This window comes from Anolis sagrei, chromosome 4 (assembly GCF_037176765.1).
Source record: "Anolis sagrei isolate rAnoSag1 chromosome 4, rAnoSag1.mat, whole genome shotgun sequence".
NCBI classification, from domain to species: domain Eukaryota; kingdom Metazoa; phylum Chordata; class Lepidosauria; order Squamata; family Dactyloidae; genus Anolis; species Anolis sagrei.
In genome coordinates this window covers 173502662-173759765 of record NC_090024.1, presented here as the reverse complement: position 1 = coordinate 173759765, position 257104 = coordinate 173502662, and the positions used below count along the sequence as shown (strand labels likewise).

The following is a 257104-nucleotide window of genomic DNA, read 5'->3' as shown; positions in this document are numbered from 1 at the left end:
CCAATAAAAGTGATTCATCAAAGAAGTCTGTCAAGGAAGATCTTAGACAAGACCAAGGTCAGGACACACAGGAATCAAGAGCCAAAGATTCAGAGCCCCTGATTGATAACAACAAATTCCTAGGGCTAGATTTATAGACCAACAGTTGATTGCAAAGTTTTTCTGATGAAGGCATTGGGATCCTCTAAGCCCCCCCCCCTTTCTTTCTTCCCACCAAGGTAGGTGCCTCTGTGACCTCATTTTGTAGTTTTGAGGGTTATTACTTTCAGGCCCGAGAACTAGCATTTCCTCCTGCTCTTCTCCTTACTGCCTTGAGTCTTGAGAGCAGGGCATGACAACCGCCTCCAGAACATGGGCAACCTGGGAAACGCAACACGTACAAGGTAGCCCTGCCTTCTCTGTTTCTGCTTACCTTTGTTCAATAGGAGGGTCCCACTGGAGTAGTATTCAGTTTTTTCACATTTTGGGTGGAGGGGTTGCCTCAATCCCCTGTGTATGTGGAAAGCAGACTATATATTGTACCTTGCAATACTTAGGCTAGCTTTACTCATTTAAATGGAGTAGAGTTCAAGCTTTCTTTCATACAGTAGGTAATTTGCATACCATTTTAAGTACCATGGCTACATTCAATGGAATCCTAGTATCTGCAATTTTATAAGGTATTTGGGATTCTTTTAGACCTCTAGTGCTTCAATAAACTACAGGGTGAGGCAGCATAACTTCCTTTTTTTAAATGCGCACCATTCAGTCGGTTGAAGACGTAGCGGAGCGCTGGTGGTCTCTTTCGAGAGGCGGAAGTATAAAGCTTTGTCCTGACACAGTTCAGTCGCCATCATGCGTTGGAACAGTGAGGAGTGTGCTTTTGCTGTTGAGCGGATTTGGAGTGGCCGGCCCACTCTCCAGATTTGGCCCCTTGTGATATTTTTCTATGGGGTTTTTTGAAATCCTGTGTTTATGTGAACCGTCCAAGGACTCTACAAGATTTGAAGACCAACATCCAGGAAGAAATTGCCAACATAACGCCTGCTATGCTGGCAAGAGTCATGACAAATGCCAGAAATCAGTTTACTCAGTGTATGGTGAATGGGGGACGTCACCTACTTAATTTGATCTTCAAAACTACGTAAAACAAAACTTTAGGTATGCACCTACATTATTAAAAAAATTAAAAAAATTGATTCATACAATGGGTTTTATTAAGTTTTGAAAAAAGGAAGTTAGGCTGCCTCACCCTGTACAAGTTTCACATACTATGCAGTTGCAGCATTCAAAGTGGAAGCAAACTGCTATCAATATATCGTGTGCCTAGTCTCTTGAATTATATCAGGCATATACAAAACGCTAAAAAAAGAATACAATATAATCATGAATTTGCATGCTATTCAGAAGTATTAAAGAAGGAAACTGAATTCTCCCAAGGATATGTATGCTTCTAGGCTGCTTTTATTGCTGAAAGCTATGCATCATTAACTTTATCATTATTAAATACAGTTAAGATATAACAAATACAATTGAAACCATGTTTAAAACTCATAATTCCCCCCCCCCCCCCTCCGGAATCCTACCTAAAATCTCCATAGCAGCCTGCCCCAAATGCCTGATGCCTGTGAAAAGCAAGCAGAGATGGGGTCATCCTGGTCTCTTGGGAGGGAGTTCCAACGTATGGGAGCAGCCACCGAAAAGGCCCTTTCCTGTGTTCCCACCAAACACTTTAGAGGGTGGTGGGACAGAGAGATGCCCCCCCCCCTCCCCAGATGATCGTAGATTTCTAACAGACTCAGAGATACGGTCCTTCAGATAACCTGAGCCCAAGCCATGTAACACTGCATGAACATTTCTTACTAGTTTGTTCAGAAAATAAGAATTTGTGGAATCTACAGTAGTAAAAACTGACATCACACGTACAGAAAAAATCATCTTTATTTTGATTTCTAATTTTGAAACTTATTTTTTTTTTCCTTTTAAAAAGTTTTTGGCACTACATTGTTCTGTAAAGAAATGACAATCTTTAACACATGAAATCCCTTTCTAGTCTCTTTTTAGAATAGATATAAAGTCTGAACAAAAGTATGAATAAAGCTAATAGAAAATAAACAACTTAATTTTAAAAACTCTCTTTACAGTTTATCAAGATAAAATAAAATACAGTTCCCCTTAAAAATAGGGTAATAAAATAGATGACATTTATCACTTATTCTTGTGACATTGGTAAAAACTATATTTTATATCTATGTACAAATGATACAGTTAAAAACAATTTTAAATAATCTCTTATCTAAACATGTTGCAATAAGATTTTATCCGTAACCTGATTTCTTCCCATCCCTTTATTCAAACTTCATTTTTTCTGCTGAATAAAATTCACGTTCAAGTGTGGGTGGCCTTGAGACAGAAGCGAAAACTGCTGGTTGTTCTGCACCAGTAACCCAGCTAGAAGAAAAAAGGGCTCACAATTATTTTAGCAAATATCACTTCACTGAATTTAGCATACTGGTTCAAAAGTAAGTATTAAACTCCCTGCTGCCTAGCAAGTACTCATTCTGTATCTGCTGGTTCTGGCTGAATGCTGTCTCAATCTTACCTTGAATTTGACAGTGGCTTAATAGAATGATGCTCTGGAACCTACCATGTTTCTTTATAATGCCACTGACTGGAAGGCATACATTAACTTCAGTACCACCAACATAAAAAAGCTATAGTTTTATATATAAAAAGGACCTTTGATTCTACAATGCACCCTGTTTTTAGAGATGGGGGAAAGTGCATCTTAGAATCGAAAATAAACAAGGATGCATCAACTATCATTCAAGGTGGAAGCTGTACACAGTAGGTTTGTGTTTTTTTCTATGAGCAAAAGAGTTTCTTTTTACATCTTAAAATGCTACAATGAATAAGCAATATATACAGTAGAAATAGAAATGTTTACAGCATCAGACAAGGTTCCTTCCCATAGGAAGGACATTGTTTTGTTGAGATGCAAATGAAAATAAAAAAAGGACAGGGTAACCCTATTTTAGCTTCTTCATTTATTTTGTACCTGCACCTGTTGATAAATTACAAGCTATCTGGCATTGGCACCCCTCCCACGATGTGCGACGGGAAGTTGCTGCTAACTGTGAGAGAAGGTTGAACACTGAAAGCCATCCACTGCATGGCTATCAACCTCCGGCCAGTAGACTCAAATCAAGGAAAAGCTTTAATGAGAACAACCACTCCTCTCAACCTTTCCCCAGCAACAAAAAGGGTATCCCTCTGGGCAGCTAAACCAGGACATCCCAACTGGATGGCACCCCACAAGGGTCTGCCTCCAGAGGCAAACCAAAAAAGGGCAACTTGGAAGTCCCTGAACAGACTCAGAAGTGGAGTGGGCAGATTGGCAACCTGGTAAAATGTTACTACCTAAAAGAATTCACCTTGTGTGACTGTGGAGCAGAACAAACTCTGCATCTGTATGCTTGTCCACAATGTCCTGCCTCGTGTACAGAGGAGGAATGGTTTAAAGCTACAGACAATGTGGTCGCTGTTGCCTGTTTTTGGTCAAAAAATATTTAGCCACTTGTGCTCCTTCTATTTTTATCAGTTTTATACTTATTTATGCAATGCTTTTGATACAAAATAAAGTTTAGCTTCTAAGACTTATTCAAAATATGATTTGTTCCCTAAATACATGAACTTAAAAGATGTAAAACCATCTCCAAAACTCCCCAACTGTATTAGAGAGATGATTTTTACATCTTCTATGGACTCGTTTCCAAATTGCTTCATGTGATATTATTTCAGGATGAATAGCTTAAGACAGTGGTGTCAATCTTGTGGTCCTTCAGATGTTTTAGACTTCAGCTCCCAGAATTCCTGATCATTAGACAAGCCAGCTAGACTTCTGGAGTTGGAGGTAGAAACACCTGGAGGGCCACAGCTCTGACACCTCTGGCTCAAGAGCTGCTGCCAACAAAAGTGGAAAGATCAGTAGAAGGGTTCCACAGTTTCTTGATGCCCTTATTTCTAGTACCTTGGGGGTAGAAAGGTTTGTTCAGTGAATAGCTGGCATTTCCCTGCTGCACGTAGTTCGGAGACATACTGTAAGGCCACGTCCCTCGAAGCAGAGGAAAATGGGCAGGGGATCCATGGTCCCAAGGAACAGCAGCAGCAGCACCAGGAGGATTCGTTTTACCAAACTGTCCTTGGAAGGCCTGATCTGAATTTCATTCAAAAGGGGAAACTGAATATTGAATTCACAAGACAACAACCACTTCACCAGTTAACAGTGTGCGTTTTAGCCAATACATAATTTTCCAGCTTAGTATTTTTACAATTTTTGAACACACATTTGTACAGTGCAACAAAGAAACCAGAATAAGCTCTAATTATGAACTACAGGTGGAAAACCAAAATGTGGAAAAAAACAGTTCATAAATGCTATAATCAAGAACAATACTAAAAATAGATGCTTGTATGATTATATGGAGGGAGAAAGTTCTTTCACTATTTAAAAAACCTGAAGTAACAGCACATTAAACAAGACATACAGAAAATTATACGACAGAATGGAATAGAATAAAATTAACCAGCACTGCCCATCTACAAGACTTTACAGAAGTGCTGCAACTGATCTGTTCATTGGCAGGTTTACATTTTCACTTGGATTTGGATGTAATGTAGTTCTTCCATAAGCAGAACATTTATTCTGCCTGTGGAAAGGCATTTTTAGATTCTAACTGTTTTAATGTTCCCAAAATGATGAATATATCAAAAGTTAAACTAGGATTGGTGGAAGGCTAAGGGGCCAAACTGGTCTCAAAAAAGACTTCGGGGGTTTCTGCTCCACATTTCTCCTTCCCAAATATGCTATCTTCCCTGCACACACCTTTTCATCATTATTATGAATTTTCATAATATTTGGAGGCAGCACAGGTTCTGGGCCACTTTAAACCCAGGAAATGCCTATCATTTAATCACAGAAATTAATAGGAAGTCACGACTGGTTTCAAAGAAGACTTCTCCATGGGTCCTCAAAACATAGTGGAAATACCTTGTAAATGCTTTCTATGCAACAAAGGAAATGGTACAGCTTTCTGAGTAAGCATATAGTTGTCTAGTTCCCAACCTCATTTGGACTCGAGCTTTGGGACCCATATTTTTCTGCAGAAAGCTCAATCTTTTCTCTTTAAAATGTGTCTAGATCTACAAAGTATCCTTCTAAAGCAGTGGTTCTCAACCTGTGCGTTCCCAGATGTTTTGGCGTTCAACTCCCAGAAATCCTAACAGCTGGTAAACTGGCTGGGAATTCTGGGTGTTGTAGGCCAAAACACCCGGGGGCCCACAGGTTGAGAACCATTGTTCTAAAAGCAACTCACATTCACGAAATATTTTATGTGTACTTTACATGTCATCTTGCCCCTTACAAATATTCACAAAATTGTTAAAGTCATTAATTCTTATGTGTGTCCACCAAAATCACCGGATAGAATGAATAGATTGAGAAATGTCAAGAAAAGACACCATCAGTATTGGTACAAAAGAGGAAACAACAGAGAAGGAGTTACCTGCATTCCCCACCGTGCCATTGTTCACCAGTGAGTTTAGAGTCACAGAGTTGTGCCAGTGTCCCTCAGGAGAATTGCTGGGGATTCCTACCGGCCTGGCAGCAGGTTGTGCAAAGATGATACTGGGATCGTTCAAGCTTAGACTGCTCTGATTATTGGGTGAGTTGCTACTGCCAGCCCTCACAGGGAAAGGAACGTTTGTAGCGTGAGAAGAATTACCCGGTGCAGAGTGAATGACAGGCCACGAGGTGTTAGGGAGTTGGATTTGGTGGTGATGCATCTGAAACAGTCCCAGGTTAGGCAAGTTGGGATACTGACCTGGGGGAGATTGGGCAAAGTTAAACAAAGGCAGCTGGACCTGGGTCCCCGGCTGGGGCTGCAGGACATGATTAGACGGGGCTATTGGCTGTGGCTGAGTCTGGGTAATGGAGGCTGGTGGAGAGGAATTCTGGGTAAATGGCTGAGGCTGAGGAGAGTAAGATGACGGATGCGAATCAGACTGGAAAGGGAGGAAAAGGGAAGTAGTTTGGTTATTACAAGTTCTTATGTGCACCTGCGGCACAAACATTTTCTCGATTACTATATAATCTGAAGTCAAAAAACAGTACGCTAGACTCAGTTGCAAAAATATTATTGAAAGTTGATTGATTAAAAAGCTCTATCCCTGAAAAACAGTATTACTACTGAAGTAAACATTATATTGCAAATATGTTTTCATTCACTAGCTGCTTTTTAATTAATTTAATTTTCCATTTCCTTAGAATTACTGCTACACTTGCAGTTTCTTCAATGAAATCACTAAAGTATCACTTTGGAATCTCTTGAAATAGGTAAAAATATTGCTAAAGAGTTCTCTTGCACCATGAAACCAGTTTTTCATATACTATTATATGAAACATTTTTTCTATAGTATTATTTTAAAAAATACTCTTATCGAAAGCAACTTACACATTCTGATGGCTGCCTAGTACGTAAAGGCCTTTCCACTTGCTGCGGAATTGATGCAGTTATTGGCTGTGCACTGACAAGACTTCGTACTAACTGAGCAGCTAGATAAAATATACAGAATGTGGGTTTTTAATATAAACAAACCATATGTTGTGATCCAAAGCAATGATCTCTGTGCAGCCAGAATTTTATTTACTCAGTGTGCTGCAATAATGTCCTCAAACCATTTTTTATAACTCTGGATTTTTAAAATTATTATTGCAGTATTAACTCTTGTACCAAAACCAGGAACATTCCTAATTATATTTGTAGTTCTAAAAGAAATACATTTCCTGCTCTTTAGATCCTAGCTGAAGCTCACTCTTAAAAGTCAGCAGAGAAACAATCCTTACATTATTTGTTTGGTTATAATGAGAGGTTTTCTTATACTAAAGCGCTAGTTAGATTTTTTCCCCTTTTTTGACTGAAGAAAGTAGACCACACTGAGCCAGAATTGTAACCTGAGTTGCTTGAGTAAAGATTTAAAGAGTGACAAGTACTTATAAGTACAACAATGGGGTCAGGTCATTTGTGTCAGAGAACATATAAGAACAGTTAATAGAAAAACCCTAAAATTTTAAGGAAAGCTAAATTAAACAATTGAAGTTTAAAGAGCACAGGATTATGATTAATAAAAAGTAATATTTGTTCCTGAGTGCCTGGTAAAAAAAGACTAAGAGGAACAAAAGTAAACAAAACAGTGCTTGGATGTATTTTCAAAATCCACTGATTAGTAGGAGGAATATTGCAATCATCTGTTGATGGCAGAAGATGAAGTTGTGAACCTGTTCCTTGTGTTGGGGAAGGCAGACAGAGCAGTGGATGCTGAAAACACTGAATAGGCCACCTTCCCACCCAAGCTTTCCAGAGCAAGGCAGGACTGCAAAACCATATTTCATCGCATAAGAGACACACTTTTATCCTCTTTTTTATTTTTTTTAAAAAGGGGGGGGGGTGCGACTATTATGCAATGAAAAACTCTGCATTTGATTCTCTGGTTTCTGCTGTTTTTTTTTTAAAATTAATAAATTAAATTGCCTTACTTTTTAGACAGGAAGAGGGATGATCCAGCCTCACACCAACATGTCTTTCTGTTTGTTTATTTTGTGAAACAGCCTTGCCAAGGAGGAAGGAAGATGAAAGAGTCCCCCTCCTTCCCTTGAAAGCAAGACAGTTTACAATATATGAAATGTTGCTCTTTGGAAAAAGGAGGAAGGAGGGAAGGAAGAACAAAGCTCCATGAATCTCCATTTCATAGCCTTGCCTTCAGAAAAAGAAGGAATGAAGGGGTAATCTGTGACTATTATGTGAGGCGCATCCAAAAATAAGGATGTTTTAAAGCAAGAAGAGTTTAGGGCAGTGTCAGCATTAATAATTCCCACCCCAAATGAATTCACCAGTGAGAGATTCTGTCATGCACATCTTATTTCTTGTTTGGATTCCACCATAACATTGTTTGGATACTACCCCAAAATAAAATATCAGAGTATAAAACTGGAAGGAGGGTAGTGGTAGAGTATTTTGCTTGGGTTGGGTTTGTTTTTTTACCTTGAATGCAATTACTTCTTTGTCTTGTCTGTTTGAATTCGGGACAGTCCCTTCGAACATGTCCCACGTCACCACAGATAAAACATCTCTTTTCTCTTGTCTCCCTGTCTTCCTCCTTTACTTCTTTTTCATCTTCTCTCTCATTCTCCCTTTTCTTCAATCTAAATGTAAACAAGTATTAACACATTCTCAAAGTTGTGTGGCTACTACAAAGGCAACCAACAGAGAGGTAAAGAAAAAAAATTCAAGATCAATTGCATTTCTACTATATGGACAAAAAAAAAAAAACCAAGAGGGAAATTAAATAAGGCAAATTGAAGATGCAAGTGAATCTTATTTCAAAAGGACTGTAAAATAACCTCAACTCTGAACTAGTCCAAATGGTTTGCCCCCTTTCTCAGAGCCAATTGAAATCAGAATTAATCGAAAGGAGGTCATGGCTACATCATTACCAATTTTTTTTTCAAATGATTCCAAATGACTTTCTGATCTCATTACCAGTCTAATCCTTTGGGACAAAGAAGAGTACTGTTCATGAGAATTTTAAAAAGGTAATGTAAAAACATTTAGGCAATCTATTACAATATTTGTCATTATTTTATACCAACTTTTGAACACAGCCAAAGTTCGAGCAGGTGAAAAGACTAAACATGAAATTTGAAAAAATAACAACAGCAGTTTTCAGAACAATAGCAAGATGTAGTTTTCAGCATGTGAAGAATTGGGTTTTCTCTACCAAATATTGCCATCTTTTATATTCAACATGCATTTGTTTTAAATGAGAGTGTGTGTATTTTCCTAACCTCTTCCTTTTGGGGCAGTCCTTCATGTAGTGACCAATTTTGCCACAGACACGGCAACATCTGTCATTGGGTGCCAATTCTCCATCAGTCAATACTTTTGAGTTAAAAAAATACTCCTAAGAAGGAAAGAAAACATTTTTTACCTACAAGTTCTTCATGTTCACTTTCTACATCAAGAAAACAGGAACCAGGGAAATCAGATAGAGAGAAAACAATTGCACAGCATGTTAAATAAGATATTAATTAACATGTGCATTGCTGATACTTGAAATGTAAAAAAGGAAAGTTAATCTAAATCAGTAAAAATCTAGAAGTAAGCAATATTGATTTCAACGGAGCATGCTCTTAAATAAGGTAATATAGGAAAAGAAGCTAGTAGCTTTAACACAGTGTCAGGCAATCTAACATAGAGTAAGCTTTCTACTACTGGTCATACTTGCTGAGTTTAATGGGAATTGTGAACCATAACAAATGGAAGCCCAAAGGCCCCATCCTGATAAAAGGAATAATTATTGGGACTGCTTGAATGAAGAAAAGAATCATAAGGAAGTAAGGTCACATGCTTTGATATAGTACTGAAAAGTACTTGATTCAGCTCTATCAACATTTTTCTCCTCCTCTACCAAATCTGCTATTAAGCACCATCAATTCAATGTTGACTTATAGTGACCCTGTGAATGAGACCTCCAAGTTAGCCAATCATTAACTTAGGTCTTGCAGATTCAGAGGCATGGCTTCCCTAATGGAATCTATCCATCTGAATAGCAATCTTCCTCACTCCCTACTACCATTCACCTTAACAGAAATTATTGTCTTTTCTTCTTGTGATATCTTCAAAGTATAACAGTCTCAGTTTATTTTTCTAGGCAAAGTTCTGGCTTGATTTGCTAGAGCACCCACTTATTTGTCTTTTTAGCTGTCCACAGGATCCACAGAACTCTTCTCCAGCTCTATATTTCAAATGAGTTTGTTTTCTTCCTATCAGCTTTCTTTGCTATCCCAGTAGTTTTCACAACCCTACCCAGAAATTTGAAATACAATGGCAAGGGCAATTCTAACTTAAGCAACCAATTATGTATATTTACACTTTAGGATCTTGCCTCATTCCTTCACAGCTGCTCCTGCAAGTCCTAATCTCTCAAATGCCAGTCTGGAATTGCATGAGTGTTAGCTACTTGTTTAAAGCACCATACACACATACGGAAATATCCAACCATTTATGCTTACAGCAAAAGAGTGTAAGTTACAAGATGAGAGAACTTACAGCTTCTCTTCCCAAGACTGGACAGAAAGGAGTACCAAATAGTTTTCTCCCATTGATTAATGCCTTCATTATGAAATTGGTCACTATGAAAGAAAAGACAAATATGTGTGTATGTGTGTATGTAAATGAATATGTATATGTAGATAGACAGATACAGACACTCTAGAGAAGTCACAGTACTTTACAGATTATTACTGCTAAGCAGCAGTTTTCCAATCCTTACTTTTTCGAGAAACTCCTGCACCCAAGTTATGATTCAAGTCAAAAGGATCTAAGGAAAAGGAATAAAAGCAAACAGGTATGAAATTTGAGTAGGGTTTATGTTTCCTATTAATGAATACTGATTTTGTAGGCTCTGCTATGAAAAGATTCTCTCACAAGAGAGATCTAGACACACAACATTTTAAAAAATAGCCTCCTATTAACAAATGGCACTGAAGTACGAAATGCAAGATCTTTTTTCATTATGTTAATCATCTAATAATTTCTCCAGAGAATGGTATTGCATTTTTAGATAACAGTTCAATACCTTCAATAGCAATGCATTTGGATGTCCACTGTTTCTCAAATGTAGTCAACAGTTTCTTCTGCCGAATACTGATGACATACTCCTTGAAGTCAAATTCTTCAGTGTAAAATCGCAGTAACCCTAACCAGAGTTCTCCCAGTGATTCTGTGTTTTTCCCAAGAGAAGGCAGTCGTTTTTTCTGTATAAAAGTTATATAATATGAAAAAGACATTTACTTCTCATCATATGAGTTTTGAGATGATTATTAAATAAGATAAAGCAAAATACTAGTATCTAATTTGAACCCATGATGAAGGTATACTGTCCACAGTATATATCTACACAATAGCAGAGGAAAACAATCCAAGTATCTTAATGTTCATGGAAAATCTACCCGTGCAAGCTCTAAATGAGGGACTCTCCTTCCTAATATCCTCAGCTGGACCAGACCTGAAAAAGTGAGTATCACCAAAACTGTAGTACAGATCGCCTCCTTCCTTTTTGAAAAATTTGTTAACTGCTACTATTATTAACTAACTTTATTTTATATTCCATCTTTTAGATTCTATTTCGTCTAGAAGATCTCACTTCCTAGTGATCATGAGCAGCAAGGAAACAAGCTTATATTAATTAGTATAACAGAAATTCAAAATTGGGACAGGAAACTGAAATGGTCCCTTGCTATTTATGTACTCCAAACCACAGTCAAACACTAGAGTATTTGTTTACACACTCTACTAGTTTACATCTGTCCCCCACCTAAATCCCAATAGTCATTTTAACACTAGACTATATTTCTCTAGCTAAAACCAGGAATGTGGGACTACTCGTTACCAGATCCATTTAGAGAGCTTGCACAGGGAACCTGAAGAATTGTTTTAGCTTTTTACTTGCCTTGCAATCATTAAAAAATCTAAAGTGTCAGAGAGTGCTGCTTAGACACACAATGTATTTTTCCCTTTCATCTTCTCTCTGCCAGTATGCAGAAATACACCTGTATAGAGATGATTTGCCTTTTTTAAACCTATATATTATTTTAATGACATTTAACTGAGAAAAATATAACATTCCCTTATTCATATACTTGGTATCTATGGTTTCGCTTACTCACATTCCAGATCCCCCAGTATTATTTTACGGTATCCTTCCAGCCCAAGCATACCACAGAATAGCGTACTATAGTGCTAAAATTATTTTTACAAATATTAAGGAACATATGTAGTATAACAAGTCTGGACTTAAGAACTTATTGCTTATTCTACAGTTAGATCATTACCAGTTCTTCGGTATCATCAAAGAAGAAAGCATTCCACCCATCAACCATTCTCTGAGGGATCTGCTGTCCGTCAAATATCTAGAATACCACGAGGCAGAGAAAAATAACAAAACTATTTCTGAAAATGTTAATGGGAACCCATGTTAATCTTTCTACATTTAAAAATTAATTTTCAAAATGAAAGATGGTGCTATAAATCACACCTTCCAAAAATGATACCAGTTTATCTTGAATGTGATATGTGGAGGGCAGCGAAGATGATGACGGCATTACTGCCAGGCCAGATTATGCTACCCAAGGATAACATGAAATATGATAATGGTACCTTCAGAATTTCCACTATGTGAAAAGCAAGAAGTTTCCATGTGGAATCATGAATGACAGTCTAAAAATCTACATTAATTCATAACTTGTACACTAAAATCTCATTATGTGTAAAGCAACTACCAAGATAGACTCACAGTGACAACACTGAGAATGTATTGTCGAAGGCTTTCATGGCCGGAATCACTGGGTTGTTGTAGGTTTTTTTGAGCTATATGGCCACGTCAGGAGAGAATGCCTCTAGACCATGCCCATATAAGCCCGAAAAAACCTACAACAACACTGAGAATGTCCAGGAAAATATCAAATTCTGAATTCAACAACTCTTCAAAAAGAGACACATTCAACCCTATTTTCACATAGGAAATCAACTGAAAATAAACAAGAATTCTCAACACTGTATTTCATGGCATTGTCTCCAAGAAACTTACCTCTTGAAGGACGGGGATTACGGGTGGTTCTCTTTGTTGTAGGAAGTATAACACCATCAGGATATAGGCATATGAAGAGAGACTCCCTCTGGATGCATCTCCAATATCACAGCGCTGGTTAGGGACATTTTGAATACAATGAAGACATGACAAGACATTTAGCTCTAACAATAGCCTACTAAGGGAAAAATATTTGTCCATACAAAGTGATATTTTGTGAAATCTGAGCACTGTCATGAACAAAAGCCAAAGTGAAAAGTACACATGTGAAATAATAATGCAGAAAGTTGTCATACTCTAAGATGACATCAAAAAACTTCAAGATCAAAAAGAATGTTATACAAACTATTTTCACAGGGCCTTAATGAATATGGACTCATGTTTCTTAAGCCCATATCAAACAGAAAACTAATTTCAAAACTAGCAGGTGTTCAAATCACATCTATATGTATGTCGCTTCTTCCAAAAAGTCAAAAATCCAACTGGTGGCCTCTTAAGTGTGTTTAAAATGTTATCAGAATTGTCATTCATATTTCATTACAATTTGCGGGGATAGAAACAAGCCAAAAGTTAACTTTAAACTTAACTGCAAGCTTACAATACTGATTTTTTTCATGGAGCGTATTCCAAATTGCAAAAGAAAAGGATGTCAATAATAAAACTGCATATCACCCTTACAAATTAGCAATCTCCAAAGTTAGAACTGGAAAACAAAGGTAATAGACTAGCAAGAAAAGTAATATTGATGTTCACATTTTAAAAAGAACCTCCACTTGAATAAGCAGCAACTGTTCTTAAAAAGAAAAGATCACTGAATGTCCACAACCCATCTGCTGATCACACCTATACTTACCTTTGCAAAAACTTTCATTGTATATCCTAAGTATTGCACTCTTGGATCAATGGCTGCATATGTTGCAAGCATCCTTGTATTGTGCTGTGCCTTGAAAACAAGTTAAGGATTTCGTTGTCAGGCTATGGTTTGGAACTTGACTTGTTTACACTTTAAATTAGGCATGGGCAAAGTACAGCCCTCAAGATGCTGTTGGGAATGCAACTTCTTGCATTCCTCACTGAGGTCTATACTGAATAGACCTGATGGAAGCTGAAGTCCAAAAAAATTGCCTATTCCTGCTTTTTATAAGGAATGTTCACTCTAGCCTGAGAAAAGTACTGACTACAGTTAGTGCTGCACATTCTTTTGTGTTAGAGATCCAGGACTCTGCAACAATGGAAAATCTGTGAATATAGGCCTGCTATTTTTTTAATGCCCTCCCCCCCGGGTGGTGCAGCGGCTTAAACTGCTGAGCTGACCTTGCTGGCTAAAAGGTTGGCGTTTCGAATCTGGGGAGCAAGGTGAGCTCCCGCTGTTAGCCCCAGCTTCTGCCAACCTAGCAGTTTGAAAAGATGCAAATGTAAGTAGATCAATAGGTTTCACTTCTGCTGGAAGGTAACAACAGTCAGTGCTGTCATGCTGGCCACATGACCTAAGAGGTGACTATGGACAAAGCCAGCTCTTCAGCTTAGAAATGGAAATGAGAACCACCACCACCCCCAGAATCGGACATGACTAGACTTAATGTAAAGGGGAAACCTTTACCTTTATTTTTTAATCTGAAAAAACACTTTTGTGGGCATCTGTATTCTGTAAGTTCTCCAGTACAATTCTATGGTTGGTCTCAAGCAGAAGCTGACCACAGAATAATGTTAGAAGGTCTACAAATGCTTACATTTTTGAGCATGTGTTGCTACTGCAGTGGAAGTGGCAGCAAATACAGGAATAATCAAACCCATGAATGCTTAACCCACAGATGAGAAAGGAAACTTCGTTTAATTTTAATACTGAATCTAGACTGTTATTTATAACTGTCTAATAATACCTAAAAAGAAAAGAAAAAAGACTAAATAGAATTAATTGCTGAGGAGAGCTGGGTTAGCAGAAACAGTCCACATGTATCAATGCATTAAATATCTGTTACATTTTTTGACTTTTTTTGTACAGATAGATAAAAAGGGACCACATATGGCTCACAGGCTATACTTTGCCCACTTCTGGCCTAAAAGGTAAATACCATCTGCAATTTTTAGGTTTTAAAGGATTAACAAAACTTGGAACAGCATTTTCATTTTTGCTGAAATAAGATACTTGCCAGTGTATTGTATAAACTGATATCTCCTTCTAAGCCACTTCGTCTATGTTCAAATTTTACTATAGGCACTTTGGCTGTAGTTATAGGCAGGATGTTTCTTAAACCTGAGAAGGTAAGATGTCTATATGTAAACCAAGAAGTTTTGCATACATGCAAATATTAAGCAACATACACTGTGATTCACATACCTGGATGCCTTTTAAGAACCTTTGCCAAATTTTCAATGATTTCCTTACAATTTAATTTCTAGGAAAAATAAATGAATGAAACACTTGCGTTACTACCTACAAATATTAAAATACAACTTATAAAACAGACAGGAATTTTAATACATATGTGACATTAGAAGAATTCTTCCTTTAACTATATAAAATTTATTTTTAAAAATGAATTACCTCTGCATTTTCATGGCCCTCCAGTGTCATGCAAATATCCAGGTCACTGTCACGGAACCCAAAACCATTCTTTGAAGAGCCAAACAGGCATAGCCTGGCCTTGTCTATTTAAAAAAAAACCAGGGTTTAACAAATATTTAAAATTAATTTTTGACGAACAGTTGAAGAATACGGAATAATGGATGATGAGACTGGATTCTGATTTTACTGTTGAAGCGCTAACGATTGTTAAATGGATATTTAATAATTTATGTTACAATTGTTTTTAATTGCCCTATACTTGTCTTGTGATGTTTTGTATTGATGTCGTTCACCGCTTTGAGTCGCCTGAGGGCCGAGAAAAGCGGTATATAAATAAAGTAAATAAAGTAAATAAAGAAATAAATAAATTACAAATTTATCATATTCTCAAATACTTCTCCTGCGCCTCAAATGACCAAGTAAGTAAGGGTGCTATACAAAGAATTTTGGATATAGAAGCACAAAAAGATATAGTCACCCTCAGTAAGACTGCTAACCTAAAATGGCTGAGTCAATATAAATGTACCTTTCAAACTGCTAACTACCTAAAAATGCAGAGCCAGATTTGATCAGCTCGAGACAATGGTTAGATACGGGAGATTTAACAGCATCCCTTATAATGAACAGAGTTGTATCTGCGGGGCACCTGAAATTGAGGATATAGCACACATATTGTTTGATTGCAAATTGTATCAAAAGGTGAGAGACTTCCACCTTGGTCCATATATCAAACGGATAATGTATTGGGATTCTCACATCAGAACAACATATTTTATGTGTGGCCAAGACCCAAAAATAACATATAAAACAGCTCTGTACTTAAGCAAAACAATACGTCTGAGAACCACATATGTAGGGCTGATTGGGGTAAATTGTAGGGGTGATAATGAAATATGATGTATATACTCAGCTTGATCAGTTTTATCATGTCTTATCATATGTATTTACTGTATTATTATAAGTGTCTTATTTTAACTTTCTACGTGGAGTGTGATCAGGTCTTGTCAGGCCTTGTTGTTCTGTTTCTTATTGTGATATGGCCTAAGGGCTAATCAATAAAATTACTACTACATACTTTACAAGGAAACCATTTCAATTCACATTTTTGCAGACCCAATGTAATTTCTGATGATTGTCCTGCCATATTTGCCAAGTATATGCTATCTGTCCAGTTTATGGAAGTTCTTGAAGTTTTCAAAAAAAAATTGACAGAGAACTGCGGCACATGTTTTAAAAGAGGCTTTCCTTTGATCATACAATGTTTTTAAAACTGATGAAATTTCTACACGTTTTTAATGATAATTATATTCAAAGTAGGTCTTTTTACATCTCTACTTTAATAATACTGATTGATTCGGTTATTTTTTCCGAGCAAACACATTAGAATACACACATCCAAATTCCTACTTAATCTTAATCCATTCTTAATTGTTTCATGATCACAATGTTACTAATTTCTTTTCAATTTTCCCATAGTTACTGTGGCTTGATGCCAACATCTGTTCTATTCTTCTATTGAGAACGTAACTGCACAAAAAACCCTCACAGCAACCCAATAACCCCTCTTTTGAGAGGAAGACTGGATATAAATTAGATCAAATCAATATGTACAATCCCTCCCACCAAAGGCTAATATACAACAATATATTGGCACCAGCTGACGGAGATATTACTTCGCTCATAGGATGATTGATAAAGAAGGATTTGAGTGTATTCTTGCCAATACGTTCTTGCACACAGACACAATTCCAAAAGACAATACCACTGAATACTATTAACGTGATGTCAATATTGACTTTAGATGCATTTGGTCAATCTAGCTTCAGCTTTAAAGTTATGTTATATTAATACTAAGCTATGCTTAAATGTGATACATTTGTCTTACTTATAGTAATAGTACTGATTTTGACACTATTAGACCAAAGACAGACTTGATTATAATAGCTCCTTGAAGTCAATAGGAATTATGGCAGTAATAACTAACTTTAGTCCAATTAATTTAAGTTGTACTACTTTGAGTGTGATTAGGTCTGGATACAACACTATATATTCGGTATTTTGTTGTAGATCAGCTAACATTTTAGAGGAGATGAATATATATATGTAATCATTACCTGCTTTGAGTCTCTTTCTTAGAGAGAAAAAGTGGGACATAAGTAACAACAATAATAAATACAATCTTTAAAAAGCAGGCCGGACTATTGCAAAAAAGTGTTTTATTTATAAAAACAAGATGACTTTAATAATTTCCCATTACATACCATTATATTCTTTCCGAATAAATCTTTCCAAACTTGCCAAAATTTGCTCTCGATTTTGTTGCTCTGAGAAAGGTGGCGACAATTCATCTAAACAAATAAAAATTAGTTGAGAAATTCAGCAATACCTAATACTCAAACTCTTAGATGACACCGTCACAGTCCATAAATGAAAAATGCAGTCTCTACATAGCCCTAGATAATTATGGGGGCTAGTAAAACATTCAGTTAGAGAAATATTGGCAGATATTTGAGTATCAGATTAAACCCCTGAAATAAAAAATATCCTTCACAGTTCACAAAAAAGATATTTAGATTGCTGAAGTTAATTTCCCTTGCCAAATGGTTATTCCCACACCTATGTAAAGTCCAAAATGTACTGTGGATCTTAAAACGCGGGGGACGGGGGGGCTCATGTGGCTATTCCAGATTTTGCTTAGCCACAAGTCACAGCGATCCTAGCTACCAATGCTTTCTAATAGTGGGAAAGCCACGAATTATAGTTCTACAGCATCTTAAGAGCCACATACGTCCCACTCAAGCCTTTATGTGAAAGGTATCATTTATCTGATACTAGAAAATACAAAATTATTTTCTAGTATCAGATAAATGAAAAAAAAAACCTTTAAATTCCCACAAGCAGAATAAATCCTATCTTAGCATGTTAAGAGTTCAGTTTCTGCTGTTTAATTTTAACAGAGAACTACTTACTTGGTCAAAACAATAAATTGTACTTACCAAAGCACTTTTTACACACTAGATCAAGTATTTCTCTAAATCTACTTGTCATTGGTGGTAGTGGTTTTAGATCAATTTTCTTAAAATCTTCTGGGCAGTCATTTTTGGAATGGCCATCTCTTTTGCAGATACTGCATACTATTGTTGGAGGCTATGACAAAAAAATACCAAAATTATTTTTTATATTCAAATTGTTTAATTAAGAAGCACTCAGGTGGCGAAAGCTAAACCATGTTTCTGCTAAAACTAGACTTCATTATTAAACTCATCCCTCCAGATATAGTTACAACTATTTCCAGCTCTAAGCAGCGCAGATTGCTGTTCAATAACACATGGAAGGTCATTTAATTGTTCCTTATATTCCATTATATTTGGCTATGATATATTTTATCCCAGATATTGACAAAAAACCAGTTGAAAGTTTACATAATGAAAATGTAGAAAGTGTAGAAGTCAATCCAGACAACTGATGGGTTCTTTAGAACCTGCAGGGATAACTATATAAACCTAGAACATGTCACAGTGCCCAAAGACTTTCTTTACAGCATTTGCTGCTGATTTAGAAATAAAAGCAAGAAGTAAAGTGAAAAGAAGTTTGAAAGACACATATCAGCCTCAAAACAGGTATTTTTAAGATGGACACAGTACTTTGTCTCAGCCCTAATTCCCACATCAGAAAAATATGATGACACTAGTACTATGATCACATTGTTGAGACCTTCTAAAATGTCTAACCTTTGGAAGAACCCTAGAAAGCAGTCATTTAGCTCATAAGACCTGCACTTCAATGAAGTTACGAAAAGGCCTTGATGGAAAAGGTACCAAGTCTCATGAAACCTGCAGAGGGCAGATTTATTTTTCCTAGGCTTATGCAAAAGTAATACAAAGTCATGAGTCAACCCAATTGCCTATTAAGTGCTTCATTGGACTATAAAGACTTGAACAAATTGGTTCAGTAGATTTATTCCAGCCTTGGGGAATGTTAAAGAAAACAATGGTATGAAGGCACTGTGATCTAATGAAGGTATGGGCTCTTTTCTCAGGCCCTCCTCTCTCTCTCTCCATCCTATCCTTCCTTCCACCCCTCTCTACCTTACCTCCCTCCTTTCTTCCCTTCCAACCTTTCATCCTTCTCTTTCCTCCCTCCCTCCATTCTCTTCCACCCTTTCGTCCTTCCTTTCCTCTTTCCTTCCCTTCATCCTTCTCTTCCTTTCTTTTTTCCTTCCTTTCCTTCAATCCTTCCTTTCCTCCCTTTCATCATTCCTTCCTTCCCTCTTTCCTCCCTCTCTCCCTTTCGTCTTCCACCCATTCACTTCCTTCCTTCCCTTTCCTTCCTCCTTCTCTTCCTTCCATTCTTCCCTTCCACCCTTTCATCCTTCCTTTCCTCTTTCCTCCCACCCTCCTTCCCTCTCTCCCTCTTTCTCCTTCCATACTTCCTTTTCTCCCTTTTGTCTTTTCATTCCCTTCCTCTCTCTTTCCTTCCTCCTTCCCCTCCCTTCGCCTTCGCCTTCACCCTCCTTCCTTCCATTACAGGGCAGCCAGTCCACTTAGCAGGTAATACTAGCATGCGGCCCCCAAGTCAGGAAGTTTGCCTATGCCTGATCTAATGGCTGAAGGATTACAATATGCTACTGCATTCTGGTAATGGACTGAAAAAGACTAGCCTTACTTTATTTAACAAGCATCAATAGAAAGACAGTTAATGAACATAATACTTTTGAAAATAAATATTTTGAACTCATTTTACCTTTCCAGAAGTCAAAATAAATTTATCAAACACATAATGCATATCTTCCGTGGCAATTTCATTATTAGTGTCTTGAATTTCTCCTACTGCTTTGCAGTTGTGCGAGGTAGCTGATGTGCTAGTGCCTGAGCACACATCTGTTTGTGGATATTCAGTTACTGAACTCTGTCTGTTTTCAGTGTCAGTAAGCTCACTAACAGAATCGGCATCAAAGGATCTATGTTCACTAAAAACACAATTTTCTTCAGTTGTAGGTTCTTGATCATTCTTTGCCTCAAGTGACTTGTATTCCAATTCACAGCATTCGTTAGCAATAAGGGATACAGTTTCCTCTCTACTGTCACAGTTTGTATTTAGAAGTTCTGGTGTTTTTACCAGCGAACTATTTGAGTTTTCAGAAGTATGTTTCCTGGATGTTGGTTCCATTTCACTACATTCATTTAACTCACAATCTGGTATAGTATTTGCACATCCTGCATTCTGCTTATCTGCAAGGTTGGCCTGTTGTGGGAGGGAACAATTGGCTACAGGTTCTCCAGGTTTTTTGCCACCAAATTTCCCCTTTTCCTTTTTCTTGGTGTCTGGTTTGAGCTTACTTCCATCTTTATTCTGTGGACAGGCAAAATATTTATATGCTGTCCTGAACCTCTCAAGTATGTACTCAAATACCATTTGGCTGTTCAGGCTCCGTGCAACATTTCTTTTTAGTGAAAAAGGATCTAGAAAAAATAACAGACCAATTTTAGCAAGTATTTAACATATATTTAACACAAATATTTGTGTTAAAGTTCCATAGCCTGAGAGTAGCCTCTGAGAAAATTTTCTACTGAGTCCTCACAGACTGATACCGAGAGAAAGCCCTCTCCTTCAGTTCTTAAAGCAAGTATTTAACATATATTTAACACAAATATTTGTGTTAAAGTTCCATAGCCTGAGAGTAGCCTCTGAGAAAATTTTCTACTGAGTCCTCACAGACTGATACCGAGAGAAAGCCCTCTCCTTCAGTTCTTAAAACTTCAGTTCTTAAAATGTGAGCAGGCTCATAGAGAGAGGTAAAGACTGTTTGGAACCTTAAGGCAGTAGACACGTTTGAAGGATTCTTTTAGAGGCATTCTCTAAAATAACTGTGGGTAAATAAGTGATAGGACAACAGTCCATGTAAATGAGACAGACAATGAAAATCTATATAACAGACCTGCTGTTATTTGCAGGGCTTTGGTTCTGGGATCCTCTTCAGATAAAAAAATGCAGATGACCATTGGAAATCACTGATCCAGATCCCACAAATTCAGAGAGCCCATGGTATTTTCTGCAATTTGGGGTAATGTAGCATTTCAAATTTATTTCAAACATTTGTGGGGGACACTCAGGGCAGCTTACAATTGGCGACAATTAGATGCCAACACATACAAACAAAAGCAATATAACACAAATTAAACATTGGTTAAAACATTAAATTATAAAATATCCATTAAAACATCATTAACTTGTGTTCCAATTATATAGCCACATCCAGATCCAATCCAGTATCTAGAGTCCCAGTCTAAAGCCTGTCCATTATCAATTTTCATTGCAATTATTACTGCTAAGCCTGCTACCTGAATGCCTGGTCCCAAAACCATGATTTGAGCATTTTCCTAAGGAGAGGAGAGATGGAGCCGACCTAATTTCACCAGGGAGTGTGTTCCACTGAAAGGGGGCCACCACCGAGAAGGCCCTGTTTCTCGTCCCCGCCAATCGCACTAGCAAAGGAGGCGGGATTGAAAGCAGGGCCTTTCCCAATGATCTTAAACTCTGAGGTGGATTGTAGAGGGATATATGTTCAGACCAGTATGCTGGACCAGAACCAAATAGGGCTTTATAGGCCAAGACCAGCACTTTGATTTGTGCTCGGAAATGGACCAGCAGCCAGTGGAGTTGACATAGCAGGGGGGTGGTATTCTCCCTGAATGTCGCTCTGCTGAATATTCTGGCTGCCACCTGTTGAACTAGTTGGAGTTTCCAAACAGTCTTCAAAGACAACCCCACGTAGAGTGCATTGCAGTAATCTATTAGGGAGGTATCAAGAGCATGGACCACCGTGACCAGATCAGGCTTCACAAGGTACGGGTGCTGCTGGCGCACTAGTTTTAACTGTGCAAAAGCTCCCCTGGCCACCACCGAGACCTGGGGTCCCAAGCTCAGTGATGAGTCCATGATCACTCCCAAGCTGCAAACCTGAGTCTTCAGGGGGAGTGTAACCCCATCCAACACAAGCTGTAACCCTATGCCCTGTTCGGTCTTTCGACTGACCAGCTGGGCCTCTGTTTTGTCTAGATTCAATTTCAATTTGTTAGCCCTCATCCAGTCTGATACAGTTGCAATGTGAAGTTCTACCAATTACAGATATAAACAAAGTTACAAGTAAAATCTCCCCAGAGCCTTATCAGAAAATGCAGTTTTTCTCACCTTCAATGGCTATTCGCCTTTTAGGCCAGGTTTTGTTCTCTCTGGTTAAAAGTTCTTGTACCCGTATGCTGATAACGTATTCTTCCAAAGCAAATTCCAGTGTATAAAACTTCAGCAATTCTAGCCACAGATGTCCCAATGATATCTGGTGAGGTTCTTCCAATGCTAAGGGAGACTGAAAGATACAGGAAAGGAACACCACATTTTTCGTTTGTTGTGAAATGGTGTCATTTCTGGAAGAAATTCAAGGAAGGTCAATTTCCATTTCAACACAACTACTTACACTGCCATTTTTCTCCTTTACATTATGCTGGGAGTCTGCTTCTACAGCTGATGCATTCTTGTCACCACTGTGCTGTTCACCTTTAGCTTTTCCTTCGGCAGCACTCGCATTTTTCCCTCCACTGTTTGAAGGTTTGTACTCCCACACTACAAACTTTTCATCTTTTATTCCTTTCAATTGGTAGTCATCAGTCTTTTTAGAATCAAAGCCTTCAATCTACAGAAACACAAAAAAGGCTTTTTAAAGAGCAAGACCATACAAGGGCAGAATCCAATATGATACCGACACACATCACAAAGCTTCTTTTCCTCTATCTCCTTCTCCGCAAGTCCTAAAAAGCTGACCAGAAAATGGTGTTGGGGGTTCCCTGCCCCTTCCCTCAAAGCAGGCTGGGAGACTTGATTGGTTGCAAGTGAAAACACACCCATCACCCCCACCCCAAATTCTGCTGTTGTATGAACACACACACAGCACTTGAAACAGACCAAAGAAACTGAGACATATAAGAATTTATTTTATACTAAAGCTTATGGCTAGAAATAAATTTCAAGTAGAAATTTTATGGCCAACTCAACTTTTTTACATTCTCATCTGGATCTATGGAACTGATTGCCTGTTTCTTGCCACACAGACATTTCTACCTTAATTTATAAAACTTACCCAATTGCCTAAATATGATGGTAGTATGCGTGGTTCTCTTTGTTGAAGAAAAAATATCACCATTAAGGCAAAAGAATATGAAGGGATGCCACCTTCTGCTTGACAGTCAATATGGCACAACTACGAAGTAGGAGATAAAAAGTTATAGTTCCATGATATATTCATTCCCTTTTTAAAAGCCAAAGATATGTCCCATATCCTAAGTTCCATTATGAACAAAGCAAAGACATAAATTCATGTAAAGAGACAACCAGTTATCACTAAACCAAACTGCCAGAGATATCCTAAGCTAGACTTGTCTCAACAGATTTTTTAAAAATATGATTAATTTAATTTGTGTGTGTATATGCATACACGTATATAATTATTGTATTTTTATCATAGCATTTTCAGCTATGGAAACCACCTTGGATAGTAAGAAGGGTGGGATATAAATCAAATAAATAACTAAATGAATGACCTTTATCCCAAGTGTTCACTCAACTAGAGTAAACTCAATTTACACTTGCAAGTTACATTGTGGGACTGTACCAGCTGGAACAATTGGGTAGCAAATGTATAATACTCACCTCGATATAATTAATACTCATGTAAATACCTAGGGAGACATTTAAGAACTTAGCTAGAAAAAAAGTTTGGATAAAACAACATGCTGCTTAAATAAATGAAAGGTTGCTTACCTGTAACCGTAGTTTCCCTAGTGGTATGCTGTGAATGCGCACTAATGGTATCTCTCTGCGCATGCGCAGCATAGCTCGGAATTCTTCAGTTAAAATTTAAAAGGATGGCGGTTGGCCCCGCGCACACTCCCCATGGCACTATAAATAGCCCGCGGAAGGCTAACCGCCTCAGTTCTCTTCGGCCGCAAAAGCTGCTCAAAGAGGAGGCATGACAAACTGCGGGGAGGATGGGCGGGGCCGTGCGGATTCACAGCATACCACTAGGGAAACTACGGTTACAGGTAAGCAACCTTTCATTTTCCCTGCGTGGCTATGCTGTGAATGCGCACTAATGGTAATAGACTAGCAAGCTACTCACCGTGGCTGGTGGGCGTCATGCCACCGCAGAAAAAAGCACAGCTCGACCAAAAGAAGCATCTTTCTTTGATGCCAAGTCCAGCTTGTAATGTGTCACAAAAGTCGTAGGCGTAGACCACGTGGCTGCACGACAGATTGCTTCTAACGGCACACCTTTCATAAAAGCCGTAGACGTGGATTGTGCCCTTGTCGAATGGCCTTTGACCCCAAGCGGGAGTTCCCGTCCCGATTTCTGATATGCCAATTTGATAACTGATACAAGCCAAGCCGACAGACGTTGTGAGGAAACGGGAAGACCCAAGGAGTCTTGACGGTATTTTATGAACAGTCTCGGAGTTTTCCTTATGTCTTTAGTCCGATCAAGGTAAAAGGCAATGGCCCTACGTACATCTAGCAGATGGAGCCTTCGCTCTAGTGGAGTGGAAGGTTGCTGGAAGAAGGCTGGTAGCACAAGTTCCTGAGACATGTGGTAGTTAGATGTCACCTTGGGCAGGAACGAGATGTCTGTGCGGAGCACCACCTTATCCTTATGGATACGGAGATAAGGTGGGTCCGCCCTAAGTGCACACAGCTCGCTCACCCGTCTGGCTGACGTGATGGCTACCAGGAATGAGACTTTCCAGGTCAAGTGCGACATCTGGCATGTAGCCAACGGTTCATAAGGAGGGCCCTGGAGAGACTCCAACACTAATTCCAAACACCACGACGGGGCTACAGGGTTAACTGCTGGCCTCATGTTCCCCATCCCTTTCAGGAAAAGCTTGACATAATAGTCTGAAAAAAGAGATCGTTGGCCCTGCTTCCTCCTATACCATGACATCGCGGCCAGGTAGCACTTTACTGACGACAAAGTATATCCTGAGTCCATTAGAGTACCAAGGAACTCTAACACCTCTGTAACTGGTGCTGTAACTGGATCTTTCCCTCTAGATTTTACAAATTCCTTGAAGCGCTTCACCTTGTATGTATAAGAGCGCTTGGTAGATGGTTTATGAGCCGCATCCAGAACTTCCCTAACTTTCTCAGATAGCTTGTCGGCTAAACCCTGAGCAGTATCCTCCAAGCTGTCAGTTTCAAAGTGTGGACATCGGGGTAAAATACTTTGCCGTCCTGTGTCGTCAGGAGGTCCGCTCTGGCTGGCAGACGCCTGTACACTCCCTGTGACATCTCTAGAAGAGCCGCAAACCATGGTTGCCGGGGCCACCACGGCGCGATTAGAATACAGTTGCTCCTGTCTCTCCGTAGCTTCGTGATTACCTTGAGTAACAGGGGGAACGGGGGAAATGCATATAGGTAATCTCCTGTCCACCTCAGAAGAAAGGCGTCCCCCAGACATCCCTGATTGTAATTGGGACGCCTGCGCGCACAATATTGGGGACACTTCGCGTTCTCCTTGGACGCGAAGAGATCTACCTGTGGTGTTCCCCATGCATCGTAGATGTGACCCAGTCCTTCCTGATTGAGGGACCATTCGTGGAGTGATAGAGGAGACCTGCTGAGCACATCTGCCAGTACATTCTCCTCCCCTGGCAGGTGAACCGCCACTAGGTGGATGCCCCTGGCTACACACCATTCCCAAATGTGTATTGTCTGGTCCAACAGTGGTTGTGACCTGGTACCCCCCTGCTTGTTTATATAATACATTGTTGTAGTGTTGTCCGTTACCACCTGCACCACCTGACCCAACAATGCCTGCTCGAAAGACTTTAGGGCTTTCTCCACTGCCATAAGCTCTAGCACATTGATATGGGACACGGCTTCTTCGGGGGACCATACACCTTGGGCTGTGAATCCCTTGAAATGCGCCCCCCAACCACGCATAGAGGAATCCGTGGTAATGACCCTGGATGGTTCGGGGAGTTGGAAGGGGTGACCTGCCAGAACATTGGAAGGGTCTGTCCACCAATTGAGGGATTGCTTTACTACAGAAGGCATGAGCAATTTTGTATGGGGCTTGTCTACCCCAATTCTGTGGGCCGACAAAAACCAGGCCTGTAGTGGCCTGAGACGAAGCCTGGCATACGGCGTGACGGTCGTCATCGAGGCCATATGGCCGAGCAGTGTCTGCACTTTCTTCACCGACACCCGGCTCGCCCGAACGACTTGATCTATTAGGGACTGCAGAGCCGCAAAGCGGTCCTCCGGTAAAAAGGCCCGTTGGCGCTCCGAATCCAGCACTGCTCCGATGAACTGGATTCTGCGACTCGGCAACAGGTGTGATTTCTCTGCATTGACAACCAGACCTAAGGACTGGAGAAGAGAGAGTGTGGTTTTGATGTGCATCCTCAGTCCCTCGCAAGTACTTCCCACCAAAAGCCAGTCGTCTATGTATGGGTAAATGGTCACGCCCTGAGTTCGAAGGTAAGCAGCAATAACCGCCATACACTTCGTAAAAACCCTAGGGGCCGTTGTCAAACCGAAAGGAAGGACGTTAAAACAAAAAGCCCGCTTGCCAACCATGAAGGAGAGGTATTTCCTGTGGTGTTCTGCCATTGATATGTGGAAATAAGCATCCTTTAAATCAATGGTAGCAAACCAGGCATTTTTATTGAGCAGTGGTAAAATCAAAGACAAGGACACCATGCGAAACCTTTGCGAAAAAATAAACTTGTTAACTTCCCTCAAATCAAGAATAGGCCGCAGGCCTCCTCCCCGCTTCTTAATAAAAAAATACCTAGAGAAAAAACAATTTGGAAGATCACTAGGGTCAAGCGGGGATATAGCCCCTTTCTCCAACAACTTAGAGACTTCCTCCAGCAAGGGAGGAGACTCCGGGGTGAACTTTAAATTGCCCAACGGGGGCAGGGTTACAAACTCCATTGCATAGCCTTCACTAATAACACGAAGAACCCACTTATCGGTGGTTATTGAACTCCAAACGTGACTAAAAGGCCTCAGCCTGTTAAAAAACATAACTGGTTGTGGAGGGGGCGTGGTCGACGAAGCTCCTGACCTAGACAGAAGTGAGCCCCCCTGAATCTCAGCTACAATGGGAACATCAAAGACGACGCTTTTGATTCCCTCCAGTCCTAGCCTTGCTGTTATAAGGCTGATACCTCGCCTTGGCAATGTAGTTCTGCCTCCTATTGGGTTGAAATTTACTACTTGAATTCCTAAATCCCGCACTATTAGTATAACCACCAAAGTAACCTTTACGGTAAGTGCCTGCTGGCTGTTGCCAACGCTGCCTCTGCTGATATCCAGGCTGCCATGGGTAATCATATTTGGCTGCCTGTAGAACCTCTCTGGAATGTTTTATCTTTTCGTCTGTAGAAGGGTCAAACAGGCCCTCCTCTGTCATTGGGAGGTCCTCGGCCAAGGAACGGCTGTCCTCTGATAACGAGGAGGCCCGAAGCCAGGCATGACGTCGGATAGCGGTTGCAGTGGCCAGCAGTTTGCCGGCTGATTCCGCCATATGCTTTCCAATATCCTTTTGGAATTTTGAGAGGGGTATAGCCTCATTCACAAATGCTCGAGGTAACCGTCTCTCTTCTAATGGTAGCTTATCTATATACGGAGCCATCTTGTTCCACAAAAAACTTTGGTAACCACTAAGATAAGTTACATAGTGTGCAATTCTGGTGAACAATCCCGCTGCTATGTGAACCTTTTTCCCCAATGAGTCTACTTTTCTGCCCTCCTTATCTGGTGGGGAGACCGTATACTTCTTAGGCTTCTTAGACTTAGCCACCTCCGCAACCACGGTATTGGGGGCAGAGGGGCGAGCTATCCACTTGGCGGCTGACAAATCAACTTTATAAAGAATGTCCACCCTCCTAGGAATGGCGGGAACAATAGAAGGTGACATATCAGGGATCTTTGTCAATTTCAGCAGATAAGGTAACGTTGGGAGCACAGCAGACGATGGAGTGTCCTGCTCCTCCGAAGGAAACATTGGGTCTTCCACTGCCGCCGATGGCTTTGGAATGACAATGTCCAAGGCAGTGATCATTTTCCCAATCAATTGCATAAATTTATTATAGTCATCAGAACGGGTTACAGGATGCTCCATATCCTTTTCCTCCTTTGAGACCTCATCAGCCTCCTCAGAAGCATCTGAATCAGCAACATTGTCTGTAATTAAAGCCTCGCCTTGAGAGCGCTCCAATACGTCCATATGTCCAGACTGCGTGCCTCTTAGCGGGTGTCTCCATTCCCTGTTCACTGGCAGAAGGCGATGATCTGAAGCCCCTTTATCTGGCGCAGGGCGCTTACTTCCCCCCTGGACCACAGGAGATGGATGGGTGTTCTCCCCGAAGAACACTATTCCTCCATTGGGGGTCACCTGATAAAATCCTGCCTGCGGGGGGGGGGTATTCAATCCTTCCCCCTCGCCCTCTGTAATGAGATGATCTCGAAGAAGCCACAGAAAAAGCTCTCTCTAGTCGAGCGCGTCGACGCTTCCTCACTGAACAGGAGGAATCTGAGCAAGTCGACGCAGAGTCACTGGAGGAGGATCTGTCTCTGCGCCCCATTCTCTCTCTCCTCCGCGAGGGCGCACGAGAACGGCGCCGAGCCGCCCCGTCCGGGGCCCTCCCCGCTGCTGCCGACGTCGATGGACAGACTGGGGAAACCCCTCGCGGCTCCTCCTCCCTCTCGCCTGGGAGGGAAGGAGGCGGGGCCGGCGCCGAAAGCATCGGCATCGGGGGCGTCGACTCAGCCTGTTGAGGTGCCTCTTGCGCACGCGCGAGGCGTGGCTTCTCAGATGTCGCCTCCCCTTCTGGCCGCAAAGCACGCTCGCGGCGTGGCTTGGACGGCGTCGGCTGGAGCATGGCTTCTGCCGCGGCTGGGGAGGCCTCCGCGTCCTTCTCCACCAATTGTGCAAGCCAGGCGTCTCCATTAGTGAGCCCGGCCGTCTTTTTGATGGTGATGGCCTGCACTTTCTCCATGTTGTTTGTCTTCTTAGACTTCTTCAAAGTTTTCACAGGTAAGTCTTTCTTTGACTTGGACTGGTCGTCCTTATCTTTAGGAGGGAGGAGAGCACGCTCATAAAGAATCGCCTTAAGTTTAATCTCCCTGTTTTTTCGTGTTTGGGGAGTGAATGCTTGGCAAATGGCACAGCTCTGTGCCAGATGCCCCTCACCCAAACACGCAATACGCAAAGTATGGGCGTCATTGTCAGGGATATTAGAAGGGCAAGCACTGCAGCGCTTGAAACCCTTCGTTTGCGACATCCCAACGAAAAACGCTCCCGGTTCCAAGCCTCAGCAAGGAATTAAACAGTTCAGAGTAATCCGAGCTGCCTGCGTTAGCGCGGATGAAGAGAACTGAGGCGGTTAGCCTTCCGCGGGCTATTTATAGTGCCATGGGGAGTGTGCGCGGGGCCAACCGCCATCCTTTTAAATTTTAACTGAAGAATTCCGAGCTATGCTGCGCATGCGCAGAGAGATACCATTAGTGCGCATTCACAGCATAGCCACGCAGGGAAAATAAGGGTTACATGGAAGACTGCCACTAAATCCAGAAGATTAAGATTTTGTTAAAACAGACGATAGGAAACACACCTTTGCATGCAATCATAAACATGCATGCACTGTTGCATGGACAGTTTGTAAGTGGCATCCCTTAATGGAATGAAAACATCTGTTTCAAACTAGAAACTACAACTATAGTCTCCCCCTCCGACTATAATCCAGAATCTAGGGGATAAAATCTAACAAACATTCTGTTATGATGTTACTGTATCCACCAGTTCAATATTGGGGCTTTGGAATTTAACTCATCTCTGATACTTTTTATATATAAAATTTCCTCTCTCTTCTTCTGTACCTATATGAGTAAACTCTATGTAATTTAAACAGACAAGAGATGCCACAAAATGGACCATGATTCCAAGATTCCTCTCTGCTCATTAATCATAACAAATATAGCAGAGTTCCAGTTCTAACTATAATTCCTTACAGTATACTGGCGGCTACTCCAAATGGTCCTCTAAAGTCCTTCAACTGCAAGGGATTTCAGTGGAAGACATGAAAAGGGTGTTTTCTTTATAAGATATGGGGACGTAAGAACCAGGTCCCATCTAAATGTGGAAGGCAAGAAGGACTTGGCCCCGGCTGGTGCTTGGGATGGAAGATTACCAAAGAATACCAGGTTCTGTAGGTTATAACTGCGTATTCCTTAAGAAAACCTTATAAAATTCATGGAGACATCATAAGTCAACAGGCAACTTGAAACCAGATACACACATTATTCTATATATATATATTGACAAATATACTATGTCACTTAATTTATATATTTATATGTGTTTATTTTAAAAACTTACTCTAGCCCAGTAGCGAAAAGCCAACACCAAAGGAACAAGAACTGGTTCTAGTTTGCCGAGTGCAGCTAGTAGGTCAGTCGTAAGGCAGGCCACATCATTTCCAGCACTAACTTTGCAAGTTAAACCACTGACATTGAAAGAAATTTTAAGACAAATTGTAAGCCACATCACTGTCTCCTAGTAACTGAAACTTGAAGACAACTAAATAAAGAACATGTAGTTTTCATCATATATGCAGCCTACACTACTTCTTTTGCACATGTTGATATCTTTCCCCAGAAAATGCAATTTATTAAGACAAAGTCAAATTTTACTCATTAGGCTATTTCTAAATAAAGAAAGGATATGCCTAGCTCTCCCCTTTCTGATTATCACTTTCTCAGATGGAAAGTAAGGTGTATGAGAGAGGTTCCTGCTTGAGTAAAAACCATGACAGTAAAAAACTTAGAAAATTTGGGGTATTAGTCATACGGAAAGCCTGAATGGGAAAAAAGAAGTTCTGCACTTCTAATGCATCAATTCCCAATTAAAAAACAAGCATATCCAAGCACATCCTTACTTGTATACTAAAGAAAGGAAGGAGAGCAACACCTGAACACAATTTTACTTTATTAAGCATTTTAAGTCTTAGTGTTTATGTTTAATAAGCATTACAAATATATTCAATTATTTCTAATTTTAATCAATGAAACTTAAAAGTGCTTGGCGTTTAGCTAGCATCTACCCTATAGATAACAGTTCTCATCTGACTGTGAGAGCTGTTCAGCAGTGGAACTCTCTGCCTCGGAGTGTGGTGGAGGCTCCTTCTTTGCAGGCTTTTAAACAGAGAATATCCATCTGTTTTGGGTGCTTTGAATGCAATTTTCCTGCTTTTTGACAGGGGGTTGAACTGGATGGCCCATGAGATCTCTTCCAATTCTATGATTCATCTGATCTTGGATCCGGGTCAGCCCTGGGTAGTGCTTGGATGGGGAACAGTCAATAAATAACAGGTGTTGGTTCTATGATAAATTTTGGAGAAAAGAACTGGATTCCTTGTTTAAGAAAACCCTATACAATTCATGGGGTTGTCTAAGTCAATAGGTGACTTTAAGGCAAATACAGAGATTACGCTTTGCTGTTCTTTTTCAAAGAAGAAGCATTACATTTCACATGAATATACAACACAAAATTCACAAACCTTTTATTATCTTTACAAAAAATAACAGGAACTTTGGCATGGAAATCTGATTCCACATCTGAGTAAGAAGCTGAAGAAGGAGAAAAGTAGAACAGTACATTAGGGAATGGAGCTCTCTTCTGCCTATCAGTCTAGGTAATTTAACAGAAGGAATCCCACTGGAGCATTGCAGCGCACCCAAATACCTGGGAGTCACTCTGGACCATGCTCTGACCTACAAGAAGTACTGCTTGAACATCAAACAAAAATGGGTGCTAGAAACAATATCATACGAAAGCTGACTGGCACAACCTGAGGATCACAACCAGATACAGTGAAGACATCTGCCCTTGCGCTATGCTACTCTGCTGCTGAGTACGCATGCCCAGTGTGGAACACATCTCACCACACTAAAACAGTGGATGTGGCTCTTAATGAGACATGCCGCATTATCACAGGGTGTCTGCGCTCTACACCACTGGAGAAATTACACTGCTTAGCCGGTATTGCACCACCTGACATCCACCGGGAAGTTGCAGCCAATAGTGAAAGGACCAAGGCAGAGACATCTCCAGCTCATCCCTTGATTGGGTATCAGCCAGCACGTCAACGACTTAAATCAAGAAATAGTTTTCTTAGATCTACAGAGACACTCGCTGGAACACCCCAGCAAGCGAGAGTTCAAAAGTGGCAGGCTCAAACCCAGCACCTCAATCCGTGGGTGATACCAAAGGAGAGACTCCTCCCTGGGCACACAGAAGACTGGGCGACTTGAAAGGCGCTAAACAGACTGCGCTCTGGCACCACGAGATGCAGAGCCAATCTTAAGAAATTGGGCTACAAAGTTGAATCCACGACATGCGAGTGTGGAGAAGAGCAAACCACTGACCACCTGCTGCAATGCAACCTGAGCCCTGCCACATGCACGATGGAGGACCTTCTTGCGGCAACACCAGAGGCACTCCAAGTGGCCAGATACTGGTCAAAGGACATTTAATCAGCTACCAAGTTTGCAAAATTTGTGTTGTTTTTTTTTAATCTGTTTGTTTGTTTTGCTCTGTTAGAAATGTAATACAATGTTCTGGTTGCGGATAACACGATAAATAAATAAACAGAATACAACTATACTATATCCTTTTTCAGATCCATTTATTATCTTAGCATCAATCAGAATGAGAAAAAAAGAGAAAACTTACCAATGTTTTTTAAAATTTCAAGTGCTTGTATCAGAACATCTGGATGAGTCATCTAAACCACAAACAAGAAAGTTGTTTAACATTCATTTTGAATTTATCAAAGTAAACAGATAATAGAACACAATCCAGACAACCACTGAACCACAGAGCTCAGTCATCTGCATGCAGAAACATGTAGCACTCAAACAGCCCTGATGCAATTGCTGCTGGAGCTTGAATCCAGCCCCAAGAGCTGTGCAAAATTAAGGATTTCGTTCCCTCATGGAAGACAGAAGTATCTAGAATCCTGGAGAGAATTCACCCAAGTATACCAGCTACTTCTCTCTGAAACAAGTATATAGGCACTGTATCACAGGCAAGGGTAAACTTCAGTCCTCCAGGTGTTTTGGACTTCAACTTCCACAATTCCTAACAGCCTGTTAGGAATTGTGGGAGTTGAAGTCCAAAACCCGGAGGGCCCAAGATGACCCACTTCACTTCACTTCACTTCACTTCACTTCACTTTCTTAATTAGTCGCTCTCCACCAAGGTGCTCCGAGCGACCCAGGCCTGCTGTATCACAACTCCCGAGATTTAAAGAGAACTGTATGGCACCGGGATGATAGAGCTTCTTGCTTCTACTTTACAATCTTGATCTGGTTGCCGGATTGGATGAGGCTATAAAGCCTACTAATCTAGTTCTGTCCAGTTCTCTTGAAATCCTCAGAATAGTATTTATTTCTGAAATTTTTATCCCACCTTTCCTCAATCAAGGGCCGAGGTGGCTTACAGCAAATAAAAACGTATCAAATATAAAAATTAAGAACAAGTTAAAACCATAAATATTAGCAAGTGCTGTTAAACCCTTATCAAAAACCCCAACAAGATAGATAAAACCACCCTGATAAAACCTAACAGAGTCGAATGGCCTAATGGAATCAAATGCACTAGCCCTTGCTCTGCCCTCCTAGATCTGAACACGCCTACTGTTCTCGGCTACTGGTTGATGGTTATTAAAGTTCTATTGTTTTTATGATGTCTGTTGCACGGTTATATTGTTTAATTATTTCAATTATTTTAATTGTGCTATATTTTACTCCTGTTTTTGCAGGGCTTGGTCCCCATGTAAGCTGCCCTGAGTCCCTTTGGGAAGATGGTGGTGGGATAGAAGAATAATATTATTAACCTTTGGATATCATTATCACATGATGGGAAAAACAAGCTGCTCAGCAAAGCTGGCAGAATATCCTTTCAGTCCTGGAAGCCTACAGCATTTTTTATGTTATTAATAATTTTAAAAGTTTGCTGACAGTCCTACTTTCTTCTTCATGGATCAGACTTTGATTAGACAACTGTGAGTGTTAGCCTCTCCTGCTTCTTTTATATCTCCTGTCAAATCTATGAATACCTAAAACATTTCCTAGATTCCTGTAAGCTCACATATTAGTTAAAAAAATTCAGAACAATAACCCTGTTGGTCTTTAACAGCCACTCCCCCCCCCCCCGAAGGAACTTTGAAAGAACTTGTGAGTAGAAAAATTAATATGGCACAAATGTTCATAAATTAGTCTATTAGACATATGATAGGCAAACTTTTCTTCTAATTCTTTCTCCTTTTTTAAATCAAACACACACTTCTCCCCTAAAGACAGTTTCTCACAAGTAAACTTCAACTGTTTCAATGCAATGTATTTCCAGTTCAGTGTGCTTTTTTAAATTTCTTTCTTATACGTAACTTAAGCAAAAAAAGTATTGTTCTTTATATTCCAGCTATATATGAGATCAATTGTTTTAAAAGGAAGCTTTGGCAGTCCTAGTATTAATTACTCTGAGATAAATAGACAGGATTGAATTAAGATGGTCATATTTATTTATAAGACAGTTTCTGGTGGAACACTCTTTGAGAATGTTTACTCATTGTAATTACAAGCCAAAAACCTTATAGGTTATATATGAACTGGGGCAGATATTTAAGACTGCAGATATAAAATATTTTTGTTTGATAACAACTGGTATCTCCTCAACTTACCGTGGAGGGAAATTTTATATCAATATTAACATCACTGGTTTTAAAAGCAAATCTAGTTAGGCAGGATCCATATAGCCGCAATGAACATTCTGGAAGTAAAGACAGAATTCTATAAGAAATCATAAGGCTCTCAAACTTTTTTTATCATTGACATAACAGGCACCATGGCTTCAGGCTCAAAGCAATCAAATTAAATCCAATTACATTATACTACATGTGAATGTATTATTTTATTTTGTAGTTATAAAGGATTTTATTATTAGAAAATCAGAAATAAATACTGTTGACTCTACATCAGTAAAACTAATACAAGACTCTCAACATATATCACCTGGCAAGTGCTGCTGAATTATCTTCTCCATATCACATACAATTTCTTGACGGATTTTGAAATCATCATCTGATATTCCTTGCTCCTTTGCTGCTTCCATCAGCATAAAACTCAAGGCTGCCACTTGTGCAGGGGAAGGAGGAGGAAGGGCACGCAATTCATTTTCTTCTTGCTTTTCCTGAAGAACATTATGAAATCATATTAAAGTTACTATTGTGGGTGAAAAAAGCCTCAAATCCCAGTTTCTGTCAGGCAATTTTTATGATTTTTTTTAGGAATTGCTAATCAGATACCCACAAGCCCTTTTTCTACACTTACCATGATATTCTTTTTGTGACGTTTTTCTTTAATATGTTTATGAGCTCCCTGGATATTTTCAATGTGAACTAAGCACAGCTTGCATAGGTATTGGCAATTAGCATACTCTGGAGAGCGCTGTGGAAAAACCATATATTTACAGTTCAGCGGCCATTTAATTATACAGTACCTGTTTTCTTTTCAACACGATGTTCATACAATGCTAAAAGCACATCTACCACAGAAAAATATGGTGGATAATAACTGTCCCTACAGGGTTGCAATGAATTCATTCATATACAGACTGAGCATTCTTTATCCACTTTTAATTTGTGGTGGGTTCAGTATTCACAAATTTTGTTTTAACCATGAACGTATTTAAAACATCATATGAAATCATCTTCAGAATATGTGTAGAAGGTATATATGAAATATAAATGAATTTCGTGTTTAAATTTGGGTTCCAACTCTAACAAATCTCATTATGTATATATAATGCAAATATAGATACATAAAATTCCAAAGAAACTGTTCCAAGCTTTTTGGAAAAGGGATATTCAATATGCAGCATTATTTTTTTAAAAAAAAATTAGCTCCTTTTCCCCACCTATCTATAAGCTTACAATTAAAGATCTGGTTGTCAAATATTCTGAAGTAGTAAAATACATACCTTACTACTTTATTATATTACTACAAGAATCAGAACTTATTTTTAAACTCATGATGACAAATCGATTTTTCTAACATTTTTGTGTAGAAAATACAGGACAAATATTGGGAAAAAATGAAAATGAGGCAAAAAAAATCCCTATGATATGAAGGATACAGAGATTTATATGGAAAGAAAAGTTTTAAAAGGTCTAATCAGGAATAGCTGGACAGAAGAATGATTTCCACATTTCACAAAGACGAGCCCCACCTCAAAGAAAGAACATTGTTTGACACAGGAAAAATAAATAATGAAAAGAAAACTACAATGTGAGACTACAGTGATACCTTGACTAAGAAGTTTAATTCATTGATTAACGTGCAAGATTTGGTTTTTCACACATATACTCAGAGTCCAATGCACATAGATGCTGATACACAAATTTTGGCTTGTAAAGGGGTAAAAGGCAGTATGAACATGCTTCACCAGTGGTTACTATACACCCATATGAATGTATTCTAAATTAAAGGGAAATATATATGTTACACTGACAATCAGCAATGGCCAACTCACACTAAATAACCTGGCAAGACTTAGTGAACCCATCATAGGGTTTTGCTGGCAAAATTCTTTCAGAAAAGGTTTGCTAGTGCCTTCCTCTCAGGCTGAAGTGTGCTTTGCCCACCGTCAGCCAGTCATTTTCATGGACAAATAGAGATTCAAACTCTGCTTTCCAACATTGCAGTCCAATACTCAAACCATTTTACCACAATGACTGCCATATACTACAATACTGTATTAGAAAGTAATAATCCACGGAAGAATAGAATATAAATTGAACTCCTTGCTTACTTCTTCCAAACGGATAATATAATCTCTTTCCAGTCGTTCTTCTGCTTGTTTCAAGCCAAGTTCCTGTTCTGCTATTAATGTTGATTCACCAGTTGCTACATTTTCTGAGCATTTAGCCTCCGAATTATTTTCTTTAGAAGAATCAGGTGGCTTTGTGTTACCTGGTAGGAAAAGAATTTTTTTAATGAAAAACCTATATTTCAGGAAACAATTATGAAAAATACTTTGTAATATCATCACAACCACTGCCACAACTGTTACTCTAATTAAACATATGTGGTGTGTTGTTAATTGAAATAATGAATAATGTGCAAGTGCCTTTTCTCAGTCAAACTCATGACAAATTCATGGACCGATTAGTGTTATTTCAATGGTATAAATGAAGAGATTAGGCTTTATTATTTATTTGCCAAACACAAGTCAGTTTGCAGATTGTATCAAGATATATTGTATTTTCAAAGTGTTTTCCAATGGAGATTGTGCCACAGACAAATAAATCTGACACAACTGACTAAAAGACTTGACTTACAGCATCCATTACACACTGCATAGATTTATCTTTGTAACTGTGTTCCAGATCTCAGTTAAAAAACCTACCCACCAAATCCATGGAGGCTATAGTACACGTGGACACTGTGATAGCAAATATTAAGTGATGAGAGAATGGTCTGAATTATGCCTTCCTTTGTTTACATGCATTTCAAAGAACTAGCTTATCAAGAAGGAAGAATGTATAGAAACTGAATGCTGCACTCACAGGCATCTTCTGGTTTCCGTTCCACTGCTCTCAATTCTGCACTGCTTTCGCCTGAATCACCAGATCTGTTAATTTTGGATATATCTTCTCCTGACAGATTTTCCAGTTCTGAACCTCCTCTTTGGGCAATTGGTAAGGTTTCTGTGATGGCTCCACTCTCTGAAACATGGGAGCTCGGGGCTTTTTTATCTGTATGCTGATTTTTTAACTGATGTAGATTTTCTGTGGCTTCTGATACATTTGGTAACTTTTCTACTTTGCAGCGACTTTGATCCTGAATACTAGATCCCATTTTTGTACATCCAGGAGTACAACTGTATGTCTTACATGATTTATTTTCTCCTGACTTTTCAGAGCAAACATCATTTTGTTTATTCTTTTTGGAACTGCTCCCACTTGAAGAATTTTTGCCAGATTTGTCATTCTTATTAGTTTTATAAACTGGATTGGTTGCAACTCTGACAGGTTTGCTTTTTTCACAGGCAGTATGGGCAGATTTTCTTGCATCATGATTTCCACTTTTTGAGCTCTTTCTCTCTTCCATTATTGAGAAGGCCTGCTTCATCTATCACTTCCAACTATTTGAACTGTAATTTTGCAACTATCAGTGGAGCAGAATCTTGTGTTCAAGCAAGGTTTCTTGCTTGCCTGCAGGAAAAAAAGATCACATATCAAAACATGTTACCAAAACACAAAATACTTCTAATGCTAGAAATCTTTGCAAAAAACATAATAAAATAAATGAATACATGAACAATATAAAATGTATTGTTAAACATAACCCCAAAATAATTGCTGCTGTTGTGTGCCTTCAAGTTGTTTCTGACTGAAGGCAATCCTAAGGCAAACATATCACAGGGTTTTCTTGGCAAGGTGTTTTTTTAGGAAAGGGTTTCCTTTTGCTTTCCTCTAAGGCTGAGAGTGTGTGACTTACTCATAATCACACAGTGAATGTTCATGGCTGAGCAGGAATCCAAACCATCGTCTCCAGAGTTATAGTCCAATATTCAAACCATTATACTACACTGGGTATCACATAAAACAATAACCAACATTTTATTCTAGGGAACAAAAATCTTATGGTGGTGGTTGTGGCTATTAAAAATATTCAAAATAATAATACAATTATACCCTGAACTATTTTTATTAGGACTACAAAGCAAGCAAGTAACATCAATATATGCTCAAACACTACAATGTGTGTTAACTGGAGCAAGAATGGTATATGTCCAAAATTGGTAAAAGACTGAAATACCAACAGCAGAAAAGTATAATACTCAGAGTGGGAAATCAAAGCAACTACAGAAAGAACTATGACTATTTTAAAATTTTCTTTAAAAAGAAAAAGGCACACAGCTATGAACTGAGGGCTTCAAATAAGTTTGAAGCAGAAATAATGTTATATTAAAATATCTAGAAACAACAATCAGCCAGAGAGGTTAATCTAGCAGTCTTATCTTGGAAGATATTTGTCATGTATGTACGTGCAAGTAGTAGCGTTTCCTACTCAGGAAATGGGAAGCCAATAGAAAGCCGGGGGGAGGGGGGGTTGTAATATTCTTTTACATTTCATCCTGAACAAAACATATAATGTCTGCAAAACAACTTTGGAGAAAATTTAAAATTTTTCACTAAAAAAAGAAGAAATTCTTCTGTAGGGGTAAGAAGAGAATTAAAGTGGAAGTGGTGTAAGGAAACAAGCTCTATTACTTTCTTTCATCTATATTGTTCTTTGAGATTTGCTAGTCAAACTAAGGGTCATCACTCAGTTATCCATGCTAAGGCATAGAATTATTACAAATATTTTGTTAAAATATTGCCAGTGTTTTCACAAGTCTTACATGAAATAATTTATAGCATTGTCACTTGCCAAAATAAGTTTACTAATACTTTGTTAAATGCAGAAAAGGAAGAATCACTAATATGTTATCCTAGACCAGGGGTCCTCAAACTAAGGCCCGGGGGCCGGATACGGCCCTCCAAGGTAATTTACCTGGCCCTCACTCAGGGTATACCTAAGTCTGAAACAACTTGAAAGCACACAACAACAACAACAACAACAACAACAACCCGATCTCATCAGCCAAAAGCAGGACCACACTTCCCATTGAAATACTAGTAAGTTCTTCATTTTAATGATTGGATTGTTTTAAAGTGTTTTTTGCACTACAAATAAGATATGTACAGTGTGCATAGGAGTTCATGTTTTTTTTCAAATTAGAATCTGGCCCTCCAACAGTTTGAGGGACTGTGACCTGGCTCTCTGTTTTAAAAGTTTGTGCACTGTCCTAGACAGTGATTACTGTACGTCTTGTAAATAGAACCCTGTAACAACCCTCAAATCAAATAAAAAAAGATTATTATGCTGTCTATTGGGAAAACAGGCTAGGTGCCATTCCTTGCTTTAATAGGAATGTAACACTCGGCGTGCTCAAAAGCATGAACACTAAAAAAAAATTAATGATAAAAAGTATCAGCCACTTGTACTTTATATCTGAAACTTAAGCTGTCTACTGTTCTATTAATAAAATGGTTTCGATTTGGCTCAGACAACTAAAGAACCAGATAAGTTTCACTTTCATTTCATGTTAATGTTTAGGTTTTGTATCTGTTATTTTCCACCAACATTATCACCGGAAGTAATACAAAGATCTAAAATACTGTAAAACAAACATTCACACTACAGATATACAAACGGGGCAAAATCTGAACATTGAAAAAAACCAAAACAACTGTATATTGCAGAGATATCATTTAGTGTACTAATTCATAAAACTGATTATAAATTAAGAAATTAAATGTAAATAGTTTGTTTATTGATTAGATCTAATTAAGCAATATTTATGTGATATTGCAAGAAAAAAGTTAAAGATTTAAATTGTTCAGCTCTCATGAATTTAATTGTCTAAATTAGTTTGGGTGTAAAATATCTGAGATGCTCAGACAAGAAAGAGAATAGTGCAGTGAAAAACAAAACATATATTTAAGAAGACAGGGTCAAACTACACATGACACTAGCAATGTTGTACATATCATAGAGAAAGATGGGAATAATGAAGATTTTGGAAGTATGAGACCCTTACCTCACTACAGTTTCTCCTCAATGAAACTTCAATATTGCAAGTGACCTCAGCTGAGAGGAGATGCCCTGCAGCAGGAAGGTAAGATATAGATGAGGGAGGACTATGTACTTTTACTCCACCCCACTTCTCCATTGCTTTTAAAATCAGACTCTCACTTTTCTTTTGTATGTGATCTAGTCAATTCCATTTTAAAATTCTACACCAAACTACATTTTTCCACAGCTACTCTACATTTTGAAACTTGAGAAAAAGCTACTCACACATTTTAATATTTTCAACCAAATGGACTAAGAATTATACAGCTGACATTCATATCTTTGATACACTAACTTCATTTATTTGGTTCATTTCTAAGCTGCCAAATATGGGAAGAGATTTGGATCTTTGCAGATAGTATCAATGTAACTCCTAATTTGTGAGAAATGCCTTTGTGTTATATTGAAATTAAATGACACTTTATTTATAGTCCATCCAATCTTCTCAAAGGGACTCAAGGCGGCTCACAACAAAATACACAATGGTAAACATTCAATGCCAAGTGAATCAATAAACAATTTAAGAACAACTCAATAAATTATAAACCAACATAAATGAACAAGACATAACATAATTCACATAATTACTAACATTAAATTCTTAAAATATAATTTAAAATATCTAAATTTAGGCTAAAATTGTTGGGGAAGAGATAGAAAACAGCAGGTTACCAGGGTGGCAGCTGGTGATATTAAAAACATATTGCACCAGTATTTTCTACTCCTATTAAAGAAGAGAAAATATCACAAGATCTACTTACACTAACATTCATATTTGAAAAAGACTGCACTAACATGAGACACACTGATTCTTTCTAGACTGTATTGCCTTCGCTTCAGAATTTCTGTTTTTTGTATTTCTGGAAAGCAACAAAAGATATTAAAAGCATGAAACATTCCAACGGTTATGAACAACCTTATTCTTCAAATACATGCATTGCTTTCGGTTATGAGTTATATACAATGGCAGGGAACATAGATACTGCAAATAAGTTTGCCACAGAACAAAAACAGGTACTGTGGTTTTTAACTTTGAATATGTTTTAATGGTTTTTAACGGAACTTTTAAATACTGGTTTTATTTAATTCTGTTTTAATGTTTGGATATTTGTATATTTTAAATTGTATGCTAATGTTTTTATGTTAAGCAACTTTGAGTCTTCTCCGGGAGAGATTAAATGGGGTAATAATAATAATAATAATAATAATAAATGTTCACATATGTATAGTCAAAACATGCATGCATTAGATTTTTACATGCATCTTTGTATTAGATTTTTAACTTTATAGAAAATGTAGTTGCATAATTGAGCTGAAATAAAAGATTTTTAAAAATATCTAAAGAATGATAAACTGAGCCATCACCACTTTCTTGTTTGTGTATCCTACTATCAGATCTAATAGCAAACTCAGAGTTACAACAGTTAATCAATCAAAAAGAAAAATATGACAAAGGATTTGTGAAGGAACCCTAAAACACACAACAATGTTAAAAACATATTTACAGATAAAATGCAGGGGGGAACATCCTCCAAAAGCCCGAAGAGCAAAACAAGGGCTGTGCATGAGCATGGACAGTGGCCATAAAATGTAGGGGAAAGGATAGGGTTTGAAAAAAGACACAACCTATTGACTAGAACAGAAGCATGCCCCATTGCAATATTTTATTCGAAGTTCCACTTGCAATTTCTATACCTCTACCCCAAAGGTAATTTTTCTTATTCTAAATCTTAAGAAGCATAAGCTTCTTTTTCACCCTAATTGGCTAGAAAACTTTACTAAAAATATAGGTCCTGAAACATTCACCAATGTGTAAACCACTGCTTCCTGAAAACAAATCCTGAAAACCACACACAGGGAAGCACATATATAAACAAACATAGAAATCTTACACTGATGTCACATCATACACATTCACCTCAATATATGAAAAACAATAGAAAACTCTCTTTTATTTTTCTTTGGATCAAGTTTGGGAGAATCACCAAGAGGAATTTGATGATTATGGAGGCCAAGCAACACCAACTTGCAATTACTGATCATACTGTACTTCCTAAGATAATTTTCTATAAGTTGTTATATGGCTATCATACATGAAATTAACACTCTCCTCTAAATTCCACTATTTTTATTTCTTACGTTCTGTCAAGAAAGCACTAGAATACATAAATCTGATGCAACAGGAACTTTAACCCATGCTGTTGTCAGTGTTCAGAGGTCTCAGTATACCATAAATTACACAATTCTTGCTTTAAATTGCACTATAGCATCAAAGCATGAGTGATGTTATAGTAGTTGTAAACTGATGCTTATCTTATTTACCTACATATTGCTCTTCATGCTCATGAACTAAAAGTTCATTTATTTCAGAAAGCCAAATAAACCTTTTTGTGAAAAGCCACTGTGATGATTTTTTAAAAAAAATCTCTTTTATTACTACTTTAATTTATAGGGGATCACTGGCTCCTAAATTGCTAATATGCTTCACTCTGCATAAATGTATGATAGTTCAGCATTCTACAGAATCTGTACAAATAAAGAACATCACGAAAATCTCATGTGCTTTTTTAGCCAAAGGAAATGAATGGCCCTTTCATATTGGCCTGCCACTTTTGAAACCTTTTTTTTAAAAGTTAACATTGACTCGTAGAATTGTCTTTGTCTTTCTGTGGCTTAAGCTAACATTCAATCTAAAGGTTATTAATGCAATGTGATAACAGTAAACATGAGGAAAAAGAAAATAAGTATGACTATATTATAACATACCAAAGATAAAGCATGTTTCTGTTCTACCTTAGCTCCACTATAAAATTAACCATGGCCATTATACAAGGGAATCACCATCTTGAAACACTTTTTACAGTGGTTTGTTATTGTTTTTTGTTTGTTTGTTTGTTTGTTGGGGGAGGGTTGTTTGTTTTTTTGCTATAGGCTGCAACCAAACATCTACTTCTGAAATGTGTAACCCTTTATCTTCACCACTGGCAAAGGTAGCTGTTTAGACATTTCACAATAAAACAGGCCACAAGTACCATTTTGAAACATTCTTTTATACAGTAGTTTATTACTGATTTTTGTGATACATTACAGCCATAATGCCTACCTTTACTTCTGAAATGTGTATTTTATATTTCTGCCTCATGCAAAATTAGGACAACCACTTCACCTTTTCATTTTATTTATTTATTTATTTACCCTATTTATACTCTGCCTTTCTCAACTCCGTAGGGGACTCAAGGTGGCTTACATATATAGGCAATGATTTGATGCCACGTAAACACACATATATAATAAAATAAACATATATATTAAAATGATCATTAAAAAACATATCAAACGTTAAAACAGTTATTAAAATCACATTATCCAAAATAGTAATCCATGGCCGTTCTAAATTATCATTGCACTATTCTATAGTTCTCTAGTGGGTTACTAACTGAACGTTTTTAATCAGTTGATGTCTAGAAAATATTTTGTTTTGTGCATAGAGAAAAGCAGTTGAGCATCACAGGAGAATCACAGAGTTGGAAGAGTCCCCAAGGGCTACCCAATCCAACTCAATTCTGCCTTATAGGAAACAATCAAAGAATTATTGACAAGTGCCCCCCCCCCCCCAGCCTCTGCTTAAAAACCACTAGAGAAGATTCCACCACACTCCAAGGCAGTGTATTCAATTACTGAACAGCTTATTCTGCCTAATGTTTCAGTGGAATCTCTTTTCCTGAATTTGAATCCACTACTCCCTGTCCGACTTTCTAGGGCAGCAGAAAACTAGCATGAATTCTCTTCAATGTGACATTCTTTCAAATGTTTTAACATGGCTTTCAGCTTTCCTTTCTCCAGGTTAAACATACCCAGCTCCTTAAGCTGAGTTTTGCTTCAAGACCTTTGATCATTTTGGTCACCCTTTTCTAGTTTGTCAATATTTTTCTTCAACTGTGGTGCCTAGAACTGGACACAGCATTCCAGGTGAGGTCTGACCAAAGCCAAATAGAGAGGCCCCCATGACTTCCCTTGATCAAATCAGGAATGGGCAAACTTGAGCCCTCCCTCCAGGTGTTTTGGACTTCAACTCCCACAATTCCTAACAGCCTCAGCCCCCTTCCTTTTCCCCATCAGTCAAGCGGGAAAGGAAAAAAAGGGGGTCTGAGGCTGTTAGGAATTGTGGGAGTCAAAGACCAAAACACCTGAAGGGCCCAAGTTTCCCTAGGCCTGGTCTAGACACTGTACTCCCATTCTACAACAACAAAAGCCTTACAGACAAACCCCTAAAACAGGCCTAGGCAAACTTGGGCCCTCCCTCCAGGTGTTTTGGACTTCAACTCCTACAATTCCTGACAGCCTCAGGCCCTTTCCTTTCCCCCCTCAACCGCTTAAGCGAAGCAAGGGGCCTGAAGCTGTCAGGAATTGTGGGAGTTAAAGTCCAATCAATCTAGAGGGCCAAAGTTTGCCTATGCCTGTTCTACACTGACTATATAAAGCAGTCCGGCTTAAGTGGTTGAGGGGGAAAGGGAAGGGTCCTGAGGCTGTTAGGAATGGTGGGAGTTGAAGTCCAAAACACCTGGAGGGAGGCCCAAGTTTGCCTATGGCTTTTCTCTACTGGCTATATAATGCAGTTCAGCTTAAGTGGCTGAGGGAGAAAAGGAAGTGGCCTGAGGCTGTTAGGAATTGTTGAAGTCCAATCAATCTGGAGGGCCAAAGTTTGCCTATGCCTGTTCTACACTAACTATATAATGCAGTTCAGCTTAAGCGGCTGGGGGGGGGGGGAGATGGGGTCTGAGGCTGTTAGGAATGGTGGGAGTTGAAGTCCAAAACACCTGGAGGGAGGGCCCAAGTTTGCTTATGCCTGTTCTCCACTGACTTTATAATGCAGTTCAGCTTAAGCAGCTGAGGGAGAAAAGGAAGGGAGCTGAGGCTCTTAGGAATTGTGGGAGTTGGAAGTCCAAAACACCTGGAGGGAAGCCCAACTTTGCCCATGCCTGTTCTACAACGACTATATAATGCAGTTCAGCTGAGGGGGAAAGGGAAGGGGCCTGAGGCTGTTAGGAATTGTGGGAGTTGAAGTCCAAAACATCTGGAGAGAGGCCCAAGTTTACCTATAGCTGTTCTCCACTAACTATATAACTCAGTTCAGCTTAAGTGGCTGAGGGGGAAAGGGAGGGAGCCTGAGGCTGTTAGGAATTGTGGGAGTTGAAGTCCAAAACACCTGGAAGGAGGGCCCAAGCTTGCCCAGGCCTGTCCTAAAAGTACGCTCAGTTCCTTAAAGGCATACCCTCCCTTTTTAAACACCAAAGAAAACTATGGATCTCTTTGATCGTGCTTAATAATAATGGGGCTGCGCAACAAACCCGGCCTACAAGGATGACCTCACGCTCGGCTTCGCTCGGAGGCTCAACGCTGGGCTGAGGAAATGAAATCTGGACCGCTCCGAGCCGAGAAACGGCCCACCAAAGTCTGTCGAAAGGGCACGGAGAGATCCTGTCCCAACTCGGCCTGGTGCACTCCGCCAAAGTGGGGGAAAGACTCGGGGGAATCTTGCCTCAAGTTGTGAACAGATCGGAAACAAAACAAAACAATTCTTCGCTCTCTCAAGTTGTCAGCCGACAAGCAGCCCCTCCCCGCTCCGTAGTCCTGTGAGGAGAGGAGGCGGAGGAGGGAAAGGAAGGCCTCTCTCCCTCAACTCTCCTCCCTCGCCAAGGGCTGAAAGGCCTCCCAGAGCGCAAACAGGCCGGGGAGCGAGAGGGAGGCAGTCCCGAGGAAGGGAGGCGCCTGGGGCGAGGCGCAAGGGCAACCCTCGGCCCGCCCCGCTCGCCCGAGGCCTACCTGCCCGTCACCCGAGGGCGGACCTCGCCGCGCCCCGCTCCATGTCCCGCTCCGCCGCTCGGAGGAGGCGCTAGGCAGGCCCCGGCGGTGCGAGCCAGCGAGCGCCTCAGACTGGGCCCGCCGCCATGTCCGCCGCCGAGCGCAGTGCATTGTGGGGGAGAGGGAGACACGGGCGGGGGGGGGGAGGGGGAGAGAGAGGGAGAGGCTCCGCTTCCCCTTTCCACTCCCGCAAGAGTCACTCCAGGACTGCCCGGCCTCCCCCGCTTCCTCCTGGCCCGCTCTTCCCCAGTTTCCACGGAATCCCTTTAAGTTTCGATTCCGGAGAAGGAAGGGGAACTGTCCCAAGAAAGGACTGACGCTTGTGCTGTCGAAGGCTTTCATGGCCGGAATCACTAGGTTGCTTTAAGTTTTCCGGGCTGTACGCCCGTGTTCCAGAAGCATTCTCTCCTGACGTTTCGCTTCCATACCCAGCTATCATACTATTACCAAGTCTTTCATGGCTTGGTGGTGCAAATCTGTGTCAGCAAATCTGAAGACCGACAGGTCGCAGGTTCGAATTCAGGGAGAGCATGGATGAGCTCCCTCTTTCAGCTCCAGCTCCTCATGAGAGAAGCCTCCCACAAGGATGGTAAAAACATCTGGGCGTTCCCTGGGCAACGTCCTTGCCAATTCTCTCACACCAGAAGCGACTTGCAGTTTCTCAAGTCGCTCCTGACACAACAAAAAAAAATGGCCGGAATCTCTGGGTTGCTGTGAGTTTTCCGGGCTGTACGCCCATGTTCCAGAAGCATTCTCTCCTGACGTTTCGCCTGCATCTATGGCAGGCATCCTCAGAGGTTGTGAGGTCTTTTGAAAACTAGGAAAATGAGGTTAAAGAGCCCTCTGATTTTTTAACTGCTTACCCAAGAGGCGATACTTCCAATTTTAGAAGTTAAGTTGCCCTTTGAAGTACACTAGCTTCATTTATGGGTGTGAAGATGGGAAAGTTTCTTGACTGGAATGTCCAGTATGGGAGAAAAAACTCTTGTCTGTTGGAGGGAGGTGTGAATGTTTCAGTTGCACTGAACTGTGTTATAGGGCAGTGTGGGCAATTGGCCCTTCCAAGCAGTCCCTATATCCCAAGATGTGATCCCAGGTTTTCTGTTTATCCCAGATTATCTGGCAGTGCGGACTCATATAATCCAGTTTAAAGCAGAAAGCCAGGGATCAGATCCTGGGGTATAAGGCCTGTCTGGAAGTGCCTTTGGATAACCCATTTCATAGAATCCTAGAGTTGGAAAAGACCTCTGTTGGGTGAGTGGGCTTATTAATAAAAGTCCCTTCCCATTAATGTACAGCAGGGCAACTCATTAACAGCAGCAGAGTGATCCAACACCCATAGCCCAAAAAGGTTAAAAAAAACACAAACACACAGACCAATGTTATATCTTCCATAGGAGGCTTTTCTTTGTAGTAAAATAATATAGTTGCACAATTTACAATAACAAGGTTTCCACAATAAGAATAAACAAATACATAGTAGCTTTATATACACAGTAGCCTTATACACTGGAGCTCCTTCACATGAGGCTTCTCATACACAGGTTTACCTCACAGACAAGCCTCACACAGACTGGGGAGTTCCCTCACTGAAGCAAACTAACACTAACAGACTTCGACCTACTCACTCTCCTCAGAGCGACACTAGCTTTGGCCCACTAACTCTAACAGGCTTCGGCCTGCTATTTCAGTGTTTGATTCACACTTTTGTAATAAAAAATACCTAGTTAATATTTAATATTTCTGACAACTTCGTGGGCTACCCAGTCCAACCCCCTGAAGAAGCAGGAAAATCGCCTTCGAAGCACCCTGACAGGTGGCCATCAAGCATCTGCTTTAAAACCTCCAAAGAAGGAGCCTCCACCACACTCTGGGGCAGAGAGTTCCACTGCTGAACAGCTCTCACAGTTAGGAAGTTCTTCCTAATGTTCAAGTGGAATCTCCTAGTTTGAAGCCAATGCTCCACATCCTAGTCTCTAGAGCAGCAGAAAACAAGCTTGCTTTTTCCTCCCTATGACTTCCCCTCACATATTTATACATGGTCATCATGTCTCCTCTCAGCCTTCTCTTCTGCAAGCTAAACATGCCCAGCTCTTTAAGCCACTCCTCATAGGGCTTGTTCTCCAGGCCCTTGATCATTTTTGTCATCTTCCTCTGGACACATTCCTGCTTGTCCACATGTCCCTTAAATTGTGGTGCCCAGAACTGGACACAGTATTCCAGGTGTGTTCTGACCCAGGCAGAGTAGAGGAGTAGCATGACTTCCCTGTATCTAGAATCATTGAATCCTAGAGTTGGAAGAGACCTCATGGGCCATCCAGTCCAACCCCCTGCCAAGAAGCAGGAAAATCACATTCAAAGCATGTGGATTATCTGCCTTGATATTCTGGGTTATATGGCTGTGTGAAAAGGCCTTGGGTTTCCATGGTTTGAACCCTGAGCTCCAGAGTCGGCTGGTGCATCTTTATCAGGCATGGGCAAACTTTGACCCTCTAGCTGTTTTGGACTTCAACTCCCACAATTCCTAACAGCCTCAAGCCCCTTCCTTTTGCCTCTCAGCCACGTAAGGGGAGTTGAAGTCCAAAACACCTGGAGGGCCCAAGTTTGCCCATGCCTGGTGTAGATGCACCCATTGTCCAGTGCTGAAAGCACTATACCAAGCTGGCTCTCTACACTCTTGTGGGGATGATGGTAACCTATTCTGACTCTCTTTCAATGCAGTAGCTCAGCAAATATTGTGTTGGCCTCATTATTGTATGCTTTCAAATAATCTCCAATTTACAGGATTTGTTTCAGAGGGGGTTGCCTTTGCTTCCCTTTGAGGCTGAGAGAGTGTAACTTGCCCAAGGTCACCCTGGAGATTTTCATGGTCTGACGGCGATTTGAACTCTGCTTTTCAGAATCATATTCCAATACTCACTGCTTCTCCACCAGTCCTAAAATAGTCAGAAATCATATACAGTTGGTAGTGGCCAAGCTCAAATACCCTGAAATGTACCCCAGAAAATGTGAAGCATATTGTGCGATATTTCACAGGTGAAAATGGAAGTGCCAACCAATGTCAAATTGTAGTCAAGATTATTATTTTGTGTCTTCAAGCTGAATTTGTCGCAGGGGTTTCTGAGGCTAAGAGCCTCTGTGACTCTGCCAAGGTCACCCAGTGGCTTTCCATGGCTGGGCTGGGATTCAAACCCAGATTATTGCTTCAAAACCGTGGGTCCCAACCCCAAGTGGGGTCCCTTTACCTCAGTGTTGGGGTCCTGAATAATTTGGCAACAGTAAAAGGTTTCTGAATTAGACCAAGTAAACTGTTTTAGACATTTACAATAATCTGTTGTGCAGTATTTGTGGTGGACTCTGCAGAAAATGCTTCAGGTATAAACTCTACAAAAAGGAAATTCAGTCTGTGTAGCAAACTTTGAAAATGCTGATTTGTTATCAGTAAATGTTCATTTTATGCCTGTCTTATATACCTATATACCCAGGATCACATAAAACTTATCAGGCTAAAAAGGTGGAAAGGTTTAAGAAGCCCTGGTTTAGAGTCATAATCCAGCATTCAAACCACTATTCCATGCTGGATCCCTCAATATTATTATGATCCTTTATTTGTATATCACCATCACTGTACATGGCACTTCACAAGTAAAGGAACAGCAAACAGTTCCCTGCCTTCAGGGTTGGAATCTAATTAGAAAAGACACAAAGGCAGAGTGGGTGGCAGTGTGGGAGGGGATTACGTTCAGCAGGTAGCAAAACTAATAAAGAAGAACACATTGCACAGGAGAAACTTAAACCCTTTTCTTTGCCAGAGCTTCTGGGAAGGGCCTGATTCTTACTCATGATGCACTCTCTCTCCTCTCTTAATTTCACTGAGTGCAAACTATGTTTGCCCTTTGAATGCCATTTGCAGTTTGAGGACGAAGGAGAAAATGGGAGGAGATGATGGAAACCGGACTGAGTCCTGGCATTGTGAAAGCGTTATGGTGTAATAGTATAAAATAACAAATATAAATTAATGTTGCTACTGACCCTTCAGCAATGATCGCACAAAAGAATTAAACATTCTCTTCATGCTTTCAGTGTCTCACAAATATTTTGGCTCAAAGGGCCAGAACTACCGGTAAATTGTTAGTGCTGTTGTATAGCACCTTATGATGTCAGGCACCACCCCCCACCCCCCCTCAAAATTAAGGGATAAGGACTTATAGTTCTGCAAAGGGCAAGGGCACCAGACTACACAACAAGGGTTAAGTCTTGGCCACATTGCCAAGGCCCTGACAACAACAAGGACCCCACGAGGCTTTTTGGGAAATGGCTGGATCTTGGGACTTCTGCCCTTTTGTGAGAGTTGTAGTTCCCCAAGGGCTGAGCGATGGATTCTGTTATTGATCAACTCAGCGCCCATCTGCTGGCTTCTGCCTGAAACCATGACTCTCTGCTGCGTGGACTGGACTGTTTGCCACAACCCTGGCCATGAACTTTCTATCAATGCTTGATTTGAACTGCTAGCAACCTCCGTTTCCGCACGTCCTTCCTAAGAGCTTGGGATTTCCAGTTTGGGTTATGATAAAGATCGAATATTGAAATAAACTTGATGGGGTGGGATGGGGTTTTCCCTTATGAACTATGTAGAGAAATATGTTGTATGAAATGTAGTATGTTCCCCTGCCTTTCCTATTGACCTTTGCCCCACAAAGTATGACCTGAAGTTGTTGTGATGTTCAGGGGGGAAACTCTCTGCTTCCCCCGAAGCTATTCCCTGATTGACTCATTGCATGAAACAATAACTGTTGATTCCCTCATCCCGCCTTTTGAGCCTGCCTAGTGGGAAGAGGAAGTCAACAGAAACCTGGAGAAAAAGATTGATTAAATTCACAAAAGACAGCGTTGATCCCCTTTGAGGTCCGCTGTCTGACTCAATATTGTCTTTCCCCCCCAAAGCCATTTTCAACAGGAAGACTTTTGTTTACAAAGATCACACCTTGCTGGCCTGAGGCAAAGGCTTGCTGACAACTCCTAATCCCATCATTTCCCCCCTCCCTTGTTCACGGCCGTACCGCCTCCTCTCTCCTGATTTGTCCAGGCAAACTATAAATAACTAAGAAATGTTAATTATTCCTATGCATTAATTGTATTTGTATTCTTGCCCTTTCTACACTTAAATGGATTTTATCTCAATGACCTAATGATTAATTAGATATAGATATAGATATATAGATATATTTTGTGGTCAAATGTTTTGCAGTGACAGCATCTTTTTGAAGGCCATCAGGAAATGTCTCAATTAGTTATGCAGTTTTACTTGCACAATAATTAAACTGATATAACAAAAAAATAAGAAAAATTGTTCAATACAATAGGGAAAATATACCTGGAAAACAATTGCTACTGGTTCTATTGGTTATATTATTTATTTCTGTTGCAAATTCTAAACTAAGCTCTAGGTAGTTTTTCTGTCTCAAGGACATTTGCTTACAAGTTGAGTTGCCAGGCAGGGCAAAGGCGCAACTCCAATATTTTGATCAATGATTTTGATGATGGGATAGAGGGAATTCTTATTGAATTTGCAAGTGATACAAGACTGGTAGGGGTAGCTAACACATTAAGGCAAAAGAGCCTTGATAAACTGGGTTCAAATTAATAAGCTAAATTCAACAGAGGACAATTAAAATTTCCACATGTAGGCCAACAAAACCAAGAGCACATGTATATGATGGGGAATACTACATGCACAAAGATCCTTGGGATTATAGTTGATCATAAATTAAACATGATCCTGAAGACCGACAGGTTGCAGATTCGAATCCAGGGAGAGCACGGATGAGCTCCCTCTGTCAGCTCCAGCTCCATATGGAGACATGAGAGAAGCCTCCCACAAGCATGGTAAAAACACCAAAAACATCCGGTCGTTCCCTGGACAACGTCCTTGCAGACGGCCAATTCTCTCACACCAGAAGCAACTTGCAGTTTCTCAAGTTGCTCCTGACACGACAAAAAAAAGAGGCCGGAATCTCTGGGTTGCTGTGAGTTTTCCGGGCTGTCTGGCCATGTTCCAGAAGCATTCTCTCCTGACGTTTCGCCTGCATCTATGGCAGGCAGGCATGTAGCCAGGGGGGGGGGCTCGGGGGGCTTCAGCCTCCCCCCGAAATTTTCATGGTGGTTCGCGAAAAGGCCTTACTGATGCATTATTTAAAGTGTTATGTTTATTCATATCATGATCTGATCACCATACTCAATATATCCCATATGCATGGGGGTATTGGGGTAATGATACAAAAGGTTTGCTAGGGTAGACCCTCTTTCACTCAGATTCAGCCCCCCCCGAAACTCAGCCCCCCCCCCCGAAACCCCCCCTGAAATTTTTTTTAGCCCCCCCCCCCCCCCCCCGAAACGAAATCCTGGCTACGGGCCTGATGGCAGGCATCCTCAGAAGTTGTGAAGTATGTTGAAAACGAAGAAAACTGGGATTTATAGTATGGGAATGGTTTTATAGTACGGTTGTTTAGTGCGGGACCAGCATTCACTGGCAGGATTCCACAGGATTGAGTCATGGAAATTAAAGCGGTGCCAAACTGTGTCTGCACCGCAAGATGTGAGTGGCATGAACTCTTCGCGGGCGTTGTTGAGGGTTTCTGGTGTGTGTGTGTGTTTAGTAAAGGGACCCTGTGTCATCCGGGACGGGAGGGGCGTTGTGGTCCCACTTTTCAGCAAGGGCGCAAAAGCGCCAGGCGAGGCTGCAAAGAGGCGGCGCGGCTGGGAAATGGGCTCACACCGCCCCTCCCGCCCAGCATGTCAGACCCCGAAGGCAGCTCGGAGCCGGAGAGCCCCCCTCCGCCCTTCTCCAAAGCTGCCCTGGTCCCCTTCGCCATGCTGCTGGCCGTGGGCGCCTTGCTGTTCCTGGCCTTTTCCGCCTCCCAGCCCAAAGAGGACAATTTTTACGCCTTTAAGGTGGTCAACATCAGGGGCAAGCTGGTCTCCCTGGAGAAATATAGAGGCGCGGTAAGTTTGCATGAGAAAGAAAGAGAGATGCCGCCTGCCTCTCAACTCACCAGCAAGGACTCCCTCCTCTTGGCATGCCTGCATGAAGCATGGGGGGGGGGGGGGGGGGGGGAGGGGCACCATCTCTCCTGGAGGGGCTGCACGTTTTGGCGAATAATATTTTTAAAGACACAAAAGTTTGCAAGTCGGATTCTGTTTTGCTCTGTCTTTCCTCTGTTGACGTGGCAGGCGGGGAAGACTGCCTGGGACCTTTCCCCACACATTCCTGGCTTATTATTTTAACCCACAAGGCACAAAAGCACAGGCTTGGCACCCGTGTTCTGTTTTCTAAAACCTTTCAGCCTGGCAAATTTATATTTTCTTATATACAGACAAAACCAAACGTTTTTACTTAAACTGAGAACTGCGAAGTAAGTGAAGGATGGCCCAGAATCAGCAGGCAGAGGAATCCTTCATCTCTCTATCAAGCAATATGTAGTTTCAAACTTAAGTAAAACTATATCTGGGCTGAAATATCCCCAGGATGCCAGATCAAACTCAATCTTGGAAAAATTCTTTATTAGTTCTGGGCATTGTTTCATTGTAGGGTTTTTAATCATGTTCAGGAAAGTTATTAGTTGTAAGATAGCATTACAGTGGTTTGCCTCGATCAAGGGAGACACAAAAAGCTTGGAAAAGTACAAAACCTATGCAAAGCTATTAATAAAAGACTCTCCTGGGAGTCTCTCGTTCATAGAATTGGCTAACCTTAAATCAAAGTCTGCAAATAATAAACATATTCAGTCTGAGCGGGCAGCCCTTAATGCCCAGATCAGGCATGGACAAACTTTGGTTCTCCAGGTACGGCAGGGTTGTGTACTCTCATCCAACCTATTCAACTTGTATGCAGAACACATCATGTGATGTGCGGGGCCTGACGAATGCAAGGCTGGGGTAAAAATTGCTGGAAGAAACATTAACAACCCCAGATATGCAGATGATACCACACTGATGGCCGAAAGCAAGGAGGAGCTGAGAAGCCTTCTAATCAAGGTGAAAGAAAATAGTGCAAAGCTGGGTTGCAGTTAAACATAAAAAAGCCAAGATTATGTCAACCACACTGATTGATAACTGGCCAATAGAGGGAGAAAACATGAATACAGTGACAGGGTTTGTATTTCTAGGTGCAAAGATTACTGCAGATGCAAACTGCAGCCAGGAAATCAGAAGATGCTTACTTCTTGGGAGGAGAGCAATGACCAATCTCGATAAAATAGTGAAGAGTAGAGACATCACACTGGCAACAAAGATCTGCATAGTTAAAGGAATGGTATTCCGCATAGTCACCTACGGATGTGAGAGCTGGACCTTAGGGAAAGCTGAACAAAGGAAGATAGATGCTTTTGAACTGTGATGTTGGAGGAAAGTTCTGAGAGTGCCGCGAGAAGATCCAACCAGTCCATACTTCAGGAAATAAAGCCTGACTGCTCATTGGAGGGAAGGGTAGTAGCGGCAAAGATGAAGTATTTTGGCTACATAATGAGAAGATAGGAAAGCTTAGAGAAAACAATGATGCTGGGGAAAATGGCAGGAAAAAGGAAGAGGGGCCGACCAGGGGCAAGATGGATGGATGGGATCCTTGAAGTGACTGGCTTGACCTTGAAGGAGCTGGGGGTGATGATGGCTGACAGGGAGCCCTGGTGTGGGCTGGTCCAGGAGGTCATGAAGAGTCAGAAGTGACTGAACGAATCAACAACAACAAGCACCTGATGATTTAAAAAAGTACCTTCTGTTATGGTGCAGAATCCAACCTAGTTGATGCATTCCAGCAGCCACTCAGTAGAGCAGTGGTTCTTAACCTGTGGGCCACGGACCACCAGTGCGAGGACGGAAATCTGGTCCATGAGCCTTCTTTGTTTTGTTTTATTTTATTTCATTTCCGCTCTTTTTATGCCGCCTGCTACTCCTTCCCTGTCGCTGACCAGGCCCAACCCCTTGGATAGACCACATCAGCTCTAGATTATTAGATATGGTTTTCTGTGGATGAGCAGATGGTGACTACAGAGTTGTAGGCCAAAACAACTTGGGACACACAGGTTGAAAATCACTACTTTACTGCCTTTGACATTTCCAGAAGAGACACATATAAAGTGTTTGTAGCACACACTAGATGGCAATCTTGATTCATATCCTCAAAATGCCAATGTGATAATAAATACATTGGTGGATAATAGCATTTGTTCTTCTCTGTTATTAGAAGCTAGAAAAGAATCTCGAAAGGTATTGTTGTACATTTCAGCTGGATGAAAAAATAAAATGTACGATAGAAAACATTTTTTTTGTTCAGCTGGTAATACCATATGGCGTTTAATCAAGAACAAGGGTATTTCATTAAACAACCCCCCCCCCCAAAAAGAAATAGAAAATGAAAATAACTACTGTTACAGTTTAGTTTTCATTACCTCATCTTAAAGTAGATTACTGAGACTAAGTTCCTGAGTACTCTCTGTGACCAAAGAAGATGCAGCAGTTAAGATATGGAACTAATTTGGAACAACCTACGGCCCAATCTACACTGCCATATAAGAATCAGACTATCTGCTTTGAACTAGATTATACGGTACTGTATATTCATATTGTCCAGTTCAAAGCAAATAATCTGGATCGTTTGTTAGGATAATATGGATGATATGGCAGTGTATATCCAGTCTATGTTGCTATGTTGGCTGTGTCCACACTGCACAATTATAGCAATTTGATATCACATTAACAGCCATGGCTCAATGCTATAGAATTCTGGGATTTGCACTTTTGTGAGATATTTACCCTTCTCTGGCAGAGAGCTCTGGGGGGGGGGGGGGGGGAGGGAAACGGTGTCAAGATTGAGGACCTTATGCTTACATTGTTAAGTCTGATCTGCAGGACTTCCTTCTCCTCTATATGTCACCAAACATTATTTTGTGTGGCTGCACACAATGCGGTTACGCTGTAGATGTACCACTCTAGAAGCAGGGGAAATGGAGACATTTCTGAGGGTCCTTATACACGGCCATATAACCAAGAATACCACGGCAGATAATCCACAATATTTGCTTTGAACTGAGTTATCTGAGTCCACACTGCCATGTAATCCATTTCAGTGTGGGAAAACATGTGACTTCCTTCCTGTATCCTGGTGTGGACTGTTCCAGTGCATGTGCATGTTTGAAAAGCCCGAAACAGCTGATGAAGCTTTAAAAAAAAGGAGCCACAGATACATAGGTGGCTAAATGGAAGCACAGTTGAAAAGCAATTACAATTAGAACTCATCGCAACTATTCCTTGTTCTGATCTTTATGATATTATATACAGCTTGAATCTATAGTTGGGTAAGGAGAGAGAATAAGAAATTTGCTTGTGTGTACATTGAGATGTTCACATGAGTGCATATGAGATCCAGCGCATCTCTGAGAGAATGCGGGGGGGGGGGGGGGGCAAACGTCTGGTGGATGTCCCCCATCCATCTTGCAGATTTGTAAAACCCACTACAAAGGAAGGTATCAATATGGTGGGAACCATTTCCCAGGACTCACAGATCTGTGTCTAGACTTGCTGTCAGGTCTCACAATTTTTAAACCCATTTATTTGATCCGCATTTTGACGTTGTCTGGAAGCACCCATAATTGTGTGTCTGGCTATAGAGACACTGCTGGATGCTCATCTGCTACCCATTCTCTGCTAATCACCAAATGGGCTGTAGCAAGAGACAGATGAATTTTCAGAGCATTAAGAATTGTTGAGCGAGGAAAAAACTGAATTTTCCCTCTGCAAAGTAAAGTCTAGTAGAGTCCAACTCTGGAGGGTGGTGCTCATCTCCATTTCTAAGCTGAAGAGCCGGCATTGTCCATAGACACCTCTAAGTTCATATGGCTAGCATGACTACATGGAGCATTGTTACCTTCCCACAGAAGCGGTACCTATCCACATTTGCACATTTTTGAACTGCTAGGTTGGCAGAAGCTGGGCATAACAGTGGAAGTTCACCCCGCTTCCCAGATTCGAACCGCCAACCTTTCGGTCAGCAAGTTCAGCAATTCAGTGGTTTAATGATTCCACCAGGAGGCCCTCTGTTATTCCCCTCTGCAACAACACCCAAAATGATTCATGTCAATACTAACCAGGTGTATCATACAAACAAGATGCCAGACAATATGTTTATAAGGGGTAGGTATAAAAAATAAGAAAAAGTAAAACATCTAACATCATTTGTGTGTTTGGTTGGTTCTAACCTACTAAATTGCATGGTTTGTTAAAGGGGCAGTTTTACTTATTAATCTTGAATCCCATAATTATATAAAGGTAAAGGTAGTCCCCTAACATTAAGTCCAGTCATGTCTGACTCTGGGGTGTGGTGCTCATCTCCATTTCTAAGCCGAAGAGCCAGCGTTGTCCGTAGACACCTCCAAGGCCATGTGGCCGGCATGACTGCATGGAGCGCTGTTACCTTCCCGCCGGAGCGGTACCTATTGATCTACTCACATTTGCATGTTTTCGAACTGCTAGGTTGGCAGAAGCTAGGGCTAACAGCGGAAGCTCACGCCGCTCCCCGGAATCGAACCTGCGACCTTTTGATCAACAAGCTCAGCAGCTCAGTGCTTTAACCCACTGCGCCACCGGGGGCTCCCATAATTATATAGACTCTATAATAAAAAATGTTATCTTTTTAAAGTATGACTTAAAAAGTGAAGCCGTCCACTAAGAAAAAACAAAAACAAAGATATCCTCATGAGAATCTCAAGTCTAATTCTAATTATTACTTTTCTTCTAGGTCTCCTTAGTTGTCAATGTCGCAAGTGAGTGTGGATATACTGACAGCCACTACAAAGACCTGCAAAAACTGCAGAGAGAGCTTGGCCCGTACCATTTTAATGTGCTGGCATTCCCTTGCAATCAGTTCGGACAACAAGAACCAAATAGTAATACAGAAATAGAGAGTTTTGCTCGGAAAACATATGGTGTCTCCTTCCCCATGTTCAGCAAAATTGCCGTCACAGGCACTGGGGCAAATCCAGCTTTCAGATATTTGGTTGGTAAGTTGACAGTGGCTTGAAGGTGCCCACAGCACATATACACACAGAACAGGAATGCTAAAGCCTCGACTTTGTTTATCTTCTGGGAACTGTGGATGATTTATAATGGCAAGGCCATTTCAAATCAAGTACAGTCAGAAATCAGTAGTGTTCAATGAAGCCCAAAGCTCTTTGATACATTCAAGGTTAAATTGTGAAAAAGCAGAGGCTCTTCCTTGCATTTGTCATGATTACTTTCAGTCCTTCCCTTCCAGGCTGCTGGACAACAGCTATTCAATTAAGGTTTAATTGCCTTGTCCTTCGACTTGAAGTACATAGAGTTTTCTGAATCGCTTGTGACTCAGATAAATTCTATTCCTGGAAAAATGGGAAGGAGGGTTGGTTGTGTAGTGATATCACAAACTGTAGCACTCCAGGTGATGTTGTGGATTACATGTCTTGATATTCTGGGTTATATGGCCGTGTAGAAGGGCCCTTACTCAGCTAGACTGAAAGACAATCGGGAAGTGTACAGAGAAGACTTCATTGATGCTTAAAATTCAGCCTAGATCAGGCATGGGCAAACTTTGGCCCTCCAGGTGTTTTGGACTTCAACTCCCACAATTCCTGCACAATTCCTGCACAGTCTAGACCAGCTTTTAAGAATTGTGGGAACTGAAGTCCAAAACAACTGGAGGGCTGAAGTTTGCCATTGCTTGACCTAGATCCATCAATTTTACTCTATTTATATGAGCCAATGTTCTGAAGTGGGCAGTTTTGTATGTAGGTGTGGACAACTCAATCCATCCAGAGTTCATGGATCTCAGGCCCCTTCCACATAGCTGAATAAAATCCCAAATTATCTGCTTTGAACTGGAATATATGGCAGCGTGGACTCAGATAACCCAGTTCAAAGCAGATATTGTAGGTTATTCTGCCTTGATATTATGGGTTATATGGCTGTGTGGAAGAGCCCTCAATGGAAAGCTAGAGCTAAAGTCAGTGTCTGCCTAATTTATCTCATGGATGTCTATGATGGAGATGAAAACAGTCATTGGGTATCCTAGAGAGAAGCCCAAATAGAACTAAAATAACTAGAACTCTACAGAAAATATTTATATTGTAACTATTTGTGTAATAACCTGCAGAACACAAATGCTTTATGCCTGCTTCTAAAGCAATATAGTTTCATAAGTTTAAATTTTTGTAAATATTGAAAATGTATAAAGGTGAATGAACTTCTCAGTCACTTTAGGGAGCTACTGAAAAAAGTAAGAAAATATGTCAAAATATGGGCAGAGTACTCTAATAGCTGCTATAAATTATATCAATTTTCAAGACTTTAAGTTGGCCCCATTTGAGTGAGATCACTATGGATAACACCGATATGCCATTGTCAGAAAACTGCTGAAATACTGACTTTTTCAAGGTTGCATTTTGATAAGCAAAATGAAACAGATAGTTAAGTAACATCTGTTTCATTTTGCTTATCAAAATGTACCCTTGGATTTAATGAGCCTTTTCAAAAGACCTTAATAATAATAGAAGCATATGTAAGATGCTCCCATTCTTATCTATACAATTTATTTTTCTGGACAGAATCCACTAAGGAAGAGCCAACCTGGAATTTCTGGAAATACCTTGTAGATCCAAATGGGAAAGCTATAAAGGCCTGGGACTCTACTGTCACTATTGCAGAAATAAAACCTCACGTCACTGAACTTGTGAGAAACATCATCCTGAAGAAAAGAGATGAACTGTAATTTTAAAAAACATTTGGTTTCTTATTTGTATTTCCAAATACAATTTGGACTGCTATTCTTGTCTCTTCACATTCCTAAAAGAAAATATGATCAAGAGAAATAATTTTCATCATTCTGAGTTAGCTTTTATACCTAAACCTGTGTTTAACCTTTGGTCTTCCCAAGATGTTTTTAATTTCAAAGTCCTCGTAATGGTCAAGGATTCTGGGAATCAGAATCAAAACCTATCCACTACCACAAGTCTACAGCCATTGCCCTCAGTACATGTTTTCTTTGTCTTACATTCTCTTATTCTGATTAAACCAAATGGAAATTGTTCTCTCTTAAGATAAGAAAACCGGATGCAAGGACTTTAATTCTCATTCAAGTCACTGGTTGATTGCAGTGAGATAAAATTAGAATCTCTATGCAGAAATCTCACTTCAGAAAGAATTTCCTAGAAAAATCTGATGAATAGCCATTTTCCATCATGAGTGGTATCATCTACATTGTTATTTGTAAAATGAAAACAATAACAAAATAGGTAATTGGTTAGAGCAGTCATTGTGGTGAACAATTGAGGGGTCCTCCAGATCTTCTTGAACAGCTTTTGTTGTCCCCTGGCAATGAGGCTAATCGAACAATGCATTTACGCACCAATATCAATTAAATTCTGTTGATATCAGTGCATAAATGCGTTATTTGATTAGCGTCATTGCAAAAACTACACGTGATAGAGGAAAAAATAAAAACAGATCTGAATTCAACGCAGAAAACTCTATAAGAACAACTTAAAATTATATCTGATAAAAATACTTGTTGACTTGTATAAGTGATAGAATTTTCTTGTTTAAGAATCTCTAAAGCATCAGTCACTTTAGCTCAATTAGAAACTTTATTTTCAAATTTCAGCTCCTAGTTTCTCACTTTAAATTGAAAGATAATGTGAACTCTTGGAAACCATTTCCATATTTGCAAATGCCAGTGTGAATACAACAATAGGCAAGTTGCAAGGAAGTGGTTCTCAACTTTCCTAATGCCGCGACCCCTTAATACAGTTCCTCATGTTGTGTTGACCCACAACCATAACATTATTTTTGTTGCTACTTCATAACTGTAACTTTGCTACTGTTGTGAATCATAATGTAAAGATCAAATATGCAGGGTGTATTTTAATTCACTGGACTAAATTGGGCACAAATACCCGATATGCCCAAATTTGAATACTTGTGGGGTTGGGGAAGGGGATAGATTTTGTCATTTGGGAGTTGTAGTTGCTGGGAATTACAGTTCACCTACAATCAAAGAGCATTCTGAACTCCACCAATGATGGAATTGAACCAAACTTGGCACACAGAACTCCCACCATCAACAGAAAATGTTGGAAGGATTTGGAGTTGTAGTTCACCTACATACAGAGAACACTGTGGACTCAAACAATGATGGATCAGGACCAAACTTGGCACAAATACTCAATATGCCCCAATGTGGAGTTTGGAGAAAATAGACCTTGACATTTGGGAGTTGTAGTTGCTGGGATTTATAGTTCACCTACAATAAAAAAACAACAACCTTAAATCCTACCAAAAATAGAATTGGGCCAAACTTCCCATACAGAACCCCCAAGACCAGCAGAAAATGCTGTATTTTCTGATGGTTTTTGGTGACTCCTCTGACATCCCCTTGTGATTCCTGACCCCCATGTTGAGAAACAGTTGTAAGTGAAATGACTGGTAAATACAGATAAAATTAAGACCTTAAGAATGAGCAGCTGTCACACAGCTTCAGCTCTCTTTTTTTGCTACTGAGATATTGATGGGTGCTAAGGAGTTGCTGTATTTGAATTCAGGAAACTATTATCAATAGCTGTGCGAGGACATTTTCATAATTAGGTATAAGACTGGTCAGTTGAATGTGACTTGATATTGAGCCTAGATGATCTGCACAAATCCTTCAAAGTTATGTTGTAGTTGTCTGGAGTTTACTTTTTAAAAACCCACTATTTTCCTAGGCTTCTTTGGAAGTATATAAACTTTACAGCACACCAAAAGAATATGTTTGTCTTCTTCATAAATGTGTGAGCTTAGTGGTAACACATGCACTCATCCTCAAGCCTTTTGTTATTTTTGTATGGCCTTTTACATTGACGAAATTTTCGAAAAGCAAAACTGGACACAATTAACTCACTCTTAATTTATTCCAACATATGTTTAAACGTTATAGTTTAAACAGAACCAAATTACAAATATCCTGTCTTTTAAAAACAAAGTGTCAAAGTTACTATAATTATTTCAGCATATGAACATAAGAAAATAAGTGGTTTGCTACAGTTTGTTCCAGGAAGGATGTATTTAATCCTTCCTCTATAACTGTTCCTTGTTCAAAATTCCCTTACTCTCACAGCTGCCATTTTATCATTCATTATAAGTAGACAGACACACAGATTATGATCAGATTTCCAGCCTGGCAAGGTTTCCAACTGCAACAAGCTAATGCCCTTGATCACACAGCAAATAGGTAAGTACAGTAAGAGGAGAAGTATTTGGGGAAGGATTGTGTTTTGTCAAACTGAAATACTAAATACGCTCCAGCCTCATTTAGCAAGCAGGAAAATAGATATGTTGAGCTGTTCTAATAACCATCCATTATTATAACATCAGATTAGTATTTATCATATCAGGAGCGAACCAAACAGTTGTATTGTATTTAAAAACAAAACAAAAAACAAAACAAAAAATCTCCACAAAGTTTGCAAAGTTGGTATTCTATTAAATGTCCTTTGACCAGTAGCTGGCCACTTGGAGTGCCTCTGGAGTTGCTAGAAGAAGGTCCTCCATTGTGCATGTGGCAGGGCTCAGGCTTCATTGTAATAAGTAGTCTGTGGTCTGCTCTTCTCCACACTCGTACGTTGTGGACTCCACTTTGCGGCTCAATTTCTTAAGGTTGGCTCCGCATCTTGTGGTGACAGAGCAAAGTCTGCTCAGCGCCTTCCAAGTTGTCCAGTTTTCTGTGTATCCGAGAGGGAGTCTCTCATTTGGTATCAGCCATCGATTGAGATTAGTAAGATTATAGGGTCCAGGTTTCAAATGTATGGCATAGCAATACTGAGATTATGATATCAGCATGATAGTGGGGTGGGTGGGTCGGGAGGAAGGGAGGGAGGGGGTTCTCCACAAGCCCCCTCCCTGCTCTTTGCTCCCTCCCTCTTCTCTTTTGTAGGCAGAAAGTGAAGGAAAGACGGGAAATGTTTCGATCCCAAAAGTGTGGGCCTTGGTCAGGATGAAATAGTGGACGAGAGAGAAAAAGTATATCCTTTAGACCTCGATTTGCCTACTCCTGATATAGAATCCTAGAAAGAGCTGGAAGAGACCCCCAAGGGCCATCCAGTCCAACCCCCTGCCATGCAAGAAGGCACAATCAAATCACTCCCGATAGACAGCCTCTGCGGAAAAGCCTCCAGAGAAGGAGACTCCACCACACTTTGAGGCAGCCTATGCCCTTTCCAACAGCTTTTACTCTCAGGAAGTTCTTCCTAATCTTTTCAGTCAAATCTCTTTCCCTGCCATTTGAAACCATTGCTCTCTTGTTCCCTAGTCTCTAGAGGAGCAGAAAGTCAATTTCCCCCTCTTCCTCCTCAATGGGACACCCTTTTAAATCTTAAAAGTATGGTTCTCATGTTCCCCCTCTACCTTCTCTTTTCCCAGCTAAACATCTCCCAAGAGGAAAGGAGGAAGGAAAAAGAGAAGGGAGGGAGGGAGGAAGAAAAGGGTGGAAGGAAAGGTTAAAGGGCATGGAGGAAAGGAGGGAAAGACAAAAGGGAAGGAAGGAAGGAAGGAAGGAAGGAAGGAAGGAAGGAAGGAAAGAAGGAAGGAAGGAAGGAAGGAAGGAGAAAGGGAGGGAAGGAAGGAGGGAGGGAGGGAAGGAGGGAGGGAGGGAGGGAGGGAGGGAGAAAGGAAGGAAAGAAGTAAAGAAGGATAGGATGGTGAGAGAGAGGAGGGCCTGAGAAAAGAGCCCAAGGGGCCGCATCCAGCCTCCAGGCCTGAGCTATACACTCCTCATAACCATGGACTAATTATTAATCTTCATGAAATTGTATCAGATAAAAGGCTTTAATTGACAGGTTCAGCAGCATAATGGATTGCTCCTCCTTGCCATCCTGAGAATGAAAGGGCTTTAATTTACATTTTAGATGTTCAACGAGGATACAAAGACTTGTCAACATACGGAGAATGTATGCTGTGAAGAAAACAAAAGCCTTGGAAATTACACTGTTTAATTGATGACCATGTTATACAGCCACGTCTATTGTCTAATCAATATTCTACAATTAATGTATTCACATGCTCTCTGCACTGTTTCCCTTATAACACCAACCAAACATGGTTAAGCATTTTAACAACATTAATTTAAATATCAAAAAACAAAAAAAGTATTTGGCCCAAAATGAGAACTATCTGAATTGAGTCAAGTCTGTGCCATTTTTATGTAGCTAAATTCTGATAGCTCTCATAACTTAGACATCATTGGGATACTGCCATTTCCGATTCCAGTCTTGATCGTCTTCATTTTCTTCCACAGGAGACATTTCAAGATGGTGAGGGATTGCTTCAACGTCGCTCTGGAGAGAAAACGTGCGGAAAAGATCCGATATAGGCTCATCAAGGTAAGCATCACTCGGAAATGTTTTCAGCGAGTTATCTCTGATCCCATCTGAGTGCTCACTAATCCTGTCTAATTGTGGATTCCTCCCTGATAGCTGACTCCTTCTGTCCTGAAAAATACAGAAATATACTATGTCAAAATGCACACAGATTTGTAGTTATATATCAGGCTATATCTCATCCTGATAGGACATTATTTACATAGTTCTAGCTAACCAACTGGTTGTTGTAAAGGTAAGACACATTCAACATATGTAAGATTTCTTGTGTGATACACAGCTACATAAACAAAAAGGTCTAAAGGTGCATCTATGTTGCAGAATGAATGCAGTTTGACACCACTTAAATTGTCATGGGTCAATGCTATGGAATCCTGAGAGTTGTAGTTTGATGACTCTCCAGCCCTCTTTGGCAGAGAATGCTAAAGACCTTGTACAACTACTGTTGGAAATAGCAACCTTCTACAAACCTCCTATAACAGTAATTTGTTATGTATATACAGTAATTTAGATTGCTTACTATATTATATGTGTGTTGGTATGCAGTTTCTCTTAACTCTATGTTGTTTGAGGTTGTGGGAGGGACTGCAGACCATGTAACCAGATCTGGGACTATTTAGACTGAGACTCCATTTTAGAAGTCTGTGAGTATAATGTATAGTAGTGTCAATATGCATTAGACCAGTGTTTCTCAACCTTTCTAATGCCGCGAACCCCTTAATACAGTTCCTCATGTTTTGTTGCTACTTCATAACTGTAATTTTGCTACCGTTATGGATTGTAATGTAAATATCACATATGCAGGATGTATTTTCATTCACTGGACCAAATTTGGCACAAATACCCGATACATCCAAAATTGAATACTGGTAGGGTTGGGGGAATTGATTTTTTCATTTGGGATTTATAGTTCACCTACAATTAAAGAGGATTCTGAACCCCACTAAGAATAGAATTGTGCCAAACTTCCCACACACACAGAACCCCTATGACCCACAGAAGATACTTTGTTTTCTAATGGTCTTTGGTGACCCCTATGACACCCCCCTCACGATCCCCATGTTGAGAAACACTGCATTAGACAGTGTGTAGTTTGCATTAAGAGAATGTGCTTTAGACAGAGAAGAGACTGAAACAGAATGCTTTAGAGAACTTACTGATTAAACTGATAAGTAAGCTACCTGTATGCTGAATACATGGAGTTTGTAACTAAACCAACTATGCTATTTTTAAGAAAGACTACTTATTTTATCTCTTGAGAGCATGATTTAAAACCAGATCTGTTTTATGGGAGGGTAGATGTTCTTGGGCAACTGAAATAACACTTCTGAAGATCTGCTATTTATTTTGTGCATTGGCATATCTTTGTTCCTAACAGTTCAAAAAGATAACCAGGTATATCAGTCTAACAACTGAGAAACCTAAACTGCCTTGCATGAATACTAGTGGATATTTACCACTAAAGAAGAGATTTATTCAATTGGGTTTTTAGCTCTTCTCAGGAAGATCATATTTTCCAAAAAGTTATGATCTGAAAGGTACATCCTTTCCCCAAAAGGTTATGCCTTTCCAAAAACTGCAACTCCCATGATTCCATAGCACTGAGCTAAAGTGGTGTCAAACTGATTCATTCTGCAGCGTAGATGCACCCCAAATTTACAGACACTTACTACAGAATAGGAGGTGAATGAGCTCCAGGAGATGGGAATGAGCTCTTTATTCCCATCTAAAAGCAATAAGCTCTTAAAATGAATTATTAAATGGTTCCTAATCATAAAATGACCAGACAACTTCCCCAGATTAACAACGGTCAGATCAGTGCCTTTATGGATTTCTGTGAAGTACGACACCTTTTGGTCATCTAAATGTACATCAGCAAAGACTTCGTCAGGCAGCATGTTCCCATCTTCCACTGGCACCGCCTCTTGCAAGAGATCTGGCTCCACAGCATAAAGTACGGCATCATGTAGAGTCGGAAAGAATCGTGCTTTAGTGACACACTGGTCAAAAAAATCCATCTTTTCAAAAGATCTCATTACCGTGGCTGTGAGATTAAAATGAAAAAAGAATTATGTGTCACCAGCTATGCACAGATACTATTCATATGAATGATCTCCAAAATAACTAGAGATAAAATTACAGTACTTACGATGACATGCAGCTATCAGAACTGTGATGCCAATATTCTGAAATGCATGACAAAGCTGTAAAAGGAAGGCAGTATATTAACATTAGTTATGTCTATATCTTCGATGCATAGACTGATACAAAATTATATGATGGGATTTCAAGAGTTTGTCTTGCTTTTAGTTTTTTTTTTTGTTGTGTCAGGAACGACTTGAGAAACTGCAAGTCTCTTCTGGTGTGAGAGAATTGGCCGTCTGCAAGGACATTGCCCAGGGGATGCCTGGATGCTTTTGATGTTTTATCATCCTTGTGGGAGGCTTCTCTCATGTCCCCACATGAGGAGCTGGAGCTGATAGAGGGAGCTCATCCATGCTCTCCCTGGATTTGAACCTGTGACCTGTCAGTCTTCAATCCTGCCAGCACAGGGGTTTAACCCACTGTGCCACTAGGGGCTTTTAGTGATGTGACAGCTAAAAAAGCCGATGGGATTTTGGCCTACATAAATAGGAGTATAGTGTCTAGATACAGGGAAGTCCTGCTCCCCCTCTATTCCGCCTTGGTCAGACCACACCTGGAATATCGTGTCCAATTCTGGGCACCGCAATTAAAGGGAGGTGTTGACAAGTTGGAATGTGTCCAGAGGAGGGCAACTAAAATGATCAAGAATCTGGAGAACAAGCCCTATGAGGAGTGGCTTAAACAGCCGGGAATGTTTAGCCAGAAGAAGAGAAGGCTGAGAGGAGACACAATGAGGACCATGTATAAAGATGTGAGGGGAAGGTATTGGAAGGAGGGAGCAAGCTTGTTTTTCTGCTGTCCTGGAGATTAGGACGCGGATCAATGGCTTCAAACTACAGGAGATTCCACCTGAAGATTAGGAAAAAACTCCTGACAGCGAGAGCTGTTCAGCAGTGGAACTCTCTGCCCCGGAGTGTGGTGGAGGCTCCTTCTTTCGAGGCTTTTAAGCAGAGGCTGGATGCGATTTTCCTGCTTCTTGGCAGGAGATTGGGCTGGATGGCCCACAAGGTCTCTTCCATGATTCTATGATTTTAGTATGAAGATTGGTGGCAGAAACAACTGCTGCTGCTTTCTGTACTACTTTTAAAATCAGAACCTTACAGAAAATCATACACCACCATCTGCAAGATATATTGTTGAATCTCCCCCCCCCCAAATTCAGCTAAAAAGCTAATGACGTCTGAATTATAATATTTAAGCCTATGCTTAGATAATAAATTATACATTCTTCTTTTGTAAATATACGTATGACTAAAAGCATATTTTCCATTCTTGATCTAAGAAAGCATTCTAGAAATTATTTTTCATGGTAAATACATTTTAGGAGACAAGTCTTCCTTTATGATGGGTCTCAGTTGCAGAGATAAAGGCAAAATATAAATATATATAATTAAAAATATAATAATAATAATAATAATAATAATAGCCATCATCATATGATATGATACTTGAACATCTCATTTTTATCCTTGAGTGCATATTGTTTTTAATCAACCAAATGATTGCCACATCCACACAAATCTAATCGGTTCCAACTTAAAAGTAAAATGTCAGTTATCTATTGGATAACTGCAAGAAATGATCAACCTGCCTGCAAATCATCTGTATACAAAATTTTAATATTTCACAGCAATATTTAAACAGGGCCTATGCATTAGACCAGAAGTACTCAAACTATGGCCTGCGAGCTGAATCCAGCCTGCCAAGGTGTTTTCCCCAGACCCACTCTAAACTGTAGACTCACTACTACTACTGCCACCCTCTTCTTGCCTTTCCATTCTCTGTTTCCCTCCTTCTTTGCTCCCTTATTCTCATTTTCTCTCCTTAAATAAAGGTAAAGGTTTTCCCTGACATTAAATCTAGTAGTGTCCAACTCGGGGGGGGGGGGGGGGGAGCCTAAGCCGAAGAGCCGGAGCTGTCCTTAAACACCTCCAAGGTCATGTGGCTGGCATGACTGCATGGAGCGCCGTTACCTTCCCGCAGAAGCGGTACCTATTGATTTATTCACATTTGCATGTTTGCATGTTTTCGAACTGCTAGGTTGGCAGAAGCTGGGCCTAACAGCAGGTGCTCACCCTGCTCCCCAGATTTGAGCTGCCAATCTTTTGATCAGCAAGTTCAACAGCTCAGCGGTTTAACCCACTGCATCACCCAGGGGCCCTTTCCTCTCCTTATCTCTCTCCAAAACAGGTGAATTCTCTGCATCCCCTTCTTAACTCTCCCTTTCCTTTCCTTTCCTCTCTCTATTTCCCCCCAAAAGCGAGGGGGGGGGGAGGGAGAAAGAAAGAAAGAAAGAAAGAAAAAGAAATACAGAAAGGAAGGAAGGAAGGAAGGAAGGAAGGAAGGAAGGAAAAAAGGAGGCAGGAAAAAGAGGAAAGGAAGAAAGAAAGGTAGGTGGGAAACAGATAGGGAAAGAATTCAGAAAGTATGGTATTGTGGTTTGAACCTCAGCCTGTGGTTCTGAACCCACTGGGTGACTTTAGGAGTCACATTACACTCTCCCAGCCTCGGATGAAGACCAAGCCAAATCCCATTTGAATAAATCTTGGCAACAAGAAAACTCTATGATAGGATTGCCTTAAGGTCACCCTAAGCCTGAAATGTCTTGAAAGCAAACAACAACAACAACAACAACAAATCCTACTCTTCTCCTCCCCCAACAGTCCTAGCTACCAAGAACTGGCCCTCTGTTTGAAAAGTTTGAGGACCCGTGCTCTAGAAGAATAACATTATTGATACATCAACTGAGTGGCAATAATTTGGGTTACTTACCCCCCGTAATAAGTAAGATGCTTGCAAATCAACAAAGTGCACCATGCTGAAGTCCAAAATAATGGTGTGGATCATATACACTGCGGAGTCTGAATCAAGCGGGTACAATTGAGTTGTGGATTTTGTTAAAGGAGGATCTGTGCAAGGCCATAATTTGCCCACATTTTCTTTCCTTTTTGTATAATCGTTTCCTTCTACCCTTTCTCCGAGAGGCTGCACATAGTCAGTATCAGAAAGATATCTACTGTCATTCCTTGTCCAGCGTACCAAGGCCAAAGAAGAAGAAGAGAATGTCTCATTAGATGTATGAACTCGCCGTATAAGTTTCTCCGTATAAGGCACCTAGAATGCAAGAGAGTTGAGATTCTGAACCAAGGTAGGACGACACTGCAAGTCATTTATGTATTTGTCTTAATTTATTTAATTATTTTTAACATGCCCGGTGTGGTATATTGGTTAAGGGGCTGGGCAAGAATTTATTCTAGTCCCCGGTGCTATAGGAAACATACTGAACCAGACCTACTGCACAGGATTTTTGTGAGAATAAAATGGGATGGGAAAGCGATGTGTCATGCCTTAAACTCATTAGAGCAGTGTTTCTCAACCTAGGGGTCCGGCCCTCTGGGGGAGGGGTTGCAAGAGGGGTTTCAGAGGGGTCACCAAAGACCATCAGAAAACACATATTTCTGATGGTCTTAGGAACTCCTTTGGCAGAGAAGGGTGAAGATCTCTCCGCCTCTCCTTCTCTTCCTTTTTGGAAACAGACGGCGAATCCTCTCACCAAAAGCCCTCTTCCTGCTCAACAACTTCAAAACTTGAGGTCAATGCCCACTAAACCCTTTCAGTATTTTCTGTTGGTCGTGGGGGTTCTGTGTGGGAAGTTTGGCCCGGTTCTATCATTGGTGGAGTTCAGAATGCTCTTTGATTGTAGGTGAACTATAAATCCCAGCAAATACAACACCCAAATGTAAAGGTCTATTTTTCCGCAAACTCCACCAGTGTTCACATTGGGGCATATTGAGTATTCATGTCAAGTTTGGTCCAGATCCATCATTGTTTGAGTCCACAGTGCTCTCTGGATATAGGTGAACTACAACTCCAAAATTCAAGGCCAATGTCCACCAAACCCTTCTAGTATTTTCTGTTGGTCATGTGAGTTCTGTGTGCCAAGTTTGGTTCAATTCCATCGTTGGTGGAGTTCGGAATGCTCTTTGGTTGTGGGTGAACTATAAATCCCAGCAACTACAACTCCCAAATGACAAAATCAACCCCCTCTTCCAACCCCAGCAGTATTCAAATTTGGGTGTATCAGGTATTTGTGCCAAATTTGGTTCAGTGAATTAAAATACATCCTCATACCAGATATTTACATTATGATTCATAACTGTGGCAAAATTACAGTTATGAAGTAGCAACAAAAATAATTTTATGGTTGGGGGTCGCCACAACATGAAGAATTATATTAAGGGATTGCGACATTAGGAAAGTTGAAAAACACTGCATTAGAGGAAAGGTGGAATATAAATGAAAATAAGACACAGTAGATTAAAAATATATGGATTTTGAAAAAAATATGGTTGCATCATACACCCAGAATCTTGGCACATCTGAAACTGTTACCATTCTTCATTTAGGATAAATGACACCTTGTTGTTTTTTTTCATCTTCAATTTGCAAGCATACAGTTGGGCTGGAAATGACCAAAGGGAAAGTAATCTACAAGTAAACTTAATTTAATCTGTATTTCAGCAATATAATTTACAGTAAATTTAATGCCAAACATTTTTTGTTTTGATTGATTGAAAAAACAGTGAACTGGAAAGTAAATGCTAGGTTATCTCGCTGTGTCTGATTTATTGTTGAATCAGCAATACTGATTCAGTACCAAACTAGAAATGGCTTTTTCATTCTGATACAGGTATTTGAGAATGCACGGAGATGTGTATTGTATTTCCTCCTATTCCATCCTTCCGCGCCAGCATTTTAGACTGAAAAAAAGGAGCAGCAACAACAATTATTTTAGATGCACTGACTATTGGGAGTTGAAAATCAGCTCAAGGGGACAAAGATATAAATGCAAAAGATTCTGTATATTAGACCATTGCTGACCTCTGAATATAGCCTACAGGACTATTACAGTGGTCCATGCTCTTGCTACATCCCAAATAGATTACTGCAATGTGCTCTATGTCGGGTTGCTTTTGAAGACTGTTCGGAAGCTCCAAGTGGTCCAATGGGCAGCAGCCAGATTTCTGTTGTGTCAGCATCACTGGCTGCCAGTCTGCTACCGAGCACAATTCAAAGTGCTGGTCTAAACAGTTCAGCTTACCTGTCCAAATGCATCTCCCTCTATGAACCATCTCAGAGGTTCAAATCTTCTGGAGAGGCCATGCTCTCAATCCCACCTCCTTCCCAGGCACAGTTGTTGGAGATGGGAGACAGGGCTTTTTCAGTGGTGGCCCCTCGGCTCTGTAATTCCCTCCCCAGTGATATTCAATCCGGCACCTTCCTCCTTACCTTCAGGAAGACATGGCTATGGGACCAAGCCTTCGGGAAGTAAGTAATGCAGCTCATGCAATAAATAGGAAATAATTGCAATTTGACAACCAGAATGGCTTCAGACTACGATTTTGAATCATGGGATTTAAATGTTAATATTAAGATGTTTTAATTCTCTGTTTTAAATTGTCAAAATGTTACTTATGTTGTCCAGTGGACATCCGGATGTTTTACCATTCTTGTGGGAGGCTTCTTTCATGTCCCAGCATGGGGAGCTGGAGCTGACAGAGGGAGCTCAACCCACTCTCCCTGGATTCGAACTGCTGACCTGTCTGTCAGCAGTCCTGCTGGCACAAGAGTTTAACCTATTTTGCCACTGGGGGCTCCACTAATACAAATACAGTGATGTTGTTGTTGTTGTTGTTGTTATTATTATTATTATTATTATTATTATTATTTTCTCAGATTCCGTGCATATACATATGCCTGGTAGTTCTAGAGTTTAGATCCGGGGAATGTAAAAACACTTGCCTCAATGGCTTCCGATGGGGAAATCTGAAAAGAATATGATTAAACAAACAAAGTCACAAAAGAGAAATCTCTAACCCTGGGTAATGGTTCAGGAGGGTCACAAACACAGGAACACTTTAAATCCGCGCTCTGTCCTTTAACAGTAGACATACTGTGTGAGATCAAAGCTCTCATCTCGTTTTCATCCAAGGGCACAGCCTTCATATCCATCTGAAACAGAAACAGGGGCAGTTTATTGGAGACATCAGTTTAGCTGAAGCCAGAAGATTGGAATTCCTGGCCATTATCATTAGAAAAGCAGTGATTACCTTACGCAAAATGTATCTTTTGAAATTCTTCATATTTGCAAATGAAATAGAAGCACAGCACTGGAATATCTTCAAACCTTGAATCTCTATAGCCTAAAAATCAAAGCAAAACTTTGTTTTTACAGACAAAAACTGTTACAGCTTGGTATGCCATCTTCTTTCCCTAAATGTATTATTCCATTCCCATCTCTTTTCCTTTTCTTTCCCCCATGAGTCAGTCACCATGCTCAGTATTTACTGAACTCTCCACCCTTACGTTCCCCCCTCTTTTCTGTACTTCTGCAAACAAAACACAAGTAGCAACGCAGACTGTGTGCCACATATATACTTTCCTTGTTTATGTCACGGATAACAAGGCAATAGCAAACAGCACACACTGTAATTGTTGACTGCATTCTGACAGAAGGAACATCATGCCCCATATTTTTCAGCAGTTAGAATGCCAGAACCTGTGACTTTCCAAGTACAGCTCTTCAGTTCCAGTGTACCAAAATATAATTCCTGAAACCAATTAAATCAGATGTATCTACTACTGTTGTGTTGGTGATGGGGGATGGTTATATCAAATAATATTAACCCCACCACCCTTACCTCATTGTAATCAGAAAAACTGCGATAAATATTGGTGCTTGGGATCTGGCCTAAGGTCAACATCTTCATTCTGAAACAAAATATGTGTTAGATCTGCCTTCTCAATAAGGAGAACCTACTACTCTAAATGCTATTCTCTCTCTCTTCCCCACATAGGAGCATGCCTGTAGTGAGAAATAATTTATTTACACTGCAGGGAAGAAAATGTGATGGACAGGTAACTACATACTGTATATAATTGAGTGTAAGCCAAGCTTTTCAGCCCTTTTTTAGGCTGAAAAAGCCCCACTCGGCTTATATTCAAGTCAAAGTTATTTATTATTTTACTCTGTGATGATGATAATGATGATGATGATGATGATCATTATTACTGCATTTATTATTTTACTCTATTTATTATTATTATTATTATTATTATTACACTCGCTGTCCCCTTTTTCTGTCCCTCCTACTTTCTCTTCTTCCTTCCCGTGCACGCATGCTTGGCTCTCAAAGCTGGTGTGGCCAGCTCTTTCCCTCGCACAGTTGTTTCCGTGCATGCACTGTATCATCATGTAGGTTTTTTTCAATTTTTAAGTCCCTTCCACTGTGTTTTTCCATGTTTTTATGAGTGATGGTCACTCATTGCTCCATTAGGTGTCTTCTGCCCAAATTTTATGTCATTTCGTCAATTGGTTTTTGAGTTATGTTAATCCCACAAATGAACATTACATTTTTATTTATATAGATTAGCCGTCCCCTGCCACACGTTGCTGTGGCCCAGTCTTTGTATATATATTTTGCGTGTGCATTTATGTGTATATGTGTATATATGTGGTTTTCCGCATGCAATGTCATGTATTTTTATTTTTATTTTTTGGCTTTTAAAGTCTCTTTTGCTGTGTTTTTCAGTGTTTTTTATTTTTTGAGTGATGGTCACTCATTGGCCTGATAGGTGTCTTGTGTCCAAATTTGGTGTCAATTCGCCCAGTGGTTTTTGAGTTATGTTCATCCCACAAAAGAACATTACATTTTTATTTATATAGATTTATATTATTTTACTCCATTGTTATTACATTTATTATTTTACTCTATTTATTATTACATTTATTACTGTTCTTTATCATTGTTATTATTACATTTTTTATTTTACTTTATTTACTATTATTTTATTACATTTATTATTTTACTCAATTTATTGTTATTATTACAAGGTTAGGATAATGGTTTAATCTGAGTTGGACAGTCTTATCTTAAATTACAGTTTCATGTAAATATTAAAAAAATTATTCTACGGATGCCTCAATTAATGCAATTTTATTGGTATTTATTTTTATTTTGAAATATCAAAATATCAACAGATGAAGAATGAACCCCCCTAGCCACCATTCTTTTTCGTCACTATGTTTTCTCCAAGAACGTGCTCTTCTCTTCCCATAAAAGCAATCTTTCTCAGTGCTTCTATGCACACATTTCTTTCTCCCCACATATATTCATTCAATACCATACTACAAAACGAGACAGTACCTTTGTGACCGGACACTTATTATGAAAAAGGCAAATCCCATAGCAATTCCCAAGCCTATATCCAGACCAAGGCAGAGCACAGCTAGAAATGTCACAATCCAAATACCCTTTAAGAAAAGATAAAGTAGGAATAATATTAGCTATTTAAATATAATTGTAAGGCACAAGTATAACACTGAACCATTATGTACTGGAGATAAAAGAACAAACAGTACAGGAATGACAGGGCCTCTCCAGAAAGAAAATGTTCAAGAATTTTAAAAAGATTTTGTGAAAGTGGAGTCCTTAAAACTACTTGGTAGTTTTGAATCATGGTCAGCATTGCTGAGGTTGTAATCAAAACAGTATTCAAAGCTCTGCTTCTATGGGTCTGTCCAGACAGTACCTTTATCCCAGGAGTTTCTGCAGCAAACATGAAAGTGGCCTGACGCCATTCCCCATATTCGCAGAAGCAATTGCTAAAAAACCCAAAAAACACAAGATTTCCAAGTGTGGGAATATTGCGGTTTTGAGTTGAATATGCGGATCTTTGCATGTCTGTGCCACAGCTCGTTAGTCTATGGACCGGGCTGTGGTACAGCTAGTTAGTAGCCAGCTGCATTAAATCACTACTGACCGAGAGGTTGGAGTAAGCGCCTAACGATTAATAGTCTAGTTTGCTGTAGACCTATGCTGCCCAAAAGACAGTTGCATCTGTCAAGTAGGAAATTTAGGTACTGCTTTATGCGGGGAGGCTAATTTAACTAATTTAGGATACCATAAAACCTTTTAGCAGCATGCAGAAGAATGGGGAAGTACTCAATCAAAGGACTCGGTGTCACAAGTGTACGGCGAAGCAGCAGCGCCCCCTGTGGCCAGAATTGAGTATACCCTCATGAAGTCGGAAAAGTTGGAATGTTAAATGCTTCTATGTCTGTCTATATATGTTGTATGTCTATATGACACTGAATGATTGCCATGTATATGTGCGTTGTAATCTGCCATGAGTCCCCTGCAGGGTGAGAAGGGCAGAATATAAATACTGCAAATAAATAAATAAATAAATAAATAAATAAAGGTGTATATGTCCCTGCAATCAGAATTCATTGGATTTTTTATCTGGGGTTGTTCCTGGGTTTTAGGTGTTGGTTTCTGATAGGTCGGTTCCTAAAAAGAAGGCGACACTTGAGTAGAAGGCAAAAACTTTGTTTGAGTGCCAGAAACTTCATGGAATGTGTGGAGGGCACATTTTCTCTGGCCAGAACAAAGTTGTGCCCCCCTTTTCAATGTTATACATCTTTTCACAGGAAGAGCAATTAGGAACAGCACCCTGTTATGTATAACCCAGGAACAGCACCCTGTTATTTGATGCCACAAGTACACAACCAAATATGTCTGGACAGATGGCCAGACAGCCAGGTTCTAAAAAGTATCAATAATGACAATGTTCTGTTCCTGGTCTGAAAGAGTGTGCTCCTGTTTGATTGTGCAGTGCTGACTTGGGCAGAAGTGGTGCACCCTGTAAACTTTGTTTGTGTGGCAGATACCTCATGAAACATCTGGAGGGCACAGTTTCGCTGGCCAGGACAACGAATGGAACTTTTGCAGTGATTTGCTGCAGTGATATCCACTTTTCCGCATTTTGAGATTTTAAAAAAAAAACAAATGCTGAGGTCCCTTGGTGGTCATCTTGGGAACTTCTAAATCTTGCAACAAAGCATCAAGTCTGGACAGTGGAGGCAGAAATCCTGGGACCAACAGGTCTGTATGTGGACTTCTTCTGAAGTCCTGGGATTTTGTTGCCCCGTTTAAAACCCGTGATTTAGTTCTGTCTGGAAGCACCTGATGTTGTATTGTTTGTAATATTTCAGTTAGGATACGATGATCCTCTCTGATAAGCATATTTAATATAGTTGAAACAAGGTTATATGTCCATGTCAATCCCCTTCATCTGCCTTTGTATTTGGTGTCAGAAAACTTTCCCATTTTCTGTGATATCTGAACTATGAAATTGTGGTTTAAGAGCTTTCTCCAAATCAAAATATGTTTTCCAAAATTTTATGCTGGACTCATATCCTTTATAAGATACATAGCTTCTCCTTATACCATTAGTAAAAATATACATTTAGAAAGAGAAGATCTAATCGTGGTTCTCAATCATCTTACTTATACTGATCCCCTCAACCAAGAGAGTTCAAAGATATATGGTTGTGGATTGCTCCAACATTGTTGTTTGGGGATATGTAACATGAATCTGCCACCTCATATCATTTCTCTTTCCCATTTTTTTGTAGATGGTATAACACTTACAAAATCATATTTATCTTGCCTCCACAAGAAAGGGATATCCATAAATTTCTCCAGAAATGGGAACATGTTGACCAGTATAATAGCAGCTAAAACAGCCTGTGCAAAGTAATAAAAATATTAATTTGCCTTTTCTGAAAAATACTATGCATAAAATATATTGACCACTGTTAGATAAACTGTCAGAATAGCCACTTGAAATACTTCACTAGTAGGAAAAAGCAGATTTTGTTTGATTAGCAAGCTAATGTCATAATAGCATATGAACTGTAGATTTCTAGAGCAACCCTTTCAAACTGATTCTGTCCAGAGTTGATGGACTACAATTACCATCTTCTCCAGGCCAACACTTGAAAATAACGAATGAAGAATTAATCTGTTCCCCCAACTGATCAAGCTTGTCAACAATGTTGACATTCCTTTTTTAAATTATGAAATACCAACAATTTTTGAACAACAATAATTACTTCTAATTACTTTATTATTGGTCAATTTTAGTGTTGTTAAGATAGATTATGACTGAATTTCCACAATGTTTTATTGCCAATTAATCAAGTTTCTTTAACAGTTTGACATTTATGTTAAATCATTCATGCTCCTAAAGTCTATGATAGGCAACTGGCAGATAGGGATGATGGTAGTTGTGGTCCAATATATTTGTAGGGAATTGTACTGGGAAAGGATGAACTGTAGTTTCTACCACTACTGTCAGTGATGATCCTTTCCTGTGAAATGCGATAATCTGCCATTGCAATGATCCTAAAAAGGCACTGCATCTAGATAGAATCTATATAAATAAAAATGTAATGTTCGTTTGTGGGATTAACATAACTCAAAAACCACTGGACGAATTGACACCAAATTTGGACACAATACACCTATCAGGCCAACAAGTGACTATCACTCATAAAAACACTGAAAAACACAGAAGAGGCTTCAAAAGCCAAAAAAACCAAAAATTACATTACAACGCATGCGCAAAACCACACACACATATATGCAAACACACATATACATTACAGACTGGGCCACAGCAATGTGTGGCAGGGGACAGTTAGTAATCAATAAATATTAATATTGGCATTATGTGGCAGTAAGTAAAACTCATCTGTAACCCAGAAATGAAGAGGAGCTTTTCTGAATTGTCCCAAGAGGTTGTCAGATTCATCCTGCCAAAGTCATTGAAGTAACAGGTTGGAATCTACATGATCCAGACCAGCTGAAACTGAATTGGCCCCACTGGACCCTCACTGCTGCTCCCATCTGGTCACAGAGCTCTGTGTGAGCTCCTGGTTGTCGAAGGCACCCTGTTCTCAGGAGAGGACTAGGAAGGAGGCTGATCTCCTCCCCTTATTTCTGGTTGCATGGGTGCCTCTGTTGATGTCAGCAAATCTGAGGAGCTCATTTGGGGCTCTGTAACTAGCTGGTGTAGTCAGAGGTGCCCACACCCCCTCAATAAAAGATAGATCATAATCAGGCAATTCATAGTTTTGCCAAGGACACCAAGCTAGAGTAATACAGTATAATAAGAGTTAGGTTTTGGCCAATCTGTGGAAGGACTAACAACCACAACAAGGATCTATCTCATCCCAACCCTGCATGCCCCATTATCCTTTTATGACCCCTGTGAGTTCCCCATATCCCTAATTATTATATGTATATCTGTATAAAATGTTGAGCAAGGTGACCTATTTATGAACTGTGACCAGCACCTAATTCTTCATAAAGGACATTTCCCCACCCACGAGAAGAAGGGGATGTTGCAGTTTCTCCAACAATGATGTTCCCCTTCCCAGAAGAATGGATCCACAGATCCCATCAAGAATCCAGTATCACTGCACTTTTGGACAATGGGTTGGCTCTGAGGGGCCAGACATAAATGTTATTTCAAACCTCTGTGTCAATAGTCAGGTCGGGCTTGAGGGTTCACAGCAATTGCCTAGATCTCCTACCAATAGGGTCCGGTATGGGCCACTCATAATCTCATCATCAAGCAACTATTTTCCTTTGTTTCTACTATAGCTGCGCCTCCTCTTATACCATTGGCTAAGCAGCTGAAGTGGGGCTTGGGTTCTCATTGGTTGAGCCACATGACCCCCCAGCCGCTCCTCCCCATTGCTAATGTCAGGTCTCCTCCCTGGCCAATCACAGCAAAGACAGCTCTGGGGGTAGGCATGGGAAATTCAGACTGTGAAAAGTATAAAATGTGTAATTTCTTGTACTGGGGCATGGCAGCTCTTCAGCAGATTGCTGAGCCATCATCCTTTTCCAGCTGAAACAGAAATAAATACCTCGGTAGCTTCTACTTCAACTTGGTAAGATTTATTCTGGAATACTGACTTCTTTTTCTCACCAGGCTAAACCCACAGTGGCTTGGCTCTCACTATCCACAGCCATTGTAAATTGCTTGACAACACTGGGAGTGGCAATGGTGGCAGCATGAACATTATTTATCCTCTTTTTCCCAAATTGGACCAAATCCAGCTGTCCACATTGACCCAAATTTCCAGGATACTCTGGAAATTTTAAGCAAACTTCAGAGCATCTCTGACTTTGCCTTGAGTAGGGCAAAGTCAGTTCGGAACTTGCAATGCCCATCCGAAATGCAAAAGCATTGTGAAAACTGCCACAGTTGACATAATGGTTCAGGAAATGCTTCCAGGAAGTAAGGAAGGAAGGTTAAGGAAGGAAGGGAGGGAGGGCCATTTATTTTCTAAAGCCAACAAATATGGTAATGTTCATATGCTGAAAAGTCCAACGTTTTATGGACAGCCATATTGTTGGCATTGAATTGTGCCAGATGTAAGCCGCCCTCAGTCCCCCCTAGGGGGTGAGAAGGGCGGGGTAGAAATGACCGAAATAAATAAATAAATAAATAATATTCCCAATTAACGTAAGATACATTTGTCCTGTTACTGACATCATTTTACTGAGATTCTATTATACAATTACTTACATTAGGAAGGTACTGGAAGTAGAATCCCAGCTTTAACACAATCCCCAGCATTAAGGAAACTCCAATAAGAGCTGCAAGCTAATTAAAAGAACATACTGCATTACACATTTTTTTCTGGAATCAATTGGTTTTTGCTCCGTTCTTGAGTTCATCAGTGGAAATCCATATTGTGACAGCCATCACATTCATCTTTTCTCAGACTGCATTCAAAATCGTGAGTTCAAAGGAGATCATCAAACTTAAGTGTCAGCTTCTATCGCATCATTAGGTATGTTAATAATTAACAATGTAGAAAGATATAGCTTTAGACCAGTAGTTTCACTCTACATAATTATAATTCAGTGCTTTGTTATATTACATTGATGACCATTTTCCCCCCTGGGAACAATTACAGTGGTTGAGGATTATCATTCAGGACGCAAACTACCTGGAGTGTCTGAACAAGTGTATGTCAATTATGGTAATTTTCAGAGGCTTGCTCCATCTTCTGTCACCAAGAAAGGCATGGCTTGAAGGGAGAATTCTGTTGGTGTAGCCATCTGATCTTTATTTATTTATTTATTTAGAGCATTTTTATCCCGTCCTTCTCAATCCCCAAAGGTGGACTCAGGACGGCTTACAACTGGCTTTCATTAGATGCTGACAAAGAAACAGTTAAAAGCACAACAATTAACATAAACAGGTCAACAGCAATAAAAATACATTAAAATACTGGCCCTGAAATATTAACAAATATTATCTTGGTAGCTAAGCAGGAACAACCCTGGTTAGTACTTAGGTGGCAGGCTGTCAATGATTACCAGGCTGTATTTCAGAAGAAGAAAGTGGCAAAACCACCTCTGAGTACACCTTGCCTAAGAAAAACCTTCAAAATGCATGTGGTCAGCATGTCAACAGGAGGCTTAAAGGTACATCTACACACACACATATGCACATATTGTAGAAGTTTAAAGTAGTCTTTTCACTGTATTTTACATAGCTGCTTAATTTATGTACTAATTTTTAGTTGTTTTTAATCTTGATCTGTATAATGTTCTTGGGTTTTTATTTGGAAGATTTTACAGTATTGTCAACTGCCTTCTGAAGCCTGTGATGAATTGCCTACCTTTTAGGCCAGGGAAAAGCTCAGGAAGTTGGCCCAAGTATTTTCGCAGCCATTTTATGAGATGGTGCATGGAGGCAGCCATCTTAGAATAGTCATTTCCTAGAGGAGGCGGAGCTTAAGAGCAGCCTGGAGGGAAATGTGGAGAACCTTTGTGATTGGCTGGAAGCCCTGACCCTTGAGTGCTCTAGCTGGAGGTCAGCTGTGACCAGCAGTGTTGTAGAATTTGAAGAGGCACGAATGGAGGGCAAAAGAGAGAAATGTGCCAAAACGAAGGTGTGTCAAGCCAACCCTGACTAGGACTGTCTTCCACCTGGAAGCTGACGCCCTCACTGTGGGAGAACATGCAGGTCAAGAATAGGGCTCCACAGTCACCTATGGACCCACTGCCAGGACACCGAACTTGGAGGACAATCTTACTCCGACAACGAGGGATTGCCTAAGTAAGTAGCCTTCTAATCAAGGTGAAAAAAGAAAGCGCAAAAGCCGGGTTGCAGCTAAACGTCAAAAAAACCAAGATTATGGCAACAAGAATGATTGACAACTGGAAAATAGAGGGAGAAACCGTGGAGGCCGTGACAGACTTTGTATTTCTAGGTGCAAAGATTACTGCAGATGCAGACTGTAGCCAGGAAATCAGAAGACGCTTACTTCTTGGGAGGAGAGCAATGTCCAGTCTCGATAAAATAGTGAAGAGTAGAGACATCAAACTGGCAACAAAGATCCGCCTAGTCAAAGCCATGGTATTCCCTGTAGTCACCTACGGATGTGAGAGCTGGACCTTAGGGAAGGCTGAGCGAAGGAAGATCGATGCTTTTGAGCTGTGGTGTTGGAGGAAAGTTCTGAGAGTGCCTTGGACTGCGAGAAGATCCAACCAGTCCATCCTCCAGGAAATAAAGCCCGACTGCTCACTGGAGGGAAAGATACTAGAGACAAAGTTGAAGTACTTTGGCCACATCATGAGGAGACAGGAAAGCCTAGAGAAGACAATTATGCTGGGGAAAGTGGAAGGCAAAAGGAAGAGGGGCCGACCAAGGGCAAGATGGATGGATGGCATCCTTGAAGTGACTGGACTGACCTTGAGGGAGCTGGGGGTGGTAACGGCCGACAGGGAGCTCTGGCGTAGGCTGGTCCATGAGGTCACGAAGAGTCGGAGACGACTGAACGAATGAACAACAACATATTTTAACAATGTATCAAAAAGGAGATAGAATATTTCATATGCAATCGCCCTCGTCCCTGACTTGTACCCGCCACTGCTTTTCCCCTATTTTCCCCCTCCCCTCCCATTCATTCCCCTCGTTTTAAGTGAACGAACTAACCTGAGTTTTTCCACCTGACTTCTCCTGAATAACAGTTGTAGAAATAGAACAGCTGACAACAAAGCTCTTAAAAAATGAACTGAAGATATTGCATAGGCCAATTGCCATTAAATCCTGTATGTGATAAATGAAAATGATTCTTGGTCAGATTATTATGATAAAAATTGATATTCATGAAGAATGATCCATTTATAGGGTGCAAGGATAATGCACAAATACCTGAAAAAACATATAGAATCATAGAGTTGGAAGAGACCTCGTGGACCATCCTGTCCAACCCCCTGCCAAGAAGCAGGAAAATCACATTCAAAGCACTCCTGACAGATGGCCATTTAGCCTGTTTAAAAGGCTCCAAGGAAGGAGCCTCCACCACAGTCAGAGGCAGAGAGTTCCGCTGCTGAACAGCTCTCACTGCTAGGAAGTTCTTTTGTGAGAGCTGTTCATAGCATATCATTGGCTTATAGTGTCTTCTCTAACCCTGAGGCTTTTGGATGCTTTGAATTTCAACTCCCAATTAACCCTAAACAGTGTGAATAATGATTAGCATGGGAGCAGTATCCCAAAATATTTGGAGGGCATCCTCTTTTGAAGAAAAAGTGAGAATTTTGATAATGAGCATAATGCACCAGTCATTTGCACCATTGCAGTGACTCTGTGGCCTGTAAGATGTATTAAACTGCTAGCAGAAGAAGTAATGTTACTTTTTTCTCTGAAAGCCCCTTCCATTTTCTGGGTTACCATCTATCAAAAGTACTAGAAAATTATAACTGAAGGGATAAATTATATTTATGAGAAAAGCAACCTTATTCTGTAAGGACCTGTCAGTGAGACTTGTGGCCTCTATTAATGCAATGGAATCCATGACCCCAAAGCTGGATAAGTAGGTACTGGGTGAGTAGGTACTGTATGACAGGGAGTAATATATAAACTGAGGGCTCTTCCACACAGCCTATATCCCAGAATATCAAGGCAGAAAATCCCTGCTTTGAACTGGGTTATCTGAGTCCATACTCAGATAATGTGGGATTTTCTGCCTTGATATTCTGGGATATAGGGCTGTGTGGAAGGGCCCTGAAAAAGCTAGTTGAGATACCAAATGAAGTAGAAGATGTTATGAATCCCCCCCACACATGCACACTGCCTGGATCATCTTATGTTACTTGGGGAAACTGCTCTGTCCCAGAAAAATCTGTATGGTTTCTTTAAAAAAAAATACTTCATACAGTTTGGCACCGTTTGCTTATTTGTTAAAGAAAAAGCAATCCTTTTCCTTGCTTATGTAAGCTAATTTGTGCTGGGGAATGAAAAGCGAGCCTCTGAGGCCCTTTCTACACTGCCATATAAAATCCAGATTATCTTTGAATACAGAATCATAGGGTTGGAAGAGACCTCGTGGGCCATCCAGTCCAACCCCCCTGGCAAGAAGCAGGAAAATCACATTCAAAGCACCCCTGGCAGATGGCCATCCAACCTCTGTTTAAAGGAGCCTTCACCACACTCTGGGACTCTCACAGTCAGGAAGTTCTTCCTAATGTCCAGATGGAATCTCCTTTCTTCTTTGAACTTGTTTATATGGCTGTGTAGACCCATATAATTCAGTTCAAAGCAGATCATGTGGATTATCTGCTTTGATAATCTGATTGATGTGGCAGTGTAGAAGGGGCCGGAGAGGAAAAGTTCCAGTGAAAGTTTTTAAAACTTCTGTAAGCATGTTTCTGTCTTTCAGTGGAAAGGAGGAGTCCCCGGTGGTGCAGTGGGTTAAATCTCTGTGCCAGCAGGGCTGTTGACTGAGAGGTCAGTGGTTCGAATTCGGGGAAAGCGGGTTGAGCTCCCTCTGTCAACTTCAGCTCCCCATGCAGGGACACGAAAGAAGCCTCCCACAAGGATGGTAGAACATCTAACATTCGGACACCCCCTGGGCAACGTCCTTGCAGACGGCCAATTCACACCAGAGGTGACTTGCAGCTTCTCAATTTGCTCCTGACATGAAAAAGAAATGGATAGAAAGAATTCTTTTATCATACTCTTTGGACCACATTCCCAGAACCCCTCAGCTGATATATGATGTTTACCTCATACCTGGGTGTGTCTGATGTGATAGTTATGCAAACTTGCATATTTCTTTCCCACAAAAATGAGAAGGAAATAGCTCACTATTGCCAGTGATGAAGCATGTAGTGCCATCTTCTTCCATTTGGAAACATCTGGTAATGCAGGATGCATAAAGCTGAAAGAAATGAGATATTGCGAGTCTTCTTTTGCATTGTACAATTAAAGTGCTTGTTAGCTCTGTTCAAGAGCAATGGCTCTGCAGATCTGCTTTTGTGCAGGATGACAATTTGTTTCACTACAGACAGTTTGACAGCTAAGAGGATAGTGATTCGTTATGGCATGAGAAGATCCTCCTAGGTCTCAAACTCTTAATTTTAAATATTTATATTTAATAGTTTGGGACAGTTTACCAAAAGGTATAGCTCTTTTAAACGATATATCTGTTCTAAGCTTTGGATACATTTATGGACAGATGTTATTAGAAGCAGGTATTAACTGACTGCTATACTATGCAAGTGGTGTGAACTGTTGAAAATGTATATATATGGGGAGCTTAATGTATACAGGAACACTCTATACTAATTCAGGTGTACTTTGTTGACTTTGGAAAGCATATGACATAGATGTGGTCATCACCGCAAATAGTTGGAAGTCAGCATGGGCTGACTGTAAACCTGACTAAGGAGTACCAATAAATTTGTAAGCATTCGACATCTGCACAAACTCTAACATGCATTGTATGGAGAGGTATACCAAATCTGAGGGATGACTCTCAAGACCATATATACATACATCTGTGTCAAATTTGGATAGCAATATCTAGTTAAGTGATATGTTATATTAGTAGTGGATTACCAACCTTTGTGGAGCCATGTTAAACACCCCTTTACTGGATTCGGCATATAGGTGTGTTTGGCTCGAAATGACGGTAAATACAATAATCTGTAAAATAAAGCATGGAATTACCTACTAGATCAGGAATTACTGACGCCAAAGACTAAACATCTGGATATGCTTGTATGTCTCTAGGGTCCATCTATAGTACTATATGTGGCATGGCAATCGCATTAGTCTTGGGTGTCCAAATGGCGCACCAAGGTAATGTGTTCATCAATATTTATTCCAGGTTAAAATACTTGCAAAGGTCTAGACCAGTGGTTCTCAACCTGTGGGTCCCCAGGTGTTTGGCCTACAACTCCCAGAAGTCCCAGCCAGTTTACCAGCTGTTAGGATTTCTGGGAGTTGAAGGTCAAAACATCTGGGGACCCACAGGTTGCGAACCACTGGTCTAGATCTTCCAGGAAGATCTGGATTTTTGCAGGTATAGGGACTGTGGGGCCTTCCCTCTGGGATTGTCATCTGTTATCCCAGGAGGTGTCTTCACAACCATTCTGTGCTGCTTGGACTCTGACAGCCCGGGAAGGTGGGATGGCATGCCAGCCTCCCCTCCCTGCTCCCCATTTCAGCCCCAAAATAAAACGAAAGGTCTCCTTATCGAGGCACAAGACTCACCTTAGCTCCATGGCACTGATAAATAATGTCAGTGAACTTTGGAGAGGGGAGGGGGAAATTCCCTTTGCAAAACTCCTTATTATTTATCAACTGCTAATACCAGCCCCAAAATGGCATAATAGGAAAGACACAGTAGTTTACATATGACCTTAGCAGACAGGGCAAGACTCATTCATGCAACAGTCAACATTAAAAAGAAAGAAGCGTTTGCATCAGTGGTATAATTTTTTTTCCATTTTCCATTATAATTGGTGCATCAAAGGGGGTGGATGTCACTAATATTGCAGCTGGTAAAAGATAAACTTCCTGTTCCCATGTGTGGGGACAATTAGTTCCCTTCTACCTGGAATTAGCTTGAAGCATACAGGGTAGCTTATTTATTTATTTATTTATTTATTTATCTATTGTATCAGAAGCGAACCGAGGGTACAGTTGTAATGTATTTAAAAAACACAAAGGATGGCTCTAAGCATGTAATTAATGCCACATCTAAGTTTCTTAGATAAGGCAGGACCAGGTAGAACAATTAAAAAGGAAGAGTGTCCAGTGCTCCTTAAAGCAGTGATAACAATCGGTGGTTCTCCACAGATCTCCAATAGCTGTCAATCCAAACATAATAATCAGCTGTCATTATTTATGAGAGTAATAGGTCCCTTTCACACCGCTGAATAAAATCCCACATTATCTGTGTTGAACTGGAATATATGACAGTGTGGACTCAGATAACCCAGCTCACAGCAGATATTATGGGATTTTCTGCCTTGATGTTCTAGGCTATATGGCTATGTGAAAGGGTCCATAGTCCAAAAACTTATTTTTTATTTATTTATTTATTTATTTACAGTATTTTTATTCTGCCCTTCTCACCCCGCAGGGGACTCAGGGCGGATTACAATGTACACATATATGGCAAACATTCAATGCCAAAGACACACAACAGATACAGACAAACCGTCAGAGGCTATTTAATTTTTTTCTCGCTGCCAGGGGAGCTGTTGCTTTCATTGTCCATCTGCGACATTGATGAAGTACTTCCGCATTCCCCGCATGCTTTTGCTGGAGTGCTTTGCTGGAGTCTTTTTTATGGCCTCGTAAATTTTGTTAAATTAGCTTCTCTACACATAGGTGGTACCTAATTTTCCTACTTCCTACTTGACAGATGCAACTGTCTTTCAGTTTGCAAAGTTCGACAATAAGCTACACAATTGGTCGGAAGCTCACTCCGACCCGGGCTGGCTTCGAACTCATGACCTCATGATCTTAATGCAGCTGACACTCAGACAGCTGCACCACAGTCCCGGTGCATAGGTTCCCTTCCTGTGTATTAAAGGATCAAAGCCCAAAATCAATTATAATGGTATTCGGCCCTATCTGCGCTGCCATAGAAAATCCAGATTATCTGCTTTGAACTGGATTATATGGCAGTGTGGACTCATATAACTCAGTTCAAAGCGGATAATGCGATCTATCTGCTTTGATATTCTGAATTATATGGCAGTGTAAAAGGGACCTCAGTCTTGTTCTCCTCCAAGCTTGAAGGGGCCAGAGAAGTTGGCAATACCAAACAAACAACTAGAAAAGTGATGAGACCAAAAGTGCCTTCATATAATATGTACATATAGCTAAAGCTAATGTTTGAAATTTTCCAGGAACACAGATTTTCCTATGCCATAGTGTTTTTGATGTCAACATTATTAAAAAACCCAAAATACCTACCAAAAGAAGCTCCATGGGAAACTCCACAGGATAGTGTTTGTAAGTTATCTTAATGCATTTACTGACCCTCAGCATTAGCATTGAAAGCAAGAAGAGCAGTATACTGGTGGAATTCGCTTTTGGAAGACCCATGCAGTAATACGCCAGGTTCTGGGGCGAAATATCAAGAAAATATTAGAATGAGTTCATTTTAAAGGGCTAATTTGTTATTGCATGAAGGTGTCTTGAATCCGAATTGTTGAGTTTCAGCTTTAGAGATGTGTTCAACAGAGTGGAAAGCCATTAGCATTTCGCTTATGAGATAGGTAGTCTGCCTATATGTCAGAATTCTATTATACAATGTTCCTTGAAGAAAATGGGAGCATAGTTTTTTACTGTTTCAACTATGTGTGCATTTAATTTTGATTTTCTTTCTAATTGCATTAGCAAAAGGAGGAGGAGTAATATTACGTCCCTTCTACACTGCCATATAAAATCCAGATTATCAGCTTTGAACTGGATTATGTGGCAGTTAATCAGATAATCCAGTTCAAAGCAGATAATGTGGATTATCTGTTTTGATAATCTGGATTATATAGCAATGTAGAAGGAGCCCCAGAGTATGCAAATCTCCATTGGCCTGGTCTTCTCAGACAATATCTGCAACTCTATCTATTGTCTATCTGCACCTAGTATTGTCCACCATCATAACATGTCTCCTGTTGCAGGCTTCTTTCTCTGCAATAATATCATAGCCTGAAAAACTTAACAACAACCCTAACCTGACATTGTTATTTGTGGTTGTGTTTTCCATCTAAAGTAAAATAGGAAAATCTTTTGCACTGCGATCCCTTACTCATTCTGAAATGTAAACCTATGGCAAAAGTTTGGAGTTTTGCTCTGGTATAAATAATAAGCTTATTGACTGTCGGTAAAGTTAGAGGGGGAGGTAAAGGTTTCCCCTTAACATTACATCTAGTTGTGTCTGACTATATTTCTAAGCCAGCGTTGTCCATAGACACCTCCAAGGTCATGTGGCTGGCATGACTGCACGGAGCACTGTTATCTTCTCAGCAAACCTGTACCTATTGAGCTACTCCCATTTGCACGTTTTCAAACTGTTAGGTTGGCAGAAGCTGGGGCTAACAGTGGGAGCTCATCCAGCTTTCCGGATTCAAACCACCGACCTTTCAGTCAGCAAGTTAAACAGCTCAGGAGTTTAACCCACTGCGCCACTGGGGGCTCCAAAAGATGGGAATAGAAAACAACAAAAACCATCATAGTTTAGTTGACTTCACCTCAACACAGTTAAACTAATATTAGAATTGATAAATCCAGACAAAACCCTTATTATAGTATAGTATAGCATTCTGATTACTGGAACTATAATTGGAAGTTATAATGTTAGAAATTGTAGTGAAATCCATGAAGAAGGTGATCTACATGAGCTGTCCTATAACTCAGCAGCGACAGCACACTTTGTTTACCTTTCTATTTCCCTTTTTAAAGCTTGGCAGGACCCTTCATCTTGACAGGACTATTGAGTCATAATAGAGAGGACAAAACAGGCAATTGTAATAGCTTTTGTCACCAAGAATGCTTTGCCTATTTTGCAATAAAGTACTTTGAGGACACTTTTAACTATTACTTGCAAGCTTGGCCTTGTTACTTCTCAAGCTGACCTTTTGTTCTGTACCAAGAAACATGACTTTGAATAAAAGGTAGATTTACTCACATAAAAAAATGCCAAAGGACCTGAATGAAAGTCAATAGCGATCCCGAAGATGAAAGAAAACTGGGACATAATAACATGCAATGCCGCTGCAGTGAGGTAAGCATTCATGAGACTTTCCGATACATACGTTGTGACAAATCCCAAGCCAAAAACACCTAAAAGGATCTAAAAGGAAAACAAGAGAGAATCAGCATAAGAAATATGGAATTTCTAGGCCCAGTCATTGACGGCAGCTTCCCACAACACCACCTGTCACTATGATGGATTATCATAATGCCGAGTGGGAGTTTGAAGATGCTAGGTTTGCAAGGAATCCCTCTACTTTCCAAATTGAGCAACTCTTTCGGGTAAACCTATATCCATATTTCCAACTACTTGCTTCCTAAACTTCCTGCTTCTTTTCCCCCAGCAAACAAATCTCCAGTCCCTGCCCTTTAATCTTAGATTTCATTTGATGCTGCTTCTCTTAAATATAAAGTTAAGGAAGAATAATAGATTGTGTTAGAATAGCAGAATTTTTTCACAAAGTATTGTGAACATCCTTTTCCCTTGCATGTGCTACTATCAGTATCAAAATCAGAAATAAAAATGCCACACCATAACATGCACGAAACTATGTAGGAGGAAGATATTGCCATTAAGGAAATTACAGCTTTTGAAAGTAAATTCAGGGCCATTTTATTATGCTGAATGACAACCCTATGCAGGTTTACTTCTATTCAATGGGTATTACTCTTGTATGCTCCCTGAGCGGCTCTCAGGGAGCATACAACCTCCCTGCTGCGCCAGCTCCACTGGCTGCTGGTTTGCTACCGGGCACAATTCAAAGTGCTGGCTTTGGCCTATAAAGCTCTAAACAGTTCTGGCCCAACTTACCTCTCCGAACGCATCTCCCCTTATGAACGATCGAGGACTTTAAGATTGACTGGGGAGGCCCTGCTCTCGGTCCCGCCTTTATCACAAGTACGTTTGGCAGGGATGAGAGACAGGGCCTTCTCAGTGGTGGCCCTTTGGCTGTGGAACGCCCTCCCTAGGAATATCAGATCGGCTTCTTCCCTTTTAACATTTCGGAAAAAACTCAAGACATGGCTTTTCAAGCAAGCGTTTGCAAATACAGAGTAGCTGACATAGGACAATAGAACAACTATACGATAGGACTGGACAATGTTATTTAATAAGGATTTATTAATGACTTATGTTATATTGCTGTTATGATTTTATGTATGTTAATGTTTTTAAATTGTACTTATGCTTTGTGGCATTGAATTTTGCCTTGTAAACCACCTCGAGTCGTATGAGGGCTGAGAGGGGCGGTATACAAATACAGTAAATAAATAAATAAATAAATAAATAAAATGCTCCGTTGATTGCCCATACAGGTCTATACAATATGTAGTCATTCACCAGGAGTCCCTGGTGGTGCAATGAGTTAAACCCTTGTGCCGGCAGGACTGAAGATCAACAGGTCGGAGGTTCGAATCTGGGGAGAGCGTGGATGAGCTCCCTCTGTCAGCTTTAGCTCCCCATGCGGGAACTTGAGAGAAGCCTCCCACAAGGATGGTAAAACATCAAAACATCCAGGCATCCCCTGGGCAATGTACTTGCAGATGGCCAATTCTTTCTCACCAGAAGCGACTTGCAGTTTTTCAAGTTGCTCCTGACACAAAAAAAAGTCATTCATTTCTAACCAAATTCTTCACAATTTCAAGACCAAGGGGGCTGGGAAAACTAGTTCAGCATATCTTTCTTTAGAAAGTCTTCCATACTACACCACATTATCTGCTTTGAACTGGATTATATGAGTCTACACTGCCATATAATCCAGTTCAAGACAGATAATCTGGATTATATATGGCGGTGTAGAAGGAGCCTCAATAGTCTTTAAAGACACAGCTATAAATATTAAATCCCAGTTTCATTTCCTACCTGAATCATGCCAACTAGAAATGTTGTAGACGCAGTGTATGTTAATACCTCCATGTAATTTTTCATAAAGGTTGCATCAGAGAAGCTGGCCAGACTGGCATTACCAGATGGCTTAATTTTGAAATCAAGAGCACTGTGAAAGTTTGCCACCATTACATTCAGAATGCTGAAAGAACCTGTTATGAAAAAGAAAAACAATTAAAATCAAATCCAAAAGCAATTTTAACTACCATTTTATTTACTTTCTAATATGCCTTTATTACTTGTCATTCTTATTCTGCCCTTCAATATTTAAGTATCATATCCCCCAACTGTCCTGATTTGACAGGAACAGTCCAAATGACCCCTTTTGTCATTCCATTTTTTTCAGCTGCTTTGAAAATGTTACAGTATTTTCCAATTCTTTTAGCCTGCTTTCTTTAGGTTCTCAAATTGCTTGAAACAACAACAATAACACAGTGCTATGTTATATACCAATATATAAAAGAGTTTCAGGGGGCTTCCCTATATTTCACCAAAGGATGATGATTGTGTTGTCAAAGGCTTTCATGGTCAGAATGACTGGGTTGCTGTAAGCTTTTCGGGCTGTATGGTCATGTTCCAGAAACATTCTCTCCTGACCAGGGCCGTAGCCAGAAAAAAAATTCGGGAGGGGTTGAAATTTGGGGGGGGGGGGTGTGTGAAAATTTCGCGGGGGGTGGTGGGCGGGGTTGAAACCTGCCTCCTAGCTCACACTGAAGCACAGCAGGGGGCAGAGCAGCCTTCAATAGCCTGCAGCTCCGCCCCTGTCAACCACCTCCACCAAATCTGGCCTCCTTAATGAGAGCATTCAACACCGCCCCCCCCCCCCACTTGGTTGCTTCGCTACATCGGCTATTGCTGCAAGTAATTACAGTGTGAATAAATTGTCAATATTTTCTTGAGATAGTGCTTGCAGTTCTGGAGGGACTCTTAATTTTTTGCATCTCATAGACTTAGCATGAGGATTTGGTTAACCAGTTAAAATTCATGAGTAAACCAGTTTTTTAAAAAAATCTGAAACATTTCAGGGGGGGGGGTTGAACCCCTAAAACCACCCCCTCGCTACAGGCCTGCTCCTGACATTTCACTTGCATCTATGACAGGCATCCTCAGAGGTTGTGAGGTCTGTTGGAAACTAGGAAAATTGGGTTTATTTATCTGTGGAAAGTCCAGGGTGGGAGAAAGAACTCTTGTCTGTTGGAGGTAGATGTGAATGTTTCAGTTGGCTACCTTGATTAGCATTTAATGGCCTAGCAGTTTTCAAGGTGTGGCTTTAGTTTTTATGTTAAATAGGGTTTTCAGTGCACATTGTCCTTTTTTAGCTGAACTTCTTCATTCCCAAGCTGGGAAAATTGTGGGATAAACATAAAATAAATATATAAATAAAAACAATATAGAAATGGACCTGACTCCCACTTCTCTTGTCAAATAACCACCATCTGAATTAAAAGAACAATACTTACCAATTGATATATGTCGTGATGTTCCAAATATGACATATGTCAAAGAACAGCAAAATGCAGAATAAAAGCTATTGACAACTGGTAGTGGTAATCCAGTTAACAATATTCCCGATAGTCCTGCATTAAATATATTTAAAAAAATATGTCAGACATGTTAATCAAATAGTTTTGAAGTAAAAAGTGAATTAATAATTTTTGTTGGAAAACATTAAGCCAACCCTCATTCATTATCATAACTGAAACAATTTGTGGTAAGTCTTCCCTCCTTTTTTCCTCCTTCAACTAGCCCCTAAATAAATGTTTGTTTTAATTTGTCTTTCATATAAGATTAGTTCAGCTTCTAGCGTGATATCTAGGCTAATTCTTTGATGTATTTTTAAGGCAATGGGATTAGGGATTTTAAAAAATGGTTTTAATAATGGGAAAGTGTTAATGCATTAGGATTTCTCATTGCAAGCTACTTTTTAGAATGTTTTAGTTCTAAAAAAGTGACTTACATTGAGGAAACCTTAATAAAATTATCGTTAACACTTTTTAGAACTTTCTAAAAAATGGCATTAAAATATCTTTTTTTTAAAATGACTTTGCAATACATTAAGAACGTTAAAGTATTAGCTCTCCTTTGTTTTTTTGTTGCACAACCCAGTGTTTCAGTTCTAACCTCAAAGGTGTTCAATAGCAACAATCTGGCAAGATAAAAGAGAATCGTTGCCACTCTGATTTTATAATGGAATACACCTCATATGTGGTGCAATTCAAGTGGTAGACTTGCCCTACAACTTAATAATGCTGGTTGTGTTCTAGTTCTATATATATACATATATGGCATATGAGAAATATGTGGGTTGAAAACAAACAGAATTTTGCAAAATGATGATGTAAATGATGCAAAAAGTAAGGAGCCATGGTAGCGCAATGGGTTAAACCCTTGTGCCAGCTGAACTGTAGGTTGGCAGTTCAAATCCTCAAGATGGGGTGAGCTCCCATCTGTCAGCTCCAGCTTTCCATGCGGGTACATGAGAGAAGCCTCCCACAGGATAGTAACACACCCAGATGTCTCCTGGGCAACATCTCTGCAGACGGCCAATTCTCTCACACCAGAAGCAGTTTCTCGAGTCGCTTCGGACATGATTAAGTTATTCTTTTTGCAGTTAAAGCAGCCAATTTAATGTGGGAAAAAGAAAAAAAAAACACATTTTAATGAAAGCATTGGTATAACAGGTTCCCATTGCTCTTCTTTCAGATTTGCTGCTCTATGTAAGTATTTGATATTTTTATTATCGGTTTGTGTTATGACCGGTTGACTTCATCAATATACTTCTTCCTAAGAAAACGTACCTAAGAAGCTCCTGCTCAAATGTGTCTAAAATATGCTTCTCTCAGTTTGACTGTCACTCAGTCATACATACACAATATAATCTGTGGTCCAGGTATAGCATTAATTATTGTTCTTGTGAGATAATGGTTGCCTTGAGCTAATGTTTAGAAATTTTGCTGGATTAAAGAGATTTGTGTTGTAATTAAATTTATTTTATTTAGTAGCATGGTTGGCATTACTATTAGGTAGAGTGAAATGGCCACTTCAGGCAGAAGAAAAATATATATCATAAAACAGTAGCAAATTCTTAGGTATTTACTTTGTTATCTTTTTTTCAGCATTTTTAGCATGTTATTTTTGTAGTTTCTGACTTGTGTATCAGTTTTTAATACTATATGCCTTGGTTTTGGAGAAGAAGATATATCATTTGGACTCTAATCCAAATAATAATAATAATAATAAGAAGAAGAAGAAGAAGAAGAAGAAGAAGAAGAATTTTATTTCTTGCCTGCCTCTCCTCACGTCTTGACGTTAATGAGCAAGAACTGGGTACAATGGAGCCTGTTGATGGTCTATCTTATCAAGAAAATTAGTAACTTAAATTGAAAGTGCAATTGAAGAATCCTTGACTACATTGGATTGCACTGAGTTTTCTGGACTGTATGGCAATGTTCCAGAAGCATTCTCTCCTGATGTTTTGCCTACATCTATGGCAGGCATCTTCAGAGGTTGTGAGATCATACACAAACTATATATGTATCAGACCTCACAATCTCTGAGAATGTCATCCATAGTTGTGGGTGAAACGTCAGGAGAGAATGCTTCTGGAACATGGCCATACCACCTAGAAAACTCACAGTAACCCAGTGATTCCAGCCATGAAACCCTTCAACAACACCTTGACTACATTCTTCGTCCTAGAAATTCACTGGGGAGATCCTTCATCGCCACAGAAGGTTTAAATATAATATATGTTCAGAAGTTCAGAAGTTCCCTTCACAATGTCATGTGCCATGGTAATTTACGGAGTCAAAATGATTATTGCCAATTTCCAAAATAAGATAAACTTACTAAGCAAAAGAAATCCGATCATAGCCATATTAATACAATTTTACTTAATTTGAGCGTTATTTGGACCACTTAGACCAGGCATGGGAAAACTTGGGGCTTCCAGGTGTTTAAGCGGTTGAGGGGGGAAAGGAAGGAGCCTGAGGCTGTTAGGAACTGTGGGAATTGAAGTCCAAAACACCCGGAGGGACCAAGTTTATCCATGCTTGACTTAGACTTTGAAGAAAGAGAAGTTAAACAATTTTAGAAAAATCTGCTTCCAGACTAGTTTTTTTTTTCTAGATGCAGTTTGAGAAGGTCCACTGGTACTAATAGGTAAAGGTAAAGGTTTTCCCCTGACATTAAGTCCAGTTGTGTCCGACTCTGGGGGTTAGTGCTCATCTCCATTTCTCAGCCGAAGAGCTGGCGTTGTCCATAGTCGTGTGGCCGGCAGAGCGGTACCTATTGATCCTTCACATTTGCATGTTTTTGAACTACTAGGTTGGAAGAATCCTGGGACTGACAGCAGGAGCTTATGCCGCTCCCTGGATTCGAACCTGCCACCTTTCAGTCAACAAGTTCAGCAGCTCAGTGTTTTAATACACTGAACCACCAGGGGCTCCCATACTACTAATGAGCAGCTATCTAGTTACAGAAGAGGTAGATAATGATGGCTCTCCAGATGTTGTTGGGCTGTAGCTTGTATAATAACTTGTACTTCACTGTTGGTTATGTTGGCTGGGAGTTTGGGTTGATGGGAACTATAGACTAAAAGCGTCTGGAGGACCACAGATGCTCTTTCCACAGCACATACAGCAGTAGTTCTCAACCTGTGCGTCTCCAGATGTTTTGGTCTTCAATTCTCAGAAATCCTAACAGCTGGTAAACTGGCTAGGATTTCTGGAAGTTGTAGGACAAAACACCTGGGGACCACAGGTTGAGAACCACTGACATGGAGGTATAGGCATTTTCCCATACATGGAAAAGACTGGATGATTACAATTATAAAATATATTTGCCACCTTTGAAGCATATCAAAAGACAATCATCTTAATCATGATAATTTGGTCTATGGAATATAAAAGGAGGTGTTGTCAAAAAGAAGGATATCGTATTTACCTTGAAAAATCTGCACCAATCCCACAGTTATGCCAGCGTGAATGTCTCCTAGAATCCATTCCGTGATACGATAAGAAAACATCCAGTTTAGAATGGGAAATGTCTTGATGAGTAACTCCTTGAAGCGTGCAAATGAGAATCTGAAACAAATTGGACTGTGTAGATAATCTTCCCATTTAGCAAAACTCTTCCTTCCTCCACTTCAGATGTTTTATGTAATTCTTATGGTACAATAGTGATAGATGATATCACCTCACAGATACACGTTCATGATAGAAATGTATGAAAATATGCAGTATAAAGAGAAACCAGAACAGTAAAATCTTGGATTACTCACTGACAGTGTATTCTGGAAGATTTGGGATATGATACGAGGAAATACTTCTGCACCAAATGCAGCATTTACAACCACAAGATATAGCTATGGTTTGGATGGCTCCAAAGAGGGATTGGACACATTCGTGGAGATTACATCAATCAACGACAGCTACCCAGCCAGGTGTAATCACAAATTTTAAACTTGCGTATTAAGTTTAATCTTTGTTCTGTGTATTTTAATATGTATTTTGTAGAAATATGTTTGTAGAATGTTTTTAGGAGATTTAGCAATGTTGTAACTTACCTTGAGCCACAAGGAAAGGCGGGTGAGAAATAAAATTATTAGTATTATTATTACATTATCGTAGGCAACCTTCCTCTGTATACCAGATTTTAGAGAGAAAGTCTGAGAACAAGCTATAGCAATCTTGTTTTTCTAGGAGATTCCCCATAGGAAGTGACAGGATGAAGAGAGTACTGGACAATTTATCCTATTTAGAATTTGTTGTATTTGTTCTTTTAGTACCTATCTGGGTTTTACAGGCCAATGGATAGTCCACCATAGACATCTGAAGAGCTGACAGACCAAGAACAAGCCACAAAGTAAAAACAAAGATCCACCCAGAGAAAAAGTGTTCTCGCCATACATCAAAGGAACCACTGCAAAGGGAAGCTGATGAAGAAACATAACCTACAAACTATCTATAGATCCACTAAGAGAATCCAACAAGTGCTACGTTCAGCAAAGGACAAGAGGGAACCTCTCACCTCTGCAGGAGTCTACCGTATACCATGCAGCTGTGGACAAGTCTACATAGGGACCACCAAACGCAGCGCCCAAACATGAATCAAGGAACATGAAAGGCACTGCAGACTACTTCAACCAGAGAAGTCAGTCATAGCAGAGCACCTGATGAACCAACCTGGACACAGCATATTATTTGAGAACACAGAAATGCTGGACCACTCTAACAACCACCATGTCAGACTACACAGAGAGGCCACTGAAAGCCACAAGCATGTGGACAATTTCAACAGAAAGGAAGAAACCATGAAAATGAACAAAATCTGGCTACCAGTATTAGAAAACTCTAAAATCATAACAGTAAATAAAGAACACTCAAAAACAGGGGAACTCCAGATAAGAAATAATCAGGGATAGCTAATCACCTCTCAACAAAGGATTCCCCCAGGCAGTAAGAAACCAAATTGCCAGGCCATTAAATGCTAATCAAGGTGGCCAGTGGAGGCATTCACACCTACCTGCAACAGGCAAGAGTTCTTTCCCCCACCCTGGACATTCTTCAGATATATAAACCCCATCTTCCTAGTTTCCAATAGACCTCACAACCTCTAAGGATGCCTACCATAGATGCAGGTGAAACGTCAGGAGAGAATGCTTCTGGCACATGGCCATACAGCCCAGGAAACACACAACAACCCAGATTTTATTTTAATTTTTATTTAAAGAATTATTTCTTTGACCCCCCCCCCCCAGTTGCTTGGTTTCTAGTTAACTGAGAATCTATTGTAATACTTTTATATTCATAATATTATGATAATCATTTATTTTGATAGAAGCTAATCTGAACCAATTAATGGGAAGGTTTTATTTTTTTACCTCACCTGAATTAAAAATATAATTCTTTCATTGCTACTTTCAAAGTTTAAAATTAACAGATAGATGAAGATGGTAATCTATACGACAAAGCTCAATATATGGTACTTTATATTGATTTCAGAGGACCATTTGGATGATTCCCTCCCTATTATCTTCCTGCGGGCTGGCAAAGACCTTTTAGCTCAGACTGCCTTTGGCATTTTAAACTGTGTAGCTGTTAAAAGGTTTGAGCTGTTTGGGTGCTGTTTGATGTGTTTTGTGTTTTAATAGCATTTTATTCTGTCCTTATGTTTATATTGTACAGACATTCTCCAAGTTACAAACTTCTAAATGACTCATAGTTAAAAGTGAAGGTGAGACAGCAGGATGTGAGAGAAATCTACTCCTAGGAAGGGAAATCCACTCCTGAATTATCATGGAGAAAAGGTGTCTCAACTGTAGCTTTATCACCAATCCTTGTTTCTACAACAAGCCAAATTTTCAAAATCCAGTTATCACAGGGATAGAAAGTGAGGTGAAATCTTCTGAACAGGGGCACAGGCACCAAACAAACACTACAGGTGTGTTAACTCTTCCTTATGTCTTCCAATGCATGCATGCATGCACATATACATGCGTATATGGATGAGGTTACACTTTAAAAATGTGCTTGGTCCAACTTATATACAAATTCAACTTAAGAACAAACCTACAGAACCTATCTTGTTCGTAACTTGGGTATTGCCTATACTTATTTTGTCTACATATTCTTACTATTAGATGCCCTGAGTGCCCATTTTTGGGAGAAAGTTAGGATATACCATAGATATAATAAATAAATACAGACACATGCACACTGTCACAGCCTCTTGAAGTTTTTGGCCTCTGTCCCAATGGCTTGGTAAATCTGGTGTGAAATTTAGCTCAGCTTTTCATTAAAAGCTGTCCATGGTACTGAACCTTATTCCTCCCCAATTGCAGCACTTTGGAATGGTGCCTTTACAATTTGGACAAAATCCAAAGTACATTCATCATCCACTGACATAGGAACCACGAGCCAAACACTATTTAAATTGCATGGGAGCAAACACACATAATGTTCCCAGTCTGAGCATGGAGTTTTATTGACAGGAAGGGACCTTTTCTCTTTTCAGCATTGAGAGAAGTTCCTCTTTTCTCACTGAAAGAAAGAGTTCATCTTAGCTCTTCTGCTGAATAAATGGAAATCCAGATTCTTTCCCCAGAGTGTTAGGGTAGAAGAAATATAGCTGGCAGCCTATATTAAATATTTTACTTATGAGGGGCGTTCATTAAAGATTTCCCTTGACCCACTTCCTGTGGACTGAGAACAATGAAACTTGGCACAGTTATGAGTCCTTCTCTACATAGGTGACACCTAGGGACACATACTTCTCATCTATTTAAGCAACTTTAAACACCTTGCATGTAGAATTCAACAGGTTGCTCCAAAAGCCACGTTGTGACTTCGGAAATCAGTGTCTCATCATCTAAAAAATGCTTGCTCTTCAAAAATAAATTGTTGGAAAGAGGCGGATGTCCGATGGTGCGAGGCCAGGTGAATAAGGAGGATGCAGTAGAATTTCAAAGCCACAGTAGCATATTTCCATTTGGGCAACATGGGAGATGTGAGCTGGTGCATTGTCTTGCAGAAGGTGGAGACCTTTGGTGAGCATGGCACATCTCTTGATTTTTATGGCCTCCTGCAACAGTGAACCATAGTATGTCCCAGTGATCATGGTACCCTTTGCTAGGAAATCCATCAATACTACTCCATGCTGGTCCTAAAATACTGTGAGCATAACCTTACCTGCTGAGAGTTGGGCATGTGTCTTCTTTGGAGGCAGTGAGTCATGATGCTTCCATTGCATCGACTGGACTGTAGTCTCAGGATCATAGTGATGGACCCAGCTTTCATCCTGCCCAGCATACCTGTCCGAACGTATCTCCTTCTGCGTCCCATCTCGAAGTTTAAGATCTTCTGGGGAGGCCCTGCTCTCGGCCCCACCTTTATCACAAGTGAGACTGGTGGGGACGAGGGACAGGGCCTTCTCGGTGGTGGCCCCTCGCCTGTGGAATCCTCTCTCCGGGGAAATTAGGTCATCAACATCCCTTCTCTCTTTCAGAAGGAAGTTAAAAACCTGGGTATGGGACCAGGCCTTTGGGTAAGCTGGCAGATGGATAAAAGACAATGATGACCAGAGTAGGAAAGGACAATGACAATGTTGGGTGGATGGATTATGGATTTATGAATTGACAAACGTTGACCAAAAGATGATTTTATTGCTGCCATTGTATTAATTTGACTGTTTTAACTAGTTATAACTGTTGTCGTTATATTGTATTTTGTATATTGTATTTTTGAACTGTTGGGCATCGAATTGTGCCTTTTGTAAGCTGCCCTGAGTCCCCCCTAGGGGGTTGAGAAGAGTTGGGTAGAAGCGCTTCAAATAAATAAATAAATAAATAAATAAATAAATAAATAAATAAATATACAAAACCACTGGGAGAGGTTTGCCTATAGATTTTGGCTGTAATGCCATTAAGGCAATTGGATGAAAACCAGGGCAGAAATACTCCTGCATCTTTAGTGGCTGTATAAAAATCATTGGATGGAGCTTGCATGACAAACAACATCTTCTGAAATTCTCTTATATGCAGCTTTAAAGGCACAGGAGGCCTGTTGTCTAATTTGTGTTTTTAATAGCATTTTATTCTATGTGTTTATGTCCTAGCTGTGTTTGTTTTTAATCTTTATATGCTTACTGTTTTTACCCGGTAGCCCTGAATGACATGAATATGCAAATACAAAGATATTCCAGCCATTTAATTACAATACAAGGCAGCACACTATCTTCAAAGAAAAGGAACAAAAGCCTTGTTTGATTCTCACCTGCACTGAATCTTGTGTCCAACTGGAGGGCTCTCAAAGTCCTGATTGGTTTGTGAATAAATCTTTTGGTCATGATCTCTTTCGAATTCTTCTTCATTGTACACTTTCCTGTTGATGGTATATGTCACTCTAAGTGGCTGTCTTTCGCTGGTGATATTAACACATGGCTCAATTTCGTCATATGTTTCCTGTTGTTAATGTTTCATATTAAGACAAAAAAAGAGTGAGATCAGGAGATTTTTTAAAAGAAACAAACCTATATTTTCCCTTCCTGGGTACTAATGTTTCTAAAATACTTCTGTTTATGTGTGCTTCCCCCCCCCCTTTACTGTGGTATGGTATATATTCCATTTTGGTTTTATATAAAATTGAAATTATAAATTACAGATATCAAGCAAAACAAATAACAACATTCTGCTAAATGATTAAAAAGGTAAAGGTTTCACCTTGATATTAAGTCTAGTCGAGTCTGACTCTGGTGAGTGGTACTCATCTCCATTTCCAAACCGAAGAGCCAGCGTTGTCCATAGACACCTCCAAGGTCATGTGGCTGGCATGACTGCATGGAGCACCGTTAGCTTCCTACTGAAGCAGTACCTATTGATCTACTCACATTTACATGCTTTCAAACTACTAGTTTGGCAGAAACTGGGGCTAACAGCAGGAGCTCACCCTGCTTCCTGGATTCAAAATGCTGACCTTTTGGTCAGCAAGTTCAGCAGCTCAGTGGTTTAACTTGCTGCACCACTAGGGGATAAACTATACATTGAAATAAAATACAATACAAACAAGTATAATGGAGATTGAGAGACTGAATGAGCAAAAGTGAGATAAATTATTTGTAAGAAACTTACAGGCTTGGCATTGAAGGATAGAATATGAAATTAACTAAATAACAAGAATGACAAAAAGAAGAAGCAAAACATTCTGAGTCCTGCATTAAAGGCCAAATGAAACGTGTGGTTTATTACATTAAATCAATAAATGGGCATGTTTCATGTTAATATTTATGGGTGGAGTGGAGAAAGAGAAAACAAGATCAGAACAGAGTATTAAGTGGGAGTAACATCCCCCTCAAAGCTGCTATTTGCTTCAAGAAAGAATTCCCTATGGTCACCATAACTGCAGGGAAAGGGGAGAATATAATGATTGTCCCCAAAAATAAGAACTCGGTCAACTGAAAAATAATACATTCCTAACAGGTACGTTTTCAACAATATACTTCAAGCTCTGTTTATAATATTGCAAAATTAATGTGCTGCTGGGAGAGAAATGCAGAATACGCCCGGGGGGAAATCATTTTCTTAATCATGCCTTAATTGTATCATATGTTAAAAAAGCATTGGATCTTCAGTCCTTCTTGCTATTTTAATGTGGCTTTTCTTATTTTCTCATCTCACGAGTCACCCTAATTCCCACGAGAAAGGCATTTTCTGCAACATAGTTCAGTGTATTTTGTTTTACATCCATATATTTGCAAACCCCTTCCACTCCTTAAGCTGAGCATTTAATAAGATGAGAGGCAAAGATTAGAAGACGGACATGAATCCAGACAAATTACATATCTGTGCAGAATGTTTAAAAGAATAGAAAATTGATGAGACACAAACAGAGAGAAATAGTTTACATGGCCATGTTGGTGATTACAAAGCGACCTCAGAGGTTGAGGCACAGATGGCATTTAGGCTGTATTGATCTGTTTTGTTTGAAATGTCATTAGTGGTAAAGTTCCTTTAAAAAGAACTAGTTACACAGATAATGAAAATGCCATCCCTTAATACGGAGTCCTCCCTCTTCCCAGAAGATTGATTGGGTGGCTTCACCATTTAATGCTTCCATCTAGTAACATTCAATATTGCTTGTGGGTCAGAAACTTCGGCACAATGTAAAGAAAACATTACATTTGGAAAGCAGCCAAGAAGAAAGTAAAATGACTACAAATAGGCACAACATATTTCGTTGCTGGGACAAAGGACAAGCTCTCTCACTGCTTACTGTGCATCTAGATCTTAAGGGATTATGGGAAAGATGTAATACAAAGAAGTAACATTTCCAAGATCTATTGAGACACATACAGCCCTGTGACACAAACAGATGTGCATCTTCCACCTAAGGTAGCTATCTGCCCTGCCCAATACTAGAGCTAATCCTATATATTTACTATAGATGATTTCAATATAAAAAGGTAAAGGTTTTCCCTGACATTGATTCTAGTTGTGTCTGATTCTTGGGGGTGATGCTCATCTCCATTTCTAAGCCGAAGAGCCAGCGTTGTCCATAGACACCTCATAGGTCATGTGGCCAGCATGACTGCATGGAGCGCCATTACCTTCCTGCAGAACCTATTGATCTACTCACATTTGCCTGTTTTTGAACTGCTAGGTTGGCAGAAGCTGGGGCTAACAGCGGGAGCTCACTCCGCTCCCTGGATTCGAACCACCAACCTTTCGGTCAGCAAGTTTAGCAGCTCAGTGGTTTAACCTGCTTTGCCTCCGGGAGGAGGGGTCTCATTTTAATATATTTTCTAATAATTAGAACTATTCATATGAATTCCTGCTTTTCTTTTTGTTCAGCAATAATGTCAAAACAGCTGTTTCCTCACCTTAGCCATTGTTTGATTTGGTGGAAGACCAAAAATGCTTGCATTTTTAAATTTATTATTACAACACGACACCTTTAATTGTAGTTCTAGAGTGCATCTACATTGCAGAATGAATGCAGTTTCACACCACATAAACTACCATGACTCACTGTGATGGGTTCTTGGGAGTTATATGTAGCTTGATGAGACACCAGCACTCTTTAGCACAGAAGGCTAAAGGCTGAAAAACTGTAAATCTCATTCCATAGTACTGAGCCACAACACTTAGTGGTGTCAAACTGCATTAATTTTACAGCAGTGGTTCTCAACCTTCCTAATGCCACGGCCCCTTAATCCAGTTCCTCATGTTGTAGTGACCTGCCAAACATAAAATTATTTTGTAGCAACATCATAACTGTGATTTTGCTACTGTTATGAATCATAATGTAAATGTCTAATATGCAGAATGTATTTTCATTCACTGGACCAAATTTGGCACAAATACCTGATATGCCCAAATTTGAATACTGGTGGGATTGGGGGTGGGATTGATTTTGTCATTTGGGAGTTGTAGTTACTAGGATTTATAGTTCACCTATAATCAAAGAGCATTCTGAACTCCACCAAGGAAGGAATTGAACCAAATTTGGCACATAGAACTCCTATGACCAACAGAAAATACTGGAAGGGTTTGTTGGGCATTGATTTTGAGTTTTGGAGTTGTAGTTCACCTTCATCCAGAGAGCACTGTGGACTCAACAATGATGGATCTGGACCAAACTTGGCACGAATACTCAATAAGGCCAAGTGTGAATACTTGGTGGAGTTTGGGGAAAATAGACCTTGACATTTAGGAGTTGTAGTTGCTGGGATTTATAATTCACCTAGAATCAAATAGCATTCTGAACCCCACCAACAATAGAATTGGGCCAAACTTCCCAGACAGAAGCTCCATGACCAACAGAAAATACTTTGTTTTCTGATGGTCTTTGGCGACCCCTCTGACACCCCCTCATGACTCCCCTAGGGTCCCGACCCCCAATTTGAGAAACACTGTTTTACTGTCTAGATCAGTAGTTCTCAACTTGTAGGTTCCAGATGTTTTGGCCTTCAACTCCTAGAAATCCTAACAGCTGGTAAACTGGTTGGGATTTCTGGGAGTTGTGGACTAAAACACCATAGGTTGAGAACCACTGGTCTAGATGCACCCCAGGAAACAAGTTCCTGTTGGGGCAGAACAAGTCGTTCCCATATCCTCCCATTCCTCCTTATCCTAATTATTCTTCTCTGTAGATGAATGCTTAGTCTCTCAGCCACTTTTAAGAGGAGTGATTTCCTTTTAAAAATAACATGCCCATTTAAATTTCATATTATTGACTCTTTTAAAATAGAAATGCCAACTTTTCCTCATTGCTTTCCTTTCACTTACCATTTGAAGCCCAACCTTTCCTCTCTTTCTTTCCTATATATTATCATGCTACTGGTTGCTCTATTATCAGTTAGAGATGTTTAGAATTTCTGCCTCATTGTGAACACGATCAGCGACTGCCAATAGGATGCCGACTGAGGCTGAACGTTCCATTAAATGATGTCAACTTTGTCCCAGCTTTGCCTGGTTTATTTGGACCTTTCCACACAGCTGTCTAAAATCCACATTGAACTGTATTATGTGGTAGTGTAGACTCAGATAATCCAGTTCATAGCAGATATTGTGGATTATTTGCCTTAATATTTCAGGTTATATGACTGTGTGGAAGGGCCCTTGGATGGTTTGTGCATGTTATAAAACACAAAGCCCATTGTTCTTAATACCTTAATCCAAATTTTCATACTCAGCAATCCATATAGTAAAGGCTATATTGTAAAATACTAAACAAAGAAAACATCAGAGGCACCTTTTAAAATATTTACTAAGGATTTAGAGCTTCTGGTGGCGCAGTGGGTTAAACTGCTGAGCTGCTCAACTTGCTTACCGAAAGGTTGGAGGTTTGAATCCAGGGAGCGGCGTGAGCTCCCGCTGTTAGCTCCAGCTTCTACCAACCTAGCAGTTTGAAAACATGCAAATGTGAGTAGATCAATAGGTAGGAAGGCAATGGCGCTCCATGCAGTCATGCCGGCCACATGACCTAGGAGGTGTCTATGGACAACACTAGTTCTTCGGCTTAGAAATGGAGATGAGCACCAACTCCCAGAGTCGGGCATGACTAGACTTAATGTCAGGGGAAAACCTTTATCTTTACCTACTAAAGATTTTCCTTTTTTTTCAATTTTGTTCTCTTTATCCTTGAGTTTTTTCTTTTATTTTTCAAGTAAAAATTTATCACAGACATAGTTACATTTATAAATAATTTTGCTTGGTTTTATACAACCATATTTGCATTTCAGATGTTTAAAATTAGAATTTGCTAAAATTCAAATGTTGAAATTCAAAATTCAAATTGCCATTTTTCCCAAATTCCCTGGACCCTCATATCCTGGTTTGCACTAGCCTCAGCCCGGCCCTTTTTAAATTGCCTTGGGACATTTTTTCTCGGCCCTAACAATAGACATGAAGAACAGGCAGGATTACTTTTAAATATATATATGTGCTGTTTTGATAATTTTATGTTTACGTTGTTTTGATAATTTTATGTTTATGTTGTTTACTCTGTATGTTTTGGTGTTTGATACTTGGAAACTGCTTTGAGTCCCCTAGGGGAGATAGAGCGGTATATAAATAAAGTTTTATTATTATATAATTATTATATAGATGAAATAAATGGAAGGCAAGCAGCCTGCAAAGTTGCTAGTAAAAATTAAAACAGATATTCTCAGCATGAGGAATACTGTATTGGGAATTACATTCTATGCTTGTATTGCATTATCAAATCCATGACCTCACTCCCTTTATGCCTGCATTATCAATAGATTGAATGTGCTCTGGGGGCATGAGCAAATGATAGCTTCCTTACACTCAAAACAACAACCAAATGGCACATTGTAGACATGTGTGTTGTTATAATGCAGAAACATAATTATGCAGAATTTAAGGCCAAAACACGACAGCTAAATGGTGTAGATCAGGAATGTGAAACTCATTTTCATATAAGGTCACATCAGCTTCATGGTTGCGTTCAAAGAGCCATTGGATTAATTGACAGAGACTCCATGAATACAGGGCCAACTATATATTTTGTACATAGTAGTCAGTGTGCTTTAGTTTTACCCACTTTGGGTCCCAAGATGTTATCACTCAATAACATCTTGGGACCCAAACTGTGTAAAAACTAAAGTGTACTTATATGGATGAGGGATGATGGGAATTGCAGCCCCACAGTACTTTTGGATCTGAGGATAGGGAAAGGTTAAAGGACATTTTAAAGTCAGGCATAATATCCACAAGCTTTGTATCTAAATTCAAACACTGCTCTTCCAAGTCGTGACAAAACAGAACAAATTGAAACCTTCCAGATATTTCTGCATCACAACTCCCATCAGCTCTAGTCACGACGTCTAATGATGAGGAATATACGAGGGTTGAATGAAAAGTAATGCCTTTTGAAAAGTAAACCTTTGTAACTCCTCAACAGATGGCAGTACTGGTATGCGGCAGACACTAGCTTGTTCAGTAGACTCTCCTCTACAGTTCCATTTTGGCAGGAAGCCTTAGCATTGAATGGTTGTGTTGTTAAAGTGCGAAGTATGGAACCCTGTGCAGACGGTTGGTCAATGTGACTTAAGCAACGTGCAGTCATTGCATTCTTGACAGAAGAAGGTGTCACCCCAAAGAAGATTCATCAGAGAATGCAAGCTGTTTATGGTGATTGTGTTGATGTGAGTACTGTCATGTTGTTGGACAAGTAAGTTTAAAGATGTTGAGGTGAGAACATCTGACTTGAGTGACAAACAAAGAGTTGGACGTCCTGTGACAGCAACCACTGAGTTTCACAAGCAAAAGGTTGACAGATTGATACAGGATGATCTTCGTATCAATCAGAGAGAAATTTCAAGCATAATCAGCACTTCACAAGAATATGTGGGTCACATTATTGCTTTGCTTGGCTATCGGAAGATCTGTGCATGATGGGTACCCAGGATGCTGATGCCTGAAATAAAAGTGCACAGACTTGAAATTTGCCAGAAATTCCTCTTGTGTCATGAGAACGTAGGTGATGTGTTTCTCCATTCAATTGTGACAGGAGACGAAATGTGGGTACATCATTACTATCTGGAGACAAAGCATCAGTCTATGGAGTATCAACACAAAGACTCACCCCAGAAAAAGAAATTCAAGACACAGCCCTCAGCTGGAAAAATCATGGCAACAGTGTTCTGGGATGCAGATGGTGTTATCCATGTTGATTTCCTTGAATGTGGAACAACAATAAATTCAGAGCATTACATCACAATGCTGTGAAATTTGAAACAACGGCTAACAAGGGTCTGAAAGGAAAAGGGACATGTTTTCTTGCAGCATGACAATGCCAGACCACACACTTCACATGCCACCGCAGCAGAACTTCAGAGACTTCTTCCGTGACAGCTTCAGAAAGCTTGTTCATTGTTGGCAGAAATGTATCCAATTGTCTGGTGATTATGTGGGAAAGTGAATGGTGTTAGTTAAAGAGCACATTCTAAGGATTATTTCTGCATTTGATTTATTAAAATATTCCCATCCAAACCCAAGTAATGAAGGTGGCGGCATTAGTTTTTATTCGACCCTCGTAGCAGTTGTAGTTCAGTATCTGGAAGTCACATAATATGACATTGAGGGCCAGATTCAACCCATGGGCCTTGCCTGTAGATGATAAAAAGGAATGTAATAGATGTCCAGGAGAAGGTAAAGGTAAAGGTAAAGGTTTCCCCTTGACATTAAGTCTAGTGGTGTCCGAGTCTCGGGGGGGGGGGGGGGTTGCTCATCTCCATTTCCAACCCGAAGAGTTGGCATTGTCCGTAGATGCCTCCTAGGTCATGTGGCCGGCATGACTGCATGGAGCATCGTTACCTTCCCGCTGAAGTGGTACCTATTGATCTACTCACATTTGCATGTTTTTGAACTGCTAGGTTGGCAGAAGTTGGGGCTAACAGTGGGAACTCACTCCACTCCCCGGATTTGAACTACCGACCTTTCAGTCCAAGAGAAACACAGACAGATATTCTTATGAGATACCAACTTGTTTCTGATAGAAAACCAAGCCACACACGGACAATATATGGTGACTTCAAATCAGTTTTTGTCAGTTATATAAATGCAAAGGAAGGTGATGGGTATTGCATGACTAGACTGCAATGACTGGATGTGCTCAAACAAGACTGCAATAAACTGGCCCTGTAGGATTTCACTTTCCATGTACTGACCTGCACTGACCTAAGCAGATGTGATAATTATGGGGTTTGTTGTGTTAGAGCATTTCTGCTTCCCTCTGCATTTGGAAAGGCTCACAGAATCTTAGCAGGTACCGTCCTCAGGTGCCTATTCCAGAAAGAAGGGCACAAAACAAAAAGGGGATGGGAAAGAAAACAAAAACCGTGAAGAATAAATCCTGGTAGGATTTGCTTTGTTTGCTTGTTTGATGTCTGTTCCAGCTTTCTCCCAGGAGTAAGACTCAAAAGGCAATTTGTGGTGCAGCAATCACTTCATCGCAGTGGGACAAGCAAAGCCTGGCACTGTCTATTGGGAGAATCAATGCTCAGCCTTATTAGTATTTTTGGACAAAAAGACAAAAATTATCTACCTGTTCTTTCTATGATGACCTTCCTTATGCCCCACAAGGATGGATTGTGAGAGATTATTCTCTCCTGATGTTTCACCTACATCTATGACAGGCATCCTCAGAATCTTTGAGGAGGCCTGCCATAGATGCAGGTGAAATGTCAGGAGAGAATGCTTCTGGGACATGGCCATACAGCCTGGAAAACACACAACAACCCAATACTGTTACTAATTAACTAAATGATATTACCTAACACCCAGAGGCGGCCCTAGGTAATTTTCAATGGTAAGCAAACAGTATTTTGCCCCCCCCCCCATCAATTCCATCATTGGTGGGGTTCAGAATGCTCTTTGATTTTAGGTGAACTATACATCCCAGTAACTACAACTCGCATATGTCAAGGTCTATTTTCCCCCAAGAGCGCCTCAAGAGCGCCCCTGGGCAAAATCAACTATAGTGCAAATGCTTACTTTGCATAATGGGTTGAGCCGCCCCTGCTAACACCCCAAAACAAACGATGCCTTTTTCAAATTATCCAGGCACCACTGGGTACCCAAGTTAATATGGATCAAAATAGTACTTCCTTTGTATTGTCGAAGGCTTTCATGGCCAGAATCACTGGATTGTTGTAGGTTTTTCAGGCTGTATTGCCGTCTTCTAGAAGCATTCTCTCCTGACGTTTTGCCTGCATCTGTGGCAAGCATCCTCATAGGTTGTGAGGTGTGTTGGTGAGAATGCTTCTGGAACATACAGCCCGGAAAACACACAACAACCCAGATTTTATTTTAATTTTTATTAAAAGTATTATTTCTTTTATTTTTTCCTGGTTGCTTGATTTCTGGTTAACTGATAATCTATTGTAATACTTTTATATTCATAATATTATGATAGTAATTAATTTGGATAGAAACCTACAACAACCCAGGGATTCTTTTCATAGCTGTGCCTTGAAAGTTTCCTCTACTTCTGGCTGTGAGTACAGCTGGATTCCTTATATAATTTGTCAGTTGTGTAATCCACGAGGTCTGTAGTTGGGATTTTATCTGTTCTAACAGGCACAATTTTGGGAGCCAACATCTGGCTGTGAGTACAACTGGATTGCTAACATGGATTAAAATAGTAATTTCTTTCAAAAATAAGTGCCTTGAAAGTTGACTCTGGTTAGGAGTGAACCTGGGTGCTGATGGATGGTCACTTTGTGAGAGCTGGTTGGAGGGACACTCTACCCGTCCAGCCTAAAAAGAGAGCTGCTATATAGCAAAGCCCCCCTAAAAGGAGAGCTGCTAAGCTTGTGAGCTGGTGAGCTGTAGAAGGCTTTCATGGCTGGAATCACTGGGTTGTTGTGTGTTTTCCAGGCTGTATGGCCATGTTCCAGAAGCATTCTCTCCTGACGTTTCACCTGCATCTATGGCAGGCATCCTCAGAACTTCTGAGGATGCCTGTCATAGATGCAGGCAAAACGTCAGGAGAGAATGCTTCTGGAACATGGCCATACAGCCCAGAAAACACATACAACAACCCAATACTGTTACTAATCAACTAAAAGATATTATCTAACATCCCAAAACAAACAATGCCTTTTTCAAATAACCCGGGCACCACTGGGTACCCAAGCTAGTATGAATCAAAATAGTAATTCCTTTATATTATTGAAGGCTTTCATGGCTGGAATTACTGGGTTGTTATAGGCTTTTTGGGGTGTATGGCCATGTTCTAGAAGCATTCTCTCCTGACATTTTGCGTGCATCTGTGGCAGGCATCCTCAGAGGTTGTGAGGTTTGTTGTAAACTAGGAAAATTGGGTTTATATATCTGTGGAAGGTCCAGGGTGGGAGAAAGAACTCTTGTCTGTTGGAGCCAAATGTGAATGTTTCAATTGATCACCTTGATTAGCATCTGATGACCTGACTGTTACTGCCTGGGAAATCCCTTTCTTGAGAAACTCAAACGCAGGGAAACTCCAGACAAGAAACAATCAGGAACACCTAATCTGACTTCAAACTACAGGAAAGGAGATTCCACCTGAATATGAGAAAAAAAAATCCTGACCATTCAGCAGTGGAACTCCCTGCCCCAGAGTGTGGTGGTGGCTCCTTCTTTGGAGGCTTTTAAACAGAGGCTGGATGGCCATCTGTCAGGGATGCTTTGAATGCAATTTTCCTGCTTCTTGGCAGGGGGTTGGACTGGATGGCCCATGAGGTCTCTTCCAACTCTACGATTCCACAAACCTCACAATCTCTGAGGATGCTTACCACAGATGCAGGCGAAACATCAGAAGAGAATGCTTCTAGGACATGGCCCTACAGCCCGAAAAACCTACAACAACCCAGTGATTCTTTTCATGGCCGTGCCTTGAAAGTTTCCTCTGCTTCTGGCTGTGAGTACAGCTGGATTCCTTATGTAATTTGTCAATTGCGTAATCCAAGAAGTCTGTAGTTGGGATTTGATCTGTTCTAATAGGCACAATTTGGGGAGTAAACATCTGGCTGTGAGTACAACTGGATTGCTAGCATGGATTAAAATAATCATTCCTTTCCAAAGAGTGCCTTGAAAGTTGACTCTGGTTACGAGTAAACCTGAGTGGCTGGTGGAGGGTCCCTTTGTGAGAGCTGGGCGGAGGGACACTCTACCCGCCTAGCCTACAAAGAGGGCTGGAGTATAGCCAAGCCCCCCTAGAAAGAGAGGTGCCAAATAGCCGAGCTGGTGAGCCAGGGCTCTCCCTCTGAGAGGCGGGAAGAGGCGGAGTGGAAGGGGCTGCCTGGCTCTCTTTCTCTTGGAGGGAGAAGGGACGGGCGCCCGAGGCAGGCAGGCAGGCAGGCAGAGGGAGAGGCGCCGAGAGGAGCGTGCTTTCCCCCCTCATCCGCGGCCATGGCCACCGCTGACTGCACGAGTTACGTGACGGCGGAGAAGGTGCTGGTGGGCGCCTTCAGCTGCCCGCGGGAGGGCGGAGAGGCCAGCGCCATCTACTGCTGCGGCTTCCAGGACGTCAAGTACTGCTGCGACGACCCCCACAGCTTCTTCCCTTACGAGCACAGCTATATGTGGTGGCTCAGGTGAGGAAGGGAGCCCGCCCGCCTGAATGCATGCATGGGCGGATCTGGGTGGGTGGACGGGACCGCTTAGAAGTTCTCGCCAAAGAAGCTGGGGAGAGTGCCAGGCGTTGTGGGAGTTGTCGCTCAACACACTGGGAAGGCGGAGGGAGCACACGGGAGGCGAGGACTGGGAGCCATGGGTTCCAATGACAAGAAAGGAGATCCTTGAACTTCCTGACCGTAAGACCTGTTCAGCAGTGGAACTCTCTGCCTCAGAGTCTGGTGGAAGCTCCTTTAAAGCCAAGCGTGGGCAATGTTGGTCCCTCCGGGTGTTTTGGACTTCAACTCCCACCATTCCTAACAGCCTCAGACCCTTCCCCCCCCCCCCCCCACTAAGCGAAGGAAGGGGCCTGAGGCTGTTAGGAATGGTGGGAGTTGAAGTCCAAAACACATGGAAGGAGGGCCCAAGTTTGGCTATGCCTGTTCTACACTGGCTATATAATGCAGTTCAGCTTAAGCAGCTGGGGGGGGGGGGGGGGCTGAGGCTGTTAGGAATGGTGGGAGTTGAAGTCCAAAGAATCTGGAGGCCCCAAGTTTGCCTATGCCTGTTCTACACTGAACACATAATGCAGTTCAGCTTAAGTTGCTGAGGGAAAAAGGAAGGGGGCTGAGGCTGTTAGGAATAGTGGGAGCTGAAGTCCAAAACACCTGGAAAGTTTGCCCGTGCTTGTTTTAAACAGAGGTGGGATGGCCATCTGTCTGCGGTGCTTTGATTGTGCTTTTTGTACTTATGTATTTACTTGCATACTTACTTAGGCAATCCCTCATAGTCCAAGGAGGATGGTCCTCCAAGTGATGTGACTTGGTGGTGGATACATAGGTGGTTGTGGAGCCCTATTCTTGACCCGCACGTTCTCCCGCAGTGAGGGCATTGGTTTCCAGATGGAAGGCGGTCCCAGTCTGGGTTGGCTTGACACACCTTCCTCTTGGCACGTTTCTCTCTTTCACCCTCCATTTGTCCCTCTTCAAATTCTACAGCACTGCTGGTCACAGCTGACCTCCAGCTAGAGCACTCAAGGGCCAGGGCTTCCCAGTTCTCAGTGTCTATGCCAGAGTTTTTACGGTTGGCTTTGAGCCCATCTTTAAATCTCTTTTCCTGTCTGCAAACATTCCATTTCCTGTTCTTGAGTCTGGAGTATAGTAACTGCTTTGGGAGATGGTGATCGGGCATTGGGACAACATGGCTGGTCCAGCAGAGTTGGTGGCAGAGGACCATCGCTTCAATGCTGGTGGTCTTTGCTTCTTCCAGAACACTGACGTTTGTCCGCTTGCCTTCCCAGGAGATTTGCAAGATTTTCTGGAGGCAGCGCTGATGGAATCATTCTAGGAGTTGCATGTGACATCTGTAGATAGTCCACGTCTCGCAGGCATGTAGCAGGGTTGGGAGGACAATAGCTTTATAAACAAGCATCTTGGTATCCCTACGGATGTCCAGGTCCCCAAACACTCTGTGCTTCATTCGGAAAAACACTGCACTCGCAGAGCTCAGGTGGTGTCATATTTCAGTGTCAGTTGTGACTTTTGTGGAGAGGTGGCTGCCAAGGTAGTGGAAATGATCAACATTTTCTAATGTAACACCATTAAGCTGTATTTCTGGCATTGCAGAGGGATTGGCTGGTGACTGCTGGAAGAACACTTTGGTTTTCTCGATGTTCAATGAGAGGCCGAGCTTCTTGTATGCTTCTGCGAAGGTGTTTAGAGTGGCTTGTAGATCTTCTTCTGAATGCACACAGACAACGTTGTCATCAGCATATTGGAGTTCTATAACAGATGTTGTAACCTTGGTTTTGGCTTTCAGTCTGCTGAGATTAAATAGCTTGCCATCTGTCTGATAGATGATTTCCACTCTGGTGGGAAGCTTCCCATCAACAAGATGAAAAATCATGTTTGGGGTGCTTTGATTGTGCTTTTTGTACATAGCAGGGGGGCGGACTACATGCACCATGTGGTCCCTTCCAATTCTATGACTATAAGAATCCGCAAATACAGAGTTCCAACTATAATGATGTTGCGTAGCGGTTGGCGCTCTTTAGTTTTTACCCAGTTTGGGCCCCCAGATGTTATTGCAATGCAACTCACAACTCCAAATCACTTACAATAGAGTCTCGCTTATCCAACATAAACAGGCCGGCAGAATGTTGAGTAAGCAAAAATGTTGGGTAATAAGGAGGGATTAAGGAAAGGCCTATTCAACGTCAAATTACGTTATGATTTTACAAATTAAGCACCAAAACATCATGGTTTACAACAAATCTACAGAAAAAAAAACAGTTCAATACATGGTAATGTTTTGTAGTAATTGCTGTATTTACAAATTTAGCACCAAAACATCGCAATGTATTGAAATAGCTATGAATCCAGCCGCAAGGCAGACTGCATTGGATAATACAGAATGTTGGATGACTGAAGGTTGGATAAGTGAGACTCTACTATTCACCATGCTTTGATGTTGCAGGAAGATTAAAGGAGATTTTGAAAGCCAGGCGTCATACCCACGAGACTTGTCTCATCATCCAAACCCCACTATCCTGACAAAACAGACCAAACTGCAGCTTTCTAAATGTTCACGTGACTAGAGCTCTCATCAGCTCTAGTCATGAGGAGTACAGGAGTTGTAGTCTAGCATCTGGAAGGCCAGAATCCAAAACAGAGTCCAAAAGTGGCAGGCTCAAACCCAGGACCTCAAGCCATGGCCGATACCAAATGAGAGACTTCCTCCTGGGCACACAGAAGACTGGGCAACTTGGAAGGCACTGAACAGGTTGTGCTCTGGCACTACGAGATGAAGAGCCAACCTTAAGAAATGGGGCCACAAAGTGGAGTCTACGACATGTGAGTGTGGAGAAGAGCAAACCACAGCCTGTCTATTACAATGCAGTCTGAGCCCTGCCTCATGCACAATGGAGGATCTTCTTATAGTAACACCAGAGGTGCTGCAAGTGGCCAACTACTGGTTAAAGGACATTTAGCATAATGCCAAGTTTTTAAAGTTTGTGTTCTTAAATACATTACAACTGTACCCCGGTTTGCTTCTGATAAATAAAAATCTGGAAGGCCACATAAGGCCGGACTCAGTCTGGCCCTTGGGTTTGACATGTACTGTCTGTGTTTTCCAAACATTTCATGTTGGTGGCACATTTTTTTAGACGTGCATCATTTTATGACACAGTAAGTTTTACTAGCAAGTCAGAGGTTGAACCAACCCCTTATAATAGATATTGATATTGTAATGAGTGTCTGGGCACACGACCTTTCTATTCAGGCAGGCTTTTAAAGACGAAGGTGTATAAGACCATCAAGGGCTGCTGTGCTTTTGCAATGCGATTTTTGTGATGTGATTCAAAGCAGCCAAGCTTTGGAGCTGCAAGGCTACTCAATGCTTATCAAGGGTTTTTTCTCCCACCCTGGACATGGATTCCATAGCATTGACCTATGATTCCATAGTATTGAGCCCTGGTGGCAAAAGTGGTATCAAACTGCATTAATTGTACAGTGTAGATGCATCCACAGTCTTAGGACCAGGTTAGAATTGCCCACTGGTCTAGACATTATACTCCTGTTGATGTGACCTAGAATCATATTGGGCTTTTTAGCTACTGCATCATATTGTTGACTCATTGGTCAACTTCTGGTCTACTAAAATTTCTAGATCCCTTTCACATGTATTGTTTTCAGACCAGGTTATATTTATACATTTCATTCATTCTGTCTAGGTGTAGTACCTTACATTTATTCCTGTTGAAATTTATTTTGTTAGTTTTGGGCCCAGATCTCTACTCCGCTAAGACCATTTTGAATTCTGATCCTATCATAGGAACTATCCCTCCTAATTTGGTGTCATCTGCAAACTTGATAAGCATTACATCTACACCAGTGGGTCTCAACCTTCTGAATGCCGCAACCCCTTAATGCAATTCCTCATGTTGTGATGACCCCCAACGATAAAATTATTTTCGTTGCTACTTCATAACAGTAACTGTGCTGCTGTTATGAATTGTAATGTAAATATCTGATATGCAGGATGTATTTTCATTCACTAGACCAAATTGGGCACAAATACCCGATATGCCCAATTTTGAATACTGGTGGGGTTGGGGAAGGGGATTGATTTTTGTCATGTGGGAGTTGTAGTTGCTAGGATTCAAATCAAAGAGCATTCTGAACTCCACCAACAATGGAACTAAACCATACTTGGCACACAGAACTCCTGTGACCAACAGAAAATATTGGAAGGGCTTGGTGAGCATTGGCCTTGAGTTTTGGAGTTGTAGTTCACCTACATCCAGAGAGCACTGTGGACTCAAACAATGATGGATCTGGACCAAACTTGGCATGAATCCCCAATATGCCCAAATGTGAACACTGGTGGAATTTGGGGGAAATAGGCATTGACATATGGGAGTCGTAGTTGCTGAGTGATAGAATTGGGCCAAATTTCTCACACAAAAGCCCCATTGGGCCAAACTTCTCACACAGAAGCCCCATGACCAACAGAAAATACTGTTTTTTTATGATGGTCTTTGGTGACCCCTCTGATACCCCCCCCCCGGGAGTCCTGACCCCCAGATTGCTCTACACCTTCATCCAAGTTATTTATGAAAATGCTGAATAACAGTGGACTCAGAACTGAATCTTGTGGCATCCAATTAGGCACTTCTCTACAAGATGAAAAGAGGCTATTGGCCAGTAAGACCCTTTGGGTTCCATCAGTCAACCAATTACAAATCCAGCTCACTATAGGATTGTCTAGCCCACATTTCACTATCTTGTTAGCAAGAATATCACAGGGGAATCTTGTCAAAAACCTTACTGAAATCCAGATATGCTATATCCACAGGATTCACTTCACCTATGTCACTTTATTTTAAAAAAACAGAAAAAAAATACTTTGGTATGAGTCAATTTTGAGAAACGCTTGCTGACTTCTAGTGATCACAGCATTCCCTTCTAAGTGCTTACAGATTGTTTCATGATTTGCTCTAAAATCTTTCCTAGTATTGTAGAGCAGGTCATTAGATGGACATAAAAAATACTGTGATCACTCAAAGTCAAAATGTGTTTCTCAAGAAAAAGGTCATGCCAGGCTAATCTTATCTCTTTTTTGATGGAGTTCTGCTAGTAATTAAATGAATGCAGCAGGACTAGTCTTGCTTACAACATTAAGGCTGTTTGTTTGCTTATTTCTTTGTTTTACCTCCTACCTTTTCCCCCAAAGCGACAGATTTGAAGTGTACCGAGAGTCCAACAAATTGCTACTGTTTACTGTTACTCTGTTTTTACTGTCAGAGAAAATAGAGAAGTGTTGAGGGATTTTCAGCTTCAGATGTCATCAAAGGTACCCAGCAATCTCTCTGGAAGGGAGTAATTTTGAGAACAAATAGTATGCAAAGTTTCTCTAACATTATTTTTTCAGTGCTGTCCATTTTTAAAAACCTTGTGATATTAGAGATGCATATCTATTTCTTGCAAACAAGTGCTCAGAATCATACAGATTGTGTCCATGTAGGTTTGTTTGTACATGAGAAAGAGAGAGCGCACACATCTAAAGTGTGAGGATTTGGAATTTGAAAAATGGTGGCAGATAAAGCATCCTTCCACCATGGTTTCTCCTTTCTCTTGCTATCCTCTTTTATTTTAAAGGTAAAGGTAAAGGTAAAGGTTTTCCCCTTTTATTTATTTATCGTGTCAGGAGCAACCAGACATTTGTATTACATTTTTAACAAAACAAACAAACAAACAAACAAACAGACAAAACACAAAGTTTGCAAGCTTGGTAGTTGATTAAATGTCCTTTGACCAGTATCTGGCCACTTGGAGTGCCTCTGGTGTTGCCGCAAGAAGGTCCTCCATTGTGCATGTGGCAGGGCTCAGGTTGTATTGCAGCAGGTGGTCAGTGGTTTGCTCTTCTCCACACTCGTATGTCGTGGATTCAACTTTGTAGCCCCATCTCTCAAGGTTGGCTCTGCATCTCATGGTGCCAGAGCGCAGTCTGTTCAGCGCCTTCCAAATCGCCCAGTCCTCTGTGTGCCAGGGGAGAGTCTCTCATTTGGTATCAGCCATTGGTTGAGGTTCTGGGTTTGAGCCTGCCACTTTTGGACTCTCACTTGCTGGGATGTTCCAGCGAGTGTCTCTGTAGATCTTAGAAAACTATTTCTTGATTTAAGTCATTGACGTGCTGGCTGATACCCAAACAAGGGATGAGCTGGAGATGTAACTGCCTTGGGTTTTTCCCTGACATTAAGTCAGACACAACTAGACTTAATGTTTTCTCCTGACATTAAGTCTAGTTGTGTCTGACTTTGGGGGTTGGTGCTCATCTCTGAAGAGCCGGCATTGTCGGTAGACACCTCCAAGGTCATGTGGCTGGCATGACTGCATGGAGCGCCGTTACCTTCCCGCAAGAGCAGTACCTATTGATCTACTCACATTTGCATGTTTTCGAACTGCTAGGTTGGCAGAAGCTGGGACTAACAGCAGGAGCTCACTCTGCTCCCCAGATTCAAACCACCGACCTTTCAGTCATAAAGTTCATCAGCTCAGCAGTTTAACCTCCCAGGAGCTCCTTTTCCTCTTTCATGCCACCCTTATTGCTTTTCATTAAAGAAAACAAGCATTGTTTCCAAAAAGTACCAAATCCCAACAAACTGGAAAATGAGTTCTAGGTGGAAGCACATTGTTGATTCGGAGCAAAATATTATTTACAGGTCAAAAGGATCAAAACTTATCAAATCACTTCAGTACAGGGCTTGGGAAATTCATTTCATAGCAAAAGAATTCACATCCTCAGAACTCCCCTTCCCCATTCCTGTAAAATTTGTTCCGATGGACCTTTTGGAAACAAGTTCTACAAATATGGAACACAATCTGACTACCAATATTTTAAAAACTCTAAAATCAGGTCAGTAAATAAAGAGGAACACTCAAACAACAGGGGAATTGCAGACTGGGCCAGCTAACCCCTCCTAACAAAGGATTCCCCCAGGTAGCAATCAGCCAGTCTTTGAAGCTGCAAGGACATTCAATGCTAATCAAGGTGGCCAATAGCAACATTTGCACTTTCTCAAGCAGACAAGAGTTTTTTCTCCCACCCTGGACATTGCACAGATATATAAACCTCATTTACCTAGTTTTCAACAGACCTCACAACCTCCAAGGATGCCTGCCACAGATGTGGGCAAAATGTCAGGAGAGAATGCTTCAGGAACATGGCCATACAACCCTAAAAACTCACAGCATCCTAGTGATTCAGGCCATGAAAGGTTTTGACAATACAAATATGCTTCATAAAGACCTATTCTGTGTATTTAGAGTATGTGGTGATCATAGGATTGATCTGGCTAACAATAGCCTCTCACTTCCTATGTGTGTGCCAGGCAGGAGAGTATGTGTGTGGCAGAATGCATGGGCCCTAGTTTGGGCCAATGTATAATTATAGAGTTTTTATTTGCCAAAAATCCTTTTCCCAGGCTTTACAATTGTGACCTATTTTAAGTAAAGCAATTGGAATCTCCACATGGGAGATAATTCAAATATGCACACTTTGCTGGGATGGGAAGTTAAAAGTTTTGACATTATTTTTTATATCTTTATCAAATCATTATGCTAGTCCAGTGCCTTTTTTTCTCATGTTTGGGATTCACTAGGCAAATGGTTTTTTTTTTTCCTGACTCGCTCCATTAATTATTTTGACATCTCTTTTGTGCATTTGTTTTTTGCCTGGATCCACACTCTGGTCTGTCCCTGAGACTGCAAAGTGTGATATGAAAATAATGTTTGCCTTGTTTCAAATGTAGCATATTAATTTTGTCAAGATGCCTCTCTTTCCAATGTCATCTTCTTTCCCAGTTCCCAGATGGTTTGCTACTAAATGGCTGAAAATTTTCTTTTAACAGGATTATTCTAAATTTAGCCTTTTTCATTCTCTCAGATCTCACTGTATAAATAACAGAGCACATGCACTGATACAATTGGGAGATATCTCAGATTTCTGAGTTGGAATGGCTGACTGAAGCCAACAACTGTGAGCGATTTGCTACAGGTTGGGATGCTTTGCACAGTTAATGCCAGTTCTGAACATTAAGAACTTCCTGACTTTAAAAGCTGTTCAGCAGTGGAACTCTCTGCCACAGAGTGTGATGGAGTCTCCTTCTTTGGAGGTTTTTAAACAAGCTAGATGGCCATCTCATAGGGGTGCTTTGATTATGTTTTTCCTCCATGGCAGGGGGTTGGACTGGATGGCCCCTCTGGTCCCTTTTGATTCTGTGATTCAGTGAATTAAGTTTGGGCCAGCAAAAGGTTCTCCCTGGATCAAAGGGAGTCCGGGAAATAATCCTCAAAGGTATGTAAGCCTCATTCCTGATTATTAAATTGCTACCTTGGTGGTGAGCGAGGCCAGGTGGAATAGTGGAGGCAGACTGTGAGCTTACTCAGTCATATTAAAAGCCTACGAGGTGATGGACGCAAGGCCCACAAAACCAACTTTGTTAATTAAATTAAACAAAGCATTGGCCCATGTTTAAGAGAGGCTTTTTGAACCCGATAGTGAGAGCAAGGCTGAGCAAATTGACTTTGAGTTGGGTTGCTGTGAGTTTTCTGGGATGCATGGCCATGATCCAGAAGCATTCTCTCCTGACGTTTCACCCACATCTATGGCAGGCATCCTGAGAGGCTGTGAGGTCTGTTGGAAACTAGGCAAGTGAGTTTTATATATCTGTGGAATTTCCAGGGCGGGAGAAAGAACTCTTGTCTGTTAGAGGCAAGTGTGAATGTTGCAATGGGCCTCCTTGATTATCATTGAATAGCCTTGCAGCTTCAAAGCCTGTATGGTTGCTGCCTGGGGGTCCATTGGTGCAGGTGTTAGCTGGCCCTGACTTATTTCATGTTATCTGTTTTTTTAGTGTTCCTCTTTACTTTCTGTCCGGATTTTAGAGTTTTTTTTAATACTGGTAGCCAGATTTTGTTCTTTTTCATGGTGTCCTCCTTTCTGTTGAAATTGTCCACATGCTTGTGGATTTCAATGGTTTTTCTGTGTAGTCTGACTTTTGAGTATTTCAAAAGAGTTGTTGTCCAACAGCAAGAACTGAGGGGGTAGTATTTTCATGAGAGAATTAAAGACCAAAGAGGCATATATCTTTAACAGAACATAAGAATAATTTTAAGAAGATTGGAATCCTGATTTCTTTACTTTTGAAGCTGTTAATTAAAGTGTGAGAGTTAAAGTGTGTGAGCTCTCATCAGAAAGGTTATTGTGTTGATGAAATGACCCACTGTAGCTACTAGCACAAAAAACAGCAGATAAGTTGGTAGCTTATTGACCCAAATATAAGTAAATCTAACTTTTGGACTATAAATGAATGCTTACTGGATAGTGAAGACAACAATGTCTAAAGAAAATGAGAGCTGTTTGGAATTATTATTATTATTATTATTATTATTATTATTATTAGACCTCACCTCTGAGGATGCTTGCCATAGATGCAGGTGAAACGTCAGGAGAAATGCCTCTAGAACATGGCCATATAGCCCGAAAAACCCACAAGAACTGAGTGATTCCAGCCATGAAAGCCTTCGACAATATATTATTATTATTATTATTATTATTATTATTATTATTATTATCTTTGTTTATACCCCGCCTTTCTCCCTGTGGGGACTCAAGGCGGCTAAAAATCCACACTGGACAAGTTTAAAAAGTGCTTTACTTACTTACTACTTAGGCGATCCCTCGTAGTCCGAGGATAATGGTCCTCCAAGTGTAGTATCCTGCGGGTGGGTCTGTAGGTGACTGTGGAGCCCTATTCTTGAACTGCATCTTCTCTCAAAGTGAGGGCATCAGTTTCCAGGTGGAAGGCAGTCCCGGTCGGGGTTGGCTTGACGCGCCTTCCTCTTGGCATGTTTCTCTCTTTCACCCTCTATTCGTACGTCTTCAAATTCTGCAGCACTGCTGGTCACAGCTGACCTCCAACTGGAGCGCTCCACAGCCAGGGCTTCCCAGTTCTCAGTGTCTATGCCAGAATTTTTAAGGTTGGCTTTGAGCCCATCTTTAATTTTCTTTTCCTGTCCACCAACATTCTGTTTTCCATTCTTGAGTTTGGAATAGAACAACTGCTTTGGCAGACGGTGGTCAGGCATCCGAACAACATGGCCAGTCCAGCAGAGTTGATGGTAGAGGACCATCACTTCAATGCTGGTGGTCTTTGCTTCCTCCAGCACACTGACATTTGTCTACTTGTCTTCCCAAGAGATTTACAGGATTTTCCGGAGGCAGTGCTGATGGAATCCTTCCAGGAGTTGCATGTGATGTCTGTAGACTGTCCACGTCCCGCAGGCGTATAGCAGGGTTGGGAGGACAATAGCTTTATAAACAAGCACCTTGGTATCCCTATGGATGTCCTGGTCCTCAAACACACTCTGCTTCATTCGGAAAAATGCTTTACTCACAGAGCTCAGGCGGTGTTGAATTTCAGTGTCAATGTTGACTTTTGTGGAGAGGTGGCTGCCAAGGGAGCAGAAATGGTCAACATAAAAAGTGCAGTGTAAAAGTTAAATAGTAACAGTGTGGGGAAAACAGAATTAAAATACATGGAATACACCAAAACACCCTTTACAGCTCATATCCCACCCCCAATCCCACCCAACCTCCCCAAGAAGATTTAGAAAGCCAAGAGGACCAAGAAATCTGGGGGGGGGGGGGAATTATAAAGAGCCAAAATTGTCAAGAGAGCAGTTTGAACCAGATGGTTACAATCAGTAACTGGAGGAGAATTTTGGGAGAAATGACCATATAATCCAGTTTAAAGTAGATAATCTTCATTCAGAACCTGGATGAACCCATATGTGTGATTTCACAGATCACCACTAGAAGAAACATGGTTACAGATGAGCAACCTTCCTTACCCTAGAGTAAGATGTGCTTTGGTACTTGCCATTTATTTAACCAGTGTCCTCCTCCTTGCTGGTTGAGCAGACATCACAGATGCAGCAGGTGACAGCCTCTTGCTTTCACAGAGCTCTACTGCTGTCAGGGAATGGCAGTGGCAACGTGGAGAATGGGCTTATGTGGTCTTGGACTGTCTCTGTACCAATGCAGGCTTGCAGTGGGTTCTGCCTGACTGGAGTATAATGCTCAGCTTAAGCAGACTTACCTTAAGTCTTTAGTCAGCTATGTTTTCCATGTTTTTCAGTCATTTATCCTGCATGCGCGGTCTTTAGGTTTGTTTAAAAATTCAAAACAGTATTCTTATAAACATTTCTTGCTTTGGCATAGGATTGTTTTGCCTATTTTGGATGGGTGCCTAAGAGTGTACAGACATTCCCTTTTCTTTATCCAATTATATATTTGTAGCAGTGAAGAAGGAGAAAATTTTACTCAGATAAAGTTTAGGGTAAAGGTAAAGGTCTTCCCCTGACATTAAGTCCTGCCGTGTCTAACTCTGGGAGTTGGTTCTCATCTCCATTTCTAAGCCGAAGAGCGTGCGTTGTCTGTAGCCCTCTGCAAGGTAACGTAGCCAGCATGACTACATGGAGCGTTGTTACCTTTCCTCCAGAGCGGTACCTATTGATATATTCACATTTGCATGTTTTTGAAATACTAGGTTGGCAGAAGCTGGGGCTTAACAGCAGGAGCTCACCCCACTCCCCGGATTTGAACTAGTGACCTTTCAGTCAGCAAATTCAGCAGCTCAGCCGTTTCAGCCACCGGGGACTCCATCAGATAAACTTTATTTGCATTTAATTCCTCTGATTTCCATTTAATTCCTCTGATCTCTGTTTTGTGTGTGTTTAGCCAACAACACTGGTTCTATACTGTATTAATTAGTTAATACAATCATGTGGTTTGGTCTACTGATTTAAATATTGTCAGGATGGGTCAATAATGAATTGCTATGAAATGTTTTGGCTCCCACAAGAACATTAAAGACAAATCAGTTTTCCCTATGCTGTCAAAACATCTGTCTTCCTCCATTAAATACATATACTCACAATGTTTTCCCAGGTTTGATGATGCCCTCAGTGAATTTACATTTCTTTTTCTTTCCTCAGTGTCGGAGCGCTTGTTGGCTTGTCAGTCGCAGCAGTTGTCCTGCTGGCTTTTATCATCATTGTATGTGTTCTCTGTTACTTGTTTATCAGCAGAAAGCCACGCAGAAAATTGGATGCAGGCTTAAGCTTACAGGCAACAGGTAAGACTCCCTCATTCAACAGAGACTATGCAGACATATTCAATAGAGCTAAGCTATCTTTCTATTTGGATTTTAATGTGTTCTGGTGTTATAACTCTGAAAACCTTCCTTAATTGAGAATAATTCTTTTGAGCCTATGAAATCAATGGGGTCGCCATAAGTTGACAAGTGACTTGAAGGCACTTACATATATTCAATAACAGAGGGTTGATGTAACAAGTCTAAAGAAAATTTGGTAAAAAGAAGGGTTCCGAGGATGCATAGCAAAAGGAGAACCAGATATTCTGCTCAACTCAATTTTGTTGCTCTATCAAAAACAAATGTGGCTTCAAAGTACCTAGAGCAACCTTCATTTTATTTCAGATAGTATGAATTTCATGATGCTATGGCCAAGGACTGGATTGTTACATCCTCAGGAATTTGGCTTGGGAAGCATAAAAATATGTTGAAAAATGTATATTAAATATCACTTTGAGAGTTTCTGGAGCAAAAATATTGAGATCTTAAATATTATGTGAACAATCTAATTTACAGTGACAAAGACTGATACTTACCTTAACAAGGTAACAATGTTACTTATATGGACTAAAATGCTGGGAAATAGACTTCAAATTGCCACTTAGCCATGGAAACCCACTGGGAGTCCTTAGGCAAGTCACATTCTCAACCCTAGAGGAAGTCAAGGGCAAATCCCCTCTGAACAAATCCTGCCAAGAAAAACTCTTCAGTAGTTTAAGGCCCACAACAAAAAAAATTGCATTCTGTGGCGGAATGTAAATCACGCATAGTTCACGTCTTTACCAATCTATACACTGTCTTTCTAGAGAAAAGATATGCCACGTAGATGACCAGTAAAGAATAAGCTGTTTACTCTTTGGGTTGCTGTAAATTTTTCGGGCTGTATGGCCATGCTCCAGAAGGATTCTCTTCTGACATTTCACCTCAATCTATGGCAGGCATCCTCAGAGATTGTGAGGTCATTCCAACCATGAAAGTCTTCGACAACACATGCAGAACAACATATATACAGTAATGTGAATAGTTGCATTGACTCACACAATGTCCTTTGAGAGAGATTTGAATGTTCCTTGGGTGTCCATGTGGAGAATCTTCTTCCAGCAGCTCAGAAGCAGGAAATATACTGATATGTCTTGGCAAGCTTCTGCACAGAAAACCTAAAATGTAACTGTTGCCAAAACTCCCTGGCTCAGCTAGCATCCCAGGCAAGCCCAACCAATCAGCTTCATGCTTTGCATTTTTCAGTCAACACACTCACCAACTGATTTTTACATGCTCCGACACACTGTTCTGCTTATTGATATTTTTTTAAGTTGGGTGCTTCTGAACATCTTCTAGAAATTTATAACTGACCTAGTATTTTAGGCTGATCCAGATTTATAAAATCATCTACACATTTATTTAGAAGCAAAATCCATGGAATTCAATGGGAATTACTCTCATGCAATGAATATGTGATTGTAGTATTCTTTTTCAACATTTGAAAGGTATATTTTACCTGTGTTCATATACTTCATAGCATTAGGAAATGGGAACCAGTGTTTGACACTAGGTGAAAAAACTGAACTACTTTAAATGATGTCCTAAGGAACAACAGATTTCATACTCCATCTTGAGAATTACAACGATATGGATGAGAGTGGGCAGATCCCCGAATTCTTAGGCCCAAATCCAGTTCCTGGTTCCAATAGAGTAAATTAACTAAATACATTTCTGAATAGTACGCCAACATTTTCTAATCTGCCATTTGATTCAGTGGCTATACTTTAGTTGGGGTTAGTGATTGGATTTATGCCTAAATTTAGCCATAATCTACAAATTGATAAAATCTCCACTTAGTGACTGGTGAGTCCAAAAGGTATGTCGCACACTCTCCAGTGTTTCACACTTGGGATACTTGTAGCTAAGGGATATGAAAGTGTGGCAAAAATTACTGAGGAGGAACACACAAGCTAAAAGAGACTAAAGTGTATATCTTTTGTAGTGTTCTGAAAAAGAACTTGCTAAGTTAATGAGAAGCAAACGACTTTTGCACTTTGGATTTAGTTTACAGAGTTGAAGTGAGCAAAGGACAAAGAGGAAAACTGAGAGGAGGGAGGAGAAACTTGAACATTTTAAAAACAGTTGAAAAAGTGGGAAGACAGAGGATTGATTGAGACAATTCCTGTTAAATTAAGACAGTTGAAGGGTGTGATGTTGGATCCAAGAAGAGTACAGTTACATCATGAATCTGATCCCTCAAATACAAGAAAATGGCCCTAATCCTAGGTTCCTCTGTCAGAAGCATGCATATTCGTGTTGTCAATCAGTTTTGTTTGTTGTGGCTTCAGTTGTAAACTAACGACAATCATTGACTTTCAGCAATGTTCTGGATTGGGTTAGCCCAGTGGTTCTCAACCTTCCCAATGTCGCGACCCCTTAGTACAGTTCCTCACGTTGTGGTGACCCCCAACCATAACATTTTCATTGCAACTTCGTAACTGTAATTTTGCTACCGTTATGAATCGTAATGTAAATATCTGATATGCAAGATGTATTTTCAAATCCCAAATACCCAATATGCCCAAATTTGAATACTCGTGGGGTTGTGAGGGGGATTGATTTTGTCATTTGGGAGCTGTAGTGGCTGGGATTTATAGTTCACCTACAATCAAAGAGCATTCTGAACACCACCAATGATGACATTGAACCAAATTTGGTACACAGAACTCCCATGACCAAGAGAAAATACTGGGAGTATCTGGTGGACACTGACCTTGAATTTTTGGAGTTGTAGTTCACCTACATCCAGAGAGCACTGTGGACTCACACAGTGATGGATCTGGACCAAACTTGGCACAAATACTCAATATGCTGAAATGTGAACACTGGAGGAGTTTGAGAAAAATAGACCTTAACATTTGGGAGTTGTAGTTGCTGGGATTTATAGTTCACCTACAATGAAATAACATTCTGAACACCAACAACGATAGAATTGGACCAAACTTCCCACACAGAACCCATGACCAACAGAAAATACTATGTTTTCTGATGGTCTTTGGCGACCCCTCTGACACCCTCTCGCGACCCCCACAGGGGTCCCGACCCCCAGGTTGAGAAACACTGGGTTAGCCCTTCTTTTGTGCAACATATAAGCCTTTCCTGATTGTTCAGTTACAGGAGATTCAAAAAGTTTCCTTGGATATTTCTGCATCCTAACAAAATGGTAATAAATTGCATTTTATTATGGAAGCCAAAAGCAAGCCCTTTCTAACCCTCCTTGATATTTACCCTCAACCAAGTTGTAGAAGCATGAAATCATTAGCTTAAATACAAGGATATGAAAAACTAATTTTCAATGCATTTCTATAACCTACATATCTGTATCCCTCCTTGTTTAAACCACGTTCTGAAATCCTGTTTTTTTCTTTGCATGTTGAATTTTGAGCATATTTTCCATATACATATTCCAAAATATATGTCTTTATTTTCTAAAAGATACATTTGTACAAATTGTAGCTTATTTTCTAAAATCCTTTGGGGAGTATCTTTGGCCAACCTCCTATTGAGCCTTCATGTTGGAGCTTGAAAGAAAAGTCTATGGTCTCAGCAGTTAGGAAAGAACTGTTGCATCCAAGAAATAGGTTTGCTTGGAGCCGAAATAGGCTTGGTTGGAGTTTTCCCCTCCCAATGACAATGACAGCAGTTTTATCTGATACTACTCTGTAATCTGAGGGGCCGTGGCGGCATAGTGGGTTAAACCACTAAGCTGCAGAACTTGCTGATTGGAAGGTTGGCAGTTCGAATCCACAAGATAGGGCGAGCTCCCACTGTTAGCCTCAGTTTCTGCCAACCTAGAAGTTTGAAAACATGCAAATGTGAGTAAATCAATAGGTACCGCTTCAACAGGAAAGTAACAGCACTCCATGCAGTCATGCCAGCCACATGACCTAGGAGGCATCTATGGACAACTCTGGCTCTTCGACCTAGAAATAGAGATGAGCACCACCCCCAGAGTCAGACTCAACTAGACTTAATGTCCAGGGGAAACCTTTACCTTCCTCTGTAATCCTAGAAAATGTGAAATAGCTAGCAACAGTGTAGCTCTCTATTCATTTTAACCTTCATGTTTTTGACATGTATGCATAATTTTTTTGCATATTAAATATTCCACAGGCCTCACAAATAAAGACACATTTAAGAGCCATGCTGTCTCATTCAACAAAATCTCAGAAGGATGTGAATTGGGTAATTTTAGTGATAATCTTGCATATTTTCCAACCCTATTTGTAAATTATGCAAAGAAAAGACATTATTTCTAAAATGAAAAATGTACTGATCTAAATAAAGAGGTGCAAAAAGGTTTTTGCATGCAGTCTGCAAGCAGACATCAAAAGAAAGGGTTGTACCTAATTTTAATTAGAAAGAAACTATCATTCTAGTTTCCCCCTAAAGGTGAAGCTCTTTCTGACAAAAACAAAAAACATCATTTAATTAATAGCTCCTAATGGGACATTGACCAGTGATGCCAGGAACTGAAGTCTATTGATTAAAAGATTCTCAATCCCAGTGTCTTGTGTTTTTTTTATCACACTTACTTTGTACCAAGTCAAAGCACCTGTTCTATGAATTTATGTAACTTGACTATATTTCCTTCTAAATAAGAAAAGCTACACCTACCATTAGCTCTTTCTGAATAATTATTTTGATATTTTTCGAATGGGTAAAAGCAAAAATATTAGTTGCCGAGTTTTGTTTTTAACAACACAATTATTATTATCAGAAAATGTGGAAAACATACAACCAGTTGAGCACATGTGATATCTGGGGAACATTTAAACCACGGGTGGGAGAGCTTTGGGGCTCCGTGTATTCTTGGATTCTGTTCCCAAAAGAAAGAGCTAGCACAACAAATGGTAACTGACTTCAGAGGCTGTATGGCACAAGTAGTTTTATTAATGTTTTAAATGCACAGTTTTATTTGCAGAAGGAACTAGTAATTTCAAAGTTGTCTTCCTCTTTTTTATGCCTTTGTTTAGTCTGTGCTGTTCAAGATCTTCTGCCCTTAAGTAACAAAACTTGTTGTTGGTTTTTTTTTTGCATTTTTCCATGCTAAGGGCTTATGCAATTGATTTGCCTCTGAATGCATTGGTCCCTAACATCCTTGCACTTTAACATCAGGCTTATCTGGAAAAATGCAGCATTTAATTCAATGCAACTTACCTTCTCCAACTTCAAATGGATGCACAAAACTGCAGATAATTTCAAACTATTGAAATGAAGGACTTCTTATCCAAGAATACCATAAAGTCATGCTGGAGGACTTAGAAAATGCCTATGGAGGATGTATTGTGCCGGATGTGAATAAATGAAACAGTGCATAATGGTCCCACTGTTATGGAGGTTGTACTGCATAGATATTTCAGGCTGTTGCTTCATATATTTCTTGGATCTATAACCAATAAATATGATTCTTGGATGTTACTCATCCACCAGCTATGTTTATTATATTTTCAAAATCACTCCTTTTATGATCTACTTTACATTATTTGACCATAAAGTTAGAGATGGCCGTAAGAATAGGCGATTTTCTTTGGTACCTTCAAGTCATGTCCCACCTATGACAACTATAAGGTGAACCTATCACAATATTTTTGGCATGATTTGTTTAGAGGGTGTTGGTTTTCCTTTCCCTCTGAACCTGAGAATGTGACTTGCCCAAATGGGATTACAGGGGCAAACAGGGATTCAAACTTTGGTTTTCCAAAATTGTAATTCAGCATTCAAAATACTATATCACAGTACCTCAGCAACCTTTCTCAGGGATCTGCTTTCCTGATTTGGGATGGGGAAAGAAGGGGGACAATATTTTCTCTCTCTTCTCCATTTGTCTATCCCAGTGGTTCCCAACATTTTTTGACCAGGGACCACTTGACCAGGGACCACTCTCCAACATTAGTACCAAAAGGGTTATAGAATCATAGAATCAAAGAGTTGGAAGAAACCTCATGGGCCATCCAGTCCAACCCCCTGCCAAGAAGCAGGAATATTGCATTCAAAACACCCCCGACAGATGGCCATCCAGCCTCTGCTTAAAAGCTTCCAAAGAAGGAACCTCCACCACACTCCGGGGCAGAGAGTTCCACTGCTGAACGGCTCTCACAGTCAGGAAGTTCTTCCTAATGTTCAGATGGAATCTCCTCTCTTGTAGTTTGAAGCCATTGTTCCGCGTCCTAGTCTCCAAGGAAGCAGAAAACAAGCTTGCTCCCTCCTCCCTGTGGCTTCCTCTCACATATTTATACATGGCTATCATATCTCCTCTCAGCCTTCTCTTCTTCAGGCTAAACATGCCCAGTTCCCTAAGCCGCTCCTCATAGGGCTTGTTCTCCAGACCCTTGATCATTTTAGTCGCCCTCCTCTGGACACATTCCAGCTTGTCAATATCTCTCTTGAATTGTGGTGCCCAGAATTGGACACAATATTCCAGATGTGGTCTAACCAAAGCAGAATAGAGGGGTAGCATTACTTCCTTAGATCTAGACACTATGCTCCTATTGATGCATGAATCAGTTTTTGGTCAACTTTCGATTCAGTTTGGTTATTTGGGGTGCTAATTCAGAAAATTGCATTGGATAGACCACATCAGCTCTAGTTTCTGATACAGAATATATGCCATGGACAGAGACAGGGAAGGAGTGACAGGCGGTGCAAAAGCAGTGGAAATAAAATAAATAAAGAGGAAGGAGGCTTGCAGATCAGATTATCATTCTCACGGCCCACTGGTGGTCTGTGGCTCACAGGTTAAGAACCACTGAACTATCCCAACCAGATAGAAAATCCCAACAGAAATTAACCTTTTTATTAATCTTGTCCTGGCTCATCCCAGTCACCTGTCAGTTTATGGTATCCCTCAATTTCATAGGGTTTTGCTTTGCAAGGAATACTCAAAATATGGTTTTGCCAATTCCTTCTTCTGAATTTTATCACTTTTTATTTTTATATGCATATTCATGTTTATTTTCAAGTGTAAAAGCACAGGAGCCATGTTAGGAAGAGGAAAAGGTGGAGGGGGAAGCTAGCCACGTTTAATTTTTCGACTTTTGCTAATTTAATTTACAAGTTCCAGTTATTTCCACTTTATCTTTACTGCCTGTTAAGCAAAAGAGCCCTAAAACACTGCTAACCATTAATATAAAGGCTGTCAACAGTAGACAGGAAGGAAATAAAGGTATTGATTTCTGTTGGGGTGGGGAGGAGCAAAGATTGTTAATTACAGATATAATTATATGAATTTTCAAGCACAGCAAATGTGCCAGTTGAAGGAACTGTAGTCCAAGTCATATAAAATAATTTGCAGTTTCATCTGCTGAAAATGACCTGAGAATGATCACTCAGTTGCATATTTAGTAACTATAGCAACCTGGTTTGAAACATACTGTATATCAATAGGGATTTATCTTAATCCTTAACTTGATAGAAAATCTTTTACTCTTAAATACTATACATATCTCCTCTGACACCTCATTTATTGAGATGATCTTACTGCAATGAAAGCGTACCTTTACACTACTATGTTTCAACGTAACGATACAACCTTTGCAGTCAAACTGACATTTTGAATTCCTCTTAGTTATTAATTCAAGATTTATTTATGAGGTTGCTTTATCATAATTATGTAGCTGTTAATTTAATCAGGGAGTAGACACCAGTGCTTTGAATGAATATTCTCCTCTTTAGTATAAATAGCAAAGCATTTTAAATAGTTTGCTTGGTATGAATCATAAATAAAACTTTGTATGTCATGAAAGTGAGAGTGAGAACTGGAAAAAAGTAAGGTTCACTCTGCCCTTCCAGTCTAACTCGGTGAGAGTAAATCCAAACACTTCCAGTTGTTGCTGAGTTTCAACTCCCATATTAGTGGTAATATGCCATATTAGCCGGGACTGGTGGGAGTTGGAGTTCAGCAATATCTTAAACATTACTGATTTTCCATCCCTGCCCAAACTACTGGAGTACTTTTCCTCAGACCTGGTAACATATATTTTAGAAGCTAAGATTTAGGGAGTTGGCATTACAGCTGTCTTTCTACAATTGTGGGTTAAGCATTCACATATTCTGGGTTGTTGTAGGTTTTTTCGGGCTATATGGCCATTCTCATATTCGATTCTTTGTGAAGTGCTTTATTTGTAGCTGTTGCCTTAAATGCAACCAAAATAAACATTTGTAGATCCTTCAGCATGATTTTGTGGTCAGTTTCTGCTGGACTTATTTCTGAGGGACCTAAAAATGCCTTTATTAACATCCAAAAAATAGCAAGCCTGAATACTATGAAGACTCCTGATCCAGCTTGATTTAGAAAACTTAGCAGATTAGTCTTGGTTAATAGTTGGAGAGGAGTCCAGATGCTGTAGGAAGGCAGCAACCTCTGAATACACCTTGCCACAAAAACTTAGGGTGGGATTGCCATACGTTGAAGATAACTTGGAAGCATGTAGCAACAAGAGTGGACTTTGTAGCCTCTTTCTTCATCTCCCAACAACCAGTTTCCAAAGGTCTATCAAAATGAAAAGACTTACCAGAAGAATATGAGAGGGGGGTGGGGGCTTTCTGACCACTTCAAGAAGAGAATTTTACAGCCTTGTAAACATAGGTGACCTTTCCAAAATGGGATTACCCCACTTTGAATATTGAAGTGATGTTGTGCATTCTATCATCTCATTCTGGTGTGTATATAGACTAAACCTTATTCAGCGTGTTACTGGCATATAACAGCATGCCAGTCTGTCCCCATGTAGGTACAGTTGCCAAAAGCCACAGTGAAGTAGTGGCATACTGTCTCCTGTGTTTTTAACTGGGCCAATTAATATAAAGTAGAACTGGTTATATATGGATGTTGGTTATATTATATGCCCTGTCTTTTTTATTTGGTTTATGTATGTGTTATGATTTAATTTTGTTGCCACTTTGAGTCCTTTTGGAGAGGGGGCGGGATATAAATAAAGTTATTAAATTAAATTAGAAATATTATCTCAGGTTAAAAAAATAGCATTTGTGATTTTTTTTAATTTATATGTGTGCCTTCCCCGCTTTTGCGGGTCCCCTTAATCCTGCCAAATGTGAAGAGTCTACTGTATATAGATCCTTGAGTGTGGGTTATTGATATTATGCCAACATGTTTATAACAATCTGCCACCTGAGGCAATTGTCTATGCATCTCCTAAAACGGACTGCAGTTGCAGTTCATGAAAGTTTATGCCAAAGGGAAAAAATGAGTGTCGCTTTGTCACTTTTACTGCAATGGAGTAATATTCACCCCCCCCCCACACACTTTGTGACTTGTAATTGGAAAGGCATGTTTTTTTAAAGTGTTTTTTTTGTTTTGTTTTATGTTTCAGATGAAGAAACTAGGAGGAATTCTTTATGTTAAAGAAAGGTATGTACAGACCAGTTCCTCAAACAAATAAGTACAATGCTCTTTGTATATGTCTCCTATTTTCCTCTTTGCACGTCAGACTCCTTTTCCATTTGAGATCAGGAGCTATGAGATCAGGAATGAAATTCTATGAGACTTCATCTGCTGCAAAAGAAAGATTACAAACCATTCTACACCGCTTGCTGTGAAATAATTAATACATTCCGCTTCTGATAATGGTTGTAACACTTAAGTGGTACTTTGGTGTCGTTGTAATATTACATGTATGCCTACTCAGCACAGTCCTTTTAACACCCCTATAAGCTGGGTCAGTATTATTAGCACTGTATTGTAATGAGAAAATGGGTGCTGTGATGATTATTTTATTATGTTATTTATTCATTTGGCTTATACCTTGCCTTTCTCATTGCACAGGACCCAAGGTGGCTTAACTTATCTAAGTGTTAGGAAAAACTACTCTAAAATATAGCAGATCATTTAAAAACAAACAGGATACAACAGTTGAACACCAGGTCATTAGTGAGCAAAGCTGAAGTGCCGTGCGATGTGGCTGTAAAGAAGTCAGAGCTTAGGAGGCAAACACGCAGAGTCCAATCACAAAATGTTTATTTACAATAATAAAGAACTAACTACATTTCTTCATGGTAAAGAACTAGGTCTGAGCTCTCTAACACCCATCTCTTCTAAGGTTTTGAAGAGAGGGAAAAACACCAAGCACTGCATCTCTCCTGATACACGCAAAGAGAGATCTCAAAGCACACAGCACATACTCTCCATACTAAAATGTAAGAAGGCAGAAGTCAGATTCAAAAAAGGCTTGTAGTAGAAAAGTATCCATTTAAAATAATCAATCAGAATGAGAACAGTTAGAGAGAAAAGATCATTCGGAGAGGCCCTTCTCTCCTGCCTTCTTCGAAGGTGCAACTTGTGGGGATGAGGGAGAGCGCCTTCTCTGTGGTGGCCCCCTGACTCTGGAACTTGCTCCCTAAGGATATTAGGAAAGCCCCCTCACTGGCAGTCTTTAGGAGGAGCTTGAAAATGTGGTTATTCCAATGTGCCTTCCCTGAATGACGATTAATGATTCCCTGATCTGACCAATTCTCTGCAAATGTCATCTGAAGCACTTTATTCTACCTTTTGGGGCAATTAACCCTACCCTACCCTCTAATAACCCCTATTCAGACTCATTTCACTGCTGTCACACCCAGTGTTTTAAATTTTTAATCTACTAGATTTGGCCCTGCCCGTAGTGTTGGATTCTTATGTTTTTAAATGTTGTGTCTTATTGTTGATATGTTATTTATAAATGGTTTTGTTTTACTTTATTACTGTGTTGGTTATACTGTTATGTTGTTTTGTTGGGCTTGGCCTCATGTAAGCCGCCCCGAGTCCCCTTGGGGAGATGGTGGTGGGGTATAAATAAAGTATTATAACTATTATTATATATTTCAAACTGTCATTCAGGAGACATGAGGGAAGGGAAACCCTTAGACTATTCTAATTCTAACTAACTTCTCATTGAGGACTGCAGACTTGAGCAGTGTGGGGTTGAATTCCAACACTAAGGACATTCTGTTTTGTGCCATTTGAGTTCTAGGATCACTGTTTTTTTAGAGGTTTTTGAGGAAAAAGTGAGGGTTGTGATTTTTTCAATTACAAAAAAGAGAAAAGAAATCTTATCTCATTCTCAGAGCAAGACCATATGGTATATACACATATGCTATATACACATAGGCAATTGATTGTGATGAATATTAAGCTAGAGAGGCCTTTTCTCTCATCCAGCATGCCTCTTCTCAACTTCTTATTTTGTCCTTTAATAGGTCACTCCTTTATACCAGGGTTGGACATCTTCATTGTGAGTGTCTCAAGCAATGCTCATTCAAATGCCATTTCTGTGCCCAGAAAGATTGCTGCTACCACTGTTCTCTTTCAGATAAGAAGAAAAAGAAGAATTGGATCTTTTTGCAGCAATGCTACCTTTCAGTGGCATTCATTGTTGCAGCAGCAGCAGGAAGTGCTGAGGAATGGAAAATACACAGGGAAGCAACACGTTGCTGTGAGCAATGTGTTGTCCACTCCTGCTTTATATCAAATTAGAGAATTTCCAATTGGCACTGAAAGTGTCAAGCTTTATTATGGAGGCCACAATTTGAACCTTTTCATGAAAATAACTCTGGCAAAAAAAATCTGTAGCCCCTTCAGTTAGGAAGATAGTGTTTCCTTAGAAAGAAGCTTATGTTAAGAGGTTTAGCATTGTTCTGCTCCCTCAATCCTGTTTGTGTGCCATTATAGTGTTGTAGGGAAGGAAGGGAAGATAAGAAGTCACATTGAAAAGATCAACACGTTGAGTGCATCAGAGCAGAGGTGAATCAGCAGAAGCATTCAGTCTTTAAAAGGAATCTATGTGATAAATACTGATTTATGTGAATAAAGGAAATAACATTTATTGTAATGAAAGCTCTGGTCTTCTCGCTCGGCAAGAGATATTTCAAGAAAGGAATCACAGATCAATGGGGATTTAGAATTAAAGGAAAAATAACAAAACAAATCCTAGGAGAATTTATTTTTTAAAAAAATCTGTAGCTGGTCTATTTTTCATGCTTCAGACAATAAATGGAATATACCATTTTGAGTCTCATGATTTTGGATGACACAAAGTAGAGTACATGGGTTTTTAGTCCAACAGCACATAGAGGTCAGCAATAATGTATTTTCAGAATTGTGAACCACACACTAGGTACACTAGATGGGGGATTTAAGAAGCTATTCTAAAAAAAAAAATCCCTCAACTTTGCCTTGTTCAATGACCTCACAGTATGTCAGGAGAACAGTTACTGTGGTGCTGTCCAGTGCTGATATGTTCTGGCACTGCAATCTATCTGCCTCATCTAGGATGGATCGTGTTACTCCTGCCATAATAAAGCATATTCCCTTGGAAGCAAGGGCTAATTATGGCAAACAAATGAAGTAAAGTGTAGAGCAGGCATGGGCAAAGTTGGGGCTTCCAGATGTTTTGGACTTCAACTCCCACCATCTCTAACAGCCTCAGGCCCCATCCTTTCCCCCCTCAGCTGCAAAGGAAAGGGCCTGAGTGTTGCACTCCAGAACAGGAAAAGCCCTCTGACTTTAAAACACACCACACATTGAGAAACAAATCCTTTTTTATTGAAGCTTAATAAAATAGCCAGTAGAAAAAAATGCTTGTAAGAAATTAGGAAAGTTCCAAGAAACAAAAGGTCAGTAAAATGCAGTAACTCAAAGTAATGTCCATAAAAGATATAAAAGCAATCCAAGGCAGTATATATCCAATAGGAATCAACAGGATGCAAAGACAATCCAAACGCTGCTAATCAACACCAAAAGGCTAGAAACATCCACAGGAACAAGACCCCTTAAACAGGATTTACATGGCATGTGAACTTGATTTCCAAATGATGCCTGATCTAACAGGTTTTCCCTTGAAGCAAACCTTATATCCCAAAACCCAGAAACTGGCTTCGTTTCCCCCCTCCTTTGGCCCTTATCTGATGAAGCCTTTCGGAGCGACGTAAATCTTGAGTTTGTTGTCAGTCCTGGTTAAACTCCAGCCGCCTGTTTTTCAACTCCCTTTCTGGCTGCTCATTAAAATTTCCAGGCATCAGATAGTTTTCCAAACTCAAATCTTGAGAGCTCACAGAAAGAGGGAGTAAACCATCATCCCTATGTCCAGCAGGAATATTCTCATGAGAAACTGCCCTTTGCACTGGGCCTCTCTGCCATTGTCTGCATGAAAATCATTGACCAAACCATCTCCATCTTGCACTTCAGCCTCGGCACCATCATTTCCCTCAGCATTGCCCACATCATCAGAAGCATCATGATCCTGGAACACAAACACAGGCTGATTCCCAACACTGAGGCTGTTAGGAATGGTGGGAGTTGAAGTCCAAAACACCTGGCGGCTCCAACTTTGCCCATGCCTGGTGTAGATTATCAGACAAGAACTTGGAAAACCCAAGTTCTAGTTCTCATTGGGTCACCTTGGGTTAGTAATTTGATCTCAGTCTGGTCTACATTATAACAATACAGTGAAGAGAAGATGGCCTAGTATGCCACTTTGAACTCATTGGAGGAAAGACAGGAAATAATAATAATAATAATAATAATAATAATAATAATAATGTATTTCTAATACGCACCTCTCTCCCCAAAGGGACTCAGGGTGGCCTGACTACATAAGTACTTTAAAGCAAAGCCAGTGGAGTGATGACTCCTAGTTCTCATCACAAGATTATTAATTTTTATCTGTTATATATAAGACAGACTGCAATTCTATCCTAGGGCATTATTGATCTATCCTGCTAGGCCGAAAGGCAGAGGGCATCCTCCTTCTTCAGCTACTATCTATCCATGGCTTGATAGTACAGGCAACAGAGAAGAATTGATTTAAACTCAAAGAACAAAGAGATACAGCCCTATCATACTTAGGTCTTGGAGGCCTCCTCTCCATCCTGCCACTGGTGAGCAAAAAGAGACTATAGAGAGCAGCCTGCATCTACTGGATTTAATCCCTTCCAGACCAGCTAAGTGCAGTTGATAGGAGCTGAAAGCTTAGACACCTAGAGAGATTTTGGGAAATTGATGGAAGTCAAATGTGATAAAATAAATAAATATGTTGGAAAATGTATTATAACAGTGCTCTCTGTTTATTTTTTAGATAAAAATTGCATCCTTGAAAAGGCACCAGCATTCAGCCTCCAAAGCCCTACAGAAACAAATGAATTCAGAACTGAAATCCTGAAGAGTGAAAATTCAGTGCAAGAAACCGAGAGTTCCTTGAAATGTGTTTTAAGGCCACTGTGATCACAGTTAAATGCTAAGAAGCCAAGCAGAACGTGTATCCAGGGATATAAAATCATGATTGTAATCATCCATGCATCATTGTAGGCCCTGATCCAGGGACCCTTTAGCCTTTCTGGAGGCAAATATTGCCTTGTACAGTTGGCCGTCCGTATCTATGGATTCCACGTCCATGGCTTCAACCCTTCACAACTAGAAATTATCCCCCCCCCCCAAAAAAACCCAAAACGCTTTTAAGCTGATGTTAATGTGATTTTAATTCACTATGTGTTTCAATTGGCAATCACGTCCTTAACTGCATAATGTGTCTGTTTGTTGCTGTGTTTTAATCTATTGTTCCCTGCCTTAACCCATTAGAAGAGGTTTGTGAAAAATTGTTGTTGTTGATGATGATGATGATGATGACAATAATGATAATAATGTTGCAGTGGCCCTGTTTACAAGGGTTGAAAAGTGGTACTTGTGTCTTTCAAAGTTTGCACTGTTTTGGTTTCATACACACACACATACGTTTGAGGACAGTAGTTCACTTTTATCAATCTATATTCATTACAGGAAAAGCATTTTGTATTAAGCAGAGATGTGCAACTCAAATCAGTCTGAGGGCCCACTTTTCTATTTTTTCCAAGGTTAGTACAAGTGAAATACATCATTGCATTATCCACATATAGTCTTTTTTTTTTCTCCAACTGTACCAATTCATGCTTTAAGACTTTTCTCCTGTTGGTGTTTTATTATTTTTCACCAATGAAGACTTCCATGAATGCTTTGTGTTCATTGTCTCCTCTTACCTCGTTTTGGCTTATAGCATCTACCATATTTACTCGATTCTAATGCGCCATTGAATGTAATGCGCGCCCCAATTTTCAAAACCCTGGAACAAAGAAACAAAAAAAATTGCTGGCGAATGTAATGCGCAACAGTAAAAATTCACTCTTTGTAATTTGGCCAAAAAAGGTGTGCATTACAGTTTGTTTATGTATGTATGTATGTATGTATTTATTTATTTGTGTATTTATTTATTTATTTATTTATTTATAGTATTTATATTTTGATCTTCTCAGCCCAGAGGGGACTCGGGGAGAATCACAAAACAGACATATATGGCAAACATTCAATGCCGTTTGTATACACAGACAAGACAGACAAATGTACATAGAAAGAGGTATATATAGGCTTTTCCCCATCCTCGGCATCTCAGAGGCTTGTGCTCGGTTCCAGCCACCGTGTGTGTGTGTGTGTGTGCTGTTGCTCCATCTCCCTGCCAAAGAGCTTTTTTGTTCATAAACTTCCTTCTTTTTTTGTCGGATCACTAGCATTTTTCCTTTAGGGCTGCTTTAAAATACCTCCCCTGCTTTCAAGCGGTACCTATTTATCTACTCACATTCTTTTTTTGCTTTGGAATTGCTAGGTTGGTGGAAGCTGGGCTAAAGGCCAGGAGCTCAAGCTGACCCAGGCTTCTAACTTTAGCCCGGTCCTACAATGCTAAAGTTACTGCCTGCTTAGAATCCCGTCTTTAAAAACCAAAGTGTTAGGATACCAAATTTTCCAGCAATTGAAAGGAAAACCAGAGAAATACGTAACCCTTTCCTCAAGGAGCTTGGGAGTCCCCATTGGCTTTTTTAGCAGCTGTATGACATTATTGGTTCATGTTTAACTTGTTGTCCATGGGGACTCCCAAGATTTTTTTCACATGTACTGCTATCAAGCCAGGCATCCCCCATTCTGTATCTTTGCATGTCATTTTTTTCTGCCTTAGTGGAGTATCTTGCATTTGTCCTTGTTGGATTTCATTGTGTTAGTTTTGGCCCATCTCTCTAATCTGTTAAGATCGTTTTGAATTCTGCTCCTGTCTTCTGCTCCTTGAACTAGGAAACAGCCTGGTACTTTGTCCGTTTGATCCAGAATCACCTCAATAGTGCAATGTTTCTGGAATTGCCTTCACATAAAATTATGTTTTCAGTTCTTATTTACCCATGCAGCAGGTTTGACATGATAAAATATTTCAAAATGAGGATGAGATATGATCTAATTATTTTCTTCAAAATATCCCAAGGCTTTCTATTTTTATATCAGAAAACATACAGGTGATAATACCAAAAAGAGCCAACAAATCTAAAAGTTCTTATTTTTCCACCCATACTTAACTAAATCTTATGAAACTGAGTGACTGAAATCTGTCATGATAAGTGAAAGTGTGAACATTTATGGTTGCTCATTAGCTTTTTGTGGTGGTATCTTTTGTCCTCAATGTTGGAAATGTCTCTCATCTAAACAAAAGCATGACAGCCTGATGATTTAAGAAAAACTGGATGAATTTGCACTTGGGGGCAAATCTTAAAATCTCTGTACTGTTGGAATTGCTGTGTCTGTTCCTAATGGTGCAAAACATGCAAACAACTGCCTGTCATTCCAAATAGACAACGTGTATTAATCACACCCCTACAATCAATGACTTGGAGGCTGTAATGTTATTCAAGTGCCCTGCTTTTTCCAGCCTAATTTGTATTGGCAGCCAGTTCAAGAATGGCCTTTGTGCGACAGCATTTCTATACTACTGCTGTAATATGCAACATTCAGTTCTATCTTGTAATTACATGACAGGATCAGTTCAGAAAACATTAAAATCATTATTTCTGTGGTTTCAGAAATTTTTTTTTGTCTTTTTCAAATGGAAGAAACCTGGCATTTCTCAAGAGTGACAAGTGGGTCTAAAAATGGAAAATCTTCCTTTTCAAACAATAGCTTCTAGTTAGCTTGACATGTGAAGTCAATTTGATTCAACAAATATGACTAAGGCAACACATTCAGTTGTTCAGTACTCAAGGATGCATACAGCCATCCATGGATTTAGTGGTGACTTTGGGTGTATCTTCACTGTAGAATTAATGTAGCTTGATATCACTTTAACAACTATAGTTCAATGCTGTGGAATCATGGGAATTGAAGTCTCGGCCAAAGAATGCTGGTGCCCCAGCAAACTGAATATATAGTGGATATTAGCCAGCACACCAATGTCTTAAATCAAGAAAGAGTTTTCTAAGATCTACAGAGATACTCGCAGGAACACCTCAGCAAGCAAGAGTCTAAAAGTGGCAGGCTAAAACCCAGAACCTCAGTCAGTGACTGATACCAAATGAGAGACTCTCCCCTGGGCACACAGAAGACTGGATGACTTGGAGGACGTGGAACAGACTGCACTCTGGTATCATGAGATACAAAGCTAACCTTAAGAAATGGGACCACAAATTGGAGTCCACTACATGCGAGCATGGAGAAGAGCAAACCACAGACCACCTATTACAGTGAAGCCTGAGCCCTGCCACATACACAATGGAGGACCTTCTTATAGCAACACCAGAGGCACTCCAGGTGGCCAGCTTCTGGTCAAAAGACATTTAAAATAATGCCAAGATTTTAAACTGTGTTTTTAAAAACATTATAACTGTACCCTCGGATCACTTCTGATACAATAAATGAAAATAAATATGTAAGTAAACTGAGACTCCCATGATTCCATACTACTGAGCCATAGCAGTTAAAGTAGTGTCAAACTGTCTTCAATCTTCAGTATAGATGAAATCCTAGTTGGGGAAGTGCATATATGTCATTTGTGGAGTATGTACTGTTTTCTCTCAGATGAAATTAAGAGAGAAACTTGCCATATTCTGGTTTTGATCATCTGCTTCTTGCACAGAGAAAGAAAACTATAGATTATTCTTAGACTAGAAACTAATCAGGAACTAAGCTATTTATATTAAATAGTCATGAAGTTCCTAGAAATTACAGTTGTATTTAAGATGTATCCACTAGACTAGAGCATACAAAGGACCATTTTGGATCAGGCCAAAGGCCTATCTAGTCCAGCGTTCTCTTCCACAGAGCCAACATGATACCTGTGAGAAGTTCATAATCAGGACTTGAGTTCAGTAGCCTAAATCTTTCCCAGCAAATGCTATTTGAGGCTCTGATATTGTAACTTACACACAGGCATACTTTAGTTGATTCTAGCTCAGTGGTTCTCAGCCTGTGGGTCCCCAGATGTTTTGGCCTTCAAGTCCCACAAATCCTAACGGTTGGTAAACTGGCTGGGATTTATGGGAGTTGTGGGCCAAAACACTTTGGGATCTACAGGTTGAGAACCATTGTTCTAGCTGATCATAACTATGTGTGCTTACCTATAAAAACAAGCTAAACAACATATTCCATTGCAAAGTGTGAGTGAACAGATAAACACAGAGAAAAGTGGTGAGCAGGGAGGACAGAGTTATTGACTCCTATATGTTAAAATTTTTATTTGGTGGTGTTATACGGACCAGTCTCTATTCTTTCCCTATTATTTCTGCCCCTGGTACCAGATTTCCTGTTAAAGAAGTAATGTCTGGATACACATTTGCTTTGTTAACTAGATATACCTGTATTAAGATTGTTGTTGTTTATTCGTTCAGTCGCTTCCGACTCTTCATGACCCCATGGACCAGCCCACGCCAGAGCTCCCTGTCAGCCGTCACCACCCCAGCTCCTTCAGAGTCAAGCCAGTCTCTTCAAGGATACCATCCATCCATCTTGCCCTTGGTTGGCCTCTGTTTCCTTTTCCTTCCATTTCCCCCAGTCTTCTCCAAGCTTTCTTGCCTTCTCATGATATGGCCAAAGTACTTCATCTTTGCCTCTACTATCCTTCCCTCCAATGAGCAGTTAGGCTTTATTTCCTGAAGTATGGACTGGTTGGATCTTCTCATGGTCCAAGGCATTCATGGAATTTTCCTCCAGCACCACAGTTCAAAAGCATCTTCGCTTGGCCTTCCTTATGGTCCAGCTCTCACATTTGTAGGTTATTACAGGGAATACCATTGCTTTAACAATGAGGATCTTCGTTGTCAGTGTGATGTCTCTACTCTTCACTATTTTATCGAGATTGGTCATTGCTCTCCTCCCAAAAAGTAAAAACGTCTTCTGATTTCCTGGCTGTAGTCTGCGTCTGCAGTAATCTTCACTCCTAGAAATACAAAGTCTGTCACTGCCTCCACATTTTCTCCCTCTATTTGCCAGTTATCAATCAGTCTGGTTGCCAGAAAGGGTTTTTTTTAATGTTTAACTGCAACCCAGATAGAAAAATAAAGTTCTTCTTCACTGTATGAAAGTTTGAGATAATGATAATCAATAATGTAATGATCAACCTGTATTGAGATAATGATCAATAATCATTAATCAACTTAATTTTCCTTTTAAAGCTGGCCATGTTGGAAGGCATCACTGTTTCTTCCACTAGCACATTGTTTGGGTTGATAGTACAATATACAACGCACTTAAGGATATGGTAGGTGGGAGAATCACATACATTATATGAAGGCAGGATAGAAAAGCTATGTGTATGGATAATTTCCCTTTCTGTTGTGAATGACAAAGGCAACAAGGCTAGGCTTATTTTCATAGAGTTAGAAGAGACCACCAGGGCCATCCAGTCCAACCCCCTGCCATTTTGTGTGTGCATCACTGTCACAACAGGGTCTGTTTTCTCTCTACAGAAATTTGTCAATTATTTAGAAATGCCAGATACCTTTTCTTTTAGCTGCTCTGCTGACTGCTGGCTGCCTACAGTTCACAGACATGTTAAGCTTGAGCCAGTCACTCCTTCCCCGCCTGCCTGCATGACTAAGGGCTAATTTAATGGCACAGCAGGCACCAGTGTTTTCTCTGGGGAAAGGTACCTGCCTTACTTAAAAGCACTTTTTTGAATGCCTCTGACTATATGCTTCATTTTCTTTGCAGAATAGCGGCATGCCCTAAAGCCCCAGCTGAGATTTAGCGGCTGTTTATTTTTCATTCTTTTCTCCCTAATGCTTTTGGTTTTGCTTCCATGGCTTGGCATCATAGTGTGGTTTGAGCATTTCAAGTGTTTACATAGCAACTAACAAAGGCTGCAAATGAGGCTTGCCAGGAAGAAAATGCCCTCTGGCCTTTAGGAAGTCAAATGTTTGGACCACAGTACAATTTCCCCACATCTTTCATCCTTGTTCTGATAACACCCTCACCTATACTTGTAAGTTAATTAATTCTGCAATTCATAAAGTCTAGCAAGTAATGCAGTGCATGTATAGACCAATCTGTCTGCTAGATTACACAATGTAAAGTTCCACTTATGTTTTATTTCTAGGACTACTTATTTCTCCCAATGTATTCAGTGTGGTGATTGTCTGAGTGCACCACAAAATAAAAATAGATTTAATATGAACCATATGTTCTTAAGCTACCACCATTTCCCCCCTTCTACTCTGCTAGAGGTTTTAGTACATAACTTGTGTCCATTCGATGTGGCTTGTTCTTTCCTGGAAACTCACCAACAACCAGTAACTAGTGGCATGTGGACTGGCAGTGGTTCATGGACCATCACTTTGAATAGCACTGCATTAAACCAAATTATGACAGTATAATAACTATCAGACTGAGACAGATACAATGAGCTGAAACAAAATCTTGAGAGGATCAATGCTCATCTATCTTATGTTGGGCTATGCATTCCAAAATGTACAAGTCACTCCATGAGAACAGTTTATAACCAATTTTTGACTTTTTATTGTGCCAGAAGTGACTTGAGAAACTGCAAGTTGCTTCTGGTGTGGGAGAATTGACCGTCTGCAGATACATTGCCCAGGGAACATTAGGATGTGTTACCATCCTGTGGGAGGCTTCACTCATGTCCCTGCATGGGAAACTGAAGCTGACAGACAGGAGCTCATCCCATCTCATAGATTCGAACCAGTGACCTTCAGGTCAGCAGTTCAGCCAGCCCAAGTGTTTAATCCATTGTGCCACTGCAGACTAAAATAGACTAAAATGACATCAAGCTGTAGTCATAGACATATTTCTCAGTACATTACCTCTAGAAGAAATGCAAAACACAGCAGTATGGGGCACAAAGAAGTTTGAAATGCAAACATTTAGAGGAGATCAGATTTAAGGAGGCTGATATAAATTACCAGTAATCTGCATGGTCTTAGATGTGGCTGATGGGAATTGCAATATAAAACACTTGGATAGGGAGCATGGTTTATATCCTTGGTCATTTATATCAGCATTGATCCTTGTGTCTTTTTTCCCTTACCCTTTTGTCTTTTCTGGGCCAGCTATGGTGCACAACATATTGTATCCAAAAGCTTCTGACAAAGTGATTTTTTTCATGTCAGAAGTGACTTGAGAAACTGCAAGTTACTGGTGTGAGAGAATTGGCCTTCTGCAAGGACATTGCCCATGGAACACCCAGATGTGTTAACATCCTGTGGGAGGCTTCTCTCATATCCCCACATGAGAAGCTACAGCTGACAAACAGGAGCTCACCCCGCTACCCAGATTTGACCCGGCAACATTTTAGTCAGCAGTCCTGCCAGCACAAGGGTTTAACCTATTGTGCCACTGGTGACTCCTGATAAAGTGATGATAATTATGCAGCATTGCGTTGTGTGTGTGTAATGGAAAAAGAAAGTAAATGCTTTGGGAGAATATCTTGACAGCAGTGTTGAGATTCACTCCCCCACTGAATTTTGATTCCACTCATCCATGCCTGAAACACAGCTGTTTTGGCTGTATGTAAGAAAGATCAAAAGACAACTTCTGTGTGTATCTATAAAGTAAAGACAGAACATTCAAGTTTTGCAGAGTACTGCGACTTTTACATGGGAAATTGAAGCTGCACAGTAGGAACTTGCCCAAGGTCTCCGCAGCAGCCAATTTGAATCCGTATCTTCAGATTCAAAATATATGTAATGTCTACATTATTATGTTTGCTATCTATGTCTTGACTTCCCAGTGGAGTTTAGTGGGAATAGCATCAAATAATGATTCTAATTAGAAACAATATTAAAATCATGTTTAAATCAACCCTATGTTGGACATCAACCCTATGTTGGACATAAAATTTAAGGGAGGTGTTGACAAGCTGGGATGTGTCCAGAGAAGGGTGACAAAAATGATCAAGAATCTGGAGAACAAGCCCTATGAGGAGCGTCTTGAAGAGATGGCCAAGCAGAAAAGAAGACTGAAAGGAGACGTGATAGCCATGTATAAATATGTGAGGGGAATTCATAGGGAGGAGGGAGCAGGCTTGTTTTCCACTGCCCTGGAGACTAGAATGAAGAACAATGGCTTCAAACTACAAGAAAGGAGATTCCATCTGCACATTAGGAAGAACTTCCTCACGGTGAGAGCTGTTCAGCAGCGGAACTCTCTGCTATTGAGTGTGGTGGGGCTCCTTCTTTGAAATCTTTTAAACAGAGGCTGGATGGCCATCTGTCAGAGGTGCTCTGAATGTGATTGTCCTGCTTCTTGGCAAAGTGTTGGACTGGATGGCCCATGAGGTCTCTTCCAACTCTGTGATTCTATGATGCTATGTTTCACAGCTATTTTCAGATGTGAACGATGTATATTGCTGGAAAAAAAAATGATTTCTGATCCTGCTTACTAGTTGTGAGTATTGGTTCCCACATTTTCAACAAAGAATTAATTCTGGTTTTTAGTAATACCTTAAAAAACAATTCTAGATACGGAGTCTAATTTGTGTATAAGGTTCAGCACCTTGGATAGTTACTTTAAAGTTAAAATTGAAACCTAATTCACTGTTCTACTGAACATGGAAGGCACCCCACCAGTTGCCAGGGCTGCTAGTTTTTAAATCAGCATAGGGACACTGAAAGCTGCGGAAAGAGCTCACTGCGGCACTGGTTAGGCAAAGGTTTTCCCCTGACATTAAGTCCAGTCATGTCCGACTCTGGAGATTGGTGTTCAGACACCTCTAAGGTCATGTGGCCAGCATGATTGCATGGCCTATTGATCTATTCACATCACCTATTGATCTATTCACATTTGCATATTTTTGAACTGCTAGGTTGGCATCAGCTGGGGCTAATGGCAGGAGCTCATGCCGTTCCCTGGATTTGAACCTGCGACCTTTCAATCAGCAAGATCAGCAGCTCAGCAGTTTAACCCACTGTGGCATTGATTATATAATAAAATAATAATGCTCTTTCAGTCTGAGCTTGATTAATATGGGAAACAGTAAAAACCAATATATTTAAAAATGGATAAAAATACAATGCTCGCTACATACAAAGGAAATTACCATTAGGAGGCTGCAGCTGTGGTATTGATCAAAACAAATGTCTTCCTCTTTACAAACCAATGCTCTTAGAAAACATCTTATCACTTATAATGTTGCTTTTTAAAAACCCCACTCCGCATGTTGACTTCCTAGTTGCTTCACTTTTTGAACTATTGTATTTCTCCTGCAGTTACTTCAATATCATAATTTGAAATGCTCCATCAAACAGAACCTTGTGCATATGTTAACCTTAATTATTTTGGCTCGTGCAGAGTCTTATGCTCTTCCCCTCAAGTAGGTTTACTTCTGCTCAAAGTATTATATTTTCAACAGAGAAGGAGAAATGTGCAGAATTTATTATCAGAAACTACAAAGAATTTTCAATGTGTTACAACACTGACCTCACAACCTCTGAGGATGCCTGCCATAGATGTGAGTAAATTGTCAGGAGAGAATGCTTCTGGAACATGGGCATAGAGCCCAGAAAACTCACAGCAACCCAGTGATTCCGGCCATGAAAGCTTTCAACAACACATTGTTACAACATGGCTTGTAGTTCCCTTAGGCTAATACCACTCTTCCAGTCTCAAAACAGTCTTAACCTCCATATATACTCGCTGGAAGGCATTGGGGTCACAGGAAAGTTCCTATCTACCAGTGGACTCATGTTTCACTTGTCTGCTGTAGGGGCCCATTTTTGCCATACAGTAATATCCTTCTGATGCGGACAATATTTGCATCAGAAGGAACCAGTGGCAGGCTATGAAATATGAGATTCTGGAAGCAGGCAGCTTTGGACCCATTGGATCAAAAGCCTCATTTTACCCTTTGGTTCCCTAGGATTTAACCTCATGTCTAAGTCATTATTTCCATTCTGCCTCCACTGATTTCTATGGAAGGGGAACATTCAAAAATCTGGGGACCATCAGACCATTGATCTGCCCCCTCCCACATGTGCTCTTTCCTCTCTCCCTGGCTTCTGGTATTTTAGCATTGCTGCCATGATGTTGATTTTGCAGCACACGTCTCAGGATTAATTTGGGTTGTTCTGTGAGTGCTTAGTATCTTAATATACTATTTGTCTCACAACATTATGTGACTGAGCAGAGATCATGAATACAGATAAGTTGTGGATGAGTAACTCCAGGATATGCATCCATCATTGTATACTGAATTCCAGCCAATATTTCCAAGTTCTGGTCCCTGTCAATATTATGCATAGACTACTGAGAATAGTTTAGTTTCATGAATAAATTTTGTCATGGATATTTAAGTACGTTTCCCCCAGGAGAATGTAGATTTCAATCTTTGCAGAATATGAACTGGAAACAAACCTGCAAATATGACATGTGAGGTTTACAGGGGCTGTGGTTGGCACAGCGGGTTAAATTGCCAGCTACAGAAAATCTTGCCAACATGAAGGTTGGCAGATCAAGCTGCAGGTTGGGGGGGGGGGGTGTCATGTATTATGTTTTGTAATTGATGGTGCTTGGTGATAGAAGGGTTAATGTAAGTATTAGTTCTAAAGGGTTTAGTAATCTGTAAGTAAGAGTTCATGGGTGAAAGCAATTAAGGGTGGAGGTATGCAAGAGATAGGTTGCAGCTGGGTGTTTCTGGATATAAGGAGCGAGCCTTGGAAATGTTTTTTGGGAGAAAAGTATTTGTTATATTTTGGTGGTGGATGCTGCTGGTTTTCCCCCAGGTCTCTGGATTTTCGGTGTCCTGACCTGTCTCCTGAACCTTTGGAATCCTGGAACCTTGAATCTTGGACTGGCTCTTGACTGCAGTATAGACTTTTAATCACTGGACTTTGTTTATTCAGCTCTCGGCGTTTGACCACTGTACTGGACTCTTTGACTACGGTGTAGCTTTTGCTATCAGTTTTTGTTTATTCTGTGGCTGAGTGTTATCTTTATGTTTTATATTTTGGATTATTAAAAGAGCCAGAAAGTAAGTGCTGTTTTAATTAAACTGTTAGATAAAACTAGGAGTTTGGTTCATCTCCACCTAGATAAGGCAGAGCCCTGGCAATGTGACAGGGTGAGCTCTCGCCGACAGCCCTAGCTTCTGTTGTAGTTCAGCCTGTGATTGTGTCTGATGTTCATGATGCAAATGGGGATGAAGGGTTTTCTTGGTCTGGGTCTGTTGGCAATGGGGATGAGGGTTTGCCTAGGCCGGAGTTAAACCCAGACAGAGGCCTGAGGTGTCTCATGGAGATTCATACGGTCACATTCCTGAGGGAGGCCCTCAACAGTCTTTCTCTGAGAAACTGTCTTCTGAAGATGAATTGTCAGGTGCAGAATTTAATGAGAGTGAAGATAGAAAGCAAGTCTTTTGTAAACAGAAGGCATAGTTCTCAAGCACAATGAAGGTCAATTTGTTTGCAGGAAAAGAGAGATAAGAAACCCTTATCTGGTTGTAAGGGTAAGAGAAATGCTTTCCTTTCAGTTCTGGAGTCAGGAAAAGCTTTATATTGATACAAGGGAAAGAATTGCCTCTGTCTTGTCAATGTTGGAATTTCATGACAGTCGTGTTTCTAAGAGTTCCTAGTTTCATGTACCAAGTTTTGCCAGATTCCTGATCTGTGTATTGGATTTTCATGCTACCTTGTTCTATGGATTTTGTACTGTTGAATCTTGTATTTTACATTGTGCCTTGAAGCTCATGGACTATTCTTTATCTTGGGACTATACTGTTTTTACCATTTTTGCCTACATTCGTCAATAAACTGCTTGCTGATTTTACCAAGCTGGTGTGGTGTTTAAGGTCAGGTGTTCCTGCTCTGGAGTACAATAGCTTCTGCTTATTTAGCAGTTTGAAAACAGCAATGTCAGAAGGTACCACTTTGGCAGGGAGGTAAAAGGCACAATTCAATTGGGAAGGTGTCCATAGACAACAGGTTACCTGGCATGGAAAAATGGAACAATAGCACCTACCCATGGCTGAGTCGAGCACAACCTCCAGATGCCAGACATGAAAAAGAGGAAAGCCTTGCCTCTGTCTATGTATTGTCTGTCTTTGCTAATTGTATAACGGCATTGAATGTTTGCCATATATATGTATTCTGTTATCTACTCTGAGCCCCCTTGTGGAGATAGAGCGGAATATAAATAAAGTATATTATTATTATTATTATTATTATTATTATTACAGCAAGAATAGATTAGAGAATTGGAATGTCCAGTTCTGAATCATCAATAACCATTAGTTTTTAACATATGTAACTAGTAATGCTACAGATCTCTGACAATGTTTGATACAGCAAAAATAGCTCTTTCGGGTATACTGGTCACTGCAACATCTGTTTAAGAAAGGATTTTTAAAAAATCATTACTGAGTATAATGGTGACAAACTGTTGAAGATGTAATACTGCTAATGCTTCCTTAATAGATGTTTTTGAATTGTTCCATAAAAGCTACATTTTGGAAGAAATACTCACATGAGAAAACATGGTTTTGGAAAATTATTGATATTCAGGGACCTGCATGTTCTTTTGAATTGTTTATGGATTTCTTGGAAATTAAACAATGGCCAGAGAATTCTTTGTGCCCTTTTGACAGCTAAAAGATTAAGGCTTTATTAATGGAAAGATACTTTTCTCCATGGTGATCCAATGGGTAGAGATCTAACAGCTATTATGGAAACTAACGACGAGATTATCTTCCCTCCTTTTGTATTTTTAATTTTACTGCTTTTGTTATGCTGGTTCATGATTGTATATAATTGAGAGCTTTATGATTTTTTTTTTTAAAATCCCAGATCTGTAGAGCTAAAGACGCCAAACAAAATTGCTTTAATTTTTTTTCATTTAAGGATGCATTTGCAGAGCACCTAATTTCTAACTGTCAGATGATAATTAATCTATTAATTTGGTGCCTTGAGTATGTGATGGTTCCATTCAGTTTCATTGCTGAATCATAAGGAAATAATCAGTGATGGCAGGCATTTCTGTGTTTTAAAAAAGGTAAAGGTTTTCCCTCAACATTAAGTGTAGTGTACGACTCTGCACATCTCCATTTCTAAGCTGAAGAGCCAGAATTGTCCATAGACACCTCCAAGGTTATGTAGCCAGCATGACTGCACGGAGTGCAGTTACCCTCCTGCTAGAGAGGTACCTATTGATCTACTCACATTTTCATGTTTTCGAACTGCTAGGTTGGCAGAAGCTGGGGCTAACAGTGAGAGCTCATGCTGCTCCCCAGATCCGAACTGCCAACTTTTCAATCAGCAAGTTCAGCAGCTCAGCAGTTTAAATAAAAATGTTATATGCATCTGTCAAGGCTGTCAAAAAGAAATCGTGTTACACAGTACTGCGTTGAGATGTCCAAAGGAAAAAATCAATTAAGTCTGTGCCTGCAGCATTGGCCAGTTCTCTAATTTTAGTAGTTGAGGCTGCACATAGCTATTTTTCCTTATAGCTTTTGTTATTTATAATGCTGGATTCCAAATCAGTTCAGAAATCAAACTGAAAAAGAACTGTGGCTGCAACAGAACTGGGATCTCATGTTCAAGCCCACAGCCACGAGGAAGGTGGACTATGGAAGTTTGACCACCCTAAAAATGTTCCTCTGACCAGCCACTCTGGATAACATCTGAAAAGGAATTTTAATGAGAGCCACGCTCTCTCAAATAGTCACAGTAGAGATCTTCTTTCGGATTTCAAGCAGTGCTTGTTGCAGTTTAAAATTCAACAACAAAATTAATTATACTTTTAACATTTTACAATATAGTTAAATATTATGCATTGTAATTGCAATACTTCACATTACAGTTCCCAGATATTCAAGACACAGAAGCAGATTGGTTTGATTTGTGAAATCATCCTGGTTGGTTGCACACCTTTTAAAGCCTTTCATGCTGTTTGGAGACGATGGGAGTTGTAATCCGACACATCTGGAAAGTTGGGAAGGCTGCCTAACAATTTTGGATGAAAATTTAGATTATCCTGGTTCAAGCACCTCTCAGCCTAACAGGATTCAGCAAATTATTGTGAGTATATAACGAGTGAAATGTGTGCATGTCAGTCTGTGAAGAGGAGGATCCGTTGGCTTTTAATTGTACAGCTGTATCAGGAATTAAGGAAAGATTTTAGGGGGAAAATGTTTGTCACCAACAAAGCCCGAGTATTCCCATTATTTTAAAACATTCCCTATTATTTACTATTGCTTTGATGTGTGTGCCTCCCCTGATCTTGAACTGAGAGTCTCTTACCAGTCTGGGGGACTGTAAGGAAATGAGATGGGGGTGATCCTTGGTAGACAGTCAAGGTTGAAAGAGGAGAAAACAGAGCTGCAGCCACTAGACAAAGCGTGATGCTGGAGGGGTGTAACTTCAGGTTTGAACAAGTAGGCTGTACACTAGGGAAGAGAAAGGATGAAAGGAGCATGTCTCCTGTCAAAGTAATTTTTAAAAAATAATATAGAGCCTTTTAATAACTTGAGAGAGGCAGAGACAGAGAGAAAGACAGCCAGTTAGTTCAAACTACGACATTAAAAATTCCTGTGCTCACTCACTGGGGGAAAGAGGACTGGAATGGAGTTGTCCAGTGGGAGGTCAAGATGGTTGGTAAGACTAACCAGGGAGCGGGGAAGAAAGCTTATTGTTTAATAGGCTTGTGTTTGCTGGCAAGAGAAATAACTAATGGCCACTGGTTGCCGTGTGGCCAAAAATAATCTGATGTAATGAACACATGAATACGGCAAGACCCTCCCTTTTCTTCTGATGTTGCTTTGGGTTGTGGGGAATTGGTGCCTGTCAACACACATTAGGTATGGATTATAAGGGAGATGTGTGATGCTAACAGGGGTCAAACCAGGGCAGAATACTCCACACTGGGGGTTGAACTGTTTTGCAGGCGTGGTGGTATCCTGGGCAGGCTTTTTGTAGCCCTGGAGAAAGGCTTACTGTGGTGTTATTGAACAATGGCAAACCCCACTCCACCCCAGAAGACTTATAGTTCCCCAATGGCTCAGAAATAAATATATGTTTTTTTTTTCCTTTCTAAAAAGACCCTTTCCAGACTTGTGCAAGTCCAAAGCATCAGAAGATCGAGATTGAACCATCAGCAGCTATAAACCTCTAAACCAGTGGTTCTCAACCTGTGGGTTCCCAGATATTTTGGCCTTCACCTCCCAGAAATCTTAACAATTGGTAATCTGGCTGGGATTTCTGGGAGTTGTAGGCCAAAACTACTGGAGACCCACAGGTTGAGAACCACTGCTCTAGACTTTATCATATCTAATCCTTCAATAAACTGGGTCAACTTATGATTTTGTCTCATTTGTATCTTTTCACTGTACACTGTATGTATTTCCTATATACACTGCATATGAACTGCTTTATAAAATTGTACAAAATATAGCCTAGGGACAGCCACCCTCCATGACCCTGCTGAAATAAACTCCTAAGCATCCCCCTGGCTATTTCCCAAGCCAGATAGTAATCAGATTTGTTGTTTATATGTAAGGATAGATGATATCCCATGCCATCCAGATTAGCTCAGAAATGCATGTGTGATTCCCCAAAGCCCACACAGAAACAGAAACTTAAAAATACGTACATTCATTAACTGTTTTATTTCACAACCCATCTCTTGATTGCCCATTATAGGCACCTTTGTTTCCTGAGCCCTGTATCTTTGTTTGGAATGGAAATGGACAGTTGAATTAATCAAAAGTTCATCAACATATCACTAGCATTGCCTCCTTCAGTTCGTGCCTTCCTAGATGGCATCCCAACAGGTGATTGCCTGACCTATCCCCAGCTGTCATTCTCACTGCCAAGGGAATTCCCACCTGGAAGCTGTAATGTTAGGGGAGCCTTCAATCAATCCAGGTGTGGATTCTAGCCAGTCTTTTTTTTTTTTTGTCCAAGAGAGATCAGAAGGTCTTAATGGCTGTCAGAACTGTATAAGACATCTTGTGTTTCTCTGTATCCTTATACTTGTATATTTTGAAGCAAAGTGATTGTTCAGCACTTGCATCATTTTTTGCTGATTAACTTCTATGGCTTGTCTTTAAGCTAATGAGTTGTTTCTCTAGTATGGCCCTTCTGGTTTTAGCATATGCCCACCGGGCATGGATCCTCTTATCCATGATCCTATCTAAAAACGCTACAGTGGCAGGGTTCACCTGGTAGATATTGTTTACCTGGATTTCAAAAATAATTTTGGTAAAGTCTCTCACTAAAGACTTTGGAGCAGAACTACTAGTCATGGATTGGAAATTAGTAGAATAAAAAAACCAGAGTAGATCTAATTTGTCAGTCCTTGTAATGGAAAATCACTCAACAAGAAAGACAGAATAGATGCTTAGTACATTGAAACTCCTTGTGACATCTCTACTTCGTTACATTACCAGGCTTCTGCTCATGGATCTCTAAGATTATTATACTGGAGAAGCAACTCATGGAAATAATGCATTACAAATAATAGTCCTACTTACATTTAGCAATAATGGGATGAATTGCAAATAAGTTGATGGCAATGTTAAAAAGAATAATGAAACAAAGTACAGTACTTTTAAAAAAAGCTATCTTCTAAATTATGCTGAATAACACTAGTTTACCAGGGATCATTGCTTCTGTTAGTCAGATCCCTGCATGCAATTGAAGGCCCTTTAGAGGACAATAAAATTCACTTTGACAGTGAATGACATTTTTATTAAAATTATTTTCCTGCTTCTATTACCACCTTCACAATAGCCAATTGAACACTTGAATTTTTTCCCCTGAAGTAAAGCATGTAATTGACTTAAAATACATGACCACATCTGCAGCTTCGATATCGGTAAAAGAGTTACATATTTCTCCTAAACCCAATTGAAGGAGACGGGTGGTCCTTATGCATGGGAAAGGAGAAATCCATTGTTTCATTCTCTCTCCAAAATGGCTGTTCTTTCTTTAAATGTTAAGCCTTTGGATATTGTGATTTTTTAAAACTCACTTTATTTGTGTTCATTCAGAGAGAGAAAGGAAAAGGCAAGTAGCTATTTTCTCGATGATTTGATGGTCCATATAAAGGGAGAAGAGAGGCAGACAACACCTAATTTAAGCCAAGCTTTGCCAAAAACTGGGCTCAGCTATAGAGATGGAGGAGAGAAACCTTTGGCAACTGGTGGTATCAGTGGACACATTAAAAACAATTGATCACACAAAGCTTAAATAACAGGACCAGATCCTGCTGATTTTTTCCCCTTTAAGTAAAATGCTCCCATTACCCATAGGAATTTCATGACGGGAATCAACCACTAGTTTTGGGGGACAAAAGTGGAGCAAGCAGACATAAAAGCTAGAAATCAAATAGACTGCTGAGCTAGGCTTAGCACAGCAGGCTAAACAGCTGTGCTGCAGAAAAATCCTATCGACTAAAAGGTCAGCAGTTAACCCCGGGTCAGGGTGAGTACCCACCATGAGCCCCAGCTCACCTGCCCACCTAGCAGGTCAAAAGCAGATATATGGGTAGATAAATAGGTACCACTTTTAGTGGGGAGGTAATAAAGACGTCTTTAAGGACATCAATCGATTGCAGGAAAGCTCCTCATAATGGAAGATGGAGTGACACTACCCCCCTGTGGCCGGAGTTGAGCACAGCCTCTAAGATGCCGGAAATAAGATGGGAAAAGCTGCCTTTACCTCTGTCTGTGTTGTCTGTCCTTGTTAAGTATATAATCAGTATTGAATGTCTGGCATATGCGTGTCTTCTGTAAGCCGTTCTGAGTCCCCTTCGGGGTGAGAAGGGCAGGGTATAAATACGGTAAATAAATAAATAAGACTAGCCAACATATATGAAAAGCAGATTACATGCAACATTTGGAAATATATTATTAGTCAGGTTCCATATCCAACACTTAGAAATAAAATGTGCCTCTTAGATAAAGTAAGTCCAACCCAGTGAGATCAGTGACTTCTCCATCATTGCTCTGGGACAAAGTTTTTAATGTTAGTCTATCCATTAAAGCAAGGAAATGAGTGAAACCAATATTACAAACTCTGACTTTTCTTTCTTCTTCTATGAACAACAGTTTTAAACTTGCCAGACAGGTGAATGTCATTTGTAATGACAGGAAAACAACTCTTGTCCTACCTTGAAAGATTCAAGCAATTTTAAAACCTCTCCCTGAATTGTTTGAAGTGTGAAAGTGATTTGGGTACAAATTAAACAAGGAGGCGGTAAAGGGGCTGTTACTTAGAAGAGTGGTTTTCTACCTACATGTGACTTATTCCTTGCCATTGCTGCCATCAAAAAGTGACACCTCCTGTCTGCTTGTTGAGGTTACATTAGCAGGGTTTTTTTTTAACATTTACAAAAAATAACAAGAGATTTCCAAAGATGTGACAGAATTGTTCATATTGACAGCTCAGAGCAATTTTGTACATATCAAATCCAGTTTTTCCCGAGAGTGCTTTAGTCTTGTGTCTTTTATTAGCTCCTTGCCCTTCTAATTTGTAATACATCCTTTTCTATTTGTCAGGAAAACAAGAACCCTTCAGTCCTGTTTTACATTTTCATTACAGACATATCCAGGAATTCTGAGTTACAGATGTAAAATTCCTGGAATTTTAAGACCATAAAGAAATAGTTTCTCTTTTTGTTCCAGCAAAATTTATTTATTCATTTATTTATTATTTCGAACATTTCTAGCCCACCCTTCTCAACCCCCGAGGAGGGACTCAGGGTGGCTTACACTGGCAACAATTCGATGCCAAAAGATAAAACACTATAACAAATAAAACATCAATTTAAAACAGTTATTAAAACATCAAGGTCAAAACAGATTAAAATCCCATTGAAACATTGTCAGCAATTCATATAGCCAATTCCAATCCGAACACATAGAGTTTCAGGAAAATGGAAAATTAGCAACCTTTATGGATTAAAAGTTAAAAGTTAAGATTATAAAATGTACTATATTTACATTAGTTTAGCATACAACTATCATGTCTGATAGACTACAAGTGCAGTTTATTCAGAGTAGAACAAAGTAGAACTACAAATTAAGGTACAAGGTCTAAAACTACAGGTGGAGTATATCTTATCTGAAATGCTTGGGACCCGAAATATTCAGTACTGTATTTTCAGATGATGAAGATTATTATTATTGTATTGCCAAAGGCTTTCATGGCTGGAATCACTGGGTTGTTGTAGGTATTTCGGGCTGTATGGCCATGTTCTAGAAGCATTATCTCCTGACGTTTCGCTTGCATCTGTGGAAAGCATTTTCAGAGGTTGTGAAGATGGTTGTCACAGACCCACAACCCATTATTATTATTATGCATTTTAATACTTGCATATACATAAGGAGATATTTCAGAGATGCAACCCAAGTTTAAAGTCAACATTCATGTATGTTTCAGATATCACTTATACACATAGCCTGAAGGTAATGATATCTATATAAATAAAAATTAGGGCTGGGCAACCACGGAAAAATTTGTTTCTAAACTCGATTCGTTTTTTGGGGGTTTTTGCGTTTCGATATTTAAAAGAATTCCGAAAATTTTCTTTAAAAAAGTTCGATATTTACGAAATTTTGTAAAATTACGAAACGAATACGAAACGAATACGAATCGATGCGTTAATGGCGGACGCGACCATGCAATACACTAAAAAACCTCCATATGGGACAGGGGGAACTTCTCCCTCTGTTGTTGACTGTTGGTGTGATATTTATAATTTTTTTTCACTGATTAAACAAACAACAGCTATAAAACTTGCCCCAGACATGCGGAAATAATAACGAAATGATTTCGAAACAATTTTTTTATACAACAAAGTGAAAGGATCTGTGTGCTTCATGCTTTGATTTAAAACAACGGGGGGGGGGGGGGCGGGGGGGGGGCATGAAATGACTTCTTTCTTGGAAGAATGAGAAGGTATTTGCAGGCTTGGTGTGATTATGTCTGCCAATTTGCATAGTCAAAAAGGATGTGCTTAATCTCCAATGTTATTGCGAGGCTTAAATAAGGGAAGTGGCTGTGGTACAGACTGAATGAAGCAGCATAATTCAGCCTTGCTTATCTGTCTCCCTCCATTGTCACCACCTGTCCTCACAGAGAAAGTAGTGAAGATGCCAACTAGCCATACGCACTCTCCACTGGGAATGGCACCAGCAGAGTGGGCCAGCAACAGTTACTGCTCAACTCAACCTGAACTACTGAGGACTTTTAGAGTGAAGAGATTAGCAACAGTTCAAACTGAATTCCTGGATTTGAGGAGGAGAAGTGAAGGAAAATGACTATGATGCGGGTACAACTGAACATATCCCCAACCTTTTTTCCTCCCTGGTTTCCAGCAGTGAAGAATTTCCTTCTGTTTTTCTCCATCACCATCCTCTCCTTTCTTCCTGCATTGTGCCACCCAAGTGTGCAGTTTATGCTAGTATCAAGCTCAGGAATGTCTAGAGTCCTAAGAGACTACCTTGTATTGCATTTCCCTCCCCTTTTATCCCCCTTCTCCACAAACCAGGTTGGTGGAAAAGCAGAACATATTCTGTCTTTTTACCAACCTAGTTTGTAGAGAAGGGGGTAAGTCTACAGATGGCAAGCTGTTTAACCTCAGCAGACTGAAAGCCAAAACCAAGGTTACAACAACATCTGTTATAGAACTCCAGTATGCTGATGACAATGTCATCTGTGCACATTCAGAAGAAGATCTACAAGCCACTCTAAACACCTTTGCAAAAGCATACGAGAAGCTCGGCCTGTCATTGAACATTGAGAAAACCAAAGTGCTGTTCCAGCAGTCACCAGCCAATCCCTCTGCAATGCCAGAGATACAGCTTAATGGTGTAACATTAAAAAATGTTGACCATTTCCACTACCTTGGCAGCCACCTCTCTACCAAAGTCAACATCGACACCAAAATACAACACCGCATGAGCTCTGCGAGCGCAGCATTTTTCCGAATGAAGCAGAGATATCCATAGGGATACCAAGGTGCTTGTTTATAAAGCTGTTGTCCTCCCAACCCTGCTATATGCCTGCGAAACGTGGACTGTCTACAGACGTCACATGCAACTCCTGGAACAATTCCATCAGCACTGCCTCCGGAAAATCCTGCAAATCTCTTGGGAAGACAGGCGGACAAACGTCAGCGTGCTGGAAGAAGCAAAGACCACCAGCATTAAAGCGATGGTCCTCTGCCATCAACTCCGCTGAACCAGCCACGTTGTCTGGATGCCCGACCACCATCTCCCAAAGCAGTTGCTCTACTCCAAACTCAAGAATGGAAAACGGAATGTTGGTGGGCAGGAAAAGGGATTTAAAGATGGTCTCAAAGACAACCTTAAAAACTCTGGCATAGACACTGAGAAATGGGAAGCCCTGGCCTGTGAGCGCTCCAACTGGAGGTCAGCTGTGACCAGCAGTGCTGCAGAATTTGAAGAGGCACAAAATTAGGGTGAAAGAGAGAAACTTGCCAAGAGGAAGGCACATCAAGCCAACCCCGACTGGGACTGCCTTCCACCTGGAAACCAATGCCCTCACTGCGGAAGAAGATGCACAGCCACCTACAGACTCACAAGAATTCTGATCCTGGAAGACTATCCTACTCGGCCAACAAGGGATCACCTAAGTAAGAAAGTAAGTAAGTCTACAAATTTTAATAAACAAAATCAATCCCCAAAACTTGTGTTGACTTATCCACAAGTCAATATGAGCATTGTATCTTAACTCTTATCAAAAAAAGGAACTACCTCCTTCTGTGAGTAAAGGGTTGAAAGGCAAGAATTTATGACCTCATCACACTCGCCTAAAAAAGCATCCTAGGACACCTTCACACTGTCTGTTAGACAGAACCCCATACCAGCCATCACACGATATCTTGTGATTTCTGGCAAAAGCCCTACCCCCAACCAGGGTGAAAGCCCGTCAATGGAGGCTTACCTCACAACATGAGAGGCTTCCCATGTGAAGTCAGCACAGGTCCTAAACGGAAGGGTGAAGCTTCCTCTATGTGATGGGGAAAGCATTGCCGCGAGGGAGCTGGACACAGGTGGCAGATTCTCCCCGCTGCCCCTCTCTTTTCTCCCCAATGGCGGGCAAAGTGGAACAATGCGATAAGGCCTTTAGTCCAACCTGGGAGAACCTAATAGAAGCGCCAACCCTTTCTACTCCCTCCACCATGTTGCCACAAAACCTGCTCTTGACTCATTAATGTCATCAATTTATACATGAGTAGATATAGTAGTTATTTCAAGAGAATACTAAAAGGGATGGCAATTTATGGTTGATGAAAGTTTCTCATAAATGAAGGCCTTTCCACACAGGACTAAAACCCATGCTGAAGTGGGTTTAAATAACCTGCTTCAGTGTGGGTTGCAGTCCACACCTACCCACCCAAACCTGGTCTTTCCCTGGAAGGGGAGGTGGAGTAGCTACATGCCATCCCAAGAGAAATGTTACTCCTTTCTTCTTGTCACATTCTATTTCTCTGAATTGATTGCACAGTCCAACAAAAGAAAGCCAGGTGTCTTCATTTTTACGCCTGTTCCTGGAATTATTTGGGGCACTGAGTCAGAAACCTTGCATTGGATAGACCACATTAGCTCTTATTAGTTGCTTATACAGTGTTCCCTGACTTATTGTGGGTGTTATGTTCCAGGACCACCCACAATAGGTGAAAATCTGCAAAGTAGGGATGCTCCTCTTTCTCCCTCTCCTCCTCCTTTCCCGCTTACATGGGGAAGGAAGGAAAGGAAGCAAGTCCTCCTCCTCCTTTTCCTCCTCCTCCTCCCGCTCACGTGGGGAAGGAAGGAAAGGAAGTAAGCCCTCCTTCCCCACGAATCAATGAGTCCACAGAAAGTGAACTGCAAAGTAGTGAGGGAAGACCGTATCTAGTTGAATTTATAGTGGAATGTTTGTATCATAAATCTTTGCTTTTGTTATGAAATATGTAGATTTTCATGTAGTGTTTTTGTTGAATATGTTTCCTCAGTGTTTAAAAGATATTAATTTCAACACTACATTAAAATATCCTGATTTTTATGGGCAAGCAGAGAGCAACTGATAGATGGTCTATGTTCTGTATCTCACAAACTAGAGATGATAGGAGGAAACTGGTGCCATTATTGGAATCACAGTAACAGGATTGATATTTGATGTGCCAAAATGTGTGTTGGCCAATGTTATTATAATATTTCTTCATGTTTTTACTCTCAGAAATGTGACATTACTGCCATAATTGTAACTGCCCCTCAACCTGCTTTACAACACATGGGGGAAGGAAGGGCCATTCAGATCATGGTAGTTGCAAAGGAAGTTAGGTACCCTGTTACCCCAAAAATAAGTGAGGGTGTTATATTTTGCTCCAAAAGATTCACTAGGGCTTATTTTCAGGGGATGTCTTATTTTTCCAGACTGACTTTTTAATGAACTGTAACTAGGACTTATTTTTGAAGTAGGGCTTCCTCAAAAATCCCGAAAAGTTATGCTAGGGTTTATTTTTAGGTCCCGACTTATTTTGGGAAGAACAGGGTTTATTTAAATAAGCAGCTGATAGAGAACACTGGCCTGCATTTTTTTACACTGGATGCTAATGACTGTCAGAAGCTATACCTCACTGTAGTTTGCTATTATGAGAAATCAAGAACTGGTAGAGAAGACAGAAGACTCTGGATGGTAAGCTAGCATTTTACTAGTGCTTTCTAAATTAATTATGTTTGCTGTTATATTTATTTATTAGCCTAATCAGGTCAAAATGTATCCTCTTCTATGCATGGGTACTCCTTTCCAAACCAGAATTCATGTTCTGGTGCTACTCACAGTAAATAAAAGGTCCTGCTGTTTTTCCAAAAGCTTTTATACATCTGCATGAAATGTTTTCAAAATCCATTAGCAGTTGCTGAAGCAAATTCTAAAGTGGACTGTTCAAAATGTCTAAAAGTCTAATGTTAGACTTTTACAGAATTTCAGCAATCAAAATTATATGGCTTTCCAGTGGAAATGGGACTCTTTGAATGCTGCTTTTCAATGGGCCAATTTGTCCACAGCTTCTAATGCAGAAGACAGAGCTGTGTTGTGCAGTACTCAGTTGCGATCAACAAAATAATGGTTATCTCATTTTGAAACAATGAATATTTTCTAAATCAATGTAATGCTAGCACTTTTTCTGAAATGACTAAGTGAAAGTCAAGTGTATGTCTACCATAAAAACAGAACACACCATTAGCATCCTGCTGTTTCATCATAAATCAATTAAATGCAAGCACCTATTGCTTACAAATAAGTATATATATTTTAAGAACCCTCCTATCCTAGCTCTTCACACTACATATTCTTTGTACTATGATTCAATATTAATTGTCATGATTGCATCCTATGGAAACCTACAATTTATAGTTTGGTGGGGCACTAGAACTCTGTAGCTGACAAATCCAAATAGTCCTCCCTAAACATCTATCCCAGGGTACCATAGGAAGGAATCTACAGAAACACTCGCTGGAACACCTCAGCAAGTGAGAGTCCAAAAGTGGCAGGATCAAACCCAGAACCTCAATCAATGGCTGATACCCAATGAGAGACTCCCCCCTGGGCACACAAAAAACTGGGCGACTTGGAAGGCGCTGAACAGACTGCGCTCTGGCACCACGAGATGCAGAGCCAACCTCAAGAAATGGGGCTACAAAGTGGAATCCACAACATGCGAGTGTGGAGAAGAGCAAACCACTGACCACCTGCTGCAATGCAACCTGAGCCCTGCCACATGCACAATGGAGGACCTCCTTGCAGCAACACCAGAGGCACTCCAAGTGGCCAGATACTGGTCAAAGGACATTTAATCAACTACCAAGCTTGCTGTTTTGTCTGTTTGTTAAAATTTGTTAAAAATGTAATACAATTATCTAGTTGATACTGACACGATAAATAAATAAATAAAATAGGAAGGAATAATTACAGTCAAAGTGGAATAATAGTGGTATATTTAGATAGTATGAAAGGGTCCCTGGTAAACTACAATAATAGAGTTAATATACTACTTTTAAAAGATCCAACCCTACTAAATAAAAATGGTAGAACATAATACATGTATTAAATCCAAAAATCATAGAATCATCGAGTTGGGGCATCCAGTCCAACCTCCTGCCATGCAAGAAAATACATTCAAAGCACTCCTGACAGATGGCCATCCAGCTTCTGCTTAAAAACCTCAAGAGAAAGGGACTCCAACAATATGCTCTGAAGAGTCAGCATATAATAATAATAATAATAATAATAATAATAATAATAATAATAATACATTTTATTTATATTCCGCCCTTCTCCCCTAGAGGACTCAGAGTGGATTACTGCATTTACATATATAAGCAAACATTCAATGTTTTTACAATCAAATACAATGACACACAAACACAAACTAAGGCAGAGGCTTCTCCTTTCATTTTCAGCTTCTGAAGGCGGTGCTTATCTCTGGCTCTGGGGAAGTACTTTCTCAATTTTCAAGCCACTGAGCCTGCGCTGTCATCTCATGGTTGTGTGGCTGGCAAGCAGGGGTGGCTCAACCCATTACGCAAAGTAAGCATTTGCAGTATAGTTGATTTTGCCCAGGGGCGCTCTTGAGGCATTCTTGGGGGAAAATAGACCTTGACATATGCGAGTTGTAGTTACTGGGATGTATAGTTCACCTACAATCAAAGAGCATTCTGAACTCCACCAATGATGGAATTGAACCAAATATGGCACACAGAACTCCCACGATGAACAGAAAAAATATATCAGTGATTGGTTGGGGGGGGGGGGGGCGCGGCGGCGCCAAAATACTGTTTGCTTACCGTTGAAAATTACCTAGGGCCGCCTCTGATGGCAAGATTGCTTGGAAAGATTTTTGGCTTTTCCCGCCGAAGTAGTACCTATTATGTACTGACATTATGCATGTTTTTGAACTGCTAGGTTGGCAGGAACTGGAGCTGACAGACGAGAGCTCACCCCGTCTCGCGGATTTGAACTGCCAATCTTCAGGTCAGCAGTTCAGCAGCACAAGAGTTTAATCCATTGTGCCACTGCAGCTCCACTGCCAAACAGCTCTGACCATCACGAAGGTCTTCCTAATGTTTAGATGAAATCACTTTCCTGTAATTTGAATGAATTGCTCTGTGTCTTGTCTCTAGAGCAACAAACAGAAAATATGCTTTTCCCCTCCTCAATGTGACATCCTTTCAAAATAGTGGGTTTTTTTGTTTTTTTTTTTTGCTGGAAGCTCAATAAATTATCAGTTGAAATGTGTTTGTTGACAAGTAGAGTACCATACATTGGGCAAACTCTGAATTATATGTGGAAACATACATGAATTCTAGTTTCATATTTGCCTTTAACAACACAGATTTTGTTATTATCATGATCTATCTGTCTATCTATCTATCTATCTATCTATCGTTTCTCCCCCTCCCCAACATTTATAAATACATAAATACATGTATATAAAATTATTCAGTGTAATCTTTAAATGCCAATAGTCAATATTTAGCTATTTTAGAACAAATTATTAAACACCAATGCATTACTTCACAAGAAATTTACCAACATGCTTCTGGCAATCATAGGTATCAATGACTAGACATGTGGCAGTTAGATAGACCATCTCACTGCACATAGGAGCACTCGGACTTTCAATATAAATTCAATTTATTTTTTGAAAGTGAACTAGGATTTGTGAAACTTGAAAACTTTTCAATTGCACTAGGAACAGAATGTAATTCTAATAAAATTGACTGGGATAGAGGTTAATAAAATCCATACAGATAAATTAGTTAGAGACCTTGAGTCTTCAAAAATAAATGATGCATTCCTGTAATGAAAAGAGCAATTGCAAGTGCTCAGAACAGGTTTCCGGTAAAGTGACTCATCAGTACTTTACCATTTGCTTCTAACTTTTCATTATGAAGGATCTACAGAGAAGTTACTGATATATCTTCTCTTACCTCCCTATCTGTTGACAACATACATTATATTTTTTAAATTAAAAATGTTCAATTTATACAACAAAAAAAGAAAAGGGAAATTAGGAAAGAAGGGAAAAAGAAACAAAATGGGGGGAGGGGTAGAGTTATTGTTAGTAGATCAAACCATGACAATTATTAAATATGTCACAAAAGAAGGAGGAAGGGGTTAAAGAAAAGGAGGAAAGACAATGATCAAAGTACAGAGTTTTCTTAAAGTCCTTATTACATTGGGGAGAAAGCATTTTTAATTGAAGTGTTTTTTTCTTTTTTAATACATCAATTAATTAATATCAATTACAAGGATGATATAAAATAGCAAAAAAAAAAAGTAATGTGTCTACTAAAGTGATGAGAGGAGTGATGTTGTCACCAAACAATAAGTCCAAAATAAGTCTCTTGATTAGTTGGGGTTGCCAAGTTTCATTAATGTATAATACTAAACCATTTTTCTTGATTCTATTTTATGTAGTGGGCTTCCATGACAAGACCTGCAGTCTTATATTCTTGCACAGCTCTCTTGGCTGACCATAGTGGGTATATTTTTCTAAAGAGTTATGGGTCAGATGGAATAGATTTTATTTCATCTATATTACCAAGGCTGGCCTAGAAGATACTTCAAAGAATAGCTGACAGGTACTTGATTCTTATAATCAATATGTCTTAACAATTCCTTTCAAGATACCAGGCAGTGAAGCAACCCACTTTATTTTGTGTCAAGCAGTCTCTATCACTCTTTTCCATAGAGGAATGAAATACTCTGTTTTATTTGAAAATTGTAAGGTTCTGTTTGGTTTGTCACTGAGACCTCTGTGTAACTATATCCCATTAAACTACCAGAACTACATTATCTTCCTGCTTCCTTATTCCTGCTTAATATCCAGTTAGAAATGTAGCTTAAATAAGTATTGCCTTGAGAAAAGTATGTTCCGGTGTCTTTCCCCCCTGAGGTTCACAACAAATGTATTTTCTTTTTAAGATGTAAAAGCAACCTTGGTTTCTGAAAGAAGAAACGTAAGAACAGCTGTACCCGGCATATATTACAAAAGGTTCCTACACTATGCAAAGGCTGCTTCTAAAAACCTTCAAATCAAGTGGTTTCAGAAATGATTACTATTTGCAACCTAGGTACTTTTGTGGTAGCTATCTCATCTATCCAGTTCAATGCCATGCTTTCAAAAAGATTCAGGTTGGAACATCATGTTATCATTCATTGAATTCAAGTGGTACATATACCATGGGCAATATCTTGAAAATATATCTCTATATCAATTTATTGGAGAATACAAAATTGGATACCATAATAATGAATAAGATTATAGCCCACAAAGATATCTGCAAAGGGAAGTCTGATTTAATTAAAGCATTCTTGAGGAGTACATGTGGTACTTGAAGTTGACTTTGTATTTCACCATTTCCTGAAAACACTGTGGATTTTTTTCTTTTCATATTTTATGAGATAAGAAATCTCTGTATGGGGAGAATTTTGAAATTAAAAAATAGCTGGGAGGTAGAAAATTTAAATTTCTCCCATCTGAACTTATGCTTTACATGGCTATTTTAAAGTAAAAAATAATAATAATGGGATTTTATCCTGCATGTTATCCATTTAAATAGTTTAGCTCTGCATTTACTTTGTGTTCCCCTCTCTCCACTTCCCTCTTTCATTTTGTGGCTGTTAAATTATAAACCTGTGGTCGGGGACTGCCATTGTTTGACTCAAAATAAGCTGCTCTATCGGCCTTTTCTGCTGAACAATAATAGCATAACAGACTGTGGAGTCATATACTTTATATAAGTACTAATTCCTCCAAAGAAAACCAGAGTTTCCAAAATCAATGGTGTTCATTAGATCCAATTTCTGAAATATTTCAAATTGCTTGAGGTGTGAATTAAGCCAACTCTGTGATCTTGTTGCAGTGGTTCACTAGATCAGTGGTTCTCAACCTGTGGGTCCCCAGGTGTTTTGACCTACAACTCCCAGACATCCCAGTCAGTTTACCAGCTGTTAGGATTTCTGGGAGTTGAAGGACAAAACATCTGGGGACCCACAGGTTAAGAACCACTGCACTACAGTCTGATCTCCTCCCTAAATATTCGCAGGTGCTCATGTATCCGTATTTGGAAGAATACATGCAAGAATAATAATTTTCTAAAAGAGATTAATAGATTATGTAGAAATGCTTCATTATATATAATGTGTGTATGCAATAGTTATTTCCTATTCATAGATGTTGTTATTGTGTAGGTAAAGGTAAAGGTTTCTCCTGACATTAAGTCCAGTTGTGTCCAACTCTGGGGTTGGTGCTCATCTCCATTTCTAAGCTGAAGAGGCGGCGTTGTCCATAGACACCTCCAAGGTCATGTGGCCAGCATGACTGCATAGAGCGCCGTTACCTTCCTGCCGGAATGGTTGTTATTATTGTGTACTTAATAAAAATAGTTTTAAAAAATGAACCTGCATATGAGAATTCTCTTTTGCAAAGGTAATTCAACTGAGCAGATAAAAAGGGAAAAGAGCCAGAAGAACAGAGATCTTAAGCCAATCCTAGAAAATCCTTAGCTTTTATATTCCATATAAAGAATATTGTAATATATGGGAATCTGCCTAAACATGGATGAAACATTTTTTAATTTTTTCCCCATTTTTTAATGACAGAGGTAACTTTCTCTAATGGAATTGTGCTTTCATAAAATTAGATATGAAAATCTCTGAGTATAATATTCAGCAGCTACAGTGTTAAATAGCATTCTGTTTTCATAATTTTAACATTAAATAAATTGACTTTTGCAGGGAAATTACATATTGTGCAGCCAAGGCAATTTGACTAGAGCACATAGCCTGCTGTTCTTTCTCCACAGCATGGATATTTAAAGGGCAGGCAAACTGTTGTTATGTGCCTTCCAATCTGAATCTAACATAGAGGCACCCAATCATAGGATTTTAATAGCAAAACCGATTCAGAAGATGTTTCCCATTGTGTTTCTCTAAGGCTGAGAAAATGTGACTTTTCCAAGGTCTCGCATTGCAATTCTATGGCCATGTGGGGATTCCCATACTGTTAGTCTAGCATCCAGACAACTGCACCATCCTACTTTCCATAGAAACTGCATAACCTAGGAAAAACTATGGAGTTTTCCTGCCATGTAGCACTTCAATAGTAAATGTATAAAATCATGGGGAAAAATCAAAAGACATGTGTTGATTATTACCAACACTGCATCCTACAAATCTACACAATTATACAATGTTTTAACATTATGTTTCTCAAAATCCCACTCCTTCCTTTTTGCATCCTTTGTCCACATGTAGTGATTTCAGCTAGGGCCATGGTTACAGAGGTTCATGCCGCTGAACATCCACTAAACCAGATCAACCAGGACAGAGAACAAGCTCTCTGGATTGAAGGCAAGCCACAGAGGTTTATTCCAATTTAGCCAAAAAGGATGCAAGTTCAAGCAATATACTTCAAAAGGTACACACAGAAATTGACACAGAAATACATGACATCTCATAAATTTCTGACAGCTATTCAGACTTCCTGCTCTCTCAGTTCTGTGTGAGACAAAGATGAAAGACCCTAAAGACAAAGGTGGTATTTTAGACAATCAAGGGATTGACTGCTGACATAAAGAGTTAATGCAGTCATATCTACTAAGCCCTCTCTTCCACAGGAACAACAGACTCTCAGCCTCAAGTTAAATGGACAAACATCCTGAGTTTACCCTTGTGACAAAGAGGATCACCTATCTGCAGACATACATATAGGTTTTGATAGTTGTCTGGCTTGGGAAATAGCTGGAGGGAGCCTGGCTGTGATTTCCTTTTCTAAGGAATTATGCAAATAGAGGACATGGAAAGGTAGCTGCCTTCTAGATACATTTTGATACATTTTATTTTATACAGTTTATACTTGCAGGAATTGGCACAGTACATAAAAGATACAAGTTATACAAAAATCATCACATTGATACAATTTATTAAAAGGTTAAATGTGAGAGTTTGTAGGGTACAGCTGCTGCTAGGTTCATTCTAGAGCTTCTAGAGCTTTAGCATTTCACAACTTTGGAGCCATGGAAAGTGTTTAAATAATAAACAAAAAGCCATATATCTTGCTTGGAGTCTCTTGGTGGTCTATAAATCTTTTTGGGGGGCGGGAAGTGGTATGACTCAATAACATACATACAATTATAAGTTCAAGTTTATGTTCCTTCTTGTTCTGAACAAAGCTATGTTGTCTTTAAGGTTAACTGACATTCTTTCTAAATTGTTTGTGACTTTTTGGAGCTGGTGGTGCCTTTTTTAAACAGAGTCATTTCTTCTAATTTAGCTTCTATAATTGTGGTTTTAAATAAACCCTTGGGTTGTGGGGAGAGCTGATTACCAATTTTACCTTTTAATAAAATGTATCAATGCAACTTAATTTGTCCTTAATTTCTATTATTTTATCCAACCATTGCATCTTCAAGGGGGTTTGTTCTTGTTTCTATAATTTAGCAAAAACAATTCTGGCCGCTGTTGTAAATAATAATAATAATAATAATTTTTCTGTATTGATGTCTTTAAATGTCTCTGATTCAAACATACCTAATAAATAGAGTTCTGGATTCATAGGGAAGTCAATATTAAAACAGGATTATGAATAAAGCATTAATAGAGAGGGAGATCCTAGAATCGTGGAGAACTGCGGAGATTGTCTTGATCTACAAAGAAGGAACAGACCCAGAAGACGTTAAAAATTATCACCCTATTTCCCTATTAAACACAGATTATAAAATCTTTTCAAATATACTAGCCAATAGATTTAAAGAGTTTTTGAAAAAAATGGATTGGGAAAGATCAAAATGGCTTCCTACTACATAGAAATATTAAAGATAACGTAAGAACAATTTTGAACACATTAGACTACTACGAAACACACCACCAGAAAGAAGTAGTGCTTCTCTCCACTGACACGGAGAAAGTGTTTGATAATATTAATTGGATTTTTTAAAAATTACTTTTTCAAGAAATTGATATTGGATACCAGTTCCAAAATACGATTGGAGTGATATATCAAGATCAGAAAGCATAATTAATAATTAATGGAAACTCAATGGAGGAATTTATGATAGAAAAAGGCAAAAGGCAGTGCTGTGCCTTCTCACCTTCGAATTTTATATTCACATTAGAAATTCTATTAAAAATATAAGAGAAGACCCAGCTTTGGAGAGCCTGAAGATTGATAAACAAGAATTTAAATTAAGAGCCTTTGCCGATGATGTCATATGCATTATTGAAAACCCAAAAGATAATATATTAAGATGGCTGGAGAAATTTGATGAATATGGGGAGATAGCCAGCTTTAAAAATAATAAAAGAAAAACAATGATGTTAACAAAAAATATTCCCAAACAAGATCAGATGAAACTGCAAGATATTTCAGGGATTAAAGTAGTAGGGAAGATAAAATACTTAGGGATTTGGATCACCCCAGGGAATTTACATTTATTAAAGAATAACTACCTATCAAAATGGAAAGAAATAAAAAAAGAAATGAACAATTGGAAAAAAACAGAACCTTTCTATGCTAGGAAGAATTGCGGCAATCAAAATGAATGTATTTCCAAAGATGTTATACCTATTTCAAAACCTCCCTATTATAAGAAACATGAAAATCTTCAAAGAGTGGAATAAAGACATTTTGAAATTTATCTGGAAAGATAGGAAACCAAGAATAAAATACATAATAATGACATCCTTGAAAAATAGAGGCGGGTTTGGCCTATCAGATCTAAAGCTATATTACAAATTATGTGTATTACTGTGGGGTCGAGACTGGAAAAAATTAGTCAAAATTAAAACACTGACATTAGAGGGGTTTGATTTACGTAAAGGATGGCATCCATACCTATGGTATGGAGGGGCCAAAGTAGAAAAAAAATGGAAATCATTTTATTCGATCCTCCTTGATTAAGAAATGGGAAAGATATAAGAAATACTTTCATAATAAAACCCCACTATGGGTTTCACCCCTTGAGGCGAATCAAAGATTACTAGGATGGACTCATATCTTCAGATTAAGGAACACTTTAATCTAGATAAGAAAATTGGATTTAGTGATAATGAGGAATTATAGGACAAAATATTAATCAGAGAAAATAAAATTATAACAAGAATATATAGTAAACTTATAGAATGGGCAACTGAAATGGAAGTGAGCCCAAAGTATTGGAAGAACTATTCAATTAAGAGAGTGGGAATAAATAACATTTGGTGCTCTGCTGGGTAAGCTAGAGTGTGCACTCGGCCCTTACTTCTTGTCTGCAGCTGAATCCAACTACACTATAGAATTTGTGCCTTTGTCTCCTGAAATAATCAATGAAAACTAGAGATTAATGTCCAGGTCCTGAGAATTGGTAAGCCTAGCTGCTAGGGCTTGTAAAACAAGAAAGTTATAAGTTGACAGCCTATTCCTTGATTGTTCCAAATGTCACAATGAGTCCAAATATGTACTTTCCCTGTCTTTCCCCCCAATCCACTCCCTCCTGTGCCTTGAGATTGTATAGCTACAGCCTCCACACAAACACCTTTAGGCTAAGCCAGTAAACCCTTGTGCTCTCTTGGAAAGTCTGAAGAAGGTGTTTTTTTGAAACTAATTAAAAATAATGCTTCTCCCTTTCCAGTACTATTTGCTTAAGGATTAGCTTTTTCATCTAAAGACCTAGAAAAGCACATCACTTCTCTGAAATTTCATCTGGTGCCCTGAGAGCAGGTAGTCCTTGGCTGAACAGAGAGTTCAGAGCTCTGAACAGGAGTGTGCTGTACTGAAACATTTTGTTGTTCATCTTCTCTCATATGTTTGGTCTCACTTTGATCTATCTAATGAGACAGGTCGTGCTGTATTGAATAGATCAGGTATACTATGAAACCTCTGTTTCCAAACATTAAGAGTTTTCTTAGTAGCAAAACCAATGTAAACCGATACAGAACATCAGCACAGACCTGAGGGAACAAGTCACATCAAGCACAAATGTACTAGGGAGCCCACGGCAAGCCATTATCTTTGAGTTTCAATCCTGCATTGAGGATTGTCATTCCAGATGCATGCTCATGTGGAGGATTAATGTGTAACAGATTTTTCACATCCTTTGCTACTGTTTTTGTTGTGTGCCTTCAAGCCATTACCTTTGAGTTTCAACCCTGCATCAGTGATGATCATTTGATACATAGGAAAATATTCAGTATGAATTGCAAATATGATTTCTGCACTAAAAGGAGATAAATATTCATATCTTCCCCCATTAAGAGTTGAAAAATCTCCATAAGGTTTTTGTGGTTGGGAAGTTATGGATCACAATGTAGTATGGCAAAAGTAGATGCACTTGTAATATTATTTCAAAAGGAAGCCACTATAACATCATAATCCTTTGCTTAAAGTCATGGCATCTCTTACAGGATGACAACATCTCATCCTATGTACATCCTGAGTTGCATTGCCTTTTTTCCACCCATGTTTTAACAGAATCATAATACTTTGCTTCACATGGCAGCTTTGTGTTTCCGTGTGTTTTAAAACTTTTAGGAACACTCACTGTATTGATCAGAATCAGCATATTGTTACCAAGGGTCAAAGAAGCCTTATGGCAAACCTCACCTCACTACCTCTGAGGATGCTTGCCATAGATGCAGGTGAAATGTCAGGAGGGAATGCCTCTAGAACATGGCCATATAGCCCAAAAAACCCCACAACAACCCACTTATGGCAAATGCAGTAAGATGTTAAAAAATCTATCATCCAACCACTTCAAATACTATAAAAAAGATAAATAAAAAACACTAGTTATTTTTGTCTTCATCAGTGTAGACTATCAATGCTTCCATCTCCAACCTGTTGGTCTTCAGTCCTGACATCACAAGTATTTAATCCATTGTGTCACCGGGGACTCCTTTCCAGTTGACCCAACTGCTTTCAAGATTTTGAAACATCTTCACTTCTTCATATATGGGAACTTGGTCAGAGGTCTCAGTTGTCTTGCTTCTTCAATTAATTGTAACATAATTTTATCACATCACATCTTTCTTTTTATCCGGGCCTCTTTTTTCCTGCCCTCTCCTGATTCTTTTCAAATAATGCCATTGAATAAATACACTATGATGGGAAATAGCAGCCCAGCTCACTTCAACTCCATTCTCTATTTCTTTATCATTTAAAAACCTATGCCTCCTTGCCACTTCATGACCTTTGCTCTTTAAATTTTCCAAATGCTCCCTTGGGTTCTCCATGCCATTTACATTCATTACTCTGCCTTTTACCTCTTCCGTTTTGTCTAGGATATCCCATGAAGACTCATTGGCACATTTTTGCTTCTGCAGTGCTTTAATGAAAAATTATGCAGACAGACCTTCTATCCTTCACCACCAGGCAGCTCTTTCTCCCTGTTATTACTGTGCCTGGCATTAGTTCCCCTTGACTACTGATGAACTAACATATGAAGAACCTTTGCTGCCATCTGTTGCGGCAAACTACCCATGTTTATCTTATCTGCCAGTTTTATATACCAACTGGTAGATTTTCCTTCTGAGGGCCCTTCCACACAGCCATATAATCCAGAATATCAAGGCATAATAATCCACAATATCTTCTTTGAACTGGAATATCTGAGTCCACACTGCCATATATCCCAGCTCAAAGCAGATAATGTGGGATTTTATTCAGCTGTGTGGAAGGGGCCTGAGAAACACAGTGTGATAATCCATACAAAATATAAGTACAATGAATTCTCATTGTTGATTCATAACAAAAGTTGCATATGAATCTGCACAACCCAGTTATCGGTTTTGTTATCCAACTATAGATATCACGCCCTCTGACTGTCCAGATTTGGTAGAGAGAGCTTCAATTAATCCTCTGTTGTCTCACTTTTCCAACTACTTCTAAAGTAGCCAACTTCTTTCTTTTCCTACATCTCTTTCCCATTTTGTTCTCATATTCAATTGTTGCGGCAGTACCAAATTTCATCACATAATAGTCACACTTTTACCCTTAGGACGGGGTGTGACTATTATGCAGTGAAATAATTTTGCAGCTACAGGGCTCCCCTCGACTGCCAGCTCAGGGAAACCCCATAGGCAAAAGAGGCCTTGTAGCTCTCCCATGGCAGCTTTGTAGCTCTCTCTCTGACACCGAGAGGCTGTCACTAAAAGTGATGGTCCAATTGCAATGCCAATTTCCCTGCCTCGTTTGAGAAAGTCCGCAATCTTATGTCTACTTCTCATTGGGAGAGGAAGTTCACAAGGGAGAGGCAACGTCAAGTTCTCATTTGAAGTAGAGAGCCTTTACTGGCTCAACGAGGGGGAATAGTAAAACAGATTTGGTCAGCAGGCTTCTCCCCTTGTACTGGCGTTTTCCACAGTCTCAACCATCCCTTCATCCTTTGAGAAGGCACTCTGAGCAGATCAAAGTTTTTTTTTTAATGTCAGAAGCAATTTGAGAAACTAGAATTGGCCATCTGCAGATACACTGAGATGTTTTACCATTTTGTGGGAGGCTTCTCGCATGGGAAGCTGGAGCTGAGAGATAGGAGCTCATTCCGTCTTGCAGAATTGAACCGCAGACCTTCAGGCTAGCAGTTCAGCCAAAACAAGGCTTTAACCCATTGTGCCACCATGGCTCCTAGTTCAAAGTTGCCTTCATGATGTATAAGTTTGGGACACTCCTTTTGTTCCAAACAGGCAGCTAATACTGAAATCCTGATAGATAACTGAAAAGATCTGTACACTGCTACATTTCTGGTTTGTTACACTATTCACACTGTAAGATGCTGTACAATTCTTTGTTGCTGGCATTGTTCATCCTATGATCTGTTTCTCATTACAATTCTGATCAAAGGAGCAGATACAATCACAGCTTTGAAGCTCTTTTCAGGCACAGAATAGTCCAATTAATGGTATGTCAAAATGCTTTCCAAAAATTAAATCTGAAGAATTGAGCATTGTGTCTCTGCAATTAATCTTTCAACACAGAATTATAGTTATTGTCTCCCTGTAGAAAGTTTTGCTTATCACTGCTTTAATGGTTGCTTCTTTAAACTATTTAAATAAAGATATGTAAGACATTTTAATAAAGATATATAAGATAACTGGCAAATAGAGGGAGAAAACATGGAGGCCGTGACAAACTTTGTATTTCTAGGTGCAAAGATTACTGCAGGCTCAGACTGCAACCAGGAAATCAGAAGACACTTACTTCTTGGGAGGAGAGCAATGACCAATCTTGACAAAATAGTGAAGAGTAGAGACATCACACTGGCAAGGAAGATCTGCATAGTAAAAACAATGGTATTCCCCGTAGTAATCTACGGATGTGAGAGCTGGACCATAGGGAAGGCTGAGAGAAGGAAGATAGATGCTTTTGAACTGTGATGTTGGAGGAAAGTTCTGAGAGTGCCTTGGACCGTGAGAAGATCCAACCAGTCCATACTCCAGGAAATAGAGCCCGATTGCTCATTGGAGGGAAGGATAGTAGAGGCCAAGATGAAGTATTTTGGACACATAATGAGAAGACAGGAAAGCTTAGAGAAGATAATTATGCTGGGGAAAATGGAAGGAAAAAGGAAGAGGGACCGACCAAGGGCAAGATGGATGGATGGTATCCTTGAAGTGATTGGCTTGACCTTGAAGGAGCTGGGGGTGGTGACGGCCGACAGGGAGCTCTGGCATGGGCTGGTCCATGAGGTCACAAAGAGTCAGAAGCAACTGAACGAATGAACAACAACAACATGTAAGATAGTATTCCTAGCATTAAAATGTAGCTACCAAAAATAGTTAAAATATTAAATATGTTTTTAAAATATATATATCATACAATTTTTGTTAAGAGAAATAAATGTTTTAAAAACTGAAGGATAGGAAATCACTATGCAAAAATAATCATGGAATAATATCATCATCATCATCATCATCACTTTATTTCTTAATTAGTCGCTCTCCACCAAAGTGCTCCGAGTGACTTACAATTTAAAAAAACTTATACACAATATAAAACATTCAATATAAAAACATTCAACATAAAAACATTCAACATAAAAACATTCAGCAGTGACTATGGCAAAATTTGATCCGATTACTTAAATGCACAACCAAACAGCCAAGTCTTGAGCGCCTTTATAAAAGGTCGCAACTCTGACATTGCTCTAATATATGGAGGCAATGAGTTCCACAGAACTGGAGCATAGATCGAAAAAGCTCTACGCCTTGTAGCTTCCAAATGTGCCTCCCTAGGACCTGGTATGTATAGGAGATTTTCCTGGGTGGATCGAGGTGACCACTGATGGGGAAAAGGAATGAGGCGGTCCCTAAGATATAAAGGTCCTTGGCCATTTTGAGCTCTAAATGTCAGGATCAATATCTTGTAAGAGATCCGATGTTGTATTGGTAGCCAATGCAGTTGTTGCAGAATCAGTGTAATATGGGATCTTATAGATGATCCCGCTAGCAGCCTGGCTGCCGCATTTTGGACCATCCAAATCTTCTGGGTTGTTGACTTCGGAAGGCCAGCATATAAGGCATTGCAATAGTCCAACCTAGTGGTGACTGTTGCGTGGATTACCGTTGCCAATGCTTCTACCGAAAGGTAGGATGCCAATTTCCTTGCCTGGCGAAGATGAAAAAAGGCCTGCTTACTTATGGCAGTGATCTGGGCCTCCATCGTCAGCGATGAATCCAACACAACCCCAAGGCTTTTAACAGTGGCAGACGGAACCAGAGCTTCCCCATCGAAATCAGGCAGAGACTGGGTTAATTCTGGCGGCTGGCTGGGCCAGAGTATCTCAGTTTTTGCAGGATTGACTTTTAGTCTGCTTGCTCGTAGCCAACTCATCACTGCTTCCAAACACAGCTTAAAGTTCTCAGGAATCACAGTTGTCCCAGGTTCGAGACGCAAGAGTAGCTGGGTATCATCTGCATACTGGTAGCACTCTATGCCAAAGCTCCGCACCAGTCCAGCAAGTGGTCGGACGTAGATGTTAAATAACAGGGGCGAGAGGATAGCACCCTGGAGAACTCCACAGCAAAGGCAGGAGCTCTCAGAGCTTTCGCCTGACCACTCCACCCTCTGTCTCCGGCCCCGGAGGAATGAATTGAACCATTTGAGGGCTAAACCTCGTACACCAGACAGAGCCAATCGATGAATCAGCAAGTCATGGTCCATGGTGTCAAATGCAGCTGTGAGGTCCAAGAGTACCAATAGCGCTGATCCGCCTCGGTCTAACTGACGACGAATTTCGTCAGTAATAGCTACCAAGACAGTCTCTGTCCCATGACCTGAACAAAAGCCTGATTGAAAGGGGTCCAAACCTGCAGTCTCATCTAAGAATTGCTGTAGCTGCCCCGCCACTGTCCGTTTAATCACCTTGCCCAGGAACGGAAGGTTTGAAACTGGGCAATAGTTACTAGGTATGGCAGCATCAAGGCTTGGTTTTTTCAGGAGAGGGTGGGACCACTGCTTCTTTAAGGCAATCTGGAAAAATTCCTTGCTCCAAGGAGCTGTTGATGATGCTCCTTAAGGGATCTTGTAGTCCCTCCCAGCACTCCTTAACCAACCGGGAGGGACAAGGATCGAGGGAGCAGGTGGTTGGTCTTGCTGCAGCTAGAGTCTTTTCCAGGTCTTCCATTTCTAATGACACAAAATGTTCGAGAAATTGGCCACTAAATGGCCAGGAGGCTTCTAGTTCCCTCAATGTGTCCTCTGTGGGAGGTAGCCCTTCGCGGAGCAGATTGATCTTATTTATGAAGTGGCTCTGGAAAGTCTCTGCTGTAATATCTTGACTAGCCACATCTTTGGCCGGATGGGTTGGATTTGTGATGTTACAAACAATTTTAAATAATTGAGCAGGTCGAGATCTGGCGGAAGCTATCAATGAGGAATTGTATTCTTTTTGGCCTCTATGGTGGCTGCTTCATAGATTTTCGATATATTTCAAAAGCTGACTTCGATGTTTCATCGGGTTTCTTGCGCCAATTATGTTCTAATCTCTTCCGCTCAAGTTTCATCTGACGTAATGTATCCGTGAACCATGGAGATCTATTCCGGCGGGGGCGAAGAGCCCATTTAGGGGCAACTATGTCTAAGGCATCTAATTGATAGTGTAATCCAGTTCTTTAAGGACACTCAAAAGTCTAGTAGGATCCATCAGCTTCCTTGGCCGCGCGAAAATTTGTTCAGTCTCCGGACGCTGTGGTGGTGGAATCTCTATTTGGGTGTTCAGGATGTAGTGATCAGACCAAGGAATCTCTAAGACTGAGGATAGAGTCACTTGTATTCCGATACTAAAAATCAAGTCCAAGGTGAGAGGGGAAAGTACACTAAAAGGTTCAAAGTATGATTATGTTTTTTTCCCCTGTGACAGCAGTGAAAAACGGCACATAGAGGATGCATTAAATCTAGACGCTCTAGCTAATCAATTTAACATTGTAACAAAAGCTGCTCTAGAATTTGTGGCACCATCAAGAACTCATTCAGTCATCTTGCCCCAAGAGCTTGGCTGCATGCAGAGCTGCATATAGAGTGAACTATTTATTCTCTTTTGGTTAGAAAGCCATTAAAGACAGAACCTAACAGAAGTATTGCATCAAAGCTTGAGGATTGCTTGTACAATTGATTATTCTCATGTAGATGAATTGTGACAATTCTATGTGTAGGAAAAAGTTCAAGCTCAAGTCTACATGCTGTTTCAATTATTTGCCGCCTTTCATAGAATGATTGAGTTGCAAGAGACCACCTGGGTCATTCAGTTCAATCTCCTGCCACTCAGGAACAGCATATTCCATCATATTTTTTTCCTGTTAATTGAATTCATTGCTCCATTTCCTGTTCTCTACAGTAGCAGAAAACAAGCTTGCCCCCTCCTCAATGAGACAACCTTTCAGATATTTTAACATGGCTATCGGGTCTCCTTTTAACCATCTTTTCTACAAGCTAATCATACTCAGTTCGATAAGGTGTTCTTGGCTTACAGATCTTTTATCATTTTGGTCATCCTTCTCTGGGCATGTTCCAGCTTGTCAATATCTCACATGAAATGTGTTGTCCTAAACTAGGCACAGTATTCCAGTTGAGGAGCGGAACTATTACTTCTCTCAGTGTAGATGCTATATCTTCAACACGTTATTGAGTCCAGTGCCTGGCTGATGAGGGATCTCTCTGCTTCCTGGTTTAATCAGAAGTTGACCTCAAGTGTTAATTCAGTGGATGGATCTCCACCTTCCTTGCCATTAGTCCAGGCGTTAAATGGATAAATTCATGGATAATTTTTCATTTTCTCCGTCTTATAGAGTTAAAATGGCTTCACTTCAGAACAGTGCTGTCCAACTTGTTTTAAATATTCACGTTTCTTCCACACTAGATTCCTTCACTGACAACCAGTTTGGGCAACAGCCCATTTTAAACCTTTGGTTCTTGCATTTAGGGCTCTGCACTCTAAGATCTCACAGTACTTGGCAGCTTGACTAGCATGGCATGCATCGTCTAGGAATTTAATATCTATAGGTAAACGATTGTTGTTGGTTTCTCAATGTGAGCTACCAGTCCTTCAAGATCTGCACCTATAGGACAGTCTTCCATTGGGTCTCCAGCTGGAGAAATATGTGTTCTCTTTCTGTAAGGAGTTGAGGACCTTGCTCTTTGATTTACCAGACTAAGCTCCTGAGCCTTGCTTGAGGTTGCTCAGGTAGATGGTGGCTAATGGGATGTTTAGGTTTATATAGGTGTAGATATATAGATATGTATCATGCTTTTCTCATCATCTCTGACTATGTATGTTTGATGCTCTGCCCTTGGGAGAAATATTATCATTATTGAGTAATACATATAATAAATGTATGGATCCCCCGGTGGCGCAGTGGGTTAAACCACTGAGCAGCAGAACTCGCTGACTGAAAGGTTGGCAGTTTAAATCCAGGCAGTGGGGTGAGCACCCACTGTTAGCCCCAGATTCTGTCTACCTAGCAGTTTGAAAACATGCAAATGTGAGATCAAAGAGACCGCTCCGGCGGGATGGTAACAGTGCTCCATGCAGTCATACCGGCCACATAACCTTGGAGGTGTCTACGGACAATGCCGGCTCTTTGGCTTAGAAATGGAGCACCACACCTCAGAGTTGGCCATGACTAACTTAATGTCAGGGGAAACATTTACCTTTTATAATAAATGTGTATGATAATAAACCTGTGTTTAAAACTGCTAATTTTTTTTACTCCAAATTAATGAATTGTACACTGCCCCAGCAGTTATATGATGCTGCAAATTGGTCTGTTTTTTTCAAATTTCAAGTTAAAATCCCTAAGAGAAATAAACTATTTCACAAGGGGCTCCTGTAGCAATCACACCAGAATAAACTACTTAATATGTGAACTTTAAAACATTAGTGCCCCCTAGTGACTGCTAAAAAGTAAAAGCAGTCCTTCAACACTATTCTGAAAGAGCTCATAAAATTCAGTCAAACCTCAACAGTACATTTCAAAGTAATTGATCAAGACTGACATCTTTTACACAGGATAAAGACACAATGAACTCAGCAAGAATTACATCTGAGAAGATGCATATTACACGTATTGTTAGCTTTCCTACCCTGGGATCACTGACTCAGCTATTGAAGCTGATGTTTAAAGATACGTACAAATACAATTCATAAAGAGCTTACAAAGAAAGCAAGCAGGATATTATTCAGAACAAGAATACAAACTGAAGTGCTTTGCACAAAGCTGAGGTCTGATAGGATACTTTTTTCTGGATGAACATTGCATACAGAGAAACAGTGCATAAAGAGGAAAGTTGCTTCATGAAATTGCTGCTACGGTTCAAAGTAGTTTTCATGATCACAAATACAGTGGCCATATTTTCTGCTTTACAGAAGGCAGTCCTTTGTTTGAAGGGCAATAAGGAGACAGGTCTCTGTATGAAGACATTCTTGATTTTAGGGGTACAGATATACTGGAAATGTCTTCTTGTATCCATTTGAGAAAGACTTTGTCTCTTCCCCATATGAAAAAGAGAAAATGAATGAAGTCTTCTCAGCCAGCATGGGAAAGCACCAGCTGGACCTGGCAAAAGTCATTGCTGTTTATGACTAGTGATAAAGACATCTCATCTTCCTGCAAGATGGCAAAAGAGTGATGTCAAAGGAAGTAATCCCAAATCAAGAAACATCACGTCCAAAAGGCACCCTCCTCTGGTCTATCTGAAAGGTTGTCCAGCCCAAGTCCAATTCAAGAATAAATAACCAGATGGAGGGAAGAGGGACCTTGGTGCTCCCCTTCAATGGCTGAGAGACTTAGAAGTTATGCAGCTTATCTCATCACAGTATTCTCCAAATATGGTGAGATGAGACGCATTCCTATTGAAATGATTTCTAAATGCTGTCATCTGAATGTAAATTACTATTTTATGAACAGGTATGCTCACTTTTGGGTGTTTGTGCATGCATAAATGATCACCCCAAGATGCCAGCTATCTTTGAATGACCCAAATCTTGCTTGTGTCTGGCTTGAACCCCTGAAAGAGGGCCCTGGAGCTAAAAATAAGTTACAATAATCTAAGTTGCTTTAATTTGGCCATCTCTAGATTAATCACGATTTCTCTTACTGATGTTATCCATGTGAGCAATGAACCATTTATGAATAAACATAATTACTAGATTGTAGTAACATCTAAAAAAACAAGTAGTGGAATACTCAAAGCATGTTTTAAAATGTACATTTTTACTTACTGTTCCTTTTACTTACAATTCTGTAGTCTAAGAGTGGAAAAATGCTTCAGACTTAGATGGAAAAGTCAAACATTTCCCCACTGTTTGGCCTCAGAATTGAAGAGAACACACACTGGACTGACTGCAGTGCTAATTGTAGTAGCTCATTCACACAACCCACTGTCAACCCACTTCTCCCTTGGGTGTGTCTTTGTAAGTCTCAGGGCATGGCCTGTCCATCTCCTTTGTGAACTAAGTTTAGCAGACAATGTTAATCAGAAAAGGCACAAAACTAACACAACATTTGAGTATTTGTATAATCAGAAAATCATTTTAATTCATTGCATGTAACGATACTGTACAGCAATTACAAGTATTTGCATACAGCAGGATCTTATATGCATGATTCTGTGCAAGCCTATTCAAAAGTTAAGTTCCACTGATTTCAACATCCCTGTTAAGAGGGGTTTGAAAACATGTGACCTCCTAGGTGTTGTTGAACTAACTCTCAGCAGTTCTACGTAGTAGGCAATGATGACAAAGCTAGAAGGCAGCATGAGTCCCACCTCTGCGGTTAGGAGTCTATACGACAGCAGCATTTTCTTTCTCCTTGCCTCCTTCCCCTCCCTACTTCTCTGCTTGCTGGAAGTAAATAGAGGGCTGTGCTGCAAAAGGGAATTGCTCTACTAAGAAAATAGGTTTCATTGCTTTGCATACATTTTCTTGATTTGGTTGTTCAACACATTGAAAAAAACACATTATAATGTGAACAATCATTTTTGTTCTGGCTTGAAATATGACTTTTACACTTCATATTTTAGATTAATTAAATTTGCTCCCCCAAAATCAACACCCAAAATGTATATGGCTTTTATCTTGTTACAAAATCATTTGTACAGGCTATTAAAAAACTTGTTCTCACAAATACATCTTCAGTGTGTACAATGAGGCGGATCTGTAGACCAATTTTTTTTTGCACCACTTAATAACATCTACTTCTTGTGAATGTTGTAGATTGCTGGACTTGGCTTACTCTCCAAATGTTAAAGATCTTCCAGGTATCTGTTGTTCTCTGTGCAAGTCTTTTGCTCTATTCTTTAGGGTTTCTGCCTTGGCATCATTCTTCTCAACTCCATCTCCCAGTTTATACATTCGGCTAGCATTAGCACATGCCCATACGTGGCCCAAATCGCATGCTTTAAGAGAATACTTCAGGGCCTGGTTCATGTCTTTTGCTATCCCAGGGACTCCTTGAAGATATATTGTACTAAGGTTAAAACAGCTGGGTGCAAAACCTGCATCACAAGCTTTACTGTAATAGTCCCTGGCAAGGGGTTCATTGGGCTTCTCATCATCATTCACCCGTCCATCATGTACCAGCAATCCAGCATTGTGACAAGCATCTCTGGATCTCTTTCCTCCTTTCTCACAAGATTTCAAAAAGCAATTGTATGCAGTTTTCAGGTCTAAAGGGAGGCCACCTGCAAGGAAAATACTGATATATTATTTACACTAGGGGTATAAATAAATGTGTGCCTACTGATTCTTTGGGCAATTTGCAGTAGAATAAACATTTCTAATTTCCTAAATAATGATGAAACAATGACTGTTTGCAGACAACAATTGGATTTATCTATGAAGAAACCTATAACCTTCATTCATTTCTGTTACTCAGTACAAATTCCTGGTTTCAGAACAGTTTCATTTTAAATGTTATGCGCCAATCCCCAATTGAATCCTGGTGTTCTAATTTAAAAACAACAACATGCAAACAAATCCTGACAGCATGAAGTCTGCCCAACTTTGATTTACACAGAGCATTCTCAAAATGCTTGAAGTGTTTCACATTTCTAAGTAATACCTGTAAATTTACTCAGTTTTATTTTTCCACATTACAGTCAAGAAGGCTATAGTGAAGTGACATTTAATTTTTTTTATATCCTGGAGAGTATATGAACTGTGGATTTCAAGGTTTATAGTTTATTATTTTAACTGCTACACTGGTTTCACATTTATCCATACATATGCCTCCATCTATACTATCTGAACTGTCTTTTTTCTTACTTTCAGAGATAGTAGACATATAGAGAAGCTCTTCCTTACCTTTTCCAGTCACATAGTAAGCTCCAAGTTTGTAGCAGCTTTCACTGTGTGAATTAGTTTCACAATTCTGCTTTAGCACTTTAGCAGCTCCCTCAAAGTTTTTCTTCACTCCCTCTAGGTATTCTGCCAGACGGTGACAACCTATGGTTTTACAATAAAGCATTGGTGATAAAGAATCATGGTTATGCTTCACCCATTGTGTTTAACTTGCAAGATCAGCTTACTTTTTTTGGTTTTGTTTTCATCAGTTAGGACAGCAGTTTATATTGTTCCTGACATCCTTTGCCTCTCAGTGTAGAGAAAAGCATAAGGAGTGGGGGTGACTTCTGAGTTATAGAAGTAATGGGATTCGCTGTCTGAGTTATAGATGAGTCTGATATTATAATTTGAGTAAGTTCAATTTTGGAAACCACTGATATATACTGCCTCAGTATTATATTTCAGAATGATATGAACGAGCTTTTTGCCTAGACACATAGGATCTTCATTCATCCTTTAAGATAAATCAATATTTATTTATTTGATTTATTTCTATCCCACTCTTCTCACCCTTACAGGGAACTCAGAGCGGCGTACATAAAGGCAATATTCGATGCCACATGTTCAATAACATAAAATACAATATAATACATCAGTGAACTAAACAGTTAAAATACATAAATATCATAAAACTATTAAAACATAATACCCAGTCGTAAGGATGTCATTTGCATGCTACATTGTGCTGATTCTATATTGCACTACCCAAATGCCTGACTGCAAAGCCAGGTCTTCACTTTTTTCCTGAACACCACGAGCGAGGGGGCCAGTCTGATATCACTGGGGAGGGAGTTTCACAATCAAGGGGCCGTTACAAAGAAGGCCTTGTCTCTCGTTCCCACCATTTTTGCTTGCGATAGGGGTGGGACCAAGAGCAGGGCCTCCTCTGCAGATCTTAACTCTCTTAACAGGTTCATAGAGAGATACATTTGGACAGGTAAGTTGAAGTGGAGCCATTTAGAGCTTTATAGGCCAAAGCCAGCACTTTGAATTGTGCTTAGTAGCAGACTGGCAGCCAGTGGAGCTGACATAACGGAGGGTTGTATGCTCCCTGTATGTGGCTCCAGTGAGCAACCTGGCTGCCACCCGTTGGGAGTACTTGAAGCTTCCGAACAGTTTTCAAAGGCAGCCCCACGTAGAGCACATTGCAGTAGTCTATTCCAGATATAACAAGAGCGTAGATTACCATAGCCAACATGCCTCTAACCACAGCTTTCAATTTTATTGGAAAAAGGAAATTATAGCTAACACCTTAAGAACAAGTAAAAATACTCAACAAATTTAAAGCCATGATTCAGTATCCCAGCTGGCAGCAAAACTAGGAAATATAGCTCCCCAGTTCATACATAATGAGATTTCCTGGTGTACTGCGCTACTAAGGAAGGGGTTTATCTTGGTTTATGAAAACAATATATGATAATTTGAAAGTAGGCAATATAGTCAAAGAGGAAGATGGAATTGTCCAACAATTTGACCTATGACTAAAATGAAACCCCAGCCTTCAATATATCTACTGGAAGGTCTCAACTGAAATTTCTTTAAGTTTGCAACCACTATTTGTTCACAAAGCTAGTCCTAATTATTTTACTATAGAGCCAATGATTTCAGCATTGGATTATGACGCAAGAGCAGAGATCGATTTTGTATTTGGATATCGAAATCCACTGAGTGACTTTGGTAAGTCACACACACTCAGACCCAGAAAAGCCAGAGGATCACCTTAAAGTTGCTATAAGTTGGAAATGACTTGAAGGCACATGAAAACAAGACAATATTATAAGGCTGGAGGGAAAGGCATTGGATTCTAGGCAGAAAAATACAGATGATGGGTGAAGTTATTTTTAGAAAGATATCACTGCACAGTAAAAAAAAATGCTGCAGACTAGAAGGAAAATAATACCTTTTTGTACCCTATCCTTTAGACAAGAAAATAAGTTCATTTCTTTATTGACTTCTACAGAGGCCCTTGTAGATTCAGGAATGATTCAAATAGGTAGAATCACAGAGTTGGAAGAGACCACAAGTTCAATCCCCTGCCATACAGAAACACACAGTCAAAACACTCCCGACAGATGGCCACCCTGGCCCCTTCCACACAGCTATATAAAATCCACATTGAACTTGTTTATATGGCAGTGTGGACTCAGGTAACCCAGTTCAAAGCAGATATTGTGGATGACCTGTATTGATATTTTGGGTTATATGGCTGTGTGGGAGGGCTCCTAGACTCTGCTTAAAAATCTCCAGAGAAGGCACCACTACCCTGCGAGGAAGCAGCATATTTCACTGCCAAACAGCTCTTACTATCAGGAAGTTCTTCCTAATATTTAGATGGGATCTTTTTTTCTTGCAATTTGAATCCATAGCTCCATTGTGTCCTAGTCTCCAGAGGACTAAAAAAAACTAGCTCACCCCTCCTCAATGGGACATCTTTTCATTTACTTAGACATAGGTATCATGTCCCCTCCCTGGCTTCTTTTCTCCAAGCTAAACATACCCATCTCCTTAAGCCATTCTTCATAGGGCCTGGCTTTCAGACTTTGGATCATTTCAGTTGCCCTCCTCTGGACACCTTCCAGCTTGTCAATATCCCTCTCGAACTGCGATGCCCAGAAGTGGGCACAGTCTTCCAGGTGAGGTCTGATCAAAGCAGAACACAGGAGCAGGACTATCTATTTCATCACACTAGTGAATGAATCCACTTTAAATCCAGTTTCTGCCTCCTGCTGAATTCTGGGGTTTGTAGTTTAGTGAGGCTGTTAAAGGCTCTTTCCTAAACTACAAACCCCAGAATTCTGCAGGAGGCAAGCAAGCAGATTTAAAGTCGATTCATTCTCTAGTGTGACGAGGTCCTATGACTTCCCTAGATCATGACATATTTTCTTCACAGTACACTGATGCCAAAATAAAGAGCATTAATTTGTTAATTTGAACTTTTAATATCAGAACACGGTGCTATCCAAATATTCAAAATAGCCCTGCCAGATCTACAAATGCCAATCATACATTAGAAGTAAATTTGGAGCTTGGTCATAAATCCTACTGAATTAGGCGAAATTGTACTTATGCCTCCTCAGAAGTAAAATTTCCTGCTTTCAATAGGACTAAAATTAATGCAGATTAATTGCCATGGCTCAAAGTCACACAATCATGGGTTTTACAATGTCTTTGGCCTTCTCTTCCAAAGTAGGTCAGTGCCTCACCAAAGGACAACAATCAGGATTCCATAGCATTGATCCATGGCAGTTAAAATGGTGTCAAACGGCATTAATTCCACAGTGTGGACACAAACAGACATTCCCACATTGCAAGCCTTCCTTCTCACCGTCAGGATCCTTCTCCTTGTAGCACTGGAAGCTGTACTCGACGCCCAAGTTCTCCAGGTAGCCCTTCACCTCCTCCTCATCCTCGAAATTGATCAGCCCTGCCATGTCCCGCCAAAAAGAGCATCTCCCCCTTGAGGCTCTTCCTACAAGGTGAAAGCGCCCCAGAAAAAGCCTTCCCCTCTTGCGGCGGGCGGAAGGAAATCGACGACGGACACAATCAAACGTCACTTCCGTTGAAGCTGAACTGGCGGGGTGGGTTGCAGTGTAATTAGTGATGTAGGCAGTGACGTCAGTAGCTCAACTACTCATCCTAAGAAGAAATCCCGGCTGCCTCTCTTCAACCCAGCTGTTCATTAAAGGCGCAGGAATGCTATTTTTGAAGCTACACAATTATATTAGTTTGACTCCACTTTAACAGCCATGGCTCCATCCTATGGAATCCTGGGATTTGTAGGCTGTTATTATTATGGAACTCTCTGACAGGGAATAATATAGCCCACAAAGCTACAACTCCCAGGATTGCATAACATCCTTCGCATGTTTATTAACTTGCACCTTCATCTGGAGAAAGGCAGAATATTAAAAAAAACAGTATTTAAATATAAATAAATAAAATAATAAATACCACGAACAGCTTAAAGAAGACAGCAAAAATACTGTGAAGTAGGAAAGTTATTAAAATATTTCTGTTCTTCAAGGCTTTTCACTTTTACGGGTTGTACTTTCATTTCTATTACCCTCTATTATTAAACTCTGTTTTTGTAGATCACACTATGTAACAAAATTTGAAAATAATTATGTACTTCGTCCTATTTCCTGTTTGTGTGGAACTTACATTGAAAGTAGTTGTTGAACTCCAGAAGCTTCATTTTTGTGGCTGCCACAAACTATGTTGAATTGCTTGAGACTCGGTGAGATATTAATTGAAACGCTATAGCAAAATGTTCTGCAGGATGTCCAGCAGTTTTTGCAGTTTAATAAATTTTTCCTAAGTTTTTATGATAGAACCAATTAGGAAATGACATTTATAACCCAGGAACAAAAATCGTGTTACATAGTGTTATTGTTGCTGTGTGACTTCAAGTTGTTTTTGATTTAAGTGCAACTTATCACAAAATTTCCTTGGCAAGGTTTAGTTCAGAAGGGTGTCTACCTTCCTTTGAGGCTGAGAGAGTGAGACCTGGCCAAGGCCACCCAGTAGGTTTCTGTGACTGATCAGGGATTATAACCTTGGTTCCCATAAATCAACACACATACAGCTTCACCACTTTGGTTCTCTTTGAAGTTAATATATTTTATTAGATTTTATTTATTATTATTATGCATTCTGAAACTACATTATTTGGCAGCCTAGATGAGGTCTGAGTGACTGAGAGAGTATATTTCAAAGTACTGGAGTTCAAATGGGTCTGAAAGCTTTCCTCTTTGATTTAGAACCCTCGTAGTATGATTGGAATTCAAAGACATGGCTGTGTTAATCTGAGATAACAATATGCAAAGGGTTCTTGTAACACCTTTGAGACATAGAGTGCATCCACACTGCACAACTATTCCAGTTTGGTTCTGACAGCCTTTTATCTGACATGGCGCCTTCTTGCAAAAGCCTGGGATCTGTGGGATCTGCGATCAGCCAAAAGCAGGCCCACACTTCCCATTGAAATAGTAATAAGTTTATATTTGTTAAAAGTATTCCTCATTTTAATTACTGTATTGTTTTTAAATGTTTTTTGCACAACAAATAAGATATGTGCAGTGTGCATAGGAATTCATTCATATATTTTTTTCAAAGTATAATCTGGCCCTCCAACAGTTTGAGGGACTGTGACCTGGCCCTCTGTTTAAAACGTTTGAGGGCCCCTGTCTTAAGCCATATCACAATACCAAACCAAACAACAAGGCTTGATAAGACTTGTTTGTATTCTATGTGGTAAGTTTAAAAAGACACTTATAACAATACAGTATCAAGACACTTATAACAATACAGTGGCCACTTATAACAATACAGTGGTTACTTATAACAATATAGTGAATACATCTTAACAGCATCTACCCAAACATCCAATTCACCATGGAAAAAAATGAAGGAAAACTGCCTTTTCTAGATGTCCTAGTCTTCCGCAAACCAGATCAACAATTGGGTCACACAGTTTATAGAAAACCCACACGCACAGATAGATATCTACAGAAAAACTCCAACCATCATCCAAGTCAAAAAAGAAGAACCATTAAAGCCTTAGCAGACCATGCAAAAAGAATCTGCGAACCCCACCTCCTTCAAGATGAACTGAACCACCACAACTGGGCTCTACAGGCCAATGGATACACCACCTCAGACATCAGAAGAGCTGCAAGACTGAGAACAAGCCATGAAAGTAAAGACAAAGATCCACTCAGAGGAAAAGTGTTCTTGCCATACATCAAGGGAACCACTGACCGCACAGGGAAGCTGACGAAGAAACACAACATACAAACTATCTACAGATCCACCAAGAAAATCCAACAAATGCTACATTCAGCAAAAGACAAGAGGGATCCTCTCACTTCTGCAGGAGTCTACCGTATACCATGCAGCTGTGGACAAGTAGGGACCACCAAACGCAGCGCCCAAACACGAATCAAGGAATATGAAAGGACTTCAACCAGAGAAGTCAGCCATAGCAGAGCACCTGATGAACCAATCTGGACACAGCATATTATTTGAGAACACAGAAATGCTGGACCATTCTAACAACCACCATGTCAGAATACACAGAGAAGCCATTTAAATCCATAACCATGTGAACTATTTCAGCAGAAAGGAGGAAACCATGAAAATGATCAAAATCTGGCTACCAGTATTAAAAAACTCAAAAATTACAACAGCAAAACAACAAAGAGGAAACAATCAGGGACAGCTAATCACCTCTCAACAAAATATTCCCCCAGGCACTAACAAGCCACACCAAAAAACTGGCAGGCCATCAAATGCTAATCAAGGTGGTCAGTTGAAACATTCACACCTAGCTCCAACAGACAAGAGTTATTTCTCCCACCCTGATCATTCCACAGATATATAAATCCAATTTTCCTAGTTCCAACAGACCTCGCTACCTCTGATAATGCTTGGCATAGATGCAGGCGAAACGTCAGGAGATAATGCCTCTAGAACATGGCCATATAGCCTGAAAATACCTACAACAACCCAGTGATTCCGGCCATGAAAGCTTTCAACAATACAGTAAATAAATATTATAAGATATGATAAAACTGCTGGTGGTCTTTGCTTCTTCCAGCACGCTGACATTTGTCCGCCTGTCTTCCTAATAGATTTGCAGGATTTTTCGGAGGCAACGCTGATAGAATTGTTGCAGGAGTTGAGTGTGACTTCTGTCGAGGTTCATGTTTTACAGGCATATTAACAGGGTTGGGAGGACAATGGCTTTATAAACAGGCATCTTGGTCTCCCTATGTATGTCCTCATCTTCAAACACACTCTGCTTCATTTGGAACATTAGAAAATGTTGACCATTTCTGCTACCTTGGTAGCCACCTCTCCACAAAAAATTAACATCAACACTGCACTCATTCTGTAGAGCAGGCATGGGCAAACTTGAGGCCTCCAGGTGTTTTGGACTTCTACTTGCACCATTCCTAACAGCCTCAGGCCCCTTCCTTTCCCCCCTCCTCCGCTTAAGCAGCTGAAAGGGAAAAGGAAGGGGCCTGAGGTTATGAGAAAGGAAGGGGTCTTAAGCTGAGGGAGGAAAGGAAGGGGGCTGAGGTTGTTAGGAAGGGGCCTGAAACTGAGGGGGAAAAGGAAGGGGCCTGAGGCTCTTAGGAAGGAAGGGGCCTGAAGCTGAGGGGGAAAGGGAAGGGGCCTGAGGCTGAGGGAGAAAAGAAAGGGCCTGAGACTGAGGGAGAAAAGGAAGAGGTCTGAAGCTGAGGAGGGAAAGGAAGGGGACTGAGGCTGTTAGGAAGGAAGGGGCCTGAAGCTGAGGAGGAAAAGGAAGGGGGCTGATGCTGTTAGGAAGGAAGGGGCCTGATGCTGAGGAGGAAAAGGAAGGGGCCTGATGCTGTTAGGAAGGAAGGGGCCTGATGCTGAGGAGGAAAAGGAAGGGGCCTGATGCTGTTAGGAAGGAAGGGGCCTGATGCTGAGGAGGAAAAGGAAGGGGCCTGATGCTGTTAGGAAGGAAGGGGCCTGATGCTGAGGAGGAAAAGGAAGGGGCCTGATGCTGTTAGGAAGGAAGGGGCCTGATGCTGAGGAGGAAAAGGAAGGGGCCTGATGCTGTTAGGAAGGAAGGGGCCTGATGCTGAGGAGGAAAAGGAAGGGGCCTGATGCTGTTAGGAAGGAAGGGGCCTGATGCTGAGGAGGAAAAGGAAGGGGCCTGATGTTGTTAGGAAGGAAGGGGCCTGATGCTGAGGGGGGAAAGGGGCCTGAATCTGAGGGGGGAAAGGAAGGGGCCTGAGGCTGAGAGGGAAAAAGAAGGGGCCTGAAGCTGTTAGGAAGGAAAGGGCCTGAAGCCGAGCGGGGAAAGGAAGGGGCCTGAGGCTGTTAGGAAAGAAGGGGCCTGAAGCTCAGAGGGAAAAGGAAGGGGCCTGAAGCTGAGGGGGGAAAGGAAGGGGCCTGAGGTTATTTATCGTGTTATCAGTAACCATACCATTGACACAAGGAGGCTGAGAGGGAAAAAGAAGGGGCCTGAGGTTGTTAGGAGGGAAGGGGCCTGAAGCTGAGGGGGGGAAAAGGAAGGGGTCTGAGGCTGTTGGGAATGATGGGAGTTGAAGTCCCAAACCCCTGAAGGGCTCAAGTTTGCCCATAATGCCTGGTCTAGAGTGAGGCACAGGGCTGCGTCCCCTTTAAGGGAGGCTCTCTCTCTCCTCTCAGTTTAGGTATCTGCTTGGTCGGGCTTCCCTTGAGGCCGGCTTGGGCCGGGCGGATTCACTTCCAGGTCGAGGGTGACAGCTGGGCTGCGGAGGGGGTGGCTTGTTTCTTGGATGGTGGTCGGGGCCCGCCCCCAGAAGCAGCAGCGGCAGCAGCCTCAGAAGGAAGAAGGAGAAGGAGAAGAGAAGAAGGGCGAGGGCTCCTCGGTGCAGCAATGGTGAGTGGCTGCGGAGGAAGAGGAAAGAAGGAAGGAAGGAGGATCTTGGAACAGCCATCCTCATGGAGATACAGACCCGGGGGGGGGGGGGAGATCGAAGGAACAGCGGGTGGAATCGGGAACCTTCCTTCCCGCCTCAGATAATCTTGCACCATTGGGATCAGAGGAGGAAAAAGGCATTCCCAATGGGAAGAAATGCCTCACATAGCATGTTCAAGGAGGAGCATCTCGTCCCTTCCTGGCTACAGCCCAGATCTGAATGGTGTGGGACCAGGCCTGTGTTGGGATGGGATAACTTTCAGGAGGAGGAGGAAGGATTTCCCAGGGAAGGAATACACCCCACGTCACATGTTCAAGAAGAGAGCATAGTTCGCCATTGAGCATCCCTTATCTGAGGGCCCTTCCCCACAGCCATAAAACCCAGGACATCAAAGCAGAAAAAAACACAATATCTGCTTTGAGTAGGGTTATCAGAGTCCACTCTCAGTTCAAAGCAGATAATGTGGGATTCTTCTACACAACTATATACAATCTCACATTTTCTACTTTGAACTGGGGTATATAGCAGTGTGGATTCAGATAATCCAGTTTAAAGCAGATATTGTGAAGTTTACTGCCTTGATATTCTGGGTTATATGGCTGTGTGGAAGGGCCCAGAAATGTTTGGCACCAGGCCTGTTCAGGATTTGATAACTTTGAGGAGAAACAACAATTTGCCTCACACAGCATCCTCAAGAGGAAAGCATGGCATTCATGGCTCTCTCAGAGTGTGGCGGAGGCTTTTAAGCAGAGGCTGGATGGCCATCTGTTGGGGGTGCTTTGAATGCGATTTTCCTGCTTCTTGGTAGAGGGGTGGACTGGATGGCCCACGAGATCTCTTCCATCTTTATGATTTTATGATCCTATTGAAGTCCAGGTTGACTATGTCCTTTCTCCGAAATACCTAGGAGTAGACCTGGCTGGATTTGATACTATTGGATTTGGGAATACAGGCAGTGCTCAAGTTACAAACATCTGACTTACAAATGACTCATAGTTAAGAACGGGGGTGAGGCAACAGGAAGTGAGAGAAATCCATCCCTCAGAAGGGAAATCCTTTCCTGGAAGATTTGCTATCATAGTAAAGAAATGTCTACATTGAAACATTATCATCAGTCCTTGTTTCCACAACAAGCCAAATGTTTCAAAATCCAATAATCACAGGGACAAAAATCATGGTGACATCTTCTGAACTGGGGCGCAGACAGCAAAACAAATAACACAGAGGTAATAATAATAATAATAATAATAAAGATTTATTCGTATCCCATCCTCTCTCCCCAATGGAACTCACAGCTGCTTACAACAAGGAAAAACAATGTAAATAATAATAATCACATATAATAATTAACCCTTCCCCAGGCCTGTAGCCAAAGGGGGGGGGGGAGTGTTAAGGATTCAACCCCCCCCCCCTCAAAAATGTGCTAGGTTAAAAGAAACTGGTTTACTAATGAACTTTAACTGGTCAACCAATTCATGAGTAAACCAGTTTTTTTAACCAGACACATTTGGGGGGGGGGGGGTTAATAACCCTTAACCACCACTACCCCTGGCTACAGGCCTGCCCTTTGCTATTCTATCCAAAGCTAAAGAATATATATATTTTGGCTGGAGTTACACTTAAACATGTACCTCTTCCAACTTACATACAAATTCATTTTAAGAACAAATCTACTTGTTTGTAGTTTGGGAACTGCCTGTACAGGTATGTAAATTCAAAATTGCACATCTTGGAAAAATGCAATTCATCTATCTTTCAAATGTGCCTTTTAAACATGATCTGGAGGTAATCTAATACACAATATTTGTAATAATTCTGTTGTCTGCGATCCAGGTTGTGAGTAAAATCTAAAGCAGAAGAACTTGTAAGGAACTATTAGAATAGACACTCAGGGGGAAATGTAGGGAAAGGAGGAGAGAAAAGGAGAAAAAGGATTTCCCAGTGTAAAAAAATGCCTTACTTACCTTTCCATTGAGATATTGGTTGAGAATCCCTTACCTAAAATGCTTAATGTCAGACATGCTTGGGATTTACTAATTTTTGAATTTTCTAATACACAATAAGATCTTGGAGATGGGACCTTAAATCAGCACATGACATTCATTTGTTTCCTGTGCACCCTATAATTTTGTATACAATTATTTATAACAATTTTTGTCTTGCTTCTATAGTTATTTATTTATCGTGTCAGAAGCAAATCGAGACCACAGTTATAATGTAAAAAAAACCCCCACAAACAAAGGTAAAAACTTAACATTACATTAAATATCCTTTGACCAGAAGCTGGCCACTTTGGATGCCTCTGGTGTTGCTGTAAGAAGGTCTTCCATGTGCATTTGTTCAGTGCTTTCCAAGTCACCTAGTCTTCTGTGTTCCCAGGAGGGAGTTTCTCATCTGGTATCAGCCACTGATTGAAGTTCAGGGTTTTAACCTGCTACTTTTGGACTCGCTTTTGCTGGGATATTCCTGCGAGTCTCTCTGTAGATTTTAGGAAGCAATATCTTGATTTAAGGTGTTGGCTTGTTGGCTGATATCCGTACAGAGGATGGGCTGGAGATATCAATACCTTGGTCTTTTCATTACTGGCCGCTACTTCCCAACAGATATCACATGGTGCAATATTGGCTAAACAGTATAATTTCTCCAGCAGTGTAGGGCATAAACATCCTGTGATAATGCGGCATCCACTGTGCTTATGTGGTGAGATGTATTCCACACTGGGCATACATATTCAACAGCAGAGTAGCAAAGCGCAAGGGCAGATGTCTTCACTGTGTCCGGTTGTGATCCCCAGGTTGTGCCAGTGGCATCTATAGACATCAATCTAGACTGGCGTGAGTGAAAACTATAAAAAAGGTTGAAATGAACCATTGGAGAAATACCACAATGGAGAAATATCACACATAACATGTTTAAGAAGAAAGTATGCCCCTTTTATGTCTCCATTGAGATTCAGATTGGGTATCCCTTATCTGAAATGCTTGTGATCAAATGTAGTTTGGATTTTTCCTTGATTTTGGAATGCGTGTATATGCATGCAGACACACACACACAGAGATGTCTTGGAGTTGGGACCTTAAATTGAAACATGAAATTAATTATGTTTCATGTGCATTTTATATACAATATAATTATAATATTTCTTTCATTTTTAATTCAGATTTTTAAAGACACACAGAAATTAACAATACCTATACATACACACAGAAATTAACAATACCTATACATACACAAACATACTTGAACAACATTTGCATAGCAACCACAATAATTTCTCTCACCAAGAGACCTCTCTAACTCTAAAATACGCAGATTGTATATTTACTTTAATTTAAAAGAGCATTTCCTGCTTCCCTTTTGTCAGTTTCTCTATAATTTATTTTTTCTTCCATGTTCCAGCAAGCTATATAAGTTTTTGTAATAATTTTGTGCATGAAACAAAGTTATACATTAAACTATCAGAAAGCAACATTGTCACTCTCTCAGCCACCCACGTGGACAATTTTGGAAGATTTGGATAAGGGATTTCAACCTGCATCAGCAGACATCTGCCTTCCACTTCCACATTACTAATATGGATTAAAATAATAATTTATTTCATAAATATGCCTTAAAAATATCTTCTATTCTGGTTGTGAATACAGTTTGGTGGCTAATTTGTATTAAAGGACAGTTTGTCAGAGGTGTTTTTTTGGAAAAATGGGTTGGCTGAATTTAGCAAAAAGTGCTAAGGATAGTTGCAGTGACCTTGGTTACCAGGCAGCTCTGTGTAGTGAGAAAATTGCCTCTGCATGTGTGTGAGAGAGATAGAAAGGTAAGACTGGCTTTGTGCAATGAACAGGTGCAAGAAAAACTCCATGGTGACAGCCATACTGCAAGGACACATAATGTCTGAAAACAGCTTGCTGCTTAATATGACCATGTTGCTTGGGAAATGACCATGATAGCATTGTGCTGATAATGTATATGATAGGATTTTCTCATTTTGAAAGCTGTTACACATTTCAGTTGCAGTTTAAAGTCATAATCATGTCTCATTTCACAGTGGCCTCAGCATGCCAGAATCTGTTGTGCCATATAAGTGCTGTTGTGTGCAGCACTTATATGGTGCACATACACTATTTAATTAATGCAGTTTGACACCACTTTAACTGCCATGTCTCAATTCCATGGAATTATAGAAGTTGTTGTTTTACATGGTCTTTAGTCTTCTTTGCCAAAAAGTGCTCATTCCTCCCATGATTTCAAAACTTTAAGCCATGGCACCTAAAGTGATGACAAACTGCATTAATTCTATAATATAGATGCACTGGCTGTGATTTGCCTTAGTTTTTCAGTGCAGGACAGAGATTAGATATCTCATCTCTTGGAGGCCTAGGTTGCATCTACATTGTAGAGTTAATGCAGTTTGCCATCACTTTAACTGCCATGGCTGAGTGCTATGAAGTCCTGGGATTGTTACTTTGGGGAGGCACCAGCACTTGTTGGCAGAGACAGTTAAAGGCCTTGTTAAATTAAAACTTCCAGAATTCCATAGCATTAACCATGGCAGTTAAAGTGATGTCAAACTGCAATAATTCTACAATGTAGATGAACCCTAGGCCTCCAAGAGACGAGAGCTCTAATCCCTATTCTGCCTGCCACCTTAGGCAAATCACAACCAGTACATCTATACTGTAGAATTAATGCAATTTGACACAACTGCAGTTGCCACTGCATTATTTCTACAGTGTAGGTGTACGCTTAGTCTAATACCCAAACCACTATTTTGAAGTGGCTCTTCTTAATAGGTAACTAGATGCAAAGGAGAACAAGGCTGTTATGTTTTTTTTAAAAGCTATCTACAACAGAGAATTTGGGGACCTCCAGTTTGTTCTGAAGGGACAGAAATAACTCTAAATAAATGTAAATCCTAAATATTCATGAGCTTGTGTTCCTACTGCACACTGTCTTTTGAGAGATAATAATTAACAGTTGTCATCCAACTGCAGTTTTGACATTAAAAATACTTAAACTACATCTGTTATTCTTCAACACATTTCAGTCACCTTTTTGTTTAAAATAGGGACTTTTCAATATATGCGGACATGGGTAATAATAATAATAATAATAATAATAATAATAATAACAATTTTATTCTTATATCCCACCATCTCCCCAAAGGAACTAAGGGCGGCTTACATGGGGACCAAGCCCAACAAAAACAGAATAAAATATAGCACAATTAAAATACATTGCATTTCAATAATTTAAACAAGAAAACTGAGCAACAGATATTCTCAAACTGTGCTCTCACAGATGTTTTGGACTTCAGCTCCTACAATTCCTAATAACTGGTTAGCTGGCACAGTGGAGCTGCATTTGAAACCACATTTTGCTTTGCCTTTTTTTTGGTGGGAAACAGTAACAATGTAGCAGTGTAGAGCCTAAACACAAATAACACTATCCCATGCTTACAGATCTTTTGAAACATATGTTAATAAGGATTCTTGTGAACTTGAAAATACTTTAGTAGTGCCCATAGGCCATTTTATTATAGTTGGCTTGCTAAAAAAAAAGGTGACTGTATGTTGATCTGCTATATTTTCTTTGCATCAGTTGGTATTATATATAGAAGCAATGATATATAGTTAATTAGTGATGTGATTTGTACCCAATTTTAACAAAGAAGTGTGCTGTAACTGTTCTGAGAAGTGAAAGTGACTTTATCATTCTAAAAAAAGTCTTGGTTTGAGACCAGGGAGAATATTGCTTCACTCTGTTGCTTTAATAAATTCAGATTTGAGCCATGCATTGTAGGAGGAAATTGCTTTAACATTCAAGGATTACTGAAAAATCCAAAAGTGAAATACTGTGAGTGTGAAATCTTTTTTCCCCCTGACCAAAATGATATTTAGTCCATTTCCAGATATATTATTAAGAAGTGGGATGGGAATATTTGTGGGTGGTAGTACGTAATAATGACTGATTGTCAGATTGTTAATGCAATAATATGCCAGTTTTGTTGCAAAGGACACTTAATCCCAACAGATTGAAATTTTTTTACTGATTACTAGAACCTTTGACTCACCTTGCCATGCCAACTCAAGGTTGCTGTTTAATTAACTAAGGTGACATTCCTGGTACTAGTCATCTAACCCCAGAGTCCTTTTGCTGTCAGCTATGTGACCTGTGGGTGCAATCTCCAGACCACAGATTGCTTTGGAGCAGCCTGGGTTGATCAATAACTCTGATAAAATGCATTAAGCTGTTACTCTGAGGTGCTTATTGTAGCTATAAGAGGTCCTTCTTTCTCTATTTTATATTTTCATTTTTATTTTAAAAATTCATTTTCTGAAGTAACAGTAAAGCTCTAAATATGCATTAAATTATATTGTTTTGTCTGCATATAGCTGAGAGCTTTCACTTGAGCATCCACAGATTTTAGAATCTGCTAAGATTTGGTTTGAGAGCCTCCCTGGATACCAAAATCTGTGGATTCTCAAGTCCTGTTATAAATAATGGCATAGCAAAATGTTATCTCTTATATAAAACTGCAAAATCAAGCTTACTTTTTTGATTTTTTAAAAGAAGTTTTCAAGCCATGGATGCTGCAGAATCCATGCATACAAAGGACTTACTGTAATGGGAGCACTATATGCTATGCCTTTGACTTTTTGGAGGGAGGTAAAGATTGAAGGTATTTTGTATTAGAACTCTTCAGAGTTTATTAAGAAACTTGCATGGGGTGAATCAAAAGAACACAAAATATATAAAAGCACAATAAAAGAGAATAGCTGCTAAGGTGAATTGGTGCACTGGCATGAAATTATTCCTCTTAGTTTGCAAAGGGGTTGTCACAACTATTTTTAAAATTGGCTGGGGGAGTATGTATTAGCCTACGGAGCCTGCTTTTTCCCCCCTGAGAATGAGTCACCAAGTTTGCATTATTCCCTTAAGCAAGTAAAAGCTAAATAATTGCAAAAGTCAGATATGAGGGGGAACATAGGAATAAACTGGATTATCTTTTATATTAAAGTGAAGGCAGTCTGAAGCTTCAGCTCACGATTATCGTGGTGATTATATGTGATGCATTTTATCTGGAGTACACTGCTATAATAGCATGGAGCAGTGAAGGTTGACTGGATCCATTTGTCACCCACCAAGCTTTGTCATTACAAATCTTCAAGTAGGCCTTAAACACTTGAACATTCTACTTTGGCCTATGCTTGAGTTTGTTTATTAATATTAGCCTTGTATGACTGGTACTACACTTATGGGCAAGAAAAGTGAAAACACAAATAAAAATGCTGTGTTTTTTTTAAATCTTAGAGGACATTCCTCTAAGAATCTAGGTTTTCCTGCACAAAACCGTGGTCCTAGAGGTCTTCTATGTAGGAAAATCTAGGTCCTCAATGTGATTCCATAGTCAACTTGACTATAAAGTTGCATTGGAGAACCTAGAGATTTCTAGACAGAACATTTAAATCACATCTGCACATCAAACCTGCAAATATGCAGAGCCAACTATAACTACTTTCAGTGCTTAAATTTGTTATGTGATTTAGGTTATTCTAATATTGTTTCCCTGTACTTATTGGAAGGATTTTTCCCTGTATTTTAGACAAATGTTGAGTAAATAAATAAAAAAGATTAAATGAATCATGTAACCATATTTAAACAAGGAAGTAGAATAATTTTTCCATATCATGATATCTTATATATGCATTTTAGCAAAATACACCATTTTCAGAAACTTGCTATTTGTCACTTTTACATGAAAGTTCAAACTTTCTAGATGAAGCAGTTTGAAAAATATGTAGCTGAATCTATATTGAAAGGTATTATCAATTCTGAACAACTTCAATTGTCCTGCTCTAAGAAGCTCTTGCCAACTTTATGGAATATATTATTCCTGCTAACAAGTCAGGATTGTGCTGACGGCACAATATTTTATTGCTTCTTTAAACAGTCTCTTTAAATGCCATTTTATGTACTGAGTATCTTATTGTAGCTATAAGAGGTCTTTCTTCTATCTTAGAAAATATAGCTAAGTACATTTTAAGAATGTACATAGCTATGAAAGCTTGTGTTGCTCTCATTTTTGCCTTATGTCAGTTTTTATATCTTAGCTAGAAGCAGTGATAGCAGGTACTGGTTTGGGTAAACATACATCCCCCATGTTATTAATGATTTTGTCAATTCGTATCAGAATACATTATTGATAAATGTAGTGGTTTGTTTATTATTATTATTATTATTATTATTATTATAAATTTATTTCCATCCTGCTTTTATCCCAGGTTGGGACTCAAAGTGGCAAGCAACATAGGAACAAAAAACATTAAAACCCATGGTTATCATTTTATTGTCTTATTTTATTCATTCTCATTAAACTTACTTCAGCAACTTATGAGAAGTAGTCCAGAAATGGAAGAATAAATGGATTGTATAACCATACCTTAAAGTAAAAAACTGCACTTCCAGTAATTTTGCTAGCATTACAGTTGAAATATTGAAGGATAACTGTATTGTCCCATTAATCAAAAATATCTTGATTGTTAACACATCGTTGGAGCAAGGAATTTTTCCATCTAACTTGAAACAGGCTGTGGTTTGCCCACTCCTCAAAAAGGCTTCCCTTGACTCCACGGTGCTGAACAATTACAGGCCAATCTCCAACCTCCCTTTTTTGGGTAAGGTGCCTCCCAGCTCCAGGGCTTTTTGGATGACATCAACTACCTAGATCAGTCACAGTCTGGTTTCAGGCCTGGTCACGGCACCGAGACAGCCTTGGTCGCCTTGGTGGATGACCTCCGTAGAGAGCTGGACAGGGGGAGTGTGACTCTGTTGGTTCTCTTGGACATCTCAGCGACTTTCGATACCATCGATCATGGTATCCTTCTGGGTCGCCTCTCTGGGATGGGTCTCAGGGGCATGGTTCTGTCGTGGCTCCGGTCCTTCCTGGAGGGACGAACCCAGATGGTGAAGCTGGGAGACGCCTGCTCGGATCCCTGGCCTTTGACCTGTGGGGTCCCGCAAGGCTCTATTCTGTCTCCCATGCTCTTTAACATCTACACGAAACTGCTGGGAGAGGTCATCCGGAGTTTTGGAGTTGGGTGCCATCTCTACGCAGATGACACACAACTCTACTACTCTTTTCCACCTAATTCCAAGGAGGCCTCTCGGGTGTTGGACGAGTGCCTGGCCGCTGTGTCTATCTGGATGAGGACGAACAAGCTGAAGATCAATCCCGACAAGACAGAGGTCCTCCTGGTCGATCGTAAACCTGACCGGGGTATAGGGTGGCTACCTGTGTTGGACGGGGTTACACTCCCCCTGAAGCCACAGGTCCGTAGCTTGGGAGTCCTCTTGGACTCATCGCTCACGCTTGAGGCTCAGGCATCAGCGGTGTCCGGGAGGGCTTTTGCACAACTGAGACTTGTGCGGCAGCTGCGTCTGTGCCTCGCAAAGGCTGATCTGGCCGGGGTGGTCCATGCCTTGGTCACCTCTAGATTGGATTACTGCAATGCACTCTACGTTGGGCTGCCCTTGAAAACGGCTCGGAAATTCCAACTGGTCCAATGGGCAGCGGCCAGGATGTTAACCGGGGCTCATTACAGAGAGATGTCAACCCTCCTGTTTAAGGAGCTCCACTGGCTGCCGTTTATTTTCCGAGCCCAATTTAAGGTGCAGGTGCTTACCTACAAAGCCCTGAATGGTTTGGGACCACCCTACCTGCGTGACCGTATCGCTGTCTATGAACGCTCACTCCGGTCATCTGGAGAGGCCCTGCTCGTGATTCCGCCCGCGTCGCAAGCGCGCTTGGTGGGGACACGAGACAGGGCCTTTTCTGTGGTGCCCCCCGACTTTGGAACGCCCTCCCGAAAGATCTTAGACAGGCCCCTGCATTGGCAGTCTTCAGAAAGAATTTGAAAACCTGGCTGTTTCGACGTGCCTTTTCAGATTAGGAACCTCCAGCACCAAGTCCTAGAAGCACCAAGATCATTGCACACTGCACACTGCATTTACTTTATAATCCTACATTCCTCCCGCCACATCAGCACTTTTAATCCTGTACCCCTACTCTGGCCGGCCCAGTTTTAATATTGTCTTGTTGTATTGTTACTGTTATTGTTTTTCTGCTTAACTGTTTTTAATTTGCTTTAGGTATTGTATTGTGTTTTGGGGCTTCGGCCTGTGTAAGCTGCATCAAATCCTTCGGGAGATGCTAGCGGAGTACAAATAAAGTTATAATAATATAATAATAATAATCTTTTGTGTAGTTCAATTTAGATTGATTTTGTGACATGGGTCAGCACTCTGTAGAATTCGGATTTTTGTGGGGAAAAAGTTGCTAAAGGTATCTCCTTTAGTTTTTTTTAGAAAGTAAGAAAGCAGAATGTTACTAACTTTACATATTTATAAGTAAATAATAATAGCAGAAAGTAGCATGTGTATACCAAGGAAGTGTAATAACAACTTTATTTTCTGAAAGTATCTCTACAGGTGCGGTTTTCTTTATTACTCCAAATTCATGTGACAGCAATGGGAGCTTTTCCCCTACTAAAAATAATATGCAGTAATGAATGGCACTTGTGACAAGTAATTGTGCTTGTGTGTTTTTAAAAAACAACTGTTTAACGCCTGGCTTTTTCTGCTTTTTGATAGGAAGAGGCTTCACCATATTCTTTGCTTGACATCTGCTTGAATTACCTAACTTCTGACCTAGAGAAGTTCTGTGCAGAGAGACAGGATGGGACATTATGTTTGCAAGAGCCTGGGATATTCCCACAAGAAGTGGCCGATCGATTGCTGCGGACAATGGCATTTCATGGTAAAACTATTATTTGGGATTCAGTAACTGGTAGTCCTAAAAACAATGAAGTGCAATGTTAGGAAAAATAACTGTTTAAGCTATTGCTTGATTAACCCATATAAGACATTTTATTACACTATGCCTTCTATATCTGCTGGGGATACATTCCTAGATTTCAGTTGAAATGAAGGACTTTTGTCCTGAGCATGTCAGAATCACACTAGAGGGCCTAGAAAACACCTAAAGATTACTTTTTTTTGTTGGACATGGATAAATGAAATCATAGATATGGAGATCCTATTGTAGTGTGGTTTTTCATCTAGTGCTGTAGTGCTAACAACTGTTGTGGTGCAAGCAGTCAATAGCTAATTGGTAGTGGGAAAGTGAAACAGAAGTATGGATCATTACTTCGCTAGACTGTAAATTATTCTGTGCTATTTGAAATCTGCATGCAGGACTGTATAGATGCCTATGTCAAGCTATGACTATGTCCTCTTACCTGCTATCAAGCTTCCCATCAGGATTTGGGTTTGATGGAAACTATGGGAACCCTGGGACAAGATGGCAATTGTCCTTTACTTCAGTCCTAGTGCCTTTCTAAGTCCTGTATGTCACAAGTTGAGTACAATGCTACCTGGCACAGTTTGGAACCTTTGCAGTACTACATACTGGAGTTTGTAAAAGTTACTTTGTTGGACTACAGCTCCCAAAATCCTACAGCCAGCACAAAAGGTTTATTTTAGGAGTTTCCCACATTCTGCTGCATGTCTGTTTACCTACAGGAGATAAAAAGAGGGAAGACTCAAATTTATTTATTACTGTATTTATTGGACTTGTCACACCATTTTCTACAATTGAGGCATCAAGGTAGCGTGCGGTTATATTGAACAAAATATACAATGCAAACACAAACAAGGTTGGAGATTAAAACAGAATTAAATTAGAGACAATTTAAAATGCCTCAAAAAGGAAAACTAGGGGTGTAACTGACCCCATTCTCCTCTTTGAGGCCTACCCTTTTCTTCTGCTGTAGCCCTGGTCTTAGACCTGGTAGGAATTACTTAGCTGTGACATACTCCCCGCAACTGGGAAAACCTTTGGACTCCAATTCCTAGAACCCCTCAGCCTGCAGAACCTTTAATATTTGTTACTAGTTTCTTACTTCCTTTTCTCTGTTTTTGCATCCTTTTCATTTTCACACTCTCACTCACTCCCACCCGTGCACAGGACTGCTAAATGAAGCAACTGTGGGCATTTTTCGAGGCAACCAGATGCGCTTGAAAAGAGCTTGTATCCGCAAAGCCAAGATTTCTGCCGTGGCTTTTCGGAAAGCCTTCTGCCACCACAAGCTGGTGGAGCTCGATGCTACCGGGGTAAATGCAGACATTACCATCACAGATATCATCAGTGGACTTGGCAGCAATAAATGGATCCAGCAGAATCTTCAATGCCTTGTGCTGAATTCATTAACTCTTTCATTGGAAGATCCTTATGAACGGTGCTTTAGTCAGCTGACTGGTCTTCGCGCTTTGAGCATTACCAATGTTCTCTTTTACAATGAAGATCTAGCTGACGTGGCTTCACTTCCGAGATTAGAGAGCTTGGATATATCGAACACCTCTGTCACGGACATAACTGCACTTCTTGCCTGCAAGGATCGCCTCAAGTCTCTTACCATGCACCACCTGAAATGCTTGAAAATGACCACTACTCAGATTTTGGATGTCATCAGAGAGTTAAAGTTCCTGAATCATCTTGATATTTCAGATGACAAGCAGTTCACATCTGACATTGCACTTCGCTTGTTAGAACAGAAAGACATATTGCCCAATCTTATATCTTTGGACATCTCAGGAAGGAAACATGTTACTGATGAGGCTGTAGAAACATTTGTTAAACAGCGACCCTCAATGCAGTTTGTGGGGCTTTTAGCCACTGATGCTGGCTTCTCGTTATTCCTTACCGGAGACGGAAACTTGAAGGTTGGTATTGATTTTCCATCCCACTGCTTCCAGAATGTATTGCTTAAAAGTAAAGATATAACTCTTCCTGTTTCTCAGTTTCTTGCTATTTTCCTTAATTTATTAGCCACATTCTGCTTTGCCTTAGTACTTTCCACTGAGATGTTCTATAAAATGATTAATGTAGACCAGGGATTCTTAAACTTTTCCACTCATGACCCCTTTTGGCCTGATAAATGCTTACGTGACCCCTGGTATATAGGTATGAAATTAAATATTTACTGATAATAAATCAGCATCTGCAAGGTTTGCTAAATATTATTGATTATTTATTTGCTTCATTTATACCCCACCTTTCTCACTCCACAGGGGACTCAAGGTGGCTTACAACTATGACAAAATTCAATGCTGCTTAAAAACATAACAATAAAATATAGAGTCATAAAATCATAGAGTTGGGAGAGACCTCATGGGCCATCCAGTCCAACCCCCTGTCAAGAAGCAGAAAAAATTGCATTCAAAGCACCCCTGACCAATGGCCATCCACCCTCTGTTTAAAAGCTTCCTAAGAAGGAGCCTCCACCACACTCCGGGGCAGAGAGTTCCACTGCTGAACGGCTCTCACAGTCAGGAAGTTCTTCCTAATGTTCAGGTGGAATCTCCTTTCTTGTAGTTTGAAGCCATTGTTCCGCATCCTAGTCTCCAGGGCGGCAGAAAACAAGCTCGAACCCTCCTCCCTATGACTTCCTCTCACATATTTATATATTGCATTAACCAAAACAATTAAAACACTTAAGCAAATAAAATGCAAATAATATTGATTTTTCTGTTTATGAAGTACTGCTGAAACATCTGCAGAATCCACTGCAAATGCTGTAGAACATTCATGTAAATGTTCAGAAAACCTTTAGAGTTGCCAATTTTTGGGGGGGCCCAACATTGAGTTTGTTCTCGGGACTCACAGGTAAGAAGCAATGATGTAGACAACCGCTTCTTCCTCATACAAACTTTCTAGAGATAGTTTCCAGATGATGGTTGGTCTTCTTTGGGGGGTTTTATGACAGAGTTACAAATATGCAATACAATTATATATATGTAGGCACAAATGAAACCTTTTCATTTTTCTGAGCCTTCTTTTCAAAGATTCTACCAAGGAACATCTCCCTGACTGCTTTTCAGTCTTCCCTCTGTGCTGTTTTTTGCCCCTGTATATACAGCTGGTGATAGGCCAGCCGAAAACCCACTGCTTATCTTTTCTTTTGCAGCCCCATATGTCTCTTACTTTTCCAAGATACAAGTTCCTTATTCTTCAAAGACCCAACACTGTAGCAATGACAACTTTTTTATAGATTTCTAGAAAGCTCTTCTGCAGTGATTCCCACCATCCATAATTCCTGACAAAATGTATAGTATGTGGGTGCTGATTGATTTCTTTCACCTGAAAAAGAGGACAATAATTGTCTGCCTAGAAACAAATGGCATAGTTCTGAATCATTATTGTACTTCTCTGCTTTTCAGTATATTATCCCTCTGGCAATTGGTTGGTCAACAAGCAGTCTGGAAATTTGTTTTATTACACTTGCTCTGCCTTTGTACAGGCCCTAATATGTTTGAAATGCACTCATCAGCTGGGTCGCTAAACACATACAAAAACTGAAAGCAAGAATTTGTTAACAAGAGTTATTTATTAGAAGAGGCTCTGTAGAGTGAAAGGCACTATAGAGCAATTGCTATAAACTAGGGTAGGATAATTCACACTGGAGATTAATTGTTTTGTGGATGTAGATTCAGTTTTAGTTTCTTAATAAAGATTTACTGAAGGTGTTATGAATGTAGATCAGTAACACGTTTTTTTAAAGTAATAGCACAAGCTAAATTGTAATGTCTTGTGTAGAAAAAGCTATCTACCACATCTTATTTCCATTTAGCTACAAAGTTTTTCTATTGAACTCAATGGACTTCTGAATGGACTGCTTAGCTTAAGCAGTGCCCAATGAAATGAGAATGATTGATAATGAACAAGTAAACACCAACAACAGTTTGGTGTATACAGCTTCCAGCATTATCTTTTATGTTTAATCAACCACAAACAAATTTGGGATATTTATATTACCTATATTTCCTTCTACCACAATTGCAAATTGTACTACATTATGTTTTTATGTTACAGGTATCTGGAGAAGCTAATGAAATTCAGATTTGCGAAGCCCTGAAGCGTTACAGTGAGCGGGCATTCTTTGTGCGAGAGGCACTCTTTCATCTTTTCAGTCACACGCATATAATGGAAAAAACAAAACCAGAAATCCTAAAGGTAGAGCTACTTAGCACTGATAGGTATCTTTAGCTTTGAGAATGGGACCTGACAAAGTGTTGTCTACAGAAAAGTTCAGATCAAATTGTGGTAAACTGTGCATACCTTGATTTGTTTGAGGAAGATTAGGGGAAAGAGAATAACTATGGATACTAATAATAATAATAATAATCAGAAATTTGTGGGCAGAAAAGGAACGACCACTTGTTTGAATCATATCAACTGGAAAGACAAAAAATGAGGGACACTATGATAAATCTGCCATATACATAGTTTGGAAGCCCATGGCTTGAGGTTTGAAACAGGAATACATTCCATAGGTGCCTTTTCTGATGAGGCCTTAATTATGGACATAGCTCTTTGAATGTGAATCTTTACCAAGCAGCATTAATTGTGGGAAGCCAATTCTCTGCCATCCTCCATATATGACTACTTGTGCTTGCAGCAGCAGAGATAAAATTCTCCTAGCAAACTGGCACATTCCTGACCCCACCACTATAACCTCTCAAATTAAGAAGAGGGGGACAAAGGGAGTAGATCATCTGACTAATGCAGCCTTCACTAGGAGGAGGAACATTTGAGGTGTTGTTCCCCCTCTTGGGTTCTTTAAAGTAAATGTCATTGTTTGGGTGCTTTATCAATTAGTTTAAAGAACCTTGCAATTGATAGGTTGCTTTTTTTAACTTTATTTTTATCCCGCCTTTGTTCCCATAGAGACTCAAGGTATCTAACAATGACATGACACTATAAAAAATTTAAAAATAAATGGTTCAAGTAATTTCGGTACAGGGCTTGGGAAATTGTATTTTATATCATTGCATTTTATAGCTCGGTTTTTTTCGATTCCTGTAAAATCTCTTCAGATGGATTTGATACCTTTTGGAAACAAACTCTACATATACGGTACATATGACTATACAAATTAAACAATTAAATATTTGTGTCACGCGTATAAAAGTTAAAATACAATTAAAATTACATTTAAAAATTAGATCTCATAGCTAATTCCATACCTTTTAATGTACTAGAAATTTTTATTTGGTCTGTTTGTTTGTTCTCAGCTTGTAGTTATTGGGATGAGAAATCACCCTCTGAACTTGCCAGTGCAATTAGCAGCGAGTGCCTGTGTGTTTAACTTGACCAAACAGGATTTAGCTACAGGCATGCCTGTAAGGCTTCTGGCAGATGTTACCCACTTGCTCCTTAAGGCTATGGAGCATTTCCCCAATCACCAACAGGTAAGTCAACTGTGATGACTTTTTTCCAAGGTTGGAGGGGGGAGGGATTTCTGAATACAGAATTCACACATATTATAGATTTCAAAATGTAACACATCTCTTATGAAATTGGACTACTTAGAAGAGGTAGAATGTATAACGTTGTACTAGTGGACTTCAAAAAAATCAACTGTATTAAATAGGAATGAGCAATGTCTTCTCAGACATTTTGGGAGTCAAATGTTTGAGTCTTCCCACCCTATAACATGTTACTTGTTGTTGTGAATGTGGACAGAATGCTTGTTGCTATTAGTATAGCCCATTAATTGCATTAATCATTGTGTTGGTGATGTTTCAACATTTTAGATTGCTGTAATTTTAACAATATTACACAATCCCATTTCTGCTTCCATCATCTCACTGGTTGCATTATAATGTAATGCTGAGGGATGGCTTGAGCATTTTGAGAACAAGCCTGGCCTTCCCTTTAGTTTATGTGCATTCTCTTATTTTGAAGGAGTACAACATTTCGTGTGTGTGTGTGTGTGTGTATGAATTATTTTAACATCTTATGAAGGCCTGTGAATACTTTCACTACACTACATTTTCTTTCATATTTTCCAAACAAATATATTTGCGAGTGAGATAATAAAATAAAAAGATTGTTTTTGACTGGATAAGTATTTGTTAGATTAATGACACTGGGAAATGAAGCTCAGAAATGCTACTTGGGAAATTATTTATTATGAGCATCACTTTGCTCTTTTACAGCTGCAAAAGAACTGTCTCTTGTCATTGTGCAGTGACAGAATACTTCAGGACGTTCCATTTAACAGGTTGGTTTTACCTCCAGAGTTCCATATAGGAAGAATATGAGTTTTAGGCTGCTGAAATGGCTAAACATTGCTGCTTAGCAATTTGCAAATCCCTTATTACTCCTGGGAGAATTAAAAATTCTGAATAGACTTTAGGAGCAAAACCTAACCTGATCGCATTTGCCCCAACACTCCTGACATTCTGGAAGAAACTGAAATCCTGGTTGTGGGATCAGGCGTTTGTAGAATAGACTGATTTGCTGGTAGAGATATTGTTTCATGGACTATGATGGACTGCTTTTAGGATGCCAACGGAAATCGGCGAATTGTTTTTAATGTATATATATCTGTTTTAGCTATTTTATTGTAACATGTGTTTTTATATTCTGCTTTGTTGTGTGTGGGCACTGTACTGTGCCGGTTGGTAGCCGTCCTCAGTCCTTCTGCGGAGGTTGAGAAGGACGGGATACAAATGCCCTAAATAAATTATATATATATATTTATATATATATTCATGAAATACAGGTGCCGCTTGCTAGATCTACATTCATGCAAGAGTTTTATGGGGTGATTGAGATTTAGTGATATGCCTCCCCAGTTATAAATTACTGGTGCTGATTTTGTTTGTATTCAGAAGTGTCTGTCAATTTATCTCATTTTAGATCTGGATGCTGGGTATTTTGACATTAACAAAAGTGGCCTTGTTCATGGGCTATAGCCCTAGCTCAGTAGTTCTCAACCTTTGGTCCTCCAGATGTTTTGGACTTCAACTCCCAGAACTTCCAGCCAGTTTACCAGCTGTTAGAAATTGTGGGAAGTCCAAAACACCTAGAGTCCAAAGGTTGGAAACCACTACTCTCACAGATCTCTGACTTGGTCTGAGAAAATGTCCATATTCAATAAATAGTGCCAAAGTGGATAGAAAATCCACCCACTACCTTCTGCTCTGGCAAGAAATAATTATATGCTACCAAGAATTACGTTCCACATTGCTTAGTCATTAATGCATACCTACGTAATTTTAACATTTAAAATCAGTCTTTGTATCATGCAAATTTCCTTGTTAGTGTAAACACTTCACGACTTTTTTGTTGCATATCCTGATGAACAAGCCTTGGAAGCAAATAAAGAGTTGATTATAGTTTTAGCAATTGCAGCCTTGAGTATTTTCTTGCTGTCCTCCCATGATAGTGTAGTTTTCTGTTTTCCTGCCCTTGCTTTCTACCTACCTCTAGTCTCCACAATCTGTGCTTCATCCCCATTGCTGACAAAAAGGAAAAAAGATTGAACAATATATGAAAGTTGATTTTTTTAAAAAGTTCTCTTTTAGTGCCGCATTTAATTATACCCAGTAAACAGGCCCATTGTACATCCTATTGTAATTATTAAAGAGATGTGAAAATGAATCCCAAATGCTGTACAGTAAAAGGTATCAGAAAGAGAGTGAGAGTGAAATAATGACTGGTTATTCCTGGAGTGGGACAGCATTGTGGGAAAGCAAAAAAATCTTGCTACATGGAACATTAGTCCCACTTTATCATAAGCATTGGCAAAATATACATGTGTGTAAACACGTGTGTGCGCACCCATAAACAAATAAAAAAAGACCAGAGTTCCATTGTGATAACTACTTCTGTCCACAAGCATGCTAGTGTAGCATAAGAGAGAGATGATGTATGCAAGAATTCAGTGCAGGTTGGTCTGTTTGCTTTGTAGAAGAAGGTTAGACTACTAGGAACTATTAAAAAGAGTCCTCATCCACACACTTTTGAGGAATATGAGCACCCTTTACCTCTCAGAACCCCATTTTTTTTACAGCAACCCAATGTGAACCTAAGATTCAATTATTCACAAACTGCTGTCATCTCTTTCCTGGTCCCACCAATCAATTAGCACTCATAACATTCTCTGCTGAACATAATAAATCAAAACAATGAAGTCTGGCCAGTGATGACAGACTTTGTGACACTGCTTGCCCAAACTTTTGAAATATTACATACCATAAATTATAGTTATGGTTGCTTTAAACTGAGTGTTTAACTCAACTCTATGTTAGTAGCTGATCTTGTTGTGTGCTTTAATTATATTATTTTATTTAATATTACTATGTGCCAACATGAGGCCCATCTTTGGGAGAAAGGTGGGCTAACATAAGCAATAAATAGGTAGGGAAGACCAAGAGAAGCCATTAAAATGCCTGAGGCCAGCTTATTTTTTAAAAAACAGTGCTTATGTATTTTTCTGTCTTAGGTGATGATTGATCTACTTTTCTTTTTGCTGTCCTGAAATGTATGCTATGTTTATTTTTTCTGATGCACCACTTTTTGTGAACTTTCTGTTTGTTGCTTTTCAGGTTTGAAGCTGCCAAGCTTGTCATGCAGTGGTTATGTAACCATGAAGACCAGAACATGCAGAGAATGGCAGTGGCAATCATCTCCATTCTTGCTGCAAAGGTGCGGGACTAAGCTCCACCAATTCAATGACTGTAACTTGCTTAAATCACCAGTCTTTCCAACAGTCACTTAACATTTCCATGTTTTATTTTTTGCTTATAGCTTTCAACAGAGCAAACAGCTCAGCTTGGGGCTGAGCTCTTCATTGTCAGGGTAAGCTACTTTTTACTTACTTTATGTGGGAGATGGGAAAGATTTCACAATATATGATTATAATGTTATGATTCCACTTTTTATTGTTATGCTCCACTCCTGTGAAATCTCTGGAACATATAGTTTAGGGGAGGGGCATTTAAAATTCCCCACGAGACAGCTGTAATGCCTCCTCAAACCACTAACCAAGGATTCTTAGGACTCAGCCATAGCAATTAAAGTGGAAGCATAGCACTGTAGCGGAGTGGTGTGAATGGGTTCACTGTCAACTACCATATTTCCTTTGTTTGCATTTTACACGTATTGATGTGTGCAAGAAAATGCTGCGCCTTAAAAATATATTCTGATGAATCAGACACACATAAGTGGTTCCGACTCCATCTCCTCAGATGCAGAGACATGTGTGAGCTCTGATGTTTGTTAGCAGAGGGGGTCTATCTTAGTTTTACCTCTTTTTTTGCTTTTGATCTCAAGTTCCTGTCAGTATGTTGTTGTTTGTAACATTTATTATAATCATAATAATGCTCAAAAGAGGGAAATGCTTTACAGTGTTGACCTAGCAGTGTGAAGCATTTATAAGAAAGATAGGACTGTACTGTGCAAAGAAATTACAAAGAGCACCAGAGTTGTTAAAGATACCTGTAGCTTTTTGTCTATGATGGATACAGGCAAAAGGGGGAAAGCACTCAGTTACATTCAAGCCATTTGCCACATTCCCTTCTCCCTACCAGACCTTGGACCCATATTGGCTATGACATTCATACATTTCATTTCTCCTATTCTGCATGAGAAGGCACGGAATCAGAATTGCACTTAGCTCATATTAGCCCATAGTCTTTCTAGAACTCTTCTCCCAAGCATATATTCAAAATGATGCCACAGAGAGATTGAGAATGTAATGCTGTATGTGTTGTTGCAATTCCTTGGCCCTAAATTGGATAGGCCCTTTATACATTTACTGGATTCAATGCTGTTGGAAATTAATAGTTTTCTTTTCCAGTTAGAATGGAAATTGCAAGGCGGAGCCCCCACTGCAGCAAGTAAGCTGTGATCAGGGCAGGAAGCTTTGTCTCACTATTCAACATCCTATTTGACATAAAAATAAGGGACCTTGTACTCCTTTGAATATTGTTACAGCAGAGCTGATTACAGACATGTGCGTGCTGCCATTTTGCAGCTTGAACCTCAAAAAGCTGAGTTGAAATGGATATACAGTTTGGAAAACAAAAATTCTTGTCTTTTCTTTTCTTTAGCAACTACTGCAAATCGTCAAGCAAAAAACGAATCAGAGTGTAGTGGACACTACGCTTAAGTTTACACTGAGTGCACTTTGGAATCTCACAGATGAGTCCCCAACCACATGTCGGCACTTTATTGAAAACCAGGGGCTGGAACTTTTCATGAAAGTCCTGGAGGTGAGAACTGGGGCATTTCTGTTTCTCATGCAGCAAACCCTCAGGTCTGCTTGTCAAAGTTGCAGGCTGGCAATCTAAACAGGCAAGTGGAAGGTTTCTCTTCTCACTGAAACCACTTTTCCTTATATTAAAATAGTGAGGAAGCAGGATGCCCTCATTTCTCCTGTTGCAACTCCTGCTACCGCAAAGTTGGGAAATGATTGCAGGGCTGATTTGGTTCAGAGGAAGTGTTCCTTACATTAGACTTGCCTTGATTCTCAAACTGCCTCCTGCTTCCATGCAGTTATTTCAAAGTCAAAGGCTCAGCTCAACTTTGTTTCTTAAGGCATTATGGAAGGGGGGCATTGGGCTTTTTGGATCACTTCAAAGTTCCCATGGCTCAAGCTTGAGATGAAATGTCTCCTAAAAGATTCCTGGGATTACTTAAGCAAAGGAAAGAGCCCTCGTGCCCATGCTTGTTCTTCCCCCAAAGCAGCCATGCCAGCAGAGTAGGTGGAGCGCCCCATTACATGCAACTACCTACAGTGTTTAACCCAAATCCTGCCTGTTACATACCAGAAAGACTCATAGGTATTCATTTGTATGCTTCCCACACTTCCTCTGCTCACAGTCCTTATTTTGGAGGTTATGTGGGGGGTTAGGGGTTGGGGTTGCATTTTTAAACAATATTTGAATATGTAGATTCCTCACAATTATCTGAGAATTCTTCTGAGTATCTACTCATAATGAAACCTAAATATACATCTCATCTTGAATGAACATAATTAAAAAGTTGTTTTTCTTTACAGTGTTTTCCATCCGAATCTTCTATCCAACAAAAAGTTCTTGGCCTTTTGGTAAGATGGATAGAAATATATATATTGTATTGATGTGAGACAGTTTTACTTTCTCTTTTCTCTGTTATCATCTGTCTCTTGCTTCAGTATATTATAGGGGATACATTCCTTTTCATAGCATTTCACTAATTGTGGCTGCAGTCAATCAAACTCTGTCCTGCTCAGTGCCCATTGGTTTCAAAATCATTTTGTAGAAGCATTAGAGTCCTGCTGAACCAAGATTTTATCAAGCCAAACATCAGTCATAGTGAACCTGGTGCCTCTAAGCCATGAGGAAGATTTTCTGTCCTGTCTTGTATGCAAATATTGCAATTTGAGTCCCCCTCAACTGCCTTGGTTCCAGCCTATGGAATACTGGGATTTATAATTTTGTGAAGTGTTTAGCATTTTCTGCCAGAGAGATCTAGTACCTTCTGAAAATAGAACAATGTCAAGTACTTTCAGACAGTAGAACCAATGATAAGGGATTGTGTGAATTGTAATCCAAAACATTTAGATGTAAGACTTTAGAAAACAGGAAGTGAAGACGATTGCCTCCCCTGCTAATGTTGATTTTGACTAGCCTCATACAGCTTCACCAGCTGCCTAATAGCTTGGACAGATGATGATGATAATGGCTATTTTTTATTTTATTTGTACAATTGGGATAACACTGATAGATCCATCTTCTGTTAATTTGCCTAATACCATTTTAAAGCCATGTAGTCAAATTGATATTCCCACATTGTATTCCAGTGAACTCTAAAAGCTTTTTGCTGTGTGAAGAAATATGTAATTTTGATCCCCCGAATATTGGCAGTTGGTTTAATTTAAAACTGTCCATAAATCTGCTCAACATGTAGCCTTGTTCACAGGTGGCAAAGTGAGAGGAATTTCTCAAATTCCCAGGGTAGATGTGCACCAAAATTTGCTGGCATTGTGAGGGAGAAGTGGAAAGGGGCAGCCTCTTTGGTATGATTTTACAGCTATTCTTTTGTGGCTGAAAGTAGTGCCAGAAATAAAAGTCTTGCTGCACTCTTGCTGCTAGTATGTTCCTAATGCTTAAATTTCTTGAAAGCAGTGCCATCAATAGACTATTTGTAGGCTAGTGGACATCGTAAGCCCTTTGAGTAATTCATAGGATTGTTATTCTTGAACTCTGTCTGGAATATTGCTGGTCTGTTTACAGAAGAATGCAGGCTAATCTTTGCTCAATATAGAAATAACTTTTTTAACACAAGGAAAATTTGGCATTCATGGTATTTCATAATGCAATTATGCCCTCTTTATACAGAACAACATAGCAGAGGTGAACGAGCTCCATTCAGAGCTCATGTGGAAAGACTTCATAGACCACATCAGTAAGCTGTTGCACAGTGTTGAAGTGGAAGTCAGTTACTTTGCGGCTGGGATCATTGCACACTTGATATCACGAGGGGAACAAGCTTGGACATTGAGTCGCAGCCAGAGAACCTCACTCCTAGAAGAGCTGGTACAGTTGGGACTGAAAACAACTGATCATGTTTATTCCAACACCATTGTCAACTTCCAGAGTAATTCCATTTCCTCCCTTGTCTTACAGCACTCTGCCATTTTGAACTGGCCTACACCAGAATGTGAAATGGTGGCATACAGGTAATTATTACAACCTTGAAAGTTTGAGAAAAAGGTTAAGTGCTATTTCTCTTTCTAATCATCTGTCAATCCAAATATTCAGGTTTACGTGGTCTATTATAAATGTTTGAAGATCTCTTCAGACATTTCAACTTTGATTCTATATGAAGTGATTAGGGAATGAAATCCATTTAACTCAACGAGACTTACTTCTCAGCAGACACGTCACTGATGATAATATTATAGTAAAATCCTGTTGATGCTTACTCATAAGTAATTCCCATTATGTTAATAGGGCTTCCTCTCACTTGAGAGTGCATAGAATGGTATGTCTACTGAATTCAGTGCTTATGCTGTGAGATAAGACCAAGAAATAATGTTATTTATTTCTTGAAATCTAATGGTTTGCATTGTCACATAAAATACTACTAATTTCTTCATATGTGACCAGGATTAGGTTACTGCTGTTTTGGAAGTTAGAGCAGATTTGTTTTTTTATGTGACCAGATTTTTGAATTAATAAATGTGCATTTTTTTTCATCTAGTCTACATATGATCCCCAAAGGCTATGCTTTATCCCCCAAAATAATGCATCACCCAAAGTGCAAAATTATTAGGAAGTGAAGTTGTCCACATCCCCTAGGAAACATACCCATTTTGATTGTGCAAGGTTTGAGGTGCTACTCCCCAGAATATAGCATATAGAAGACAAGATTTTGTGCATATGTGAGAGATGAAGGGGTGTTGGTGAATAGTGAATGCTGACAACAGGAGCCATTTCTCCACAATATTTTATCAGGAGTTAACAGAGTTTGGGAGATGAGGGGCTCTGTAGTTGATGTTTAGTCAATGTTCTTGCCATTCATGTTTTGTGGAAAAGGTACACTGATATAGTATTATCCGAGGATGAACTAAACTACCATGCAAGCAGAGTAAAAAGGAGGCTTTAGTTTTTTTTTCTAAAAATAAAGCTGAGGCGCCTAAAAAAATTGGGAAAGCTTATTGGCTCCAGTATAAGTCAAGGGTGGGAAATGCAGCAGCTACTGGTAAATTTCAAAAATAAAAATAGATACTAATAATATTACCATATAAACTTGAGTATAAGCCAACCTGAATATAAGCTAAGGAGGGCTTTTTCAGCCTAAAAATGTGCTGAAAAACTTGGCTTATACTTGAGTATATACGGTATGTGTTGACATATATGTGAGTTACTCTGTCCACAGCCTAGGATGGGATCTTCTTATACACTCTGGTTTGAAATTAAGAATTACACATTAAATTAGTAGTAAACAGAAACTGTCGAGGTTTCTTCTTGTCTGGATATCTTTTGGCTAAACATACACAATACCATGTCAAGTTTTACCGATATGATTGTGCCTCTATTTCCCCCTCTTATTTCCAGGTCTTTCAACCCTTTTTTCCCTTTACTTGGCTGCTTCATGACTCCTGGGGTACAGCTGTGGGCAGTATGGGCCATGCAACACGTTTGCAGTAAAAACCGTAAGTAACTTTTTCAATATGTACCTGGAGCAGCTGACAAGCTCCTGATAATTCTTGTCATGTAAGCAATATTTCTGATTTTTAAAATCACTTTCTCTAAGGAAAACGAAGAATTATGTCAGTATTGTAGCAAATTTAAGTATTATGTCTTGATTTCACAGATCAGCTCTTTTTTATTTTCTGTTCTGGGAGTGACCCAAATAAGTGACAGGTCTGCTTTAAGGTAGGGCACACTTTCAAGTGATATTGTTTATCCGTTTATTCATTGTCCTGTACTTTGCTTTTAATTACATAAACTCAAGACAGCAAACAAGCTATTACTTCATGTTACCCTCATAATGATTCTCCAAGGCAGACTAAACAGAGAAACATTGAGGACTAGTAGGCTTTGCTTGTGAGGAGGCATGTCAGCCTATTTCCCATGATCCACATCTAAAACTCCATCCAGTACTTCAGAATATATCCCAGAACCTAAAACATGCAAATCAACACCTTCTTTTGCATTTTAACCATGATGGTTTTAAAAAAGTATTAGAACTAATCTGTGAAATTTGCATTAGAGCTTGTTTGCTGTCTTGAGTTTACGTAATGAAAAGAAAGTACAGGACAATTAATAAATGGATAAATAATATCACTTGAAAGTGTGTCCTACCTTAAAGCAGACCTGTCACTTAACTTGGGTCACTCCCAGAACAGAAAATCAAAGAAATGCATATAATCTAGTCTCTCTAGAGAAGTACTACAGAGGTGCATACAAAAGAAATATGAGAACAAAAAGCTTGTTTTTTGGGCTGTTGAGCCACAACCAGGAGCCATTATGGCTCTGTTGGTGGTAGTTAGAAGATAAAAATAAGATAGGAAACACACTGAAGATTGAGAGTGAAAGGAATCCATGTGGTATGGAGGAAGGAATTGGTGTGGGCTGCAGAATAAACATTTGATATCTCAGAATGCTTGCAAATAAGCTTTTTATTGTGTCACCGCCTTACCTTAAATGTGGAATTTTACAGATGCCTGGCCAAAGTTATTTCCTATTTCCTGTCTTCCTATATCTTTGTACTAGTGTTTGTCTTTTTCTTGAAACAGGATAACTTATTAAAAGGTGGGCGGGGATCTAATAATTATACTGTGCCTTTTAGTGGTGCCAGGAATGGCTTCTCTGGGAGCATCCCCAGTCCCAAATACTATCAAGATATAGCCACAGTGTAAACTTGCTTGTCTTTCAGGTCCTTATACAGTAGGTGTTGAGTCCTAATTCTATCTTCTTTGTCAGTCTGAATCTGTGAGATAGTTCCCACTATTTTCCTAAGGGCCCTTCCACACAGCCCTATATCCCAAAATAACAAGGCAGATAATAATAATAATAATAATAATAATAATAATAATAATAATAATAATAATCTTTATTTATACCCCACCACCATCTCCCCAAGGGGACTCGGGGTGGCTTACATGAGGCCAAGCCCAACAACACATCAATAAAACAACAAAGCAGTAAGCAAATAAACAATACAGTTAATATAACTCACATATAGGCAATAACACACAAAAATTTTAAAACCTATGGCCAGACCAGATGCAATACATTAAAATTTTAAAATTAACATTGGGTGTGAACAGAGGTAGGATGTATCTAAGCAGGGGTTTTTTAAAGAATAGTGAAGGGAGAGCAACCCAACGGGTACTTAAAAGTGCTTCTCAGGACATTTTGCAGGGAATTAATCAGAGCAGGGCATTGTTTCTTTTATTCAGGGAAGGCACACTGGAACATTATCTGAGTGTGGAGTCAGATAACCCAGTTCAAAGCAGATATTGTGGGATTTTCTGCCTTGATATTCTGGGATATAGGGTTGTGTGGAAGGGCCCTCAGGTCAAAGCAGATATTGTGGGATTTTCTGCCTTAATATTCTGGAATATAGGGCTGTGTGGAAGGGCCTTAAGACAGACATTTAGGTCTGCAGATGGCAAGTGAGAATCCAGTTAATTGCACCTATATTTCAATTAAAGAACAGCAGGCAAGAGATGAGGGGGACTTGCATTTTCAAAATACTACTGTGTTTTCAATTCAAATTCTGAATTGTAAACATTGTGTAAAATATAACAGAAGTAGGAAACTATACACAAAGGAGTCTGCTTCATTTAATTTCTCTCTCTCTTTCTCTTGCTTCAGCCACCAGGTACTGCAGCATGCTGATTGAAGAAGGTGGATTGCATCACTTATTCAACATCAAACAAAACAGCCAGACTGATCCAGATGTTCAACGAATTGCTATCTCAATCCTAGATAGTTTAGAAAAACATATTTTGAGGCATGGGCGACCCCCTCCTCCTCCTTGTTAAAATGCAGGCAGAAGCTTAGCCAGTTGAAAGTGAAAGAAAAGTATATAACAGGGAATAGGTGTCTCAATTATCCTTTAATAATCCCTTATGAAGCGTCTCTAATTGGAACACATCCAGTTACAGTGATCACCATTAAATCTTTTTTGCCAGCTGTTGCGAAGAAAGTAAGTACAACTCATGGCTGGCAAATGTTGCATTTAATGGTCTCTGTGTGAAGGGTTTTCATGAGGATCTAGGATAAATTCCTAAACTAGTCATGTCTATTGGATCACCTCTTGCTGTGGGGAAAACATGGAGATTGTATAATTCAAATGCACATCCAAAATGAAACTTCTAGGAATTTGTAAGTTCAAGTACAGAAAATCTTTTCTTGCTTGCTTCATCCCTTCAGAATAGTTGTGTTTAAGTACATCTGTTCACCAACTCAGTATTTGAGTAGAACTGTTTGTGCCTGTCATGTCAGCACTTTTGAGCCCGAAATGTCATGTATTCACATATTAAAACAGAACAAGTTATGAGTAAGGTGACCAGGGATCTACAGATTCTCTGGGAACTTTTCAGAAATCCATATGGGGACATGAGATTCATCTATGTTCCACTTACTGCCTCAAGGAGAAGTACCTGAGTTCTGGATCAACAGTTTAAATTCCCTGATGTCTAATGATGAGAAGCTGTTGGTAGGAACAAACCTGACTTCTGTTCCAGAGAACCAAAGGCATAGGAGATATGGACTTGCAATTTTTTGAAAAGGAGAAGAAAAAGAACAAACCATGCCATTACACTAAGTATACATTTAACAAACAAGTAGGAAAACTATCCACTACAAGGATTGCAAAGGTGGAAAGAAGATGCTAAGATTATGGGAAGGTACGAGAACAAGAATATCTGATCACCTTATTTATGACAGACTATTAATTGCTTTGCTCTTTCTCGTAAATACTTTGTTGGTATTTGTGCAGTGAACTTTATGTGCAAGGCAGCACCATACAAAATCTCATCCAACATCCTTTGTTAAGTCTGGTGTAAATTACATCATTGTGCGGAGTATTCCAGTTTTTCATAAAACTTCCCATGATTAAAAACTTCCTTTGATGTGTACTTGTGAATGTTTTCTGTGACATGGTGAAATAACGATTATGCACAAGGCCTCATATAAAACAGAGCTGATGTGATGCAAACAATGCCATGAGCAATGTTCTTATTTCTAAAGAGATGTTTCATAGCATGTGACTCTCCAGATGTTGCCAGGCTGCAACTCTTAGCAGCCCCTAGTCCAGTGGTTCTCAACCTGGGGTCCCCAGATGTTTTTGGCCTTCAACTCCCAGAAATCCTAACAGCTAGTAAACTGGCTGGGATTTCTGGGAGTTGTAGGCCAAAAACATCTGGGGACCCCAAGTTGAGAACCACTGCCCTAGTCAATGAAGAGAAATGCTGGAAGTTGCATTCTCAACAACCTCTGGAAGGCTGCATGATTCCAACACTTCTTCTATAGTTAGCTTCATAATTCTGTGAGTAGTATAGGAATGTTTAAATATGACTATTGCATTTCTTCAATTGTTAATGACATTGATTGTAGGATGCTCCCTAATTTCAATGGCAACAAAAACACAATTAAATAAGACACCCCTGTGATTCTAAGACACGTCATATTTTAAAGATGTTTAGGAAAAACTGTGTCTTAGACTCCTTCTAATGTGGATTATCAAATCAGATAATCCACATTATCTGCTTTGAAGTGGATTACATGAGTCTACACGGTCATATAATCCAGTTCAAAGCAGATAATCTGGATTTTTATATAGCAGTGTCGAAGAGGCCTTGGAATTGAAGAAATAAAATAGTTAAGAGTGTTCTAATCAGGTTTCTGCAGTAGTAAAATACATGTTGGCCATGAAAGTAAAATAGTGTGGAAATATATAATGAAAAAGTTGGGTTTGTTGTTTTGTTATTTAAATGAGCATTAGCAATTGATATGGAAATTAAGCAAACAGTGAATATTACTTATTTCATCCATAGTTTATCATCATAAGATATACAAATAACTGTGGCCACTACGAGCCAAATAACAAAACTCATTTCATTACACATTTCTCTGTGTGTTCAATTTGTGCAGGGTTTCGTGATTATTTTCAAAGGAAGCAGCCTTATGATTAGAATTCAGGTTGCCTCTGGGCTTGTTGCCTAAGCCAAATATCAAATCAGTTTCCTGCAAGCCCTTTGCAAGTCAGAATGTACAGAAAGTGTAAAGCCAGGCATGTTATCTTAGGAAAAGAAGCAAGATTTTCCATAAACACTTCTCTGTGTTTCTTAGAACTTATTTGTTTTCTTATTAATATGTTTAACACATTTGCTGCCCTTTCATGATACCCAAAGTCAACCTTCTCACTGCCATATTTTCTTTACCAATAGTTCTAATTTTAAAACAAACACATGTATGTATGTATATATATTCTTTCTTTTTCCTATGTTTGTAGTTTTATTGTAATATAATGGGTCAGGATTTTGCACAGCTGGTTAATCACTAGCAGCAATAGATCACACCAATAGAAAGGTTGGCAGTTTGAAGCCCGGGTTGGGGCGAGCATCCAACTTTCAGCCCAGCTCACTGTCCACCTAAGCAGTTCGAAAACAGCTGTTAGCAGACAAAATAGGCACCGCTTAAGTGGGGAGGTATTTTACGGCACCATAAAAAGGAAATACCAGAAAATGCTGGCAATCAAAGAAAGGAGGAAGTTTGTGACCAAGGGCTCTTCATCATAGAGGATGGAGTGACAGCACCCCTCATGGCCGAAATTGAGCACAACCTCCAGGACTCGGTGCAGTTTACATGAGGACGAGCCCAATCAACACAGTTAAACTCATCAACACATAAACAACAGCATAAAACAGAATAAAACCAGCATTATAACAAAATATAAAAGCAAACATCAACCAACTATGAACCTGCAATAATGATGTTAACTAGGCACGGGTGGGCAGACTGGTGCAAATCAATTGTAAGGATAGGGCTGATGGATAAAGTGCGTAAGTCAATTGGCTTACTTTTATCTGTCAATACCTCTGTTGTCTGTCCTGTTTAACAGCATTGAATGTTTGCCATGTATGTGTTCTGTGATCTGTCCTGAGTCCCCTTCAGGGCAAGAAGGGCGGAATATAAGTGCTATAAATAAATAAATAAATAAAAATAATCCTAAAACACACACATATATAGTTACATATACAAACAGAAGTATACTAGCTTTTTTATATATAACTATATAGGTAAAAGTAAAGATTTTCCCCTGACTTTAAGTCCAGTTGTGTCTGACTCTGGGGGTTGGTGTTCATCTCCATTTGTAAGCCAAAGAGCCGGCGTTGCCCGTAGACATCTCCAAGGTCATGTGGCCGGCATGACTACATGGAGCAACGTTGCCTTCCCGCTGGAGCGGTACCTATTGATCTACTCATATTTGCATGTTTTCGAACTGCTGACAGCGGAAGCTCACACCGCTTCCCGGATTCGAACCATGCGACCTTTTGGTCAACAAGCTCAGCAGCTCAGCGCTTTAACCCACTGCACCACCCGGGGCTCCTTATATGACTCTCTCTCTCTCTCTATATATATAGACACACACACACACTAGACCAGACATAGACAAATGTGTGCCATCCAGGTGTTTTGGACTTCAATTCCCACAATTCCTAACAGCCAATCTGTTAGGAATTGTGGGAGTTGAAGTCTAAAACCCTTGGATGGGTTTGCCTATGTCTGAACTAGACTATCCATCTATCCATCCATCCATAGTCTAGTTATCAAAGACGTTGAATTGGAGGGTTTTAGAAGAGGATTAAAGAGGGTGGCCAACGTTGGCTGATGAAAGTCTCAGCCATCCATTACTCGGTCATCGATTTCTCTCCCTCTTCTCCCTCTTCTCTCTCTCGCGCGCTACTGACGGCTCTTCCTTCCTTCCTTTCAGTCCCACCTTCCCCACTCCTCTGCGCATGCGTTCTACCCACTTCCTCTTCAGCGGCGGCGACCAAGCAACGCTGTTTCTTCCTCAGCCCGTGCCGCCCCGCTTCCGGTTATGCCTGCTCCCTTTCCGCTCAGGCTGAGTTGGAGGCCGGTCCTCGGCCATGGTGCGGTTCCTGCATATCCAGAACCGGCAGCGAGCGCCGCTGACCCTCTGCGGAGACTGCCCCGCCGTGCAGGTGGATGGGCCGGGGCCGGGAGAGAGAGGAGGGCAGCGGGAAGAGGGACGGGGCTCGGGCGGGAGGGCTGTGAGGTCGGTCCCTGGGAGGAGCAGTTCTGAGGCGGAAGAACCCAGCCCCAGAGGCACGGGCCTCTCATGTTTTGAGGGGGGAGAGGAAAGCCCCCCCCCTTCCCCACACTGTGCTCTGCGTAGAATTAATGCGGGTTGACACCGCTTGAACTGCCTTGGTCCAAGGCTATGAAATCGTGGGAGCTGTATTTTGGTGAAGCAACAACTCTCTTTGGCAGAGGAGTCTAAAGACCATGTAAAACTACAAGTTCCATGGCTGCATAGCACTCAGTCATAGCAGTCAAACCGCAGTGGTGTTTTGGACACCTCCAGGTGTTTTGGACTTCAGCTCTCACAATTCCAAACACCTGTAAGATGGCTGGGATTTCTCGGAGTTGAAGTCCAAAACACCTGGAGGACCAAAGGCATATTCAATGGGAAGATTTTATAATGTAGCAAAATTATCACTTAGGGACACTCATTATATGTGTGTGTGTGTGCATAATCCTAATTTAATGATGGGTATTAAATGTAAGCACTTAGGTTTTTTGTGAGTAGTATTTTTTGTAATGTGGCTTAGTAACTTGTAAAGTGTTCCAAACACCGTCTTACTAATGACTGCTGTTTTGTTTAGGCTGAAGCATCGCCATATTCTCTCGTTGACATCTGCTTGAATGCCTTAGTTGCAGATTTGGGAAAATTCTGTGTAGAAAGGCCAGATGGGTCATTGTGCCTCAAAGAATCTGAACGGCTTCCTCAAGAAGTGGCTGATCGATTGCTACAGATAATGGCATATCGAGGTGAGCATTATTTCTGTGCCAGAAGTAGCAGAACATTTGGCACCATTGTTCTGAACATGGGGTCACTAAAAAGCACATATTGTTCTATTTATGCCATATTTCTGTGTTATGAAGCCTTGGCTAATAATTTCTTTCATATGTGTATGTTTCTAGCATATGTGTGTCCTACACTATTTTTAATAAAGATTTACCGGGGGGGGGGGGATGTCCTTGATCCAATCCCCCACAAATGCTGAGGGCCCACTATACTTTTATATCAAATATCTTTGCACTGCTTTGGAAACCATACCGTAGGAATCAGTTGACCTGATTTCATTAATTTTGTTTGTATTTTCCTTTCTTAATAGAGCTGCTTAATGATGGTACAGTGGGCATCTTCCGGGGAAACCAAATGCGTTTGAAGCAGGCTTGTATCCGCAAAGCAAAAATCTCAGCCCAGTCCTTTAAGAAGGCCTTCTGTCATCATAAACTAGTGGAACTTGATGCTGCAGGAATGAATGCTGCTGTTACTATTACGGATGTGGTGCATGGACTGGGCAGCAGTACGTGGATCCAGAACAACCTTCAGTGCCTTGTTTTAGACTCATTAACTCTGTCCTCTACAAATCCGTATGAAAGGTGTTTTAGTCAGTTATCTGGTCTTCGCTCTCTGAGCATTACAAATGTCCTTTTCCACAATGAAGATCTAGCTGAGGTTGCTTCTCTGCCAAAATTAGAAAGCTTGGACATATCCAACACTTCTGTTACGAATATAACTGCCCTCCTTGCTTGCAAGAATCAACTGAAGTCTCTAACTATGCATAGTCTGAAATGCTTGAAAATGTCTGCCCCAGCATTCTTAGCTGTAATAAGAGAACTGGAACATCTGATCCATCTTGATATCTCAGTTGAACAGCATTCCACATCAACCATTCCCTGTCGTTTGCTAGAGCAAAAAGACATTCTTCCCAATCTTGTGTCTCTCGATATTTCTGGAAGTAGGAACATTACAGATGAGGCTGTGGAAGCATTTGTCAGACAACATCCAAGAATGCGTTTTGTGGGATTGCTAGGAACTGAAGCTGGATACACAGAGTTCCTTTCAGGAGAGGGAGCCTTGAAGGTTTGAATTTTAAAAATATTCTACTGTTACAGTGGGTGGACTTTTCAGTTGGTGATCTGTTTCCAGTTTGTTGGCTTGCTTATAATGCAGTCGCATGCCATGAAACAAGCCAAACCTGCTGCAAAGCAGGAAATTGTGTTTTTTTTCTTAGTTGCCCTTTCAAATATGCTGCTGCATTGTGTGTAGCAACCAAATATACCACTGCTTCCACAGCAGTGCTGGGCAGGAAAGTCTGCACAAAGGAGAAAAGAGCTTCTTGTCTGTGTGTACTGCAGTGATGCAGTAATTAAGGAAGTAAAACAAGTGGGGAAGAATTGCAAAAAGCTTTGGAGTGATTACAAAAATGTTCAGTTCTATCCGAAGCCTCTGGCTAAGCATATGTCCTTAATCAGATATACTTATGACTTGACATAGCCTAATCTTTTTAAGACTATCAGAGGTATGAAGGAGTGATAATATGACTGCCCTTTGGCTTATTCAGTATAGTATGTCATCTGGTTGCTTCTAAAGGTATGGGGATATTCCAGTTCTGTCTTCCCAACAGGATGCAAGCTAAATAATGAGAAACACTGAATGTATTTGGGAGTTATTTCTATGTCCTAGGATGGCTAGGTAATGTCGCCGTAAGAATATCAGGATCACATTTTAAACTAGATGTATCAGACATGGAATAGATATTCAGACCTTTGAAAGCTAAAAAAATATGAATTCTTTGTATGTGAAAAGGTATCGGGAGGAGAAAATGAAATGCAGATTTCAGAAGCCTTGAAACGCTACAGCGAAAGAGCATGTTTTGTGAAGGAGGCTTTCTTTCATCTTTTTACACAGACATGTTTTCTGAGAATTACAAAACCTGAAATTCTAAAGGTAAGAGGTATTATAGCTTGAAAGGAGTAAGTAAAGGTAAAACGTTCCCCCTGACATTAAGTCTAGTCGTGTCCAACTCTGGAGGGTGGTGCTCATTTCTAAGCCAAAGAGCCGGCGTTTTCCATAGACGCCTCCAAGGTCATGTGGCCATCATGACTGCATTGAGTCCCGTAGAAGCGGTACCTATTGATGTACTCATATTTGCATGTTTTTGAACTGCTAGATTGGCGGAAACTGGGCCTAACAGTGGGAGCTCACCCTGCTCCCTGGATTCGAACCGCTGACCTTTCAGTAAGCAAGTTCAGGAACTCAGCAGTTTAACCCACTGCGCCACCAGAGGCTCCTATTTGAAAGGCGTAGTCATACCTTAATTGTGACCAATTTTGATATTTATTATTTTTATTTTTCTAATGTGACATTTTCTTTCTGTTTAACTCTATTGGTTTCTATTTGTATCTATAAAACCTGCAGACAACTGCTTATTCCCATATGCCTGGTCTTATTTTTATTTTAGTTGTCTATGTGTGCTGTGTCTGAGTCTGTCTTCCTTGCTTTTCTTATTGCAGCTTGTGATTATTGGAATGAGAAACCACCCTTTGGACTTGGCAGTACAGTTGACTGCGAGTGCCTGTGCCCTCAACTTAACTAGACAAGGCTTAGCAGCAGACATGCCGGTTCGTCTGCTCTCCAATGTAATCCAGTTGTTGCTAAAAGCTATGGAAACATTTCCTGAACAGCAGCAGGTGAGTCATAGTTACTCAGTCATTCTAATAAAAGGATCTTACAGTTTGAGCAGTGCTGAATGTTTGCTGAGCAAACAAAATTTTGGAACATTGTAAATTAAGTTTATACAGATTCTCCCTCTTAACACATTTTTGCTGGCTTTCAATTCATCACCCAACTTATGCCTTATGTGTTATGTTTTGACAAGTCCCAGTTATCCAAGCATAGGTTTTACAAGCAACAGAAGATCAAAACCAAGTCCCAGTATACAGGCCCGTAGCCAGGATTTCGATTCGGGGGGACTAAGTTTGTTTCCGGGGGGGGGGGGGGGGGGGGCTGAGTCTGAGTGGAAGAGGGTCTACGCTAGCAAACCTTTTGTATTGTTACCCCAATACCCCCATGCATATGGGATATATTGAGTATGGTGATCAGATCATAACATAACAGTTTAAATAATGCACCAGTAAGGCCTTTTCGCAGACCACCATGAGAATTGGGGGGGGGGGGGGGAGATGAAGCCCCTCAAGCCCCCCCCCCCCCTCCCCGGCTACATGCCTGCCAGTATATTAACAGAAAAAGCTCAAAATATTGAGGCTAGCTGTATTAGGGGACACACACACACACACACACAAAACATTCAGTGTGAGATAAAGCTAAAGCCTGAGTCCAATTTGCCATGTCGGAGGAGTTTCAGAGTTCCATCAGGAACAAACACAAGCCACAATTTCAGCACAAATTCTACAAAGCCAGTAGTCCAAAAGCAGCAGTCAAAAATTCAAGCCCAGAACTGAAATACAATAGTCAAGGTCACAGTCCAAGAACAACAAAGCCTATAGTTCAAAAAGTAGCTTTTTACTCTAAGAGGAAAACACACTATCATCCATTTCCAAAGATCTAAATAAATGGGTGATGTCTTTAAGTCACCAAACACATTACACAGTCATTTCATTTTCTCTGGGCTGGGTTGATGCCTGTAAATGGGATGACCCATGTACACCATTACAACCCATTTCCAGGACATCTGCCCTGCCACACACTGCCACTGGCTGAGCAGAAGGCAGGTGCAGATGTGTCCATGATGTTTCCTTCTTATAGGGATCTTGTCTTAGCAGACTCTTCACCCCTTCTGTCTCTTCTCTAAGCAGTGGATGTGTCTAGCCCCTTCCCCCTGCCCCCCCAAAAAAGTAAAAGTGGGTGTCTGGCAACCAAATGTTTAGGTTTTTGGAAAATTATGGATTTCCAGAAAGGGAGACTCAGCCTATATTTGAAGTATTTCAGTCTTCAACTTGAATAGTATATTACTTGCAGTAACCCTGATTATATGTAAAACACAGTTTCACTTCTTGATCTTTAATAGAACAGTGACACTTTTAATTATTGTCTGAACAACTAAAGTAAGATTTCTTCACATTCACAGAATGATATAAACTCATAAATATTACCTCTAGGATTTATTTATTATTATTTTTTTGCAAATTTCTGGTCCATAAGTAGTGGCTAGTGAATCTTCTCTGGAGCATGCTCACCCCTCCCCCAATACAGAGTTTATTGTCAAATAGTTTATCTTGACAATAGTTTAAATATGCTACTTAAGGAATGCACGTTGGATGAGTCATTTCATATACTGGCTGTCACTCTTACTTACAAAGCCGGACACTTCCCTACATAATAGAAAGCATGTATTCCTGAGATCTTTGCCCTTGAAATAATTATACCTAAAATAGGATTGTTTTTGTGATGTTTAATGCATTATCTCTCCATCTCTCTCCAGATTCAGAAAAACTGTCTTCTTTCATTATCCAATGTCAGGATTTTGCAAGATGTTCCATTTAACAGGCAAGTAACACTTAAATCAGTACCATGTAAGTTCAATTACTTAATCTGATAAGAATCCACAAGTAGCATAGTCCTATGTTTATCTACCTCTTAAATGTAAAAATACAATGTGTAAATCCATCATGAAATACAAGTCTTAACTTTCTTCCTATGAGAGGTATAGCAGAAGACTTTAATATTTAAACTGCTCTTGAGATGGTCAACTTCGTTATCTTCCTACATATCTGTAGGCAGAGTAATTAGTTTGGGGCTATAAGTAGGAACATACTCTCTCGATTGTACTGAGTTACTTTAAAAACAGTGATGGTGAAAATAGTGACTACTGTATTTCACCACATAACAGTTGCAATTTTATATCATTTTTTGCAACAAAAAAAAAGTGTGATGCAACCATTATATGAAGAAGAAAACATGTGCTTTGGCTTTGTTGGTTTCTGAGAGACGAGGGAAACCCCCAGCTGGCTCTGTTTCTGTTTTTTTTTTTAAAAAAAAATGTGACTGTTACATTAGGAAAGGGGGAGGAAAGCAATTTTGGGACCAAAAGGAGGGTGTGCGACTGTTATGTGGTGAAATATGGTATCCTTTGCCCTTCACAGTATCATACAATATTTATTCTGACTTTTTTTTCAAATTGTAGCTTTGCAGCTGCCAAATTTGTTGTTCAGTGGTTGTGTAATCAAGAAAATCAACATATACAAAGGATTGCAGTTAATATTATCTCTATCCTGGCACTTAAGGTATGTGATTTTTTTTTATTTGAACAGGTTTGGTTTTATTTTGAACAGCTTTTTCATGGATTACTTTAAAGTGTCTGCTTTGTTTTCAGCTTTCTGATGAACAAGCAGCACAACTTACGTCAGAGTTCTACATTGTAGTTGGGGTGAGTTATAGGCCCGTTCCATATGTAAGAGTACTGCAACATGTTTAAGGAGTGAGAATGCCATTATTTAAATAGACTATGTTTTCCTCCTTCCTCGTAGAAACTTCTTGAAATAATTGAACAGAAAACCAATCAGATTGAATTGGATACAACTTTCCATTTTACGCTGAGTGCCCTTTGGAATCTCACAGATGAATCTCCAACGACCTGCCATCACTTCATTGATAACAAAGGATTAGAACTTTTCATGAGAGTTTTAGAGGTAGGCGTAGGAGGTGTCCTTCTAACCTGTTGGTAAATTGAATTATACTTACCCTTAATTCTTATTCTTTTCATTTCTCTTCACAGACATTTTCTTCTGATTCTTGTATACAGCACAAAGTCCTTGGCCTTCTGGTAAGTTTAGAATTTAATGTAATGTGTTGGGATTATTGTGAGTTTCTAAAAAGTGTCTGTTCTGGGTTGCTGTGAGTTTTGCAGGTTGTATGGCCATGTTGTAGAAGCATTCTCTCCTGACGTTCTGCCCACATCTATGGTAGGCGTCCCCAGAGGTTGTGAGGTCTGTTGGAAACTAGGCAAGTGAGGTTTATATATCTGTGGAATAATGTCCAGGGTGGGAGAAAGCACTCTTGACTGCTTGAGGCAAGTGTGAATGTTGCAATTGGCCACCTTGATTAGCATTTAATGGCCTTGCAGCTTCAAAGACTGACTAATTCCTGTCTGTGTACATCTGCTACTTTTGTGAATAAAATAATGCCTCTTGCTTTCTGTCGAAAAGTGGGGGAAATAAATGGCAGCACTAAAAGCAAAATAAAATAAAAAACAAAACCTAGCCAGCCTAAGTGAGTTTTTTTAAAGGAAAATTTTTCCAACCGTTGATTGGAAATATGTGCCTTGAATTCTTCACTGATTTGAAATACAAGCAGTCCCCAGCTTATGGACAAGATGGGGTCTAGATTCTTTGATTCGTATGTGAACTAGAACAGGAACAATTTTAAGTGTAACTCTAGCCATTTTTAAAAAGTTTTTTTTTTTTTTTATTTACAATAATTCTATCCTGCCTTTCTCAAACCCAAAGGTGACTCAAAGTAGCTTACAACGAGGCAGCAATTCGATACCTAACAATATACAATTGAAACAACATTTAAACAGAATTAAAAATACATTCAGTTAAACCTTTAAAAACATATCAAATGAATGCCTTCATTGTTAATTTCATTGTCCAAAAATCGTTGTCTGAGCTGTTCCAATGTTCACTTTCATCTAATTTCATGTTTGACTGTTGCATAAGATTTTGAAGGCTTGTTCAAATAGCCACATTTTCACTTTTTTCTGGACTGTCAAGAGGCAGGGGGCTGATCTAATATCCCTGGGGAGGATGCTCCACAACCCAGGTCCCACCACTGAGGAGGCCCTGTCTTTCGTCCCCAACAGTTGCACCAGTGAAAAAGGCAGGACCGAGAGCAGGGCCTCCCTAGACAATCTTAAACTCTTAGATGGTTCATAGGGAGAGATACGTTCGGACAAGTAAGCTGGGCCAGAACCGTTTATAAGGTTTAACATCCTTGTGATTTTTTTTTTTTTTTTTTGCTGTCTGAGCCCCTCTTCAGAAGATTTCACCTTTCTTTCTGTCTGTCCCTGTGACAGAAGGATTTTGAAAAAAAAAATGGCTTGTTCTGGAAACAAGGATTTGCGAGAAAGCTTCAGTGGAGACACCTTTTTCCCACGATAATATCACAGAAGTGAATTCACTTCCTTATGGTAGATGTCCTCGCACTTCCTGTTGTCTCATCCCCATTCGTATCTAAGAGTCAGACTGCCTGTGTATGGCATTTGTCAAAACAATAACAGATAATGTATTGGCCCATCATCCTTTAGAACAGGGGTCCTCAAACTTTTTAAACAGAGGGCCAGGTCACAGTCCCTCAAACTGTTGGAGGGCTGGATTATAATCTGAAAAAAAAACTTGAATGAATTTCCATGCACACTGCACATATCTTATTTGTAGTGCAAAAACACTTAAAAACAATACAATAATCAAAGTGAAGAATAATTTTAACAAATATAAACTTATTAGTATTTCAATGGGACATGTGGACCTGCTTTGGCTGATGAGATAAGATTGTTGTTGTGTGCTTTCAAGTAGTTTCAGACTTAGGTTGACTCTGAGCAAGGGCTGGGTAAATGACCTTGGAGGGCCGTATCCGGTCCCCGAGCCTTAGTTTGAGGACCCCTGCTTTAGAATGATGCAACTCAAAGGGGTAGTTCATGAAATGCTGCTGGCCCACAAACAAGTCGGCTGTCAGGCCCTGATGAGTGCCCAAAATAAAAGCAAGCAGTTTTTGTCAATGGGTAAAAATACGGCATGTGCGTGTTGTATGTGTGTTTGTTGGGGTGGGGAGCTTTAAATGGCAGCTCTATGTACCAGATAGCATGAAAGTCACTGTGCTAAAACATTATAACAATAGTCAATGAAGCATTGACTTTCTGCCGTCTTTCTTCACAGTTGTATTTTGTTTTCTGTCATATCAGAATAACGTAGCAGAAGTGAGAGAGCTACATCCCAGGTTAATGCAGAAGGACTTCATAGATCATGTCAATGCATTGCTGAGCAGTGCTGAGATGGAAGTTGGTTACTTCTCAGCTGGGATTATTGCCAATTTGCTGTCAAGAGGTGAACAAGCCTGGACATTGAGTCAGACATTGAGAAGATCCCTTATTGAAAAACTGGTACGCTGAACTTGGTTGCAAACTTCCTCTGAGTAGTTTTAAGAGCTCCTTCAAAATTGACACTGGCTTTCCTTGTTTGCAGCATTCAGTCCTCTTGAAGTGGCCAACTCCAGAATGCAAGATGGTAGCGCTTCCAGCTTATAGGTATAACATTGGTTAAAATATATACCGAACAATAGCTGTATACTTTATTCTGTCAATGGAGAGACCTTACAGAAAGTGTTGCTGGGAAAGAAAAAGATGCAGATGTGTAAAGCAATTCATGCTGATTTCTAATGAAGTTATGTTCTGACTGAAACAAATAACTCAAACTTCTTAAACAAGACTTTTATCAAAGAATACTAATTCTGTTGTCTCAAAATCAGCATTTTTGCTTAGTTTTGGTTGTAAAGATAAGTACAGAGATTGTATTGGGGATCCTTTGCCATGGTCAAGGTACCATGATCAATTTCTGCATTCATGTGTGCTAATTCTTTCAATGAATTTTCCTTCCACCATTTCCCCAAATGAGTGTTTCCCTCTAGGATTTTGAAGTGGGCTTACAAACATTGATGGGGTGAATGAAACAAATTAAAACTAATGCTTGCTATCTTTGAAAGCAATGATTAACTAGAGCAAAAAGGGTCTGAAAGGCGGGATTTGTGCCTGAAGTAGCTGAGAGCATGTGATCCATGGCCTTCTTTTCTTATATTGTAATGAAAAGAGAGCCACTGATTTTATAAACAAGTCAGTCTTTTGTAATTAAAAAAAGATACTCTTAGTCTCATGTGATCTCTTGTACTGTACTGCAAATTCCATCCAATTGAACCTCTCGGTGTTTTCCACATTCTTTGATGATTTAAAAACAAATTTATCAGACTTCTTACCCACTATTATAATGTCAGACTCCCGGTGGCGTAGTGGGTTAAACTGCTGAGCTGCTGAACTTGCTGACCGAAAGGTCAGTGGTTCGATTCTGGGGAGTGAGGTGAGGTCGTTCTATTAGCCCCAGCTTCTTCCAACCTAGTAGTTCAAAAACATGCAAATGTGAGTAGATTAATAGGTAGCGCTTCTGTGGGAAGGTAACGGCACTCCATGCAGTCATGCTGGCCACATGACCTTGGAGGCCTCTACAGAAAATGGCTCTTTGGCTTAGAAATGGAGATGAGCACCCCCACCCCCTCAGTCAGACATGACTAGACTTAATGTCAGGGGAAAGCTTTACCTTTACTATTGTAATGTCAGTTGGGATCTCAACAAATCAGTTTGCTCTGACTATATGTTTACTTCGAAATAATTGATAAACATGTCGTATCTCTCCTTCAATTCATAGATCCCTCAGAGCTTTCTACCCATTGCTAGACTGCTTTGCTTTACCTGGTGTACAGATATGGGCAGCATGGGCCATCCTGCACATCTGTTGCAAAACCCGTACGTAGTTGGTTTTTAATAAACATTTAATTTTGATGTTTATGCCTAAGTTTATCTCAATAGAAGGTGAAAATACATGCTATATGATTCAGACAGAAGATTAATTGGTGTGAAAGTTCCCATTCCTCCCAGTTGCAAGCATTTAATTTTCATGTTTATCCTTTGTACATTGTGCGGTTCTGTTAGTGGCTTTGAGTCTCCTTGAGAAAAAGAAAGTGGGATATAAATATAACAAATACAAATTTAAATAATGCTTGTTTATACAGATTTCTAAGCTTATCTTAGTGGAAATTGAAGATACATGCTATATCAGTACAGTTTGGACATTAAGTTGGTGGTGAAGTACCCCGTCCTCCTCCTTATGTCTTAAGCTTTCCCCTCTATGAAGCTTTCCCCTTCACTAAATTTAGCTGGTGGCACAGCGGGTTAAACCACTGAGCTGCTGAACTTGCTGACCAGAAGGTTGGTGGTTTGAATCCGGGGTGAGCTCCTGCTGTTAGGCCCAGCTTCTGCCAGCCTAGCAATTCGAAAACATGCAAATGTGAGTAGATCAATACGTGCCACTTCTGTGGGAAGGTAACGGTGTTCCATGCAGTCATGCTGGCCACATGACCTTGGAGGTGTCTGCGGACAACAGCGGCTCTTTGGCTTAGAAATGGAGATGAGCAGCACTTCCCAGAGTTGGCCACAACTACACTTAAATGTAGTTTTCTGTAAGATCTTAGCTTGCAAACTGTGATTATCACCCTACTGCCTATACAGAGTTTCTAAAATACCAATTCAAAACAGGTTTGCAAATCAGGATTTGAGTTTGGCACTAGCCATAGTTTGCTAAGCCACAAATGACTTGAAAACAGACAGTAACAATGAACTGTAATATTATGGTTTTCTGTTAAGCTGGATGTCAAGCATATCTTGCTACAGGAAATATCCTTTTAGAAGGCAGCTAATCTCCAGTTCTTCGATGAAAGCTACAGTTATAAAAACTCAAAATTCAATATTTTTTCAGCAAAAACACCACATTCCGTCTTGCTGTTGCTTTAACTAATAGGTTAATAGCTTCACTTGAGAAGATTGCTTCAGTGTGGTTAGGGGAAGATACCGGTTTTCTAAACACTGTAATTCAAGTTGGATCCTCTAGTGAACAAACTCTTTTATTTCTCTTCAGCTGCCAGGTACTGTGCCATGTTAATAGAAGAGAATGGACTACAGCATTTATATAACATCAAAGAAAATGATCAAAGTGATCCAGATGTCCGGTTTCTAACAACTGAGATACTATCTTATGTGAACACTCACATGAAATATTATGGAAAATCTAAACACCGAAAGGAGCTGCACACCAAAGCAAATGGATAACAGAGGGCACAACTGAACCTTTATCCTGTAGTGTTCACAAGGTGTGCTGGCGATTTCTGACCCAGATGGCCTTTCTTGTAAGATCTGAAGATGCTTGTATGCTGCACACACCTGGAAGTTTACAAATTGCTTCAGGGGAAATAAGGTCCTAAACAAAACTACTCAGTAGTTTTGCGGGACAAACTTAAGCCTGACATTTGCAGACAGTCAGTTTCATAGCGGCAGTCTCATAGTCAAGGACATCACAAAGCTTTAAAACTGTTTCTTCTCCCGCAGGTAATCCCCAAAAATGGGGTCCTCTTCCATCATTAGCTTTGTTCTATCAACAGCTGAATAAACAGTAGTGTTTATAACTGCTGAGCTAAAATAAACATTGGCATAATCTAACTGGTATGAGATATAATTCCTCTTCCAAAAGTTTCAAGTGAATGCCAGTTTCAGTTAATATATGTTGGATGAGTCTCTTGGAGGCTGTTAGGAGGCCAGGTAGACGTTTTCATGAACTACTCATGCAACACTTTTAAATGTGCATGGTCAAAGAAGGGAGATTTTTGGCTGCTAGTCAGTTGTGTATTATATCTCCAAGTCTAGCATAATTGCATTGTTTTGGGAGTGTATATATCAACTATTTTTGTATAAGGTCAGGAATGGGATCTTTCAAGGTGCTCTTTTCAGTTTTTGTATCAAAATTAAAAGGCATGTCTATTGGTGGCACTTACAAATAGCTGCGCGTTTTTATCAAGCTAACAGGTAGTAAGGGTGGAGTGGAGGCTTCACAAAGATCACCATAGCATTATCAATATAATACTAAGGCTATAGAAGAGACTTACTTCACTCTAGTTGTCAATTTTCATTGATAATGTAGGTGAAGTGTGAAAGTGGTGAAGTGGTATTGGTGACAAATTATAGATTGTGTTATATTGAGACGGGTGAGAATCATCCTGGACCCTCCCCAGGGAAATGGCTATTCTAGAGGAGTTTTGGTTATGAGAAGTACCTTCTCCACATTTTGTTACTTGTGGAGAAGAAAGTATGGGCAACTGTAAAAGATTGACGTTTCCCATAAAATGGTTTAAATTGTGCAAACCACTTCATAAAAGTTGGCCCTGAAGCCGATAGATTGTGCTATCTAGTTGGGTCTTCACTAACTGTTAAAAGGGGAAATGCCCACCTTCGGCAGGTATTTTGCTTCTTTCTTTGCCACAGACCGTTGGTACCATAGCCTTCATATTTGTCTTCTTATAAATTGACCAGTTGGTCAGCAGACATGCCACACTGTTTGAAATAAACCATACAAACAATACACTTGTGTAATGTGTGTGTGTTTTGTTGGCATTGTTTATATACAAGAGTTGGCTTTTGTCTGACTTTCCCAAATCTTGTAGGAACTTTTCTGATCCCAAAGAAGTTCTACTCATTTAATCCACAACTATGCAAAGTTATTTGTAGATTACTGGATCAGCAATGAGTGTTTAATTTTATATGTGGTAATCAACCCCAAACTAAATTACAAAAATACAATACTGATTGTTTTAGATTTTGGGCTGCTAGTTCTAGTATATTGTCTGACATTTTTCTGAACATTTCTGAAATTAAGGACTCTGCCAGGAGTACGTAGTCCAGTTCTCTCAATAATTTTGGACCACAACCCACATAAGATTCACTTAAGACCCCGGCAGCATGGCCAGTGGTCAGAGAAATTTAGGCATCACCATCCTCTGGAAGATGGTAGTCTTGACTTCACAACACTGACATCATTATCTCAGACTGCTAATGCTCATCAAAAGCCTTAAAAAACCTAAGTAGCAGGACAAGTGAGTGTTATGAAAAATATTCTTAATAAGTCTATTTTAGCATACGTTTATGTACAAAATCTAGTATATTGGACATGTAGATTCAGTAGCTAAAAAGATGGTATGTGTGTTCCTAAATTATCTAGATCTGTAGTTCCCAACCTGCAGTCCATGGGCCACCAGTGGTCCACAAGAACAAACTCGAAACCATGTGGCAATGAGAGCGATTAGTCTCACGAAATCCTCATAGTGTTGAGGCAACAAGCATGTTGGGAGGAGAGAAGCTTGACTACCCACAAACTATTATTACTAGCACGTCAGCTCTAGATTATTAAATATAACAACAACAACAACAATAATAATAGAAAACTTTATTTATATTCCCCCAAGAGGACTCAGGGCGGTTTCTAATATAAGGCAAAACATTCATTTGCCAGATAGGAAAACCATACAACAAAATTAAACATCATAAAACATAAACATAAAGTCCTACTAAAACAATCACAAAAAATTAAAATCCATTTTAAATCCAACAGACAGGTTCAAAATACCAATGGCCAGAATTACAGAATGGACATGGGCAACTATGAAAGGGCTAGGCCCAAGGGGTAGTACAACAGAGTATCATAGGGCGGGGAAGTGGATAAAGTGTAGAATAGGGTCCTAGCTAGCGGCATTCTCGTAAACCTGTTGAAACAACCAGGTTTTCAGGTCCCTACGGAAGGAGGACAGTGTAGGGGCTTGCCTAATCTCTCTGGGGAGGGCATTCCAAAGTCTGGGGCCACCATTGAAAAGGCCCTCTCCCTCATCCCTACCAACCATGCTTGTGACAGTGGGGGAGCAAGAGGACAGCCTCCCCAGCAGATCTTAGAGCCCACGCTGGTTCATAGGGGAGATCCAATCACGAAAATAAGCATATAGTTTTCTGTGGGCGAGCAGATGGCAACTACTGGATGGCATATGTTCTGTATCAGAAACTAGAGCTGGTGTGGTCTATCCAATGCAATTTTCTGAATTGGCACACCAAATAACCAAACCAAATCTAAAGTTGACGAAAACTGATTCATAATCCTTTTGGTACTAATATTGGAGAGTGGTTCCTGGTCAAAGTGGTCCCTGGTAAAAAAAAAAAAAGGGGGGGGGTTGGGAACCACTGCTCTGCATTAGTATAGGGCTATCTAAGAAGGTACTCCCTAGCTGCCTATTTAAGATTTTTCCCTTCCACTGGGATCCTGTGTCATCTTCTACTCCATAACATTTGGGCTATTATCTCCAGAACTGGTTGAACTCTTGCTCCTTGGCAATCCGAATGAACAAAACCATCCTCTATTATAAAAATGGGGTTTTTTTTCATGTCAGGAGTGACTTGAGAAACTGCAAGTCGCTTCTGGTGTGAGAGAATTGGCCATCTGCAAGGACGTTGTCCTGGGGACGCCAGGGTGTTTTGATGTTTTTATCCTTGTGGGAGGCTTCTCTCATGTCCCCGCATGGGGAGCTGGCGCTGACAGAGAGTGCTCACCCGTGCTCTCCCCAGATTTGAACCTGCGACCTGTCGGTCTCCAGTCCTGCCGGCACAGGGGTTTAACCCCCTGTACCACCGGGGGTTGATCTGGAGTGATGAAAGAAGGAAGGGGGAAGAAAATAAAAGAAAGCAAGGGTATATTCCTTGTTGCTTCATTTCTGGTCCAATATATACAAAACAGATTTTTTTCAGGCAAGCAAAGACACAGTACTAGTTTAATCTTTTTATCTAGGACATTTGGTCAACAACAGGCAGATATCTCACACTGAGATAAGATATCCAAAGTCCTCTATATCTTTATTATTGCCTAGTTTTTATACTTCAAAGCTGTACACAAATGAAACTTTAAATTTCCTGAATAAAAATTTTTACGTAGAAAAGTATTTCTTAAGGCACGGCCTTCTTTGAGGTCTTCTAACATGGAAAATATTTGACGGCATCACTTTCCAATGAATTTGGGTTCTCTCTTCTCTATGAAAGCAGCCATCCCTTCTTGACGGTCTTTGGTAGGAATATTCTGGAATTAAAGTACAACAAGCAATAGTTAATAGTACTTTTGTTTTGATTCTCCAATATGTTTAACATACTGTACAAAAGGGTTCCCTGTCCTTCTCTTTTCCAAAGGAGATTTGGTGGAACACAGTTCCACTGATGGTAAGATACTGATCTCTTTATCTGTATTATTCAAAGGTTCAAAGGAGTGAAGGAAATGGAAGCACTGCACTACATTTCTGAGGTCGAAAAGAAATGGTACAGACTATTAAAGCATGTGGGCTCCCTGGTAGTGCAGCGGGTTAAACCGTTGAGCTGCTGAAATTGCTGACTGAAAGGCTGGCAGTTCGAATCTGGGGAGCAGGGTGAGCTCCCACTGTTAGGCCCGGCTTCTGCCACCTAGCAGTTTGAAATTATGCAAATATGAATAGATCAGTAGGTACCGCCTTTGTGGGAAGGTAACAGCACTCCATGCAGTCATGTTGGCCACATGACCTAGGAGGTGTCTACGGACAATGGCAGCTCTTTGGCTTAGAAATGGAGATGAGCATCACCCCTCCAGAATCAGACACAGTTAGACTTAATGCCAGGATAAACTTTTATGTTTACCTATAAAAGCATGTGGCTGTTCTTGCTGATCTTCGCAAATGACTACACAGCTACAATTCTTTATATTCAAGCACTATACCTAAATGTATATTTTTTCAAAATGTTAACCTACCCGTGCATAGCACATCCGTTCAATAGCCATCCCGGAAGCAATATCCACCTGTGAAAGAGGAAATAGGGTCACATATGTTTAGTGTAGTAATTGGGATCCTTAAAGGCACCTGTTATCATCAATGGGGCCTTACTCTAACTGCTACGGAGGGAGGGAATTCAGGGAAACCCATGAAAGCTTCTGTTCCAAGGCATCATGATGCCAGTCTTTAAGGTGCCTGAAGGCTTTTGTTGACTACTAGAGTTTAATAAAGTTTTCTCCTAGGAATCTAATACAACACAATATACTGTAGTTTGGTTTTTGCTTGAAGGTATTTTTAAATGTCAGCCTCAATTCTATAATGAGTGAGATGGGAATGTAGGTGGAAGTAGACCGCTTGTTTGAAAAAATAAAATTGCAGAATAGGAGAGTGAAAGACTTCAGCACCAACATATTCTTCAACCTTTGCTTCAAGTTGTCTAGTATCTACTTTCCACAGAAACGCATGCTGTTGGGATTTGACTAAGACTTCCCTAAACAGTTAAGATCAATAGAGTAGTCCCTGCTTTGTGACAATATTTTAAAATAAACATACATAACATATTATTACCTCAATTCCTTTGTTTATAGCCACTTTACCCATTCTTACTGCTATTGGGGCCTTTAAAATGAGAGAAAAATGTAAGTTACTACATGTACAGACCAAGAACATCAGAAATATATTTGTTTCAAATAAAAGTGAAGAATATGTACTGACCCGAGGAACAATCTCTTTGGCCAAAGTCAGGGCTCTTTGGTAAGCTGCGTCCCCTTCATCATTCTGTGGAACTGAATGATTGACGAGGCCTATGGAGAGTGCCTCCTGCCCATCAATCTGCCGACCAGTGAAAATAAGTTCTTTAGCCAGGCTTATTCCAATGCAGCGGGGCAGACGCTGAGTTCCACCTAGACAGGAAAAGAAAACCATACTAGTATGGCAGCCCTGATAAGAAACTCACTGCATGCTATGGTTTACATGTTTGAATACAATACATTGAAATATTCCTATAGTTCCTATCAGGCTCTCGATGTATTTTTCAAATGCTTCTCTAATGGGTTGTTGTGGGTTTTCCGGACTGTATGGCCATGTTCCAGAAGCATTTTCTCCTGACGTTTCACCCACATCTATGGTAGCCATCCTCAGAGGTTGTGAGGCTTCTCTAATGGCTGTGAAAATTTACTTAGCCTGAACTTATCACCTACTTGCATGCCACCTGAAATCACTGGGATTTTCTTCTTAGCAGGCACATCTTAGAATGATGTAACTAACAGATTAAAGATCCCCTAAAAATAACACTGCAGCAAAAAAATTTAAAAAGTATTTTGGTTTGAAAGTGTTATTCCTGTTTAATTGTGCAGTATTTACTTTGAAAGTAGTTGTTATACTCCAGAAACTTTGTTTTTGTGGCTGCCACAAACTATGTTGAATTGGTTGAGACTCGATGAGATATTCACCAAAAAACTATAGCAAAATGTGCTGCAGGGTGTCCCACAAAAATAGAGTTTTTGCAATTTAATAAAATTTCCCCATGTTTGTATGATAAAACCAATTAGAAAATGACATTTATAACCCAGGAACAAAAATGTGCAACAGTGAAATCATTGGGAAATTCCACTATAACCACTTTGGGATTGAAACATCAGTATAAGATGTGCAGGATATTTTTTTAAAAAAAAAGAAAATAATAATTACACATTTTTAAAATGATACAACAGTGACTGATATCATGTTGGTGAAATGCAATCATGTAAGTCTAATTTATGCCATCATAATTCACTATTGTGGAGATCAGAATTCTATACCAACCACACAATAACCAAAATCCCTCAATCACTCACCTTGTCTTAACAGCAGCCCCTTAAACCTAAGCATTTCCTTATAGATGGAAAGCAGAGGGAGCAGCGAACACACATGCTACTATTTTTTCCATATAAACAGCTCCAGTCCATCTTACCTGTTTGAATGTATCTCCCTCTATGAGCCAGTTTGAGCATTAAGATCTGCAGGGGAGGCCCTGCTCTAGGTCCCATCCCCTTCTCAGATGTGATTGGTAGAGACAAGAGACAAGGCCTTCTCGGTGGTGGCCCCTCGACTATGGAACTCCCTCCCCAGTGACATTAGATAGAACTCCTCCTTCCTGGTCTTTCTCAAAAAATCCTGGCTGTGGAAGCAGACCTTTGGCGAGTTGAAATTAAAGTGCAATAGACCCTCACAGACCCGACATAAGAAATAATTAGAATGACGATTTCAGGATTGGTGATTTGGTTACATGTTTTAATTGGTTTTAATTGTAATTTATGTGTTATTGATTTTAATGATGCATTGTGTTTATTGTATAACTGTGGCACTGAATTTTTGCCAAAACTTGTAAGCCGCTCTGAGTCCCCTTTGGGGTAAGAAGAGTGGGGTAGAAAAAAAAAGTAAATAAAGAAATAAGATAAATTTGCATTACCTGCACCAGGAAAGAGTCCTCTAGTTGTTTCAATTAGGCCCATTTTAGCCGATGATGCTGATTTAAGGAACAAACAAACAAGGGTTCTATATTGGCACAAATAATAACAATGACAACAACAGCAATATTCTACTTCTTTCTCTTGATTGAGATTTAAAGTGGCTCACAACATTAACAAGAACAATATAATTTAAAATCCACAACATAAGCAATATCAAAATAGTGCTAAACTTTGGCTGGATCAAGCCCATAACTGCAGGAGAATCGTTCCAGCTGTCTGTTTTCCCCAGATTATGATTTCACAAGCTCTACAGTCGTCATTTCAACTCTTCGTTATTCTTGTAACATGAGCACAGGATATGATGGTGAACGTACCTGCCACTCGAAGGTCGCAAGCCAGTGCCAGCTCCAACCCGCCACCTAATGCATAGCCTTCAATCGCAGCAATGGTAGGCATTGGCAGTGCAGCTGTAAAGTTAAAAGAGTGAGCCATTGAGTGCAGCCCCATTTAAATTTAATGGATGGCAGTTTATGGATGTGCAAGGCTTCTTAAAACATTATTATTATTATTATTATTATTATTATTATTTTCCACTCATGACCCCTTGCTGCTTGAGAAATTATTTTGTGAACCCAGGTATATAAGTATATGAAATATGTATAATAAAACATCATTTGAAAGGCTTGCTAAAGTGATCAGTTTTCCTTTTTATGAAGCACAGCTGAAACATTTTCTGTAGAGTCCATTGTAAACTCTGTGCGATGTACTAACAGATTTGTGTAAGTGCCTCGGTAGGACTCAGAAACCTTTTAATGGTGGCCTATTTTTCGTGACCCCAACATTGAGCTACGGGGACCCCATTTGGGGTCAGGACCTACAGTTTAAGAAGCAGCAGATTAGATCACCACATTTTAACTATCAATTTACACAAGCAAGGATGTGGACCAATCCCAAATGGCATATATGATTTTCAAACAGAAGGAGGAATTCCTAATTGGAGGGATGGGCAAAGTGCAGTGTGTACACAACCCCTGAACCCTACTCCCTATAATTATGAAACAAAATTATAGGGAAGCAGGATTTTCAGGTCTTCTTCTTCTTGCAAATGAGCTTGCTGAAATAGTTTACACAGAAGTTTGTTTCCTGCATTCTGGCAATCTGCCCAAAAGCTTTCTTATGGCTAAAAATGCTGATTGAAAGGGATCAGTTCAAACTGCATTATGTGACCAGTGCAGAACCAGCCCAAGTCTCATTGGCGTTGCCAAAGACCATCATGGTCATGGGAGTTTTGTGTGGTAAATTTGGCCTAATTCAAACGTTGGTTGAGTTCAGAATGCTCTTTGATTGTAGGTGAACTATAAATCCCAGCAACTACAATTCTGAAATGTTCAGCTCTATTTTCCCCAATCCCCATCATTGTTCACATTTGGGCATATTGAGTATCCGTGCCAAGTTTGGTTCAGATCCATCATTGTTTGAGTCCACAGTGCTCTCTGGAGGTACGTGAAGTACAACTCCAAAACTCAATGCCCACCAAACCCTTCCAGTATTTTCGGTTGTGGGGAGGGGGCGTAGAACTAAAACTGGATACCGGTCCTGGGGATACAGGGCTCACATTGGCTGTCCCGATGGTCAGACTGACAATCAGATTTCCTCTTCCTGGCAGTTCTTTTGCAGGATCATGAAAATTAAACATGTTGACCTTGTTTGTTTATATTAAAAAGAAATATAACATGTTGTGGAGAACTTACCAATGCCATCCATCAGGCTTCTGAGCTTATGGACGAAAAGGTCTGTTTCCACATCAGTCATTGAAGCACGCTCTTTTAAGTCAGCACCTGCAATTTAAACAGGAAAGACAGGTTGGGAGTCCAGAAAGGAATACTGTGAGTTTAACAGCAGGATTTTAATATTCTCCCCATTGCCCTGTGAACTACAAAAGATGCCTCCAATCCAATCATGTGTTAAGAGAAGCACTCTTAATATGAGGCTGTTTAATATGAGGTTTATAGAATAGAGTTATAAATATCTCATTTTAAGAATATTCATCAGGTTTGGAAGTCCTTTTAGCCAATTATGAAGGAATAAGAGAAATATTTTCCATTTTCCCCATGCCAAAAAAGATATTTGTTGTTACTGTCTTCCTTCAAGTCGTATCTGACTTACTAAGTCTTGATTTCATTGCCATGAAATCACAAAAGATATATAAGATATAAAAATGAGGTATGATGAGCTCCAGGAAATGAAGAAGAAGAAGAAGAAAAAGAAGAAGTAGAAGTAGAAGTAGTAGTAGTTACAGAGAATGAACACGCCAAACTCCTCTGGGACTTCCGAATTCAGACAGACAGAGTTCTGGAGCACTCCTGACCTCACAATCGTGTTAAAAACAAAGTATGGCTCGTTGATGTCGCAATCCCAGGTGACAGCAAGATTGCAGAGAAACAACGGGAAAGCTGACACTATATGAGGATTTAAAGATCGAACTGCAAAGACTTTGGCACAAACCAGTCGAGGTGGTCCCAGTGGTGATCGGCACACTGGGTACAGTGCCTAAAGACCTTGGCCTGCACTTAAACACAATCGCCGCTGACAAAATGACCATCTGCCAGTTGTAGAAGGCTACCTTACTGGGATCTGCACACATTATTTGCCGATACATCACACAGTCCTAGACACTTGGGAAGTGTCCGACGTGTGATCCAATTCAACAGCCAGCAGAGTGTCACCTGTGGACTCATCTTGTTGTGTTTCAAATAATAATAATAATAATAATAATAATAATAATAATAATAAATCGCACAGTCCTAGACACTTGGGAAGTGTCTGACTTGTGATTTTTGATATGAAATCCAGCATATAGATCTTGTTTGCTGTGACATACTGTGGTTTTGTGTCAGTAAAATAATATTTATTTGTTTATTTTATTTACTTCATTTATATACCACTTTTCTCAACCCTTAGGTGACTCAAAGCGGTTAACAACAGCAAAATTCAATGCTCAGCATCATAAAAACAGTTAAAAAACAATTAAAATAATAACATAATAAACAGTTAAACATCAATATAACATCTCATTAGCGTCTCAAGTAAAATCAAGATCCAATCTCATCATCCGTTGTTCCGTATTCCTATGTTCATTACACTGCCTATTCAAATGCCTGCTCGAACAACCAGGCCTTCACTTTCCTCTGAAATGCCAATAGGGAGGGGGCCGATCTAATTTCTGTAGGAAGGGCATTCCACAGCTGAGGGGTCACCACTGAGAAGGCCCTGTCTCTCGTCTCCACCAGATGTACCCGTGATGCAGGCGGGACCGAGAGCAGGGCCTCCCCCGATGATCTTAATAATCTTAATAATGGCAAAGACACTGGAACAAGCCAGTAAAGGTGGTCCCAGTGGTGATTGGCACACTGGGTGCAGTGCCTAAAGACCTTGGCCTGCACTTAAAAACAATCAACACTGCCAAAATTACCATCTGTCAGCTGCAAAAGGCCACCACCCTACTCGGATCTGCGCGCATTATTTGCCAATACATCACACAGTCCTAGACACTTGTGAAGTGTCTGACGTGTGATCAAATACAAAAGCCAGCAGAGTGATCTTGTTTGCTGTGTACTTATCTTGTTGTGTATTAAATAATAACAACAATAATATCAAGTAGCATAATGTATAACTTGTGAGATATATAAAATTAAAAATATATATCTATCCATCAATTTTATTTATTTATTATTATTCTTTTTTGGCTTCTTGTTTCCTTTAGTCAGAAGAAACCTTGACCTACCTGCACAAAATACACCTGCGACATTGCTCCTAATTATTACCACGCGAACACTGTCATCGAACTGGAGAACATCAAGGGTTTCAAACAGCTGGCATGATAAGGAGAGGGAAAATATTTACAAAATATGTAACAGAAACTGAAAGAAAACTAGACTCCATAGTTTTATTTAGTGATTTTATTATGTTGAGGCAAGTAAGTGGACCAATTTTACAATTCCCAATATGACACTGCCTAACTTTATGCAATGCTTATTCAGTATTTAATCTTTTCCTGTCGTGTATATTTTACTTCAGAATCTATAAGTTTCATTAAGGGTGCATCTACATTAGGCATGGACAAAGTTTGGCCTTCCAGGTGTTTTGGACTCCAACTCCCACAATTCCTAACAGCCTACCGGCTGTTAGGAATTGTGGGAGTTGGAGTCCAAAACACCTGGAGGGGGCCGAACTTTGCCCATGCCTGATCTACACTTGAATTAATGCAGTTGGATACCACTTTAATTGCCGTAGCTCAATGCTCTGAAAACAGGAAGTTATAATTTGGTGGTTCTACCCACAATATTAGGCAGAGAAGGCTAAACATCTTGGAAAACTAACTTCCAGGATTCCATAGCATTGAGCCAAGGTAGTTAAAGGTGTGTTAAACTGCATTAATTCTACAGTATGGATGCACCTCAAACCACAGCGTACTTGAGATGACGCAGCTAAACTTTCAACACAGCTAATTTATCAAATGACAGTCCATAAAAATAAAGATTAAAGGAAGATTTCCCCTTACCTCTTCCACAAACACTTTCCCCAGTGAATTTTTGGCATGTGGCCTGTTCATCAAGATTTCTGCAATACCTTAAAAAAAAAAAAAACAGGATGAAATACCGGACGAGGATGAACGCTTAACGAAGATAGTAGAAATTAGAAACATGGATCGACTTACCTCTCTTATATTAAGGAACAAAGGCATTAACAGAAAAGAAACAAACTGGGAGAAGGTGTCAGAATACTTTAAAGAAAGAAACAAGAAGATTCTAACAAATTAACAAGACAAAAATTACTGAGAATGAAATCTAAGGAGAAGAGAGGGAGAAAGGAATAGATAAGAAACAGAAGAAGATGAAAGAGGAAATGAGGAAGAGGAAAAGAAGAGACCCTTAAGATGATACCAGGAAGTCACAAGCTTTTAATTTTTTTTTTCTTAACCCCCCACATACTAATATTGCATGCTTGCGTCTTTGGGCGACCCTTGTGACGTAATGAAAATCATATGTAGCTCACATTTTATCAGTCCACACACTGTCTTGCCAGAGAAAGAAAATATGCCACGCAGACGATCAGTAAAGAATAAGTAGTTTACTCTTTGTAATGCAGAGCAACATATATACAATCATGTGAACGGTTGCACTGACTCAAACACTGAGAACTGGGAAGCCTTGGCCTGTGAGCGCTCCAGCTGGAGGTCAGCTGTGATCAGCAGTGCTGCAGAATTTGAAGAGGCACGAATGGAAGGCTAAAGAGAGAAACGTACCAAGTGGAAGGCGCGTCAAGCCAACCCCGACCGGGACCGCCTTCCACCTGGAAACCAATACCCTCACTGCGGGAGACGATGCAGATCAAGAATAGGTCTCCATAGTCACCTACGGACCCACCCTGGAGGATTATCCTAGGGATCGCCTTACTTAGGGATCGCCTAAATAATTAAGTAAGTGACTCACATAATGTCCTTTTGAGAGAGATTCAAAACAAGAACTGTTTCTCTCTGCAAGCACTTGCACAGCTCAAGCCTAAAAATGTGACTGTTGCCAAAATTCCCAGGCTCGGCTAGCTCCCCAGGCATGGCCCAACCAATCAGCTTTGTGCATTGCATTTACAGTTAATACACTCACCAACTGATTTATTACATGCTCTAACAACACTAAGGTGAATCTATTTTGGAGTCTTCCTGGCAATGTTTGCTCTCTTTGTCTTCCTCTGAGGCTGAGAGTGTGTGACTTGCCCAAGTTTCCACCCAAACAAGCCTGATATTATGTGGCAAAGATCAAAACTGCAGAACTGCTGGGGAGGCAATTTACAAACCTCCTGCATTTACATTGCAGAATGAGTTAAGTTTGACGCCACTTTAACAGCCATGGCTTGAAGTTATGGAAACCTGGGAGATGTAGTTTAGAGAGGCACTATTACTATTTGGTAGAAAAAGTTAAAGACCTTGTGAAAGTACAACTTCCAGGACTCCATAGCATGAAGCCACATAGATTAAAGTTTACCAAACCATGTTAATTGTGACAGAATGGAAAATAAACCACGTGTAGTTCACCTTTGATCAGCCCAAACACTATCTTGCCAGGGGGAAAAAAATAGGCTACGCAGGTGAACAGTAAAAAACAAGTAGTTTACTCTTCGTAATTCAAAACATATATACAATACTAGCTGTGCCCTGCCACGCGTTGCTGTGGCCTATAGTAAAACTTATCAAAGTTGAGGTAGATATCTTGACTATTATGAAAGAGAGGTACCTACCTATTCCTTCCCCCTTTTCCTCCCCCTTTCTCTCCTTTCTTCCTTCTCTACCTCTTTCTTTCCTTCTTTCACTACTTGGTTTCATCCTTCTCTCTTTCTTTCCTTCATTCCCTCCCCCTTTCTTCCTTTGCCTTTCATCCCTCCCTGTTTGCTTCCTTCTTTCACTTTTTATTTCGTTTTATTTCACCACCATCATAACAATAACAATAATGGAATGCATTGCCTCTGGGACCTGACACCTCTCCCATTCCCCCAGAGTCTAATAGGAATAATAGCATAATAATAATAGAAATAACAACCTTTACCTGCCACGTGTTGCTGTGGCCAACCTTCCCTCTTTCTCTCCTTCTTTCCCTCCTTCCTTCCTTCCCTCCCATCTTTCCTTCTCCTCTTCCTTCTCTATCTCTTTCCTTCCTTCCCCCTTTTTCTTTCTCTTCTGGTCTCTTTTCTTCCTTCTCTCTTTCCTTCTTTCCTTCCCTCCCTCTTTCCTTCCTTCATTCCCTTTTTTCTTTCCTTCTCTCCTTCCTTCCTTCCCCCTTTTTCTTTCTCTTCTGGTCTCTTTTCTTCCTTCTCTCTTTTCTTCTTTCCTTCCCTCCCTCTTTCTCTACATCTTCCCCCTTCCTTCACTCCCTCTTTCCTTCCTTCATTCCCTTTTTTCTTCTCTCCTTCCTTCCTTCCCCCTTTTTCTTTCTCTTCTGGTCTCTTTTCTTCCTTCCCTCTTTCCTTCTTTCCTTCCCTCCCTCTTTCTCTACATCTTCGCCCTTCCTTCACTCCCTCTTTCTTTCCTTCATTCCCTTTTTTCTTTCCTTCTCTCCTTCCTTCCTTCCCCCTTTTTCTTTCCCTCCCTCTGTCTCTCATTTCTTTCTTCTCTCCCTTTTTTCTTTCCTTCTCTCCTTCCTTCCTTCCCCCTTTTTCTTTCCCTCCCTCTGTCTCTCATTTCTTTCTTCTCTACCTCTTTCCTTCCTTCCCCCTTTTTCGTTCTCTTCTGCTGTCTCTTTTTTCTTTCCTTCCATCTTTCCTTTTCTTTCCTTTTCTTCTTCCTTCTTTCTCTAACTTTCCTTCCTTCCCCCTTTTTCTTTACCTCCCTTTCTCTTTCTTCCTTCTTTCCTTCCTTCCTGTCTTTCCTGGATTTTGACAGGGCGGGAAGGGGCGGGGTGGGGTTTGGAGGTGGCGTGAAGTAAAAGGAGGTAAGATTGGGGCAGGGGAGTGATGGAGCATGGGGTTGTGTGTGTGTGTGTGCGGCGGTGGGGGGAGTGATGGAGCGTGGGGTTGCGTGTGTGTGTGCGGCGGTGGGGGGAGTGATGGAGCGCGGGGTTGCGTGTGTGTGTGCGGCGGCGAGGGAGTGATGGAGCATGGGGTTGCATATGTGTGTGCGGCAGCGGGGGGGAGTGATGGAGCGTGGGGTTGCGTGTGTGTGTGCGGCGGCGGGGGAGTGGGGTTGCGTGTGTGTGTGTGGTGGCGGGGGAGTGATGGATCGTGGGGTTGTGTGTGTGTGTGCGGCAGTGGGGGAGTGATGGAGCGTGGGGTTGCGTGTGTGTGTGCGGCGGCGAGGGAGTGATGGAGCATGGGGTTGCGTTATGTGTGTGCGGCAGCGGGGGGGAGTGATGGAGCGTGGGGTTGTGTGTGTGTGTGCGGCGGCGGGGGAGTGGGGTTGCGTGTGTGTGTGTGGTGGCGGGGGAGTGATGGATCGTGGGGTTGTGTGTGTGTGTGCGGCAGTGGGGGAGTGATGGAGCGTGGGGTTGCGTGTGTGTGTGCAGCGGCGGGGGGAGTGATGGAGCGTGGGGTTGTGTGTGTGCGTGCGGCAGGGGGTGTGTGTGTGTGCGGGAAGTGGCGCGGCGGGGCTTGGAGTGGCCATGGCTTCCGCAGAGGGAACGTTAGCCGGAAGGCTGTGTGCGCGCCCAGGGAACTTGCAGCTGGGCGCCAATGCGCATGCTCAGTTGTTTTGCCGTATTGTGAGTGTGTTGTTGTGTTGTTTTTCATTTTGAGTAGATATGTTTGTACCTTGTGGGTTGTGTTATGGGCATGGGAATTTTGGTTAAGTTTCGTTGGGGGGTTGTGGAGTTTTGCTGTCCCGTTGAACCAACCTAACAGATGTATATGTATAGATGATCAGTTGCATCAACTCACTAAATGTCCTTTGATTAGAGAGATTTAAAATGGTCATTTCTGTGTCCATATGAGACCTTATTTCAAGCAGCAAAGAAGCAAATCAGTCTGACTCTCCCTGCTTCTCTCCTTTTCTCTCTGCACCTGCATAGCTCGAGCCTGAACAAAAATGCAACAATATCCAAAAGTTCCAGGCTCAGCCATCACCCCCCACATTGCCCAACCAATCAACCTCATGCATCTTATTTTGCAGTTGACACACACACTCACCAATTGCTTGCCTGCTCCAACATTAACAACCCATCTACACTAAGTATTTAATGTAGTTTCAACTGGCATTGAAGAAAGGGTTTCACTGTGCAGATTATTAAATAGAAAATCCTGGAACTGGTTTGAGGCCTGAGTAGCTGTCCGCTCCAGCTCCCCATGTGGGGACATGGGAAAAGCTTCCCACAAATATCAAAACATCCGGGCATCCCCTGGGCAACATCCTTCCAGATGGCCAATGCTCTCACACCAGAAGCGACTTGCAGTTTCTCAAGTAGCTCCTGACACAAAAAGGGTTGTTTGGGCATGTAAGAAATCAGTTGGTGAGTGTGTTAACTGAAAATGCAAAGTACGAAGCTGATTGGCTGGGCCATGTCCAGGAAACTAGCTGAGCCTGGGAGTTTTGGCAGCAGTTACATTTTTAAGCTTGAGTTGTGCAGGTGCTTGCAGAGAGAGACAGTTCTTGCTTCGTGAGGTATTAAAAGTATCATAAAAAAAGGTGCCTATGAAACGTACATGTATTTCACGTTTGGACTTGTGCCCCATCTCCAAAGGTGTGTCTCCACAGTCAAATTGAGAGGTGAGTAGATGTCCCTGATTGTTTCTCTGTGTTGTTTTGCTGTTGTAATTTTAGAATTTTTTTTAATACTGGTAGTCAGAATTTGTTCATTTTCATGGTTTCCTCCTTTCTATTGAAATTGTCCACATGCTAGATGCAGGCAAAATGTCAGGAGAGAATGCTTCTAGAACATGGCCATATAGCCCGAAAAAACCTACAACAACCCAGTGATTCCGGCCATGAAAGCCTTTGACAATAAATTGATGCAATTTGGCACTATGGTCGTGGTTCCCAACCCTTGGGCCTCCAGGTGTTTTGGACTTCAACTTCCAGAAATCCCAGCCAGCTTACCAGCTGTTAGGAACTGTGGGAGCTGAAGTCCAAAACATCTGGAGGGCATTGCGTGGGAGTTGAAGTCCAAAACACCAGGAGGGCTGAAGTTTGCCCATGTTGCATCCTCAAGGACTCAAACAGGCAGAATGTGGAATTCCGGGGGAGGGCGCCGAATGGGCACCAGGGGGCGCTCTTTCCCGCTTTCCCTGGAGTGACAAACTTTTTAAAGGGGGTGTAGTGGCTGAGCGGCATTGGGATTGGTGGCTGGACGCCCAGATGGGGCCAAAGAACAACACTCCTCCTCCTTTGCCCAGTGGGTGCCCTTTCCTTCGTGCAGCTGTGCTCACTTTGCAAAGCCCTCGTTTCTCTTCGCCACTCACCGCGGTTTTCCTCTTTGCAGACCCGCAGGAGGACCTCCTTGGGCCTCCCTGCGGACGCGGGTCTCCTCGGGAAGAGGCTCCAGGGGCCCAGCAGCGCCCGCAGCGGAGCGGCTGCCCTTCCCAGGCGGAGCATCGCCTTGCTCTTTGGAAGGGAAGCCCAAAGGGGCGGCTCTGGACTGCGCCTTCCTTCTTCCTTCCTTCCTTCTTCCTTCCTTCCCTCCTTCCCCGAGGCCGAAGCCGGGCCCGGGAGGAGCCGCACCGGGCAACGCCTCCCGCCCTCCGCCCTCCGCCCTCCTTGGTCAGGAAGCCCTCTTCCCCGAGTCTCGAGGCCCCGAGGGAGGGGGCTCTGTCTAGCGTGCCTCTTGGCACGGTGAGCAGACCCCCCTCAATGAAAGGCAGGCAGGCAGCAAAGGGATCCCTCTCTAACATACATCTACTCTTGTATAGAAGGAATGCAGTTTGAGGCCACGCTTACTGCCCTGCCTTCATGAGATAGAAAGCTGGGAGTTGTAGTTTTCCAAGGTCTTGAGCCATCTCTGCCCCGCCGCTTTTAACTGTCCCTGCCTCCATGCAATAGAATGCTGGGAGTTACAGTTTTCCAAGGTCTTGAGCCATCTCTGCCCCATCACTTTCACTGCCCTGTCTCCATGCAATAGAATGCTGGGAGTTACTGTTTTCCAAGGTTTTGAGCCATCCCACTACTTTCACTGCCCTGTCTCCATGCAGTAGTATGCTGGGAGTTGTAGTTTCCCCAGCTCTTGAGCCTTCTCTGACCCACCACTTTTAATGCTCTGCCCCCAATCAATAGAACACTGGGAGTTGTAGTTCCTCAAGGCCTTGAGGCATCTCTGCCCCACCACTTTTATTTGCCCTGCCTCCATGCAATTGGACGCCGGGAGTTGTAGTTTCCCAAGGCCTTGAGCCTTCTCTGCCCCCTTTTTAATTCCCCTGCCTCCATACAATAGTTTGCTGGGAGTTGTAGTTTTCCAAGATCTTAAGCCTTCTCTGCCCCACTGCTTTTAACTGTCCTGCTCCATGCAATATAATGATGGGAGTTGCAGTTTTCTAAAGTCTTGAGCCTCCTCTGCCCCAATACTTAACTGCCTTGCTTCCATGCCATAGAATATTGGGAGGTGTAGTTTCCCAAGGCCTTGAGCCTTCTTTGCCAAAGGTCTTGAGCCTTCTCTGCAACAGAACTTTCAGTGCCTTGTCTCCATGCAATAATATGTAGGGAGTTGTAGTTTCCCAAGGTCTTGTGCCTTCTCTGCCCCATCACTTTTAACTGCCCTGCCTCTTTGTAATAGAATGATAAGATTTACAGTTTTCTAAAGTTTTTGAGCCTCCTCTGCCCCACCACTTAACTGCCTTACTTCCATACAATAGAATATCGGGAATTGTAGTTTCCCAAGGTCTTGAGCCTTCTCTGCCCCACCACTTTCCATGTCCTGCCTCCATGCGATAGGATACTGGGAGTTGTAGTTTCCCAAGGTCTTGAGCCTCCTCTGCCCTGCCACTCCATGCAATAGGATGCTGGGAGTTGTAATTTCCCAAGGTCTTGAACCATCTCTGCCATAGAGTGTCCCACCAAAATCTAGTTCCCATGATCCCACATGCATGGCAGTTCAAGTGGTACCAAACCACATTCCATCCCCAGTCTGGATGCATCCTTAGTGAAACGTGTACATCAGGGCTCCTCAAACTTTTTAAGCCGAGGACCAGTTCACAGCCCCTCAGACTGTTGGAGGACGGACTATAGCTAAAAAAATAAAATGAACTAAGTCCTCTGCACACTTCACATATCTCATTTGTAGTGTGTGTGTGTGTGTGTGTGTGTATGTATTACCGTATTTAAGATGAAGAACAATTTAAACCAACATCAACGTACCAGGATTTAATGGGAAGTGTAGGCCTGCTTTTGGCTGTTGAGAGAGTCAAGTTAATTAGGATTGTTGTTGTGTGCCTTCAAGAAGTTTCAGACTTAGGGCGACCCTAAGACTATAGTTTAGAGCAGGGACCAGGGAAATAACCTTGGAATACCTTCGTTTGGGGACCCTTGGTGGAGACATTGAAGCAAAATCCACATAGCAGGGAAATACTGCATCAACATCACATAAAGTTGGCGCCATAGTGGAAATACCCTGCTGGAGCAATCCACCAGCACACTGGGCATTTGATCCCTTTTACTTGCTATGGCAGTTCAAGAGGTGTCAAAGACATTGATTCTACTGTGCAGAGATGCCCTCCTTCCTTTTTCTATTGGCACACCATTCCTTCAGAGAGACTAACCAAAGTGTACAAATTTGCTTTAAGTATTTTTTTTATTTATCGTATCAGAAGCAAACCAAGGATATGGTTATAATGTATTTTAAAAATGCAAAGTTTAAAAACTTGGCATTGTACTAAATGTCCTTTGACCAGTAGCTGGCCACTTGGAGTGCCTCTGGTGTTGCTATAAGGAGATCCTCCATTGTGCATGTGGCTGGGCTCAGATTGCATTGTAATAGGTGGTCAGTGGTTTGCTTTTCTCCACACTTGCATTTCGTGGACTCCACTTTGTAGCCCCATTTCTAAAGGTTGGCTCTGCATCTCATGGTGCCA

The 257104-nt window shown here is 40.3% G+C and overlaps 8 protein-coding genes across 13 annotated transcripts; 4 read left to right on the top strand and 4 right to left on the bottom strand.

Annotated features, from left to right (window-relative positions):
• Positions 1-1902: 1902 nt before the first annotated feature.
• On the bottom strand, positions 1903-47035 carry TUT4 (terminal uridylyl transferase 4). Of its 3 annotated transcripts, none has more exons than XM_067467881.1 (32): positions 46880-47035; positions 41818-41916; positions 41022-41086; positions 37939-38586; positions 37182-37342; positions 35702-35818; positions 35384-35561; positions 35053-35141; positions 33045-33096; positions 31870-31939; positions 30690-30816; positions 23385-23504; positions 22725-22940; positions 22442-22616; positions 19994-20712; positions 18247-18397; positions 17512-17598; positions 15230-15333; positions 15023-15080; positions 14835-14938; positions 13538-13627; positions 12685-12798; positions 11930-12007; positions 10675-10852; positions 10369-10416; positions 10146-10228; positions 8882-8997; positions 8079-8239; positions 6492-6592; positions 5544-6042; positions 4010-4195; positions 1903-2430 (listed from the first exon to the last, which is right to left on the bottom strand). In XM_067467881.1, exons 4-32 carry the CDS (start codon positions 38501-38503, stop codon positions 2339-2341), a joined length of 4839 nt encoding a protein of 1612 aa, XP_067323982.1. In that variant the 5' UTR covers positions 38504-38586; positions 41022-41086; positions 41818-41916; positions 46880-47035; the 3' UTR covers positions 1903-2338. The 3 variants fall into 3 exon arrangements, with proteins under 3 accessions (XP_067323982.1, XP_067323983.1, XP_060629495.2); XM_067467882.1 differs by lacking the exon at positions 46880-47035 and adding an exon at positions 46405-46802; XM_060773512.2 differs by lacking the exon at positions 41818-41916.
• A 6421-nt stretch (positions 47036-53456) lies between these two features.
• On the top strand, positions 53457-61047 carry GPX7 (glutathione peroxidase 7). The gene is made up of 3 exons (XM_060773513.2): positions 53457-53920; positions 58707-58968; positions 60547-61047. The coding sequence occupies exons 1-3, from the start codon at positions 53471-53473 to the stop codon at positions 60708-60710; spliced, it is 876 nt and encodes a 291-aa protein (XP_060629496.2). The 5' UTR covers positions 53457-53470; the 3' UTR covers positions 60711-61047.
• A 4084-nt stretch (positions 61048-65131) lies between these two features.
• Positions 65132-104695, bottom strand: SLC26A8 (solute carrier family 26 member 8). The gene is made up of 20 exons (XM_067467101.1): positions 104687-104695; positions 102085-102272; positions 97256-97395; positions 93772-93888; positions 92288-92463; positions 90362-90526; positions 88648-88797; positions 86279-86361; positions 85447-85594; positions 83368-83481; positions 80944-81021; positions 77991-78086; positions 75702-75808; positions 74196-74265; positions 73605-73697; positions 73372-73506; positions 70267-70608; positions 67499-67553; positions 67200-67393; positions 65132-65460 (listed from the first exon to the last, which is right to left on the bottom strand). The coding sequence occupies exons 1-20, from the start codon at positions 104693-104695 to the stop codon at positions 65203-65205; spliced, it is 2718 nt and encodes a 905-aa protein (XP_067323202.1). The 3' UTR covers positions 65132-65202.
• Positions 104696-112902: 8207 nt separating this feature from the next.
• SHISAL2A (shisa like 2A) lies at positions 112903-142554 on the top strand. Of its 2 annotated transcripts, XM_060773518.2 has the most exons (5): positions 112903-113410; positions 125492-125631; positions 135024-135061; positions 136885-136919; positions 139761-142554. In XM_060773518.2, exons 1-3 carry the CDS (start codon positions 113226-113228, stop codon positions 135053-135055), a joined length of 357 nt encoding a protein of 118 aa, XP_060629501.2. In that variant the 5' UTR covers positions 112903-113225; the 3' UTR covers positions 135056-135061; positions 136885-136919; positions 139761-142554. The 2 variants fall into 2 exon arrangements, with proteins under 2 accessions (XP_060629501.2, XP_060629500.2); XM_060773517.2 differs by lacking the exon at positions 136885-136919.
• ZYG11B (zyg-11 family member B, cell cycle regulator) lies at positions 129863-222720 on the top strand. 2 transcript variants are annotated; one of them, XM_060773516.2, is made up of 15 exons: positions 129863-129866; positions 194146-194190; positions 204881-205046; positions 206256-207010; positions 209160-209300; positions 210362-210538; positions 211289-211353; positions 213686-213785; positions 213888-213938; positions 215192-215353; positions 216142-216189; positions 217463-217660; positions 217751-217803; positions 219185-219282; positions 221453-222720. In XM_060773516.2, exons 2-15 carry the CDS (start codon positions 194188-194190, stop codon positions 221620-221622), a joined length of 2187 nt encoding a protein of 728 aa, XP_060629499.2. In that variant the 5' UTR covers positions 129863-129866; positions 194146-194187; the 3' UTR covers positions 221623-222720. The 2 variants fall into 2 exon arrangements, with proteins under 2 accessions (XP_060629499.2, XP_060629498.2); XM_060773515.2 differs by lacking the exon at positions 129863-129866 and having other exon boundaries at positions 193997-194190.
• Positions 183960-189331, bottom strand: COA7 (cytochrome c oxidase assembly factor 7). The gene is made up of 3 exons (XM_060773514.2): positions 189118-189331; positions 185754-185894; positions 183960-185131 (listed from the first exon to the last, which is right to left on the bottom strand). The coding sequence occupies exons 1-3, from the start codon at positions 189221-189223 to the stop codon at positions 184680-184682; spliced, it is 699 nt and encodes a 232-aa protein (XP_060629497.1). The 5' UTR covers positions 189224-189331; the 3' UTR covers positions 183960-184679.
• Positions 222721-225601: 2881 nt separating the features above from the next.
• On the top strand, positions 225602-238870 carry LOC132773933 (protein zyg-11 homolog B-like). 2 transcript variants are annotated; one of them, XM_060773520.2, is made up of 14 exons: positions 225604-225810; positions 226495-226660; positions 227008-227762; positions 228489-228629; positions 229196-229372; positions 231124-231188; positions 231826-231925; positions 232015-232068; positions 232169-232330; positions 232417-232464; positions 234601-234798; positions 234881-234942; positions 236111-236208; positions 237377-238870. In XM_060773520.2, the coding sequence occupies exons 1-14, from the start codon at positions 225736-225738 to the stop codon at positions 237565-237567; spliced, it is 2292 nt and encodes a 763-aa protein (XP_060629503.2). In that variant the 5' UTR covers positions 225604-225735; the 3' UTR covers positions 237568-238870. The 2 variants fall into 2 exon arrangements, with proteins under 2 accessions (XP_060629505.2, XP_060629503.2); XM_060773522.2 differs by lacking the exons at positions 234881-234942; positions 236111-236208; positions 237377-238870 and having other exon boundaries at positions 225602-225810; positions 234575-234769.
• Positions 238871-239714: 844 nt separating this feature from the next.
• Positions 239715-254760, bottom strand: ECHDC2 (enoyl-CoA hydratase domain containing 2). The gene is made up of 10 exons (XM_060773523.2): positions 254507-254760; positions 249129-249196; positions 248352-248439; positions 246319-246405; positions 244942-245034; positions 244567-244623; positions 242832-243019; positions 242685-242735; positions 242096-242143; positions 239715-241399 (listed from the first exon to the last, which is right to left on the bottom strand). Exons 1-10 carry the CDS (start codon positions 254637-254639, stop codon positions 241322-241324), a joined length of 891 nt encoding a protein of 296 aa, XP_060629506.2. The 5' UTR covers positions 254640-254760; the 3' UTR covers positions 239715-241321.
• Positions 254761-257104: the final 2344 nt, after the last annotated feature.

Excerpts from the sequence above, each read along its gene's own strand:
- TUT4 (XM_067467881.1), bottom strand. The coding sequence starts at position 38,503 with ATGAAGCAGGCCTTCTCAATAATGGAAGAGAGAAAGAGCTCAAAAAGT. Across the intron at positions 35,142-35,383 it reads AATTCAGCAGCACTTGCCAG|AATGTTCATTGCGGCTATAT; the intron begins GTGATATATGTT and ends CTTTACTTCCAG. Across the intron at positions 12,008-12,684 it reads TAATCCCCGTCCTTCAAGAG|ATATTTGACGGACAGCAGAT; the intron begins GTAAGTTTCTTG and ends GTGGTATTCTAG.
- GPX7 (XM_060773513.2), top strand. The coding sequence starts at position 53,471 with ATGGAAATTAAAGCGGTGCCAAACTGTGTCTGCACCGCAAGATGTGAG. Across the intron at positions 53,921-58,706 it reads TGGAGAAATATAGAGGCGCG|GTCTCCTTAGTTGTCAATGT; the intron begins GTAAGTTTGCAT and ends CTTTTCTTCTAG. Across the intron at positions 58,969-60,546 it reads AGCTTTCAGATATTTGGTTG|AATCCACTAAGGAAGAGCCA; the intron begins GTAAGTTGACAG and ends TTTTCTGGACAG.
- SLC26A8 (XM_067467101.1), bottom strand. Across the intron at positions 86,362-88,647 it reads TTCCCATGGAGCTTCTTTTG|ATTATTGTATTTACCGTCAT; the intron begins GTAGGTATTTTG and ends TTTATTTTACAG. Across the intron at positions 70,609-73,371 it reads CTCCTGAACCATTACCCAGG|GTGCCTTATACGGAGAAACT; the intron begins GTTAGAGATTTC and ends CTTGCATTCTAG.
- SHISAL2A (XM_060773517.2), top strand. The coding sequence starts at position 113,226 with ATGGCCACCGCTGACTGCACGAGTTACGTGACGGCGGAGAAGGTGCTG. Across the intron at positions 113,411-125,491 it reads AGCTATATGTGGTGGCTCAG|TGTCGGAGCGCTTGTTGGCT; the intron begins GTGAGGAAGGGA and ends TTCTTTCCTCAG. Across the intron at positions 125,632-135,023 it reads CTTAAGCTTACAGGCAACAG|ATGAAGAAACTAGGAGGAAT; the intron begins GTAAGACTCCCT and ends TTTATGTTTCAG.
- COA7 (XM_060773514.2), bottom strand. The coding sequence starts at position 189,223 with ATGGCAGGGCTGATCAATTTCGAGGATGAGGAGGAGGTGAAGGGCTAC. Across the intron at positions 185,895-189,117 it reads CAAGGAGAAGGATCCTGACG|GTTGTCACCGTCTGGCAGAA; the intron begins GTGAGAAGGAAG and ends GTAAAACCATAG. Across the intron at positions 185,132-185,753 it reads TTACTATGTGACTGGAAAAG|GTGGCCTCCCTTTAGACCTG; the intron begins GTAAGGAAGAGC and ends TTTTCCTTGCAG.
- ZYG11B (XM_060773516.2), top strand. Across the intron at positions 210,539-211,288 it reads ATTTCCCCAATCACCAACAG|CTGCAAAAGAACTGTCTCTT; the intron begins GTAAGTCAACTG and ends GCTCTTTTACAG. Across the intron at positions 217,804-219,184 it reads TGTGAAATGGTGGCATACAG|GTCTTTCAACCCTTTTTTCC; the intron begins GTAATTATTACA and ends TCTTATTTCCAG.
- LOC132773933 (XM_060773520.2), top strand. The coding sequence starts at position 225,736 with ATGGTGCGGTTCCTGCATATCCAGAACCGGCAGCGAGCGCCGCTGACC. Across the intron at positions 226,661-227,007 it reads ACAGATAATGGCATATCGAG|AGCTGCTTAATGATGGTACA; the intron begins GTGAGCATTATT and ends CTTTCTTAATAG. Across the intron at positions 232,331-232,416 it reads TTTTCATGAGAGTTTTAGAG|ACATTTTCTTCTGATTCTTG; the intron begins GTAGGCGTAGGA and ends TTCTCTTCACAG.
- ECHDC2 (XM_060773523.2), bottom strand. The coding sequence starts at position 254,639 with ATGCTCCGCCTGGGAAGGGCAGCCGCTCCGCTGCGGGCGCTGCTGGGC. Across the intron at positions 249,197-254,506 it reads CTGCAAAGAGGAAAACCGCG|GTATTGCAGAAATCTTGATG; the intron begins GTGAGTGGCGAA and ends TTTTTTTTTAAG. Across the intron at positions 241,400-242,095 it reads AACGGATGTGCTATGCACGG|AATATTCCTACCAAAGACCG; the intron begins GTAGGTTAACAT and ends CTTTAATTCCAG.